Source organism: Hyperoodon ampullatus (assembly GCF_949752795.1).
Source record: "Hyperoodon ampullatus genome assembly, chromosome: X".
Classification (NCBI taxonomy): domain Eukaryota; kingdom Metazoa; phylum Chordata; class Mammalia; order Artiodactyla; family Ziphiidae; genus Hyperoodon; species Hyperoodon ampullatus.
In genome coordinates this window covers 16,836,951-17,092,345 of record NC_136913.1, presented here as the reverse complement: position 1 = coordinate 17,092,345, position 255,395 = coordinate 16,836,951, and the positions used below count along the sequence as shown (strand labels likewise).

Here is a 255,395-nt window from a genome sequence, read left to right as displayed (position 1 = left end):
AGTGGACATAAGAACATCATCTTGAACGGGAAGACTTCTTAGCAGTATATTCTTTTTTCTTTTCACCTCAGTCTCTAGGTACAGCATCAAAAAGTTGGGGTGGGGCTTCCCTGGTGGCAGAGTGGTTGAGAGTCCGCCTGTCGATGCAGGGGACACGGGTTCGTGCCCTGGTCCGGGAAGATCCCACATTCCGCGGAGCAGCTGGGCCCGTGAGCCATGGCCGCTGAGCCTGCGCGTCCGGAGCCTGTGCTCCGCACCGGGAGAGGCCACAACAGTGAGAGGCCCGCGTACTGCAAAAAAAAAAAAAAAGTTGGGGTGGACAAAAATTGAACACATTCTTCCAGAATGTGTTCTTTTAAATATATTTATAGGACTTCCCTGGTGGCACAGTGGTTGAGAATCCGCCTGCCAATGCAGGGGACACGGGTTCGAGCCCTGGTCCGGGAAGATCCCACATGCTGTGGAGCAACTAAGCCCGTGCACCACGACTACCGAGCCTACGCTCCAGAGCCCGCGAGCCACAACTGCTGAAGCCCAAGCGCCTAGAGCCCGTGCTCTGCAACAAGACAAGCCACCACAATGAGAAGCCCACGCACCGCAATGAAGAGTAGCCCTCGCTTACCACAGCTAGAGAAAGCCTGAGTGTGGCGACGAAGACCCAATGCAGTCCAAAGTAAATAAATAAATTAAAATAAAATAAAATATTTATAGATATATACCTCTCTGTGAAGAAATCTTATGCTCCCTGGTGTTTCTCTCTTTACATCTCAAACTAGCTGCAGGAAGCTGGAGCAGAGATACATTCAGCATTTTTTTAAATATTGTGATAAAAAACAAAATGATCTCCAGTCAACTAAAATTAAATTGTCATAGAAATAGTTTGGCAAATTGGCTATTTTCAGCAAATTAATTCAGAATGGACCCTCTCTTCTGTGTCAAAGATGGAGTGCTTTTCTTTAGAGTCAAAGACCTGAACCGTCCAAGAGAAACATTTGTTGGTTTCCACCTTGGATGCTGACATGTGGCTCCCTGGGAACTTCCTTGGCAGAAGCCCTCCATGGCAGGACAAGGGGCAGACCCTCTGGTTGGGGTACATGGTGCTACCTCAGGGTCTAGTTTCAGGCTTTCATCTTTATAAAGATCATGAATCAGCTTCAGAAACAACAGCATACCCCATCACATTCCATATCTGATTCTTCGCCCCCGCCCCCGCCCCCGCCCCCGGTACGCGGGCCTCTCACTGTTGTGGCCTCTCCCGTTGCGGAGCACAGGCTCCGGATGCGCAGGCTCAGCAGCCATGGCTCACAGGCCCAGCCACTCCGCGGCACGTGGGATCTTCCTGGACCGGGGCACGAACCCGTGTCCACTGCATCGGCAGGCAGACTCTCAACCACTGCGCCACCAGGGAAGCCCCCATATCTGATTCTTAACAAACATTTGAGAAATGACTCGGAGATGGGTTTCTGTTGGGACACAACCAGAGAACGGCTTCATGGATATAGGGACCAAGATACGGAGGTTTTATATCTCAGGGACATAGAAATCTAAGATATGAGTCTGATTTTTATATAGTAGAGCTTGTAGTCCAAAAAGAATCACTGAAATTTGCTTGGAGATTTAAAAGCTAAAAAGTAATAGCCTTCCTTCTTTTTGGTTTTATCCCTGAATTTCAAGCTTATTGAAAAATACAGCTTATATGATAATATACATTAAAGCATAGACCAAAGCCTAAGAATGTAGGCTGGCTATACACCAAAAGAGGTATATGTGTGGAGCAGAATTTACAAAGAATGAGATCAAGAGACTGAAAATGTTTCTATCCTGGATGGAAATGTCAGCTAATATGTAAAGGTCATCGGTTATTTTCCCCCGTGGCTACAAAATGGACTCTTGAAGAAGAACTCACTGTGAACAAAGGCAGTAATGAAAGGAAGCAATAATCCCAGCTTTTAGATACAGTATATGTGAGACTTCTGTAAGAGTACATATTCACATTCCAAGAGATTTAATGGTGATAATGTCTAGTTTTATTTACCCCTAGACCATAGCAAATTTTGCATGGAGGCACATCACGTGGATTGCTGCATTATTTAAGAACCAGTAGTAAGAAAACAAAAAGTAAGTGAGATAATGGGTTTGGTGCTTTAGTCGAGTGACACAGGTTTATGTTATGGAATTTTGAAAATGAACTTGGTTAAGGATGATACATAGGGGACCCAGCTGAACATGACTTATTTTCTTTCATTCATTCAGTACCAATTGAGCTACAACTACATGCTCAACACTGTATCAGGCACGGTAGGAGATACCAAAACTGTTTCAATGAGTAACTTACAATCCAGTTAGAAAAACATGCCTCACATGAAAACAATATGAGCAGTACATTGTTGTCAAATGATGATGGAACCAGCTATGATTTATGAAGTACTTTTCTATGAGCCAAGCATGGTGCTGAGTGCTTTATATTCACCCTCTTGTTCAAAGCCACCCTAGGAGGTAGGTGCTATTATTATCCCCATTTTACAGATGAGAACATTGAATATCAAACAGCTAAAACATCCCAAAGCTCGCACCACTTGTAAATGGCAGAACTGGAATTTGAACTCAATTTGAACTGACTCCAAGACCTAAGTTCTTACTAAAGAAATTGTTATGGGAATTCAGAGAATGGGGAGGGCTAATAGAGAAGAGCCGAGCAGGACCTTAAAGCAAAGACAGGCTTCAGATAGGCAAGGAGGAGGAGGAGGCCTACTGGGTCAAGCATACAGTAAATGCATGGAGACTAGCAAAGGGCTTGAGTTAAGGATATTAGCTGAGCTGTCCTCTGGAATTAACATGGGACCAGATTTCGGTGGAAAATGAATAGTGGGCAGAAGATTGTAAACACTGTGGGTAATGATCGGCCACGAGAAACTGTAATGTCGAGTTTCAAGTTGCAGGTCTGGAGAAGGACTGCAGGCCAGGCCCGGTGAGCTTCTCCCAGGTAACTAGTGGCGAGGCCGCAGGCGCGGGGGGGCAGCTGGGGGACCCTGCTCTGCCCCAGTCGCCCCCTCTCCTCTTCCCCCCTGGGCCCCACTAGTTCCGCTCGTGGGCGCAGACGCGCCAGGGGCAGAGCTGCTATTATGGCCCGCGGAGGGACGCCCAGGCAGCCGCAGTGGGCGGACCTATTTCTCCATCCCCCGCCCGGAGTCAGTCCTTTATCTCCGCAACTCCGAGCCTTCTGCTCCGCGGCGTCGGATCTAGGGGCGGTGTTAGAGGGCGGGGCCAGGGATGGGGTTGTAAAGCCATCTCAGGGCTGGGCGGGGCCGCCAGCGACAGAGCGTGTTAGGGGTGTTCTGGGCCTCAGGCCCGCCTCCGCGGATTCGGCTCCGCGCCGGGGGCGGGTCCGGGGGCGGGTCTGGGGCGTGCAGATGCCCGCGACGGAAGGACCTGTTTCAACAGCCCCCGCTGAGGTCGGCGGCCGGCGGGGAGGTAAGGGGCTCAGAGAGGCAAACGTTCTCGCCCGGAGCCAAGTTCCCCGCTGCTCTCGCGGGCCACCTCGTTTTCCTTCCCCCACTGGCCGCGACTCGGAGGGTTCCGTTCCGCGGCGGGAGCGCGGCCGGGGACTGGGCTGCGAGTGGGCTGCGGCAGGCGGGTCGGATAGAGTTCGCGGCCGGCCCCGAGGCCGCCTCACGACAGCCCGAAGACAAAAAAGACTCGACGGGGCATCGTCGCCCCACGCCCGGAACCCAGTTCCCCACTTCTCCCGCGGGGCCGCGGGAGACCCGCGAGCGTCGGGAGCGCTACGGGCCTGGTCAAGGCGGGGCAGCCATAGCGCCAGCCCCTATCTCCGCCTTCGCGCCTTTCAGCAGTAAGAAACTCTAGTTGGCTTGCTTTCCAATCATAGTTTGGTTCTGTTATTTTAAAAAGTCCCTACCTCGTAACGCCGGGCTCCATCTCGAGAACTGACCGAGGCTGTGAGTGCTTGGGAACCGAGCCCGCTCGGCGGCCGCAGCCCGGGCGTCCCACCTCCTTGCAGCAGGTCGGACGCCGAGGCCCCGGAGCAACGCGGAGATGAGGAGCAGGAGCAATTCCGGGGTCCGCTTAGACGGATACGCGCGGCTGGTGCAGCAAACAATCCTGTGTTACCAGGTAAGGAGGGACCACCCCGAACTGCCATCTCGAGGCACTTATTCTCCTACCCAGCCCCCTCTCGTGTCCTGAGACTTTGCAGTTAAGAGGTTTCCTCTTTAAATCCAGCACTTGCTGGCTGATGGTTACTCCCCACCCCCATTCCCACCCCGTCCACTTTACGAGCCAGGGGACCTAAGGGCTGTGCGGCTACACTTCACAGGATTCTTTGACCACTGTTTGGGATCGAAGATAGAAGGAGCCCCCTGGGTGCCCTGGGTACAAAATGCGTCTTTCTGCATTGACTCTGCTTCTTTTGGATGGAAGGAGGTGTGTGTAGGTTGGACAGAGCACACTGAATGAGGATGGTGAGCTCTGGACTGGGAGGACAGTAGACAGGAGTGAAGAAACTCCTGAGGTGTGCATCCCACGCCGGGGTGTGTGGCGACTGCTGCTATTCTGCCCTTGAATTATCTTGTTAGAGACCCACCTGCGAGGGTCTTAGGGCTCACTCTGGTTGCTATTTTACAGATGAGAAAACTGCAGGCCAGAAAGGTTACTGCAGGTAGCAGGGTTAGACCCAAATGCAGGTCTTCTCCCAAGTTGGAGGGCATCTTCGAAGCTGCCCACGTGGTCTGAGGTATGGAGTGTCTCCTGTTTTGTATTACCCGGCTAAAGTTATATCTGGGCCCATCATGTAAGACCACTGGACTATTTTTATTCCTAGTGAAGGCAACAGCTATGTTGCTTGCCCTCAATCAACAGCAATTATTTATAGGAGCTCCATGTCAGAGAAGGAAGTGACCTTCCAGGGTAGAGGCCTGGCCTTCAAGTTGGGAGCCATGGTCACTCCCAAGCCACTGACCCTTTTCCCTATAGCCAATTTCACAGCCTTGTTTCTTCATTCAGGAAATATTTATTGTGTACCTATTATGTGCAAGGCACTCTGTCAGGTGCTGGGCCTACAAAGAAGAATAAATACTTGTAGTGCAGTGAGATGTATGCGTAGGGAATAGGTCCAGAGTCCCTTGTCTGAAACTCCTGGGGTCAGATGTGGTTTGCAAGTCAGCAGTGTTTGGATTTTAGGAAGGTAATATACATATATATTCTCTAGTAACTGCAGTGAAGTCTAGGCAGCACCCTTAATCAAACACATTATTATTTTCCACATTGGAATATGAAGATTCACACTGAGTAGGAAAAGTAAAGACTGAAAGTAGTTTCACATCAGTTCAGGTCACCTTTTGCCACCAAACGAGCTTGCTGCAAAATTATACAAACACTTTAAATTTTCAGAGCATATTGGCTTCTGAAATTGCACATGAAGGACTGTGGTTCTTATTTTGGGAGCTTAGCCCGGTTTGGGGAGCAGGGAGGAGTCCTGGAAGAGACGATGTTCAAGCTAAGAACTGAAGAAGAAGTAGGCAGGCAAATGGGGGTGTTTTTTTTTTCTTTTTTTGCTCTCCTCTTTGGAATATATTATAATTACTTCTACAAAGTGTTTTAAAAATCCAAGTTGAAAATCCTTGCCCTTCATTACTGTGATGGAAGGGGCTTTAAGGAGAACTGATCGAGCTTGGTTCTTGTGTTACACCTGGGTTTGAATCTCTAGCTCGTCCTTCAACTACAGGTGTAACCGTTTCCCAGCCTCTCTGAGACTATGCCCCTATCTGTAAAGTGAGGATATAAACACCTGTGATTACTGCCCAGTATGTTGCCTGCCCACCCCACCCCCCAGTAGGCAGTTAGCAAATAGTGAGTGCTGTTGGTGGTGTTACGGTTGTGATATAGGCCACACATATCCAGGCCACAAGTCCTCGCCTCACCACCCTGGCCCAGGATGCTCTTTTTCCTGAAGGCCTTGATGCAGCTACTAATTGCTTTCTGGTCTTTGAACATAATTATGTCTCCTCATGGATTCTGCGAGATCCTTAAGCACGAGACCTCATCAGTTTCATTCCTTTTGCATCAAGCAGTGCTCCAGGCACATGAAAAGTACCCTTAAGTCCTTGTTGATAAAATATGTTCTGCAGGCTCTGAGCCATCCTAATGACCCAGCTATTGATCCAAGCTTACCTTCCCTCAGGAGCAAAAGAACTGTCTTCCCATTAAAGCAAATCTGCAGCATTGGACTTTCCTCTCCAACATTTTAATGATTAAAAAAAAGTTGTCTGAGCCTTTAGTTGTATTTATTTTGGGGGTAGTTCGTGAGAAGTCCTCACGTTTGCCCTGTTTTTCCCTTCCTGACTGCATAGTCAAGCTTTTCTGGTTAACCAGAACACTCCAAGTACGGTTCTGTTGGAAAATCCCATGAGCCTGCACATGCAGAATCACTCCTTCCCACTTTCCCCCACCTCGCGCCCATCCCGTCCCAACAGCTAGTTTTCACAGTTGTAGAGGCCTAACCCATTTAGGGCCTGGTCATCTTTTCCGAGTGATCTTAGGCAGGTCCACTGTGTAAGAATGAATGAGCAATTTTATGTTATGCGTATTTTACCACAATAAAAAATGAATGAGCTGGACTCTGAATGAGTGGTTTCTAAAGTTTATACTATATTTCCCATCTGTAGATGGGTGCAGATGTTTATGAGGAAGTTTTCATTGTCAGCTGGTAAAAGGCTGACCTCTTTCTGATTTGTTGGGTTTTTTTTTTTAAGTATAGTTGATTTACCATATTAGTTTCAGGTATATAACTTGGTGATTCAATAGTTTTATAGATTATATTCCATTGAAAGTTATTATAAAATAAGGGCTATATTTCCCCATGCTGTACAATATATCCTTGTAGCTTCTTGATTTTATACATAGTAGTTTGTACCTCTTAGCCCCCTACCCCTATCTTGTCCCTCCCCCTTGCCTCTTCCCACTGTTAATCACTAATTTGTTCTCCATATCTGTGAGTCTGTTTCTGTTTTGTTATATTTGTTTGTTTGCTTTATTTTTTAGATTCCACATATAAGTGATAAAACACAGTATTTGTCTTTCTCTGTCTGACTTATTTCACTAAGCCTAATACCCTCTGGGTCCATCCATGATGTGGCAAATGGCAGAATTTCATTCTTTTTTATGGTTGAGTAGTATTCCATTGTATATATACACCACATCTTCTTCATCCATTCATCTGTTGATGGACATTTAGGTTGCTTCCATATCTTGGCTATTGTAAGTAATGCTGCTATGAACATTGGGGTGCATGTATCTTTTCAAATTAGTGTTTTTGTTTTCTTTGGATATGTACCCAGGAGTGGAATTGCTGGATCATATGGTAGTTCTGGTTTTAGTTTTTTGAGGTCCATACTCTTCTGTGGTGGCCGCACCAATTTACATTCCAACCAACAGTGTGCTAGGGTTACCTTTTCTCCACATCCTCACCAACATGTTATTTGTGTTCTTTTTGGTAGCCATTGTGACAGGTGTGAGCTGGTATCTCATTGTGGTTTTGATTTGCATTTCTCTAATAATTAGTGGTGTTGAGCTTTTTAAGTTGAGATCAACTTACATTGATTTCACTTGTTAGAAATCGTTCAGTGTTAAATATATCAAACTCATAATTATTCTTTTGTTAGAGGCAATACTTTGCTCAGATCAGCTAGCATATCAACTAATTCCTTTTCCTGTGTCTGTGAAAGAGAATTTTTTCCATTAGTCATTTGCCAAATGTACTTACTGCTAAATAATAAAGATTGACAAAACCAAAAGCCAGTTTTTTAAAAAGACTAATAAAAAGGCAATCACAATAGATGTAAAATTTTAAATTAACCAGATAATGGAAATTAATTTTTAAAAAATTTTAAAGATATATGTGATTTATAAGAGACAAACCTAAAACTGGATACTGAAAGGTTGAAAGTAATTAGTGAGACAAGATATACCAGGCAAATGCTAACCAAAAATAAGTTGGTGTAATTATATTGATACTAACATCAGGCAGATAAGCTTTTGAAATTTAAAAGAATTCTATTAGGGATTAAGAAATGTTATTACTAGATGATGAAAGGATAATTCACCAAAAAAAATAGAGCAGTTTTAAACCCACAGAATACTAACAACATAGCTTCAAAATGTATAAAGCAAAACTTGACTTAATTGTTACCAAATCCATAACCATAATGGGAGTTTTTAAATACCCTTCTCTCAGATACTAATAAAGCAGAGAAATAATTAGGACATAGAAAATTTGAACACTTCCATAAGAAACAAACTTGATCAAGTATACATATGTAGAATTCTGTGCCCAACCAGTAGAAAATACTTATTTGTTTCAACCTTGCAAAGTATATTTTTCAAAAATTGATGACAAATTAGGGTATAAAGGAAACCTCAAAAAATACTGAAGAATCAACTTGATGCATACCACACTTTTTGACCAAAATGCAAGAAAATTAGAGAGCAATAAACAATGACTGCTAAAGCGCCCCCCCCAAATATGTTTGGACTCCTACTAAGCCCACTTCTAAATATATTTAAACAGATCATGGATATGTATGTCATGAATATATATACATATATATATGTACACACATGATGTCATGGATCTAAGCAGAAATTATAATGGAAATTATGAAATATTTAGAACTGAATAAAAACAAAGGCATTCCAAATACCAATTTATGGAATATAGCTAAAGTGGGATGTGAAGAGACGTTTATATCCTGAAATGTATATATTAGAAAAGAAGAAAGATTTACAAATTAGTGAACTCAAGTTGAGAAAAGGACAACAGAGTATACCGAAGGAAATAATAAAGACAAGACCAACAATTAATGTAATATAAAACAAATAATAAAGATTGACAAAATCAGAAGCTAGTTTTTTAAAAAGACTAATAAAAAGGCAAACTTCTGTCAGGGTTGATGGGGGGGATGGGAAAAGGGACAAATAAACAATATTAGGAGAAAATAGAAAAATACTGTGAACAATTTTGGGCAGTAAATTTGAAAACGTAAATGACCGTTTTCTAGATAAATGTTACCAGTGTTTAAGCAAGAAAAAATTATATCCTAATTAGACTATAACCATTAAAGAAAATTGAATGAGTGAAAAAAATCCTAGTCCAAGATGAGTTTATAGACTAGGACCAAGGAACATTTAGAGGTTTATTTATTCATTCATCTTTGAAGGCTAAGGCATTTGGCTTTTATTCTGAGTGGGAAGGGAAGCCATGAGAGGGCTTTGAGCAGATGAGTGGCATCATCTGAATGATGTTTGAAAAGAATCACTCCACCGGCTGCATGGAATATAAGGTGTCAAGATGCAAAACAGGGTGACCAGTTAGGAAGCTTCTGCAATTGGAGCATGATGGCTCAGACAAGGGTGGTTGTAGTGGAGACAGATAGGAATGGTTGAGTTTGGGGAAAATTTCACAGATAGAGACAAGTTTTACTGGTGGACTGAGTGTACGATGTATGGAAAAAAGAAAAGTCAAGAATGACTCCAAGATTTTTGGCTTGAGTGACTGGTAGGATGGAATTGCCTTTTACTGAGATGGGGAAGATTGTGGAGGAGCACGTTTCTGGGGGAAGATAAGGAGTTTTATTAATTTCGAGGTGCCCATTAGACATCCAAGTGGAAATGGTAAATAGGCAGTTGAATATATGAGTCTAGAAGTCAGGGGAGAGGTTAGGGCTGGAGATGAAAATCTTGGAGCTGTTGGTACACATATATGTAATGAAAGATAATGAGAGTGGATGAGATCACAGGAGTGAGTTAAACAGAGAAGAGATGACATTTAAAGAGGAGCTTTCCAAAAATGGAGAGCTCCAGAAGATGAGGAGGGACCACCAAGGGAGACTGAGAAGCAGCAGATGAGGAAGTAGGAAAACCAGCCAAGGGTGGTTGTCATCCTAGAAGCCAAGTGAGGAAAGTGATTCAAGGAGGAGTATCAGATGGGGGAAAGACTAATAATGGGTCAAAGACAAGTAGCAGCAAGACTGAGAAGTGACCATCAGATTTAGCGGTGTGGAAGTGGTTGGTGATCTTGTCGTGCAGTTTATGTGAGTATTAGAGGCAGAAATTGGTTGAGGCGAGCTCAAGAGAGAAGGGAAGAACAAGAGCTAAAGATTGCGTTGAAACGATTCTTTTGAAGAGTCTGCGGTAAAGGAGAGCAGTGGTTGGGTGGAGATGTGAGCTTGAGAGGGGTTTATTTGAGAAATTATATATCTGGTAGAAATGATCCAGTAGATAGGGAAAAACTGATAATGCAAGAGTGAGAGTGGGAATTACTGGAGCAGAGATAGTTTATCCATCAAAACAAGAGGGAAGGCAGGGTACGCGGGCTCAGTGTTCTCTTTTGATTGTTTCTACTTTCTCAGTGAAACACAAGGCACCGTCTTGAGGAGAGGGGAGAAGGTTTGAAATTGTCCTTTAGGAGAAGAAGGGAATGGATGGTCCAGCGATTTCTAGTATGATTGTTGGACAGCATTAAGGGTCATTAATTTCAAGCAAGTTCAACCAGTATGGCTGTGTGTTTTTTTCCAGCTGCGCAGGTGCACCCCCAGCGGCAGGCAAAGAGTCAGATTTAACCAGAGCTCGGGTTTTTGCATGGCGACTACAATGGAGTGAGAGAGGGGCAAGAGATTAACAGATCACCCCTCTCTTAAATAAACCGTTTCAGATAAAAGATAAAGAGGGATAGCTACCAACTCCTTTTATGTGGCCAATATCCCAAGATACCGTAGTCAAACAAGACATAATGAGAAATATTATTTATGGAGGAAATTCGCTTGTGAATATTGATGCAAAAATATAAAGTAAATTATTAATAAAATGAAGCCAGCAATGTATTAAAAATACAGCATAATCAAGTGAAGTTTATCTCAGTAACACAAGGAAATTTTCTTTAAGAAAATCTATTAATATAACTTACCATATTAATAAAGGAAAAAAAGCCTTCAACTTTATCTGTAACATTTTATTTCTTTTTTTAAAAAGGAAGGAATTTGTACCGTTCCTTCATGGTGGAATGCTTTCATTTGTTGGAGCTGAGCGATGGGTATTGGTTACATTGTTCTCTCTGCTTTCCTATATGTTTGAGATTTTATTAAGTTGTAAAAATTAAGGCCATATTAACAAACATAGTCTAGGAGTAACCCAGGAGTCAGCTTGGATTTCTTCTTTGCCCTCATGCCCCACCAAAAAGTGAGAGAATGTCCTAATAAATTGGATCACCCAAATCTCTCTGCACGCCACCCTCTCTATCCCTGTCCTCTGCCCCCACCCGAGTCCAGGCCACCATCATCTCATGCCTGGACTGCCCCTCTAGCCTCCTGACTAGTTCCTTGCTTCCACTCTTGACCCCTCCTCCCCAGCAGTAAGCAACCTTACATCAGGCACCAGACTACACTGCTCTCGTGCCTACAAATTGCCATGGCTTTTGTCACTCCTAGAATAAAATGCAGAGTTCTATCAAACTTTGCAGTCCAGCTGCAGCCTAGCTCACCAGCTTCTCACTCACCGTCAGTGGTGTGCTGGTAAATGCTTAACAGCTGGCTCAGCTGACTTGAAAACGTGGCTTCTTTGTCAAGAGCCATACCAGGAGGGAGAAAATGAGAGAAAACCACCCCCAATTTCTCATGCCCAACAGCAAACTCTTGATCTTTCCCAACAAATCTGGGTACCACCACCCATTTGGAGCCCCGAGTCAGCAACCCAGGAGTCTTTTTGGCCCCTTCTTTCTTCCTTTCCCACCTGTATTCCATCACCAAGCTCTGCTGATTCTATCTCCTGAACGTCTCTTGAATCCATCTGCTGCTTCTGCTCCTCTCTACCGTCACCGCCCTCCTTGTCTAAGCTGCCAGCCTTGCCAGTCTCTACCCCGGTGCTAGCTTCCCAGCCTGTTTTCTCTCTGCAGCCACTCTCAGTCCCCTCCCGGTATTTCTCCTGACTGCAGCCGAAGTGGTCTTCTCCAAAGCGGGTATGCCCTCCTGCCGCACCCTCACTCTGGGTAACATCTTAACCTCCCTTCCACCCGGGCTCCACCGGGGAAGCCCTCGCTCCCCTCCCTCCTTTATGCCCTCACAGAATGACACACATCCCCTTTGCTGCACTTAACCGAGTTGGAATTTTACATCTATTTGTGTGATTTAAAATGAATGAATTCCCACTAGGCTATAAAGTCCGCTGCACAGGACCAAGGATTTCTTTTTAATTACCATTTTGTCCTTAGCACTTAGTGTCTGGCAGTTGTAGAGATTTTAAAAACAGCTGTTGATTGAATGAATAAATGAATGAAATAAAATGCTTAAACCACGTAGTCTATGTGCTGTAGTATGAGCAGTTAATAAATGACCACTGCTCTTGTTATTATTATTCATCAGACCTCTACCATACAACCATCATTTGGGGGTTCTTAGAACCTCATTGTATTTCCATAAAAAGAGGCTGGGCCAGAGTTGCTGCAACCTATCTGTCCGTTGTCCTTAGTTCAGTTTAATCTAGCAGGAATTTATTTAATAGTCAAGGTGGGAATGAGAACAGTTGTGGGCCAGGGCATGCACAAGCATTCCAGGCAGCACTGAGTCCAGAAAGGGCAGAAATGACATTTTTCGTCCATAGTCAGACAGGGACTATCTGACAGATGGTTGTCTGATCCGTGTGTCGAAGATTCGAGAAAGAGAGCACTTGATAGATAACCTAGTATCAACCCCAGCCCTGCCTTCTGCCATCTCCCACTTCAGTTCTTTTTTTTTTTCTTTTTTTACATCTTTATTGCAGTATAATTGCTTTACAATGGTGTGTTAGTTACTGCTTTATAACAAAGTGAATCAGTTATACATATACATATGTTCCCATATCTCTTCCCTCTTGCGTCTCCCTCCCACCCTCCCTATCCCACCCCTCCAGGTGGTCACAAAGCACCGAGCTGATCTCCCTGTGCTATGCGGCTGCTTCCCACTAGCTGTCTATTTTACGTTTGGTAGTGTATATATGTCCATGCCACTCTCTCGCTTTGTCACAGCTTACCCTTCCCCATCCCCATATCCTCAAGTCCATTCTCTAGTAGGTCTGTGTCTTTATTCCTGTTGTGCCCCTAGGCTCTTCATGACATTTTTTTGTTTTTCTTAGATTCCATATATATGTGTTAGCATACGGTATTTGTCTTTCTCTTTCTGACTTACGTCACTCTGTATGACAGACCCTAGGTCCATCCACCTCATTACAAATAGCTCAGTTTCGTTTCTTTTTATGGCTGAGTAATATTCCATTGTATATACGTGCCACGTCTTCTTTTTCCATTCATCCGATGATGGACACTTAGGTTGTTTCCATCTCCTGGCTATTGTAAATACAGCTGCAATGAACATTTTGGTACATGACTCTTTTTTTTTTTTTAATTAATTAATTAATTAATTTTTTTATTAGTTTCTGCTTTATAACAAAGTGAATCAGTCATACATATACATCTGTTCCCACATCCCTTCCCTCATGCATCTCCCTCCCTCCCACCCTCCCCATCCCACCCCTCCAGGCGGCCACAAAGCACCGAGCTGATCTCCCTGTGCTCTGCGGCTGCTTCCCACTATCTATCTACCTTACGTTTGGTAGTGTATATATGTCCATGCCTCTCTTTCCCTTTGTCACAGCTTACCCTTCCCCCTCCCCATATCCTCAAGTCCATTCTCAAGTAGGTCTGTGTCTTTATTCCCATTTTACCCCTAGGTTCTTCATGACATTTTTTTTTTTAAATTCCATATATATGTGTTAGCATACGGGATTTGTCTTTCTCTTTCTGACTTACTTCACTCTGTATGACAGACTCTAGGTCTATCCACCTCATTACAAATAGCTCAGTTTCGTTTCTTTTTATGGCTGAGTAATATTCCATTGTATATATGTGCCACATCTTCTTTATCCATTCATCCGATGATGGACACTTAGGTTGTTTCCAGCTCCGGGCTATTGTGAATAGAGCTGCAGTGAACATTTTGGTACATGTCTCTTTTTGAATTATGGTTTTCTCAGGGTATATGCCCAGTAGTGGGATTGCTGGGTCATATGGTAGTTCTATTTTTAGTTTTTTAAGGAACCTCCTTACTGTTCTCCATAGTGGCTGTACCAATTCATTCCCACCAGCAGTGCAAGAGTGTTCCCTTTTCTCCACACCCTCTCCAGCATTTATTGTTTCTAGATTTTTTGATGATGGCCATTCTGACTGGTGTGAGATGATATCTCATTGTAGTTTTGATTTGCATTTCTCTAATGATTAATGATGTTGAGCATTCTTTCATGTGTTTGTTGGCAGTCTGTATATCTTCTTTGGAGAAATGTCTATTTAGGTCTTCTGCCCATTTTTGGATTGGGTTGTTTGTTTTTTTGTTATTGAGCTGCATGAGCTGCTTGTAAATTTTGGAGATTAATCCTTTGTCTGTTGCTTCATTTGCAAATATTTTCTCCCATTCTGAGGGTTGTCTTTTGGTCTTGTTTATGGTTTCCTTTGCTGTGCAAAAGCTTTTAAGTTTCATTAGGTCCCATGTGTTTATTTTTGTTTTTATTTCCATTTCTCTAGGAGGTGGGTCCAAAATGATCTTGCTGTGATGTATGTCATAGAGTGTTCTGCCTATGTTTTCCTCTAAGAGTTTGAGAGTTTCTGGCCTTACATTTAGGTCTTTAATCCATTTTGAGTTTATTATTGTGTATGGTGTTAGGGAGTGTTCTAATTTCATTCTTTTACATGTACCTGTCCAGTTTTCCTAGCACCACTTATTGAAGAGGCTGTCCTTTCTCCACTGTACATTCCTGCCTCCTTTATCAAAGATAAGGTGACCATATGTGCGTGGGTTTATCTCTGGGCTTTCTATCCTGTTCCATTGATCTATCTTTCTGTTTTTGTGCCAGTACCATACTGTCTTGATTACTGTAGCTTTGTAGTATAGTCTGAAGTCAGGGAGCCTGATTCCTCCAGCTCCATTTTTCGTTCTCAAGATTGCTTTGGCTATTTGGGGTCTTTTGTGTTTCCATACAAATTGTGAAATTTTTTGTTCTAGTTCTGTGGAAAATGTTATTGGTAGTTTGATAGGGATTGCATTGAATCTGTAGATTGCTTTGGGTAGTATAGTCATTTTCACAATGTTGATTCTTCCAATCCAAGAACATGGTATATCTCTCTATCTATTTGTATCATCTTTAATTTCTTTCATCAGTGTCTTATAATTTTCTGCATACAGGTCTTTTGTCTCCTTAGGTAGGTTTATTCCTAGATATTTTATTCTTTTTGTTGCAATGGTAAATGGGAGTGTTTTCTTGATTTCACTTTCAGATTTTTCATCATTAGTGTATAGGAATGCCAGAGATTTCTGTGCATTAATTTTGTATCCTGCTACTTTACCAAATTCATTGATTAGCTCTAGTAGTTTTCTGGTAGCATCTTTAGGATTCTCTATGTATAGTATCATGTCATCTGCAAACAGTGACAGCTTTACTTCTCCTTTTCTGATTTGGATTCCTTTTATTTCCTTTTCTTCTCTGATTGCTGTGGCTAAAACTTCCAAAACTATGTTGAATAAGAGTGGTGAGAGTGGGCAACCTTGTCTTGTTCCTGATCTTAGTGGAAATGCTTTCAGTTTTTCACCATTGAGGACGATGTTGGCTGTGCGTTTGTCATATATGGCCTTTATTATGTTGAGGAAAGTTCCCTCTATGCCTAGTTTCTGCAGGGTTTTTATCATAAATGGGTGTTGAATTTTGTCGAAAGCTTTCTCTGCATCTATTGAGATGATCATATGGTTTTTCTCCTTCAATTTGTTAATATGGTGTATCACGTTGATTGATTTGCGTATATTGAAGAATCCTTGCATTCCTGGAATAAACCCCACTTGATCATGGTGTATGATCCTTTTAATGTGCTGTTGGATTCTGTTTGCTAGTATTTTGTTGAGGATTTTTGCATCTATGTTCATCAGTGATATTGGCCTGTAGTTTTCTTTCTTTGTGACATCCTTGTCTGGTTTTGGTATCAGGGTGATGGTGGCCTCATAGAATGAGTTTGGGAGTGTTCCTCCCTCTGCTATATTTTGGAAGAGTTTGAGAAGGATAGGTGTTAGCTCTTCTCTAAATGTTTGATAGAATTCGCCTGTGAAGCCATCTGGTCCTGGGCTTTTGTTTTTTGGAAGATTTTTAATCACAGTTTCAATTTCAGTGCTTGTGATTGGTCTGTTCATATTTTCTATTTCTTCCTGATTCAGTCTTGGCAGGTTGTGCATTTCTAAGAATTTGTCCATTTCTTCCAGATTGTCCATTTTATTGGCATAGAGTTGCTTGTAATAATCTCTCATGATCCTTTGCATTTCTGCAGTGTCAGCTGTTACTTCTCCTTTTTCATTTCTAATTCTATTGATTTGAGTCTTCTCCCTTTTTTTCTTGATGAGTCTGGCTAGTGGTTTATCAATTTAGTTTATCTTCTCAAAGAACCAGCTTTTAGTTTTATTGATCTTTGCTATTGTTTCCTTCATTTCTTTTTCATTTATTTCTGATCTGATCTTTATGATTTCTTTCCTTCTGCTAACTTTGGGGTTTTTTTGTTCTTCTTTCTCCAATTGCTTTAGGTGCAAGATTAGGTTGTTTATTCGAGATGTTTCCTGTTTCTTAAGGTAGGATTGTATTGCTCTAAACTTCCCTCTTAGAACTGCTTTTGCTGCATCCCATAGGTTTTGGGTCGTCGTTTCTCCATTGTCATTTGTTTCTAGGTATTTTTTTATTTCCTCTTTGATTTCTTCAGTGATCACTTCGTTATTAAGTAGTGTATTGTTTAGCCTCCATGTGTTTGTATTTTTTACAGATCTTTTCCTGTAATTGGTATCTAGTCTCATAGCATTGTGGTCGGAAAAGATACTTGATACAATTTCAATTTTCTTAAATTTACCAAGGCTTGATTTGTGACCCAAGATATGATCTATCCTGGAGAATGTTCCATGAGCACTTGAGAAAAATGTGTATTCTGCTATTTTTGCATGGAATGTCCTATAAATATCAATTAAGTCCATCTTGTTTAATGTATCATTTAAAGCTTGTGTTTCCTTATTTATTTTCATTTTGGATGATCTGTCCATTGGTGAAAGTGGGGTGTTAAAGTCCCCTACTATGAATGTGTTACTGTCGATTTCCCCTTTTATGGCTGTTAGTGTTTGCCTTATGTATTGAGGCGCTCCTGTGTTGGGTGCATAAATATTTACAATTGTTATATCTTCTTCTTGGATCGATCCCTTGATCATTATGTAGTGTCCTTCTAATAGTCTTTATTTTACAGTCTATTTTGTCTGATATGAGCATTGCTACTCCAGCTTTCTTTTGGTTTCCATTTGCATGGAATATCTTTTTCCATCCCCTTACTTTCAGTCTGTATGTGTCTCTAGGTCTGAAGTGAGTCTCTTGTAGACCGCATATATATGGGTCTTGTTTTTGTATCCATTCAGCCAGTCTGTGTCTTTTGGTGGGAGCATTTAATCCATTTACGTTTAAGGTAATTATCGATATGTATGTTCCTATTCCCATTTTCTTAATTGTTTTGGGTTTGTTATTGTAGGTCTTTTCCTTCTCTTGTGTTTCTTGCCTAGAGAAGTTCCTTTAGCATTTGTTGTAAAGCTGGTTTGGTGGTGCTGAACTCTCAGCTTTTGCTTGTCTGTAAAGGTTTTAATTTCTCCATCAAATCTGAATGAGATCCTTGCTGGGTAGAGTAATCTTGGTTGTAGGTTTTTCTCCTTCATCACTTTAAATATGTCCTGCCCGTCCCTTCTGGCTTGCAGAGTTTCTGCTGAAAGATCAGCTGTTAACCTTATGGGGATTTCCTTGTGTGTTATTTGTTGTTTTTCCCTTGCTGCTTTTAATATGTTTTCTTTGTATTTAATTTTTGACAGTTTGATTAATATGTGTCTTGGCGTGTTTCTCCTTGGATTTATCCTGTATGGGACTCTCTGTGCTTCCTGGACTTGATTAACTATTTCCTTTCCCATATTAGGGAAGTTTTCAACTATAATCTCTTCAAATATTTTCTCAGTTCCTTTCTTTTTCTCTTCTTCTTCTGGAACCCCTATAATTCAAATGTTGGTGCGTTTAATGTTGTCCCAGAGGTCTCTGAGACTGTCCTCAGTTCTTTTCATTCTTTTTTCTTTATTCTGCTCTGCAGTAGTTATATCCACTATTTTATCTTCCAGGTCACTTATCTGTTCTTCTGCGTCAGTTATTCTGCTATTGATCCCATCTAGAGCATTTTTAATTTCATTTATTGTGTTGTTCATCGTTGCCTGTTTCATCCTTACTTCTTCTAGGTCCTTGTTAAATGTTTCTTGCATTTTGTCTATTCTGTTTCCAAGATTTTGGATCATCTTTACTATCAGTATTCTGAATTGTTTTTCAGGTAGACTGCCTATTTCCTCTTCATTTGTTAGGTCTGGTGGGTTTTTATCTTGCTCCTTCACCTGCTGTGTGTTTTTCTGTCTTCTCGTTTTGCTTATCTTACTGTGTTTGGGGTCTCCTTTTTTCAGGCTGCAGGTTCGTAGTTCCCGTTGTTTTTGGTGTCTGTCTCCAGTGGCTAAAGTTGGTTCAGTGGGTTGTGTAGGCTTCCTGGTGGAGGGGACTAGTGCCTGTGTTCTGGTGGATGAGGCTGGATCTTGTCTTTCTGGTGGGCAGGTCCACGTCTGGTGGTGTGTTTTGGGGTGTCTGTGGACTTATTATGATTTTAGGCAGCCTCTCTGCTAATGGGTGGGGTTGTGTTCCTCTCTTGCTAGTTGTTTGGCATAGGGTGTCCAGCACTGTAGCTCGCTGGTTGTTGAGTGAAGCTGGGTGCTGGTGTTGAGATGGAGATCTCTGGGAGATTTTTGCTGTTTGATATTTTGCGGAGCTGGGAGGTCTCTTGTGGACGAGTGTCCTGAACTTGACTCTCCCACCTCAGAGGCACAGCACTGACTCCTGGCTGCAGCACCAAGAGCTTTTCATCCACAGGGCTCAGAATAAAAGGGAGAGGAAAAGAAAGAAAGAGGGGGGGGGGGAGGGAGGGAGGGAGAGAGAGAGAGAGAGAGAAAGAATGAAAGAAAGAAAGAAAATAAAGTAAGATAAAAGAAAATAAAGTTATTAAAATAAAAAATAATTATTAAGAAAAAAAAATTTTTTAAGAAAAAAATGGACAGGCAGAACGCTAGGACAGTGGTAAAAGCAAAGCTCTACAGACAAAATCACACACAGAAGCATACACATACACACTCACAAAGAGAAAAAGGGGGGAAAAAAAATATATATATATATATATTGCTGCTCCCAAAGTCCACCTCCTCAATTTGGGATGATTCGTTGTCTATTCAGGTATTCCACAGATGCAGGGTGCATCAAGTTGATTGTGGAGATTTAATCTGCTGCTCCTGAGGCTGCTGGGAGAGATTTCCCTTTCTCTTCTTTGTTCTCACAGCTCCCGGGGTTCAGTTTTGGATTTGGCTCCGCCTCTGCGTGTAGGTCGCCGTAGGGCGTCTGTTCTTCGCTCAGACAGGACGGGGTTAAATGAGCAGCTGACTCTGGGGCTCTGGCTCACTCAGGCCGGGGGGAGGGAGGGGTGCGGATGCGGTGCGAGCCTGCAGCGGCAGAGGCCGGCGTGATGTTGCACCAGCCTGAAGCGCGCTGTGCGTTCTCCCGGAGAAGTTGTCCCTGGATCCCGGGACCCTGGCAGTGGCGGGCTGCACAGGCTCCCCGGAAGGGAGGTGTGGATAGTGACCTGTGCTCGCACACAGGCTTCTTGGTGGCAGCAGCAGCAGCAGCCTTAGCGTCTCATGCCCGTCTCTGGGGTCCACGCTGTTAGCCGCGGCTCGCGCCCGTCTCTGGAGCTCCTTTAAGCAGCAGCAGCGCTCTTAATCCCCTCTCCTCGGGCACCAGGAAACAAAGAGGGAAGAAAAAGTCTCTTGTCTCTTCGGCAGCTCCAGACTTTTCCCCGGACTCCCTCCCGGCCAGCCGTGGCGCACTAGCCCCTGCAGGCTGTGATCACGCAGCCAACCCCCGTCCTCTCCCTGCGCTCCGACCGAAGCCCGAGCCTCAGCTCCCAGCCCCGCCCGCCCCGGCGGGTGAGCAGACAAGCCTCTCGGGCTGGTGAGTGCCGGTCGGCACCGATCCTCTGTGCGGGAATCTCTCCGCTTTGCCCTCCGCCCCCCTGTTGCTGTGCTCTCTTCCGCGACTCGGAAGCTTTCCCCCTCTGCCACCCGCAGTCTCAGCCTGCGAAGGGGCTTCTAGTGTGTGGTAACCTTTCCTCCTTCATGGCTCCCTCCCACGGGTGCAGGTCCCGTCCCTATTCTTTTGCCTCTGTTTATTCTTTTTTCTTTTGCCCTACCCAGGTACGTGGGGAGTTTCTTGCCTTTTGGGAGGTCTGAGGTCTTCTGCCAGCGTTCAGTAGGTGTTCTGTAGGAGTTATTCCACGATTTCTGGTGTATCTGTGGGGAGGAAGGTGATCTCCGCGTCTTACTCTTCCGCCATCTTCCGGTACCTCTGTCCACTTCAGTTCTTTTTAGGTGCAGGCAGGAGGGGGGCTTTTGCTGTGCTCTTTTCAGCACAGCCTTTAAATATTTTAGTGCCAGTTAAAAACATTAGAGTAATTCAATGAAAAAACTCCTTGAATCTTCCATTTACAAATAAAGGACCATAATAGACCCGTACGGGGGAGAGATTTAGAATTGTTTCAAGTTTTGCAGGGATCCAAAATGTCATCTAGATCACCTAATCTCCTTTTACAGTTGAAGAATTCCAGCCAAGGGAGTTGAGGGGACCTTTTTCAATGTCATCGTTTTGGTGAGCTGACAGCCCCGTGATAAGTGTGCCGTCTTGTTGGAAACAGGCCAAAGAGTAGAGATAAATACTTTAGACATACCAGATTGCTGTGAAATAAAGTTACATTCACTAATAGAGTGAAGTAAATATCACATCTGCCTCATAATAGGTAGGGAGAACATAATATTCATAAAATACATTTAGAGACGTGTTCCTTAATCAAATGGGTTACAGACCCATTTGAGAATTTGATGATGGCTGAATATCTTATCTTCTCCTGGGAAAAATGCTCACATAAAAGTTCTAGGAGTCTAAAGACCTCCAGCTCCCTGCCCCCACAAAGCCCATCCATAGATGGGCTGGTCCGGGAGGATCCCACATGCTGCGGAGCAGCTAAGCCTGTGAGCCACAAATACTGAGCCTGCGCTCTAGAGCCCGCGAGCCACAACTACTGAAGCCTGTGTGCCTAGAGCCTGTGCTCTGCAACAAGAGAAGCCACCGCAATGAGAAGCCCGCGCACCTCAACAAAGAGTAGCCCCCGCTCACTGCAACTAGAGAAAGCCCGTGTGCAGCAATGAAGACCCAACGCAGCTAAAAATAAATAAATAAAAAAAATTTATTAAAAAGTAAATAATAAATAAGTGGAAAAAAGAAAAGTTACTCACACAACCAGTAGTCTCAATTACAGATGCAGTCATTTTAAAACCAATGCTACTGTAATTCCCACTTTAAAAAACCTCTCCCAAGTCCAAGGCATTGCCCTTCCCCATCTCCTTTAACATTTCAAACAGTAGTTGCTAGAACAAAATTCCCATACAACAAATGAGTTTAACCAGTTTTCAGAGTTTTTGTAATAGAAATTCTCACATTCTATTTTTGCTTTACCAGCACAGGGGTGGTAGGGAACAGGGGACTGGGGGAGTAATCATGTATTTTCAACATTTATCCTAGTTTCTTTTGGGCATTTCATTTGAATAATTGAACAGTATATTCCTCCCTTGGAACTGAGCAAGTTGGTGGGATGCACTTAGCGATTCTTAATCCAAAGGAAAGAGGACCAAGGGTAGGAGTTAGCCGGAGGCCTCTGACCTCTGTCTGTTGGAGCATAGGAAAGGGAGCTTCAGGAAGGCTTCATGGAGGAGGGAGCATGTGAAGGAGAGGCGTTTGCTGGAGAGCATTACAGGCGGGGAGAAGAGTGTGTGCACAGGCCCAGAAGTGTGAGAGCAGAGCATGTGCAGGAAATACTAATTCAGGTTTTCTGGGGAGCTAAGGAGGGAGCGACGGGTGACGAGGCGGGACGTGAGAGGAAGAGCCAGCACATGATGAGCCTTGTATGGCTACCCGAGGGACTTCGGTTCTATCTTGTAGGGTTGGAGAATTCTGAGCAGGGCAGTGAAGTCTTGAGAGTCTAGGTCTTTCGGTGACCTCCCTTTGTGGAGGATGGATTGGAAGGAGAGCAGTACTAGAGGCAGAGAGATCAGTAAGGAGCTCTTCCGATTTTCCTTTGGGACGGAGGGAGGGGGAGAAGGAATCTATCCTCTCTGGGCCGTTTTTGGTGGGTAGATGACAGCATTCATCTGTGTGCCCTCCAGCTAGAAATTGAACTGCAAAATGTTAAATTAAGTAATTTGGTGCTACCATCTAGCTTATGTATTTTGCCTTAATATTGCCTCAATCTTAGATTTCTTTAATAGCATCAAATGTTTTTACGGTATCTAGTTCACTGTGTCCAGTTAATAGGCATTTGTAGTTGTATCTGTCAGGATTCTTTCAGATGTAACTGACACAAACCCACCTCAAATGGCCTTTAAGCACAAAAGAGAATTTATTGCTCAAATAACTGAAAATCCCAAGGGATTGGGCTAGATTCAGGCATGGCTGGATTTAGGAGCTCAAATGATCAAGTATATCTCTTTGTATTACTTGGCCCTGTTTGACTCAGAGTGGGCTTTATTCTCTGGCAGGCTTATCTCAAGTGGTGGCAGATGTGGTCCCTTGGCAGCTCCAGGTTATAGTCTTTCAGATTGGTGCCCTCTGTAGAAAGAAAGCTTTTCCTATAGTGCCCCTAGAGAAAGTCCTGACTGTGAATGGCTCTCAGTTGGTCCAGCTTGGGTCGTGTGCACATCCTTGAACTGTGCCTAGATTGGCCAGGCTGGGTCACACGTCCTTCCCTGCAGCTGGGGCTGTGGCCAGGGGTCAGGCAGTGATGGGATCAACCCCGCCTCCCCTCCCCAGAACCACACTGAATCAGAGCAGGGGAAATTATAGGCCATTACCAGAAAAGGGGGGAACAGTTACTGGATAGGCAGAGGCAACAGTGGTTTCCATTAAAATGGGGATGAAGTAAAGGGCCCGAGGGGGCCCGACCCATGGTCTCCAGTCTGCTTCGAACCTTCCTTTTTATACAAAAGGAAACCAAGGGCCAGAGAAGTTAAGTAATTTGCCCAAGATCACATAGCTAATAAGTGGCGGAGCAGATTTGAGCCCAGGTGTATCTTACACAGTGTAGGGGCTGTGGCCTTAAACACTGCATTATATTCCATGCCTCTCTTGTGGAACGGCCTTCAGGGACCTTCTGCCCAAATAATACCAGAGACTGAGCTCACATTACCTACAACCCTGTCCATTCTATCTGGAAAATTCTAAATGTTAGGAGGCTCTTATGTTGAGTTGAAATCTGACTTGAGTTGAATAGCCAAAAAAATCGAATCCCTCTTTCAGAGGACAACCTTTCAGCAGTTTGAAGACGCTAACTTGCTCTCCCTTAAACCTTCTCTAAACACCCTATTCTCCCTTCATGAGCTGTGGCTCTCAGCCTCTTCATAGCCCTGATCAACCTCTGGGTATGTTCCAGGTAGGGAATATCCCTTTTCAAGCATGGTGTTTGTCAGTGACAGTATGCCAGGTGTGCTCTGCCACGCTGGCAGTTCAGTGAGACGCTCATTTCCCTTGTTCTGAAAACTCTACTTCCATTAACATAGCCTTGATTTTTTGGTATCCACTCACATGCTGTTCGTAGGTCGTTCGTTGTTAAAACTTGCAGGCAGTGTTGTATAGTTGAAATTTCTTGTACCTAAATACTGGGGCAAGATGTGGATGGGTCAAAGGGTAGCTGCTGGGATGGGGGAGTGGGGGGGTGATTTGGAAAAAAGAGAAGAGGTTCTGTTTAAAGAGTTGTTGGGGCCCTGGGAGTGGGAGTGTATGTGTAAAGGGAGCTGAGTCATCTCAAATGTGTGGGAGTGATTGCTACTAAAATCAGTTAAGCAGACATTTATCGAACACGTAAGCCCAATAAATAAATTCTTGTTGAATCCTATCTAGTTTTGTTTCAACCTGTTGTCTAAGCCCTTAAGTGTTCTGCTGTTCTGGGTCAGCGTCCACTTTGCAGCCCTTACCTGCCCCTCTCAGATGCACACGCCCTCTTAGGAGCAGTGGATGCCACCTTTTCAGCATCGCTGCTCTCTTCTCTTGTTAATCCTCCCCATCCCCTGATTGCTCTCAGTATCATCTTGGTATTGCCACCAACCAAGAAGATTGTATAAGTGTTGTTTCTTGAGCTTATATGACGAAGACTTGAGCTTTTATTATTTTTATTTTTCAGGTTGATAATTTTAACATTGAATATATGTTTTTAAACTACACACCCACCACCCTAGGGAGCCATGTACACTGTCTTTTTCGGTCATCTTGTACCACTGTACCGTTACCCTCACTGAAATTCACTAACTTCTGCCTCCTTAAACTTCACCTCTGTCCTTTGAGTTTACTATTCTCTGTTTCACCCATTCTCGTCTCTGAATCTAGGGATAAGCCATTTCCTGTGCTTGAAGCAGCTCCCCTGTTTTACCCACTTTTCTACTTATAAAGCAAAAATGAGGATTTACCACCTGTTTGAATCATTCCCAAGATTCATGCTTCTTCAGAGTTTCCTAAAGAAAGACTACAGTTCTATGAATTTTAAAACATGTATAGAGTCATGTAACCACCACCATGATCAAAATACAAAGCAGTTCCTTCAACTAAAAAATCTCCCTCCTGCTACCTCTTTATAGTCACACATACCACCCAACCCTAATCTCTAGAAACCGCTGATTTGTTCTCTGTCACTATAGTTTTGTCTTTTCAAGATTGTCATGTAAGTGGAATCATATGGTATGTAACCTTTGAGAGTGGCTTCTTTCACTTAGTATAATGCCCCCGAGATTCATCCAAGTCGTCGTGTGTATCAGTAGTTTGTTCTTTTTCATTGCCAAGTAGTATTCATTATATGGACATATCACAGTGTGTTTATCCATTCACCCGTTGAAGGAAATTTGAGTTATTTACAGTTTCTGGCAGTTATGGATCGAGCTGCTTTAAACATGCATGTTGAGGTTTGCATTTCTTTAGGGTACTTACCTAGGAGCAGGTTTGCTGGGTCATAGGGTAAGTGTCTGTTTAACTTCATTAGAAATTGCCAAACTCTTTTCTAGAATGGCAGCACTATTTTGCATTCCCACCAACAATGTATGAGGATTCAAGTGGCTCTATACCCCTGTTAACACTTAGTATTGGCATTAGTTTTTCTATACTTTAAATTTTTATTTACTTATTTATTTACTCATTTATTGAAGTATACTTGATTTACAATGTTGTGTTTCTGGTGTACAGCAAAGTGATTCAGTTATATATATACATAATCTTTTTCATATTCTTTTCCATTATGGTTTATTACAGGATATTGAATATAGTTCCCTGTGCTATACAATAGGACCTTGTTGTTTATCTATTATATATATAGTAGTTTGTATCTGCTAATTCCAAACTCCTAATTTATCCCTCCCCACCTCCTTTTCCCTCTGGTAACCATAAGTTTGTTTTCTATGTCTGTGAGTCTGTTTCTATTTTGTAAATAAGTTCATTTGTATCATATTTTAGATTCCACATGTAAGTGATATATGGTATTTGTCTTTCTCTTCTGACTTACTTCACTTAGTATGATAATCTCTAAGTCCATCCATGTTGCTGCAAGTGGCATTATTTCGTTCTTTTTTATGGGAGAGTAGTATTCCATTGTCTGTGTATACACACACACACACACACATATACACATATATCACCCATCTTCTTTATCCATTCATCTATTGATGGACATTTAGGTTGCTTCCATGTCTTGGCTATTGTAAGTAGTGCTGCTGTGAACATTGGGGTGCATGTATCTTTTCAAATTACAGTTTTCTCCAGATATATGCCCAGGAGTGGGATTGCTGGATCACATGGTAGCTCTTTTTCTAGTTTTTTAAGGAACCCCCATACTGTTTTCCATAGTGGCTGTACCAGTTTACATTCCCACCAGCAGTGTAGGATGATTCCCTTTTCTCCATACCCTCTCTGGCATTTGTTTTTTGTAGACTTTGATGATGGCCATTCTGACTGGTATGAGGTGATATGTCATTGTAGTTTTGATTTGTTTTTTTTTTAATTAATTTATTTTTGGCTGCGTTGGGTCTTCATTGCTGTGCTCAGGTGTTCTCTAGCAGCAGTGAGTAGGAGCTACTCTTCGTGGCAGTGTGTGAGCTTCTTGTTGCAGTGGGTTCTCCTGTTGCGAGCACGGGCTCTAGGCGCGCAGGCTTCAGTAGTTGTGGCACGCGGACTCTAGAGCGCAGGTTCAGTAGTTGTGGCACACGGGCTTAGTTTCTCTGCGGCATGTGGGATCTTCCCAGACCAGGGCTCAAACCTGTGTCCCCTGCATTGGCAGGCGGATTCTTAACCACTGTGCCACCAGGGAAGTCCCTAGTTTTGATTTTAATAATTAGCAATGTTGAGTATCTTTTTATGTGTCTATTGGCTATCTGTATGTCTTCTTTGGAGAAATGCCTCTTTAGGTCTTCTGCCCATTTTTTGATTGGGTTGTTTGTTTTTTTGTTATTGAGTTGTATGAGCTGTTTGTATATTTTAGAAATTAAGCCCTGTCAGTCGCATCATTTGCAAATATTTTCTCCTATTCCGTAGGTTGTCTTTTCATTTTGTTTATGGTTTCCTTTGCTGTGCAAAAGGTTGTAAGTTTGATTTGGTTCCATTTGTTATTTTTGCTTTTATTTCTATTGTCTTGGGAGACTGATCTAAGAAAACATTCTTACATTTATGTCAGAGAATGTTTTGCCTATGTTCTCTTCTAGGATTTTTATGGTGTCATGTTTTATATTTAAGTCTTTAAGCCATTTTGAGTTTATTTTTGTGAATGGTGTGAGGGAGTGTTCTAACTTCATTGATTTACATGTGGCTGTCCAGCTTTCCCAGCACCACTTGCTGACGAGATTGTCTTTTCTCCATTGTATATTCTTGCCTCCTTTGCCGAAGATTAATTGATCATAGGTGTGTGGATTTATTTCTGGGCTCTCTATTCTGTTTCATTGATCCATATGTCTGTTTTTGTGCCAGTACCATGCTGTTTTGATTACTGTAGCTTTGTAGTATAGTTTGAAATCAGGGAGGGTTATACCTCCAGCTTTGTTATTTATCCTCAGGCTTATTTTGGCAATTCTAGGCCTTTTATAGTTCCACATAAATTTTAGGATTATTTGTTCTAGTTCTGTGAAAAAGGTCATGGGTAATTTGATAGGGATCGCATTTAATCTGTAGATTGCTTTGGGTAGTATGGCCATTTTAACAATATTCTTCCAATCCAAGAGCATGGGATATCTTTCCATTTCTTTGAATCATCTGTAATTTCCTTTACCAATGTTTTATAGTTCTCAGCATATAAGTCTTTCACCTCCTTGGTCAGGTTTATTCCTAGATATTTTTTTATGTGATTTTAAAAGGGATTGTTTTTTACTTTCCCTTTCTGATGTTTCATTGTTTGTGTAAAGAAATGCAACAGATTTCTGTATGTTAATCTTGTATCCTGCTACCTTGCTGAATTCGTTTATTAGTTCTACTAGTTTTTGTGTGGAGTCTTAAGGTTTTTCTATATATAGTATCATGTTATCTGCATATAATGACAGTTTTACCTCTTCCCTTCCAATTTGGATACCTTGTATTTCTTTTTCTTGTCTGACTAATGTGGCTAGGACTTCCAATACTATGTTGAAGAGAAGTGAGAGTGGGCATCCTTTTCTTGTTCCAGATTTTAGTGGGAAGGCTTTCAGCTTTTCACCATTGAGTCTTATGTTGGCTGTGGGTTTGTCATAAATAGCTTTTATTATGTTGAGATATGTTCCCTCTATACCCACTTTGGTAAGAGTTTCTAACATGAATAGATGTTGAATTTTATCAAATGCTTTTTCTGCATCTGTTGAAATGATCATGTGGTTTGGCAGTATTTTTTTATTTTAGCCACTTCAATAGGTAGATAGTGCTATCTCACAGTGGTTTTAATTTGCATTTCCTTAATAGCTAATGATGTTGGCCTTTTTTTTTTTTAATTTACTTTATTTATCTATTTTTGGCTGCATTGGGTCTTCATTGCTGCACACGGGCTTTCTCTGGCTGTGGTGAGCGGGGGCTACTCTGTTGCAGTGTGCGTGCTTCTCATTGCAGTGGCTTCTCTTGTTGTGGAGCATGGGCTCTAGGCATGCGGGCTTCAGTAGTTGTGGCTCACAGGCCCTAGAGTGCAGGCTCAGTAGTTGTGGTGCACTGGCTTAGTTGCTCCATGGCATGTGGGATCTTCCTGGACCAGGGCTCGAACCCATGTCCCCTGCATTGGCAGGCGGATTCTTAACCACTGTGCCAACAGGGAAGCCCTTTTCAAGTTTTTTTTCAACCAATTTTTAAATAAGTTGCTTTCTTACTGTTGAGTTTTGAGAGTTCTTTCCATATGCTGGATACAATTCCCTTGTTGAACATGTGACTTGCAAATAGTTTCTCCCAGTCTATAGCTTGTCTTTTTATCTCTTAAGTGTCTTTCACAGAGAAAACGTTTTTAACTTTGATAAAGTCCAGTTTATCGATTTTTCTTCTATGGATGGTGCTTTTGGTGTCATGGCTAATTTTGCCTAATTTTAAGTCATGAAGATTTTTCTTCTGTGTTTTCTTTCTTTTTTAAATTATTTTATTTATCTATTTTTGGCTGCCTTGGGTGTTCGTTGCTGTGCACGGGCTTTCTCTAGTTGTGGCGAGCAGGGGCTGCTCATTGTTGTGATGTGTGGGCTTCTCATTGCGGTGGCTTCTCTTTGTTGCAGAGCACAGGCTCTAGGCATGTGGCCTGCAGTAGTTGTGGCATGCAGGCTCAGTAGTTGTGGCTCGCTTGCCCTAGAGCACAGGCTCAGTGGTTGTGGTGCATGGGCTTAGTTGCTCTGTGGCATATGGGATCTTCCCGGACCAGGGCTCAAACCCACGTCCCCTGCATTGGCAGGCGGATTCTTAACAACTGTGTCACCAGGGAAGTCCCATCTTCTATGTTTTCTTACAGAAGTTTTATAGGTTTACATTTTACATTTAGATCTGTGATCCATTTTGAGTTAACTTTGTGTAAGGTGTGGGATTTAGATTCATATTCATTTTCTTGCATATGGATGTTTATTTGTTCCAATACCATTTATTAAAAAGGCTGTTCTTTCTCCCTTTGTGTTTAGACCTTTGTCAAAGGTCAATTTGTCATACATGTGTGGATCAACTTCTGGTCTCTATTCTGTTCTAGGCCCTATGTCTGTATCCCTTTTCCTCTTGTTAGGTGCACACACATTTAGGATTATTATATCTTTATAGTGAACTGACCCTTTCATTATTATCTAACATCTCTCTGTATCCCTGGTCATTTTCTTTGCTGTGAAGTCTACTTTGTCTGATGTTAATATCTCAATTCTTTTCCCCTCTTCTCCCTACCCTAAAGAGTAGGATTTCAGTTTATTACTTTAACAATTTTTTTTATAAGCCCAAAAGCAAAAGACAAGTAATTCATCACCATTTTAATCTCTGTGCACTTTAGATTCAGTAATGAGTGAGCTGTGGAGGCGGCAGGTGGGGGTGTTTCCCAGGCCATCACAGCTAGCAGGTGACACCACCATGACAGCATACTTGTTCAAAATTATTCGTATAATAATTGTTCACATAGAGGGCAGACAGCAGAAGCAAGAAGAACTACAATTCTGCAGCCTGTAGAAGGAAAAGCACATTCTAGGCAGTGTTGTGGGCATAAGGCTGTCCCAGTAGCCTGGTTCCTAGATGGAAGGTAACACAGAGCAGAACCACAGCTGAACAGGGATGGACACAAGACATGGGCAAGAAATATAAGCCACCAAGATTTTAGTGTTGTTACCACAGTATAGGGGCCAAGCCCTAGGCCCAGTCCATTCTAAGCCTTAGGGTCCTACCCTTTTTTCCCATAAACAGGAGCCAGGAAAGGCACTTCCCCTAAATTAGAAATGAACAAATGTTGGAGAGGGGCCGACAAATGACTGGAGTTAAAAGAGAAACTGCCCAGCTGTTGTTCCCTTGCCCTTGATGAAGCACAGTTTATGTTAGGCTCATCTGTCTTGGACCTCTTCTTCTACAGTTTAAGGATGTCATTGTCAGTTCCCCTACAGCAGGAGTGCTGAGTCCCAGTGCAGGTCTGTGCTACCTCCTCTAATACTGCATTGGGACACTACCGTTGACTCTTTGTAGCTCTCCTCATAGCTGCCCCCTCCTCCTCCTATAAGGGCGTTAATCCCATTCATGAGAGCTCTGCCCACATGACCTAATTATCTCCCAAAGGCCCCACTTCCAAATACTGTCATATTGGGAATTAGATTTCAATGTATGTATTTTGGGGAGACACAGGCTTTCAGTTCATAATAGTAAGTATTCCTTTTGCTGAGTGCAGCAGCACTCTAATTTAACATGGCTTGTGTATGCAGTTTTGAATATGGGGATCCCCTGAAACACCCAGACTGCTTCTCTGTAGTGGAATGAGGCTGAGACAGTTTAGCTCTGGGTGGGGATGAACTAATCCACTTAAAGTTAAACCCAAACTAAAGAACCAAAGAGGTGACTTTCAGTTAACAGAACAGTGACATTTCATAATCCAAACCACACTTGGCGCTGTGTGTAAGTGGTCACTGCTGTGTCATTGGAAGGCTCTTTGTCTTAGTGGACTCACGGTTGATGGGTACGCCAGGAAGGGGCTGAGTTCTTTCTGTGCACCTCCTGATGATTTCCTGCCCTGAGTTTATCCAACAGGATCCAGAACAGATAAAGATGCTTATGCTATACCTTGTTGGTGCATAGTGATTTTTTAAAAAAGAACTCCAGTAGTCCACTATTGGAATGACTCATACCTTCCCTCAGCCATTCCTAGACTTCACTTCTGGTTGACTTTAATATCATTGATCTGTAGTTGTTGGCTGTAGAACAGTGTCAATACACTGAATGCTGCTGCCCCTGAAGGCATATCAGTTGCGTTTTAGATGTTTTTGAAGAGGGCATAGATTAGTTAAAGGAGGAAGTCAAATATTTAATTCCTTAGGTGGGATCATCTGAAACTATGCCAGTATTTTTTTTACCCAGTAACCTTGGCAGTATCACTTTGAAAGTACCCGGCAGCATTTTTTAATGAGCCCTCTTGTAAATAATTTGGTACCCTTTTGAATAATAATTTAAGCTGGCAAGGTTCTGATTGCTATGATGTATTTTATTAGATACATATTTCTTCATATAATTTCAGGAAAAGTCAACAGAGGCTTTATCTTTATGTGACTCTTTTCCTATCTTATCCATTTTACTTCTAGGCACAGAGTTTATTAAGACTAGATTCTTAAAAAAGTAATAGCTTTATTGAGATATAATTTACTTACCATACAATTCATCTAGCATGTACAATTTAATGGTTTTTAGCATATTCACAGAGTTGTACATCATAACCACAGTCAAGTTTAGAACATTTTCATCACCCCCAGAAAGGAAAAAACTTGTTAGCAGTCACTCACTCACTCACTCCCCATTTCCTCCCATCCCACTCCTACCCACAGCCCTAGACAACTACTAATCTACTTTCTATCTCTATAGATTTCCTATTCTGGACATTCTGTACAATTGGAATCATACAGTATGTAGACTTTTGTGACTGGCTTCTTTTACTTAGTGTAATGTTTTCAAGGTTCATCCATGCTGTAGCATGTATTAGTACTTCATTCCTTTTTATTGCTGAATAATATTTCATTGTTCGTATGGATCACATTTTGTTTATCCATTTATCAGTTGATGGACACTTGGGTTGTTTCCTCTTTGGGGCTACTATGAATAATGCTGTGATGAACATTTGTGTACACTTTTTTGTGAAGGTCTGGCTTTTTAGTGACTCAGCTGCCCTTTTAAATACTGGTGATACCATAGCTACATAGGAACCCCGATGGCACCCCCTTTTTTAAAAAAATTAATTTATTTTTGGCTGCATTGGGTCTTGTTGCTTTGCTCGGGATTTTCTCTAGTTGCGGCGAGCAGGGGCTACTCTTCGTCGCGGTGCGCAGGCTTCTCATTGCGGTGGCTTCTCTTGTTGTGGAGCACGGGCTCTAGGCGCGTGGGCTCAGTAGTTGTGGCTTGCGGGCTCTAGAGTGCAGGCTCAGTAGCTGTGGTGCACGGGCTTAGTTGCTCCGCAGCATGTGGGATCCTCCCGGACCAGGGATCGAACCCATGTCCCCTGCACTGGCAGGCGGATTCCCAACCACTGTGCCACCAGGGAAGCCCCTGATGGCCCCTTGCTCGGCACCTCCTTTTTAAGGTAGGCGGCTTCCCTGGTCACACAGAGCTAGAGTGGTAGAGTGGGGCCTCTTGCTCCCATGTTCAATGCTTTACCAAATGGTGTGGAAACACAAAGGGAGAGGAAGATCTAATTCTGTAATGCACAGATTTGTAAAAGCCTTGAAGGCTTTTTCTATTTGCTGTTTCTTCTCTTCGTTACTTACAACAGTATGGTCTGGTCTGAAAGCAAAAGAACAAGTACTCACAAGTTAGAAGATCCCTCAGAGATTTTTTTAGTCTAATATCCTCATTATACAGATGAGAAAACCAAAGCCTAGAAAAAGTGATGTCACTTCTCACCCAAGATCACACTGTTGGTGGCAGGGCAAGGACTGGAACGCTGGTCTCTTCACTTCTCGTCCCAGCCCTCGTGCCCCGATTAGGGTGAGCATTCATTGCCCAGGAGCTAGGTGAAGGGCGGTGCTGAATCGTTTTGTCTCTTCTCTGATAGAATCCCGTCACGGGGCTGCTGTCAGCCAGTCATGAGCAGAAGGATGCCTGGGTGCGGGATAACATCTACAGCATCCTGGCCGTGTGGGGCCTGGGCATGGCCTACCGCAAGAATGCTGACCGCGATGAGGACAAGGCCAAGGCCTACGAGTTGGAGCAGGTAAGGCTGACTGGCAGCCGTGGCTTGACTGCTCAGCACCTTTTCCTTGAATTGAAAAGCCTACAAGGAGGTAGCTGTGTGTGCAGAACAGTCTGGTAGAGGCTTCTCCTCCATTTCTGCTGCAGTATATTTTGGGGAGGCACTTTGGTGGTCTCAACCTCTCATGTGTCTCTCCTTTTGAGATTTTTCCCTCCATAAAAAAACAACAAAAATCACACTGAATAGACATCCAAATTTCTAACTAGCTATATTTCTTTCACACATGCTCTGTCAATTTTATACATACTTATATAAAGATGTCATTATAAACTAATATGATAGTTTTTAAAGAGTCAGCACACCAGAACTACACATTCCAAAGTGTATACTCTTTGGAGTAATCATGTTGAAAGGATATTTATCCAAACATTATTGCCACTGCTTAAAACATGTTTGGAATTTCCTTTAAAAATGCCTTTCAGTTTGAGTCATTCCAAAACAATCTTTTAAATTTATAGTCACCCTTAATTTTGAACCACATTGGTGTTGTCCAATTTTTGTGCCAGTGTTACCATACAGCACAATGAAGACCTTTTATTGTTTTCCAAAATCAGAAACCAACATACCCACCAAAGCGAAGACTTGCCATCACTAAGTATGTAAGAAAATAATCTGCCCCTGAGCACAGGAAGTATTTTCAGAGTGTTTTGAGTAATAGCATTGAAGTAAGGAGCATTGATGTATAAAAGTATAGATCTCTTGGCATGAGAGCCTTTGGGATTTGTCTTTGATTCATCATTTCTCATTGGCTGGCACAGCCAGTGGATTGTTAGGTCCAGGGAGAGTTCTTACGGCCCAATTGGTGATTGTTTATAGCAAGCAAAGTGGGCATGAGTGGCGGGCAGCCTTGACAGCAGTAGGGAAGCTAAGAGAGGAAGCCTGTCTGTGCGAGCAAGGAAAGGACAGTTTGGATTTGACTAGACATGCTGAGTATGAGGTAACGAAATCACCCAGTCTTGGAGGTAAGGCAAGAATGGGTAGTATTTAAAATGCATATAGGGACTTCCCTGGTGGCGCAGTGGTTAGGAATCCTCCTGCCAATGCAGAGGACACGGATTTGAGCCCTAGTCTGGGAAGAACCCACATGCCGCAGAGCAACTAAGCCCGTGCGTCACAACTACTGAGCCTGTGCTCTAGGGCCTGTGAGCCACAACTACTGAGCCCGTGTGCCACAACTACTGTAGCCCACATGCCTAGAGCCTGTGCTCCGCAACGAGAAGCCACTGCAGTGAGAAGCCCGCACATCACGACAATGAGTAGCCCCCGCTTGCCACAACTAGAGAAAGCCCACGCACAGCCACGAAGACCCAAATGCAGCCAATAAATAAATAAATAAATAAATTAATTAATTAATTAATTTAAAAAAAGAAAATAAAATGCATACAGCGAAGACGCGGAGATCACCTTCCTCCCCATGGATACACCAGAAATAGAGCTACACGTGGAACAACTCCTACAGAACACATACTGAACGCTGGCAGAAGACCCCAGACCTCCCAAAAGGCAAGAAACTCCCCACATACCTGGGTAGGGCAAAGCGGAGAGATTCCCGCACAGAGGAGCGGTGCCGAGCGGCACTCACCAGCCCGAGAGGCTTGTCTGCTCGCCCGCCGGGGCGGGCGGCGCTGGAAGCTGAGGCTCGGGCTTCGGTCAGAGCGCAGGGAGAGGACTGGGGCTGGTGGCGAGAACTCAGCCTGAAGGGGGCTAATGCGCCACAGCTAGCTGGGAGGGAGTCCGGGAAAACCCTGGAGCTGCCGAAGAGGCAAGAGACTTTTTCTCCCCTCTTGGTTTCCTGGTGCGCGAGGAGAGGGGATTAAGAGCGCTGCTTAAAGGGGCTCCACAGACGGGCGCGAGTCGCGGCTGAAAGCGCGGAGCCCAGAGACGGGCGTGGGACGCTGGGGCTGCTGCTGCCGCCGCCAAGAAGCCTGTGTGCGAGCGCAAGTCGCTGTCCACACCGCCCTTCCGGGAGCCTGTTCAGCCCGCCACTGCCGGGGTCCCGGGATCCAGGGGCGGCTTCCCTGGGAGAACGCACGGCGCACCTCGGGCTAGTGCAACGTCACGCCGACATCTGCCACTGCAGGCTCGCCCCACACTCCGTGCCCCTCCCTCCCGCCCGGCCTGAGTGAGCCAGAGTCCCCGAAGAGGCTGCTCCTTTAACCCTGTCCTGTCTGAGCGAAGAACAGACGCCCTCCGGCGACCTACACGCAGAGGCGGGGCCAAATCCAAAGCTGAGACCCAGGAGCTGTGAGAACAAAGAAGAGAAAGGGAAACCTCTCCCAGCAGCCTCAGAAGCAGCGGATTAAAGCTCCACAATCAACTTGATGTACTCTGCATCTGTGGAATACATGAATAGACAACAAATCATCCCAAATTGAGGAGCCAGGAGTCAGTGCTGTGCCTCTGAGGTGGGAGAGCCAACTTCAGGACACTGGTCCACAAGAGACCTCCCAGCTCCACATAATATCAAACGGCGAAAATCTTCCAGAGATCTCCATCTCAACACCAGCACCCAGCTTCACTCAACGACCAGCAAGCTACAGTGCTGGACGCCCTATGCCAAACAACTAGCAAGACAGGAACACAACGCCACCCATTAGCAGAAAGGTGGCCTAAAATCATAAAAAGTCCGCAGACACCCCAAAACACACCACCAGACGTGGACCTGCCCACCAGAAAGACAAGATCCAGCCTCATCCACCAGAACACAGGCACTAGTCCCCTCCACCAGGAAGCCTACACAACCCACTAAACCAACCTTAGCCACTGGGGACAGACACCAAAAACAACGGGAACTACGAACCTGCAGGCTGCAAAAAGGAGACCCCAAACACAGTAACATAAGCAAAATGAGAAGACAGAAAAACACACAGCAGGAGAAGGAGCAAGATAAAAACCCACCAGACCTAACAAATGAAGAGGTAATAGGCAGTCTACCTGAAAAAGAATTCAGAATAATGATGGTAAAGATGATGCAAGATTCTATTTCCCAGATCCAAAATCTTGGAAATAGAATAGACAAAATGCAAGAAACAGTTAACAAGGACCTAGAAGAACTAAAGATGAATCAAGCATCGATTAAAAACACAATAAATGAAATAAAAAATACTCTAGATGGGATTAATAGCAGAATAACTGAGGCAGAAGAACGGATAAGTGAGGTGGAAGATAAAATAGTGGAAATAACTAATGCAGAGCAAAATAAAGAAAAAAGAATGAAAAGAATTGAGGACAGTCTCAGAGACCTCTGGGACAACATTAAATGCACCAACATTCGAATCATAGGGGTTCCAGAAGAAGAAGAGAAAAAGAAAGGGACTGAGAAAATATTTGAAGAGATTATAGTTGAAAACTTCCCTAATATGGGAAAGGAAATAGTTAATCAAGTCCAGGAGGCACAGAGAGTCCCATACAGAATAAATCCAAGGAGAAATACGCCAAGACACATATTAATCAAACTGTCAAAAATTAAACACAAAGAAATCATATTAAAAGCAGCAAGGCAAAAACAACAAATAACACACAAGGGAATCCCCATCAGGATAACAGCTGATCTCTCAGCAGAAACTCTACAAGCCAGAAGGGAGTGGCAGGACATAATTAAAATGATGAAGGAGAAAAACCTGCAACCAAGATTACTCTACCCAGCAAGGATCTCATTCAGATTTGATGGAGAAATTAAAACGTTTACAGACAAGCAAAAGCTGAGAGAGTTCAGCACCACCAAACCAGCTTTACAACAAATGCTAAAGGAACTTCTCTAGGCAAGAAACACAAGAGAAGGAAAAGACCTACAATAACAAACCCAAAACAATTGAGAAAATGGGAATAGGAACATACATATCAATAATTACCTTAAATGTAAATGGACTAAATGCTCCCACCAAAAGACACAGATTGGCTGAATGGATACAAAAACAAGACCCATATATATGCTGTCTACAAGAGACCCACTTCAGACCTAGAGACACATACAGACTGAAAGTAAGGGGATGGAAAAAGATATTCCATGCAAATGGAAACCAAAAGAAAGCTGGAGTAGCAATTCTCATATCAGACAAAATAGACTTTAAAATAAAGACTACTAGAAGAGACAAAGAAGGACACTACATAATGATCAAGGGATCGATCCAAGAAGAAGATATAACAATTGTAAATATTTATGCACCAAACGTAGGAGCACCTCAATACATAAGGCAAATACTAACAGCCATAAAAGGAGAAATCGACAGTAACACAATCATAGTAGGGGACTTTAACACCCCACTTTCACCAATGGACAGATCATCCAAAATGAAAATAAATAAGGAAACACAAGCTTTAAATGATACATTAAACAAGATGGACTTAATTGATATTTATAGGACATTCCATCCAAAAACAACAGAATACACATTTTTCTCAAGTGCTCATGGAACATTCTCCAGCACAGGTCATATCTTGGGTCACAAATCAAGCCTTGGTAAATTTAAGAAAATTGAAATTGTATCAAGTATCTTTTCTGACCACAATGCTATGAGACTAGATATCAATTACAGGAAAAGAGCTGTAAAAAATACAAACACATGGAGGCTAACCAATACACTACTTAAAAACGAAGTGATCACTGAAGAAATCAAAGAGGAAATTAAAAAATACCTAGAAACAAATGACAATGGAGACACGACGACCCAAAACCTATGGGATGCAGCAAAAGCAGTTCTAAGAGGGAAGTTTATAGCAATACAATCCCACCTTAAGAAACAGGAAACATCTCGAATAAACAACCTAACCTTGCACCTAAAGCAATTAGAGAAAGAAGAACAAAAACATCCCAAAGTTAGCAGAAGGAAAGAAATCATAAAAATCAGATCAGAAATAAATGAAAAAGAAATGAAGGAAACGATAGCAAAGATCCATAAAACTAAAAGCTGGTTCTTTGAGAAGATAAACAAAATTGATAAACCATTAGCCAGACTCATCAAGAAAAAAAGGGAGAAGACTCAAATCAATAGAATTAGAAATGAAAAAGGAGAAGTAACAACTGACACTGCAGAAATACAAAAGATCACGAGAGATTATTACAAGCAACTCTATGCCAATAAAATGGACAATCTGGAAGAAATGGACAAATTCTTAGAAATGCACAACCTGCCAAGACTGAATCAGGAAGAAATAGAAAATATGAACAGACCAATCACAAGCACTGAAATTGAAACTGTGATAAAAAATCTTCCAACAGGGCTTGCCTGGTGGCGCAGTGGTTGGGAGTCCGCCTGCCGATGCGGGGGACACGGGTTCGTGCCCCGGTCCGGGAGGGTCCCACGTGCCGCGGAGCGGCTGGGCCTGTGAGCCATGGCCGCTGAGCCTGTGCGTCTGGAGCCTGTGCTCTGCAACGGGAGAGGCCACGGTAGTGAGAGGCCCACGTACCGCAAAAAAAAAAAAAAAAAAAAAAAAAAAAAAAGAAAAATCTTCCAACAAACAAAAGCCCAGGACCAGATGGCTTCACAGGCGAATTCTATCAAGCATTTAGAGAAGAGCTAACACCTATCCTTCTCAAACTCTTCCAAAATATAGCAGAGGGAGGAACACTCCCAAACTCATTCTACGAGGCCACCATCACCCTGATACCAAAACCAGACAAGGATGTCACAAAGAAAGAAAACTACAGGCCAATATCACTGATGAACATAGATGCAAAAATCCTCACCAAAATACTAGCAAACAGAATCCAACAGCACATTAAAAGGATCATACACCATGATCAAGTGGGGTTTATTCCAGGAATGCAGGGATTCTTCAATATACGCAAATCAATCAACGTGATACACCATATTAACAAACTGAAGGAGAAAAACCATATGATCATCTCAATAGATGCAGAGAAAGCTTTCGACAAAATTCAACACCCATTTATGATAAAAACCCTGCAGAAAGTAGGCATAGAGGGAACTTTCCTCAACATAATAAAGGCCATATATGACAAACCCACAGCCAGCATCGTGCTCAATGGTGAAAAACTGAAACCATTTCCACTGAGATCAGGAACAAGACAAGGTTGCCCACTCTCACCACTCTTATTCAACATAGTTTTGGAAGTTTTAGCCACAGCAATCAGAGAAGAAAAGGAAATAAAAGGAATCCAAATCGGAAAAGAAGAAGTAAAGCTGTCACTGTTTGCAGATGACATGATACTATACATAGAGAATCCTAAAGATGCTACCAGAAAACTACTAGAGCTAATCAATGAATTTGGTAAAGTGGCAGGATACAAAATTAATGCACAGAAATCTCTGGCATTCCTATATACTAATGATGAAAAATCTGAAAGTGAAATCAAGGAAACACTCCCATTTACCATTGCAACAAAAAGAATAAAATATCTAGGAATAAACCTACCTAAGGAGACAAAAGACCTGTATGCAGAAAATTATAAGACACTGATGAAAGAAATTAAAGATGATACAAATAGATGGAGAGATGTACCATGTTCTTGGATTGGAAGAATCAACATTGTGAAAATGACTCTACTACCCAAAGCAATCTACAGATTCAATGCAATCCCTATCAAACTACCACTGGCATTTTTCACAGAACTAGAACAAAAAATTTCACAATTTGTATGGAAACACAAAAGACCCCGAATAGCCAAAGCAATCTTGAGAACGAAAAATGGAGCTGGAGGAATCAGGCTGCCTGACTTCAGACTATACTACAAAGCTACAGTAATCAAGACAGTATGGTACTGGCACAAAAACAGAAAGATAGATCAATGGAACAGGATAGAAAGCCCAGAGATAAACCCACGGACATATGGTCACCTTATCTTTGATAAAGGAGGCAGGAATGTACAGTGGAGAAAGGACAGTCTCTTCAATAAGTGGTGCTGGGAAAACTGGATAGGGACATGTAAAAGTATGAGATTAGATCACTCCCTAACACCATACACAAAAATAAGCTCAAAATGGATTAAAGACCTAAATGTAAGGCCAGACACTATCAAACTCTTAGAGGAAAACATAGGCAGAACACTCTATGACATAAATCACAGCAAGATCCTTTTTGACCCACCTCCTAGAGAAATGGAAATAAAGACAAAAATAAACACATGGGACCTAATGAAACTTAAAAGCTTTTGCACAGCAAAGGAAACCATAAACAAGACCAAAAGACAACCCTCAGAATGGGAGAAAATATTTGCAAATGGAGCAACTGACAAAGGATTAATCTCCAAAATTTATAAGCAGCTCATGCAGCTCAATAACAAAAAAACAAACAACCCAATCCAAAAATGGGCAGAAGACCTAAATAGACATTTCTCCACAGAAGATATACAGACTGCCAACAAACACATGAAAGGATGCTCAACATCTTTACTCATTAGAGAAATGCAAATCAAAACTACAATGAGATATCATCTTACACCAGTCAGAATGGCCATCATCAAAAAATCTAGAAACAATAAATGCTGGAGAGGGTGTGGAAAAAAGGGAACCCTCTTGCACTGCTGGTGGGAATGTGAATTGGTACAGCCACTATGGAGAACGGTATGGAGGTTCCTTAAAAAACTACAAATAGAACTACCATATGACCCAGCAATCCCACTACTGGGCATATACCCTGAGAAAACCATAATTCAAAAAGAGACATGTACCAAAATGTTCATAGCAGCCCTATTTACAATAGCCCGGAGATGGAAACAACCTAAGTGTCCATCATCGGATGAATGGGTAAAGAAGATGTGGCACATATATACAATGGAATATTACTCAGCCATAAAAAGAAATGAAATTGAGCTATTTGTAATGAGGTGGATGGACCTAGAGTCTGTCATACAGAGTGAAGTAAGTCAGAAAGAGAAAGACAAATACTGTATGCTGACACATATATATGGAATTTAAGAAAAAAAAATGTCATGAAGAACATAGGGGTAAGACAGAAATAAAGACACAGACCTACTTGAGAATGGACTTGAGGATATGGGGAGGGGGAAGGGTAAGCTGTGACAAAGCGAAAGAGAGGCATGGACATATATACACTACCAAACGTAAGGTAGATAGATAGTGGGAAGCAGCCACAGAGCACAGGGAGATCAGCTGGGTGCTTTTTGACTGCCTGGAGGGGTGGGATGGGGAGGGTGGGAGGGAGGGAGATGCATGAGGGAAGGGATGTGGGAACAGATGTATATGTATGACTGATTCACTTTGTTATAAAGCAGAAACTAATTAAAAAAAAATACAAAAAAAAAATGCATACAGCAAGCACTGAATGCTTCTCTAAGAACTTGGCTATTACATAAGTGAATCATTCATTTAACAGTATAATAATTTGATATTCATTAGGCAGTACAGTTGTTATTGTGTGAGACTGTCCCATGAGTTGCAGGACATGTAGTGTCCTAAGTCCTTACTCACTAAATGGCTGTAGCTCCCACCCCCATCATGGTGACAATAAAAATGCCTCCACCCCACATTTCCAGATGCTCCCCCACCCCCAGGGATGGTAATATCACCACCAGTTGGGAACCACTGTGCTTCTTCACAATGGAAAATAACTTTCCTTTATTTGAGGGGAAGTCGATTGGCAAATGTTTATGCTGCACACCATAGGAAATGTTAATTATAACAGTGCTAATTATACCTTTTAATTATGAGGTAATATTTTCTGCATCAAAAGAGTTTATGACATAAAGTGAGATTAGACTCCTAGGATTTTAGAGATGGAAGAATCTGAAGGGTGATCCATTTCAGACTTTGGCACTTAACTTTCGTGGCCCTTCACTATGTCTTCCCCTGCAAACCATGTGCATTCTGTAAGAGAGGAGACGCTGATGGCCCTGGGTGGGAACTTCTTTCAGCCAGGCTACTTTGACCTAAAAATATCCCATTCTCCAGCCACTTGTGAAGTAGTTATATAGAGTATTTAATAGGACATATTAAGACCAGTCTTTCAGTGGGCCTGAATTGTGGAGGAAGTGGGAGGCAACACAGTGTATTGACTAGGAGCTCAAACTCTGGAGTCGGAGGGCCTGGGCTCTGTCCTTGCTCCCACTCCTGCCAGCTGAGAGACTTGAGCAATGTTGCTTCATCAGCCTCAGGTTCCTCATCTATAAAGTGGGGAAATAATAACACCCACCTCATAAGGGTGTTGCAAGAATTAGTGGGAATCCAGGTAAAGTGTTTTGTACAATACCAGGACAGAACGTCTGATTATCATAGTGATATTGATATTATTTATAATAATAATACATATTATTAAGAAACGTCGGCAGCTACTTGCATTTTGTAAGAACTTTACTCAGTAGTCCAGTAATGGTGTCACAAATGGCTGTTTTGGCAAAGCATCATTATTTTGGCGCAGGCATGGTGGTGGACTTAATTCATCCTTAGTATAACAAAAATAAATTACTAAAAATTGTGATATAAAGCTCCAGGGTACTAGGCTTATAAAAATTGTCTTGCTAAAAGCAGGAGTCACTGGATTTCAGTGCCAGAAGGTGCCATCTGGTCCAGTTCCTTTATTTGAGATAAGTCACTTTGTCAAGAATTTCTTTGTGATGGAGTGGAGAGGTAGAAATAACCTAAACAATCAGAATGCATGTATATGCCTTCTCAGGGAAGGCTCCAGGAAGCACTGGCTTACCAGCCATGTGGTGAGGAGGTTGTTTTCATGGAGCAGGGAAGCTGGCCTTATTACTAATTCCATTTTATGTCCGTAGAACGTGGTGAAACTGATGCGGGGTCTTCTCCAGTGCATGATGAGACAGGTAGGCGGAAAACGACAGATGTATTTTTGGGTCATCTGAGTGGGCACTTCATATTCATGGTGACAACTAACACTCTTAAAGTGTTTTGAACTTTTCTTCTCAAGATGAAGAGAAATTGAAAATATTTTGCTTACTTTCTCCTTTTAACATTATCTTCAATAATTTTATTATGCTATAGAACCAGAGTCAAAGAATACTTTCTCAGAATCTCTTTTCAAGAGTTAACTTGTGTAAAAGGAGAACGTGCCCTTTTTTTTTTTAAACAGGGAAGAAAACGTTGTTTTTAAAAGCCACTCCTAGAAAGCCATGTACTATTGTTTATTCTGTTGAGTTTATAAGAGGGTTTCTTTTGAGTTGAAATGCTTGAATTTTTAAAACTTGACATTAATATTATTGATATTTTCAGTGAGGGGTAAATAAAACAATTTGTTGAGCATGTACTGTATACAGAACATCATACTAGGATCTACACAGATCCCAAGATAAATATGATACAGTCCCGACCCTTAATCGGCACGTGCCTCATTAGTCTTCAAAGACGACATTGCTCTTTCCCTTTCAACATTAAGGAAACAAGATTGGAAATTTAAAGAGGAAGAGGAGGTTCCTCTCCCTCCCCTTCTCCCTCCCTCTCATTGAGTTCCTACTGTGTGTCACAGCTCACGCTGGAGATATCAGACAAGGAAACCCTGCGGCTTGACCCCTCAGCCCTGCAGAACTTGTTAAAATGGCGCTGGGCTCAGACATTTCTGGTGATGGGCAGGAAGAGTCCCCTGCACAGCCTCTCTGTGTGGTGCTCACTAGTGAACATCCATCCCCTGCCTTCCATCCCACTGGTTCCCAGAGGTAACATATAAAAGGTCTAGATCCAAGAGATTGACCTTGCCAGCCATGAACCCCTTAGTTGTGAGCAGCCGACTTGCTTTCTCAGGTGGATAAAGTGGAGAGGTTCAAGCACACTCAGAGTACCAAGGACAGCCTGCATGCCAAGTACGACACCGCCACCTGCAGCACCGTCGTGGGCGACGACCAGTGGGGCCACCTCCAGGTGGATGCCACCTCCCTCTTCCTCCTGTTTCTGGCCCAGATGACTGCCTCCGGTGAGCCAGGGCTGATTGACCTCATTGTACTGGGAGTGACAATCCAGAAGGGGGCGGGGAGGGGCGGGCATTGATCAGTATTCAAAATAAGCTATTTCTGTAAAGAAAAAGCATGCTTCTTTTTGCGTTGCATTATGTGTGCTACTCTGTGGCTCTGTTGACAGTCAGCCTCCTGAACCCTTGCAGCACGAGGGCTGTTGCGCCAGCTCTGTCCGCATCTCACTGGTTGATCCCAAAGCTTCCTTGCTGTCTCTGTCGCCTAATTATTGGACCAACCTAGATCAGATCTACATTCAAGTTCAAATATCTGCAGATGGTGTCATGCTCCATTTTAGAGTTCTCTTCTCCAGGAGTAGCAGGCACTTCAGCTCTTCCTCTCACTACCCTGTCACCCTCTTTAGACACACCCTCATTTATCCAAATTATAAACAAACAACATAATTTCTAGAAGTCAGTAGTGTGCCCAGAGTTGTCTTTCAGTACATAGCGCCCATGCTGTGAGTGGGCCAAAAACTCCTGGGTGGTGAGCATTGTTCTCATTGAAGCCCAAGCTGTTGGCTTTCATGGAGGCCTGGACACCAGGCCTCCCGAGCTCCAAGCTGCTGCCCCACTCTGTGCACCAAATAGCCTCAAGTTAGGTCACTTAGCTGCTGTGTCTCAGAGTTCTTACCTCCAGTCCCCTAAATTCACGCTCCTGAGTTAGAGGCTTCCCATTTATTTCAGGCTGCAAATGTGAAACTCTAAAAATAGGAGAAGTCAGTAAATAATACTGTTATGGCTTCGTGAATAAACCAGGCACTTTAAAAAATATGTTTTGGTTATGAAAGTTAATATGAGCTCACTGTAGATATTTTGCAAAATATAATGAAATACATAGAAAAAATATCTCACTGCCAATTTTCATTCGAATGTGTCTCCTCCAAGTTTTTTTTTCTATGCATTTAAAAAACATTTAAGGTCATACTGTATGCATAAATATAGTCTTTTTATTACATAGCATTATAACTTAACCATTTCCCCCTTGATATTACAAGCTGTTTATAAACATAATTTTAATGACTTTATCAGTGGATATTCAATAATTAGTTTAACTATTCCTTTATTCTTTTTTTTTTTTGCTATTATAACTATGTCGCAATACCAACTTTGACCCCCATCCCTGTTTGCTTCCTTCCCTTAGTTAGATATCATTCAAAGCCTACTCATACTTATTGCTAAATTGTTTTCAGAGCAGTTTACTAGTTAAACTTCCCCCAGTGATGTTAAGGGTGCATATCTTAGCATACCCATACCAGCTTCAAGAATTCATACTTTAAAAATACACGTTGGGGGCTTCCCTGGTGGTGCAGTGGTTAAGGGTCCGCCTGCCAATGCAGGGGACATGGGTTCGAGCCCTGGTCCGGGAAGATCCCACATGCTGCGGAGCAACTAAGCCCGTGTGCCACAACTACTGAGCCTGCTCTCTAGAGCCCGCGAGCCACAGCAGCTGTGCCCATGCACCTAGAGCCCATGCTCCACAGCAAGAGAAGCCACCGCAATGAGAAGCCCATGCACCGCAACAAAGGGTAGCCCCCGCTCACTGCAACTAGAGAAAGCCCGCATGCAGCAACAAAGATCCAGCTCAGCTAAAAATAAAGAAAGAAAGAAAGAAAGGAAAGAAAGAAAGACAGACAGACAGGTAGACAGACAGACATGTTGGAACTCTGCTCAATATTCTGTAATAACCTAAATGGGAAAAGAATTTGAAAAAGAATAGATAGGTGTATATGTATAACTGAATCACTTTGCTGTACACCTGAAACTAACACAATATTGTTAATCAACTATACTCCAATATAAAATAAAAATTTCAAAAATCCAACAGGAGAACCAAAAAAACAAAACAAAACATGTGTTTGTTATAACCAGTTATACATTCAAGGACCCAAGCGAAAAACCAGCTCTCCTGGTCACTGCGTTGATGTAGCCGCCTGGGCAGATCCTGGGAGCTGGCCTTTCCATGACGTGAAAAGCCATCTCCTGTAGTTGAGGGCTCTACTTTCCCCATCTGCCATTGGGGAAAAGTACCCGCCCTTTGGCTCACTCAAAGATAAGACAGTGGTTGCTCTGGGCTAAAATGCTTGCTTTGTGGAATTTTCTCTGCACAAATCCAACACATACCCGAAAGCCCCACATCTTCTCTTTCGATCCTTTCTACTCCTAGGCACACACGCAAAAGTGGAGCCATTCTTGCCTTCCTCCCTTCCCTCCCCCCATCCTTCCTTCCTTCCTTCTGAGATTAGACATTAACTGTTACAGTTTACTTCATACTTAATTTTTGATGCCCGAAAATGAGGGTAAAAGGATTTATTTCCTAGTGTAATATTTGTAATTTGTAATTGGCAGCTCTCTCTTCACAACATAATTCCGTAACTCCATTGTTTGTTTTTCTTTACTAGGCTTACATATTATTTTCACTCTTGACGAGGTGGCCTTCATACAGAATCTTGTTTTTTACATAGAAGCTGCATATAAAGTCGCTGTAAGTGTCAAACCCAGTGTTGTTTTTTTTTTCAGGTGTCCCAGTGTCAAAAAGAATAAAAATCATACAGCTCTTTGAGGGCCAGGCTGTTTGGGGCTGACCAGAAGTTAGCAAGATTAGAGCTATAAGATTACATCACCTCTGCACACAAAGTGCACATTTCTGTCCAGGAGCTCAGTTGGGGAGCTTTTGTTTTTGGAATGTGCCACATGTTCTGGTTGAATCCATCACGCTTATTTTAAATAAGACTCTAAAATGTCCTGTGGCACGTCCACAGGCCAGCCTGAATCAGGACGAAGGGCAACACCATCAGCACATCGGCAGGAGCTGCGGTGCCGTGGGGATCACCCCAGGCAGCCCATAGGCAGAGAGGCTGGAGCCAGATGTGTACCCTGGGCCAGGTGTGTGCGGGTGTAAACATGTAGAAACTCAGTTCCTCCAGGCTTTTGTCTGCTACAGAGAGTGGAGCCTGACACACTTCTAGAGAACAGCTAAACTGCAAAGCTGACCATAAGAGCAGTAAGGAAAGGGTAGAGTTTATTTTTTTGTTTTAAAAAGCCATTAAAGCAAGGATCAGCAAACTTTTTCTGTAAAGGGCCAGAGAGTAAATGTTTTCAGCTCTGCAGTCTCTGTTGCTGCTACTCAACTCTGCCATTGTACCACAAAAGCAGCCATAGGCAACTCGTGAACTCGTGAACGTGGCTGTGTCCCAAATAGACTTTATTTACAAAAAACAGGTGGCAAACTGTTTTGGTCCCCGGGCCGTAGTTTGCTGACCCCAGGTCTAAGCGGCGATTCTCAGCCAGGGGCAGTCTTCCCCTCCCAGGGGACATTTGGCAATGTCTGGAGACGTTTTTGGCTGTCACTCTGGGGAGAGTGCTACTGGCATCCAGTGGGTAGAGGCCAGCGATTCTGCTGAACATACTACAGTGCACAGGACAGCTCCACACGACAGAGGATGATCAAGCTCCAAATGTCAGTGGTGCCGAGGTTGACCACCCCTGGTCTAAAGAAACTTGGGAAGTCTTTGTGGAAAGGGCGGGACTTTAGTTGGACCTTGGTGGATGAGTAGGGTTTAGATTGGCAGAAGGGAGGGAGAAGGGTGTGGGAGTAGCAGGAGCAATAACAGAGGCAGGAACAGGCTGTGAGCATGGGAACAGCTTGGGGAAAGGGGGTGCAGAGTGAAGGAGTATTCTTAGGGTGAAAGCTGAGTACTTAAGAATAGTAGAAAGTAAAGTCAGCTTGTGGACGTGCAGGAGGTGGGGCTGGATAATAGAGGTATGGCCATACAGAGAGAGAGATTTGAACGTGATCCACTAGGGAATAAACAGGTCGTCAGTTTAGACTCTTATGCTGGAGAGTGAGCTGATCAAAGCAGTTTTTAAGGATAAGTCAGTCACTTGGCTCCAAGGTTGGAGTGAGGATGGGTTGGAGCGGAAAGGCCCAGCTGTGAGGAGTACTGAAGGAAGGGGTCCTGGGGCTCCGCGACAAGGCCTGCTTGGCAGGGAAGAGTCTGAAGTCACTCTCGTGTGTCTAAGTCTAAAATTTCTCATTTTGAAAATGTTCATCTTTCTCTATAATAATAAATGCCCAAATTTTGGCATTCGTCCTGTTCTTCTTGGGTTGCAGTCTTTCAGTAGTGCATATAGCATTATTTCAAAACGGTATCCAGTGCTTGGGTTTCTTCAGTGAAAATATAAACTATAAAAGTTAGGTATGCATGTATCAAGTCCTCTGTGTGGATGGGCTGTTCTAAGCCAGTTCCTATTAATTTGTTTCAAAATACCAGGAAAGTTCAGTATCCTGAGCCTTAGTTTTGACTTTGGCTCCTGTTAGTTGCTGAGCATTTTTTTCCCAAGAGGTAATGTTAAAAATAGGTATTAAATTATTTTAAATGGTTTGGTTGGCTTCCCCTAGTTATAACCCATTTGTTAAAGTTTCTTTATTCCATCTTACAATTTAATACAAGTTCAAGCGTATTAGATAAGTAAAGGGCAGCCTTCTATTTTAAGATAAAATGTTCTGGTCTCTACAAATCAAGTTTCTTACAAATTACTAACTTTAGAAATAAGAAAATTGAGAGTGTCTTTGTATGCATTTTTGTTCCACTTGAGTATTTACTTCCAGAAGTCTACCCAGAGGTCAAATGAACTGAAATCGAGAAAGAACACAGCTCGAATATGTAAAGCCATGAATTTAGTAGCCTTCGAGAAGAGATATTCATGTTTCTTTATGCCTGCAGTGACATGAACGAATCATTTTTCCATAGCATTTTTCATATACCTCTTTTTCCCTTTTTCTCCTGCAGGATTATGGAATGTGGGAACGTGGAGATAAGACCAATCAGGGCATTCCAGAACTGAATGCGAGCTCTGTAGGAATGGCCAAGGTGACAGTCTCCTCCTGTTTGTTCTTCCTTCTGTGTGTCTTTAACTGCTTTGGTTTGGTTCTCGTCGTTAGGGGTTTGGATTTGATCTGATTAGCATATTTTTCAAAAGTCAGCAGCAAGTATGGAATTCAAGTGGCACGTGTACCCCAGCCAACTGAAATTATAGGTAAAAAAATGTAGGTTTCTTACACCGAAATCTGCATGCACCTGAAGATAAGTGCATTCCCTCCTTACTATCCATTGTTATCACCCACACATCTAAGCTCTTGCTGTTGTCGAAGAAGCTGGATGTATGATGTCCAGTCTTCTTTTCTGGGTCATAAAGGGGGCTGAAGAATATGACCACTTTGTAAGACAGGGCCCACAAGTTTAAAAGTCTACAGGGTCAGGTCAGGCGAGTGATATAAACAAGTGAAGCCGGCCAGATAGAAAAATATCAGGGGGTATTGAGGGTGCTGCAAACTTTCTCTATAGGTATTCTAATTCAAAATCATTTTAAAAACCTCCTCAGGCCGAACAAAACATGCGTGTACGGGCTTCCCTGGTGGCGCAGTGGTTGAGAGTCCACCTGCCGATGCAGGGGACGCGGGTTCGTGCCCCGGTCCGGGAAGATCCCACATGCCATGGAGCAGCTGGGCCCGTGAGCCATGGCCGCTGAGCCTGCGCGTCCGGAGCCTGTGCTCCGCAACGGGAGAGGCCACAACAGTGAGAGGCCCGCGTACGGCAAAACAAAACAAAACAAAACGTGTGTAGGGCAGATTCAGCCTGCTGGCCACCAGTTGACATGTCTTGCCCTAGACATTTAGCACGCCTCCTCCCTCCCCTCTTCCTCAAGACTGAAGCATAATTTTAGACAGAGTAAAGACTCCAGAACTAGAATTTTTAAAGCAACAATAAATTGGCTCTTTTAAGGTCAACTGACAGAAAACATACTTAATACTAAAAAAAGTTAACATTCTTAAGTGCCAAATATGCTAATGTTAGAAGTCAACCACTAAAATAGGTGAAAGAAAAGCCGCCCGTAAATTTAGCCCTCCACCCCTTACACACACAAAGCTGTGTTGTTAATGTTTCATTTTTGGGTAGAATAGTAATTTCATTTTGGGAAATGGTTTTCTATTTTCTCTTATTCCTGCAGTGAGCAGCAAAACACAGGAAAGCTCTTATCCACTGAAAATAAGGATAGTACACGAGTATAAGACACTTTAGTGGATTTTAAAGATTTGTTTTATCACGTTTGGGAAAACATATATGCTAGATTGCTTAATGAAAAAGGGGTGCCAGATATGGGAGTGTATGTGTACTAGCAAGAAAAAGTAATTCATACCTGTGCTTGTAGGCAGCCCTAGAGGCAATTGACGAACTGGACCTTTTTGGAGCCCATGGAGGTCGCAAGTCCGTGATCCACGTTCTGCCCGATGAGGTCGAACACTGCCAGGTAATGGCTCAAGGCTCTCACGTTCCAGAGAGTAGGGAAGGAGACTCATGAAGTGGAAGTCTTGGGCTCCAGTTTAGATCCTCACCTTCCTAGCTTGATGGTACTTGGCTTCTTTGAGTTTCAGTTCCCTCATCCATAAAATGGGCACACTGGGACCTTCTCCTCCTGCTGCACAAGGTGGTCATAAGGATCAGAGTAAATCAACTTAGTTTGTCAGAGTACTTTGTAAACCAGAAAGTACTATGCAAACATAAGACACAGTGATGATGTTGTATATGGAGTCAGTAATCCAGGCAACCTTGTTTCGTTGGAGGCAAAATCGGTTTTATGTTTTTTGAGCATGTAGGTGGTTTTCTCAGGTTTATTTCATGAGGTTCCCAAATTGGATGACTAGCAGGCAGTAGTTCACTTGGGGAGGGAGTGGAAATGGGCAGAATGGATGGTGGAGGAGAGATGATACGGGAGAAATGGCAAATTAGTAAAATCTCCCTGAAATACCGGTCAGAGGAAGGTGTGATTTGATGCAGATTAGGGGACTCCATGTAGCAGACAGTAGGTCACCAGTTGCTGACACATCAGCAAACTCTTATTTAGTGAGGGCTTACTGCATGCCAGGTACCGTGCTAGGGCTGTGGGAGTGAGAGACGTAAAACCCTGTAAGCACTTCCAGTGGGAGTGTGTGTTTCAGGCAGAGAGCCGAGGGGGAGTGACTAGTTGAAGAACTGGGCTTGGGGGTCAGTTGGCTATAGAAAATGAAGCTTTGTTCTGAAGCTGAAGGGCTCCCCCCATATTTAACTCCTTCTAGCTCTTTCCATTTCCCTCCATTATATAGTCCTTAATGGGGAGTCTGCTATTTCTTTGGGTGTGGTTTAATAAAGTCAAGCTGGTATGCATCTTAATAGATGTGTAGTCCCTAGTGGAGATTGCATGAGCTCTGTAGCCAGCTGGACCTGGGTTAGAATCCTAGCTCTGTCGCAGACTGGCTGCATGCCCTTAGGCATGAGTCTCTGTGTCTCAGAGTCCTCACGTGTGAATTGGACATAGTTCTCGAATTCCTTCTTCATATAGAAGATTTAATAAGCTTACGTTTGCAGGGGTCTAGTCCCATGTCTGTACATGTTAGATCTCAGTGTTAGCTCTCTTCCCTTCCCAAACTTGTCTTTATATTTTCACCTTCCTTTAGTTTACAGTACCTAATCCAACCACCTTATAATTGAGGCCATGTTATAGTGCCACTAAGTAACCCATTCTTTCTAGGACTAAACTAATTCTGTTTTGACTAAACCATTTTGCCTGTTCGTGTGGTCTTCTGAATTTGACTCCTTTAAGTAGTTTCTGGGTCACCCAGTCCAACTGGTCACATTCCACAGAAGCCAGACATTTCTCCGGCCTGGTCCCATATGTGTGTTCTTCTCTGTCTCTTATCTTCACAGCCAGGACATGCTAGCCTACTGACAAGGTAGTCCTTAGTCCCTTCCCTGCATGTCCTAAAGGCCCAGCGAAGTCAACAGAAGGCACGAAAGGAAGGGAGACAAACAGTTCTCAGCACGGGCTTCAGGCATACTACTGCTCTCCCCAGCCGCCTTTTCTCCTACAAGGAGCAGGAAGCATTGGCTGGGTAGGCGAGGTTGCCCAGCAGGGGCCATGTTGGTAGGAAAAAGCTCTACTCAAAATTGGCAAACTCATTCAAACGTTCCCTTGGGGTAAAGTCGTCGTTTCTAGATACTGTATGTAACTATTAGTGCTTCTGAGGTTAAAGCCACCTGTTTGTTTTTCGTTCAGTCTATTCTGTTCTCCATGCTGCCAAGAGCATCGACATCTAAAGAGATTGATGCTGGGCTTCTTTCCATTATTTCTTTCCCGGCCTTTGCAGTGGAAGATGTGAACCTTGTGAATGTGACCAAAAATGAAATTATTTCCAAGCTCCAGGTAAGCATTGGTCACACTGGTGCCCTTCTGCCCTGTGTTAAGTGCCCCTTTCAGACAGTGACGTGGAGCAGCTCACCCAGGCCTTTGTTCTCCACGAGGTCAATCGCTCAGTATCTAAGTCGACTCACGATTGAGGTTTCCAAAGCTGAGTCTGGATAAGTCTTGGAGTGATCAATGCCTTGGTTCTCTTTCTAAGTAGCAGAGCTTCAGTTCAAGCTGGCACCTTTAAACCCCAATTCGTATCACTCCCGTACTTCTAAGGCAGAGCTTCTTAACCCTTTAGAGATCCTAGAGAGACTCTTTTAAGAATCTCTTGAAAGGTAAAGTCCCCGCCAGAAAAAAATGTACATGTCCCAATATCCTGAAACTTTACACACAATTCCTGGGGACTTGGAGATCCCAAAGTTAAATTGAGGTTAAAAAAAATCCCCGCTCCGAGGTGAAATGCAGCAACTATGACACATTACACCAAACTGAGAAGGTTATTCAGTACTCCAGCCAACTGAAGTTATCGGTAAAATGATTGAAGAATGTAAGTTTCCTAAACTGAAACCTGCATGTTGATGATCCTACTTAGATTCGGTGAAAAATGCTTTTAGCCTTTGGAAACAAAGGGGTAAAGGGTCTCCAACCATATCCCCAAAAGAAGGCACTGTCTCAGTTAGGGGCCAGTGGAGAAAACAGAACCTCTTTAGTTTGTGGGAGTAGGCAGGGAATTAATGTAGGGAATGAAGTGTTTCAAGGGGAGCAGTTCAAGACCGGGCCTCCCAGGATGCCCCGAACACTACAGGGCTGGCCACTAGGAGCGTGCCTGCCTCCATGGCCAGTGCTAGAGCAGCCCCACGTACCTAAGAAATTGGGCAATGGACACCCCAAACTGCGATCCAGGGATTAGGGAGGCAGATTCAGAGAGCACTGCCACTGTCCTTCTTTCCTGACCCCCAAGAAGCTGGAGAGGAACACTGGAGCCTGCAGCAGGAAAACCAGCAGCGATGGCCCTAAGCCACAGGAAGCCCCTCCACCTCCCTCACCTACTTCTCGCCAGGTGCAGGCTTCTTTGCATCCAGAGCCTAACTGCGAGGAGTCTGGAATGTCCTGTGGCTTTCCAGTCTTTCAAGTAGAAGCAGTCCAATCAATCCACGTATCTGCCTTGGTGGCTTCTCCAAGCAGTAAGGGCCCCTTTGCATCTTTGCACAGTACAGCAAATCAGAATGAAAGAATAGTCATTCAGTGAACTATCGGTAATTAATCTCTCAGCCCTGACTGCCACTCTAATGGAAGGTTTTGGCATTCCCTTCCAAGCACTGATCAAACCTGAATTTACTTTGCTTATTACTTAAAAATAAGTTTTTGTACTGATAGCAAAGAGCATTTGGTACCCATTTTGTTACTAAAAGATTCATGGGAAAGGGGGTGAAGGGCTGACTTGAATCAAAGAGGCAAAGAAATTCTTCTGTTTCATCAAATGCATCTTTTTTCTTTATCTTCTTAGGGACGTTATGGATGCTGTCGCTTCCTTCGAGATGGTTATAAAACCCCAAGAGAGGTTGCATTTAAAGATTGTTTCTTCTGATTCCTTAACTGCTTCATATCTAAGTTGCCACTGTGGTGTTCTCCCTCTGTTGATTATAAAACTTACATGTTGGAATATACAACTTACATGTTGGAATATCGGAGGGAAGTCTTAATTTTGGAGTCAGCAAGCTGGAGTTAGGCAATAGAATAGTAAGATCATCTGGAGGACAGCAAGCTGGTGGTTTAAAACCTGCTTTTAGACAAGGACAAATAGTTCTGTGGCTCACACGTTTTTTTAAAAGGCTACCTGTGGCCTCCTTGGGTTCCTTTGCCATAGTGACTGATATAATTATATCAATAAAACAGATAGTCTGCCCAGCACTGTGAGAGGCAAACTGCTATTTATTTGTTATAGAGATATAGTAAGCTTAAAATAATAAACTACCCAGGACTATTGTGTACATTTGATTTACTTTTCTGAAATTTTACCATGGAAAACTGCCAAAAATAGCATCTCCCCATTATAGCGGAGTCCTAATCATGCCAGCGTCAAAGCTGTATTGAATCAGAAAGCAAGGGACACCCAGTGAGGTACAATGGTATTATGTATGTAATCTGACATTACCTTTTAGAGGGTTTACCTGTTTGGTTCCAGGACCCCAACCGATTGCATTATGACCCTGCTGAACTCAAGCTCTTTGAAAACATTGAATGTGAATGGCCTGTGTTCTGGACTTATTTCATAATAGATGGGGTCTTCAACGGTGATGCTGTTCAGGTGAGAAAATGCTGGGTGTTGTGTTGGTAATCAGCATTTTCATTCCACTGGTGTGCTGATTATTATTAGAACATAGGGTTATGCAGGAATTCAGGGTACTGTGGCAGTTATCTGTCACTGCTTAACAAACTTTCCTAAAACTTAGTGAATTAAAACAACAACTATTTTGTTTGCTTATTATTCTGCAATTTGGGCAAGGCTCAGCACGGACAGGTTTTCTCTGCTTCACCTAGTGTCACCTGGGATGGTTCAGGGGCGCTGGAGGATCTACATCCGAGATGGCCTCCCTCACATGGTTGGCAGCTTGTTGGCCCAGACCTTAGTTCTCCACGTAGCTAGCTTGAGCTTCTTACAGTATTGCAGTCTCTGGACAGTTAAGCTTTTTACATGGTGGTCATCTTCTCCCAGAATGTGAAAGCAGAAGCTGCCAAGCTTTCTTAAGGTTTAGGCCTGAAACTGGCAAAGTGTCTCACGTCTGTTGCATTCTGTTACTTAAGGGCTATTGTTGCCAAACCAGGTTTGTTTTGCCAGAGTGCAACAAGCAAGCCAAAACGCTGAGATGCCGAGGTTTGCAGCAAAAAGAGGGTTTATTCGCAAGGCAGCCATGCAAGGAGAAAGTCTCAGGTCTACCTGAGCGAAGGCAAGGGGCTCGGGGTATTTATGGGATAAAGAATAAAGCAGCAGGGCGGTCTGAGGCTGGGGAAAGGTGATTGGAAAAAGGTGCAGTAATTGTCATTCTGCCCAAGTGTAACTAGGCTACAGGGCTCTGCATGTTCCAAAATGGAGGTGCTTAGCATGCTCTGAGGGTGGAGTTTTCAGCCCTCTGATGCCATAAGGTCAGCGGACACTTGGGCATGCCCAATTGGAGGGTCAGTGGTCCTAACCAGTCTTAACCAGCTCAGTTGGAACCAGACACAGCTGACTCCAAGTTCCTAGACAACAACTCAGGCAAACATCTTATTATTGAGGCTAAGTGCTGCTTGGAGGACTTGCAAGTCTTAAAAGGACTTTGATTAGTGAAGGCAGGTTACAGGTAAAATGGATTTGACTAATGATTACCCTTGGTTTCAGTCCCCCCTATCTTTTGATCATTCCTCCATCTTAAGGGAAGAAGGGCGATTACCACTCTGGATACTTCCTGCCCATAAGGGGCATAGACCCAACTAGGGCTTGTGGAATGGAACTGTTCAGCACTCATTTGAAAATATTCGCTTGTTCCCAGTTTCAAGTTAACATTTTGATCCCAATAAGCAAATACCACCTATGTGCCAGCTGTCAAGGCATTCATAGGCCCAAGATTGGTAAACCATAGACAAAGATGTAGCCTGAGGGGGCACATAGAATGCCAGACATTGGTCTTACCTTTTTCCATATTGGAGTGTCTTGATCATTATCAGTTTGGCTGAAACAATTAGATATTAAATATGGAAGGGACACAGGCTGGGAAAAGTAAGTATGGTTTCTATAATATCCTGGCCATGTAGAACCTTGACAAGGGTAGATGCCAGGGTCATTTTTTTTTTTTTAAAACTGAGGACACAAGGAGAGGACCAAATTTCGGCTTAGGATAAAACAGGTGACAGGAAATTCTCTGTTGATTAGCCTAACCCAATGTTACATCTGAGGGCCTTTTATCGTAAGTCATCCAAGGGGAGGGCACTACATAAAGGCTGGAGGACTAGGAGGCGGGGTTCGTCGGGGGCCACCAAACAGTCTTCCACAGACAGGTTTTGTTGTTGCTGCTGTTCTTTTCAGACCAGCCGTGGTTTTGCCGTCTTTAAGGGTACTCTTAGCTAATGTCTTAATTAATGTATCAGCCTCCTAACTGGTCTCCCAGCCTCGCTTCCTGCTGTTTCTCCACACCATCGCCAGAGTGGTCTTATTAAGAAAGAGATTATGCTACTGCTTTGCTTAAAAGCTCTGAATGGCTTCCTGACTGCTTTTGGGATGAGGTACAAGCTCTTCACACGTTTTGTAGGATCCTGTAAGATCAGACCCTCGTTTTCACCAGTGTACCCCCAATTTCTTGTTACTTATTTCCTTTCTTGAGTTCTGTAATCCAAGCACATGGAAACTTTTTCAGTCCTTTGAGCGGGCCATGCTGTCTCTCCCCTTCTCTCCCAGGATATGCTTTCAACCCCCAACTTCCCCTCCCTCCTTCACGTGATTCGTTTTAAGTGTCTCTTCTTTCAGAAAGCCTAAAAGCTGGGTCAGGTGCCCCTTTTATATGCCCCACGGTTCTTATAACAGCTTGGCACCTGTAACTGTATTTCGCACTTAGTTGTCAAAGGACCTTGGTAGAGGTGGTCTCTATCCAGTTCACTGGTGTATGCCCCATGCCTAGTACGTAGTAAGTACTCAGTGAATATTTGTTAATGCAGCATTCATTTGTTCGAGACAGATTTCTTTAGCATTTGCTGCCGTGCATACTTTGGTGAGCAGAACAGACCTGTCCTCATGAAGTTTACAGGGCTGACAAACTCAAACACTTTGCTGTTTTTTTAATCTGTTCAGATCACATGTTCTGGGGTAGGATATGCAATCTAAGATTCGTTTTAGTTTTTGAAAGCTGCCTCTATTGAGGAATGCAGAGGTGTTTCAGAAGCGGCAGTAAACTTCAAATATTAATGTTCCCTCTTTGTTGATTCTCTTATGCTTTAGTGATTTATCTCGGTTCTTAACGTTTTCTGTCTTTTTATCCCAAGACTGAAAGACCTCAAAAAGATTGAGTTGGAATTTCAATTATGAACAAGCTTGACAATTATCAGAAACAACAACAACAAAAAAGCTAAGGAGACAGAAAAGCCTGTTTAGTACCTTATTTTGTAGGTCTCACAGAATTCACTTCTCTTAGCCCCCTGTGCCGTCTCTTCCGCTTGCCGCCCAGTCACATTTAAAAGTGATGCACCCTGTCGTGCTTTGCTGTCCATAAATTTCAACCGAAAAGAAAATGAGATCTGGAAGGCATTTGACTGGGCTCTCCAAAGATGAAATGTGTCAAATAGCTGGGTGGCTGTTAAGGGCTTTTGTCTCTCCATTTCCCTTTTAATGTATAGGGTTTTATCGCTGCCTTTTTAATTTAATAGAAATGTTTGCATCAACAGCTTTTACTGAGTAGCACATCCTAAAAATTGGGGTGCATGGATCATAGTACCTACACTTCCTTTTCTTCACATCTTATTCGTTCAGCAAATATTTCGTGAGCAATAAATGTTTGAACCAGGGCTTCTTCAGTGGAAAACTACCAACAGGTGGAAATGGATGCACTGCTTAAGATCTGGCCTCCGCTCCATAAAGCTTATAGTCTAGCTGGTGAGACAAAATTTAAATATGTGAGAAGTTAAGAGTGAAGTATTTAAATCACGAATTAAAGACAGTCGCATTTAGCTCCTCCTAACATTTGCTGTCAGCAAGAGTCCAGGTTCCTCCTGCAGTCCTTGAGCTGAAGGTATTTGTGCATTTTTTAGCCTTGTGTCCTACTTCTGATCTGTTTGTTGCCAAGAGAGCTGTTTTTCTGTGTTGCACTGCTGTTTCCTACCGTGGAGGATGGGGCTGTTTTCCAGGTCCAAGAATACCGAGAGGCCCTGGAGGGAATCTTAATCAGAGGCAAGAACGGGATCCACCTGGTGCCTGAACTCTATGCCGTCCCACCTAACAAGGTAACCAGGTGCTGCTTATCTAATACAAAGTGAGATGGTGCTTGGCCTTTGGTATTTTTCATTCCCCCTTCAGACCTAACACTTTTTCTCCAGGAGAAGTGGTTTCTAAAGCCTTCAGTGGTGTTCCTGTTTATCACAGGAGTTACGGCTTTGGAACCATGCTTGACCTGGCTGGTGCCCAAGGGAGGCGTTAGTTGAGGACCTTCAGAGGATTCCTGTCTTTCTCCGAGCCCAAGGCCACACAGGCCCTAAAAAGCACAAAACACTGTTAGGCGCCATGTTCTCACACATTTCCACGGAAGAAGAAACCAGACAGAATCTCCCTGGGAGGGGGGGAGAGATGTATAGGCATACCTCGCTTTACTGCAACTTCGCAGATAACTGCGTTTTTTTTTTAAACAAATTTTAGTTTGTGGCAACCCTTAATTGAGTTCTTCCAATAGCATTTGCTCACTTCGTGTCTCTGTCACGTTTTCGTAATTCTTACAACGTTTCAAACTTTTTCATTATTACTATATTTGTTATGGTGACGTGTGATCAGTAACCTGTAATGTTACTACTGAACTTGAAGGTTCAGATGATGGTTAGTATTTTTTAGCAATAAAATATGTTTAAATTAAGATATGTACATTTCTTTTAGACACAAGGCTATTTCACACTTATTAGATTACAGTATAGTGTGAACATAACTTTTATATGCAATGGGAAACCAAAAAATTTGTGTGACTCCCTTTATATTCATTTTATTGCAGTGGTCTGGAACCGAGGTCTGCCTGTATAGGGTAGCTGAGAATCTCTTCCTTTGAGTCAAGCATTTCCTGAGCTACAGCTTGAGTAATCACTTAGAAGCCATTCTATATCATGAAAAGGGAAACTGGCCAGTTCCAAGAAGATGCCCAAAGATAGTTTTGTTCTATCCACTTTCCTAGCTTGGGTCATGATGGACCTATATATCTTAATGGGAAGATTTCCCCATACATATCTCATGTTTAGCAGAAAAGAATTCTCAATTCAAGGCTATTTCTCTTTTGAATGTTCCTGTTGCTTCAAAGCTTCATTATTGCATTTTCGGGAGGAAGAGATTTCAGAGAGCAGTGTCCTTCCCCTGGTTGACAGGGCCTGCACTAGAGCGTAACGCTGCTGTCACACAGCAGCTTGGGTCTACGAGTTTGTGGTTGAATCAGGCCTACAAGCACATGGTCAGGGGACTGGCAAAGGCCTTTGAAATTGTCTGCCTCAGCTCAAAGGGGCAGAGCTCAGACAGCACTGGGCTCTGCCTGGAACCAGACCCCAGGTTCAGGGCCTCCTCACAACCCCACGCTGCCTCCTAATGGGTGGTGCATTTACAGGGGATGGAGAGTCCCTCACCGTACAGATCACGCCATGGAGCCTGCAGGGGCTGTTTTCTTTCTGTTAGAAACCTAGGTTTCCTGCAAACGTATTCATTTTACCATGTGTGATGTGTATGTGTTGGTGGGGGGGGCCTGACAGTGGGGGCTGGGTAGTTACTTCCTAGCAACTGCGTGTTCAGGTTGCCCCTTTTCCAGTATTGAGGCACTTGACAAAACAAAGTTAGTAATGGGATGTAATTTGGAACCTGGAAGCATAGCAAGGGAAAATAAATAGCTTCAGGGGTATTTTACCTATTTTATGATAGAGAATAACCATCTATCCATGTTCTACTAAAAGGCACATTTCCTGATTGTAGTAACTGCTAGGTGTTATAAGCTCTCCTTTTCTTTCTGGTGAACAGTTCTGGCTACATGTTGTAAAGGGTTACTCTGCAACTTTTCTGATCTCTACACTGACCTTTGGGCTTGTACTTGTCATTTCAGTATCCTCCTTTATCCAGTGTGTTTATACATCAGCTAGGCACCAATTTTGAACGTTCTTTTATTTTGAGCACAGTTTGTATCTGTGCTGGTTCCGGATGACAGCTGGGAAGGTTCACCCATCACATCAGTAACATGTAGAGACCACCACAGACAGGGCTACCCCGACCCATATGACACTTTTGTGCAAATTAGAAAAAGAGCCTCACCCTTGGAGTGGCCACAGCCTTGGGCCAAGGCGCCATCCAGCCTGACTTTCAGCGTCACTCACTTCCTCAGCTGGACAGGCTTTTGCGAGGCGCCACCACCCACGGGGCCTCCATCGGACAGCTCGAGACTAACACAAGCGTACCCAGCAGAGTTGCTTGGAGCAGCTGCTCCGGGCTGGGCAGCAGGCTAGGTACTGCGGCACAGAGGGGTCACGACGCCGGCTCTGCCTCTGCAAACTTGCAGGCTAGGGGCGTCGGAGGAGCGAATCCATGGGATGGAGGGCAGACAGAGGACTGCCGGCAGCAAAGGCTTGGTACGTTAGAGGACCTGCAAGCAGATTGGAAGGACTGAGGTGGAGGGGGGAGACACATACCTCCACGGGGAGGCAGGAGCCAGCAGTGGGTGGGAGGAGGGCAGATACCTTGTCTACCTTCTGTTCTCTGCATCGACTATTTCCCATTCCAGATCTGTGTAATCTTTCTTAACAGTACTTACATTTCAAAAAGTTTTCATGTACAACCTGACTGTAAAAGTAATTCTGCATACTGCAAAACATACAAGATTCTATAGAAAGAAAATATTTCTCCCGAATCTTACTTCCCAAATAGAACCACAATGATGTTTTGGAGAATCTCCCTCCACGTATTATCCTGTTTGATTATTTGATTACTGGTAACATTTAATTCTGTTTCGTTTATGAGCTTAAGTTTTTCTTAGTTTACTAACAGAAAAATTTTTTAAATTTACTGCATATATTAGCAACATCACTGATTAATTCACAAGCAGAGAATGACTCACCTCATGATGCGATTTTCCCCTTTGGAGAAAGATGTGTTTCCTATTTCCTTCAATTGGCTTATGTTTTCTGGAGAAGGAAGTGGTCACTAACATTACCCCCAACCAACGAACGTTGTAATGACCCCAAACCCAAAGGTCAGCATGGAGTTTACAACAGAGAAAATTGCAAACTAACTTTTACAACACGTAGCCAGCACTGTCCATCAGAAAGAGAACTGTAGCTTATTTTGATGAGTCAAAAGCCCCCAATGGATTCAGCTTTTTGAGTCCGTGATGGAAAATTAGTGATCTAATAGTACAATTGTTTTTCCTCAGTAAATAGCGCCACCTTCTGGTAATTTTCTTGCATCTGCACACTGAGTTTATGAACCCCTGAGGAGAGCAAGATAGAAACCTGACTCAGCGTCAAGAACTACACTGCTATTGGCTGATGTTTTAGATCATTGTACCCATAATGCAGCCAAGTATAAGTATGAGTCGTGACATTTCTTGTTGCCCAGAGCTGTGCTCAAAGACAGCAGGCCCAGCTTCCAGTGCCTATCTCTCTGCCTTTTGCCATCAGTGTGCTTGCGGGAAGGGCACTGGCTGGAACCAGGCCTGGGTTTGAGTTCCACCTCTGCTGCTTTTAGCCACGTGGCCCCCCACGCAAGGGCCTCAACCTCCATGGCCTCCTTATCCCAGCTCTCGCATAGAATTGGTTTGGAGGATCAAAAGAGTGGCATTTTGTAAATCCTCCGTGCGCTCCCCATGTAGTGACGCTGGCCATTTTCTCCTCTGACATTCTCACTCTGGGTTTTCCTCTCTTTGCCAGGTAGATGACGAGTATAAGAATCCTCACACGGTGGACAGAGTTCCTCTGGGGAAGGTGCCCCATCTGTGGGGTCAGTCCTTGTACATCCTCAGCTCCCTGTTGGCAGAGGTAAGCGACTTGGGGGCTTCACAGACTGGAAACCATCTGATTGGAAGTACAGGGGACCCTGGAAGAACACAGGGGCTCTCTGCTCAGTGTGGCTATGAATATCTTTGGCATCTTTTTTTTTTTAAGATTGCATTCTTTTAAAATTTTTTTTTAAGATTTTTTTTTTTGATGTGGACCATTTTTAAAGTCTTTATTGAATTTGTTACAATATTGCTTCTGTTTTTTTGGGGGTTTTTTTATGTTTTGGTTTTTTGGCTGCAAGGCATGTGGGATCTTAGCTCCCCGACCAGGGATGGAACCCACACCCCCTGCACTGGAAGGTGAAGTCCCAACCACTGGACCGCCAGGGAAGTCACCCGTCTTTAGCATCTTCATGGCTTTCAAGTCAACTGATTGGGGTTGACTCTGAGGCTTGAGACCTAGGCTTGTGTCTGTATTTATAGTAAACCGTTTTGGGCTTAGCTGCAAGCCGAGCACTCTCTGTCCCTCCCCCAGCGCCCCTTCCCACCAGCATTCCTGGTCTGTGGCTAGAACCTGGTTGAGTTGATGGTCGGTAGGAGGGCCGGAAGCTTCTCAGCCAGGATCAGCACATGTATGAAAGATGCAGGGTTTGGGGAACTACTACACACGGTCTTAGGTGCAGGAAGCAGGAGGACTCTGACGCTCCAGTGCTCTCTGCAGGAAAAGGCAGCAGGCTGGTTCTTCTGTAGTGGATTTTGTGTCGGCTGCTCCCTCAGCCAGTAACACCGCCACACAGAAGGTCTGCTGCCTCTGACTCATTCCTTCTTGTTAAGCATTTTCTTGCCCCCAGGTTTAAGTTTTTAAAATACAAATGCTTTTGTGCCAGCTAAAAATGAATGCCTCCCCAGTCCTAAGTGTGAGTGATTTTTATCAGATGGCTCATCTTTCCTGGGAGGATCCTGCCCAGCTGAGTGCTTTGGACCCCTGGGGAGGGGTGTGGGGGTGTGGGGGGCGGGGGAGCCAGGGGAGCAATGGGTTGGATGTCACTGGAGTTCCTGGTGGGTGAAAGAAGACCCAAGTGAAGCTATCACAGTGCAAGTGGCCCTTAGGTGCTGAGATGGAGTAGTTGCTTCATGGATATGATCATCTCTGCAGTTTCATGGACATGTTCTTGGGGGTGGAGACTGTGTCTTATACTTTTATCTTTATGAGTAGGGAAGCACATATATCTCCTTTGGAAAACCAACCCTGCCTCTGACTAGCTCTTTAACCTCGGGCAGGTCTCTTAATCTCCCTGGGCCTCGGTTTCCTCATCTTTATTATTATTTTTTTTTAATGTTGTACAGCTTTATTTAAATATAGATTTTTTTTTCACATTTCCTCATCTTTAAAGTAAAGAGGTTGGGCTTTATCATCTCTGCAATATGGTGCAGCTCTGATTTCTGTATCAGTGACATGGGAAACAAACTTGCTTCTGTTTCCTCCTCTCAATGTAAAGGCCCTCATCTAGGCCCAGCATTAGGTCCAACTTCTCCTCAGAACTCCCAGAACACCTTGATCCCTTCTCTTAAGGTTCCCATCATTTATAGAAAATATGAGGAGATCCACATTCAAAGAGCACTCTGCCAGCAGGGAGGGGGGAGTTTTATGTTTCAGGACAGTCAGCTCTGGGCCAAGGGACATTGCCTCGGTTTCCCCACCTGTAAGACATGCGAATGGTAGTGCCTTCCTGTTAGGAGGCCTGTGTGACAGTGCATGAACAGGGCTCAGCACAGTACCTGGCGCGGGGTAAGGGCTCAGGAAGCGTGAGTTACCCTTGTTCTTTTCACTCACACAAGTTTGGTGTCTCTGACTGGCCCTGGAGAGCTGGGTGCCAAAAACGCAGTACATTTATCAGTGCCATCTAAATGGTATACTGTAGTTCAGAGAAAATAAGCAATTGCCTTGAAAAATTATAAAGGAATAAAACACTGAAGATTTTGAGCCCCCAAATATTTTATTTTCAAACTTAGGTTTAAGGTGAAATTTCAGTTAATCAGTATTTCATAGTGTTAATGCTCCTCTTTTCCTAGGGATTCCTTGCCACTGGTGAAATTGATCCCTTAAATAGAAGATTTTCCACTTCCGTCAAACCTGATGTCGTAGTACAAGGTTTGTGAGCATATTTACTATTCATATTTAACTTTGTAAAACCACTGTTATTTTTAAAGCGAAGTGTTCCTGTGTAATTGTTTTAAATCTGCACATGTATATACTTTAGCATATATCAGTTCTGTGAAATATGTTCTGTAAGTCAGCTGCTCCCGGTCACAAAGTTACTTTCTAAAAAGCAATTGTTTCTTGAATCTAAACCTTGATTTCAACTGGGGCACAAGTGATTGATTGAGCATCATTTTTCATAACTGCTATTCTTTAAAAAGTAGAACATGGCCTTGTTGAAAACTCAAAACCCAAATGAGGGTTCACTCGTTCCTCCCTTGGAGGTCTAACTTCTTTCCAGAGCTGCAGGCCCATGTTTTCACCTCCCTCCACCCATCTCCCCTCCTCTCCAGCCGGCACCTCTTCCGCAGAAGTGCAAGGCCAGCCTGGGCTACTGCTGCGGCACTGCCTCTGACTAGCCATGTGACTTCACCTCTGGGCTCTCATGATCGGTGCTCTCTCACAGGGTGGTCTTGAGAGGAATTGAGATCCACAGGGAAAGCCCTCAGTGCAGGGCCAGGCCTAGAATGCTCCCTGCTGGCCGATTCCTCTCCCTACTTCCCCTCCTAGGAAGGACTCCCCAGGAGCTCACAAACCTCATAGAGTGACTTATATACCAGCTAGTATCATAGCGTGTCGTGACTACGCCTTGTGTCCTCTAGAGGACACTGTACATTTCTTAAGGACAAGGGCCTTATCGTTTTTGTAGCTTCTATGTTGATTGATACACATGCACTCAATACATTAAAAACAATTATTGAGCAAATGAAGGGCAACCCTCTCTGTGGCCACGGACGCATTTGGCTGCGGCTGTCCATGATACAGCAGAGGTCGTGCAGGTCATCACCCCGTCGATACTGTGCCCCAGGCCCACCGAGAGACGCACCCAACCATCACAACATTCCGATCAGGTAGAAAGTGTGACGATCATGATTATCATCCCCCTCTTACACATGAGGCTGAGGGGTTAACTTACTCAGGGACCCACGGCTGACAGCTGGAGGTGCAAACCCAGCTCTGACATCCAGGTGGCGTGATCCAGCCTGACCCCACAGTCTCTGCCCGTCACCAGAGCACATGCTGCTACGTGATCCCTTAAGTCCACAAGGCCGCTCTTCCCATTGCAGGCTGGGGTGCATTGATGGATCCTGAGCACCATTTTTTTTTTTTAATGAAATAGAAGAAAACAGAGTAGAAAATATCAGAGGCTGTGGTCTGGAGGAAGGAGAAGTACACTTTCAGAAACTTCTCTGCGTGCAGCTCTCTCAGATCACCAGGCTCACAGGTCTTGGTCAAGCCACTCCTCTGAAAGAGTCACTTCTACAGAGTGACTGCCTTGTGGCTCTGATACGTGGAGATCTCTGCACGGTGTTGTAAGCTTCCAAAGAGACAGATGTTAAGGGAAGCTGTTCGCCCAGTCCTGCATGGCTGATGTTCCCATGCTCGGGCCTGGGGGGTTAGCTTCCAGTCCCTGCTCAGCTACAGCTGGCCAGTCGAGCAGCAAGGCTTCCCCTCAGGGCCTTGCTGTGAAGCTCAGATGAGATAATGAATATTATAATACTTTGAAAAAGCATCATGTGCTATGTAAATATAAGGAGGTGACATTCAGGTCTCAGTGGCATTTATATGTATCATACGTTCAGGTGCCACCAGCCTGAGGGTACAGTGGTTGGGCTCAGAGAGCTACCTTAACAGTAACCAAGTCTCTCCTCTGGCCTGAGCACCGCCCCGAGCCCCTCCAGTTCCTGGCAGGCTCAGCTGCAGGTGGACATAGCACCGGCCACTCTCTCTGTGGCCAGAACTCCCTTTCTCCAGTTCCCTCCCCAGGAGTCCTTCCTTTTCCCAAAGCACTGTCCCTTCTCTTAAAAGCCAGCAGTACTGGTACAGCAGGTATGGGGGGGTCTGAGCCCGCTTCTGGCCCCCACGTCCCAGGCATCCCAGAGCCCTGCCTGCTAGAGAGCCAGATGCCCAGCCTCACTGGAGATGGGGCCCAGGCCGGCCCACTGGGTGCGTGGCCCAGCTCTGGGGTGGCTCTTCTCAACTAGCGGGGGGCCCTGTGCTGTGCTTCCCAGTGGGCCAGGCTGCCCCACTACCACCAGCCCACTGGTAGGCCCACTTTTCCTTCTCTCCAGAGCATAAAACCTCCTCCCCTCTCCCCCTCCCTCCCCCTCGGTCAGAGCATCCCCTGCTGCGCACACCACTATATTGCTCTTCTGTCTTTGAGAGCAGAGGCACAGACTTCTTCTGGTATCCCCTTTGCAAAGCTGTTTCCACTCCTGACCCCATGTGAAAAGAACATAAGACAGGTTTCGAATAAATGCAGACCCACAGGGAGGCAAGACGTCATTTGAGATGGGTAATTCAGCTTGTGACCTGTTGAAGACCATTTCTAGAAGTCCCAGACTGTCTTGCACACTGAGGGCACTTGATAAATATGCACTGTCGATGTTGAGGGGAGGCAAGGCCAGAGAGAACCAGGAAGAGTGACAGGACAAGCGCTCTCCCTTTCAAAACCACCCAGCGCATGGAGAGCATGCTGTCACAGGCCGGAGAGGAGAGGAGACAGCAGCACACATCCGTGTGAGGGGACGAGGGCCACCGTCTAATGCAGGTGCTACGTTCTTGTTCACAGTGACTGTTCTGGCGGAAAACAGCCACATTAAGGAGTTGCTGCGGAGACATGGGGTGAATGTCCAGAGTATTGCTGACATTCACCCAGTCCGAGTCCAGCCAGGCCGGATTCTTAGTCACATATATGCCAAGCTTGGTAGGTTTGGGGAAATAGCAGGGCATTTTTGGCGAGGAGGCATCTCGGTTCTGGGTTTTGGGTCTGGGGGAGACTGTGATATGTGTAACTTCAAAGGAATTGGGCAAAGCACTAAAGTAGGTGGTTTGACAGCTTCCACGTGAAGAGGAATGGCCACCAAGCACATTCCTCTCATGCCTGTTCAGGAGATGTCACCACAGGTGGCAGTGTGATTCATCAGATCTGTTGTAAAATAAGGAGCCACCTTTGAAAATTCACAATTGCAACAGTCATTTGTGTCTTGGTAATGTTTCTAAATTTTATCTGTGGTTAAGAAAATGCTCATTTACCCATTAAAATGGGAGATGGGCTCTCTTTACTTTTTCTAAAATCTGACTTTGTTTAGGATCATGGTTCAGTACTAAATAAATAAAAAGTGAACATTAATAAAGTCCTTTTAATAATTTTATTCCATAGAGATGTTGCACCAGGTGCTGTTCTTCTATATGCATGAAAAGAAGGGGGTGGGATTTGTTTTTAATTCATCCTTGTCCCAAAGAAGGATAACAGTATTAGAAAAACCAAACCCCAAAGTGAGTTGTTTAACATATAAATAAGCCCAGTCTTAGCCAGAATCACTTGGATTAGATGTCACTGTATTTGCTCTAGCTCGAATTTCTCTTTTATTTTCTAAATAGGACGGAATAAGAATATGAAATTGAGTGGGCGACCATATCGGCACATTGGTGTCCTTGGAACATCTAAACTATATGTGATTAGGAACCAAATCTTTACTTTCACACCCCAGGTGAGAAGAGCAGGCCAGTAACAAACCAACAAGCATCTGTTTATTAAGCGTCTTTTCTGTCTGGGGAGGTACTTTGAATGTGGCAGAATGTGCATGCATGTGTTCAAACAGAGACATAAGATGACACCCAGTACCTAATACAATTCTTTACTCGTGGTAGGTGCTCAATAAATGCGGCTTGACTCGAATCGAGCATGCCATCACTTCCAGTATGAAATTCATACCACTTTACAAATTCGCTAGTGACATGCCACTTGACTCGCAGCCCTTGTCCCCTAATTGCAATAGTCCTTAACCCTTGCTTAGGCTGTTAGCAGGTCCTCTGTCAACAGAATCCCACATTGGAAGCCTGATTTTTCAGGTCCCAACCCCCTTGACAGAATCCTGAATATACTGATTATGCAACTTTTCTTCAGAGTTTTTGTTTCCAAAGGAAACTAGTCCTGTGGAATGCAAACGAAGCGTTTTTCATCCATTTGAGCAGCTAGAAAGGCCAACTGAGGGATCACTTTGTCAACATGGGGCATAGCCCCCCAACTACCTGGGGACATAGTTAGGCTGTAGGGTCATGGGTCAGTAGCCTCAAGTTGCTCTTTTTCACCCAGCCCGTGCTGCTTGCTTAAATCTTGTGAGTTATTTCCCTTCGTAACAAATTTTAGACCAGAACTGAGTGTGCACTGGTCCAGAGGCCAGGACAACAATGATTTTCATCAACATCAGGCAACAGTGCCTTTAGTTCACATTAACCAGGCCATGAATCAGGTAAACACAGTCTCCACGTCTCACCTGCTCTCAGTGACCCCACTAGGAAAACATCACTGAGCCCAGCAGCCCTGGACGGTGTAGGAATTAAGGAGTTATTGATTTACTTTCAGGGACAGCGGTATTGGGGCAGTTCCTTAAATCCCCATCCAAGGAGCTGTAAATAGATCTAGTTGTGCAACTTTCCCTTCTGCGCTAGCACTAACGTAGCCCTGGTTCCTGGGCAGGCGACAGATGGATTGGTCTGATCGCGAGGAGAGCCCCATTATGGGGGCGGATTACGGCCAGGGTTGAGCCTCTTCTCTGGAAACAAAATGCAAGGATTAGTGCTGCCGTGAATGACAGCTGGAGTTTTGTCGAGGGAAATGAAGGACAGCCTTGAACCTGGCCTGTTCTGACTTGCAGTTCACTGACCAGCATCACTTCTACCTGGCCCTGGACAACGAGATGATCGTGGAGATGCTGAGGATCGAGCTAGCCTACCTGTGCACCTGCTGGCGGATGACGGGCAGACCCACGCTCACCTTCCCCATCACCCATACCATGCTCAGTAACTCCATGAACTTGATCTGCTTGACTCATGTCCCACTGGTGGTTTGGACCCTTTTCAAAATGTTTAAAATGAGTCCCATGGACAGAGCTAAGTACTGAAGGGGGTTCTTAGCAGTTAGGTTTCTTAGGTCGGGAATCTTCTGTGCCATACATATTTTAATTAGATTTTGTTGATGAAAACATTTCAGTGCGTAACCAAACAAAGTATTCCCAGATTAAGTAAATTAATTGATCTTTTTTTTTTTTTTTTAAAGCAAACGATGGCTCAGATATTCATTCTGCTGTTCTTTCTACAATTCGAAAACTAGAGGATGGATATTTTGGAGGAGCCAGGTAATTTGTGATTTTTTAAAAAGCAAAAGTAACATTGACCTTTCTTAACGTCTTCCGCTGCCCCGCTCCCGTTTTTTGTGTCACTCGCCGAACATAGAAGCGTGGAGCTTTAGAGTAAAAAGGGAGTTAAAACATCTAATCCAGTCACCCATGTGAAACTGGAATCCTCTCTAAGCATCAGTTGGTGGGTGTTTGTGAAGCTTTTATGGGCGCCAGGAGGCCTGGGGCATAGAGAGGTGAACATATCAAGTCTCTCCGAAGTGGCACTCTCGGAATGCATGTGTGGAATGCTGTGTCTGTTTCTACTAAAAGGCGTGCTAGAAAACACCCAGTGCCTAGGATCTGGCAGGTGCTCAATAATCAAATCACTCCTTGAATTGACTTGGGTGTGCTAACACCTTAAGGATAATTCACAGAACTTTACAAATTCCTTCGTGGCCCTCAGAACAGAGCACCTGAATGGGCCTCCCTAGACCACTGTCCCCTCATCCTCCGTGGAACGCCGCCCATTCCAGTTTGCAGGCCCACAGTCCAACCGGTGCTGCCAGCTCTTACAGTGAAGCACCTTGAGGGATAGGGGACTCACCTCCCATGGAAACCCCTTTTGTTTTTGTACCCCATGACTGTCACAAGGCAGAGGATTTCTCAGTAGCATCTATGCCCTGATCTCTGTGAATCTCCTGGAATATGCCAGAAGGGCCCCAGGATAACCTCACCCTGCAGCTGGCCCGAGTAATGTGTGGCCTTTCCCGAGCTTGGGGAGGCTGCCGTTTGGGTCCTGATGGAGTACCACCTGCTAAAAGTGTTTGGGAGTTGAAGTCAGCCCTTCTTCTCACATCCTCCCACACCAGGGACCCTGCCGCCACAGTAACTTTTTACAATTATAAAATACACATAAAAATTGCCATCTTAACCATTTTAAAGTGTACAGTTCGGTTGCGTTAGGTATATTCACATAGTTTGCAACCAATCTCTAGAACTCTTTTCATCTTGTAAAACTGAAACTCCCCCCACCCCTGCCCCTGGCAACTACAGTCTACTTTCTATCTCTAGGTGTCTCATCTAAGTGGACTTATCCAGTATTTGTTTTTTTTTTGTGACTGGCTTATTTCACTTAGGCTGATGGCCTCAGGGTTGAGTCACTGGATTTCTAAGCACTGGGTTTGGCACCTCTGCTCACCAAGCTCGCTGCGGGGGTTTTGCTGTAGACTCGAAGTGGCCCTCGCTCCAAGCTTCTCCTGGCCTCTCTCATGAGTGTCAGCGAGGCCATCCCCAGCATTCTGCTATCTAGCTCCCAGGGCTGGCGCCATAACTGCAGTTGGCATCTGCTTTCGTACATTTCATATCCAGCTTGGATAAATTACCACCTGGCATATGGCGTCATAACCGAGAGACAATACCATACGCCCATAATTAACTGTTTTCCAAAATGAATTCTTTAACTGAAATCTAATCATTGTCAAAAGGATACCGTGTGCAGTTACTTGAGCACTTGCAGTGTGTTCTTTGTGGCTTTGCACCTGTTGTCTCATCTTGTCTTCACTTTGTCGTGCAGGCTGTATTCCTATTTTATGGGCAAGGATCTGTAGGCTCAGAGAGCCAGGGGCACAAGATGAGTAGGTGCAGGAGCTCTGTGTGAATCCACAAACGGGGCTCTAACCACCATACCGAGCTGGATGGGGGCTTACGGGAATCAGGAGGGCCTCCTGGTTACAGAGTATGGCAAACAGTTCAGAGAACCATGGAAAGAAACAGGAATGCCTAGGCTCCATCAGCTACCTTTCCTGCTTAGTTCTTCATAATTAAAGTTGAATGTCATTTTGTCTCTTTTTTAGGTCTGAGGGTATTTAAAAAACTAAACTCGCTCTACATGCCAGACTCTACCCTCTGGACCCACCTGGGGTCGCTTGCTATCAGAGGGTTTAAAATTACTGCCTTTCTGCCTTTGACCTGATTCCTTTCAACTTCATCAGAGGAAGGGGTCCCTTGGCTCCACCTCATCTCCTACTGTTTCCAACCGCAGGGCAAAACAATCCTTAGAACTGACCCCAGGGCTCTAGGGGGAAAAAGTTCTTACTTGATTAAGGGAAGGCTTTTCTTTCCCTCAGGCAGTGTTTCTTGACATAGTGTACTTGCCCGAGGAAGCTCACGCACATGTGAATTCATCTGAGCTGCATGCTTCTGTTTACTCTCCTCGAACTAAGCCATTTAAACAAGTCATAATCTGATGCTGGTAGCTCTGAGGCATCCTACACTTTTCTGCCTCCAGATCTAACACTTTAAGAAGCACATAGTGCCGGCTTTCTTTCTGTACAGTGGACATCCCACTTGCCCCCCGAACCTGGGGGTGAATCAGGTTCAGGGAGCAAGAACTCAGAGGCTGCTGCCTTTGTAGCAGAACCCCATACTGCCAAACCCAGCTCCCAGTTTTCGGTGGAACTTCTCCCAGCCTGATAATAGGGCCACTCTGGGCCACTGTCTCTATCCAGGGATGGCCCGGCCATCACGTTCTTTCTAGAGAGAACTTTGGCTCTGAGACGTGCCTCTCCCAACATTTCCCCCCACCCTCCCCCGGGCCTTGTGTGGCTGAGTGATAGGGACTCATAAAAGGTAGCACGAGGGCACCCAAAGAATCGTTGCTTGTGGTTTTGTCCTGGTCCAGTTGTTTTAGGGCAAAAAATACCCAAGGGTTGGTTCTGGTTAAAAGTGGTTCGCTCAATATGTTTTGTAAAACTTTGGTTGGTTCAATAAAATAGATTTCTATTTGTGTTGCGTTCGGGAATAAGAAATCAGCATGATGCATTTTGGCTTTTAATATGCTGTGTGCTTCCACTTCATACTTGCTATTGAATTTTCATTTTAATTTCTTGGCTGACTACTTGTATGGGGCAATCTGCAGAGTGACGTGTTTACTGATTCTGGCAGAAGTGCCACCTGGTTATTGAAAAGTCTCTCGATGATTCATAGTGGAAGTTTGTCCACATCCACCTATATCTCTAACATAGTGTTTCCTTGGCAGAGTAAAATTAGGGAGTCTTTCGGAATTTCTCACCACCTCTTTCTACACATATCTGACCTTCCTGGATCCAGACTGTGATGAGAAGTTGTTTGACGATACCAGTGAAGGGAGCTTCAGTCCTGATAGTGATTCAGATTTGGGAGGATATTTGGAAGACACCTATAATCAAGGTACGGCTTGGAATGCCTTTGCAGGTGGTCCCTGAATTTATTTAAACCTTGGCATTGTGATAAAATTGCCCTAAAACTCAAGCACAGAAAATGATTTGTAATTAACATGACAAAAAAGAGTCTTTGGAAACTTTCACGTATTAAAATGAATAAAATGCCACTTTAATAAACCTAAACTGTAAAGGTGGGGCTTTTTTAAACCTAGAGGGACAAAGTTACAGGAATGCGGACTTTCCACAAAATATAAAGAAAGAAACACACTGCTTGAATTTTCAAAGAAATGGTAGAATGATCTTGGTTCGACTGGATATAAGTGATGAAATCCTTCGTATATAACATTTCTCAAACTGAGGAAGGTTTGGGGTTGAAGTGACCTGTTTTTCACTTTTAGATAGTACTTGGGATTGCGGCTGGGGATTCCATAATGCTTAGCTCACTCAGGACAAATTAAAACCAAAAGATCAGATGTTGGCTGCTGGCCCTCTCATTGTCTACATATTCAGCTCATCTTGGGATGAGGTGATGTAAACACTATTTGGACCTGTATTTTCTTTTTCTAGGATGAAGTTTTTCCAAACAATAACTTTATGAATACATGCATTATCTATGTAAATCTCTTTACTTTCCAGGGGTAGAGTGGAGGTCAAATTATCTATATCAAAATATTGACTTTCACTAAATCTACTCAGCACTTCATGCTACACGTAATCACTATTATGCATTTAGGTTATTTCTGCAACTTGTTTTCATTGGCTCTTTTTCTTACCTGTGTAATTATAGAAAGCCAGGATGAACTTGACCAGTATATCAACCACCTCCAGCAAAGCACATCCTCGAAGTGCTATCTGCCACCTCTTTGTAAGAAGACAGAGGACAGCCATGTTTTCAGTGCCATCTACTCCACTCGGGATATACTTTCCGTGATGGCAAAAGCAAAGGGTTTGGAAATTCCATGTACATTATTAACTCTTTTCTGCCTGTTAAAATAACTTATTTTATCAAAGTAATGCATGAGCATAATGTAGAAGTCAAAGAATCCTGAACGACGACAAAATGCAGCTGTTTCCTGCCTCACCTCTCCCCTCCTCACTGCCCCCAGTCCTTCTACTTAGAGGCAACCACTTTCAACTCTTCGTTGTTTCTTCTGGTATTTACATATTTCTAAATAATGTGTCTGTAGTGCTGTCTTTGATGCATCGATGTCATTCAGTATCTGTTGACTTTTTTTGTGCAGGTGAGGAATTCAGCTGTGTTAAATCACCACTCCTGCTTCACTTCCCCTAACCTATCCATGCAGTTGTATTAAGGTTTAGTTAAATCAGTATTCACTATTTCTATCATTGTATGTATGCAAATATTATTCCCAACTCAGTATAATAATATACTACATTATCATTTTTCCTTTTCGTTTTTTCTGAAGTTAACAGTTGCCCTATCTTTTAGTTTGCTTCGCTTCCTTTCTACACCTTCCAATGGCCTCGCAATACAAATTTCCACAAGGTGAATCATATGTATGAATCTCACGGTTCCACTGCTTTTCTTAAGAGTCCAAAAGTTTCCTCCAATCTGGCTGATTGCACACTCTAAGCCTCTTGCATACCTGGCATCCTGGGTCTTTTCTTTACTATAATCCTTGGGATCTCCTTTGCTTGTCTCTTCAGTTGGGTTCCCTGTTTCTTGATTCTGGCATGTTCCCCTTTCTCAATTTATTCCTTTGGTGGAATACATTCTAGAACAGTTTCAATAGGTTTTAAAAAATGGTGCAATGGAAGAGGGCACAGTAATGACAGCCCTTAACTTGCTTGTTTCTGGAGTTCACTGCCCCTTTTGGCCTGGTCACCCTCCACGTCCAGGATGTAGATTTTGTCCTGGGATCTTCCTTCATCATCATCTGGGAGACTTCCTTGTCTCCTTTGTTAGCTCTCCTGTTTTCTGTATCTCAAGTTTTCCTCTTTCTTAGCTTACTATCTTATTTTGGTGGAGGACATCCAGTAGTTTCCTAGGAAACAGTTCATGGTGGGTAAAATTGTTGAGACCTTTCAAGTTTGAAAATATCTATAAATTATCCATTTGAGAGTTAGGCTGGGTATAGCATTCTAGATTGAAAATAAATTTTCCTTAAGAATTTTGAAAGCATCTTTTCATTGTCTTCTAGTTATCAGTGTTGCTACTAAGAAATCTGAACCCATTTTGATTTTTTTTTTTTTTTTTTTTGCGGTACGCGGGCCTCTCACTGCTGTGGCCCCTCCCCCTGCAGAGCACAGGCTCCGGACGCGCAGGCTCAGCGGCCATGGCTCACGGGCCCAGCCGCTCCGCAGCACGTGGGATCCTCCCAGACCGGGGCACGAACCCGTGTCCCCTGCATCGGCAGGCGGACTCTAAACCACTGCGCCACCAGGGAAGCCCCCCATTTTGATTTTTGATCCTTGAAATATAAACTGTTAATCTCTTTCCAAGTTTTTAGGATTTTCTCTACTCTCAGGTTCTGAAATTTCAATTATGTGCTTTGTTCTGGGTGTATTTTCGTCCACTGCGTTGGGTACTCAGTGGGCCTTCTCTATCTGGAAATTTATGTTTTTCAGTCCTGTAAAGTTTTTCTGAAAAATTCCTTGACTCATTTCCTTCCCTACGTTTTCTCTGTCCTCTCTGGTACTTTATAATTCCAATATTGACCTCCTGAAGAAGTCTTTATCGTTTCTCTCCCGTCTTCCATTTCTCTGTCTTTTGATCTGTTCTGAGGGCAATTGCTTCAACTTTTTGTTCCACCTGCTCAGTTGAGTTTTTCCACTTTTGCTGTCATGTTTTAAATCTTTGTTCTCTGAATTGTATCTGTTCTTGTTTCATGAATGCAATATAATTCTTATTACTCTAAGAATTAATGGCAGAGCTTTTTGTTTTTACATTTTCTTCTCCCTAAATGGTTTCCATTTCCCCCAAGTCAATTTTTCCTGTTTGTATTGGTTTCTGTCTTCCAGAGTAGAGTCTTTCCTCCAGTGCTGGGTGTTCTTGGTTATCTGCTCATGCATATAAGAATCTCCAAGCCTATACCTGTAAATGGGGCCTGTTGGGTTTATGGGTGAAGGCGGGGCAGATTTCCCAGAGACGTTCTGCAATCTCCTTTGCAATCTCCTTTGTAACCTGTAAGGGTCTGATTGCCTCAAGCTATACAGTCATTTATTCCCCCAAGGAATGTACCCATACCTTCAGACATGTGGGTCAGCATCCCCTCCAGAGACACACATACCACCCCTTTTTTACTCTCTGCAGAGAGACTTTCTAGTCTTCTGTCAGGGTGAGCAAGGCAGTTGCCAAGCTGTGTGGAGTTGCTGAAGGCATCTAGGGAGCTCACTGCCTCTCACACACCTTATTCTCCGTCTTTCTTCTTATGGTTACTCTCTCTGGACCCCCAAGTTCTAGAGGTCCATGGTGCAGCAAGCTCCTTAGACTTCTGAGGATTCTCTGTTATAAATCTGACTGGTTCTTGGTTTTCCCCACTGCAGTCTTGGGTTTGGTTGCCTTGTGTCTACTAAATGTTTTCATCCATCAGCTTTCCCACTTCCAAAATGTTACTATTGTCTTCTCTCCTGCTTCCCTATTCTTTAGGATGTGCCTTTTTTAAAATTATTTTTTGTAGGGTTAGTGGGGGGTTAAGAGGAAGTAAAATTAAAACTTATGTTTAATCCACTAGTGTTACCTGAAGGTCTATAAATGCCTTTTATTTATTTATTTTAAAATTTATTTATTTTTTATTTTTGGCCGCATTGGGTCTTTGTTGCTGCGTACGTGCTTTCTCTAGTTGTGGCAAGCAGGGGCTACTCTTCATTGTGGTGCGTGGGCTTCTCATTGTGGTGGCTTCTCTTGTTGCAGAGCACGGGCTCTAGGCACGTGGGCTTCAGTAGTTGCAGCACGCAGGCTCAGTAGTTGTGGCTCGTGAGCTCTAGAGCGCAGGCTCAGTAGTTGTGGCGCACGGGCTCAGCTGCTCTGCGGCATGTGGGATCTTCCTGGACCAGGGCTTGAACCCATGTCCCCTGCATTGGCAGGTGGATTCTTGACCACTGCACCACCAGGGAAGCCCTATAAATGCCTTTTAAATGTACCTCTTCTTTACCTTGAAAGCTTCCTATTTTCCCAAGGTGATATGACATACCCTGGCAGACAGAGATGGCTTAATGAATAAATACTGATAGCATCTAAAGGTGGTTAAAAGGGGGAATTCCCTGATGGTCCAGTGGTTAGGACTCGGTGCCTTCACTGCTGGGGCCCAGGTTCAATCCCTGGTCAGGGAACTAATAAGATCCTGCAAGCTGCACAGCGCAGCCCCCAAAATTAATTAATTAATTAATTAGGTGGTTAAAAAGAAGCACTAACACCCAGCAGTGGCAAAGTGGAACACACAGTGGACAGGAAGCTGGTACACCTCGATTATGAGAAGGCCGGTGACCTTGGACAAATGACAAGGTCATTGGACAAACCTTGGACAAACCCTCTCTGGTTCTCAGTTTCCACATCTGAAAGAAAAAGAAGTTGGACTCAATCATTTCTAAGGCTCCTTCCAGTCCTAGATGCTATGTAGTTTGCCCTGAATTCTAAGAGAGAAAAGTGGAATTCAGCTCCTTACAGCAAGATCTGTGTCCTGCTCATTTCTTATTTCCAGAGTTAGCACATGATGTGGCCACATGAAAAATTCTTTTTGAAATCAATGAAACTAAGTAAGTAATCATTTCTTATTTGGTTTGTACTGAATAGGGAGTAGCCACCGTACCTCTTAAAAGAAGTATTTTATCCTTCCTCCTGCTCAGAAGAGCTTTCTCTTTATTCTTTTGTTTTCTAGTTGTTCCCATGGCTTTGCCAACTAAAGTTCTAAGTGCCCACCGTAAATCGCTGAATCTTGTTGATTCTCCTCAGCCACTCCTAAAAAAGGTAAAGTATTTAGAATCACTTTTTCAAAAAGTGTAATGTTCTTTGGTGCTGGTGTAGCCCCAAGAACTCTTTTAAATGGTTGAACTCAAAAGAGCACATTTCTTGGTATCCAGAACTTTCAGGATGAGAAGCTCTGGGTTTTGATGTGCACCCACTCATTTAGTTGTCTGGCTTCTGGTTTGTGTCAGTATGCACACTGAATTTGATGCAAACCTTTATATTTTGCGTGTAGGAGATGGCTACTGACATTCTGCCTACTCATCAGAATCTGTGTCACATTAGAGGAAATGAGCTAGCTCACTACCAGCCCTGTCCTATCTGTGCCAGCCAGCCAGCCAGCGCCAGGCTACTTGTGGAGCAGGGCCCAAAACCAGAAAAAGATTCCTCTGGAGAATAAAATCCCAGGGTGTTCCCCACTAGTTCCCATAATTTGTTATTTTATCCAAAGTTCCCTTTGATTTTATCAGAAAGATTCAGTGTCTGTTGGAGACTATTTTAACCTAACCACAATTTTAGGTTGTTTAAAACTCACACATTTTGTGTGTATTTTGCCTTCAAAAAACATTTTATTGAAGTTTAACATATACAGAGAAAAGTATATAAAATATAAGTATAGAGCTCAATGAATTATCACTGAGCCAATAGACACGTGTGCGTAACAAGGGCCCTTCGCGTCCCTCCCGGTCGCTTCCTCCCCCTCCACTCGGAAGGTAACTGCTAGCATGAATTCTAACACCAGGGGTTGGTTTTGCCTGTTTTTGACCTTTACATAAATAAAATTTACACATATTTTAACCTGTCCAGTTCAGTGTCCTGCAAACATCCACTAACACAATGATTCACCGATCAGAAATATAAACAAAAAGCCCCAAAAGATACAATGAAAACCTGAAGCATAGCACAGCAGCAGAGTTCCAAGACCAGGTTGGTGTGTCACTTCCTGATCTTCTGGAAGTTTGCATGCTCAGCCCCCCTCCCCTGCTTTTTGGCTTTTGTATGGACAGGCCCCCGAAGATGACTTCCAGTTTCCCAGAGATGACCACGGCAACGTAGACTGTGAGAAGCTGGCTGAGCAGCTAAAAGATTGTTCGAACCTACAGGACCAAGCGGACATTCTGTACATTCTGTATGTAATAAAGTAAGTGGGTGGTCTTCACTAGTTTGAGCTTTCTCTATTCTCCTTGCTCTTTGTCCTAGGCTTCTTGGCCTTCCAGCAAGCCACATCATGGTCATAGTCACCCAAGCTACCCAGACTCACCGTGAACAGACTCCCATCCCCTTCTCTACCTACTAGTGTTGCCCTCCCAAGATGAGAAGGCTGGGTGAGGCCAGGATCTCACCATTTCCTGATGTTAGGCTTCTGTTTCAAATAGAAGACGACGCAGCCCTCTCAGTGAGACTCAAAGGCACTGTGCAGCCCCCAAGCACTTGGCAGAATGCGTGGGGATTCATTCCCCTCCCTGCCAAGTGAGCTCTATTGCAAGAGAATCTGGCCTTGAAACGTTCTGGGCCATACTTCTGGGGTTTTCCATTTCTTGACAGGGGTCCCCGCTGGGACACAAATCTCTCTGGACAGCACGGGGTCACTGTTCACAACCTCCTCAGCGAGCTCTATGGAAAAGCCGGCTTGAACCAGGAGTGGGGTCTGATCCGCTACATCTCTGGCCTACTCAAGAAGAAAGTGGAAGTCCTGGCTGAGGTCAGAACAACCATGCACGTGAAGGGTGTCTGTTTGTCCTTTCTAGCCCGGTGCCCTCTTGCTATTACGAAAGCTGGAGGCAAGCACCTCCATTTGTAAAGGAAATGCGTTGTTTAATATACAGACGGAGCGGGTCCTTCTGTCCTGACCTCCCACTGCTCTTGGAAGACAGGCAGAGGAAATGAAATTCGAGTTGATTAGTTTTGTTACTTCTTAGCTGCAGAAAAGGGTTTACCAAGACATGAAATGAAAATGCTCTGTGGCCCGGCACCCTCTTAAACAGAGCTCTCTTATTTCTGCACATCTGCAATACAATCATCATCAGTATTTTAACCCCAAGGCCCTGCAAAATCCAGAACTGCTTTCTATGACATTCAAGTTCTTTTTTTTCCACTCATTCATTCATTCATTCATTTATTTATTTTATGGCTGCATTGGGTCTTCGTTGCTGCACATGGGCTCTCTCCAGTTGCGGCGAGCGGGGCTACTCTTCATTGTGGTGCGTGGGCTTCTCATTGTGGTGGCTTCTCTTGTTGCAGAGCATGGGCTCTAGGCACGCAGGCTTCAGTAGCTGCGGCGCGTGGGCTCAGTAGTTGTGGCTCACGAGCTCTAGAGCGCAGGCTCAGTAGTTGTGGCGCATGGGCTCAGTTGCTCCGCGGCATGTGGGATCTTCCCGGCCCAGGGCTCGAACCCGTGTCCCCTGCATGGGCAGGCGGACTCTCAACCACTGCGCCACCAGGGAAGTCCCCAAGTTCACTGTTTTAGTAAGGTGATGGTATTTATTATATGTGAATAATGGGGAAACTGGCAATTTAGGACTATAATATGGTCATTAACTCTTAACATCAGTATTTTAGCACTCACAGCAACTCATCCTCCTTATGGAATATCAGGGAATCCAGTGTGTTTGCTACAGGGGTTGAGCATAAAATACCCACGAATAGGCCCTGCAGAGCCAGGCCTGGGGCCACATTTTGGGGACACAAAGATCACGGGGACCCAACTCTGGCTGGGTTGCTCAGTCTGGGGTCTGTGTACGAATTTTCAAATAAATAGCAGCATGGGTCATAAAGTTTGTAAAGGTAAATTTACGATCTTCTTGGCAGTGATCCTTCCCCACCGGCTTTGCTAATCTTTCTTCCTCTCACCCTCTTCCTAAATGTGTAGGCCTGCACGGACCTGCTGTCGCACCAGAAGCAGCTCACGGTGGGCCTGCCGCCAGAACCCCGGGAGAAGACCATCTCTGCGTAAGTCTTCAACCTGGGGGCCTCAGGTTTGGGGGCGGTACCTGGGGGGAAAACATCAGTGCTGTCCACCATTCAGGAAGAGAGTCTTTTTATAGACACTGTCACTCGAGCGCTTCCAGCAGGAAAATGAGGATATTCCATAGAGGACTAGGAGGCATCTTTCATGGTGTTTGTGTCCTGATGCTCCTTCCTAGGCCTCTTCCCCCCGAGGAGCTCACAGAACTTATCTACGAAGCCAGCGGGCAGGACATCAGCATTGCCGTCCTCACACAGGTCAGCTGGCCACGGAGGGGCAGGGCTATCTCTGGGCAGCAGGGGCTTCTCCGCCACCAGCCAGTCTCTGAAGCCCTGTCTCCACGTATGTCTGTGTCAGGAGATTGTGGTTTACCTGGCAATGTATGTCAGGGCACAGCCCAGCCTCTTCGTGGAGATGCTCAGACTCCGGATTGGACTCATCATTCAGGTGATGGCCACGGAGCTGGCGCGGAGCCTGAACTGTTCAGGTGCGATTCTCACGTGCGGCTCCCACAGCTCCTGCACCCACCCGCCCCTGGGGAGCCCTGCCCAAGTATTCTGGAACCAGGGCTTCTGAGCCTTTGGGTGGGCTCATGGCTTCACCAGATTCTCTCGTTTAGATGTAACTTCCGCCAAACCATCCAGCACAGGGTGTTGAATTTCATAGGTTAGGGAAAATGAGGCACTAGAATCTTCTCTGCTCCTGACATCTGAGTTCCTTACTGTTCCTCCTTGTGGTAAGATGTCACCCCCCATTTCATAAAACCGCTGCTGGGAGAAATCCTACCAATTTAAATATGTAAATCAACTGCAAGATGCATTCCAACATTGGGGGGTTATTACAGTGTGAAAAATTTTGCGTCTGAGTTAAGAAAATATACAACTTAAATAGCAGCATTTAGAATCACCAAGGATCAGTACCTTTCAGTCCTGAAGCAGTAGAGAGGTAATCCTGAGCAGGGAGACCTCCCACAGTACCCTTTGTCTCCACCACCACCCCACGCCCACGCGACTCTACATTCTCCTGCCACCAGTCCTGTGTCGGGACACTTACACGATGTTTGTTTTTAGGAGAAGAAGCTTCTGAAAGTTTGATGAACCTCAGCCCTTTCGATATGAAAAATCTCCTACACCATATTTTAAGTGGAAAAGAGTTTGGTGTTGAAAGAAGCGGTAAGTAAATGCCCGTCTTACTGAGGGGAGGGGGTCAGAGAGGGCTTGACTGACACGTCCAGCGTGGCCTGGAACTGCTTCATTTCTATGCAGATCAACATCAGTAATCGCGATTCGGGACATAATGTTTGGGTATAAGGTTCCTACTTCACTGAGATGGACAGAGTTCTAGGTTTAAGGTTGTGACTTGTAGGGCCTTTGTGACCCCTCGTGGGCTGGCTGGGAGAGCTGCAGTCCCATGTGGCGTGGGGCACACCCTGGCCTGCGGCCTCCCTCCTTTGCAGTTGGTCCAGGCACCGTCACTTGTGCACAGGGGTAGGAGCAGGTGAGGCGACCAAGGTGTCAGCGTGCAAGGGCTGCCTCTTCTAGCACCTGAGGGCCCCACCTTTAGTGTGGGTCGGTTTTCGATTAGAACCTCCTCACCCTTCGTGGGCCCAGGGAAACGCCGTCGGCAGCCTTGCAGCACTTCTTGCTGAGTGAGTTTGCCCCGTCCCCTTCTTGCGGTCCCTCACGTTTTATCTGTACCGGAACCCTGTTTGCAGTGCTAGGAAATATAATCGCTCAAGTCCTGGTGGAATTCTGTTCTCAAATGCTCCCTAATTATAATTGAAGCAATTATCATTTACTCTCCTCATAATAGGGTGAAATGATTTGCAGACACATCTGTGAATTTATTTCATCAAGCCAAAGAAATGCAGTGTGGGCTGTCATTCTTTTTATTTAATAAGGACATTGGGTACTTCGGATCTTTTCTTTAGAGCGGGCACCAGCAGGCAAACAAAACCGGCATCGTGCGGTCAGATGTGTTTTGGTGGATTTTCTCCTTTGCTGAGGAATGCTCAAGATCCTTTTCCAAAAGTAATTTTCAGTTCTTTCAAATGCACAATCCTTGAAATGTAAATATATAAGATTAATATTTAATGTGTTCTCATCAAAATAATATGTGGTTTGACAGTAATTACTAAAAATTGTTATTAGATACAAAGTTATAGAAGCTTATGAAACTAGGAACAGAGTAAGGTCACTTGAAACCAAAAATATGTCTAATTGCAAGCAAGGCCAGAAGAGGTCCTGTCTTTTTGCGTATAGCATCATTTGTTAATTGTCCTTTGTAATTGTTCGATTTTTATAAATCAAGAAACTCAAATAGTCTTAGAATTTTTATTACATTCTGAGATGTCTAAGATGAGTATTTTCAGCTAATGCCCACCCTATACAGGCCCCACTGTAGCTTCCCAGACCCCTTTGGGTTCTGTTCTCCACTCTCCCGGTGTCCCTCCTCCCTCTCTGGCTAATGGTCGCGTCTCCTTTGTGGGTCCTCCCCCCGTGCTGTCCTTTGGCTCCTTATTTGTCTTTACTCCTCTGCGCAGTGCCCTACCCCCATGGCTTCGGGGGTGGGTTGGGTGGGAAGGCAGGGCACGCAGAGGATGCTGCCCGAGGAAATGATCTTAGAGTCAGGCCTGCAGAAGGAGAGGACGCACCTGGCAGACGGGAGCAGGCAGGCCAGGAGGGAGCCGCCTGTGCAATGCCCAGTGCCGAGTGGCTGGCCTGGAGGGGACGGCTAAGAGGGGCGGGTGGGCTCAAGTCGGTAGGGCTTTGTGTGCCCCTGTGAGGCTTTAACCTGAAGACAGGGCTTTTAACCTGAAGAAGGATTCCAAGTGGACAGTGACATGGTCACACGTGCCTTTAAGAATGATCGTTGTGAGCACACCGCGGAGAACCGGTTAGTGGGGGCAGGGCGGGCAGCAGAGTGGAGCCAGGTGACGTGTCTTCGCCACCTCCAGCCTTTGGTTGGCTTGTTCTCCCAGGATTTCTCTCTCCGGGCCCAAGGCTGGACCTTAATTAGTTGGTCTCAGTTTTCTGCAAGGAAGGGGGTGCATTTGGAGAAGTAAAAAATTATTTTAAAAAACATATCCAAATCATTGAAGGGTTTTCTGGCCACTCAGTGTTTTCTGCATGCTGCTTAAGTGATGTTCACTCTGTCACCCATTCACTCGAACACATATTGAGCCTGTGCTGTGTAGCAGGCGCTGCCCCAGGTGCTGGAAAGAGTGCCGGCCAGGGCAGACACGGCCGCCTCTCACAGAGTGCGTGGTCGAGTGGGAGAGAGAGACGTGGATAAAAGTAAGCACATGCGGGCTTCCCTGGTGGTGCAGTGGTTAAGAATCTGCCTGCCAATGCAGGGGACACGGGTTCAATCCCCTGTCCATGAAGATCGCACATGCCGCAGAGCAACTAAGCCCGTGTGCCACAACTACTGAGCCTGCGCTCTAGAGCCCGTGAGCCACAACTTCTGAAGCTCGCGCGCCTAGAGCCCGTGCTCTGCAACAAGAGAAGCCACCGCAATGAGAAGCCTGCGCACCGCAACGAAGAGTAGAGTAGCCCACGCGCAGCAACGAACACCCAACGCAGCCAAAAATAAAATAATTAATTAATTTTAAAAATAAGCACATGCATGTATTCCTCTCAGGGTGGACAAAAATCGTTTCTAAGAACGATGTGTGTGTTTCCCCTCCAGTGCGGCCTATCCATTCCTCCACATCCAGCCCTGCCATCTCCATCCATGAGGTGGGACATACTGGAGTCACCAAAACCGAGAGGAGTGGCATCAGCAGGCTGAGGAGTGAGATGAAACAGGTAAGAAGAGCTCTCGGCTCCAGGAAAGAAGTGGTCTTCCTGTCTGGGCTCAACTCAGAAAGTGATAGAGACCCAAGGCATGCAGGGTACAGCCTGCTTTGTAAAGGATGTGCCATCCCTTCTGTCCTGGAATCTGAACACACCCTGTACCCAGACATCCCAGAGCCACTCACATGCACGCACACATGCTCATCCTTAACGTTAAGGTGTTATGCGAGCATTCTGGAAAATACCCTTCCCCGTGGTTGCCTGTTGCCGAGAACTGGTCATTCAGATGGATCACAGCCATTTAAAAAGTAGAGTCGCGCAAAAGGTAACTGAATCATCTCTGCATCAAATGTGTCCTTCAAGTGAAACAGAGAGAGGAGTCTAGAAATGGAATGGAATGGAATGCTCGTGATACCTTTATTTTCCACCATCCACAGGTGTCTCTTTTGTGCTCACCTTTATTTAATTCACAGTAAATTCCTTCTCAACTGATCCCACAGGAGTGCAAGTCAACAGCCTTTCAGTCCTAATGTGCCGGTTACTGTGGTAGGACTTGACAGTGATCTACAGTAGGAAATAGAGTTTCCTTCTGACCATGACCTGCAGTGAGAGATGCACTCGGATTTTCTTCTCCATTTCAAATGATGACTCAATCTACTGAGTCTGTGAGGCACTGAGGGTCACACCCTGCAGCTGGAGCAACACCTCCTAGTATAATCTAGAGGGTGATAGAAGTAGTAAGGCATCCTTGATTTGAAACTGGTTTTTGTTTATTTTCTGATGTATTTTTACTTTCAGATGACTAGGCGATTTAGTGCTGATGAACAGGTGAAACATCTTTGTCTTGTTTCCTCCTTTACTGTGCTTCATGTTCTTTCTGGCTTGAATGGGGAAAGCAAGGCTGTGAGTACAGAGAGTCTGAGTGCGTGGAGAACGGCTCTGCCCATCCAACATGCTTGGGTGGAGGGGACTCCGCAGGCTGTGGGAGGCAGCCCTGGGGACAGGCAGAGCGCTGGACTTGCCCTGCGCCTTTAAACAAATCCATGTCTCAAGCGCTTGGAGTTTACAGGAGGCTATGTGAAAGAGATGGGCCCAGGTTCTGCCTCGGCAGGAGTTTCTGTTCAAAAAAAGGGAAGAAATAGGGACAAGTAGATTGTGGTCATTGGTTACAGCAGGAGAAAGAATACTGCCACTTCCTGTGTGCCTAGATTGCCTGGGGGAATTTAACCCTGGAAGGAAAAAAAATGTAAGGATACTGTTCTTTTATGTCACCCTTGTGACATACTTCCTTCGCCTCCTCCATCCAGAAGCTCAGAGTCCCTTTCCTAATGATTTAATGTCTCTGTGAGAGAGCTCAGAGGAGTCACATACTGACGTGCGGATTCTCTGTGTTGTCCCAGGGAAAAACGTCCGTGCTGTCTCATTCGAATTTATGCTCTTTCCAACTAAGGAACAGATTTTCCAAACATCTTCCTTTGCCCACCACTCGGTGGCACTGTCCCTCTTGTTACCTACATCCCGATGGCAGCTCACTGGGGCTGAATATGGGTGGTTCCTTCCGTCTGCGTTTAGTGCCGTCCTTGCATATTATGGGGACAAAACGATCACCTTTTTTCTTTGATGGGTTTAGATTCAGTTAGCCAGTACAAGTTTTGTATTTGGCCACTTACATCAAAGAAATACATTATTCTCTTTCCAAAATTAACATAAAAGATTAGCATTTCACGGCTGGGAGTTTGGAAAATAAGTCGTGTGCTAACTTGATGAGGCACCCTCCACATCTGACTAGATATGGGAACACTTCACACTCAGAGAAAGCATTTCCCGGGCCCTCTATTGGCGAGCCCAGAGCTCTGCCCGCTGCGCCGCAGCCCATCGGCCTGGGGGGAGGGTGAGTGAGAACTTCTGGCCCTCCCGCATCCTCCGCCTCTTCCTTCCTTGGCTGTTTCTCAGGCTGTTCTATGTTCCTTCTCTCTGCGTGCGTCCTTTGGTGTCATTGCACATGACTGAGTGGATGCTCTCTGTTTTGTAGCTCTTTTCTGTGAGCCAGGCCCCGTCCAGCAGCGCTCACTCCTCCAAGTCTGTGGTAAACAGTGTGTCCCAGCCATTGTCCTCTTCGCCACCTCCTTCTCGTTTATGGTGTCTCAATCCTCTCGTTGCCCTTCTCGTGCTCCCACCACCTCCCTAACTCCCGAAGATGTGAACAGGTTTAAGTGTTTCCACTTGACTATGATTATGAGTAGAGGCTAGAAAGCAAGCCGAGAACTTGTGGAACTGAGCTCTGTGTTTCCATCTTGAGCTCTCTGCTTATGCTCCTCGGTGGGGTGTGACTGAGGAGCACTTTTCTCACCAATTCCCAGGAGCTTCTGGAACTTTCGAGGCAGTGGTTATGTGCCTCTCTGTTGAGTCACGGGGGTGAACCGCTGCCTGCACGTGCTGATTGGCACTTTGTATGCGGAATGCCCCCCGCTTGGCTTGAGGCCGCAGACGAGATGGAGCACTAGGAAGTGTTCTCATTGCAGAGGCGAGTCTCAGTCTTCCTCCCAAAACTGGAAGCAGAAAACCAGCTGAGTCATTGATGAGTGTGGCTGGAATTACTTTTATTTGTATCTAATTGTTGCCGTATTTAAATGGCAGTAATGAGCCCGATGGAATAACCCAGCCTAACAGCCTTTTCAAAATAAGATCTGATGAAGTTACAATGCACGCTCCAAGAAGACTCCTGCCCTGCTAGCCTGCTTAACATTGGGATTTCATTTGTAAACCTTTAAATTTGATGTTGCACACTGAGAAATGAAAGTGCCAGATAGTCCAGAACAAAGATAATGTGTAAGGATGAAGGTTATCCCCTCCCCGACCCAGAGGCCAAGGGGTGAGAATCCATCCACGGGAAGAAAGCAGGTGTGAGCTTTGCCGCAGGGAGGTCGACGCTGAGGGAACAGGCCTGGTCTCAGGCCCCACCGGGAGCCTCTCAGAGCTGCCTCCGCAGTCGTGGGCGGGCCTGCGGCTCCCGAGGCAGAAGCAAAACTGTTGGCCCTGCCCCAGCGCTTCCCTCGCGGAGGCCAGAATAAATCCAGCCTCGGGGAGGAGGTGGGAAGGAGGTGATACCCCTCCTGCTTCAGCAAAGGCTCCCGGCTCGGAGGTGGTCATCGCCCCAAATTAGGATAAAGCGCCGTGCTGAGAACAGGCAAAGTAGAAAGCGATTGAAAAGGAAGGTGGTAATACCATAGCCTCTGAGGCCCCGCCACAAACATGGGTTCCAGCCTTCCCCTCTTCCAGGGCTCCAGAGCCTTGCCCTGCGCTGTGTTGTGTTCTCGTGGCAGCTGCACTGCAGGGGAGTGACCACCACCCTCCGCGGCACCGCAGGAGGAAAGCGGTCACTGTGGCGTTGGTCTCCGTGGGCTGCGGCGCCCGAGGAGTCACCTCCTCCAGGTCCGAGGCCTCCCCAAGCCCTCCAGCAGCAGTGCCTGCTGACCCCACGGCCGGGCGTGCTCCCAGGATTTCCCGCATCTGCACTCGGGGTGCGCACCTGTGCCCCGCTGCTCAGATGAGGCTGAGCGCGCTCGTGGCAAGTTAGAGACTGGAGCAGCCGGTGTGGAGTCGGGATTCGCAGACCCCCCAGAGCCCGCCCCCTGACCTGCTCGGCCTCTCCGTTGGGTCAGGGGCCTCTGATGCTGTACCACCTCTTGGGGGCTGGGAAGAGTGCACAGAAGGAGCTTAGTAAACGAACCGGGGCAGGAAGGAGTGAATCCAGCTGGTGGTGGTGACTAGTTTACGGAGCTGCCCTCTCGGTGACCAGCACTGCCGTGGGGTGCCGGCTGCGAGGCTTCTGAAGGCCGCGCCTTTTCTGTCTTGCAGAGGTCCAGCACCCCATCCTCACCCACGGGCACGTCATCGTCAGACTCAGGTGGGCATCACATCGGCTGGGGCGAGCGGCAGGGCCAGTGGCTGCGCAGGAGAAGGCTGGACGGGGCCATCAACAGGGTCCCCGTGGGATTTTACCAGAAGGTGTGGAATATCCTTCAGAAGGTGAGCTTGGCCACTGTGCTGCATTCCATAGGCACTGGTGCTGAGGCGTGCTGGCACCTACAGGTAGCAGGCGGCTGCAGAACAGGCGCATAACCCCCAACCTTAGGTAGCTCACGGCCTAGAGCAGGGTTTCTCCCCCCTCGGCACCACTGACATTTGGGGCTGGGTAATTCTCACTTCCGGGGCTGCGCTGTGCATTGTGGGATGTTAAGCGACATCCCTGGTCTCCACCCGCTAGATGCTGGTAGCACCCCCTCCCCCAGTGTGACAACCAAAATGTCCCCAGACGTTGCTGAGTGTCCCCTGGGTGGCAAATTGCCACTGGTTGAGAAACGCTGGCTGGAAACCCAACAAGGTAGATAAGGTGGCAGCCCAGGTTTGGGGGGGCCACCTTTGACGTATTTTAGGAACGCAGAAAAGTCAGAAGGTAGGCAAGAACCAGAGAAGGCAAGGAAAGCTCTGGATGAAACGCTGTAACCCGGCTGACCCAGAACAGCCTCAGGAGCCACGCCCCTTGGTCCCTGCACCCACTTCCTGTCTCACTCCCACATCAGCCTCAGAGCGTCCCGGTGTCTCCCTGGGCCCCACCAGAGGGACTGTCTGCCTCCATTAGAAGCTTCTGTACAAACCAAGAACCACAGGCAGGACCGAGTTTTTCCCTAAACTATTTTTGTTAGCTCATTTCACAGTAGAAGAGGCAAGGCGAGAAGAGGCGTCCCTAAGACCCCGTACCGCAGCCCCTTCCCAAAGCCACAGCCCCCTTCGGCTGCGTTATGTCCCCTGTGAGGTCTTCCTTATGGACCTGGGCATGGAGAGGTCAGAGGGGTCCCTGTCCTCACAGATGAACTCCGGTCCCCACGTGGGGGCAGGGCCCGAAGAGGCCTCTTGTCAGGAGGAAGGAGCGTTTGCTGCCGCTGCATCCTCAGCCCACCGGGGACGGAGGCGGCGCAGCTGCTGTCTCCAGGGCACAGGGAGTCAGGAGGTAGCCCGTGAGCCCAGAACTGTTCCTGGGGCAGGGCTTCCACCGGCTTCATACCAAGACGCTTTTATTATGAAAAAGCAGCATTTTGTATTGAGCCAGCGCTGGTTATTTATATACACGGGTGTGCATGTGCGTGCATGTGCTCTAGTCTTTTGTGATTGGTGCTTATTATAGAAATCTCAAAAATAGATGCCTGCAAAGGCATAGAAGCATCACTTCGCCAGCAGGAAACATGCACATCTCCCTTTATCTGGCACCAAAGGGGGCCTCTCAGCCGCCAGGGCCGGGTTGCCGAGTGAAACTCGGAGCTCCCACAGAGGAGGACCCGGCAGCTCCCTAGGGCGTTGTTCGGGTGAGATCTGAACGATGCCTGCTGGTTCCCTAGAATTGTTCCATCGAAAAACACAGCCTGTGGGCAGTGAGAACAAGCCCTCTAAAAATAACTCCGACAGTCTGGCGTGTTCCAGTCCTCGTGCTGGCTTCCAGGGCAGAACGACTTGAGTGTGTGTGCGCCGTTTTTAATCACGTTCTGGAATCTGACTGAAATGTGAAATGCGTGTTCTGCCTCCAGTGCCACGGTCTGTCCATCGACGGTTATGTGCTCCCATCCTCGACGACGCGAGAGGTAGGATGGGAAAAACCCGAACGCCGTGAGTTTTCACCAAGTGCTTTATTTCTTGGACTCTGACCACTCACCCTTCTTTCAAGCTTGTTACATACAGACAGGGCAGTTGTAGATCCGATCTTTCTAGACACTTAACCCTCAAGTTTTGCGAAGTTTTTTTTCCCCACATTTGTTGCATCATCTTTTCTCTTTCCCCTCAGAAACAGCATGTCTGGACTATCGATATCTTTAGGTTTGTTTCCGAAAACTCTCTTAAGAGCAAAGTTGCTCACCATGCTCATTGGACCCACGGCAGAGAACAGTCATCTTCCCTGGTTTCTTTCCCCCGTTCATTCTTTTAAAAAATTGATCCTTTAGTTTTTACACCACCCAAGCCACCATGCTGTGCGCCACAAGGAATAATGAAGAAAGAGAAATAAGAGATGGCCCTGCCCCTGGAAGTCGCAGTCCAGCAGGATAGGTGACTAATGCTAGGACAAGGCTGACTGACGCTCAGGGCAGAGCTTTCCGCTTCCTGCTCCAGAGGATTCCTGGGGGCAGAATTAGCAAAGTGGCCAGAAAGGAGGCAGCGTTTATGCTGAGCCACTGGGTGCTGTGGGCAGCGTGGGTGACAGGACTGTGTCTGTGCTCGGTTCACTCGTGACCCCCTGCTGGTCCCTTTGGCAGATGACCCCACAGGAGATCAAGTTTGCTGTCCACGTTGAGTCGGTGCTGAACCGAGTGCCGCAGCCTGAGTACCGGCAGCTGCTGGTGGAGGCCATCATGGTGCTGACGCTGCTCTCGGACACGGAGATGAACAGCATTGGGGGCATCATCCATGTGGACCAGATCGTGCACGTGGCCAACGAGCTGTTCCTGCAGGACCAGGTGGGTGTGCCCAGAGCCAAGGTGGGGACAGAGGCAGTGCAGCCAGGTTGGCTGGCATTTATCTCTGTCGAGGCTGGAGATCCTGTGACCAATAGGAAAGAATATTCTCGAACAAAGATAATGTCATCAGATGGTGGGAAAATGTCAACCATTTGGTTTGAAAATGGCACAGTGGCCACTGGGAGGTCTAAAGACCTTTGGAGATGGACAGGCCTGTTTCAGCATAGGTTCTAGTGCCAGCACCAGCCTCACGACATGTCTGGCCCCAAGTAAACCAACCACTTAGCCTGCACCAAAGTCGAGCTAGAAGAAGCCGTCCTCTCCTCCTAGAATCAGTGATGTGCTGCCAACTCGGGCGGCTGGGGACACGGTGCCCAGAGCAGAGGCCATCTGTCCCCGGTTAGGCCGGGAGCGCCAGCTCTGCTCACGTGTTGCCTCTGCCCTTTCCTGCTGCAGATGTCGATCGGTGCCACGGACACACTGGAGAAGGACCAAGCCACGGGCATTTGCCACTTCTTTTACGACAGTGCTCCCAGCGGGGCTTATGGGACAATGACCTACCTAACGAAGGCGGTGGCTTCTCATTTGCAGGAATTGCTGCCCAATTCAGGCTGCCAGATGCAATAGGGCCTCGGCGCTCTGAGTCTGTCACTTTCTCATGGGAACTTTCTTGTGTTCCCCAAGATCCCCTGTGCTGTCACAAAAGCATTTCCCATCAGAAGCACTGGCAGGGAGGAGGTGGCAGTGACACACCTGAAAGCAGTATACATCCAAGCCGTAGAATCCTGTGCCCGCCCCGAGGAGCGCCCTGGGATCATCGTCTTACATTCATTTTGCTGGAAAGTTTGTCACAGCATCTGCTCTCCTGGAGTCTGAGGAGGTATCGGAAATGGGTCTACTTTGAGTGCAGAGTGAAGTGAGAAGGCAGCTTAAATTGGCTTTCACAGAGTTACCAAACAGGTTCAATGAGCTAGTGACACATCTTCAAGATGGAAAGATCCTTCGAGCAGCTGCGGACCTTGACAAGGGGCACATCTTAACAGGGTACAGTCTGTCTGTGGGTCAAAATGTTTGTTTAGCAAATAGAACAACTCCTTCTGCAGAGGTTTGGTTGTCTTGTGCCTTGCTTTCCTTCTTGGCCTGTTGCTGTCTTATTGGCATAGCTACCTTTGTGTGAGACTTCTCTTTCACCAAGATTTAGAAAATTGCTCCCACTTAACTTTTTGGCTCATGGTCTTCAAGGAGTTTATCTTGGCCCCCCATGAGGTAGGGATTTCTCCTGCCTTATGAAAAAATCCCACATCATCTTCCAGAATCTAACCAAAAAAAGAAAAGAAAAAAGGCAGAGGAGAAGCCAACTCTTCTTATAGCTGGGCCAACTGTTGTTTTGGGGCTGGCATAGGCAGGGAGTCCCTCTGGAAGGCCTGTACCCCCGCCCCCCTCATGGGGTGACGGCCGGCAGGGAGCAGCACGTCCGCCGTGTTCTGGGGGAGCCACGTGATGAGTCTGCAGCACCAGATGCCACAGAAGTGCATGCTGTGCTCAGAAACAATGCTTCCCTCTGCGGCAGAGCCGGGCTGGGGCCTCAAGCCCTTCTCACAACAGCACTTTTGCCTTAAGGCTCTCAGGTGGGGTGTGGCTGGAGGCCTTGACTGCAGAGGAGTGAGGACGAATCCTGACGGGGCAGGGCCTCCCAGTCTTTCTTTGCCAAGGTCCTGATGGGTGGAGTCTCTCTCCAGGGGTCTTACGGGGATGGGGGGTGGGCATGACACACAACAGGGAAAACTGTTTCTGTGAATAATGGACTCTGAAGGACAGTCACCTGGTGGCCTCATGGTGCGCTCTGGCTGGTTGAGGGTGACAGCTTAGATTGGTGATGACTCTGCCTCTGAAATGGAAACTTGGCCATTGGATCTTTGCGTGGAAGTTTGCGTGAAGGTGGAGAAAGCCGATGCTCAGGCTGCTTTGAGAGGACAGCAAGGTGCCCAGTGCCCCTCAGAGTCGAGATGCAGCACTGACCAGTATTCTTGAAGCAGAGGAAAGGCAGGGAGGGTTCCTGCTAAAGGGCCTCGCTTCAGTCCAAGCCAAACACTTTGTAGTTGCCCCCGGAGGAGACAGTCTGGAACACGCGTCTTGGCTCACTTACCCGCTCGGTGGTGCACAGGCACTGTTTACACGGACATCAATGCCTTGGCTTCATATTTGTTTGAAACCATATTTTCCTTGCTGAGGTACAGAGTAGTTACATAAAGAAAAGTGCCCAAAATCTCTCTCAATTTCTGCTCCAGTGGACTCCCGCATGCCCCCCCCACGTCCTATTACTGTCAGTATGTGAAACCTTTCTCCTCAGATTACTAGATGGTTCCTTCTGTCATTCATCGGCAGTGTGAGATGCTCTGTCTGTGACTCGGTGCTCAAGGCCCTCGGCCTGCGCAGGAAAGCCAATGTGAACAGATGACCAGGCTTTAGCGTGGTGTGGGGGGGCGTGACGGAGCTGGACGAGGGCCGGGCTGGGAAGGTAGGGACGGCCCAGAGCCCTGCCATCAGCATGGCAGATCCCAGAGACGGTGTCGTGCCCCCTGAGCCCCCCGCAGTGCCCGGAGCCTTCCTGTTTGTGCCCCGTCTTCCCTTGGAAGCCTGTTTGCTCTCATTTGCCTCGGCGGGTCCAGGGCTGGGGGGGGAGGTCACAGCCACCCACGTTTCATAGTCGCATTTTCATGACCTTTATTTCTGGTGTCTTTAAGACATGCTTGACATAAACAAGACTCATGTCATTCACCAGATAGATTGCCTGGTGGATCATTTCAAACACAGATAATGTAAGAAAGGTACAAGCCACTAAAGGCCCGGTTGCTTCTCGGGCAAAGGCTCGAGAAGAGTTACAGCCCTCCAGAATGAGCCGGGTGCTAATTTAGAACGATCACCTGCCTGTGGATGACGCGCAAAGCCGCAGATGCTGTGTTTGGGCTCACCAACCGAGACGCAGGCAGCCAGGAGGAGAGCCATAATAAGCAATTCAACTGAGCCTTCGATTCACTCTTTTGAAACCTCTTTCAAATGAAATCCTGAAATAGTACCACATTTCCACAGGCATCAAGCTGTCAGCTTCAAAGAAGAACAGGCTTCTGAGGCTTGATCCCTTTCACGAGCAGCTGAGGCCCACACCACCAAGAAGAGGAACAGATGTTCGAGGGGGATGGGAGAGACCCATCCTGCCACCATCCTGGCCTCTGCGGATGGGCCCAGGTTTCCATACCAGGAGCCCCTGGCACCTTGGGGCTGGGCAGCAATGAAGACCCAACAGAGCCAAAAATAAATTAATAAATAAACAAATACATAAATTTTATAGGAAAAAAGAAGAACATGAACGTCATAGAAAGCAGTTCTGGATTTTGCAGGGCCTTGGGGTTAAAACACTGATGATGATTGTATTGCAGATGGGCAGAAATAAGAGAACTCTGTTTAAGAGGGTGCTGGGCCACAGCATTTTCATTTCATGTCTTGGTAAAACCTTTTCTGCAGCTAAGAAGTAACAAAACTAATCAACTTGAATTCCAGTCACAGGAAGCCAGATATGCCCAGTAGCAACCCAGTCTGGGCTGGGGGAGCCGGGAGGCCGTCTGGTCAAGCCAGCACCTCCCTAGTGGACATCAGTCCGGAGGTCAGAGCGTCTGCAACTCTCCTGAGGTGCGGCGAATAAAAGGAGAGATCGTTACGCAATAGCTGCCTGGATAGAGAAGATATAAATGCTCCTTATGTAAAAAAAGAAAGAAAAAAGACCAGAAGATCAGGAGGCAAGAGAAACAAGTTTGTCAGTTGATGGATGCCATTTATTTCTGGACAAGAAGACAGGTGGCTCGGCCTCCCTTGATGTAAATTACAGCAGAGCATCTCTCAGTTCTGTTGACTTGCGCGGGAGTCTGGCAAATCGCTTTTGTCTTCCCTGCTTCCTTATTGTCCAAAGGTACAAAAGCCTCCCACCCCCTCCCTTGGCGCCATCATCTTTCAAGGTGACTCTTATGCTTTTGAAGTCCCTGCCATCTGTTCTGTACAGCTCTGCACTTTGCATGTTCCCAGAATGCCTTCTGTTCTCCCAGACTTGGCCACTGATAACTCTGCTCGTGAGGGGAAGGTAAAGCCACACTGCCACCTTCTTAGAGCCCAGTGTCCCCTTGTTCCCTCAAAGGCATTTAGGAGAAGCTGTATCCTTAAGTTACCAAGAGAATTCTCTGAGGAACAAGACCACCTGAAACCGCAAGAGAGACTATTCTCAAACCTAATGCACACAGTGTTTGACAGTCTGGGAGAGAGGAAAATTCCATCAGAAAACAACTGTGTATGTTTTTAAGGAACATCTGTGCAATTTTGGCAAAAACGCCTTCTTAGAAGGACTGGAATCATCGGAACCATTGAACTCTGAAGTCACATGATTCCTCCGTCTTGTTGCAGTATGTCAGCTATTCTGAAAAATGAATTGCTCAAGAAGGCACTTACTGGGGGCCTATTACAGTATTACCCAGGCGTCACTCGGCCCACAGAACACGGACCAGCGTGGCGGGATGAAGAAATGCCTGTCTCGTTTGAGAAGACCTCTAAGGAGGCACGTTGTCCAGCGTCCCATGGAAGCATTCCTAGCACCGCTCCACCAGGACAGCCATGCGTCGGCCCTCAATCCTGAGCGTCTTTGACCTGTCTCAGCGGGGTGGCCGCCAGACGCCTCCAGCTGGTGGGCTAAGGGTGTGGCCCCGAGCTACTTCTGAAATGGGCACGGGGCAATGGTTACACCTTCCAGTTTTCCTTTCTGAAAGACCTTTCCAGATACAAGCCCAGGTTAGACTTGCCAAGGAGAATTCATAGTCACTGGCTGTATTCTCTCATGGCCTCTGTGTCACCTTTCACCACTGTGTCAGAATTTTTAGTTGCAAATTACAGGCAGCAACTCTAGCTGGGTAGGAAACACGTTTCTTAAAGGATATTGGATAAGTCACATGATCACCAGACTTGGCGACTCCCCAGCCAAGAACAAGGCCCCAGGTCACCGGGCTCACACCCTGGAGCTTACACCACAGATGCCCCCAACGCTCACCAATGTCACTAGGACCACCGCCTCCTCTCTTTCAGAAACTTTTAAACGTAGAGGCTGCCACCTGTCAACAAAGTAGGTTTCATACAGTCGCTAGCTGTCAAGTCAGACTCTGGCAGGTGTGTTCCATCAGCTGGGGCGGGGTTGTCAGCTGAGAGGGAGGTTGGAAAAGCCAGTATCTGAGACTTCCTCCTCCTCAAGTGGAGGTGGGGCTGGCTTCATAACATGGGGGACCACCCCCCCAGACCCAGGAAGCACGTTCCGATGCTGAGCATCTAAAACTAAGCGTCCACTACAGCCAGGACCCTTGGCTTGTATTCCTCTGTCCAGAGAAGCAGGACATGTGCTCTCCCGGGGTCTGCCCTTTGGCGAGGCTTGGTCAGCGGGAGTGAAGAGAGTGTGCACAGCAGGTGGCCAGTGCCCCCTCTGGGCTCAAGCTGGACCAATCACGGCTTCTCTCTGCCTGTAGAAATGTTTCTAAGTCATGGGGGCTGGGTCGCTGCTGTTACCCGGCCTGCACAGCAGACCACCTCCTGCCACTCAGCTTCCAAGGAGCTGTTGCAAAGCTCCCAGCATACCAGCCCAGCCCTGGTAGCCTTTTCCTGGACCCTCTGAGTGACAGCCCATCTGGGACAAGACACAAATGATTGTCTCATCTTTCCTTCTAAGTCTTTAGCCAGCTGGGGGATTTAAAAATAAAGAGTTGGAACTGATTCGAAGTGTAAGCCTGTGTCCTGACAGTGTGAATAAATTCCCCCAGCTGTCACCGAGGTTCCATCCCTGAATTCTCGCAAGCGTCTGAGCCACTGTCTCCTGAGCTCCAGAGAGCCCAGCCGCGGAGGCGAGTCGGCCTCTGGCGCTCCCCTCCCGCCCGCCCGCCCGCCCTCCCTCCGTGGCAGCTCCCCCGAAGTGCTCTCCCCCTCATTAACCACAGAGCTCCATCTGGAGTGAAAAACGGCCCAGCAGGCGCCGAGGCGGTCTCTGTGCTGGAGATGAAGCCTGGCTTGGCGGCCCCGGCGGTGCAGAGCCCTGGAGCCTGAGCTGACCTTGCAGCCCGAGTCTCCAGAAAGGTCTCGGGGCTTTTCATCCCCTAAAGCAGTGAGCTGACGTGTGCTATGGTGATCACACACACACACACACGTTTCTGTCCCCAGGTCCCCTGAGACCAGAGATGGCTTTTCTGCCGTCAGCCCACATTTATGCGGCTGGCGCTGTGCTCAGCAGGCTGGGACACAGCAGCGCACGCCTAGTAAAGGCAAGAGACAAAATAAGCAGGTCAGTGGGGAGGGGGGTCAAATCAAGAGCCCAGAGCACAGGGTTCCCTCTGAGCACGGGGCCAGTGGAGAACCTGCAGAGTAAACTCACCAGCCCTGCACCAGGACCACCCTGTTTTCTCAACGATGACACAGGAAGAAGAGAGGGCAGCCCCAAACCCTCCCCTGGGTGCGATGGGCCTCCCTCCCCGAGCAGGTCAAGGATGAGTAAGATACCCACCTGCAAAACGTTCTGGGTGACGGGGCAGGAGCTCCTCAAGAATGTACTGGACCTCGGCCTATAGCTGTCCGAACCCAGCGTGGGGGAGGGGGGTGGGGGGTGGGGTGCAGGGGCGGGCACGGGGCCAAGCCCATCTCCCTGTCTCCAGGTAAGTCGGCCAAGGGGGCTGAGAAGCCAACCCCCAAGTCCTCCTTCCTCTCCTGGCCCAGATGATAAACGAATGAGCAATTAGGTGCATAATGTGTTGGGATGACAAGAGGCTGGACAAGATTAAAGCAGACAAAGAGGGCAGGGAGGCCTGGGGGCAGCAGGGACTGTCATATGGGATGAGTAGACAAGACCCCTGATAAGGCAGGATTTGATCAGAGACCTGGAGGAAGTGAGGGCCTGAACTTAGGGGAAACTAAGGGGAAAAATGTGTCAGATCGAGGGAACAACCAGTGCAAAGGCCCCGAGGCAGGAATGCACCTAACATGTCCTTGGAACAGGAAGGAGGCCAGGGGGAGCAGACTGGTGCCATCAAGGGGAGGAGTGTAGACCTTGGCTTTTGCCCCAAATCACTGGGGGGTTTGGGACAGAGGAATGCCAACCCTTCCAGAGATTTGCTCCACAGGGAAGCAGGGGCAGAGGAGAGAAATGTTCATTTCGCAGCAGGTTTGGAGAGACTGTGTCTCTGGGAGGGTGAGACGAAAAGGGCAAGTGCCCAAGGTGATTTAACTTCCACCCCGCTTGAGAAGCAGACAAGCTCCTCCTGGAGGTGGAAAATGGAGGTGATCGAATGACTGAATAACAGAGGAAAACTGTTCCTGTTCCCTTCCTCAACCCTCCTCTCCCTCTCACGCCTAAAACCCAGTGTGGTCCTTAGATCATTTTCAAGCTAACATACACAGGCGTGCACCCAGCCATCGGCCAGCCACCGCCTGCCACACTTCCTGTGCCGCGGCTGCAAGTCCTGTGCAGAGCGAGGGGCCGCAAAGGGAACAGTGGCTGCACGTGGTCCCCAGGGCTCCACCCAGGCTTGCAGTCTCCTGCTTTCCCCGCCCCTGCAGAAGTTTCTCCCTGTCCCCAACCCAGGGGACATCAGACCTCTTCTCTGACATCCACAAGTGCCCAGCTGCCTTTCAAGTCGGGCCTCAGAAAGCACGAGGAAGAATGGGGTGGCTGAGGCCTTCTAGGCTCTAAAGGCTTCACATTCTGCAAGACATTCAAAGGCTGCTTCCTCTGCACTTTAAATAGCTGCGCTGTGCTGAGTTTTAAATTTGACACATTTCTTTTTCTGAAGCTAAAAAAGGCACAATGGAGAAAGCAAGCAAGCAAGAAATGTGGTGAGTCATCGGGAGGAAGAGAGCTGCTCCCGCTCGGAGGCCGTGGTCAGGGGAATGGTGGTGGGAATAGGTGAGGCCAACAGGATTGGCTCTGAGTCCTCTCGGGAATAGGCGAGACTCTGGCGGGTCTTAACAGCTGGTAAGCCCCAGGTATGTTGGAAAGATAGAGGAAGGCGGCAGACATTTAAACTGAACATCTGGTCGAGTAGCACATCCCTCAGACATTGGAAAAGAACACACTTTCACCCCTGTACATTTGCTTAGTTAGATGACCATTCTTAGCACCAGGATTTTACAGATGGGGAAACGGAGGCTCAAGAGGCTTGTGAATTTCATAAATTCTCCTGCGTTAGATCAGGACTAAAGCCTGTGTTTCAAGACTCCATGTTTACCTAGATCTGGGCAAAGAATACTGCATTTCATTTACAAATTTACCTCAGAAGACAGCCTCTCATTTTCTTGGATTACACAAGACTTGGACGGCAGAGATGGAGACAACTATTGCAGGGGATGCATTCCAGCCTACTTAAGAACCAGACGCGCCGTACAGGCAGGCGCCAGACCTCGGGTGGGCACAGAGCTCGGGGCTAGACTAAGAGTGCTCCGAGTGTGGCCCTCAGCCGGCCCCTAGGTGGCCCTTAGCTCCCCAGCTAAACCGGGAGGCCATGTCCTGTTCCACTTTCTCTAAGGGTCCATTTCAATTTAGAAGAAATGTGGTTAGTGCTTTGGAAACTGCAAAGCTTTTAACCAGAACATCTGTTTTAATGTGGACCCTGCCACCCTAGAGACCTTGACCAGATGGTGAGCCTCTGACAAAATTGGAAGCAAGGCAGAGGCAGCGGTTGCCTTAAGGCATCGAACCTGGCTTTGACTGCTTCCTGGGCCCCCAGCCCTTTCTCCCCCAGACACTCTGGGATCAGCCGGGCAAGCAGTCAGATCCCCACACTGCTGCTGGGAGCTGGGCACCCTTGGATTTTACATAATCTCTTGGTGCCTCACTTTTCTCCTCTGTGAGATGGGATGGGAATTATATAAATCGTCCTCACTGGAGGTTCCAGAGATTAACAGGATAATGTGTGTAATAATAATCATAATAATGTACATATACTAATGTCATGATAATGCGTATAAGCCACTGGCACGTGGCAAAGGCTAAGTAGACAGTGGCTGTAGTCACCTTCCCCCACGGTGCCTCCCACCTAGGTCTGCAGACTCCAATCCCCATGGGAGGCAGCCCAGGTGCTTTTGAATGTGGGCTGTGGATCCAGACAGGCTGCTTTTTAGCTGCAAACCCATGGACAGCAAGTCCTTCCTCTGAGCCACGTTTCCTCGTTTGTCAAGATGGGATACTTAGAACTCTCCATTTAAGGATTTGGAGGACGATTAAAAATTAGATAATGGGAGTAAAAAATTGTTTAAAAGAAGATCCATCAGGACTGCGACCTGGCAAAGCTTTGGTTAAGCCCAATTCAGGTGTTACACTCTAGAGAGGCCAAGGTCACTGCCCTCTTCTCTGCCCTGAGCAGGGCTCTCTGCTGTGGACCAAGGACAAAGCAGGGCAGACAGAGGCAGGGGATGGCGCTTTGGGGAGAAGGAGCAAAGAGTTTCAAAGCCCTATCTACATCTTCAACCTCTGAATTCCTCCTTCCTCTTGGAACTTGTCACCAAGGGCCTGGTGTGACAAGAGAGGGCTGGAGCCTCCTCCCTTCCTTGGGAGTAGTATTGCTGCTCTCAGAGAAGAGAGCATCTGGGATGGGCGCAGGCCAGGCGGCAGCTGAGGGGCAGGGCCAGGGAGCCAGCAGGACATGGCGTTGCTTTGCTGAGACCACAAGGGCTGCCTTGCTTGGGAATGGTTCGGAGTACCGCCCTGAGCTGGCGCCTGCCTGCCTGGGGTCCAACTCTGCTGTGAAGTGGGGCCTGTGACAGCACCTCCATCTCATATGATTGTTACAAGGATTAAATGTATTAATTCTTAAAGTGCTTGGATATCACTTGGTACCATAGTAAGTGCTAAGTAAACATTTGTTTGAATTTTTTTGAAAATGTTAGATAGAATAAAACTCCTGGAACCTAGCAAACATTCAATGAATTCCTGTTTAAAAACAGCCCCCAAATGCCTTCTCTCCCCGACTGTCCTCACTCCAGCCAGTCTTCTGTTTCCTCTGAGAGACTCATGTTGCTGAAGTATTAGAGGAAAGAAACCTTGATGGTCATTGGCCATTCCCAGCCTTTTCAGGGGTGTTTGCCTTTCATAAGTCATGTTTTAGCCTCAGTGAAAGCAATAACTTGTGGAATCTCAGCCTCTGAGCTAGACAGTGTGATGGGGAGCTAAAGGGGAAGGAGACAGGAGAGTAAAAGGCCCTCAACTCCCTCCCGTCATGTTTTTTGCTTACGTATGGGCTGGCACTGCCCGGGGCCATGGCGGGGGGGGGGCACACGTGCTCTGAAGACCTGTCTCTTCCCAGAACTCTAAAAGGCAGGGTGATACTAGTGGATAGATTCTTAAGTAATCTCTCAGGATACTTTCAGCTGTACATCATAGGCTACCCAGCTATCAGTGGCTTAAACAATAAAGATAATCATCGTCTCATTTAACAAGGAGCCTGGAGCCAGGAGGTTGCAGGGTTGGTTCAGTGGCTCAGTAATGTCATGAATGACCCACGCCCGTCCCATCTTCCTTCTCTATCATCCTCAGAATGTGTTGTTTCCTTCTCTCATGGTTGCATTCAGCTGCCACAGCACCAAGCATCACACACTTAAAAGACAACCAGAAAGGGAGGGGCGGGGCTTTCTTCTTGAGTCTCTCTCTCTCGCTCTTTCTCTCTCCCTCAACCCATTCCAGGCAGGGAAATCTTTCCCAGAAACCCTCTAATAGACTTTCCCATAATTCTGATTGGCCAGAACTGAGTCACATGCCTGTTTTAGACTAATCACTGGCAAAGACAATAAGGATTAACAGGAGAGCTTTAGAGCTACCATAGTTTTGAATATACAACTATTTGTGGCCCTGGGGGAAGGAGCCACCTTCTGAGACATCAACTGTCAAATACCTGACACAAAGTTAGGGTCCTGTTAACAAGGCAGGGGAGGGATGGTTGCTGGATGGGCAACCTGGAGCTTGTCCTGAACACTTAACCCCCTGGGTCATTGTCTTGGCCTCTTTCATGTTTCTTGAAATTTCCTGTGCCTTGTCCAGGGCCCTTTGCAGCTGTAGGAAAGGTGTTGCTCACTAAATACTTAGGGCGCTTCTACTTGTTGCCATAACTGTAACCACCTCCCCCTCCCTTCCGACCTCCCTACATGGTGGATTAAAGCAGAGAAACATAGACAGGATAAGACAAGCCACAATATAGGTGAAGGTGTTAGAAAAAAGCTACAAGAGAATCATGATTAAATGTTCCAGACTCACCAGTTAAAAGACAAATGTCAACAAATTAGGTTAATATGGAGAGATAGGTACTGTTTATAAGCATACAGACATGAAAGGTTGAAAGGAAAAGGATGAAAGAGGACATGTCAAGCAAATGTTAACCAAAAGAGAGCTGGTATCACTGTGCTCATGTCAGGTAAAATAGACTTCAGGACAAAAAGCAGTACTAAAGATGAAAAAGGTGACTATGTGATGATAAAAAAGCAAATTCACCAAGAGGAGATTTCCATTTTAAACATGTACGTACCCAACAAGATAACTCCAAAATATATGAAGGAACCATTGACAGAACTACAAGAAGAAACCAATGAATCCATCTTCCTAGTGAGAGATTTCAACATATATCTTGACTACTAACAAGTTAGGCAGAACAAAATATCATCAAGGCCATAGAAGACCTGAATGACACAATTAACCTTGATTGAATGGACAGAGAAACAAGTCAACGCAACATTTTGAGAATACACTCTGGGTTCTCCATGCACACGTGGAACAGTAAAAATTTGCTTATATACTAAGCCATAAAGAAAAAAATTTTTTTAAAAAGAGCAAAGCTGGAGGAATCACACTCCCTGACTTAAGACTATACTCAAAACTACAGTCATCAAAACAGTATGATACTGGCACAAAAACAGACACATAGGTCAATGGAACAGAATAGAAAGCCCAGAAATAAACCTACACACCTATGGTCAATTAATCTAGGACAAAGGAGGCAAGAATATACATGGCAGAAAAGACAGTCTCTTCAAAAAGTGGTGTTGGGAAAACTGGACAGCATCATGTAAAAAAATGAAATTAGAACATTTTCTCACACCATGTACAAAAATGCACTCAAAGTGTATTAAAGACCTAAATGTAAGACCAGAAACCATAAAACTCCTAGAAGAAAACATAGAACACTCTGACATAAATTGTTTCAGTATCTTTTTGGATCTGTCTTCTAAGGTAAAAGAAACAAAAGCAAAAACAAATAAATGGGACCTAATTAAACTTAAAAGCTTTTGCACAGCAAGTGAAACCATCAACAAAATAAGACAACCTACTGAATGAGAGAAAACATTTGTAAATGATATGACCAGTAAGAGGTTAATATCCAAAATATATAAACAGCTCATACAACTGAATATCAGAAAAACAACCCAATCAAAAAATGGGCAGAAGGTCTGAATAGACATTTTTCCAAGGAAGACATACAGATGGCCAAAAGGCACATGAAAAGATGCTCAGCATCACTAATCATCATAGAAATAGAAATCAAAACCACAATGAGATATCACTTCACACCTGTGAGAATGGCCATCATCAAAAAGAACACAAATACAGGGAACTCTACTCAATACTCTGTAATAACCTATACGGGAAAAGAATCTGAAAAAGAATAGATATATGTATATGTATAACTGAATCACTTTGCCGTATATCTGAAACTAACACAACATTGTAAATCAACTATACTCCAATATAAAATTTAAAATTTAAAAAAACACACACAAATAACAAATGTTGGCGAGGATATGGAGAAAAGGGACCCCTGGTACACTGTTGATGGGCATGTTAAGTTGCTGCAGCCACTGTGGAAAACAGTATGGATGTTCCTCAAAAAAACTAAAAATAGAACCACCCTATGATCCTGGTCATGTGGTCCCCACCCCATCCCATGCCCCATCCCACTCCTGGGTATATATCCAAAGAAAACGAAACATTAATTCAAAAAGATACATGTACCCCAATGTTCATAGAAGCATTATTTACAATTGCCAAGATATGGAAGCAACCTAAGTGTCCGTCAACAGATGAATGGATAAGAAGGTGTGGTATATATATACACAATGGAATACTTCTCAGCCATAAAAAGAATGAAATTCTGCCATTTGCAACAACATGGATGGACCTAGAGAGCATTATGCTTAGTGAAATAAGTCAGACAGAGACAAATACTCTCTTATCACTTATATATGGAATCTAAAAAATAAATGTATATTTAAAAAAAACAAACAGACTCACAACTATAGAGAAGAAATTAGTGGTTACTAGTGGGGAGAGGGAAGGGGGAGGGACAGATGGGGTAAGGAATTAAGAGGCACCAACTACTACATATAAAAATAAATAAGCTACAGGGATATATTGTACAGCACAGGAAATATAGCCAATATTTGGACTATATTCTATAAAAATATTGAATCACTATGTTGCACACCTGAAATTAATATAATATTGTAAATCAAGTATACTTCAGTAAAGAAAGAAATATACAGACCACAATCCTTGACCTTTAAAAATGTAAATAACCCCGAGACGTTTACAAATGTTTTAAAAATTGCTAAGTAACTCACAGGCTAAAGAGGAATTCATATGAAACTTTTAAAAATCTCCAGAGGTGAATGAAAATGAAACTGGTGCATATCAAATCTTGTGAGATACAGAAAAAACAATGCTTTGAGCGAAATTTATAACCTTAAATACTTGTATTAGAAAAGTTGAGAACCTCAAGATTGATGAGCTAGGTTTCCATTTTAAGAACTTAGAGAAAGAACAACAAAGATAATATAAAATAAGCACAGATTATTGAAATAGAAAACAAAGATACAAAAGAGATCAACAAAGTCTAAGGTGACCTTTTTAGGAAAAGTAACAAAATAGGTAAACCTTCATCAAGTTTGCTCAAGAAAACAGAAGAGACAAAAAGTATTATGAATGAAAAGGGGGACATGACTACAGAAGAACTAGATGTTAATAAAAAGATAATAAAAGAATACTAGCAAATTCAACAATATGGCAGCAATTTTTAAAGTAAGACAAGAAGTGTCGGTGATGCTTGTGGCACACTATTCATGACAGCAAATGCCTGCAAGGGCTTCACCTGTCTGCGGGTGGGAATATCTTCACCTGGCCAGATTTTCTGAGGGATTCAGAAAGAATGAAGCACTGTGAGATGCAACGACATGGATAAATCTTAGCAATATAGCAGGATGATCAAAAAGATTACAAACAGCATGACACCCTTCTTATAAAATTAAACACACACACACATTTTAGGAACATATACAGATGCATATGAAACCATAGAAAAGCAAGGAAGAGAAGAACAAAGCACACAGCCTTCTTTAACAAGATTCTGTTGGCTGGGGAGACAGGCATGAGATGGGGTAAGGACCATGTGACCAGGTTGAAGTTAGTGTCAGGGTCCTGACTTTTGTTTGGGGTAGTGGGTTTGCATGTGCTTATTGTTAAAAGTAGCAAGCTAGGGACTTCCCTGGTGGCGCAGTGGTTAAGAATGCACCTACCAATGCAGGGGACACGGGTTCGAGCCCTCGTCCGGGAAGATCCCACATGCCACGGAGCACTAAGCCCATGCACCACAACTACTGAATCCCACGCGCCTAGAGCCCGTGCTCCGCAACAAGAGAAGCCACCGCAATGAGAGGCCCGCACACCGCAATGAAGAGTAGCCCCCGCTCGGCGCAACTAGAGAAAGCCCGTGCACAGCAACGAAGACCCAAGGCAGCCAAAAATAAAAATAAATTTATTAAAAATATTTAAAAAATTAAAATAGCGAGCTAAATAACTAAATAAATAGGAGCAGGTCATGCTGGACCAGTGATGAAGAGTAGGTTGAGTGGAGAAAAGAAAGAGGCAGAAAAGGTGTTCAGTTGGCAATCATCATCATTATTGTTCCCCACGATCTAGGGGACAGACAGAGCTAACACAGCTGAGCGGGGGTCTTCGCCTGGGCCACTGCTGTGGGTCTGCTTCTTAGCTTCCCCCAGCTCAGCCCCGGCAGCTGACACCTCTCGTGCCATATGGAGGAGACAGGGAGACAGGGAAAGTGAGCTGCTGTAGGGTGGAACTTAGAGCAGCTGAGGTCAGCTCTTCATTCTGACAGGAACCAGCAACCGTTGAGGATTATGTCTTGACCCTCCCCGATACAAAACTAACCAAAGAGGAGAGGATTGCTGAGATGGCACAGTTAGCCTGAAGGCAAAAGGACCAGGTGACAGGCCACAGAGACCTTGGAAACATCATTCAGGTGTCTCTCAAAGTCTAGGGCCACTGGCTGCTGCAGGTGCCTGAGGGTGACGGGTTATGACCTCCTAGACAGGGGCTCCATCAACCTAGGGCAATTCAGGGGAAAGTAGTGCAGCTGTGAGTACTTAGTGACGGAGCGGGGGAGGGCTGCACCGCTGACCAGGATGTGGGCGGCCACTGCAGCTTGCCTCTGCCTCGTGTGCCAGGCGCTCGGCTGCATTCTCTTTCACCTGTGCCATCGTGGCCGCGCTTACTCTCATTCTTCAGGAGAAACAGAAGCTCCAAATACTCAAGTCATTTTTTCCCCCAGCGTTTCAGAGCCCCTTCTGCTCCTGGCAGAAGGACAGAGGGGCAGAAGTTGTGTGACTTCAAAGGCCGGGGTGGGGGGGTTGCTAACGTTAGCAAATAAAAGCACAGAACGGCCAGTTAAATTTGAACTCCAGGTAAACAGAGTCAATTTTTAGTACACACATGTCCCGGCTAATATCCAGGACATGCTTCTGCTAAAAGATTGTTTGTTATCTGGAATTCAAATTTAACTGGGTGCCCTGTATTTTGTCTGACAATCTTGAAGCCCGCGGTATCAGGCCGCCCTCTGCCACCACTGGTGACTCAAGAAACAGAGGCCAGGTAGTGTGCATTACGCAGAATGCCACGCAGTGGAGGCAAATGCACCATGTGCAGTTGAAATGCACACTAATGCTTTCCCGCTTTGCAGGGGAGGGGAGCTACTGGTTTTGTCTGCGATCAAGGATGTAACTGTGGGCTCATCCCCACATGTGTGAAGCGATCCCCTTCCAACGCAGAAGCTCCGGCGCCCGCACGAGCCAGCTGGGAGGCAGCCTCGGTTTCCCTCCACCTCGGCGCGAGGGAGCCCTGACTAAATCCTGTTTCTCCCCCTCCATCCATCACTCCAGACACTCCCACTCCGACGCTCGTGCATCTCAACTCCAGCCTCTGCACAAAGGGGAAGCCCGAGACGCAGACACCGCACAAAGCTTTGCAGGTTTGGTGGAGGAGGCGCCCTCCTTGCCCACGTCCCCTAGAGAGCCGCCCGCCACGCCTGATGTAACCGATAGCACCCGCGGCAAACCTTTTCCAGTGCCCTCTGCCACTCCTCCCCAGAGGCATTTCAGCTTGTGGAGCACCACGGTAGGGAGGGATGGGGTGTGCTCCGGAGGCTCACCGCGGCAGCTGTGAAGCGAGGCTAAAATTAAATCAGACTGAACATATTGTTCGCGGAAACCTTAGCAGAGCATGAGTCATGGTGGTGAAGTGCATCACACAGCCTCAGAATTCCCATTTATATTAGGTTTATTTGGGGTCTTTATACTTTGGCTCAGGATCCCTTGCTCCTCTCCCCTCCCCCGCCCCGCACTGATTCTCCCTCTTTGGGGGAAAGCCTCAAGCCTATGGTGGCTATTAAGGGTCCAGCTGGGCAGCCAGGAAACAGAGCAGGGTGGGCGCCTAGCGGGTACCAAGGGAATCAGCTCACCAGCGCCAGAGGTGGATGCCCCGGGGCCACCAGGAAAGAAAAGGTGGGGAAATCTGGCCATTTTGACGAATGCTAGCATCTCAATTTTTTTTTTTAAGTGAAATTCGATGAGAGGCAAGAGGTTGCAACTCCAGGTTAAAATGAACTTGCCAGGTTCTTGTGCAGTTTTTGGTTAGCTCAGCCTCCAGACAGCACAGCCCAGTGAGCACACACACGCTCACTGCCTCACAGCCGTCTCCACAGACCACTTACCAGCTGCATGACCCGGGGTAACTGGCTTCATCTCTCTGGGTCCATGAAATAGGAGTGATGATAATAATATTTACCTCTAGGGTGGCTGCAAAGATTACTGAGTTAATATGCGTGAAGTACTTAGCACTTGGCTCAGAGGAAATGCTAACGTGTGAGCTTTCATCACCATCACCGCCACCACGCCCCCCAGCAGCGGACCCTCGGTGGCACTGCCAGGCGTGCTTTACAGACAGCCACAGGCCAGAGACCTGGCAGAGAGAGGATTCACAGGCTGTGGGAGCCACGGGGCCTTCCCCTGCAATCCGTCTGGTCAAGTTGGTTGCGGGTGAGGAAATGCATCTCACGCACATTTAGCAACCCAGTGCAGCAGAGCCATCTTCTGACCCCCCATCCAGTGCTCTTCCATGTGCTCCCTGAGGGGCCCTGCTGCACTGACACTGCTGGAGAGGGAAGCAGGTTTCACACCTTGGGAGACTTGCAGTGCAGGCAGGTCAAGAGGGACCACCTGCCACTTTGAGCCACACGCTGTGTAGGCAGAGTCCCCACAACCACGAGGCAACCACCCTCATCGCTCGGCACACGTTCAGGCTACAGCAAGTTCCCACACTGTCACCTCATTCGGATCCTCGCACCAAACGCAGGGTGCTAGTGGCGGGGAGAGCAGGTGCCCCCCTCTGACTGTGGATTCCCTGGGAGCTTTTGAATGAAGAGCTATTTCATCTACTCAGACCCAACATGTAAGTGGCCTCAGGGATCCCCAACTTTTCCAATGGGGGTCTTTTTACTATCACCCCATGTTCCCTATGCTTTGAAAGATTTTATCTACCATGCTGCAAGTAATAAGTTAATTTTTTCTTCTGTAATTTATTAATTGGACACCGACATAATGGCCAAATGAAGTTTCTGTGCAAGGGATAAATGCTGTTCCCAAGATGAGGAGCTGGGATTCCTGCCAAAAGCAAAGAAATGTGACATTTTTATTGGCCCAAGATGACTTATCAGAGCTCCATGAACAGTCTCTGGAAGGCTTTATAAAACGACAACATCTCATGGACTCCTGTTAAGATGACTGCCCTCCCAAGAGGCCCAGAGACCCCGGGAGGAGAGCCATGTGTTCTGATCCCAGCATGGCAGTCTAAGCCTCCCAGGATAACGGCTGGGCAAGGACCCAAGGAGGCAGCAGTGTGGAAGAGGAAGGGACCTAACTGCTGATACTGGGAACAGGACCTCAAGCCTATGCCCAAGGCAGAGACTGCCCACTCTGATAACTTGGGGCCCTCTTCCCTTGGTGACAGCCTCAAAAGCCTTAGGGGCCCCCAGAATGGCACCTTTCTAGACCTCTAGACACAGAGCCCAAATCTCTGCCCCTGTCCTAAGATGCTCAGAGTCTAAGGAAGTGCCTCTCTAGTGGTAAAGACTCATTCTAGAAGGGCAGGAAATCCAGGGCCTTCCTAAGGGTCCTCCTGGAGTACACAGCCAACAGGCCTGCAGTTCCAGCCATACCAAGCCTGTGGAGCCACCCTTCCCACCTGAGATGCTCAGTTCTTGCTCATTAGACATGCACATACCTCACGGATGTACCCCAAGAGAGAGGGACAGAGACTGACCCTAAGCTGACTTGAGCATGAGCCATGTTTATTCAGTTACAAATTCTTGGCTTTGTTCTAAATCTCTGGTATTGTGGAAAGACCACTTGAATTAGAGTCAAAGGGACATCATTTTGAGTTTCAATTCCATGAATTTATCTCTGCTACTTTGTCACTTCAAACTCTGTGAAAGGCTTAAAAATAAAACAAAACCTATACAACTTTAGACTCCATTAGAAGTCGATTTATTCATAGTAGGTATTAATAAGGGGGAAAATGTAATGAATGGCAACTTAAACTAGAAAAAATGAATAAAACGACAATTTAATAAATAAACGCAGTAAGATGAGTAAAGTAAAATTGAGTCTATCGGTCAATTCACCAAAGTTGATTAAACTGAATTCACCCAATAAAATACAAAGACTGTCAAAGTTAAAAATAAAAATCCAGGTGTATGCTGCTTAGAGGAAAAACATAAGCTGACAAAGATCGAAAATAACATGCCAAAAAGATATCAGAAAAAATGCCAACAAGAAGAAAGCAGGCCTTCCACCTTCCTTTTACCGCCCTGTTCCCCAGCCCCATGCACTTAAAAAGGTCATTGGAGCTAACAGTGGAAAAGTGCCTATCTACAACCCAAGGACCCAAGGCTGCGCTGTGCACTTGAGAGATCTCAGTTCCCCGACCAAGGACTCAATCTGGGTCACAGGAGTGAAAGCCCGGAATCCTAACCACTAGGCCACCAGGGAACTCCCACTTAATTTCTTGCCTTGAAAGCTCTTAAATTTTAGTAACAATTTCCATGAGTAAGAGAGTAATAAATCAGGAGATTGGTTCAAGATGGCAGAGTAGATGGACGTGCTCTCACTCCCTCTTGCAAGAACACCAGAATCACAACTAGTTGCTGGACAACCATCGACAAGAAGACACTGGAACTCACAAAAAAGATACCCCACATCCAAAGACAAAGGAGAAGCCACAATGAGATGGTAGGAGGGGCGCAATCACAATAACATCAAATCCCATAACTGCTGGGTGGGTGATTCACAAACTGGAGAACATTTATACCACAGAAGTCCACCCACTGGAGTGAAGGTTCTGAGCCCCACGTCAGGCTTCCCAATCAGGGGGTCTGACAACGGGAGGAGGAATTCCTAGAGAACCAGACTTTGAAGGCAAGTGGGATTTGATTGCAGGACTTCGACAGGACTGGGGAAAACAGAGACCCCATTCTTGGAGGGCACACACAAAGTAGTGTGTGCATCGGGACCCAAGGGAAGGAGCAGTGGCCTGTGAGCCATGGCCGCTGAGCCTGCGTGTCTGGAGCCTGTGCTCCGCAACGGGAGAGGCCACAACAGTGAGAGGCCCACGTACTGTAAAAAAAAAAAAAAAAAAAAAAAAAAGGGAGAAGATGCAAATCAAGAGAATTAGAAATGAAAAAGGACAATAACAACTTACACTGCAGAAATACAAAGGACCATGAGAGATTACTACAAGCAACTATATGCCAATAAAATGGACAACCTGGAAGAAATGGACAAATTCTTAGAAAAGCACAACCTTCCCAGTCTGAACCAGGAAGAAACAGAAAATATAAATACACCAATCACAAGCACTGAAGTTAAAACTGTGATTAAAAACCTTCCAACAAACAAAAGCCCAGGATCAGATGGCTTCACAGAAGAATTCTATCAAACATTTAGAGAAGAGCTAACACCTATCCTTCTCAAGCTCCTCCAAAATATAGCAGAGGGAGGAACACTCCCAAACTCATTCTACGAGGCCACCATCACCCTGATAACAAAACCAGACAAAGGTGTCACAAAGAAAGAAAACTACAGGCCAATATCACTGATGAACATAGATGCAAAAATCCTCAACAAAACACTAGCAAACAGAATCCAACAGCACATTAAAAGGATCATACACCATGATCAAGTGGGGTTTATCCCTGGAAAGCAAGGATTCTTCAATATACGCAAATCAATCTACGTGATACATCAGATTAACAAATTGAAGAATAAAATCCATATGATCATCTCAATAGATGCAGAAAAAGCTTTCGACAAAATTCAACTCCCGTTTATGATAAAAACCCTCCAGAAAGTAGGCATAGAGGGAACTTACCTCAACATAATAAAGGCCATATGTGACAAACCCACAGCCAACATCATCCTCAATGGTGAAAAACTGAAAACATTTCCACTAAGATCAGGAACAAGACAAGGTTGCCCACTCTCACCACTATTATTCAACATTGTTTTGGGAGTTTTAGCCACAGCAATCAGAGAAAAAAAATAAATAAAAGGAAATCAAATTGGAAAAGAAGTAAAGCTGTCACTGTTTGCAGATGACATGATACTATACATAGAGAATCCTAAAGATGCCACCAGAAAACTACTAGAGCTAATCAATGAATTTGGTAAGTAGCAGGATACAAAATTAAGGCACAGAAATCTAAGGCACAGAATTCCTATACACTAATGATGGAAAATCTGAAGGTGAGATTAAGGAAACACTCCCATTTACCACTGCAACAAAAAGAATAAAATACCGAGGAATAAACCTACCTAAGGAGACAAAAGACCTGTATGCAGAAAACTATAAGACACTTATGAAAGAAATTAAAGATGATACAAACAGATGGAGAGATATACCATGTTCTTGGACTGGAAGAATCAACATTGTGAAAATGACTCTACTACCCAAAGCTATCTACAGGTTCAATGCAATCCCTATCAAACTACCAATGGCATTTTTCACAGAACTAGAACAAAAAAATTTCATAATTTGTACAGAAACACAAAAGACCCCGAATAGCCAAAGCAATCTTGAGAAAGAAAAACGGAGCTGGAGGAATCAGACTCCCTGACTTCAGACTATACTACAAAGCTAGAGTAATCAAGACAGGATGGTACTGGCACAAAAACAGAAATATAGATCAATGGAACAGGACAGAAAGCCCAGAGATAAACCCACGCACATATGGTCACCTTATTTTTGATAAAGGAGGTAAGAATATACAGTGGAGAAAAGACAGCCTCTTCAATAAGTGGTGCTGGGAAAACTGGACAGCTTCATGTAAAAGAATGAAATTAGAACACTCCCTAACACCATACACAATAATAAACTCAAAATGGATTAAGGACCTAAATGTAAGGCCAGACACTATCAAACTCTTAGAGGAAAACATAGGCAGAACACTCTATGACATACATCACAGCAAGATCCTTTTTGACCCACCTCCTAGAGTAATGGAAATAAAAACAAAAATAAGCAAATGGGACCTAATGAAACTTCAAAACTTTTGCACAGCAAAGGAAACCATAAACAAGACGAAAAGACAACCCTCAGAATGGGAGAATATATTTGCAAATGAAGCAACTGACAAAGGATTAATCTCCAAAATTTACAAGCAGCTCATGAAGCTCAACATCAAAAAAACAAACAACCCAATCCAAAAATGGGCAGAAGACCTAAATAGACATGTCTCTAAAGAAGATACACAGATTACAAACACGTGAAAGAATGCTCAACATCATTAATCATTAGAGAAATGCAAATCAAAACTACAATGAGGTAACACCTCACACCAGTCAGAATGGCCATCATCAAAAAATCTAGAAACAATAAATGCTGGAGAGGACGTGGAGAAAAGGGAACCCTCTTGCACTGTTGGTGGGAATGTAAATTAATACAGCCACTATGGAGAACAGTATGGAACTTCCTTAGAAAACTAAAAATAGAACTACCATACGACCCAGCTATCCCACTACTGGGCATATACCCTGAGAAAACCATAATTCAAAAAGAGTCATGTACCACAATGTTCATTGCAGCTCTATTTACAATAGCCAGGACATGGAAGCAACCTAAGTTTCCATCGACAGATGAATGGATAAAGAAGATGTGGCACATATATACAATGGAAAATTACTCAGCCAAAAAAGAAATGAAATTGAGTTATTTGTAGTGAGGTGGATGGACCTAGAGTCTGTCATACAGAGTGGAGTTAAGTCAGAAAGAGAAAAACAAATACCGTATGCTATCACATATATATGGAATCTTAAAAAAAAAAAAAAAACGTCATGAAGAACCTAGGGGCAGGTCAGGAATAAAGACACAGACCTACTAGAGACTGGACTTGAGGACACGGGGAGGAGGAAGGGTAAATTGGGACAAAGTGAGAGAGTTGCACGGACATATATACACTACCAAATGTACAATAGATAGCTAGTGGGAAGCAGCCGCATAGCACAGGGAGATCAGCTCAGTGCTTTTTGACCACCTAGAGGGGTGGGATAAGGAGGGTGGGAGGGAGGGAGATGCAAGAGGGAAGAGATATGGGGATATATGTATAGGTATAGCTGATTCACTTTGTTATAAAGCAGAAACTAACAACAACAACAACAACAAGATGGCCAGCCATGGAACACAAGTGTCTAGGGGTCCAGACTTCAGAATATGAAAAACCATGCTATGTCTTGCCCATAGCATATTATAACAAAATGGGACCTAGTGGTTTTTTAACTTATCAGCTTCTTTATTTATAAACTGGGGATGATAAAAACGCCCATGTTATGACATTAGAAATCTTATGAGTCATTGACATAAAAAATACGGTAAGGCATAAAAAAAAAAACAACAGCAACAAGTAAATGTGAACAATATACAGGAAATGGATGATTTCTTCACAAAACTGAAGTCACTAAAACAGACCAACCTATCAAGATCATTTACCATGGACGAGATTGAAAAGGAGAGTAGCTGTCTACCATGAAAAAGGCACCAAGACCACCTAAGCCCACAGCTGAATTTTATCTAACCTTTTGTGGACAAATGAGTCTGACGCTCTTTGCACCTGCTTCTCTCAAACTGAATGTGTACACAAGTGATGTGGGGCTCTTGTCAAAATGCCGATTTGGATCCATCAGGTCTGAGATGGGCCCAAGACTCTGCATTTCTAACCAGTTCCCAGGGGAGGCGGATGCTGTTGGCTCATGGACCCCACTTTGAGTAGCAAGGATTTAACTATTTCAGGCAGTAGGAAGAAAGATATAAGGTTCTCCAGTTCCCCACAAGGCCAGCATAACTTATATACCAAAACCAGACAAAGCTAATTTCAACAATAACAAATTCTCAACCTCAATTTCATTTATAAATATAGATGCAAATTCTAAAAACATAGTAGCAAATAGACTCAGATATGAAGTTAAAAAATTAGAAAGTACTTCACTATGAAGAAACCTAGCAATATGAGTCTTCTTTTTTTAATTTAAAAAAAGTTTTATTTATTTATTTTTGGCTGCATTGGGTCTTTGTTGCTGCACACGGACTTTCTCTAGTTGCGGCGAGTGGGAGCTACTCTTTGTCGCGGTGCCCAGGCTTCTCTTGTTGTGGAGCACAGGCTTTAGGAGCACGGGCTTCAGTAGTTATGGCTTGCGGGCTCTAGAGCGCAGGCTCAGTAGCTGTGGCGCACGGGCTTAGTTGCTCTGCGGCATGTGGGATCTTCCCGGACCAGGGTTTGAACCCGTGTCCCCTGCATTGGCAGGCAGATTCTTAACCACTGCACCACCAGGGAAGCCCACAATATGAGTCTTTATATCAAAAAACTAAGAGAACATATAAGCATATTAACAGATGCTAAAAGCAGCCATTCCTAATTAAAACTTTCAGGAAATAGGAATAGATGGAAACTAAGGATATTCACCAAAAACCAACAAAAATTATTTTAAATGTCAAAACACTAAAAATATTTAATTAAAATCAAGGAGGAGACAGGGATGCACACTAACACCATTATTATTTAACATTGCTTTAAGGCCGTAGTAGTTCTCAACCCCGGATGCCCATAAGAATCATCTGGAAAGCTTTCCAAAATATATACCAATTCAATCTCTGACCATAGGGGCCTGGCACTAGAATTTTTTTAAAAAGCTTTCTGGCTGATGTTAATGCAACCTGGGGTAAGAACCACTGTCTTAGAGCTAAAGAAAATAAGACAGGTATAATCTTTGGGAAAGAAGTGTAGGGTTGCCAGACAAAATACGGAACACCCAGTTAAATTTGAATTTCAAATGAACAATGAATACATTTTTAGGATAAGTATGTCCCATGCAATATATATTTCCAGACACTCTTATTCTAAAAATTTATTGTTTATCTGAAATTCATATTTAACTGGGTATTCTGTATTTTTGTTTCCTATCTCTGGTAGCCTTGAAAGAAGATATATAAATTAGATCTGTTTGCTGATACTATAACTGCCTACACTGAAAACCCAAGAAACACTATTAAAAAACTTTTTAAATTAATAACAATATTTGGTAAGAAGGCTGGATATCAGATATATTACAATAAAACATAGAATTTTTTACTCTAACAATAACTACCTAGAAATGCAAATGGGGATAAGTTTTTCACTTATAATAGTGGCCAAAAATGATAAAATATTTAGGAATAAATTTAATATGAGAAACATAGACCCATAAAAGGAAACTTAAAATATTCTATTAAAAGACAGAAAACAGGGACTTCCCCGGTGGTCCACTGGTTAAGACTCTGCCTTCCACTGCAGGGGGCACGGGTTCAATCCCTGGTCAGGGATGCCTCATGGTGTGGCCAGGGAAAAAAAATTGTATTAAAAAAAAAAAAAGCAGGATGGCTGAATAAAGGGTGATCCTTCATAGCACTGAATTATAATAGCCATTAAAAAGAGTAAATTAATGGACGAAAACATTCATGGCAGCACTGTCCATAATAACCCCAAAGCCTATCAGTAGAATGGATAAATTCTGGTATATTCACACAATAGGATATTATACAGTAACCAGAATGAACAAACTATAACTACATACATTACGAATGTCATAAATATATCATTAAGAAGGAGTATGGGGCTTCCCTGGTGGTGCAGTGGTTGAGTCTGCCTGCCGATGCAGGGGACATTCCCCCTAAATCAATCAAACCCTAAAAGGGAATGAAAGTAAGCATAACTACCCTACATAAAAACGTTAGGTCAAGGTGTAACCTATGGGATGGGAAGAAATGGGCTACATTTTCTATGTCAAGAATACCCTTATATTCACACGAAAGTTTTTATGAAACCTAAAAACTAAAGGAGGATTTAGCAGTAAATTAAGAGCAGAGTGCTTAATTGAATAAGGCCATGAAGCACGCGCACACCGCCCGTCACCCTCCTCAAGTACTACAGTAAAGCCCCAGCTTACTAACACATGCTAAGCAACCATACGAGAGGAGACAAGTCGTAACAAGTTAAGCATACTGGAAAGTGTGCTTGGATAAAACAAGATGTAGCTTAAACAAAGCATCTAGTTTGCACCTAGAAGATTCCACAACCCGTGTACATCTTGAACTAAATCTAGCCCAAACCTCCCCCCCCCACCACTACTACCATAAATCAATCAAATAAAACATTCATTATACATTTAAAGTATAGGAGATAGAAATTTAATCCACTAATGGCACTATAGAGAAAGTACCGTAAAGGAAAGATGAAAGAAATATTAAAAGTAAAAAAAAGCAAAGTTTACCCCTTGTACCTTTTGCATAATGACTTAACTAGTAATAACTTAGCAAAGAGACCTTAAGCTAAGCTACCCGAAGCCAGACGAGCTACTTATGAGCAGTAAATAGAACGAACTCATCTATGTGGCAAAATAGTGAGAAGACTTATAAGTAGAGGTGAAAAGCCTAACGAGCCTGGTGATAGCTGGTTGTCCAAGAAAAGAATTTCAGTTCAACATTAAATAATACTAATAAACACATCAAGTCTCAACGTATATTTAATCGTTAGTCTAAAAAGGTACAGCTTTTTAGAAATGGATACAACCTTGACTAGAGAGTAAAATAAACATAAACCATAGTTGGCCTAAAAGCAGCCACCAATTAAGAAAGCGTTCAAGCTCAACAATAAAACAGTGTTTTAATTCCAACAATAAGTAAATCAACTCCTAGCCTGACTATTGGACTAATCTATATAGCTATAGAAGCAATACTGTTAACATGAGTAACAAGAAATTTTTCTCCTCGCACAAGCTTACATCAGTGACTGATAGTATACTGATAATTAACAGCTAATAAATATAACCCAACACTAAATTATTTATTAAAAATACTGTTAAATTAACACAGGCGTGCATTAAGGAAAGATTAAAAAAAGTAAAAGGAACTCGGCAAACTCAAACCCCGCCTGTTTACCAAAAACATCACCTCTAGCATAACCAGTATTAGAGGCACTGCCTGCCCAGTGACAGTCGTTAAACGGCCGCGGTATCCTGACCGTGCAAAGGTAGCATAATCACTTGTTCTCTAAATAAGGACTTGTATGAATGGCCACACGAGGGTTCTACTGTCTCTTACTTTCAATCAGTGAAATTGACCTCCCCGTGAAGAAGCGGGGATAACAAAATAAGACGAGAAGACCCTATGGAGCTTCAATTAATCAACCCAAAAATCACAAACCCAAACCACCAAGGGATAACAAAGTTTTATATGGGCTGATAATTTCGGTTGGGGTGACCTCGGAGTACAAAAAGCCCTCCGAGTGATTAAAACCTAGGCCTACTAGCCAAAGTGTAATATCACTTATTGATCCAAAGTTTTGATCAACGGAACAAGTTACCCTAGGGATAACAGCGCAATCCTATTCTAGAGTCCATATCGACAATAGGGTTTACGACCTCGGTGTTGGGTCAGGACATCCTAATGGTGCAGCCGCTATTAAGGGTTCATTTGTTCAACGATTAAAGTCCTATGTGATCTGAGTTCAGACCAGAGTAATCCAGGTCGGTTTCTATCTATTACGCATTTCTCCCAGTACGAAAGGACAAGAGAAATAAGGCCAACTTCAAACAAGCGCCTTCAAACAATTAATGATCTAATCTTAACTTAATAAACAAGTGCAAATTATATCTGCCCGACACCAGGGCTTTGTTGAGGTGGCAGAGTCCGGCAATTGCATAAAACTTAAACTTTTACACCCAGAGGTTCAAATCCTCTCCCCAACAAAATGTTTATAATTAACATCCTAATACTCGTCCTCCCTATCCTCCTAGCCGTAGCATTCCTAACATCAGTAGAACGCAAAGTCCTAGGCTATATACAACTCTGGAAAGGACCATACATCGTAGGCCCACATGGCCTACTCCAACCCTTTGCTGATGCAATCAAACTATTTACTAAAGAACCCCTACGACCAGCTACATCCTCCACTACCATATTTATCATTGCACCGATCCTTGCCCCAACCCTAGCCCTCACAATATGATGCCCCCTACCTATACCATATCCCCTCATCAACATAAATCTAGGAGTATTATTCATGCTAGCAATGTCCAGCCTAGCCGTCTACTCTATCCTATGATCCGGCTGAGCTTCTAACTCAAAATATGCACTAATCAGGGCCCTCCGAGCAGTAGCACAAACAATCTCATATGAAGTAACACTGGCCATTATCCTCCTATCAGTACTCCTAATAAACAGCTCCTTTACTCTATCCACACTAACTACAACACAGAAACAACTATGACTGCTCTTTCCTTCCTGGCCATTAGCCATAATATGATTCATCTCCACCCTAGCAGAAACCAACCAAGCCCCCTTCGATTTAACAGAAGGAGAATCAGAGCTCGTATCCGGCTTCAATGCAGAATATGCAGCAGGACCTTTCACCCTATTTTTTCTAGCAGAATATGCCAACATCATTATAATAAATATATTCACAACTATTCTATTCCTAAGAGCATTCCATGACCCCTACACACCAGACCTATACACAACAAACCTCATTGTCAAGACACTACTACTTACAATATCTTTCCTATGGATCCAAGCATCCTATCCACGATTCCGATATGATCAACTAATACATCTGCTCTGAAAAAATTTCCTTCCCCTAACACTAGCTCTCTGTATATGACACGTCTCACTACCCATTATAACAGCAGGCATTCCCCCCCAAACATAAAATACAAGAAATATGTCTGACAAAAGAGTTACTTTGATAGAGTAAATAATAGAGGTTTAAACCCTCTTATTTGTAGAATAATAGGAATCGAACCTACCCTTAAGAATTCAAAGTTCTCCGTGCTACCACATTACACTATAATCTACAGTAAGGTCAGCTAAATAAGCTATCAGGCCCATACCCCGAAAATGTTGGTTTATAACCTTCCCATACTAATAAATCCACCCATCCTTATTATTATCTTAATAACCCTCATCCTAGGCACAGTAGTCGTAACCACCAGCTCTCACTGACTATTCGCCTGAATTGGATTTGAAATAAACATAATAGCCATTATCCCCATCGTAATAAAAAATTCTAATCTCTGAGCCACAGAAGCCTCCACTAAATATTTCCTAACACAAGCTACCGCATCTACACTACTCATAATAGCAGTTATTATTAATTCAATACATTCCGGCCAATGAACCATTACAAAACTATTCAACCCAACAGCATCCATGATAATAACAATAGCCCTAGCTATCAAACTAGGACTATCCCCCTTCCACTTTTGAGTACCCGAAGTAACACAAGGCATCCCTCTAGCTACAGGCCTAATCCTACTCACATGACAAAAACTTGCACCACTATCAATCCTCTATCAAATCTCACCATCAATTAATCTAAACCTAATATTAACTATATTGTTACTTTCCATCCTAGTTGGAGGCTGAGGTGGACTAAATCAAACACAACTCTGAAAAATCATAGCCTACTCATCAATCGCCCACATAGGATGAATAACAACCATCCTACTGTATAATCCAACCCTCACCTTACTAAATTTATTAATCTACATCACAATAACTTTTACAATGTTCATATTATTTATTCAAAACTCAACTACCACTACATTATCACTATCTCAAACATGAAATAAAATACCTGTCACCACAACCCTTACCATACTCACCCTACTCTCCATAGGAGGACTCCCTCCACTTTCAGGGTTTATACCCAAATGAATAATTATTCAAGAACTAACAAAAAACGATATCCTTATCATACCAACATTCATAGCCATTACAGCACCATTAACCCTATATCCCTCTATAAACAACATAAAAATAAAATGACAATTCCACTCCACCAAGCGAATAACCCTCCTACCAACAGCAATCGTAATATCCACAATACTCCTACCTCTCACACCAATACTCTCCATCTTACTATAGGAGTTTAGGTTAAATCAGACCAAGGGCCTTCAAAGCTCTAAGCAAGTATAATTTACTTAACCCCTGCCCAATAAGGATTGCAAGACTGTATCTTACATCAATTGAATGCAAGTCAAACACTTTAATTAAGCTAAATCCTCACTAGATTGGAAGGATACATCTCCCCCGAACTTTTAGTTAACAGCTAAATACCCTAGTCAACTGGCTTCAATCTACTTCTCCCGCCGCGAGAAAAAAAAGGCAGGAGAAGTCCCGGCAGGATTGAAGCTGCTTCCTTGAATTTGCAATTCAAAATGATTATTCACTACAGGACTTGGCAAAAAGAGGACTCTACCTCTGTCTTTAGATTTACAGTCTAATGCCTACTCGGCCATTTTACCTATGTTCATAAACAGCTGACTATTCTCAACCAACCACAAAGACATTGGCACCTTATACCTGTTATTTGGCGCCTGAGCAGGAATAGTAGGCACTGGCCTAAGCTTATTAATTCGTGCTGAACTAGGTCAACCTGGTACACTAATCAGAGATGACCAAGTTTATAACGTACCAGTGACAGCCCATGCCTTCGTGATAATTTTTTTCATAGTCATACCCATCATAATTGGTGGGTTTGGAAACTGATTAGTTCCTTTAATAATTGGAGCACTTGACATAGCCTTTCCCCGTATAAACAACATAAGCTTCTGACTACTTCCTCCTTCCTTCTTATTACTAATAGCATCCTCAATAATTGAAGCTGGTGCAGGCACAGGCTGAACTGTATACTCCCCTTTAGCAGGAAACCTAGCAAATGCAGGAGCCTCAGTCGACCTTACCATTTTCTCCCTACATCTAGCTGGCGTATCCTCAATTCTCGGAGCTATTAATTTTATCACAACTATTATTAACATAAAACCACCTGCTATAACCCAATACCAAACACCTCTCTTCGTATGATCAGTCCTAGTCACAGCAGTATTACTATTATCACTACCCATCTTAGCAGCTGGAATTACCATACTATTAACTGACCGAAACCTAAACACAACCTTCTTCGAACCTGCAGGAGGGGGAGACCCAATCCTGTATCAGCACTTATTTTGATTCTTTGGCCACCCCGAAGTATATATTCTAATCCTACCCGGCTTCAGAATAATTTCACATATTGTAACTTACTACTCAGGAAAAAAAAGAACCTTTCGGGTATATGGGAATAGTCTGAGCCATAGTTTCTATCGGGTTCTTAGGCTTTATCGTATGGGCTCATCATATATTCACAGTCGGTAGAGACGTTGACACATGGGCATATTTTACATCAGCTACTATAATCATTGCTATCCCTACAGGAGTAAAAGTCTTTAGTTGATTAGCAACACTTCACGGAGGGAATATTAAATGATCTCCCGCTCTAATATGAGCCTTAGGCTTTATTTTTCTCTTCACAGTAGGCGGTCTAACTGGTATCGTCCTAGGTAATTCATCATTAGACATTGTACTTCATGACACCTACTACGTAGTCACCCACTTTCACTACGTACTTTCAATAGGAGCTGTTTTTGCTATTATAGGAGGTTTGTCCACTGATTCCCACTATACTCAGGATATACACTTAACTCAACATGAGCAAAAAGCCACTTTATAATAATATTCGTAGGTGTAAACCTAACATTCTTCCCACAACACTTCTTAGGCCTATCCGGCATAACTCAACGATATTCAGACTACCCAGATGCCTACACAACATGAAACACTGTCTCATCAATAGGCTCTTTCATCTCACTAACAGCAGTTATACTAATAATTTTCACTATCTGAGAAGCATTTACATCCAAACGAGAAGTACTAACAGTAGACCTCACCTCCACAAACCTTGAATGACTACATGGATGTCCTCCACCATACCACACATTTGAAGAACCAGCATACGTCAACCCAAAATGATCAAGAAAGGAAGGAATCGAACCCTCTCTAATCGGTTTCAAGCCAACACCATAACAACTATGTCTTTCTTTATAAACGAGGTATTAGTAAAGTCTTACATAACTTTGTCAAAGTTAAGTCACAAGTGAAAATCCTGTATATCTCCACGGCATATCCCTTTCAACTAGGTTTCCAAAATGCAACGTCACCCATTATAGAAGAACTCCTACATTTCCATGACCATACGTTAATAATTGTTTTCCTAATTAGCTCCCTAGTCGTATATATCATTACCTTAATACTTACAACCAAACTGACACATACCAGCACAATAGACGCCCAAGAAGTAGAGACTATTTGAACTATTCTCCCAGCCATCATTTTAATCCTAATTGCCCTACCCTCCCTATGAATTCTTTACATAATAGACGAAATTAATAACCCCTCTCTCACTGTAAAAACAATAGGCCATCAATGATACTGAAGCTACGAATACACCGATTATGAAGATCTAAATTTCGACTCTTACATAATCCCAATGTCAGACCTAAAACCAGGGGAATTACGACTACTAGAAGTGGACAATCGAATAGTCTTACCCATAGAAATAACAATCCAAATGCTAGTCTCTTCCGAAGACGTACTACACTCATGAGCTGTACCCTCCCTAGACCTAAAAACAGATGCAATCCCTGGACGCCTAAACCAAACAACCCTAATATCAACACGACCAGGCTTATTCTACGGGCAATGTTCAGAAATTTGTGGCTCAAATCATAGTTTCATACCAATTGTTCTCGAACTAGTACCCCTAGAGAACTTTGAAAAATGATCTGCATCCATACTATAATTTCATTGAGAAGCTAAACCAGCATTAACCTTTTAAGTTAAAGATTGAGAGCTAAAGCTCCCCTTAATGACATGCCACAACTAGATACATGAACATGATTCCTTATTATCCTATCAATATTCCTAACCCTCTTCACACTACTACAACTAAAAATCTCAAAACATCTCTACTCCCCCAACCCTAAATCAAGTTACCAAAATACAAAAACAAAAAACCCCTTGAAATACTACATGAACGAAAATCTATTTGCCCCTTTCACAGTCCCAATAATACTAGGTATCCCTGTCACCACTCTAATTATTATATTCCCTACTATCTTATTCCCAACACCAAATTGACTAATTAACAATCGCACAATTTCCATCCAACAATGACTAACCAAGCTTACATCAAAACAACTAATGAATACACACAACCTTAAAGGCCAAACCTGGTTTCTAATACTTATTTCGCTTCTCCTATTTATTGCCTCTACAAACCTTCTTGGAATACCCCCACTCATTTACACCTACCACACAACTCTCAATAAACATCGGAATGGCTATTCCTCTATGAGTTGGTACTGTTATTACAGGCTTCCACAATAAAGCAAAAGCATCCTTAGCCCACCTTCTACCACAAGGCACACCTACTTTTCTTATTCCCATGTTAGTAATCATCGAAACTATTAGCTTATTCATTCAACCAGTAGCACTAGTCGTACGACTAACCGCCAGCATTACAGCAGGCCACTTATTAATGCACCTAATTGGAAAAACAACCCTTGTACTAATAAGCATCAACCTGTCTGCAGCTTTCATCACAGTCACTATTCTTATCCTACTAACCATCCTCGAATTTGCTGTCGCCTTAATTCAAGCCTATGTATTCACTCTCCTAGTAAGCTTATACCTGCATGACAATACATAATGACCCACCAAACCCACTCATACCACATAGCAAACCCTAGTCCTAGGCCCCTTACAGGAGCTCTCTCAGCACTTCTTATAACATCAGGCCTAATCATATGATTCCACTTCAATTCAATAATTCTACTGGTCTTGGGATTGCTAACAAACATCCTAACAATGTGCCAATGGTGATGAGACATTATCTGAGAAAGCACCTTTCAAGGTCATCACACACCAACCGTCCAAAAACGGCTTCGATACGGAATGATCTTTTTTTTTTTTTTATGGCTGTGTTGGGTCTTCGTTTCTGTGCGAGGGCTTTCTCTAGTTGTGGCAAGCGGGGGCCACTCCTCATCGCGGTGCGCGGGCCTCTCACTATCGCAGCCTCTCTTGTTGCAGAGCACAGGCTCCAGACGCGCAGGCTCAGTAATTGTGGCTCACGGGGCTAGTTGCTCCGTGGCATGTGGGATCCTCCCAGACCAGGGCTCGAACTCGTGTCCCCTGCATTGGCAGGCAGATTCTCAACCACTGCACCACCAGGGAAGCCCCGGAATGATCTTATTTATCTTATCAGAAGTCCTATTTTTCACAGGCTTCTTCTGAGCCTTTTACCACTCAAGCCTTGCCCCTACTCCCGAACTAGGCGGATGTTGACCACCAACAGGCATCCACCCCTTAAACCCCCTAGAAGTCCCACTCCTTAACACCTCCGTACTACTGGCCTCTGGCGTATCCATCACTTGAGCCCATCACAGTCACATAGAATAGAAGGAAGCCACAAACATATACTTCAAGCCCTCTTCATCACAATCATACTCGACCTTTATTTCACTCTGCTACAAGCATCAGAATACTACGAAGCCCCATTCACAATCTCAGATGGAATCTATGGATCTACATTTTTTGTAGCCACAGGCTTCCACAGACTACACGTCATCATCGGATCCACCTTCCTCATCGTCTGTTTCCTACGTCAAATAAAATTCCACTTCACATCACATCAAACCACCACTTCAGTTTTGAAGCCGCTGCTGGATACTGACATTTCGTAGATGTCGTATGACTATTTCTCTACGTATCTATCTATTGATGAGGTTCATAGTCCTTTTAGTATTAATGAGTACAACTGACTTCCAATCAGTTAGTTTCGGTGCACTCTGAAAAAGAACAATAAATCTCCTATTAACACTACTAACAGATACAACACTGGCCCTACTACTTGTGCTTATCGCCTTCTGACTCCCTCAACTAAATACATATGCAGGAAAACAAGCCCCTATGAATGTGGATTTGACCCTATAGGGTCTGCCCGCCTACCCTTCTCCATAGAATTCTTCCTAGTAGCAATCACCTTTCTCCTCTTAGACCTAGAAATCGCCCTCCTACTCCCCCTCCCCTGAGCAACCCAAACAAATAACCTAAACACAATACTTACCATAGCCCTATTCCTAATCTCCTTACTAGCAGCCAGCTTAGCCTACGAATGGACTCAAAAAGGCTTAGAATGAGCCGAGTATGGTACTTAGTTTAAAATAAAACAAGTGATTTCGACCCACTACATTGTGATTCAAACTCACAATTACCAAGTGTCCCTAATCCATCTAAACATAATAGCCTTCACCCTATCTCTTGTAGGCCTGTTAATATACCGATCCCACCTGATATCCGCACTACTCTGCCTAGAAGCTATAATATTATCACTATTCATCCTAGCAGCCCTCACAATCCTAAACTCACACTTCACCTTAGCCAGCATGATACCAATTATGCTCCTAGTATTCGCAGCCTGTGAAGCAGCCATTGCACTAGCCCTACTAGTCATAATCTCCAACACATATGGCACTGACTATGTACAAAGGCTCAATCTCCTCCAATGCTAAAATTCATCATTCCGACTGTCATATTAATACCCCTGAGCTGACTATCAAAAAGCAACTTTATCTGAATTAACTCCACAACTCACAGCTTACTAATCAGCTTTACAAGCCTCCTCCTCCTTAACCAACTCAACGACAACAGCCTTAATTACTCCCTAACATTCTTCTCAACCCCCTCTCCACACCACTCCTAATCCTAACAATATGACTCCTCCCCTTAATATTAACAGCAATCCCACCTTCTCAAAGAACCACTCATCCGAAAAAAACTTTATATCACAATACTAATTATATTACAGGCACTCTTAATTATAACATTTACCGCTACAGAACTAATCTTGTTCTACATCGTATTTGAAGCCACATTAGTCCCCACCCTCATTATTATTACCCGCTGAGGTAACCAAACAGAATGACTTAATGCAGGGCTCTACTTCCTATTCTATACGCTAATCGGACCCCTCCCTCTATTAGTAGCATTAACATACCTGCAAAATACAATAGGAACTCTAAATTTCCTTTTACTACAACACTGAACCCAACCACTATCCACATCCTGATCCAACACCCTCATATGACTAGCCTGCATAATAGCTTTCCTAGTAAAAATACCTCTCTACCGACTACACCTCTGACTACCCAAAGCACACGTAGAAGCCCCTATCGCAGGCTCAATAGTCCTTGCAGCCGTATTACTAAAACTTGGAGGCTACGGCATGCTACGAATTACACCAGTGCTCAATCCTCTGACAGAACACATAGCCTACCCCTTCCTCATGCTTTCCTTGTGAGGAATAATCATAACTAGCTCTATCTGTTTACGCCAAACAGACCTAAAATCAGTCATCGCATATTCCTCAGTTAGCCATATAGCACTCGTTATCGCGGCTATCCTTATCCAAACCCCCTGAAGTTACATAGGAGCCACCGCTCTAATAATCGCCCACGGCCTCACATCCTCTATACTATTCTGCCTAGCAAACTCAAACTATGAACAAATCCATAGCCGAACCGTAATCTTAGCACGAGGCCTACAAATCTTTCTCCCACTAATAGCCACCAGATGACTACTAGCAAGCTTAACAAACCTCGCTCTACCTCCCACTATGAACCTAATCGGAGAACTGCTCGTGGTCATATCAGCCTTCTCATGATCAAACCTCACTATTATCCTAATAGGAACAAACATTGTAATTACCGCCTTATACTCCCTATACATGCTAATCACAACACAACGCAGCAAACACACACACCATATCAACCACCTCACCCCTTCCTTCACGCAAGAACACGCTCTAACAGCCCTACACATCATCCCCCTACCACTCCTATCACTAAACCCCAAAATCATCTTAGGTCCCCTTTATTGTAAATATAGTTTAAGAAAAACACTAGTTTGTGAAACTCGTGACAGAAGACCAAAACTTCTTATTTACCAAAAATGTAGTGCAAGAACTGCTAACTCATGACCCCGCACTTAACAATGTGGCTTTTTCAAGTTTTTAAAGGACAGCAGTTATCCATTGGTCTTAGGAACCAAAAATTTGGTGCAACTGCAAATAAAAGTAATAAACCTATTCACCTCCTCTGCCTTACTCACATTACTAATCTTAATCGCTCCAATCATAGTATCCAACACAAACCTCTACAAAAGCAACAAGTATCAACACTATGTAAAAAAGGTCGTCCCCTGTGCCTTTATTACTAGCCTAATCCCAGCAATAATATACCTCCACACAAACCAAGAAGCACTTATTTCAAATTGACACTGAATCACCATCCAGACTCTCAAAATAACACTTAGCTTCAAAACAGACTACTTCTCACTCATATTCATGCCCGTAGCGCTATTTATCACATGATCTATCATAGAATTCTCAATATGATACATGCACTCCGACCCCTATATTAACCAGTTCTTCAAATACCTCCTCCTCTTCCTTATCACTATACTTATCCTCGTCACAGCTAATAATCTCTTTCAGTTTTTCACTGGATGAGAAGGAGTAGGCATCATATCCTTCTTACTCATCGGCTGATGATTCGGACGGACAGACGCAAACACAGCCGCCCTCCAAGCAATCTTATACAATCGCATTGGAGACATCGGTTTCCTCCTATCAATGGCATGATTCCTATCCAACATAAACACATGGGACCTACAACAAATCTTCATACTCAACCAAGACCCCTTAAATCTCCCCCTCATAGGACTTGTACTAGCTGCAGCTGGAAAATCAGCCCAATTCGGCCTCCACCCCTGACTCCCTTCAGCAACAGAAGGCCCTACCACAGTTTCAGCCCTACTCCACTCAAGCACAATAGTTGTAGCAGGAATTTTTCTACTTATCCGTTTCTACCCTTTAATAGAAAACAACAAACTCATTCAAACAATAACTCTTTCTCTAGGCGCCCTCACCACCTTATTCACAGCTATTTGTGCTCTCACCCAAAATGATATCAAAAAAATCATTGCCTTTTCCACCTCCAGCCAACTAGGCTTAATGATAGTAACAATTGGCCCCAACCAACCTTACTTAGCATTCTTACATATCTGTACACACGCCTTCTTCAAAGCTATACTATTCTTATGCTCCGGCTCCGTCATCCATAACCTAAATAACGAACAAGACATTCGAAAGATAGGAGGACTATATAAGGCCCTTCCCTTCACCACAACTGCTCTTATCATTGGCTGCCTCGCACTAACAGGAATACCGTTCCTCACTGGATTCTACTCTAAAGACCCCATCATTGAAGCCGCCACGTCGTCTTATACCAACACCTGAGCCCTATTATTAACTCGAACCACCACCTCCCTCACAGCTATCTATAGCACTCGCATCATTTTTTCACACTATTAGGACAACCTCGCTTCCCTCCCTCCATCAATATTAATGAAAACAATCCCCTATTAATTAACCCTATCAAACGCCTATTAATTGGAAGTGTCTTCGCTGGCTTCATCCTATCCAACAATATTCCTCCAATAACCACTCCCCTAATAACCATACCCCATACCTAAAACTAACCGCCCTCATAATAACTTTAGGCTTTATCCTCACATTCGAAATCAACCTCAATACACAAAACTTAAAACATACTCACTCCTTAAACTCTACTAAATTCTCCACTCTATTAGGATATTTCCCTACAATCATACATCGCCTACCCCCTCACCTAAACCTATCAATAAGCCAAAAACTATCAACCTCCCTACTAGACCTAACCTGACTAGAAATTATCCTACCAAAACCCACAGCCTTTATTCAACTGAAAGCTTCCATATTAACCTCAAACCAACAAGGTCTTATTAAACTCTACTTCTTATCCTTCCTTATCACTATTACCCTTGGTATACTCTTATTTAATTACCCCGAGTAATCTCCATAATAACTACAACACCAATAAATAATGACCAACCTGTCACAATCACCAATCAAGTACCATAACTGTATAAAGCAACAATCCCCATAGCTTCCTCACTAAAAAACCCAGAATCCCCTGTATCATAAATAACCCAATCCCCTAATCCATTAAACTCAAATACAATCTCTACTCTCTCACTCTCTAAGACATACAATACTACCAAAAACTCTATACCACTAATCCTAAAAGAAATGACCCTAACACAAGTTTGTTAGAAACTCAAACCTCAGGATACTGCTCAGTAGCCACACCTGTCGCGTAACCTAACACAACCAACATTCCCCCAAATAAAATCAAATAAACAAATCCCCCTAATCAAATCAAATTCACTCATGATTTGTACATTAAAAAAAAGAATTACAGTTTACAGAGATCTCAACTAGGTATTGTTGGTTGAGAAAAGCAGAATGCAGAAAATTATGTATACTAAAATAACATTTTTATAGAGCATATAACAATAAACCACCAGGATTATGTACTACTGTATATGTAAATATATGCATATATGAGGACATATTTAGCTCTATATAGGTCTATATGGGACAGATAAAAATATGGAAGGCCATATAGGAAGTTAACATGACTTCCCGAGGTGAGGGCCATGCTTATGTTGGGGGAGGAAAGGTAGAAGGAAAATAAACTGTGCCCCTGGTTTTTAAATATTGTATAATATGATCCCGTTTATGTTAAAAAAAAACAGTAAAGAAGAAAATTATTTAGACATAAGTTCTAACAAAGTTTAAAAATTGAGACCCAGTAAATGACACATGTTGCATAATTCAAGCCCCATGGCATATTATGAACACTGTCCAGGTAAAAATATGAAGTCTCAAGATTATTAACAAATAGCAGTGGATACAAAATGTCTATTTCTCAGCTTTTAGCAATATGGTGGACTCAGACAACCTGAACATTCTTTTACTCTAATCACCTAGAGGTACTGAGTAAAATGTAACATAATTACATTTAAATGTACAGCTAAGGTCACAAAAAATAAAAGCAAATCCCCAGGTGCCAAAAACAAAGAGGGAAGTGAAAAAGCACAGGGGTAAGTGCTTGAGCTACTAGTGGGTATTTGTCTCTAGAATCTAGGGTTTTGGTGTTAATTCCCACACAGGGGTAGCAAATTAAGCTTTGGGAGGTAGGGAATTGGAACTGAGAACTTTATATAAAGCCAAGACCCTCAAAAGGCTATTCTGTTTATGAAAGGATTTAAAAACAACAGAGACCACAGGACACAGGGCTTTGGGTGGGAGAAAAAAAAGAAAAGCTCTCCGAGAATTCAAAACCACAGGACCTCAATTCACATCACTTTTACTCTACCCACATAGTGCAGAAACTGCAGACGAAAAAGTAATGGAAGATTTATTCCTCAAGCAGTGATACTCCTGACACACAAAGCAGAAGCAAACAAAAAACTTCTCTGAAGAGATGCTCCCACAACCCAAATACCACGGGATTTTCACAGAAAAAAATATAAGCCCTGCTAATAATGAGTTCACAATAAAAAATGTCAAAGCCCCTGAGTGAACAATCCAACCTGTTCAAGTCTGAACATACAAGAAACATCCATTTCTACCCCCATGAGCTCCAAATACAGAGAGAGAAACAGAAAGAGATTATAAAAGAAATATACATAAAACGACTGAAGACTAGAAAGGAAGCAATCAGATCTTAAGAATAGAACTAAACCCTATGAAATTATGAACTTTTAGGGAATATATGGAACTTTTAGAGAATATAATTGATTCTCATTATTTGCAGTAGTTATGTTCTATATAATCACTATATTATGAATTAGTGAATACTGAAGCATCGCTCCTTTGAAAAATACAGGGTTTGGTCCTTGCAAGCCTATGTTCACAACATTTCAGTTGGCTGATGAGTAACATAACCTTGTTTTATGTGTGCTTCTGTTTAAAGACAACTCATTTAATATATATTGTTGATTCATTAACACTGAACTCACAGCAGCACTGTAACTCAGGCCTGAGTGAACCTTACCTAATACACGTATTTTCTTCTTAAGGCACCTCACAGCCTTCTTGCATTTAGGAACACCAGATAGTACTTTAGCACTACATATGGGGCTATTTTAAACACCGAGATTGCCAACAAAAAGCATAAAAATGCAAAAAACAAGGCACTAAATACACTTCAAAAAGGTCACTTGTTTACAGTATGAGAGCAGACACAAGAAGGCAGAACGTCACCTTGTCCCACCACAGCTGGGAATCTGTACGACTCAAAATCAACTCACTCCTTTGCACATGACCACCGTAAATATTCATTTTGGGTTACACACAAATATTAGAGAGTAGGTGAATTTGCAAATACAAAATCCGCAAATAAGGATACACTGTATCTTTATGGTATTTCCAGAGTTGGAAAGGATATTTTGGTTTTAGACAAGATGCAAATAAGCACGAATTATAAAGGAAAAGACTGATAAATTGAAATAAAATAAATTGAAATTTAAAACTTAGTTGAAAACATATGTCAGAAAGGAAGTGAAAAATCAAGTCACAGACTGGGATAAGATATCTGCTTCCCAAATCAAGAACAGAGAATTCGTACCAAGAAGGGTTTTAAAGTTCCCAGACATCAGTAAGAAAAAGACAAATAGCTATTAGAAAAATGAGCAAAGGATAAGAATAAGCATTTTCTTAGAAAACAGACTGACCAACAAACAAATGAAAAGATGCCCAATCTCATTTGCAATTAAGAAATATAAATTAAAAATGATATTTCACAGCTCTATACATATAAATTTTTTAAATATATACATATATATACATACTTTGTAAAACTGAAGTGTGGTTAAGCAAAACTCGTGTCAGGCATAATTTTACAACATTAAATGATAAGCTTTAGTAAAATCAAAGGACGTTTTTAGGTAACATTTCCAACAAAGGCATATAATTAATTCCAGGGATTAGAAACTCAAGGGAGAAAATGAGAGTTGCAGGAGGAAGCCCAAAAATAAATAACCAAATGACATTCAGGAAGCAACAAAAAAAGACTCATCTGGTTCTGCCAGAGATTGGACGTTTCTTAAAACAACTATTCCGGGATGAGCAGTGGATTTTCACGTGAGATAATGCAGCAGAAGCTCTGCACACGTCAGCTTATACACATTCAGAGCACACTTTTTTTAAGATTCTGTTTTTCCAGAACCACTCTCAGTACCAAATTCTGTATCAATCGGGGTTCAACCAGAGGCCAAACCAGTAGGAGATATATATACGTGTGCGTGTGTGTGTGTGTATAAACAGTTGAAGTGGCTTGTGCAAATGTGGGAGTGGCTAAGCAGACTCTGTAAGGCTGTCGACACCATACCTGATTCCGGAGCTCGAAGTCCACAGGGCAGGCAGTCAGGGAAGATCCGGAGCAGGCACAAACCCACAGGCACAAGCTGACATCCCACAAGAACAGACTAAAGTCTGAGACCTTGGCGACCTGAAAAAGCCAGCGTCCTTCATCATGGCGCTGAACACGCCCACTGAGCCCGAGGAACCTCCTTATGGAGCTAAACACACACACCTGGCCCGAGAATCGCATCATGGCGCTAAACACACACACCTGGCCCGAGAATCGCATCATGGGGCTAAACACACACACCTGGCCCGGGCAGCCATCACGGAGCTAAACACACACAGTGGTCCCGGGAATCAGAGCAGCTAACAGGGGAGCCAGGGGAATGTAGAGCAATTGCAGGCCTAGCTGCTGCTTCACACCCTCAAGGTGAATCGGCAGCTCAGCAAGAGCGTGTGGGAGCTACACAATGGTTGCCGCTTCTCTTTGCCTTCCAACTCTCTCAGGAATCTCCACTGTGGCCCACCTTAGCCAGAAACATACAAGAAGGGGAATTCGGAGAAATGTAGTTCAGCCTAGCCAAACCGACACATTCTTCAATGGTTATGTGTCTCTTTAAACCCTCCTACTGTTCTTTTTTTTTTTTTTTTTTTTTTTTGCGGTATGCAGGCCTCTCACTGTTGTGGCCTCTCCCGTTGCGGAGCACAGGCTCCGGACGCGCAGGCTCAGCAGCCATGGCTCACCGGCCCAACCGCTCCACGGCATGTGGGATCCTCCCGGACCGGGGCACGAACCCGTGCCCCCTGCATCGGCAGGCAGACTCCCAACCACTGCGCCACCAGGGAAGCCCCCCTCCTACTGTTCTTGAGTTAGCATTAGTAAATTATATTTTTCCCCAGGAAAATTATGCACAATGACCAGAAAATGTATATCTTTGTTAAATGATTGCTTAGTATTTGAGATATGTTTTGTGGTCTAATACATGATCAGTTTTTATAAATGTTCCATAAGTGCTTGGAAATAATGTGTATTCTCTAAAACTGATTGCAGAGTATACATATACATACATGATCAGGTGGATTAACTGGGTTGTCCAACTTTCTATACACAAGTTTTTTATTTACGTGCTCAATTACTGACAGAGGTATATTAAAAATCTCCCTCTATTAATTTCTCCTACTAGTTATGTCAATTTTTGCATTATCAATTTTAAAGCTCTAAGTTTTTAGATGCATATCAGTTTATAAACTATTATATCTTCCTGGTGAATCATTCCTTTTAGCATTCAGTAATGACCTTTTTATACCAAATGATATTATTCTTTGCCTTAAAGTCTATCCTGTCCAAAGTTAATATTGCTATGATTTTAATTATGCTTTTTTTTTCCTAACCTTGGGGTTTCTTTTTAAATTTTATTTATTTTTGGCCGTGTTGGGTCTTCATTGCTGCAGACAGGCTTTCTCTAGTTGTGGCGAGCAGGGGCTACTCTCTGTTGCAGTGCACAGGCTTCTCATTGTCGTGGCTTCTCTTGTTGCAGAGCATGGGCTCTAGGCGCACAGGCTTCAGTAGTTGAAGCACACAGGCTCAGTAGTTGTGGCTAGCGGGCTCTAGAGCACAGGCTCAGTAGTTGTGGCGCACGGGCTTATGCACTCCGTGGCACGTGGGATCTTCTTGGACCAGGGATCGAACCTGTGTCCCCTGCAGTGGCAGGTGGATTCTTATCCACTGTGCCACCACGGAAGTCCCCCCTGCCCCTGGGGTTTCTTTTACTTACTTGCCAGCTCAGCTATGCATTTTTAAAAGATATTTGTTATACGTGATCCATTATTTCTGGTGTGTGTAGCAGGATATCTAACCTGGCATATTCATAGACCTTGAAGTTCTCAAACTTCAAGAAAAAAATGAAACATATACTCACCTTCAAACAGAAATCTCTTATTATGTTTGATAGGCAATCAGAATGGCAGAATAAATTGCACAATGTATGCATCACCAAGGCCCCATCTTACCAGTGAAGGTGTCAAACCATATTAATTATAGGGCTCAATCTGAATGTACTCACTTTCTATCTCCAACAGACAAGAAAAAAAATACGCTTTTTCAAACAATACACTCCCACAGCTTCCCCCGAGATTCTGATATGGCCCCCATCCCAGAAGGTGGTTCCCCCACAGCTGAAAATCACTGGTTTATGATATCTCCAAAGAAGATTACAGTTTAAAGATGGAAATATGTTTAATAGTTTGGTATTCCTCCTCCCATCCCTCAACCACTCACAGATGTTGTACTTTCCTCTGGTATTCTGTGGGTTCTTTTCAATATGTTTACAAACTGCTCAGGTCTCCTGCTTAGGTGGCATCCAAGAGACCAACACTAGGCTCAAATCCAGTTTCTACCTGGCAGTGTGTGAGTCCCGCCACTGGAGCCAAATCCTATCAGCTCACATTTAACCTAGTCTTACCAATAGCAGTTTACTAGGGACTTCCAATACCCACATTAGACATCTGGCTCGTGGTGTGAACTGGGGTCTACTTTTCTCTACTACTGATTATGAATTTCAAGGGTCGTGGCAAAGATTGTGTCAGTGATTTGGGCCAACTGTTTACAAGGAGGGAAAGCCCCAATTCTTGTTAAACAACCTTGGTGTCTGATTTACTCAACTTGTCAAATTTATGCACTACATAGAAAGCCTTTAAAAACTCATTAAAGTCAATGCTTCCATCTTTGTTTAAGTCCATCCTTTCGGCGAGCTCATCTAACTGGGAATCATCAATACAGACACTGTAGTGACTTTTGAAAAGTTTCCATATGCTACGAAATTCTTCCATGGAGATCAGGCCTAAAAGAATATAGGAGAAGGCCATGAGTGTTCATTTTAAGACCCACCTTAGAGAGGGGTGGGGAAAGCCATACTGACTGAATAGTCCCAATTAGCAGCTCACTAACATGCCTGACCATCGAGACACTGAAGGAAATGGAAAAGTAAGATTGTAAATATAAGAAACAATAAGTCACTTTCCACTACCAAGTGATCCTGAGATTATTCTAAAGCTGGAATGAGTGAACAGTGAAGGAATGGGGAGGGGGAGATTGTAGATGTGGTACTGTATGTAGTATAGAAATTATAAGATCTAAAAGCTAAGGGAGAGGGACACGGAAGGAGGGCAGAGAGGAGAGCTACATCAAAGCAGAGGGAGAATTAACCCTGGGACTCAAAAAGAGGATTGCAAACAGTGGCTCTGCCATTTTCTATAGGCAGTAATTTACTTTTGTGTTTTGATTATTGATTTTTTGGTATTCAGTGGTCTCTGCAGTTGGGGATTATCTGATGATTTTTTTAAAGTTTGAAAATAAATAATTGTGCATCAAAGCTAAGCAGAAAATGAGTTCTTAGTCCCCAAAACAGAATCAGAACTCTAGGGATGATTTTTATTGCCAGGAATAAGTACAATTTTTAAATGGACAGTGAATTATCTTTTCATCTGTGCTGGTGATTTATAAAAGGAGCTATTCTTGTCTGACTAATGGATATATAAGCCTATACCATATGGACTCAAATAGAGAGTCTGTGGCCAAACTAAAAAAAACAATAATATTAAACATGAATTTATCCCTACCCCCCACCCCTGAGTTAAATCAAGTTTGGATGAAGAATGCAATAGATGAAAACAGAATTCTGGTTTAAAAGAAACAGACTAGCCTTTGCTTTCTATTGCTACTGAACCAATCAAAGTGAACCTACCTGAGTGATCAGAGTCAATGACATTAAAGATGATTTGCAGGTCAGATAGGTATCTGTACACTGTTTCAATCAGAGTAGACTGAACCTAAAATAAAGACTGTCTAAGTGTTAAGACATACAGAATTTATAACAGATCAATTTTAGTAAAAGTAACAAACACACAACATGGTCACCAATTCGAAGTATGTGATTTAGATAGAAATTTGAGAAGGCAGGCCTTCCTTGGAGGCCCAACCCTCTTGAATCAGATAAAAGACCATGCTCTTGTGTTCTGTAGCGCCTGCAGTCTCTGTTGCTTAGGGGATGGGCCAAAGCGAATCTGTGTGCCAGGCTCTGCACTGTCAGCTCCTATGGATTATTTCATTCAGTCCTCAACAATAGCCCTAAGGAACAGAACTATTATTATGCCCATTTTACAGACTGGAAGACAGAGAGGTAAAGTAAGTTTCCCAAGGTTCACATAGCTGGTAAGTGGGATTTGAATCTTGGCCTGAAGCCAAGGCCTGGGAGCTTAGCCACCATGGTAAACTGTTCTCAAGTAAAGCCAAAAGCCTCCTTTCTGTGGATATTTTAGTTTCCCACGTGCAGTTTTACTTCCCGTTTCCTGCTCAGCTTCTCAACTCTCCTGCAAACAATCCCCCCAGTCCTAGTTCCCATCTGCTCACTTTCAGCCCAATATTATAACTAATTGCTGATGAGTTGTTAACTAGTAAGTACTGGGGGGTCTGATAACTCTCCCTGGGGTATTCCCATTTTAATAAGAAATTCTAAATTTTAAAATTCTTTAAGGTATAAGATGTCATATCAGTAAGTCTATAATTACTGACAGTTAATGGGAGTATGTTGAGTATTTTAAAGAGTATTATATGAAAGAATAGATGTCATATATGCCCTTCTGCTGGACAGCACTTAAGAGAAGAATCACATATTTGACACAGATTAGCTTGCAGAAGGCTTTTCTTCTTTTTTCTTTTTGCCTATCCTTAGAACGCACAAACTTCTTGAACAGATCACAGTGTATCTGGAAGATCCCACTTAGGTCTTTCCTAAGAGTGCCATGCCCACCCATTAGACGATTGCACTCCCAACTTTTCAAAGAACTAAGGAACTCTTATAAGTCGTCCAAAGGCTGTTTGACGCCAGCCAGGTTTTAGCCGGGGGCTGTGTTTCACTTACCTCTTGCACAGGTTTCTTAATGTGGATATCCTGGAAGCTGGACATGTAGTCAATATTTCTATCTTTGTCTGTGGTTACCAGATGTGAACTCAGGGATCTCCATGGCAAGTTCAGCCCCAAAACGTTCTCCATGGAAAAAGCCCACTGGCCCACAGAAAGTTTTCCTAACAACAACAGCAACAAAGCCCATATAATTGGTTGATAATTTGATTAAAAATGCAACCTCATCAATGGAGCAAGCAGACAGCCTTGGTTTTGAGGCCTGGGTGCCTCTGCTCCCCTTCATGATCTGTCCTACCACGCCCCCCGACCCTGAGGGAGGAATAACCTTTGGGGTTCCGCAGATCTTTCCTTTACTGTTATGGGTAAACAATCAGAATTTGGGTATACTAGATTTTTTTCCCTTTTCTTATTAACAAAGTAAGGTATGTTTGTAATAGAAGATTTGAAAACACAAAAGGATAAAAGATTACTTTTTTTTTTTTTTTTTTTTTTGCGGTACGCGGGCCTCTCACTGCTGTGGCCTCTCCCGTTGCGGAGCACAGGCTCCAGTCGCGCAGGCTCAGCGGCCATGGCTCACGGGCCCAGCCTCTCCGCAGCATGTGGGATCTTCCCGGACCGCGGCACGAACCCGCATCCCCTGCATCGGCAGGCGGACTCTCAACCACTGCGCCACCAGGGAAGCCCAAAAAGATTACTTTTATTTTTAACATGTGGGCATATTGTTCATGTCTCATTTTCCCAGGTAATATCCTTTCATCCCCTAAAATTATATGTAGTTTTTTGAAATATAAATACCTTTATTTTTTCTGATTATTAAAGATATGTTCTTCCATGTATATAAACATGTATATATAAATGTATACATATTTTATCTTTCTTAAAGCCAAATATACTTATACCATATGTTTTACATATGTGTATTACATATAGCAACACACACACATAACAAACATATATATTCTAACCTGATTTTTTACTTACAGTAAATCATGGACATGCATCTACGTTAATAAACATAGATCTACATCATTCTTTTTTTTTTTTTTTTTTTTTTTTTTTGCGGTACAACGGGCTTCTCACTGTTGTGGCCTCTCCCGTTGCGGAGCACAGGCTCCGGACGCGCAGGCTCCGGACGCGCAGGCTCCGTGGCCATGGCTCACGGGCCCAGCCGCTCCGCGGCACGTGGGATCCTCCCGGACCGGGGCACGAACCCGCGTCCCCTGCATCGGCAGGCGGACTCCCAACCACTGCGCCACCAGGGAAGCCCCTACATCATTCTTTTAACGGCTGCGAAACTATTCCATTATTTTCTTAGGATCATTCCTAGAAGTGGAATTGCTGGATCAAAGGGTATGTACATTTTTAAGGCTTTTGATATATATTGCCAAACTGCTTTCAAGAAAGAGTAGCCAGGGGGCTTCCCTTGTGGTGCAGTGGTTAAGAATCCGCCTGCCAATGCAGGGGACACGGGTTCGAGCCCTGGTCCGGGAAGATCCCACATGCCGCGGAGCAACTAAGCCCATGCGCCACAACTACTGAGCCTGCACTCTGGAGTCCGCGTGCCACAACTACTGAGCCTGCGTGCCACAACTACTGAAGTCCGCACACCTAGACCCCGTGCTCCGCAACAAGAGAAGCCACCACAATGAGAAGCCCGCGCACCACAACGAAGAGTAGCCCCCGCTCAACACAACTAAAGAAAGCCCGCGTGCAGCAACGAAGACCTAATGCAGCCATAAATAAACAAACAAACAAACAAATAAATAAATTTATTAAAAAGCAAAAAAGAGAAAGAAAGAGTAGCCAGGGACTTCCCTGGTGGTGCAGTGATTAAGAATCCGCCTGCCAATGCAGGGGACATGGGTTCAATCCCTAGTCCAGGAGGATCCCACATGCCGCGGAGCAACTAAGCCCGTGCGCCACAACTACTGAGCCTGCGCTCCAGAGCCCACGAGCCACAACTACTGAGGCCCACGCACCTAGTCCCCATGCTCCGCAACAAGAGAAGCCACCAGAGTGGGAAGCCCACGCACTGCAAGGAAGAGTAGCCCCTGCTTGCCACAACTAGAGAAAGCCCCGTGTGCAGCAACGAAGACCCAACACAGCCAAAAATAAATTAATTTAAAAAAAAAAGAGTAGGCATTTTACACTCCCACCAAGATGATTCCCCACACACTTACCTGCTAAGGACATAATTCTTTTTTTTTTTAATTGAAGTTTAACGCATACAGAAAAGTTCACAAAACAAATACAGAACTCAGTGAATTATCACAAAGGAGTTTCTTATGCAACCACCACCAAGGACAAGAAATAGAACATTGCCAATATCCAAAAGCCCCCTCTGTGGCCCCTCATAATTACTATCACCTCCCACTTTCCCAAGGAGAGTCACTATATTGATTTCTAACACTATAGTTTACTTTTTGCCTTTTTTGATCTATATATAAACAGAATCATAAAGTAAAATATTTTGGGAGGAATCTTACTTCCTTTGCTCAACACTAAGTTCATGAGATTCAGCCATGTTCCATTTAGTTGTAGTGTCTTCATTTTCATTGATGTATAGTATTCCACATATTCGAATTTTATATACCCATTCTATTGTTGGTGGACATTGGATTATCTACAGTTTGGTGCTATTACAAACAGTACTGCTAAGAACATTCTGTACATGCCCCTTTGGTGCATTAAACCTATAGCTCTATTTGGGGAGAATTTATGTATTGACAACTTTGGCCCTTGAACATAGTAATACCCACCCATGTATTTCAGTTCTTTTTTATTTCTTTTAATAATATTTTAGAAATCTCACACATCAATCATTTGGTTTCCTTCTTAGTACTTGATTATCTATTGTGAATGGTATCTTTTAAGATTTTCATTATCTAAAAGTTAATGGCTGCCTATACCAGTTATCAATTTACTTCCACCCACTTAAAAATCTACCTTTCTTTGCCCTGTTTTGTGATATTGGAGCTGAACTCTGTAAATATTTCTCCTTTGGCAGCTGGCATAATGTTAGGCTTTGTCAGCAGAGGGTGCAGGAAGAATGCTCTAAGACATAGCAGAAGAAACGGTTCTGGTGTACTTTGCTTCTTGCTTCTACAGCATAGCATGTCTGCTAGAGGTGTGTGGGAAATGCAGTGGCACCCAGTCTCTAGTGAATTTCATGGACACCACAGTGGGTGGTTCCCTTGCCAGCAGTGTGTGGGAGACACAGTGGTGCATAGCCCAAAGAGAGTTTTGATGGCACCACAGTGGGTGGCTCCATTCTCTTCCTAGCCCACTAGCTACAGACCAACTCTGACCTGAGACACCTCAGTGAACTTTCACCCCATCCAGCGGGCCAAAGTGACACCCTCTCCAATGAGGTCTGAATCTTAGCCTTGGTTGGAAGTAGGGGACTCTTCCAAGTTTGTTCCTTCCTTGGATACTCTCTCTCAGCCTTAGAGACAGTAGTTGTTCCCTACACTTTCTGTTCTTGTATTCTTTAGAGTTTTCTTTTATTCCTATTAGTAATTAATCACCTTTTACTAGTTTATAATTCTTCATATTGTTTCCTTGTTCAAATTACTGATGTGGTTTCTGTCTCCTGAATAGATTCTGACTGATACACTAGTATATGGAAGTGCAATCAATTTCTGTTTATTGACCTTGAGGTTCTACAACTTGCTAAATTCACTTATTAATTCTAACAGTTTTTCTGTGGATTTATTTGGCATGTTGTCTATGCATAGTGACATTTTATTTCTTCTTTCTAAGCCTTATCATTTTATTTAACTTGCCTTATTGTACTGGTTAGCATCCCTAGTACAAAGTTGAACAGAGTCTTGAGAGGGGGCCTCTGTATTAGTTTCCTATTGCTGCTCTAACAAATTACCATAGAGTTAGTGGCTTAAAATAACACATATTTATTCTCTTACAATTCTGGAGGTTAGAAGTACAAAATCAGTTTCACTGGGCCAAAGTCAAGTGTCAGCAGGGCTGGTTCCTTCTGGAGGCTCTGAAGGGAGAATCTCCTTCCTTGCCTTTTTCAGCTTCTAATGGTTGCCTATATTCCTTGGCTTGGGGAACCTTCCTCCATTTTCAAAGTGCATTATTTCAATATCTGCTTCCATCATCACATCACATTCTCCTCTGATTCTGACTCTTCCTATGTCCCTCTTAAAAAGACCATTGTGATTACACCAGACCCACCTAGATAATGCAGAATAATCTCCTCAAGTCAAGATCTTTAACTTAATCACATCTGCAAAGTCCCTTCTGCCAAATAAGGTAACAGTCACAGATTCTGGGGATTAGAATGTGGATATATTATGGGAAGGGGCATTATTCAGCCTGCTACAGCATCCTTCCCTCATTCCCAAACTTCCAAGGAAAGGTTTCAACATGTCTCCATTAAGTATGCTATTTTCTATAGGCTTTGGTAGATATCCTTGATGAGATTAAGGAAGTTTACTTCCATTTTTAGTTTTCTAAATGTTTTTTAAACCCATGAAACCAGGGCGAAATACATGAAACAATTTTTTTCTTGAGAGAATTATATTACTTTAAGTTTTGTTAACTGGTGAATTACACTAATTGATTTTCAAATGCTAAAACAACCTAGAATTCCTAGTGTTCCTAGAATAAACTAAACTCTGTTGTGATACACTAACCTTTTGCTATTATTTCATCCAGGAATTTTTTCATCTAAATGTATGAGTGGTATTAGTTTTTAATTTTCCTTTTCCATAATGTTCTTGTTAGGTTTTGGTATCAAGGTTATGCTGACCTCCTAAAATCATTTTGAAAGTGTTCCCTTGAGAATTCCCTGGTGGTCCAGTGGTTAGGACTCTGTGCTTTCACTGCCAAGGGCATGGGTTCGATCCCTGGTCTGGGAACCCTCAAGCCATGTGGCACAGCCAAAAAAAAAAAAAAAGAAAGTGTTCCCTCTATTTCTATTCTCTGGAAGAGTTTCTGTAACACTGGTTTCATTTCTTTCTTTCTTTCTTTTTTTTTTTTTTGGGGGGGGGGTTCGTGGGCCTCTCACTGCTGTGGCTTCTCCTGTTGCGGAGCACAGGCTCCGGACGCGCAGGCTCAGCAGCCATGGCTCACGAGACCAGCCGCTCCGCGGCATGTGGGATCTTCCCAGACCGGGGCACGAACCCGTGTCCCCTGCATCGGCAGGCAGACTCTCAACCACTGCACCACCAGGGAAGCCCTTCATTTCTTTCTTAAAATATTAAATATGCATACTGTAATGGCTAATGAAGCTATATGAGCTCAGAGCTTTCTATGTGGAAAGTTTCAAAATTTCAGATCCAATTTCTTTAATAGTTACAGGATTGTTCAGATTTTCTATTTCTTTTTGTGTCAGTTTTTATAAGTATGTGTGTACATATATATTTTAAGAATGTGTCCATTTAATCTAAAATTTCCATTTATTAGCATAAGAATTTCCATAATATATCTTATGATCTTTTTAATATCTGTAAAGTCTGTAGTAATGTCCCCCCTTTCAATTCTGGCATCAGTTATTTGGTCTCTCTTTCTCTCCTTATGAGGGTTATATCAACATTTTCTTCAAAGAACCACTTTTTGTTACTTTGTTGATCACAGTTTCATCTTTTAAAGTATATACATTGAAGGATATCAATGCCTCTCTTATTTGCATCCCATAAGTTCTGATATGTTGTATTTTCATTACTCAATTTCAGCATTCTAATTTCCACTGTGATTTCTTCTTTGATCCAAGGGTTATTTAGCAGTGTATTTCTCATTTCCAAGCCCAAGGGGGTTTTCTAGCTACCTTATGTAATTGAGTTGTAGCTCAATTCACTATGTCAGAGAATTTATTCTATATGTTTCCAATACAAAATTTATTGAGATTTACTTTATGTTCCATTTAATGGTCAATTTTTGTAAATGTTCCATTTGTGCTTGACAGCAATGTATATTCTGCAATGTTGGATGCAGAGTTCTAGATATTCAATATGTCTTTTAGGGAAAGTTAGCTAATCTTTTTGTCTATACTTTCAGTTCCTGTGAGAGAGGAGTGTTAAAATCTCCCACTATGATGGTAGGTTTTTCTACTTCTACTTGTTCAGTGCATTTTTCTTTTACATATTTTTGAAGGAGGCTGTATTAATAGGTGCATACACATTTAGAATGGATTTAGTTGGAAAACTGAATATTTTATCATAAAGTGTCCCTTTATTTTTCTAGTAATGTATATCTCCTTGAAGTCCACTTTGTCTGATATTAATACAGCTGTTCCCACTTTGTTTTTGTTAGTGTTTTCATGTTGTATCTTTTCGTAAATTTTATTTTCAATGTTTTGTACAAATTTTCCCTGACTTAAAATGCAGTACATCCCAATAAACCTATCATAAGTTTAAGATATTGTGAGTAAAAAATGCATTTAATATTTACATCTAACCTACTGAACAGCATAGCTTAGCCTAGCCTACCTTAAACGTGCTCAGAACACTTACATTAGCCTATAGTTGGGCAAAATCATCTAACACAAAACCTATTTTATAGTAAAGTGTTGAATATCTCATGTAATTTATTGAATACTGTACTGAAAGTGAAAAAAAGAATGGCTGTATGGGTATGGAATGGTTGTAAGTGTATTGGTTGTTTACCCTTGTGATCTTGTGGCTGACTGGGAGCTGTGGCTCAATGCTACTACCCAGCATCATGAGAAAGCATTGTACCACATATTGCTAGCCTGGGAAAAGATCAAAATTCAAAATTCGAAGTACGGTTTCTACTCAATGCATATGGCTTTCACACCATTTTGAGGTTGAAAAATTGTAAGTCAAATCATCATAAATTGGGGACCACCTGTATATATGACTCTACTGTCTACTGGCTTCTGTTGCAACTGTTGAGAAGTCTGACGTCACTCTAATTGTTGTCTCTGTAGCACTGTGTGTTTCCTCTGCTTGCTTTTAAGATTTTCTCTTCGCTGTTGGTGCTCTGCAGTTTCACCACAAATGTGTGTAGGTGTGAATTTAATTTTATTTACCCTATTGGAGAATCACTGTTCCTCTTTACCTGTGAATTTGAGTCTTTCAACAGTTCTGGAAAGGTCTCAGCCATTATCATGTCAAATATATTCTCTCTTACATTCTCCCCTCCTGGGACCCTGATTAGATGTATGTTACACATTTCATTCTTAATCTTTCTAATTCTTTTTTAAGCAATATCTAATCTTCTGTTTAACCCACTCACCATGTTTTCTTAATGAGTTTTTATATCTATATAAAATAAAAATGGTTCTTCTTTAAATCATTTTCAAATGCATATTTGTGATTCCATCTTTCATTTCTTTAAACATTTTCTTTCTCAGTAATTTTTTATTTTGTATTTGATAATTCCAATATATGATGTCCTTGGGAAACTAATCTGTTGCTTATTGTTTCTGCTGACTCTCCCTCATGGTAGCTTGTCCCCTTGTTTGTTTGGTGATCTTCGGTTGTGACCTCATATTAGTTGATCTTAATCTCTGGATGTACTAGTGGCCCAAATTAGGGACGCTTCCCATGAAGATGGATTTGCATTTGCTTGCCAGGAGTTGAGGGCACTACAGACCTAGGACTACTTTAGTCACTTTGAGGATCTAGGCTTAATGTTGTAAGTCTCAAATTCAGCTTGTCCATCTTTCTACTATCCTATGGTTTAGTCTCAGGATTGACTGCTACACTAGTATTAGTATTTGCCCCCAGGACAATCTAGCCTTTTGTGCTTGCTTGCTGCTCCATGTTCCAACATGTGGTTTTAAAAATCCTCTAATGGGGAGAGGAAATGCAGCCTAGAGATTTACCTTAATTACTGTGAGGCTGGTAAATGCATTAAACTAATGTATCCTCTAGAATCTAGCTGTTTCTAAACAGGAGGACCTTCCAGAGTGTCTAGTCAAACATACTAACAGAAGAGAAGTCTAATTCTGGTTGTTGTTGCTTTTTTAAGTTGAAAGAAGCTTACTGAAAAGGAGGAATATGCTTTTGTTCAAGCATAAAATGGATTATATTTCATTTTTATCTCTATCATTCCTTGCTGGTAAAAGTAGAAAACTGAAATCTTAAGGAAACAAAGAAAATGAAAACTAATTTGTATGTAACCTGGTATGTTAAGCAATGGTAAGCATTACATAATATTTTTTACCTGATTTACTGCTGTCTTGAAGTTGGAAAACACGAATGAGGTTAGTTTTTTGTGAAATCATTCTCTCTTTTAACATCCTGATGGCTCTACTTTCAACAGCATTCATCCTATGTTAAGAAAATAATTATTAGGTGAAAGTTACATAAGTCATCCTGTTCTGTTTCATTTTAATATGATTTGTTGCCACTCACCAGTTTCTACATTAAATGAACTGTCTAACTTAACAAATATCATATTACTAGGTGGTGAATGTGTTTATATGTGTGTGTGTGTGTGAAATTTTAAAAGGATTATCACCAGTATTTTCTTTTTGATTTCAAAGATTCACATGAACAATTAGTGTACGAGAATATCCAAGACAAGAAGGAAAACAAAGAGGGACTTGCTATAGCAGATGTTGAAATTTACCTTAAAGTTACTTAAACAAAACAGCAGGTATTGACACAAGAGAAGACAGATACATACAAGAATAGAATAGAATTTTCATAAATATAGTGAACTATAATATATATGGGCGGGGCTTCCCAGGTGGCGCAGTGGTTGAGAGTCCGCCTGCTGATGCAGGGGACACGGGTTCGTGCCCCGGTCCGGGAAGATCCCACATGCTGCGGAGCAGCTGGGCCCGTGAGCCATGGCCGCTGAGCCTGCGCGTCCGGAGCCTGTGCTCCGCAACGGGAGAGGCCACAACAGTGAGAGGCCCGTGTACCGCAAAAAAAAAAAAAAAAAAAAAAAAAAATATATATATATATATATATATATATGGGAACAATATATATGACAAAGGAGGTATTAAAATTCAGTAGAAAAGGACGATTTTTAAAAATAGTGCTAGCACAATTAATGTCTGGATGTTAAACTTCCACCTCAGACCATATACAAAAATAAATTCAAAATAAAGGAGGAACAGAGGAACAAAGTAGTCATGAGTCACCCCAAAAAAGCAAAATGGCAGATGTAAATCCAACCACATCAATAATAACATCATATTTGAATGGATTAAATAAATAAAAAAGCAGAGATTGTGAGACTAAATTAAAAAAATAAGATCCAACTATATGTTGTCTACAGGAGACACACTTTAGTTTCAAAGATACATAGAGTTTGAAAGGAAAAAGTATACCATGCAAACAGCAACCAGAAGAGAGTTAGAGTGGCCATACTAATAGTAGACAAAATAGACTAAGACAAAAGCTATTACTAGAGAAAAAGAGGGATACTTTATAATGATAAAAGAACCAATCAGTCAAGAAGATGAAATAATTATAAAACATATATGAAACTAACAACAGAGCCCAAAGCTACATGAAACAAAAACTGACAGAACTGAGGGGGCAAACAGACAATTCAACAATAATAGTTGAGGACTTCAGTACTCTACTTTCAATAATAGATAGAACAACTGGGCAGAAAATCAAAAAGGATATAAAAGACTTGAACAGCACTATAAACCAACTGGATCTAACAGATTTGTATAAAACACTCCACCCAACATCAGCAGAATATATATTCTTCTAAAGCGTACATGGAATATTCTCCACAATAAGACCCCATGTTAGGCCATACCGTAAGTCTCAATAGATATAAAATGATTAAAACCATACAAAGTATCTTTCCTGACTACAAATAAATAAATAAATTAGAGATTAATAACAAAGAAATTGGGAAAATCACCATGTAAGGAAATTAAGCAATACAATCCTAAATAACCAATGGGTCAAAGAAGAAATCACAACAGAAATAGAAAATACTTTAAAGATGAATGAAACTGTAAATACAACATGCCAAAACATATGAGATAAAATTAAAGCACTGCTTAGAGGAAAATATATATCCATAAATACCTATATTAAAAAAGAAAGATGTCTGGGCTTCCCTGGTGGCTCAGTGGTTGAGAGTCTGCCTGCCGATGCAGGGGACACGGGTTCGTGCCCTGGTCTGGGAAGATCCCACATGCCGCGGAGCGGCTAGGCCCATGAGCCATGGCTGCTAAGCCTGCATGTCTGGAGCCTGTGCTGTGCAACGGGAGAGGCCATGACAGTGAGAGGCCTGCGTACCGGAAAAAAAAAAAAAAGAAATATATCAAATAAATAGCATAATGTCTATCTTCAAAAGCTAGAAAAAAAACATTAAACTAAAATCCAAAGCAAATACATGGATGGAAATAATAAAGAACAGAGGAGAAATGCATGAAATAGAGAAATAAAAAAACAATAGAGAAAATCAACAAAACCAAAAATTGGTTCTTTGAAAAGATCAATAAAATTGACAAACTTTTATCTAGACTGGCTAAGGAAAAATAAAAAGACCCAAATTTCTAAAATCAAATGATTTTAGAGAGAGGGGTCATCACATCTGACCTTATAGAAATAAAAAGTATAAGGGAATACTATGAACAATTGTACACCAACAAATTAGATAACAGACAAATTCCTATAAAGACACAAATTACCAAAATTGGCTAGGAAGAAATAGAAAACTGAACATACCTGGAACAAGGAACAAGATTGAATAAATAATCAAACAACTTCTCACAAAAAAAAGCTCAGGGCCAGATGGCTTCACTGGTGAATTCTACCAAACATTTAAAGAAGAATTAATACCAATCATTCACAAACTCTTCCAAAAAATAGAAAAGGTGGGAATACTACCCATCTTATTATATAAAGTCAGTATTACCATGATACTAAAACCAAAGATCACAAGAAAACTATAGACCAATAACTCTTATGAATATAGATGGAAAATCCTCAACATAATACTCGCAAACTGCATCCAGCAATATATAAAAAGGATCATATACCATTAACAAGTGGGATGTATCCTAAGAATGCAAGGTTTGTTTAACATCTGAAATGAATCAATGTAACACATGATATTAATAGAATAAAAGACAAAATCCACACGATCATCTCAATACATTCAGAAAAAGCATTTGACAAAATCCAACACTCTTCATGATAAAAACAGTCAACAAACTAGGCATGGAAGGAAACATCCTCAACCTGATAAGGGGCATCTACAAAAAACACATAGCTAATATACTTAATGCTGAAAGAGTGAATATGTCCCTCTTAAGATCAGGAAGAAGACAAGGGTATCTGCTCTCACCACTTCTATTCAATATTGGTTCAGAGGTTCTAGCCAGGCAGTTAAGCAAGAAAAGGAAGTAAAAGGCATCCAGATTGGAAAGGAAGAAGTAAAACTATCCGCATTCACAGATAATATGATCTTGTATATAGAAAATCCCATAGATTCCACTAAAAACTATTAGAACTTTGTACAGCAACTATACTTCAATTAAAAAGATAGATTAAAAAAGCTATTAGAACTAATAAAGAAGTTCATTAAGATTGCACAACATACAAAAATCAACTGTATTTCTATACACTATAAATGAATAATCCAAAAATGTAATTAAGAAAACAATCCCAGCTCTCACTCTCTCTTGTGAGAACACCAGAATCACAACTAGCTGCTGGACAATCATCAACAGGAAGACATTGGAACTCACCAAAAAAGATACCCCACATCCAAAGACAAAGGAGAAGCCACAATGAGATGGTAGGAGGGGTGCAATCACAATAAAATCAAATCCCATAACTGCTGGGTGGGTGATTCACAGACTGGAGAACACTTATACCACAAAAGTCCACCCACTGGAGTGAAGGTTCTGAGCCCCACGTAGGGTTCCCAATCAGGGGGTCCAGCAACGGGAGGAGGAATTCCTAGAGAACCAGACTTTGAGGCCTAGTGGGATGTGATTGCAGGACTTTGACAGGACTGTGGGAAACAGAGACCCCATTCTTGGAGGGCACATACAAAGTAGTGTGTGTGTCGGGACACAGGGGAAGGAGCAGTGACCCCAGGAGAGACTGAACCAGACCTACCTGCTAGTGTTGGAGGCTCTCCTGCAGAGGCGGGGGGTGGCTGTGTCTCACTGTGGGGACAAGGACACTGGCAGCAGAAGTTCTGGGAAGTACTCCTTGGCACGAGCCCTCCCAGAGTCTGTCATTAGCCCCACCAAAGAGCCCAGGTAGGCTCCAGTGTTGGGCCACCTCAGGCCAAACAACTAACAGGGAGGGAACCCAGCCCCACCCATCAGCAGTCAACCGGATTAAAGTTTTACTGAGCTCTGCCCACCAGAGCAAACAGGCAGCTCTACCCACCACCAGTCCCTCCCATCAGGAAACTTACACAAGCCTCTTAGATAGCCTCATCTACCAGAGGGCAGACAGCAGAAGCAAGAACTACAATCCCTAGCCTGTGGAACAAAAACCACATCCACAGAAAGATAGACAAGATGAAAAGGCAGAGGGCTATGTACCAGATGAAGGAACAAGATAAAACCCCAGAAAAACAACTAAATGAAGTGGAGATAGGCAACCTTCCAGAAAAAGAATTCAGAATAATGATAGTGAAGATGATCCAGGACCTCGGAAAAAGAATGGAGGCAAAGATCGAGAAGAGGCAAGAAATGTTTAACAAAGACCTAGAAGAATTAAAGAACAAACAAACAGAGATGAACAATATAATAACTGAAATGAAAACTACACTAGAAGGAATCAATACCAGAATAACTGAGGCAGAAGAACGAATAAGTGACCTGGAAGACAGAATGGTGGAATTCACTGCTGCGGAACAGAATAAAGAAAAAAGAACGAAAAGAAATGAAGACAGCCTAAGAGAACTCTGGGACAACATTAAACGCAACAACATTCACATTATAGGGGTCCCAGAAGGAGAAGAGAGAGAGAAAGGACCAGAGAAGATATTTGAAGAGATTATAGTCGAAAACTTCCCTAACATGGGAAAGGAAATAGCCCCCCAAGTCCAGGAAGCACAGCGAGTCCCATACAGGATAAACCCAAGGAGAAACACGCCGAGACACATAGTAATCAAATTGGCAAAAATGAAAGAGAAAGAAAAATGATTGAAACCAGAAAGGGAAAAACGACAAATAACATACAAGGGAAGTCGCATAAGGTTAACAGCTGATCTCTCAGCAGAAACTCTACAAGCCAGAAGGGAGTGGCATGATATACTTAAAAGTGATGAAAGGGAAGAACCTACAACCAAGATTACTCTAGGGCAAGGATCTCATTCAGATTCGATGGAGAAATCAAAAGCTTTACAGACAAACAAAAGCAAAGAGAATTCAGCACCACCAAACCAGCTCTACAAGAAATGCTAAAGGAACTTCTCTAAGTGGGAAACACAAGAGAAGAAAAGGACCTACAAAAACAAACCTAAGGGCTTCCCTGGTGGCACAGTGGTTGAGATTCCGCCTGCCGATGCAGGGGACATGGGCTCGTGCCCCAGTCAGGGAGGATCCCACATGCAGCGGCTGGGCCCGTGAGCCATGGCCGCTGAGCCTGCACGTCCAGAGCCTGTGCTCCGCAATGGGAGAGGCTACAGCAGTGAGAGGTCCACATACTGCAAAAAAACAAAACAAAACAAAACACAACAAACCTAAAACAATTAAGAAAATGGTCACAGGAACATACATATCGATAATTACCTTAAACGTGAATGGATTAAATGCTCCAACCAAAAGACACAGGCTTGCTGAATGGACACAAAAACAAGACCCATATATATGCTGTCCACAAAAGACCCACTTCAGACCTAGGGACACATACAGACTGAAAGTGAGGGGATGGAAAAGATATTCCATGCAAATGGAAATAAAAAGAAAGCTGGAGTAGCAATACTCATATCAGATAAAATAGACCTTAAAATAAAGAATGTTACAAGAGACAAGGAAGGACACTACATCATGATAAAGGGATCAATCCAAGAAGAAGATATAACAATTATAAATATATATGCACCCAACATAGGAGCACCTGAATACATAAGGCAACTGCTAACAGCTCTAAAAGAGGAAATTGACATTAACACAATAATAGTGGAGGACTTTAACACCTCACTTACACCAGTGGACAGACCATCCAAACAGAAAATAAATAAGGAAACACAAGCTTTAAATGACACTGTAGACCAGATAAATTTAACTGATATTTATAGGACATTCCATCCAAAAACAGCAGATAACACTTTCTTCTCAAGTGCGCACGGAACATTCTCCAGGATAGATCACACCTCGGGTCACAAATCAAGCCTCAGTAAATTTAAGAAAATTGAAATCATATCAAGCATCTTTTCTGACCACAACGCTATGAGATTAGAAATCAATTACAGGGAAAAAAACGTAAAAAACACAAACACATGGAGGCTAAACAATACGTTACTAAATAACCAAGAGATCACTGAAGAAATCAAAGAGGAAATCAAAAAAGACCTAGAGACAAATGACAATGAAAACAGGACAATCCAAAACCTATGGGATGCAGCAAAAGCAGTGCTAAGATGGAATTTTATAGATATACAAGCCTACCTCAAGAAACAAGAAAAATCTCAAATAAACAATCTAACGTTACACCTAAAGGAACTAGAGAAAGAAGAACAAACAAAACACAAAGTTAGCAGAAGGAAAGAAATCATAAAGATCAGAGCAGAAATAAATTAAATAGAAACAAAGAAAACAATAGCAAAGATCAATAAAACTAAAAGCTGGTTCTTTGAGAAGATAAACAAAATTGATAAACCATTAGCCAGACTCATCAAGAAAAACAGGGAGGGACTTCCCTGGTGGCGCAGTGGTTGACAGTCCACCTGCCGATGCAGGGGACGTGGGTTCGTGGCCCAGTCTGGGAAGATCCCACATGCCGCAGAGCAGCTGGGCCCGTGAGCCATGGCCGCTGGGCCTGTGCGTCCGGAGCCTGTGCTCCGCAATGGGAGAGGCTAGAACAATGAGAGGCCCGCGTACTGCAAAAAAAAAAAAAAAAAAAAGAAAAGAAAAAGAGGGAGAAGACTCAAATCAATAAAATTACAAATGAAAAAGGAGAAGTTACAACAGACACCACAGAAATACAAAGCATCCTAAGAGACTACCACGAGCAACGCTATGCCAAAAAAATGGACAACCTGGAAGAAATGGACAAATTCTTAGAAAGGTATAACCTTCCAAGACTGAACCAGGAAGAAATAGAAAATATGAACAGACCAATCACAAGTAATGAAATTGAAACTATGATTAAAAATCTTCCAACAAACAGAAGTCCACAACCAAATGGCTTCACAGGTGAATCCTATCAAACATTTAGAGAGGAGCTAACACCCATCCTTCTCAAACTCTTCCAAAAAATTGCGGAGGAAGGAACACTCCCAAACTCATTCTATGAGGCCACCATCACCCTGATACCAAAACCAGACAAAGATACTACAAAAAAAGAAAATTACAGACCAATATCACTGATGAATATAGATTCAATAATCCTCAACAAAATACTAGCAAACAGAATCCAACAACACATTAAAAGGATCATACACCATGATCAAGTGGGATTTATCCCAGGGATGCAAGGATTCTTCAATATACACAAATCAATCAATGTGATGCACCATATTAACAAATTGAAGAAGAAAAACCGTATGATCATCTCAATAGATGCAGAAAAGGCTTCTGACAAAATTCAACACCCATTTATGATAAAAACTCTCCAGAAAGTGGGCATAGAGGGAAGCTGCCTCAACATAATAAAGGCCATATATGACAAACCCACAGCAAACATCATTCTCAATGGTGAAAAACTGAAAGCATTTCCTCTAAGATCAGGAACAAGACAAGGATGTCCACTCTCAGCGCTATTATTCAACGTAGTTTTGGAAGTCCTAGCCACGGCAATCAGAGAAGAAAAAGAAATAAAAGGAATACAAATTGGAAAAGAAGAAGTAAAACTGTCACTGTCTGCAGATGACATGATACTATACATAGAGAATCCTAAAGATGCCACCAGAAAACTACTAGAGCTAATCAATGGATTTGGTAAAGTTGCAGGATACAAAATTAATGCACAGAAATCTCTTGCATTCCTATACACTAATGATGAAAAATCTGAAAGGGAAATTCAGGAAACACTCTCATTTACCATTGCAAGAAAAAGAATAAAATACTGAGGAATATACCTACCTAGGGAGACAAAAGACTTATATGCAGAAAACTATAAGACACTGATGAAAGAAATTAAAGATGATACCAACAGATGGAGAGATATACCATGTTCTTGGATTGGAAGAATCAATATTGTGAAAATGACTATACTACCCAAAGCAATCTACAGATTCAATGCAATCCCTATCAAATTACCAGTGGCATTTTTTACAGAACTAGAACAAAAAATCTTAAAATTTGTACAGAGACACAAAAGACCCCGAATAGCCAAAGCAGTCTTGAGGGAGAAAAACGGAGCTGGAGGAATCAGACTCCCTGACTTCAGACTATACTACAAAGCTACAGTAATCAAGACAGTATGGTACTGGCACAAAAACAGAAACATAGGTCAATGGAACAAGACAGAAAGCCCGGAGATAAACCCACGCACCTATGGTCAACTAATCTATGACAAAGGAGGCAACGATATATAATGGAGAAAAGACAGTCTCTTCAATAAGTGGTGCTGGGAAAACTGGACAGCTACATGTAAAAGAATGAAATTAGAACACTTGCTAACACCATACACAAAACTAAACTCAAAATGGATTTGAGACCTAAGTGTAAGACCGGACGCTATAAAACTCTTAGAGGAAAACATAGGAAGAGCACCCTTTGACATAAATCACAGCAAGATCTTTTTTGATCCACCTGCTACAGTAATGGAAATAAAAACAAAAATAAACAAATGGGACCTAATGAAACTTCAAAGCTTTTGCACAGCAAAGGAAACCATAAACAAGACGAAAAGACAACCCTCAGAATGGGAGAAAATATTTGCTAACAAATGAATGGACAAAGGATTAATCTCCAAAATATATTAACAGCTCATGCAGCTCAAAATTAAAGGATCAAACAACCCAATCCAAAAATGGGCAGAAGACCTAAATAGACATTTCTCCAAAGAAGACATACAGATGGCCAAGAAACACATGAAAAGCTGCTCAACATCACTAATTATTAGAGAAATGCAAATCAAAACTACAATGAGGTATCACCTCACACCAGTTAGAATGGGCAGCATCAGAAAATCTACAAACAAATGCTGGAGAGGGTGTGGAGAAAAGGGAACCCTTTTGCACTGTTCGTGGGAATGTAAACTGATACAGCCACTATGGAGAACAGTATGGAGGTTCCTTAAAAAACTAAAAATAGAATTACCATATGACCCAGCAATCCCACTACTGGGCATATACCCAGAGAAAACCATAATTCAAAAAGACACATGCACCCCAGTGTCTACTGCAGCACTATTTACAATAGCCAGGTCATGGAAGCAACCTAAATGCCCATCGACAGACAAATGGATAAAGAAGGTGTGGTACATATATACAATGGAATATTAGTCAGCCATAAAAAGGAACGAAATTGAGTCATTTGTTGAGACGTGGATGGATGTAGAGACTGTCATACAGAGTGAAGTAAGTCAGAAAGAGAAAAACGAATATTGTATATTAACGCATGTATGTGGAACCTAGAAAAATGGTACAGATGAACTGGTTTGAAGGGCAGACGTTGAGACACAGATGTAGAGAACAAATGTATGGACACCAAGGGCAGAAAGCCGCTGGGGGATGGGGATGGTGGTATGATGAATTGGGCGATTGGGATTGACATGTATACACTGATGTGTATAAAACTGATGACTAATAAGAACCTGCTGTATAAAAAAAATTAAATTAAAAAATAAAAAAAAGACAACAATCCCACTTACTACAGCACCAAAAAGAATAAAACACTTAGAAATAAATTTAACAAAAGAAGTCCAAGACTTGCACACTGAAAAGCACAAAATATTTTTCAAGGAAATTAAAGAAGATCAAAATAAATAGAACAATATGGACTGGAATATTTAATATTGTTAAAATGGAAATAGCCCCAAATTGATATTACAGATTCAAAATAACCCCTATGAAAATCCAAGTGGGCATTTTTGCAGAAGTTGACAAGCTGATTCTAAAATTCACATGGAAAACAATCTTAAAAAAGAAGACTCAAATTCAACTCACCTTTCCCAATTTCAAAGTTACCAAATAGCTATAGTAATCAAGACAGGGTGTTACTGACATTAGGATAGTCATATAGGTCAATGGAGTACAACTTAAAGTTCAGAAATAAACCCATACCTTTATGGTCAATTGATTTTTGACAAGTGTGCCAAGACAGTCAAATAGGGGAAGGATAGTCTTTCCCACTGATGTTGCTGGGACAATTGAATATCCACATTTTAAAGAATAAGGTTGGACCCTTACCTCACACTATACACAAAAATTAACGCAAAATGGATCAGATATCCAAATATAAGAACTTAATCTATAAAAATAATGTATAAAATTCTCGGAAGAAAACATAGGAATAAAGCCTCATGACTTTGACTTAGGCAGTTAGTTCTTAGATACCCTATCACAAGCAGAAAAGGGAAAACAGATATATTGGATTTCATCAAAATTGAAAACTTTTGTGCTGCAAATAATAACATCAGGAAAGTGAAAAGACATCCCATAGAATGGAAGAGACTATCTGCAAATCATATATCTAATAAGTGACATGAATATAGGATATATGAATAACTCTTACAGTGCAATAATAAAAAGAGTAGTAACTCAATTAAAAATGGAAAAAGGATCTGAAAGAGACATTTCACTGAAGAAGATATACAAATGCCCAATAAGAACATGAAAAGATCCTCAAAGTCATTGGTCATGAGGGAAATGTAAATCAAAACCAAGAGTTCCTACCTCACATCCACTAAGATGGCTATAATCAAAAAGACAGATCATAACAAGGGTTGTCAAGGATGTGGAGAAATTGGAATCTTCATACATTGCTGGTGAGAATGTAAAATTGTGCATCCCCTTGGGAAAAAAGCTTGCAAGTTCCTCAAAATGTTAAACATAAGCGTTACTATATAATCCAGCAATTCCACTTTCAGGTATATACCCAAGAGAAATGAAAACAAATGTATACACAAAACCCTGTCCACCAACGTTCAAAACAACATTATTCATAGCAGCCAAAAAGTCGAAACAACCCACATTTCTATTAGCTGATAAATGGACAAGGAAAATGAGGTCTATTGATACAATGGAATGTTATTCAGCCATTAAAAGGACTGAAGTACTGATATATGTTACAACATGAATGAACCTCAAAAGCACTGTGCTAAGAAAAAGAAGCTAGTCACAAAAGACCACATATTGTGTAATCCTATTTACATGTCATGTACAGAATAGGCAAACCTATAGGGACAGAAAGTAGATTAGTGGTTAACTAGAGTTGTGATGGGTGGGGGAGGGTTGGCCAGGGATGGGGAGGTGATAATGATGAGTGACTACTAATGGATACAAGTTTTCTTTTTAGGATGGAACAAATGTTCAAAAATTAGTTTATGGTGATGTTACACAACTCTGTAAATATACCAAATACCATTGAATTGTATACTTTAACTTGGTAAACTTTCAACAAAGCTGTTAAAATAAATTACAAATATATATGTAATATATATATGTAATATATATATGTGTGTGTGTGTGTGTGCATAAAATTTATGTGGAGACATTTTTCTACCGAAGGGGAAAATCCAGAAGTTATAATGAAATTATAAAATGTGATTTCATAGAATAAAGCAAAATCAAGACACCAACAAAATATATGCATCATGCCCATAAAAATCCTCTATCCCTCCTATGCAAAGAATTCCTAAAAATTTATCAGAAAATGACAAACAGCCCAATATAAAATAGGGGAATATTATAAACAGGAAATTCAAAGAAAAGAAAATGCAATGTTCAAAAATATAAGATGGGTAAACTCAGCTGTCTAAAAAATGCTAATTAAAACAATGAGATTTATCATTTTTATCCATCAGCTTGGCAAAAATTAAGAAGAGTAATAACTTATGAGACTAATGAGGATGTGGAGAAATTAATATGTTGTTTTCCAGATTGTTAATTGTTACAACTCTTTTGGAGTATCTAGCAAAATTTTAAACATTATAAATCGTATATTTTGAAATCTTATGTAAAAAAAAAAAAGCACTAAAAACTTATGGATATGTGTATATATATATGTACAGACAGACAGACAGACACACACACACACACACACACACAGAGGAATGTTTGTTATAGTATTGCTTTTAAGTACAAAACCCTAGAACCAATCTGGATGGCCATCAGTTGAATACGATTTAGCTATCCATAACTGTTATGGTATACATATACTACAGAATATTATGCATCTACCAAAAAGAATGAGTTAGGTCTATATGTATAAACTTGGAGTAATGTTCACGATATAATCTTTAGGGAAAGAGTCAGTTGCAGAATAGACCGTGCAGTGTGATTCTATCTTTGTTTTAAAAAAAAATGTATGTATGTTGTTTACTGCCTTTCTCCTCCCACAGGGATATGCTTTGATGAGGGAAAAGACTTTTGCCTATTTTGTTTATTTCAATATCATCTGTGCCTAGAACAGTGTCTGACACATAGTAGGTGCTCAACATTTTTTTAATTCAATGAATGAGTGATTGCTTGTCTATTTTTGTAGGAGCAAGGAGAAGAGGGTGGAAGGATCCTCTCTAGGCTATTAATTTCAGTTGCCTCTGGGGAAAAGAATTACTGAGAAGTACTGGGAGGGAAGATCATTAACATTTTCTTTATACGTCTTTGTTTTGTCTCACTTGTTAACAATAAACATATTCATTCTATAAAATAAAAAATATTAAAAAGATAATGTCAAAGGGAGGAAAGGGAGATAAGCTATGAATGCCATCACACAGAGACACATACTCAACTCAGTCATATACACTTCTGGGTAGAGAAGAGACAAAGAGGCAAGAGCAGACTGGGCCGTCTGGGGGCAGAGAAGGCTGGAGGTTACAGGAGTGGGTGGGCGCAGAGGCTTTCTTTTCCTTATATTCAATTAGGGACTGTTTGTGGATGCTGATTGCTTTATCCATCTAAAGAGATGCATACATTGAAAATTGCTGCTCCTGGTTTCAAATACGAGCGCATTCACCACTTGGCTTCTGGAATTACTTCTATTTTGTTTATACCAATGAGTAACGAGTAAGTCATTTTCTTCACTCCCATGGCTGCTCTTAAGTCACTCTGGACTGGTTCTACTTGGTCACTAGTACCAGAGCTCAAAAATCTCCTTAGAGTATACACACCTTTGGTAAAGAGGCCTCAAGCACGTTGCGCTAGTTACTTGGTACTGGAAAAATCGGGGGGGCATACCAGAACTCACTCTGATGTAAGCTCCTCGATTGCTACCTTCTTCATAATAATTAGATGCAGAAAATACAGTAATAACCTGGTTAAAGAGAAAGAGTGTCAGGTTCACATAGAGTTAGTTCTCAAAAGGTCCTTCAATAAAGTCAGAAACAGCTCAATTCTTTTTTTTTTTTTTTTTTTACTGTATGCGGGCCTCTCACTGTTGTGGCCTCTCCCGTTGCGGAGCACAGGCTCCAGACGCGCAGGCTCAGCGGCCATGGCTCACGGGCCCAGCCACTCTGCGGCATATGGGATCTTCCCGGACCGGGGCACGAACCCGTGTCCCCTGCATCGGCAGGCGGACTCTCAACCACTGTGCCACCAGGGAAGCCCAGAAACAGCTCAATTCTTAAAAAGCAAAAATCAAAGTTCAAAATCCATACAAATCATCCAAGTCTGATGGGATTTCCTGTGATTCCCTTGAAGAGAAACAAGGCTTTTAAATCATTGTCTCCAGGAGTACTAACTTCTAGCCACTCATCCCCACAGTGCATGGCCTTGCAATCTTGTGTACAATTTCAGTTCCGTATCTTACAATCCTCCTTAATGCTCAGTTTTGTAAATTCTAATTTTCCAAGGGGGTAAAGCCTTTATTTTCTTTCCTTGTGATATTTCAGCATTCAAAATAAAACTTGTCTAGTATCACAGTCCTTTTCTTTTGTCTGTACTGACTGATTTAGAGGATTCAGGGCCCCCCACAAAACCAGTGCTTTAAGGTCAGAGAAATAGTGGCTAGATAAGGGACCATGACCACTCCGCTGGGAAGGAACCAACCTTGGGGGTGTGGTGGAGGATGGGGAGCCTTGGGAGGGTAATACTTGTCAGTGACAGGAAAGCTGGTTTCGGCCCAGTCCTGCCCTAATGAGCAGGTCACTTCAGACAAACCACTGCTATTTTCTCCCCGTTTTCTTATTACAAATAAACCCTAAATAATACTTGCCTTACCATCTCGCAATGTCAGTATGAGCCTCCAATGAACTAAACGAGTTAGGAAAAGTGAAAGTGTTGAAATAGAAGGAAAGGCCATGCAATTTGGTATTCCTTTTTAATTATTGCTGTTCACTATGAGAAAAGGGGGCATCCCAGGACAACCTGGGACCAGAAACCAGCTCCTCAGGCCTCACCTCTCTAGCCTATCAGACACCACTGAAGAAGCACAACGCATTCCATTTTAGTGGCTGCAGCGAAACTGCCCACAGCGAGGGACTTGCTAGAGCTCACCTACTCAGTGAATAGAAGTATGTTTTGTGGTTCTGCTCTGCACAGGGAAAGTGCAAAAGGTGAAAGAGAGCAAACTGGATTCACTGCTGCCTTTCTGTGCTCAGTGAGGATAAGTACATTCTTAACCCCACTACTGGAGATTTGCCTTGCGATTAGCACAGAACAAAGCCTTTCTGTGTGTGTACTTAGTGCCATGTGTCAGAGTTTCTATCTCTGGGATTAGGGAAGATCGGAGAAATAAACCAAATATCTCTTAGGGTGAGGGACAGTGAGGCCCCTTGAAGCAACCTCTGTGAACCCGACAGTCTCCTGTTTCAGTCTACCAAAGCATGGAGTTCTGTTTTGGGCCTAGGGAAGATGTTTTCCCATGGGCTTCGAGGTCAGACACATCCTGTGAAGAAAGACTAGGCTTGGGGGAAGGATGTCTGTGATGATGTCACCAACACTGTTAGCTTACCTTCCCATCATGGCAAACTTCATACCCTTCGGGCTTACATTCATGAGACCTAATGAGCATCTTCAACTGGTATTTATTAAGAATCTTGGAGGTAATGTCTGGTCCAAAATAGCAGCCCCCTCCTCGACTTGTATTTGGGTAACAGCCTCTTTTGTCTATCGGATCACTCCACAGAATGTCGATTAGGCTGCCACTTACAAGTGAGAGTTTATCTTTCTAGATTCCAACTTCTTTTCCAGAAATATTATCCCAAGTTATCCCAAAATCTCACTATTTCTCATTCCTCCTTCAAAACTGTTTCACACTCATCTCCTCCATGAATCTTTTCCAGAATAATCTGAATGCCCATAGCCACCACAATCCCTTTCTACCCATCCCCAATAACCAATGTAGCAATACTTAGTAACCATGAAGGATCAGCCCTTGGGCTTTTTCTTTTTTTCTTTTTTTAAAATTCCATCGCAATTGCTTAACCTACAGGGTCTTTTCTCTTAAAAAGAATTTCACTGCCATGTTCAAAGGAGAAGGTAGCTCCCCACAGTGAACATACAGGCACTTGGTGTTTTTAATATGTTCTAAGAGATAAGGTAAGTCTCCCAGTTATGGTTTTGGCCCTGGTTTTTGTCCTGTGGACTACATAGCATGATAAAGCCTTTTCCCCATCACAAATATAGGCAACTGTTCATCCAAGAATATCTTGTAAAGCATCTCCTTCACTTTTTGCCCCCCTTGATAAGCACATTCTCAGCTTCAGCAGTACATTTAGCCATTGACTGGTTTTCCACAAGTATGTTATTAGCATAACATTTCCTTGTGGGGATGAAAGAGGCAAGTGCAGGCTGCATGATGCTCACAACTGAAGACCCAAGTTTCTAAGAATTTTTTCATAAAAAACTGGGGGCTCCCTGTTTGTAGCTCTGATCTACATATAATGTTTCTTTATTCAAACATCTATGAGAGCTTCAGCAGTAGTGTGAAAAACTAGCTTTGTAGCTAAAGCTATGCAACCTTGAGAAAAGTCTTTGGGTCTTACTTTCTTTAAAATCAGAGGTTGGGGCCAGATGAGTTGTGAAGTATCTCAAAGTTCTAACAGACTTTATTTTCTAATTTTTCAATGTCTAATAGACTGTATTTTCCACATGTTTCTTTGAAGGGCATGAAGAAGCATGTATTTTAAGTTGTGCAGTTATTCTAGTGGGTCCAAATCAGATCTTAAAAAGACCAGAAATGGTCGTCCCACTAAACCCGACTGTACGCCCATTTATAGGTTTGGTATTGAAGGGGAGCTAGAAATAAGTGAGGGGAAAGACAGTGAGGTGGAGAGAACAGAACTGGTAGGAGAACTTCTCTGGAATGCTAAGCACCTCATCAGAACTGGAGAAACTGTGCACCAGGCACATTCCGGACACTTGCAGATGATTGATTTTTTGATGATTGACTGAAGTGAGAATTAAAACCACCTAAGAAGGTTCAGTTCAGGATTCTCCTTTCTCCCCCACTGGATTCCAACACTGGCACAACCCTACCCTACAAATAAATATAATGGAACCCATTTACTTTGCTGGTGATTATGATGAAAATAACACTTGCATTTGAAACTGAGCCATATCTGAATCTTACACCATGAATTCATGTCTGGGAGACATGATCTGACTTTCAGTATAATGAAGGAGAAAACACGGAACACAAGGAGGTGTGTTTTATAAGGAGGGGATTAACTTTTAAATTCCTACATGAGATGCAAGTCATTTACAACCAAAATTACCCCAGGAAAACCTTCTAAATTACTCTTAAAGCACAGTATACATGATTTTGTATATAAAATCCTATACAGACATATGGATGTGTGAATATTTTATGTATGTGATAATGTAGAACATATGATAAATTATATGAAACTAAAATTTTATACTTTTTTCTCCTTTTTGCCATATGTATATACTTGAAATTTACATAAATTAAATGTACATATGATGGGACTCTGTTAAACTAGAATAAGCACTGGCCATGGAGTTAGCTCTTCAAGTGTCACCTATGTCACCATGGAACCTATTCGGGCCTTAGCTGACTCCTCAATGAAATGAGGAAGATATAGCTAACATTCATTTTTCTTTGGTTCAAGGTCATAAGGGGTCATAAGGGGTATCAATTTTATAGAAGTGAGCTTCTTCAGAACCATCCATTCAATGAGTTCTGCATTTCTTTTCTCTGTCCAGAATTCATTCATTCATAAACTTTACAGAGACTGTGACCACAATGTAGATTTAATTCTGAGGCTCACAAACAAAAAATGCTATAAAAGTCACTTTGTTGGTGAAACAAATTCCTCAGCAGAGACAATCTCTTTCCTCTCAACAACATCCTCTCCACTGAAATGCAAGGGCCTTTGGGAGTGCATGAAAGAATAAGTATTTACAACATTCCTTCCTGAAAATTTTCAAACCAAAGATTGGAAAGGTTTTTATTGAATGCCAACTTTTGTATGACATGGTCAACAAAAATCTATTTGTGTCTCAGCCTTTACACCTCCTAAATCCAAAATAAATCCTGCAAGTGTCCCATGCTTGCCTACAGTTTTAAGTGATCCAGTTTTCAAAAGTATGCTTTTGGGGAGAGATAATAGCTCTGAAAGATGTATCTAAACGCTTCTCTTCTAAGACACTAACACTGTAGATTCACTTTTGTATTTTCCCTTAGTTATGTGTCCTCCTTCCAGCTTTTGAATATGTCATCTTAAAAGCTGTGCTCAGTCCAAACCTTCCAGCCAGGTACCTAGATGGCTTTAGATACCTACTCCTTGCCTACCCATCGCCTCACTGGATGAGGGGAGACTAGAGTAGTTCATTACTTTCTTGAGATCTCCTATCACTCTTTTTGTGGCACGCGGGCCTCTCACTGTCATGGCCTCTCCCGTTGCGGAGCACAGGCTCCGGACGCGCAGGCTCAGCGGCCATGGCTCACGGGCCCAGCTGCTCCGTGGCATGTGGGATCTTCCCGGACTGGGGCATGAACCCGTGTCCCCTGCATCGGCAGGCGGACTCTCAACCACTGCGCCACCAGGGAAGCCCTCTCCTATCACTCTTAAATCATCTTTCCCTTCAGAAAAAGAGCATGGGCATTAAAGTCAGACCTGGGATCAAATCCTGCTCTATCATTCAGTGACTAGCCAAGTGACTACAAAAAAAGCCATTTCACTCTTGGGAGCCTTCTCAATGAAGCTGACTACACTATTTAAAATTGCAACTCTGTCCCCTACCTCCAGTTCTCTGTTTCCCCTAACCTTGTTCTAGTTTTAATTTTTTCCATAGAACTTCTCACTTAACATAGTTACTTGTTATTGTTATATAATTATATATGTAATATTATATAAATAACTTCATATATACATATTATTTAGCTCCTCCCCCTAAAACATAAACTCCATGAGGGGATAGATCTTAGGTCACTTACTTTCTCAAAAGCTTAGAACAGTGCCTGACACATAGTAGGTACTCAATAAATTTTACTTGTTAAGTAGATTAAGAGAAGGGAGTCACTCAGGACATAAATAATTAAAATTATTTTTTAAACTTTTCTGGCCTCTTTGTTGTTTCAAGTCTGTCCTGAAGGAAGAGGTCACGCTTGTCTCTATACGATGACTCAGCTATGAATACATACATCCCCCACATCTCAGGGAATATAAGATAAAATTTAAATTACAGCACTCTGCCAAGAATCATGCACTTCCATGAGTATGGAACAAGTAGCCTATGATCTTTACTGCAACACAGCTCACAGATATTAAGAAATAAAGTAATTGTGAAATCTGTTTTTATCTGGAAATTTCAACTCTAGCTGACTAAAGTGTGCATGTCCATGACGTACCAGGAAATGAGGAAAGAAAATTAAAGGTACAACTGAAATTATTAAAATATTGGGAATGAGATTCTGGTCAATTTTACCCTGTGTCAGCTCCAGTCATGTACACTGAGTCTGTAAGATGCCTCATCTACATTGCTGGGGTGAGGGGAGGCTCTATTACAGAATAATGACCACCGGTTTCCTCCCTCCCACTTCTTAAGGCTACATCTCTCTACAATTCTAACTCATCCAAGCTTCCAGACTCCCTGATTTTCTTCTTGTGCAGCTCCAATCTTTTTGGCATCATCCTTTTTATTCACTATAACCTCTGGTCTTTGGAATTTGGATATCAAAATTTAAGGAGGCATCTTTTCCTACTTGCTATAGGATGCCTCTTATACTTCTTTGATTTCTAAATACTTTGAATTCACAAGCCAGTGATGAATTCTATTTCTCTCTTTTACCTCTTCCTCTCCCTCTCTATCCTCCCGCCTGTCTTTCTCCTCATTGATTAGAGATTATTTTATATCAGAAATCACATTTTAGGGACTTCCCTGGCAGTCCAGTGGTTAAGACTCCACGCTCAGGGTGTAGCTCAGGGTGTAGACTTAACCAAACTAGTCCAGAGAAGCCACTAAACAAATAAATGAGCATGAAAGCAAATAATAACAAGCCCCAGAGAAGCATGGAAATAATTAGAGTTACTATATTACCTAAAATATCCAGTTTTCAACAAAAAATTATAAGACATGCAAAAAAAAAAACCACACACACACACATACAGGGGAAAATAAGCAGACAATTGAAATTGCCTTTGAGGGGATTAGAAGCTGACTTAGCAGACAAGGATTTCAAACCAATTATTATAAATATTATATTAAAACACAGCTATATATATATAACACTTCACTGAATAAGAACAGAACGCATTTTTTTCTCAAGAGCACATGGAGCATTTTCCAAGATAGACCATATGTTAGAGCATTAAAAAAAAAAGGCTCAATAAGTTTTAAAAGGATTTAAATCATGCTAAGTATGGTCTGCAACCACAACTGAATTCAAGCAGAAATAATTAAGAGAAGGAAATATGGGAAATGCACAAATATACAGAAATTAAACAACATATTCCTAAAAAACATATAGGTTAAAGAAGAAATCACCAGAGAAATTAGAAAATACTTTGAGATGATTGAAAACTAAAGCACAACACAGCAAAACTTACAAGATAGAGCTAAAGCAGTACTTAAGGGAAATTTACAGCTTCATTAGCAAAGGAAAAAGAGTTCAAATCAATGACACTACCTCTCACCTTAGGAAACTAGAAAAAGAAGAGCAAAATAAATCTAAATCAGAAGGAAGGAAATAATAAAGATTAGAGCAGAAATAAGTGAAGGAGAGAATAAAAAACAATAGAGAAAAGTCAATAAAACGAAAAGTTGATTCTTTGAAAAGACCAATAAAGTTGACAAACCTTAGCGAGACTGACCAAGAAAAAAAGAGACTCAAATTACTAAAATCAGAAATGAAAGAGGAGACCATTACTACCAACCTTGCAGATATTAAAAAAATTTTTTTAATATATATATATTTCACATATATGTATATATTACAAACAACTTTAGGCCAACAAATTAGATAAATTAGATGAAATGGACAAATTTCAAGGACGATACAAGCTATCAATGATACCAAGAAACAAACTACTCAAGAAGAAATAGAAAATCTGAATAGAACTATAGCAAGAAAGACGACTGAAACAGTAATTTTTAAACTGCCTACAAAGAAAAAAGCCTCGAAAAGTATCAAAATGAAGCCAGCAACATACAAAATGGATTATACACCATGACCAAGTGGGATTTATCCCAGAAATGTAAGGTTGGTTTAACACCTGAAATCAACCAATGTAATACACCACATTAGTAGAATAAAGGACAAACAATACATGATCATCCTAATAGATACTGAAAAGCACTGACGAAGTCCAACACTCTTTCATGGTAAAAACACTCAAGAAAGTAGGCACAGAAGAGAAATTCCTCAATCTGATGAAGGGTAGGTAATATACAAACAAACAGCTAATATACTTAATGGGAAAGACTGAATGCTTCCCCCCAATATTAGGAATTAGACAATGATGTCTACTCTCACCACTTCTATTTTTCAACACTGTACTAGAGGTTCTAGATAGGGCAATGAAGCAAGAAAAAGAAATAAAAGGGGCTTCCCTGGTGGTGCAGTGGTTGAGAGTCCACCTGCCAATGCAGGGGACACAGGTTTGTGCCCCGGTCTGGGAAGATCCCACATGCTGTGGAGCAGCTGGGCCCGTGAGCCATGGCCGCTGAGCCTGCACATCTGGAGCCTGTGCTCCATAACGGGAGAGGCCACAACAGTGAGAGGCCCGCGTACTGCAAAAAAAAAAAAAAAAAAAAAAAAAGAAAGAAAAGGCTGCTTGATTGGAAAGGAAGAAGCAAAACTATCTTTATTCACAGATAACATGCTCTTGTTTATACAAAGTCCTAAGGAATCCACTAAAAACCATTAGAATGAACAAACAAGTTTATCAAGGTTCACAACATGAGATCAGTATACAAAAGTCAATATATACCAGAAATGAACAATCCAAAATGCAATTAAGAAAACAATTCTATTTACAATAGCATCAAAAATATTTGGGAATAAACTAGGAATAACTTTAACAAGTGCCTCACTGTACGTGATTACAAAACACTGCTGAAATTAAAGATCTAAACAAATGGAAAGACATCCCACCTTCATGAAATTAAAGATATAATATTGTTAAGATTGCAATAGTAACTAAATTGATCCACGGATTCAAGGCAATCCCTACCAAAATCCCAGCTCTTTTTTGGTAGAAATTGGCAAGCTGATTCTAAAGTTCATATGGAAATTCAAGAGACCCAGAATAATCAAAATAATCTTGAAAAAGAAGAATAAAGGTGGAGAACTCACACTTCCCAGTTTCAAAACTTTCTACAAAGCTATAGTAATCAAAACTGTGTAGTAATGATAAAAGGACAGACATATAGATCATGGAATAGACTTAAGAGTCTAGAAATAAACCTTCATATTTACAGTCAATTGATTTTTCGTAAGGGTGTCAAGAAAATTCAAGGAGAGGAAGTCTTTTTAACAAATGGTGCTGCGATAATTGGATATCCACATGCAATAAAATCAATTTGGACACCTACCTCACACCATACACAAAAATTAACTCAAAATGGATCAGACACCTAGACATAAGAACTAAAACTATAAAACTCTCAGAGGAAAACATAGAAATAAATCTTTATGATTTGGGGTTAGGCGATGGCTTCTTAGATACCACACCAAAAGCACAAAGCAAAAGCACTTCTTTTACTGTGACTGAGTAAAAGGAGCCAGAGACAAAAGATCACATACTGTATGAGTCCATTTCTATAATATGTCCAGAATAGAGAAATCTATTAAGATCAAAAGGAGATTAGCGGTGGGACTTCCCTGGTGGCACAGTGGATAGGACTCCGCGCTCCCAGTGCAGGGGGCCCGGGTTTGGTCCCTGGTCAGGGGACTAGATCCCACATGCATGTCGCAACTAAGAGTCTGCATGCCACAACTAAGAAGACTGCCAGCTGCAACTAAGGGGCCCACGTGCCACAACTAAGGAGCCCACCTGACACAACTAAGACCCGGCACAACTAAATAAATAAATAAATTTTTTTTTAAAAAAAGGAGATTACGCCTGCCGATGCAGGGGATACGGGTTCGTGCCCCGGTCCGGGAAGATCCCACATGCCGTGGAGGGGCTGGGCCCGTGAGCCATGGCCGCTGAGTCTGCGCGTCCGAAGCCTGTGCTCCGCAATGGGAGAGGCCGCAACAGTGGGAGGCCCGTGTATGGCAAAAAAAAAAAAAAAGGAGATTAGTGGTGGTCTAAGTGTGCAGGGATGGTGGTCAGGGGTGGGGAGAGAATGGGAAGTGACTGGTAATAGGTATGTGAAGTACCTTTTTCAGGTATGAAAATGTTCTAAAATTAGATTGTGGGGATAGTTGTACAACATCGTGAATATACCAAACCCACGGAATTATATACTTTAAATACCATTTAAATATGGTATTTGAATGATACGTCAATTAAGTTATTAAAAATATAGTAATGAATTTAGAGAGAAGGATATGATCTGCTTAGAAAGGTAAGTCACTTTTTACATATTATTAGAACAACATCATCTATGCTGCATCTTCACTGCCACTTTAGTGAACAGTTTGATTACTTACCTGTTCCCATTCATGCTTTGTTAATTGTTCAGAAAGGGATCCATTTGTTCTGATTCCCCGAGCTGTAATGGTTGTACCTACTTTATTTCCCTTCTCAGTAGCACGCTCTCCATCTATTGGACTTGGTGGCATCAGCACAGATTTCAACTACAAAACAAATTTATGCTTTAGCCAAACCCTATGCTCAGGGTGCTGCATGTAGAAACTTCAGCACTAGTTGCTATTCTGTTTATATTGTTGTGCCTCGACCCAATGGAAAACACATGGTCCCCTTTTCCATCTCACCTACCTCCTTCATCTTATTGATCCACTGATCTCTAAAAGTGGGGCTGTTAAGTTCTGTTTGTACATTTTTCAAAAAGAGATACTGTCCTAAGGGAAAGTTTCCCATTAGAGTTTCTAAAAGACCCCAGAAGCACAGATGTCAGTAGAGGTATGTTCTGTGGCATCCTGACAGGAAAAAGAAGATGCTAAGGGAAAACTAGTCTCCCTCTGAGCCTTTATCTATACATGGGGCTAAGAGAGAGAACTAACAGGCCTAGAGTTCAGAAACACCTCAAGAGGATGGTTGCTTTTCCTTTTGTTGTGTTTTCCAGGAGAACTGAGAGAAAGTACATCTGTGCCCAGGAAAGTACACAAAGGGGACATAAGTTGAAAACTTTGGAAGCCCTTCGACTTAAATGCACTGGGTTCTCAGTCTGACCTGCCAGCAATTGATTACATTCTCTAATTCTACTAACAAAGGCGATGTATTTCTTTGGAAATAAAATATCTCTCTGATAGTATATCAATTACTATAATCCCTTCTACATTCCCTTACATAACTTGAGACTGTAATTTTATACTTGTTTCTTTGTAGTATCATACCTTTATACAAAACAATTTGAAACACTTCTATTACATTGGTGACCTTAGTTCAGTAATGGACAATTCTCTGTGGTAGGCACTTAAGTTTCTTCTATAAACTAGGGTGTATATAAAATCTTACCTTTGTTTTTCAAAAATAAAATTGCACCTTGGGCTTCCCTGGTGGCGCAGTGGTTGGGGTCTGCCTGCCAATGCAGGGGACGTGGGTTCGTGCCCCGGTCCAGGAGGATCCCACATGCCGTGGAGCGGCTGGGCCTGTGGGCCATGGCCGCTGGGGCTGTGCATCTGGAGCCTGTGCTCCGCAACGGGAGAGACCACGGAAGCGAGAGGCCCGCGTACCGCAAAAAAAAAAAAAAAAAAATTGAACCTTATTGAAAAAATTGAACCATTTCATTGAGATGGTTGGAGTTCAATTTCAGCTATTATTAGTGAGTTCACAGCCTACCCTCCCTGTCTCCCCACCAGCAAATGTTGCCAGGTCTTAGGCAGAGCAGAATATTCTGGGAGGACACTCTGGACGTGGCTCCACACAACTCACTTCTGATAAGTTCATCAGGCAGGGCAAAACCACATGGTCTCTTAAGTACATGTGGCTCTACCGTTTTCATGGCCACTTGGGATCAGGATACTTTGTCCAGCCCCTGCTAAGGTACCACATCATCATTTTCTCCTGGGGGTCCTACTAGCCATCCCTTCCCACAACCCCTGCCAGGGAGTTTAAAAAATACTAAACCAGAGTCTTAGTGTTATAGAGTCTTCCTTCTCTGTCCCTCTGCATTCACCCTCCTCCCCAACCTGCCTACCTTACAAAATACCTTTAATGAACCTAGAATGGAGGTTGTCATCAGGTTCCCGCAACCCTACCCCTCTCCTATTAACAATTATACCACAACAGCAGGTATCAACCAGGAAGCATGGTCACCCCTACACTTGGAGAGTCCTAACAGATGGGCAAGTGGGGGTTATAAAACTGAACTTGAAAACCTGTTTTTGTATCTCATCTGGCAGAGTTCCAAAGGCTTGAACCTACTACTTTCATTACAGTTCAATTACATTTCACACAACAAGCACGTGCTACCAGTTCAACTTCACTCTAGGCAGGGTAGACAAAAAATACACAAGTCAAATTTCTACCTTAAAGCCAGACTTTTCAGTAGGTGGAACAATGATCCCCAAAGGGGGTGAAATTTGAGGTATCCTGGTAAAATTCCTGGCCCCCAAATTTCTCCCCAGGGTCTGTCTTGGTGACTGAAATTCAAACCTTAGTTTTAAGTATCAGGAAAAAGAGGAGAGAGTTGCAGAAGAGAGTTATGTTCAAAGCTTACTCTATGCCATTTTCTTCATCTAGGTAATTATATTTAATCCTCCTAACAATTCAGTACAGTAGGTATTTTTAGCTTCAGTGTATACATGTGGAAACTGAGGCTTAGAAATCATTGGCAGCTTGCCCAGTCACCCAGCCAGAAGCAGGATGTAATGCTAGCTACATCTGTCTGATATCAGAGCTCCATGGTGTTTGCTACGTTAAGGTGGCTCTCAATTTAGGGTCTCCACAGAGACAGTAATGGGCATTCCAGACACATGCTCTTAATATCTCAAATAGCCCTAGAGAGGCCAGGCTTCTCAGGCTAACCTCAGGAAAGGAAAAGTTTTCAATCTGATCAATTGGTACTGGCTGCCATGGCTGATCAGCACTGTTGTCATAGGGCAAGTGGTGGTGGAGTGTTGCATTCCTGCCATGTGCTTGCCAAAATTTGACTGACAAAAACATCATGCTCCCTTGCTCCTGGCTAGAATCATATCCACTCATTATGTCAACAGTGACTACCCCATGTTGATTGAAACGTCTTATTGGCTTGACTATTTGCTGATATTATAAGAAAGGTGCCTTAAACTAGGAACCTTAAAATTTACTGCAACTGGGATACTTTTGAGAGTAAAGGGATGTGCTATTAATAACTACAACAAGACAACAGGTGTAAACCAGGAAGTATGGTCATCACTGGGTGGGGCTGGGGACTGGGGTATGCAAAATCACCACAGAATCAGGAAAGGGGTTGTAAAAAGATTTTTTTCCAGTTTTATCTTACACTTGCCCTATTTGGTCTTAAATCTCTTAGGAGATATTCAACAAACATTAATTAATACTTAACTACATCTTGGTGCTGGGGTTGTATCAGTGAACTAGAGAAGCAGGGGAGGATGGTAAACAAACAGTACTACAACTGCTTATTTAATTTTGGTAACTGTTATGAAGGATATGTACAAGGGGCTTGAAAGCACACAGAAGGGGACCTGATCTAGTGTGGAGGTCATGGATGGCTTTCCAGAGGAGGGGTGTATATTTAAGCTGAAATTAAAAGGATGAGAAGGAGTTAGCAACAATATTATCATTCATATGTGTATAAAGGCATAAGGGCTCTAAAAACTCAAGGTGGGACTTCCCTGGTGGTCCAGTGGCTAAGAATCCATTTTGCAATGCAGGCGACACAGGTTCGATCCCTGGTCGGGGAACTAAGATCTCACGTGCCGCGGGGCAACTAAGCTCGCGCGCCACAACTACAGAGCCCACGCACTCCGGAGCCCGCGTGCCACAACTAAGACCCGACGTGGCCAAAAATAAATAAATAAATATTTTTTTAAAAACCCAAAACTCAAGGTGAACAGGAATCACATTTCTGTCCATATCAAATTAAATTCTGGCTCTAGATCCCACTTGCTTCGATTGGTTGGAAGTCGATTATCAGTCCTGAGGAGTAAGGGTTTAGGTTTCTCACTAGGACCGTACAAGATCACCTGGCTCCAGAGCTGCCACTAGTCCTCATGCCCACCTGGCACCCCATCTACTCCCTACTCTGGGAGTGTTGGCTGGGCTCTGGTACAGGTGGAAGACGACTGCAGTCACTCTGCAAGGCCCAGCCAAAGACGCTGCTCACTACGGCTGGGAGCTTCACAGGCCCCCCACACCCGCTACTCTCAGAGGGTCAATACATATGCCTGCTCTGCTTCTTCTGTATTGAATATGATTGCTTAAGTTGAAATATTAAAATATTCCCCCCCAGATTACCCTGAGCCATTTGGAATATATAAGGGAAATCACACCAATTCAGAAATAAATTGCTGTATGATTCCATTTCTATGAGGCACCTAGAGCAGTCAAATTCATAGAGACAGAATGTAGAATGGTGGTTGCCAAGGGCTGGGGAAGGTGGAATGGGGAGTCAGTGTTTAATGGGTAGAGCTTCAGTCTGGGAAGATGAAAAGTTTTAGAAACGGATGGTGGTGTCAGTAGTGATGGTTGCAGAACAATGTGAAAGTACTTAATGTCACTGAACTATACGCTTAAAAATGGTTAAAGTGGTAAATTTTATGTTGTGTATATTTTACCACAACTTTAATTAATTAAGTAGAAATTTTAACTTTTCAAAAATCAGGATTTTTCACTTTTAGAAACTATACGAAGTGCCGATATTTCCTCATTTTTCCACTTTCACCAGGAATTTTTTTTTTTTTTTTTGCGGTACGCAGGCCTCTCACTGTTGTGGCCTCTCCCGTTGCGGAGCACAGGCTCCGGACGCGCAGGCCCAGCGGCCATGGCTCACGGGCCTAGCCGCTCCACGGCATGTGGGATCTTCCCGGACCGGGGCACGAACCCGTGTCCCCTGCATCGGCAGGCGGGCTCTCAACCACTGCACCACCAGGGAAGCCCTCACCATGAATTTTTAACAATGCATTTTCCATATATAGAAGTTATCCATTTAGTTCCTTATCATGCAATCATAGATTTTCTTAAAATTTGTACTAATCTTTTCAGAGTTACAGCAACCACTAAAACACGAATCAATACAAAATAATAAATGAAGGGAGGTATGTATCCCTTTATAAATCTCTGAGACAACATTCATGTAAACACTGCTTCTTACTTTGTTTCTTTCTATACGGTGGAGTAAATTCAAGTCTGTGGACTCTGATATCCCTCCGTGTATGACCAGGATTTCATTGTCAATGATTGTACCAATTGGGAGCCAGGTATAGATGTCTTCCAAGATTTGTAAAATTTTTTTCCCATGTAGCTGTAAGTAAGAGCTTGAGTAAGTTTGTTTTTCTGATAGTTCAAGTTGATTGAATAGTCCCAACATATGGACAAAAACCCCACAGTTTTCAGGCCACCCAAAGAAGATCAGGATGGAGTCACTAACCAACAAGCATGCATTAATCATGTCTTTTTAGTCTGTATTTTTGATACTTTGACATTTTGGTGCCTTGCTGACCCTTGAGAAGAGACTGCCCCTCCCAGGGCCAGTTAATTCCTAGAGATAGTAAAGGACTTGCCTTTTGTATGTAAATGAGGCTACCTTTCATATGCAAACCAACCTATCCAGAGCCTGTCCTCCCAACTAGTCCTTTATGGAATTCTCACACCCAGGGTCACTATTCTCAGCTCCAGTCACCCCAGGGCCAGATACCAGACAACCTTGGACAAGCCCTAAGCCCCAGAGCCTGCTAAAACTATTCAAACTAGCCAATCCTAAACCTGTTTACAATGCATCACCCACTTCTTCCCAAGGAAACCACAATAAAGGCTGTTGTCCATGTCAAGGAAACCACAATAAAGGCTCTTGTCCATGTTTGCCTGCATTCCCTCTGCCTCTGACTGACCCCCGGAGTGCTTCCCCATGTGGCCGCCCAGTGTGGTGCGCTATGCCTCCAGTTTCTAAGGAACTGTGAGTAAAAACCTTTTCCTTCATGACAGTCATTTCCATGTCTGCATGTTTTACCATACCTGAGTAAAACAAATCCCAGGTACCTTTAAAACAATGGAATATGTCTGTATCTATGCTAAAACTTACACAGAAGTCACAATGAAAAAGCTTGTGTCTAGAAAGAAAAACAGGTCTTCACTATGGCCAGGGCTTCCTTTTGTGCTTTTATTTTATTGGCATGAATTCTGACTAGTTCTCCCCTCACCCTTCTTGAAGCTTTTTTTTTTTTTTAACTTCTATGTACAAACAGCAAAGAAAATGCAAAAAAAAAGAGCCTTACCTTATATTTATGCAAAACTTCTTTTGTGAAGCCATACCTGAAAAAGAAACAATGGGATTTCAACTCTTTCATTGAATGTTGAGAACTCCTACTTACATGAGTCAAGTCATGCAAAAAGGGAGCCCTTGATATCTCGCTACCACAAGTATCAAGAACTCAAGAAACTAGACTTTATTTGGAACGATTACTTATCCAAGACTTTGCTAGGCACGATGGGAAAGAACAAAAGCAGCCGATGACATTGTCCCTATCCTCAAGGCGCTTAAGAGTATAGTTGGGAAAAGAAGATAAATTTTCATGAAACAATTACAAGACAACTTAAGAAGTACATGGTCTGCCCAGGTGTGTAAGTACTGTAAGTATTCAGAGACGTGTGCTGTGGCCACTGGGGGACAGTGTGTGGGAGAATGCTTTTCATTTAGATAGAATTTCTCAGACATCCTATATCTTATAGTAAATGAATGATCAGGGGGCAAAAAGACTGAATAAAGACAAAGAAAAGCCTAGAAGATAACAAGTTGGCTCTTTATAGTCTCTGATATAGTTCATGTAATGGTACTGAGGGTTTGAATAGAAAGTGTCAGGAATTTTAATGCCTGAATAGCAGTCACTAAGGGAGAATTAATGATGAAAAAGTTTTTTCAATTACTTTCCTTGCCTTAGGATAATAATATATACCTTTAACACAGTGAAGTCAGAACACAGCATACTCACTCCAGGTTTCCATGCAGATCATGTCATGTGAAGCTTCTAGAGGGTGATGTTATGTTTTCCGAGATGAACTCAGCCCTGCCTACTCAACAGCACCTTGAATCAGCTTACCCCAAACTGAACTCATCCTTCTCCCTCACCCCAACTTTCTCCACTTATCATGTTCCTAATAACAGTGATCTTGCAAATTCAAGCTAGGAACCTGGAGGTCATCCCTGATTCTCTCTCCTTTCAAGTCCCCCATATCACGTTACCAAGCCTTAAATCATTGCCTAAACTTCCTCCTGAATATATCTACTGCTTTGCATCTCCATCTTTACCACCCAAGTCTAAGTGAGACTCCATCATCTCTCTCTTCAACTACTTCCTAATTGGCATTCCCATATCAATTCTTGTCCCTCTCCAAACTAATCTTCCTGCTGCATTTTAAAACACAAACTGCATAATACTCTTCAATGATTTTCTCTTGTCCTCAGGAGAGAGCCCAAATTTCTTTGCAATCATTTCTTACGTCTCCAGCCCTATCAGGTACCATCCTGTCCTTCAGTCTATGTTCCTCCCATCCTGAACTTCTTTCAAGTCTAAAAAGTCCTTTCTCAAGTTCTGCATAAGTTGTCTCCTCACTCTGGAACAGTTTCTCATCCCCCCTGCCATGGTCCTCTCTTGATCGCCTAATTCATCCTCCAGGTCTCAGGCTAATGCCATACTTCTATGGGAGAACCTTCCAATCACCCCTCAGACAGATTGGATCCCCCACTTTACAAACTCATCACACTTGAAAAAGCTGCTCAACTCATGTCTTCCCTGCTAGATGTAAACTCCAGTAGGGCAGGGGCCATGTCTCTTTCACTAACCATTGTAGGCACTAGATAAATACAACTGACTAGCTAAATAAAGGGAAGGATAAATGGCATGCCCAAATAAACAGATTGAGCTATATTATATATAATGGGTCTCTGAAAGTAGCCTTGAGATTTTGGGATTTTTTTTTCTTCATAATCTTATCATTTGCTTCCATACTTGAGGATTAGAATTGAAACTGTATTCAGGCCAAGTGCCAAAACTGCCCCAAAGACAAAACTAATCAGCTGCTGAGCTTTGATCTAGGCACCCAAAAGCCCAGGACCAAAGCATGAAACATGCCATGCCTTCTACTTCCCTAGAGCAAACTGGATTCTGTTTTTCATAAAACAAGAAACAAGAAAAACAAAAGGAGAAGCAGAGGAAGAAAAAGAGGAAGGGAAAGGGGAAGGGGAAGAGGAGGAGGATGAGGAAAGAAGAGAAAGGAGAACATTTGTCACTTACTGTGCCTTTCAGCAAAAATTGGTAAACCATTTAACCAATCTTTTTTCCCCAAAACTCCAGTGAATCAGATAGTTGAAATGCTATGTTACAGCTGTTCTCAAGTATGTTTATGAACAACTATGCCAAAAGCAATCACCGTGTCATAAAAAATATACACATCAGTGAAAAACACAGTACTAGTTTCTGAGACAACATGTGATGCAAGCCGAAAGAGTAGCAAGAGAATGAGTCCATCTAAACCTGCTCATAGAACCTACCACACCTCCAGACCTGGCCTAACACGTCTACTCAGCACACAATTTGGCTTGTGAAGGCTGGGCACGAGAAGAAGAACATAACAGAAGGGCGAAGGAAGAACGGGAAGAAAAGATAGGAAGGGAACTTTAGAGCAATTTATACTCACTCACACAGCAGAAGACTGGGGGAGGTAATCGCTGTAAGAATTGAGCTCTTCCTTGAGATTCTCCTCATCCCTGCTTCTCTACACTCACCTCTAACTCTCTGCTAGGAGCTAAACATGGCAGCATTTTCCAGAACAGGAAACAAAAGAGGAAATCCACAGGCCTAGGTTACCTCATATTCATCATAAAATCTTCATGGTTGCCTCTGTTCAGGTGCAGGTCATTGGGGTAGACCAGAAAACTCACAAACAGGATCATTAGGATCTCCATGGAATTTTTTCCTCGATCCACAAAATCACCATTAAAAACATATGGGTTGCTCACTGAGGGGAGACCATTCTTTGGAAGTAAGAAGGAGAAAAACAAGCAGTTAAAAGAATGTACTTTTAAAAGTAACACTTTGTACTTAATGTCCATGTGGATATGGAGAAAAGAGGCTGAGTCAGTTCTTCCACTGGGAAAAATGTGCTCACTCACTCAAGCCAGTTTCACTTTCCAGGGCAGGCATCTCCTGCAAGGGACCTTGGAAGTGAAGGATTAGCTTGGGACAGGAAGACTCCAGGGGGATGGGGATTGCTCACTCTACTCACCACCACCTACTATGAGTTTTCTCTGAAAGAACCTGATATTTGTCCTGTTAAAAATGGTTATTCTTGGGCTTCCCTGGTGGTGCAGTGGTTAAGAATCCGCCTGCCAATGCAGGGGACACGGGTTCGATCACTGGTCCGGGAAGATCTCACATGCCACAGAGCAACTAAGCCCGTGTGCCACAACTACTGAGCCTGGGTTCTACGGCCCGTGAGCCACAACTACTGAGTCTGCGTGCCACAACTACTGAAACCCACACACATAGAGCCTGTGCTCTGCAGCAAGAGAAGCCACGGCAATGAGAAGCCCGCGCACCACAACAAAGAGTAGCCCCCGCTCACCGCAACTAGAGAAAGCCCGTGTGCAGTGAAAAAAGACCCAACACAGCCAAAAATAAATAAATAAAATAAAATAATTTTTAAAAACAAACAAACAAAAATTAAATAAAATAAAAATGGTTACTCTCATCTCTTCCTTAGGTAGAAGAGGGAAACTTCTACCCAAGGAAGAACACTAAACTAAAAGCCAAATGTCGTTCATTCTTAGGGAACCTTATTTAACTTCTCTGGGCTGTGGTTCTCTCAATTTGAAAAAAGGGAATGACACTATATTCTCCACACACACCCCCATCCCAGATCAAATGAGAGAACGGGTATGAAAGCACTCAGGAAAGTGTAAGGTAATGCCCAACTGTGAGCAGGGCTAACACACCATCAGTACACTCTGATACGATCACACCAGGTGTTGCAGGCATGTGTTTTGACTTCTCACTGACCAGGGCCATATTTGTTGTTAAATATTTTGATCACCACTCCTGAGTATGAGATAACACTTTAAAATACAGTCTTAGCACAAAAAAGGACTGGCATCAGGACAAAGGTCTGGTCTTTATAGCAGCTATTCAGTCGTTTACTTCTGTAATACTAAACTCTAAGATAAAACTCGTCATGCCTGGTAGGGAAATGGTTGAGTGCATTCCTATTGCATAGTAAGATAAATTCAAATGTTTAAAAAATACATTACAAAGAGAAAATTTTAAGTACTCATACATTCTAATATATGTCCTCCTTCAAAAAAGTTACCTTCAAGAAATAATGTACGTATTCTAGTTATATTAATCTTCCTCAAATGATTTTCAAATTCCTTTTTTGTTAGATTTCAAATTACATAAGAAAATCTTATTACTTTATACTCATCACCTAGTATTTATATACATTTAAAAATTTTCATATCAGTATGATAGAAGTAGTTGAAAAAATATAATACAAGTTGTAGCAAATAACTTAGGGATTCCAGAAATCATTATGCAATGAAACATGTCCTGAAGGCAACTGGAAACAAACAAGCAAGCAGTGGTGTAGTGTTCTGGGCCAGAAGACTTATTCTCTAATTCAGTTCCACTTTTACTCATGTGTCTATCCTTGGGCAAGTTATTTGATCTTTATGAACTCTAGTTTCCTCAACTGTTAAATGAGAATGATAACTTCCATACCTATCACACAGGGCTACTTTGGAACTCAAATGAGACTGTGTATAAAATTTCACGAAAACCATAAAGCACCATACAAATTAAGAGATTCGTTTTATTATGGCCTCCAAGTTATTTCTATTTTTAAGATCCCATTATTTTATACTTTCTTATACATTAACTCGCATAACCTTATTCACACTGGGCTTAGATAGTGTGAGCCAGTTATAAAAATACAGGCTATTGGTCATCAAAACTTAAAGAAAAGGGGAATGATTCTGCATCTCTGATACACTTCCTTCCCTCAGCCTTCAGCTGGCTGGGATGAGTAAGCTGGAGAAGTCTGAGAGGTGCTGAAGGCTATAGGTTCTATTGGGATATCCAAGACTGAAAGGGGCTCAAGGAGCAGCAGCAGAGAGCCATGAAGAACTAGGTCTGAGAGGACATGGGGACTCCTTGATCAAGGGGAGACCCTGCCTCAGAGCATGTGTGTGGTCTTGCTTGGGAGAGAGGGATCTGTGGATCTTACCAGAAAAAGTATAGGAGAACTTCTTTTACATCTCTGAAGCTAAAAGAATACTAATACTTGTATTTAGAGACACCTAGGAACATAGAGACTTCCTCTCACAGTCTTGATGCAAGAGTAGAAAGTGTTGTGCCTCCAACTATGGAGAGGCTTAACCTAGCTTAAGCAGAAAATTAAAAATGGAAATAACCTAGTACTTAAGGGGATCCAGTAACCAGAGAGAGGCAGACCAATCAGATCTGCCAAAGTGCGATCCCCTAATGAGACAAGACCGCTGGAGGAGACAGAGGACACTTTTTTTTTTAAAGAGTACCATGAAATAAAGAACAAAAAGTTAATAATTCTTGGCATGAAAAATATGCTATTCAAATTTAAAATAGCAATAGATTGGCACTAACTACAAAGAAAGAATGGTTGAAAAATACATTACTGACCTGAAAGAGCAAGCAGATAAAAAATCTCTCACACAGAGCAAAACGCAAAATGATGGAAATCATGAGGAATGAGTAAGAGATTAGAGTTCAGAGCCAAGAGAACTAATGTGCCAATAATAAGCATTCCAGAATCAGGAAAAAGGAACAGATGGAGAAGAGGCAATAATTACATAAATAAGAGAGGGAATTTTCTATGGTTAAAAAGAGACTTCAGCCTGAAGTTTGAAAGAGCTCATGACTCCTATGCTCAATGAACATGTACTGATTGCTTGTTATATACTAGATACAGTTTTAGGGGTGTTAGAAACACAGAAGTAAACAATACAAAGTCCCTGCATTCAAGCAGCTTGCATTTAGAGAATCTAACACCCACATGCCCCATAGAGGAAAATACTCAAGACAATATTCTAACCAAATAACAGCAGTAACAATAAAAAGTCCTTAAGCCAGGGAAAGACTAAGAGGAAAGAATACAGATGTGAACAATGAACCTTTAAATATATAATTAAATATAAATCAATAGCAATAATATGGAAATTGTGTTTAAGTACAAAGGAAGGATTCAAGAAATAGAAGAGACATACTATGAAGGAAATCTAATAATGGTCAAGAACTAAAAATATGGCATGAACAATAGCTAAGGATTTGCAGGAGAGGTGAAGGGAGAAAAGTAGAATTCTCTACAACACTCTGAACGGGGGATGTACATGGAAAATGTGAAAACAAATACATTTGTCTTACTGGAGGAGAGAGAGGCTAATGGTGGAGGAATAAAGTTATAGCTATTTGAGAAGTATACATACATACATCATTTATTAGAAATGTCAAGAATGGGAAGACAATGACTAATGAATGGAAAAGCACAGTAAAAATGCCAAAGAAAACAATAATTTAAAAAACTTCACCAAAACAGCAAAAAGAAAGGAAAAAAGGATGAAACAAAGAGAAATAAATAGTAGACAAAGTAGAATAGAAGGACATTTTTCAAAAATATGTGTTGTTATACTAAATGTGAGTGGGTTAAATTCTACCATTAAAATACCAAGACTACCAGGCTACATTAAAACACAAAACTCAGGTATGTATAGTTTGTGAGAAATACACATGAAAAAAATAAAGGGAGATTGAAAACAAGGTAAATACAACAAAGAAAAAGCAAAAATGCAAATATTAATATTAGAGTGGAATTTTTAATATTAAAAGTGCTAAACATGATGACAAAGCAACATTATATCACAATAACAGGCACTTTATAAAGAAGATACAATTCATAAACTTGTATTCAATAAACAAAAGAACAAGTTTTTGCTTTGTATATTTAGCTACTATAAATGCAAGAAGATTTTTTTAAAAATACAAACATAGTAAATCATTCACATCAAATTATTGGTTTAAAATAATGTCCACAAATTATTTGACACTCCCTTTAAAAGGTGAAGCCTAATTTACCATTCCTTGAATGTGGGCTGGACTTAGTGATTTGCTTTTAAGAAAGGAATAAGAAAAAGCAGAAGTGATGGTGTGCAACTTTGGAGACTAAGTCATAAAAGATACTGCAGCCTCCTATCTGATCTCTCTCTTGGATCACTCACTCTGGGGAAAGCTAGCTGCTATGTCATGAGAACACTCAGGTACCCTGTGGAGAGGTCCATGTGGCTGTTTTGTCAACAGCCAGCAAGGAACTGAAATGCTGTGCCATGTGAGTCAGCAATCTTGGAAATGGGTCTGCCAACCCCAGTCAACCTTACAAATGACTGCAGCCCTGGCCAATAGCTTGATTCCTAGCTCATGAGAGACCTTAAGTCAGAACCACCCAGCTAAACTGCACTCAAATTTCTGAACCATAGAAACTGTGAGATACTAAATGTTTGCAGTTTTAAGCCACTAAGTACTGGGGTAATTTATTACACAGAAATATACAATATACATATTTAGAAAGATATAGATGGAAAAAACTGAATATACAGTTTACCCTTGAACTGCAAGGGTCCACTTATACACAGATATTTTTCAATAGTAAATACTGCAGTACTTGAGAACCTGCTGTATAGCACAGGGAACGCCACTTCGCTGTACAGTAGAAACTAACACAACACTGTAAAACAACTATACCCCAATAAAAAATAAATTTCATTATATAATAGGTAAAAAAAAAAACACTACAGTACTACGTGGTCCATGGTTGGTTGAATCTGTGGACACAGAGGAACTGCGAATGAAGAGGGCCGACAATAAGTTATTCGTGGATTAACTCTTGCATTGTTCAAGGGTCAACTGTATAACTAATGAACTTAATAGATAGATATATGAAGAACTTTGCACCCTATGAATAGAGAATACAATTAATTTTTCATTTGTCCACAGAGGCTTCATGAGAATCAATCATATACTTGATTTCAAAGAAATCCTTAACAAATTCAAAATAAGAAACATTTCATAGAACACATTCTCGTATCATAATCCAATAAAATCTGAAGTAAATAAAAATATGATTCAAAAAATTCCAGCTTCTTGAATTAAGATCCTTGGAAATTAAAAATTGTAGTCTTAATAACCATTGGATCAAAGAGGAAATTAATAGCAATATACAAGTTCAACAGAAGGCTCAGTTAAAACTAAAATTAGAAAAGATGCATTGCCTTAAATGCCTTCATTATTAAAGAAGATGCACATGAAAGACTATTCATCTTAAGACATTAGAAAAATAAAAATAAAACCAATCAAATAAAGCTAAAAGCTGAAATTAATGAAATGGAAAACAAAAAAATGAAAGCTATATAATCCAAAGGGTGATTCTTTGAAAGAACAAATTGATAAAATTGATGATAAAACTCATCATGAGCCTGATTGAGGATAAGTGAAAAAAGAGAATAAATTTAAGATTAAAGATTGGAAACAAGACAAAGATATACAGAAGTAAATTTTAAAACTATATATATATATATATATATATATAGAGAGAGAGAGAGAGAGAGAGAGAGAGAGAGAATATAATATTGGCATCTGTGGCAATGTACTTTGACAATCTAGAGAAATGGAGGATTTTCTTGAAAATTAGAAGCTACCAAAACTGATTCAAAAGAAGTAGAAAACTTCAAAAGTGCATTGGTTGCATGTTGCTTTATAGCAGAGCTCTATCTCAATTTTCAAGAGCAAATGGTTTTAATGTTACTTAAACCAGTGATTCCCATCTTTGGCTGCACATTAGAATCACATGGAGACTCCTAGGTGTCCATCAGAATCTCTGGGAGTGGGACTCAGGTATCAGTAGTTTTTTTCCCCATTTCCTTGGGTGATTATAATGTATAGCCAAGTTTGAGAACAAGGGATTTAAATTCCAAACCATAGAAAATGATGTAAATCTCTCCAATTTATTTCATAAGATCAATAAAACCTTAATATCAAAATTTGAGAAAAGCAACAGTCAAAATTTGAGAAAATATGTAAACATATTTTCCACTGGGATGACCAATTTTCTGGTAGTAGAACTCATCTCCAGTTAAACCAAACTTTATAGGTATTTCACCTCTACTATGAGCAATGAATACTGAATTTCTTTAGTCAAACCTAATTTTAAGCCCCTAATAGTAAGGGTCAGCTAAGCCATCCACCTTACATGGCACGCTTGACACCCAATAAGTTTTAACCTTTTCAAAAAATCACACATCTTCAAAAGATTGATTTGTGATAATGAAGCTCGTTCAATAGAAAATGTCACTGTCTCTGAAAGTGATTCTAAAAGGAGTCCTAAATATATACTGAACTTCTGTAAGTGTTGAGCCTCTGAAGGCAAAGGCAAGACTTGTTTGGATGTATAAGAACTGCATTGTTGATCCAGGACTAGTTGTATTACTCTATAGTCTGAGTTCAAATACGTTTTAGTCTTAGAATAATAAGAGAATTGGAAAACAGATAAAAAATATAGCTAAGTCTCCTGGGACATGGGTCTCTAGGATATTTAGGCTTCTAGCTACGCTACTGAGAATTCTTTGGATTTTCTTCAAAGAAGGAAACACTGCTGCTGAGGGAACCCATCCTTCACTCAGTTCCAGTAAACCAAACTCTCTGGCTTATTCTGCAGCTGATATACAACAAACCATCTATGACATGGTGATCAAGTTGACAGATATAGGAAACCTGGGGTAACTACAACTCTGAACAGCATTAGATGACCTTCAGGGGGAAAAAAACAGCAGATCACAATTAATTAACTTGAGTAGAGATAAGGAGACCTATTTCCCACTGAAGTATTTTACATAAGACATCTAGAAGTTATCACAATTATTTTTGGACATTTTCCCGAGGCACATCAAACAATAACCTCTGGACCTCAACTCCACATTATTTTAATTTTTATTTCTTTTGCAAACTCTATTTTAGAGATCTGTTCTGATTATAACACACTGCCTTAATCTCAAAAGGTAAAGAATTGACTACTGTGGCAGTGGGAAGCATATCAGCAATAGAGAAAAAAGAAAATATTTAATGACCTTCACAGCCGGAAAATTTGGGGCATAGGGGGTGGGGTGGAGGATGGTGGAGAAGAGAGAAAGAAAAGGAAAAGATGGCTGCATGGCTTCCATGGACAGCATCAGTATGACACCCACAGGGTTGAGAGGTAATTAGCTTCTCTCTGTCCATGTGCAGCTCTTTTTCAACTGTAGGAGGTTTCCACACGCAGCATCAATTTAACAAACTAACTTGGTCTAAAATTTCAAGCTTTCTAGTCAATGAGGAAAAGGCCCTGAACGAAGTATTCCAAATTGGTCACTCTAATTAAGCAAGAGTGGCTGATTAAAATTAACTGTTTCAGAAAATAAAGTCTAAAAATATGACCTAACTAATGCCATGTAAATTGCTTCACTTGATGATATTTGAAGCCATATAAAGTTGGGATGCCCTTTTAGGAAAGGTGTGCCATGGTTAACCGTGTGGCACCCAGAGGAAAGAATTCCCTTCAAATCCAGATAGGATTGTGAGCTGAAACTATCTAGCTTAGTCTTAAGGTGCTAAATGATAGAATTTGTAAGGACAACCAAATATTAAAGAAACCAAAAATGTCAAAACAATCAAAAACGATCACTGGTACGGATTCCATCATTTATTGCAGCACACCACAAAAAGGGTGTGGGAATAAAATCTTTTCTGATCCTTCAAAACTTTCCTTCATGATTTAGGCACTTACTAAATTACTAAAACTCTTTGAAGGGATTGTCTTAAATGTCACCTCCTCCAGGAAGTCTCCCACGACTTAGATGCCCCTCCAATGTGCTCCCTTGGAAACTTGCTTACCCCAGTTATAACATGTCTCACCCTGAACTGTCTTGTCTTTTCATTAGTTGACCTACCCCCCTAAACTGTGATATCTTTGGGGCCAAAAACAGTTCCATACTCTTTCATCACTGGGCTCTCAATCTCTACTTCCTGAACACCGTCATTGGTTAACACTCAAAATATTTCTTGCTTTCATGTGAATGCTATAATTTCACCTTTAGTCCTTTTTATAGTACTTCTTACCACCCACCTCCTCCTGTTCAATCTTTACATTAGCACCTTCCAGTTTTATATATTCCATTTAGTTTTGCCAATGGAATTAAAGAAACATTCTCTTTTTGCATCTATCTACTCCAGAGTCCTTTCCCTGATCGCACCTTAATATCTTCAACTACCTCTTGAGAAATTTTCTAATTGCCTAGGAAGTCACTTTTCCCATTTAATTTACTCAACTATTTTCCCTTTTTTGTATTTTCCAAGACCTCTAGAAAAATAATTACCAGATTTTCTGTTGTGGCTATTTATTCCCCACATACCTCCACCCCCTCCTCCTTCCTCAGACTGTAATTGTCAAAAATAGTAGGACTGTACTTCTGAACATTTATATGGTGCTATGTAGACTTAAACAAATCTCATTCCTCAAACTGCATAAATAAACTCCCTTTTGCCTTCAACTCATTCAGAAAGACTTCCCTCTGGAAATCTGGGCCTCCCTTTGGGATGGTGCTAGACTCCTGACTCCTGCAGCCCTCTGGAAGGAAAGGACCCACTCTTCCACAGGATGGAGACCTCAGGGTCAGGAGTTGGGGCGGGTCCACTTGCTCTTTAGAGCCACCAACAGACTAACACTTTGCCAGCCTCTCCACCTTGCAGGCCCATGAGCTCTGACTAAACTTCCTTCCTCTGCATCTCATCTCTCAGTCCTGTGGCCACCCCACTTAACACACCTGCTTTCCACTTGCTTGACCTCCTCATCCCTAATATTCTCTTTCACTCACTTCAGCCACCCACATTCTGGATACCACCTCGGACCCACTCATACCCTAGGACTACTCCCCTTGCAACTTCCCACCCATCCTGCTTCCTGGGCCTCCTGCCCTGACCTCAGAGAGCATGGCAATCCTTCATTCCACCCATTTCTCCCAGTTGGTTGCCATCCTGGCCTCTCTTCCTTCCCTGCCCAGACTGGATTCCGTAGCTGATCTCCAGAATTGCCCTATTTACCAGAACCCTCAGTTCCCTGCCGGCAAACCTTTGGCTGGACTTCCTGACACCAACTCACTACCTGGATGGCCTCCTATTTCTCCTGACCCCACTCTCTGGCTACCAGGCCCTAGACCTTTGCTTAGGCCTCCTGCAGTCTCAACCGAATCTCTTCCTAAGTGCTAGCTCCATTCATCCACTCCTGGTTTGGCTTCCTCCATTCCCTTCCAAGCTCCCATTCTGAATGAATGAAATGAAAACCTTGTATTTCTATTATAATTTAGTACTTTAAAAATTGCTTTTGGATATTTATGTTATTTTATTCACAAAACAACCTCTTATGGGGTGGAAGCTCAAGAATACTGCAGCCAAAGAAGAACTAAATAGACATTTATCCAAAAGACATACAGATGGCCAACAGGCACAAGAAAAGATGCTCAACATCGCTAATTATTAGAGAAGTGCAAGTCAAAACTACAATGAGGTATCACCTCACACCAGTCAGAATGGCCATCATAAAAAAGCCTACAAATAATAAATGCTGGAGAGGGTGTGGAGAAAAGGGAACCCTCCTACACTGTTGGTGGGAATGTAAATTAGTGCAGCCACTATGGAGAACAGTATGGAGGTTCCTTAAAAAGTTAAAGATAGGGACTTCCCAGGTGGCACAGTGGTTTAGAATCTGCCTGCCAATGCAGGGGACATGGGTTCGAGCCCTGGTCTGGGAAGATCCCACATGCCGCAGAGCAACGAAGCCCATGCACCACAAGTACTGAAGTCCGTGTGCCTAGAGCCCGTGCTCCGTAACAAGAGAAGCCACCGCAATGAGAAGTCCGCACACTGCAATGAAGAGTAGCCCCCACTCGCCACAACTAGAGAAAGCCTGCACACAGCAACGGAGACCCAACACAGCCAAAAAAAAAAAAAAGGTTAAAAATATAGTAACCATATGATCCAGCAATCCCACTCCTGGGCATATATCTGAAAAAGGCAAAAACTCTAATGTGAAAAGATATGTGCACCCCAATGTTCATAGCATCACTATTCACAATAGCCAAGACATGGAAGTAACCTAAGTGTCCGTTGACAGATGAATGGATAAATAAGATGTGGTATATATATATATATACACAATGGAATATTACTCAGCCATAAAAAAAGAAATAATGCCATTTGAAGCAATATGGATGGACCTAGAGATTATCATACTAAGTGAAGTAAGTCAGAAAGAGAAAGACAAATACCATATGATATCACTTATATGTGGAATCTAAAAAATAATACCAATGAACTTATTTACAAACCAGAGCCAGGCTCACAGACATAGAAAACAAAATTATGGTTACCAAAGGGGAAAGTGGGGGGAGAGATAAGTTAGGAGTATGGGATCAACAGATATACACTACTATATATAAAATAGGTAAATAAAAAGGATTTACTGTATAGCATAGTTTCAGGTGTACAGGAAAGTGATTCGGATATCCGAATCACTTTCCTGTACACCTGAAACTAACACAATATTGTAAATCAACTATATGTCAATAGTATTTAAAAAAAGAAAAAAGAATATTGCAGCCAAAAAAGAAATTAAGGGTCATGGAGGTTGTTATGTGGCTTACTCAAGCTCTCACAGTCCCCAAAGAGTAAAATTGATTTCCCATCATAATAATCAGAATATATTTTCTTTCAGGCCATCTGAGACACCTATGCTGTGCCCAATTATTCAACATGCTAGTTGTGGGGATGATGTATTAATCAAAAAGAGAGACAAAGGGGTACCACTGCGAAGGCAGAGGTCACCTCAGGATCAATTTTCTATATGCAATCATCCCAGAAGCAAACATTTAGGTTGCAACTGCTGGCTCAGAGAAAGAAATGAATCCAATCAAAGAGATGCAGAGAAACTCTACGCTGGCCAAGCTGCTTTGTGCCCTCTGTGTGGGTTCCCGCAAACAAAACCCAAGCAACGAAGAGGAGTCATAGCACTGGAAGAGCAGCTGAGCCTGGCAATGATGAATCAGGGTGGAGAAGAGAAGAGCAGTTTGGAGCTTGCTATGGGGGACTCCCTTCATGCATCATTAGTGCACAATGGAGGAGAAGACTGCTGTGGCATGCTCACTTCTGAACCAAATAACAATAAAATAAAACAGACTGTTTCCCTCCCCTTCCTCTGCCATCTAGACATGTGCCATGTAATAAAGAACATAAATACAATCAGGTACAAATCCTAATGGATCTACAGATAACAACAATATTAAACAAAGACCCAAATGAAATCTTTAAAATTTTTTTGTGAAACGTGTGAAAAAACCCAAATCTTTCCACTTCTTGGATAAAAACTGTCCTATTATATCTGTATTTGTACCTATCCCTAATAAAATTAATATTGTTATTTGTCCTAGGACTGCCTTCCCCCAACAAAAATATAAATATTTAGCAAAATAATCATTTACCTTATAGTAGATCATAAAAAGATCATCCAGTTTCCCATGCAAATCACCTGGGAATGAAATGAAAAATCGCTATTCAGTAGGAAACAAGAATTTAAAAACTGAAAAGACAAAAACTCTAATTTGAAAAGATACGTAACAGAATTTAAAAACTGAAATACTACTGATATACTCCAAGCATTTTCAGGACATCAGGTTTTTACCCTATGATGATATTAATTCAACAGACAATTTGTTTCCATAGCACTCTATGGAAACTTTGTCCCCTTTCCTATAGGGGACAGCATCCAATGTTGCAATTACCTATTCACTCCAGCCATTTATGCTGTTCTTAGCTCACTCTGTGCCAAGTGCTAGACTAAGGGTTTACGTGAATTATCTTGTTCAATCCTTACAACCACTCTATGAGATGGGTATTGTTTTCATCATACTCATTTTACAAATGAGGCTCAGAGTAGTTAAGTAACTTATGCAAAGTTGCCCAGCTACCAAGTAGCAGAGCTGGAATTCAAACTCAACTTTATTTCTCTTCAAAACTGAAGCTCTGGGCTTCCCTGGTGGCGCAGTGGTTGAGAGTCCGCCTGCCGATGCAGGGGACGCGGGTTCGTGCCCCGGTCTGGGAGGATCCCACGTGCCGCGGAGTGGCTGGGCCCATGAGCCGTGGCCGCTGTGCCTGCGCATCCGGAGCCTGTGCTCCGCAACGGAAGAGGCCACAACAGTGAGAGGCCCGCGTACCGCAAAAACAACAACAACAACAAAAAAATGAAGCTCTTAGTGATTGTTCTGTACTACCTACACTGTAATCTCTAGGAGAACAGCAGTATCATCTGTCTTCGCATTAAACCCCAAATGCCTCCCACAGTACCTGCTGCATAGTAGGCACTCAATAATTAAGTTTAATTGCTAAATGCAAAGCTTTTTAAAGCCACATTTTCAAGAATATGCTCCAGCAGTAGCATCTGAAACTTAAAAATTTTGAGTAGACAGTTGACATTCTCTTGATGAGACTATTAGAGAAAATAGAAAGCAGGGCTTTATAAAACTCAGCCAACTAAGGGAAACCATATAAATAGATGAAGCCATTAATTTAAAAACAAGAGTAAATATGTGAATATTCAAAAGCCCTATTTGGATAACTATTTCTAGGTAAATATTTGACTTTCATAGCCTCTGATCATAAATTTTTATTCCTTGTATCCAACTTAATTACCAAATATAATTTAATTTAGGAATACTTTTCCTCAGTTTGCTTAAAATGCTACAACCAAAATTAACCAAATATATACAAGAGATGACTCCAATTATAATGGGAATGATAAAATTAAAATCCTACATCACCAGCACTTATTTATAAAATGACTACAATATTAAGAGCATATTAATACTACCGTACACTTAAATCTCATTGCTCTCACTCCAAATCTAAGGAAATAAAAATGGAAGGACTTTACTTATCAGTTAAATATATATTTTTAATTATTTTGTTTTCCTAATTTTCTTCAGGATACTCCAATAAAGATGGTAAAAAAAAAAAATTTAGCTAAGAAAATATGAGCTCATTCACTCAGCAGCTACATTATGCTGCCTTAAAGGAGAGGCACCAATGTACACCATTGAGAATAAAGGTGCCTTTCTGGCTGACAGAGCAGAGGCATGTATATGTTTGCCAAATCTGTGTGTGGTTAGTGCTTCTGAGGCCACAGCAGAAAAATATGAATTCTGATGGCAGGGAGGAATTTCTGAGAGGGAGACAAGTATAATAATAAAAATGCTGTGAGTCAGGTATTCTGTAGAATTTGGTTAATTGGGAGCTTTAGAATATCTGCAATGCCTTAATGGACAAAGTATTTCACTTCATATCAATAAAACAAGCTACTATTAGCAGCTTTGGTTCCAGTTAAAAAAAAAAAAAAAAAAAAAGCCCAAAGATTTGGGTAGTCAGAACTGTTGCAGCTGGTATGCTAATAAATGAATTGGTTTCAGCATATTAAGAGTTGAGGCTATACAAATATTTTTATTTTCATTTTTTTCATAAGCTGCTTTATTATTTTAAAATTAATTAGTTAATTAGGCTGCTCCACGTCTTAGTTGCGGCACGTGGGATCTTCGTTGCCGCATGTGGGATCTTCCTTGCAGCATGCAGGGGTCTCTAGTTGCTGCAGACGAACTCTTAGTTGAGGCATGTGGGACTTAGTTCCCTGACCAGGGATCAAACCTGGGCCCCCTACATTGGGAGAACGGAGTCTTACCCACTGGACTACCAGGGAAGTCCCTAAAAATATTTTTAACTTCTAGTTGGACAGCAAGAGATAAAACTCAATGTATCATGGAAAGACAGCCACAGAAAGGTATTTCCACAGCATACAAAAATATAACTGCATAACTGGTTATCATTTATAACATAAACTAAAACACCTACTATATTTCATGCACGTTGAGAACTATGTAGCATGTTTCGATGTGCAGGTAAAAAAATGCATCTGGAAATTAAAATAATGGTAAAGGTTCATCATAATTTCTCCCCCTTTCCTAATACTGTCTTAAACAGAGGATGTTTATGAAAATATGGCCCTGATTTTAAATTTTATTTTAAATGATGACCAAATTTTTCTAAGTTCAATGGGGCTATTAAAGACAGAAAATAATAATTCCTATGCTATGGGAACCTATGGGCCTTGGTTTTTCCTTCTATCAATGGTGCTACATGGAAGAAGTCTGGAAATAAATGCCCAAGATGTGGGTATCTTTAAAATAATGGAACTGTCCAATCAATCCATTCCCTAGTCCTTGTCTCATGATGGAAAATGAAACATCAGTCAGAGCAGTGCATGATGGGAGTTGGGATAGCAGATATGGAGTTGGCTCTAACCTGGGATGCAGAGGATCTGATTTTTAATTCTGACTCTGCCACTAACCAGCTGAGTAAGCTGAGGCGGAGCGAGGGGGACAAGTTACTACATAGAAATGCATGGAAGGCAATACACTTTTCTCTCTGGGCCTCAATTTCATCTGTAAGCGCAAGGGATAGACTAGATGGTCTCTGTAAGAACCATTCAGTTCTTACACTGCATGATTCCAGGACTTACATGCCCTCTAATTAATTCATGCCTCCTTCCAGATCCTTTTATGCAAAGATAAGTCTCCAATGGCAACTAGAGGTATACTGGAAACATATGGGAGAAGATCACACTCTCTGTTTGGCCTATTATATACACTCTGAGAGCAAACCTCGCCTTGGCTCCAGAGGCTTCATGGGTTGGCATGGCTTCCTGAGCCTCATGACCCAAAATTCTTTATCTCCATGAAAAGTAAGAGCTGATGATGCCTTTAATAAAAGGTCCCCACTGCTGAGATGCATCATCTGGAAGGCAGAGATGTGGTGGCCTGATTAGGTTGGAATTGAACCATTAAGGACTCTTCAAAAGCCTGAGTCAGGACATGTCATGGAGTATGTACTGCTACATGAAGTCCCTGTCACCACTATCAGATGCTAGAATGGAAATAGTTTAATTAGATTGTCAAATCCATTCTACCTGCCAGAGTAAAAGAAACATGAGCTAAAAACTGATTTGGAAAATAACAATCACTGTTTTGTAACCTAAAGGCTTAATGAGAAGTTAAGGGAATTGCTGCTCCTTCCACGCACTCCATTCTGACAGTTGCAAGCATGCTGAGCACCAACTGTGTTGAATTTCAATGTGTACTGCTTCTTGAAGCAATATCCTGTCAGACTGGCCTATATGATAACAAAATCTCAGCTCTTGTTATTTGGAAGAACAAGGAACAGATTTCTGGGACATTCCCGCTCTTCTAAAAGCTGCAGAGACCAGTTGGAAAAATCTAAAACAGCAGCCGAGGGCAGAGAAGAATTTAGTCTCCACCCTGCCTTGGGCTTTTCTCTTCCCAGCATAAGTGGCATGCAGAGGCCCACCTAGAAAAAGCTACATTGAACCAAGATAATGAGAGCCAGAGGGAGGGCAAAGAACACTTATTCCACCCATGGGTGGTTTTCTGTATTAAAATGCTGCCTGCCTTTATAAAAAGCTATGAGTTCTTTAATTTCTCACATAATTAATTCCTGCCAGCTGGTATGCAAAACAAAGACAAGATAGGAAACAGTACTATCATGATAGAAAACTCTATATTAACACTTTTCCCTTAACACAGTCCAATTTACACAGTTTTCAAGTTAGGCCAATGATGTAGAACCAAGAGGCTCCTAAATATTAATTTGGCAACACTGCTCTGAAACTTACCACAGATTGTTATCTCTTTGGAGGGAGAAGTTTTTACGTGAGTGAAATTCGGCATTTGCTGCAGGAGCTTCTTGGTTTCAAATAGCACCTCTAAGACATAATAAGCATGAAGTATCTGTGAGGGCGAAGGAGAGGAAATAGATATAATGAACTAGGAGAAAAGGCATGAGTGCGTAGAAAGCAATAATAGGTGGAACATATGAGCACGTTTCAGGTAGCTGTAGTTCATGACAATCTCTGAATGACTTTTAAATAGATAATCCTAGCACAGTATCTGGCACATAATAAGCCCTCACTAGAGATGTGTAAGTTGAATGAATGAATGGTTCCTAGGACGTCTATATTCTCATGTTCTTAATTGACATCACCCATTCACAGAACATTTCTTGTTATTCTTGGTCCTTAGAGCTCAAGAGAGGTGACAAGAAAAAAAGGAGACTCCCTTGCCCTAAGGAAATGTGCAGGCAAAAAAGTAAAGAAAAGAGAAGGAGGGAAAAGAGAGAGAAGTAGAAAGGAAGAGAGAAGCAAGAGAGAGATTGTTCAAGAGGAACTGCTTTGCATTTGCTTGCGACCTCCTGCCCCGGGGCTGGGAATTAGATGGGGGTGCTGGGTTAGGAGGTCTCACAAGGCAGCTAGACAGGCCCCAAGGGACTCCTGAGCCAGGTGTCCTAGGTGTGGCTCAATACTTGGTGCACAGACATGAGTTTACAGGACAGCAAGCACACTTATATACAAGTGTAAGTATAGAACATATTGCCAACTCAAATAAACCATTCGGATCAGCTCCTATTATGACTATTCATCCCTTGATCTCCTCCAGTTACAGTGTTGATGACAGCATTGTTTTAGACAGATTTACTGGGTTTTCTCTTCCAGGCTTTTCTGTTTGTTTGTTTTTAAATACAGTTGTTGTTTGTAAATACTTTTAAAAACAAGTATTTTTTAAATAAGTATTTTTTAAATACTTGTTGTTTTTAAATACTTTTAAAAACAAGTATTTTTAAAACTTTTAAAAAAATGTTTTAAATACTGTTGTTCTCTCTTTTTTTAAATTATGAACTATTCCAAATACATAATTCAAAAAGTGATGTAGCTGATATAAATTTAACAGATGCTAACACCACTTTCTAGTCAGGAGTGTTTGCACCTGTACTGTCCAATGCAGTAGACACTGGTCACATGGGGCTATTGACCACTTGAAATGGGGTCAGTCAAAATTGAGATGTAATGTAAGCACAAAATATGCACTGGATTTTAAAGACAGTATGAAAAAAAAAAGGTAAAACGTCTCATTAAAAACTTTTAATATGATTACATATTAAAATGATAATTTTATATGTTGGAGTAAATAAAACACATTATTAAAATTAATTTCACTTGTTTCTTTTTGCCTTTATAATGTTGGCTACTAGAAGATTTTAAATTATGTATGTGGATCACATTATGTTCCTATTGGACAGCACTGGTTTAGATTATTGGAGGCTGAGAGAGAGGTCATATCTACATATTGTTCAGATAACGCTTTGGGCATGGGATTCAGGACAGATGGAACCCTTTGGAACAATCCTATCTCATGGTGTCCTGAAATTTCCATTTCCACTTCCTACTAAAATAATGAAATTATTTTCCATTTCCACTTCCTATTAAAATTATTTAATCATGAAATTCTCCAAACTTATTTTTTTTAAAAAAAAACAGGGGGCTTCCCTGGTGGCGCAGTGGTTGAGAGTCCGCCTGCCGATGCAAGGGACACGGTTCGTGACCCGGTCCGGGAAGATCCCACGTGCCGCGGAGCGGCTGGGCCCGAGAGCCGTGGCCGCTGGGCCTGTGCGTCCAGAGACTGTGCTCCGCAGCGAGAGAGGCCACAGCGGTGAGGGGCCCACGTACCGCAAAAAAACAAAAAAAAAAACAACAAAAAACAGGAAGCAGGATTGGAAGCAATGTGAGAATTAGGAGGAAAGAGAAGGTTCCCTGGATGTTAATACGTGGGGAGCAACCCACATTTCCTGTCTCTGCAAACCTAATGGATTGCTACAGATTTTCCCCACAAAAGCATTCTAAATCCGTGAGTCAAATCTTGAACCTTCCTTTAGCCAGATTTTAAAGGAACAGGCAAAACACTTTGATAGAATGACTTATTTTAATTTCCATATTTAATTTATTGATTCCCAAAACTGGCTTCAGTGTTACCTGAAGTTGCCACTGTAGACTTTCTGGACCATTTGTAGTGCTAATCAGAGTAATTACTGTCTGAAAAGGCAGTTGTTTTGTTAAGTTAAATTAACAAATAATCATTGAGGATATATAGCAACAACAGAAAATTCCTATCATGAAAATGTTTTTTCTGGGTCCTTTTTCAATTGGTTAAAATCACTTTGGTATTATTAGTCCCTACAAAGCCAGTCTACTTCTCTTTCAGTAGCATTATAATCGTGTTTACAGCAATATTAAATACTCAAAAGAGTTAACTCAGAAGTTGATTTCTATGTTTACAAATATATTCAGATTAAATGGCAACTTGAATAAAATACTCACATTCTTTTAAAGGCATTGAGGGAGGAAAATATTACTTTTAAATGATTTTCTTTTTAAAAAAGTAACTAGTTTTTAAATGAACCCCCCCCCACATTTCTAAAGTTGAAATAAAAATTTAAACAGCAAAAAGGAGTATAATAATGAAAAGCAATTTTCCTTCTTCCCCAGACTTCAGTCTCCTTTCCCTATTCCCCAAAACAGCCACTGTTAAGAGTGTCTTGAGAGTATCTTTCCAAAAAATATTCTATGCACTTGCAAGCATATAAAAATCAATATAACCAGGCTTCCCTGGTGGCGCAGTGGTTAGGAATCCGCCTGCCAATGCAGGGGACACGGGTTCAAGCCCTGGTCCGGGAAGATCCCACATGCCGCGGAGCAACTAAGCCCGTGTGCCACAACTACTGAGTCTGTGCTCTAGAGTCCGCGAGCCACAACTACTGAAGCCCTCGCTCCCAGAGCCCGTGCTCTGCAACAAGAGAAGCCACTGCAATGAGAAGCCCGCGCACTGCAACAAACAGTAGCCCCCACTAGCCGCAACTAGAGAAAGCCCGCACGCAGCAATGAAGACCCAACGCAGCCAAAAATAATAAATAAATAAAATTTAAAAAAATCAATATAACCACGTATGAATATGCAAACACATGTATAAGTACATAATCCCTTAAATAAAATGTGGTATATTCACACAAAGGAATATTATTCGACCAAAAATAGGAATGAGGTACTGACTGATACATGCTACAACATGAATGAACCTTGAAAACATTATACGAAGCAGAAGCCACCAGACACAAAAGGCACATATTATATGATTCCATTTATATAAAATGCACAGACTGGCAAATGTGTAGAGACAGAAAGTAAACTAGTGGTTGCCAGGGGCTAGGGAGAAGAGGGAATGAGGTACAGGGTTTTGTTTTGAGGATGATAAAAATGTTCTGGAATTAGATAGTGGTGATGGTTGCACCACATTGTGAATATACTAAAAACCAATGAATCACATACTTTATTTAAAATGGTTAAAACAATCAATTTTATGTGATGTGAATTTTATCTCAATTTTTAAAAATCAAAATATATAATGCTTATTAATTTTGTTAACAAATGGGAGCACACTGTACACTATGTTGAACCTTTTATTCTTCCCTTAGCATCATATTTTTTTCATTTTTATAAAATCAAAATTGTCTATCTTTTCTATTATAGCTCGTTGAATTTTTGTCATAGCTTTTATGTCCTTGAGCATATTAAGCATATTTATTTTCAACTCTGAGTCTGATAATGCCATTATCTAAAAACTCTATAGGTTTGTTTCCATTGTTTGCTGTTTGCCTCAGTTTTCTTTTGTGAATTTTGCATCCTCCTGTGCCCGGTTAACATTTGTGTTAAGTTCTGGATCCTGTATATGAAAACTTGAAGAAATAATTTAAGGCCCTATTTTCTTACAGAGAGGGTTTAAATTTTCTCTTGGCAGATGGCTAGGAGCACTAGCTGTCTAGGATGATATCAATTCAATTTTAGGAATTAGATGATTCAAAATTTTGCTTCAGTCCCTACAGAGCCAGTACTTCTCATTCACTCTTACTCCGAGGGTACACCCTTAAGGTCCTAACCTGACAATGAGGGTTCTGGGGTGATGTCAGAAAATAATGAACTAGGTAGTTCCAAGATCCCATCCCTCTGCAGAAACACTGAAAAATCAAGCCAAAAAACCAGATCAAACAAACAAAAAAACCTGTCAGACCCAGCTTTGTCAGAACTTTGGAAAATAGTCAAAGCTCACAGCAACCAATGCTGAATTAAGAAAGAGGCAACTTAAAAATGGCACAGTGCAAGCAGAAAGTAAAGGCTAAGATGGATTTGTAAACAGCCAGGCTAAGCAGTAAAGGAGTGTACCAACACAGAGCCAATCTGCAAAGACTAGATTTTCCTTTCTTCCCTTCTGTTCCCTTCCTTCTTTCTCTCTCCCTCTTTCTTCCCCCTCCCTCTTTCTTTCCCTCTTTCCTCCTTTCTCTCTTCCTCCCTCCCTCCCCCTCCCTTCCCCCTCACTCCTCCCTCCCTTCCTCTCTCTCTCTTTCCTTCTTTCTTTCTTTTTTTCTTCCTTAATGGCTCTTGGTGTTCAAGGAAATCTCTGTCAAAACACTAGGTGAACACAGCCTAAAAGAAAAGAAACTTCGGAGACCTCACACCCAACTAGACCTAAGAGACATCTATAGACTACTCCACCCCAAAGAGCAGACTACACATTTTTTTACGAGTGCACATGGAACATTCTCTAGGATAGACCAGATGTTAGGCTACAAAACAAGCCTCAGTACATTCTAAAAGACTGGAATCATACAAAGTATCTTCTCTGACCACAATGGAATGAAACTAGAAATCAATAACAGAAGGAAAACTGGAAAGTTCACAAATATGTGGAAATTAAACAACATACTCTTGAATATGTTGAAGAAATCACGAGGGAAATTAGAAAATACTTTGAGATGAACAAAAATTAAAACACAACATACCAAAACTTATGGGATACAGTAAAAGCAATGCCCAGTGAGAAATATATGGCTGTAAATGCCTACATTAAGAAAGAAGAAAGATCTCGAATGAAAAGCCTGACTTAATGCTTAACACATTATTGACCAGAGACACATTAATACGTCTTTTGTTACCTGAACGTTATTGACCAGAGACATATCAATACGTTTTTAGAGAGTGATACAATTAACATCACCATGCAAAGTTGTTAGAGCTTAAAATTGATCAAGGGTTCATTATATAACTTATGATTGTCATTATTATTCACATTTTGCTCCATTAGGTTTTTGCTCCAACCTTGTGTATATTATAAACGTAAAATTTTCAAAAATGACAAATTGTGAAATTTTGAGTGAAGAAGAACTGTTTGGTGAACTTTATGCAGAAACTTTCTCTGACTGTCTGAGCAACATATATACTAGTGTCCAGAAGATGACAGTTCTTCAGAATATAGTTCTGATTCAGACGATGTGAATATAAGACCAACAAAAAGACAAAAAACCTTAGTGATTGATTCTGATACGGAAAGTGAAAATGAAACTCGTGGTGCTGGAGAATGCTCCTTTGCTTCTACAGAAGAGTGGATAGAAGACAATATTTCACAAAAATTAGAAGACTTTACAGGTGTGTCAGATATAACTACTGAATGTAATAACCTGCAAAGTGTTAATGAAATAACAGAATTGACTTTTTGGCCAGCCAAAATAAAAATCGCCAGCCACAGGCATTAGTTTCTACAAAAATCCCCCCATCAGTGATGAGTTAAGGAGCTAGAAAAAGAAGAGCAAATTAAACAGAAAGCCAGCAGAAGGAAGAAGACAGGGATTAGAGTGCAGATAAATGAAATAGAGAACAGGAAACCAATAGAATCAACAAAACCAAAAGTTGGTTCTTTGAAAAGAGCTACAAAATTGACAAAATTTTACCTAGATTGGCCAAGAAAAAAAAGAGAGAAAATGCAAATACTATAATCAGAAATGAAAATGGGGACATTACCACTGACCTCAAAGAAATAAAAAGAATTATAAGAGATTATGAACAATTGTATACTAACAAATTAGATAATTTAGATGAAATGGACAAATTCCTGGAAACACACAAATTATCAAAACACTCAAGAAGAAATAGAAAATCTGAACAGATCTAGAACAAGTAGAGATTGAATCAGTAATCATAAACTTCCTAACAAAGAAAAGTGCAAGACCAGACAGCTTCACTGGTGAACTCTATGAAACGTTTAAAGAAGTAACACCAATCCTTCTCAAACTCTTCTAAAAAATAGAAGAGGGCTTCCCTGGTGGCGCAGTGGTTGAGAGTCCGCCTGCCGATGCAGGGGAAACGGGTTCGTGCCCCGGTCTGGGAAGATCCCACATGCCGCGGAGCGGCTGGGCCCGTGAGCCATGGCCGCTGGGCCTGTGCGTCCGGAGCCTGTGCTCCGCAACGGGAGAGGCCACAACAGTGAGAGGCCCACATACCACAAAAAAATAAAAAATAAAAAAAAAAAATAGAAGAGAAGGAAGCAATTCCTAACTCATTTCATGAGGACAGTATTACCTTGATATCAAAGCCAGATAAAGACACCACACAAAAAGAAAATACAGACCAATATCCCTTACGAATAAAATGCAAAAATCCTTGACAAGATACCAGCAAACCAAATCCAACAGAATTTCTAAATAATTATATACCATAACCAAGTGGGATTTATTCCAGGAATATAAGAGTGGTTCAACATAAGAAAACTAATCAATGTAATACACAACATTACTATAATGAAGGGAAAAAACACACAATCATCTCAACTAATGCAGAAAAAGTATTTGACAAATTCCAACACCTTTTCATGATAAAGCCACACAGAAAACTAGGAATAGATGGACACTTCCTCAACTTGATAAACAGCATTTATTAAAAACAAAACAGGGGCTTCCCTGGTGGCGCAGTGGTTGAGAGTCCGCCTGCTGATGCAGGGGACACGGTTTCCTGCCCCGGTCCGGGAAGATCCCACATGCCACGGAGCGGCTAGGCCCGTGAGCCATGGCCGCTGAGCCTGCGCATCCAGAGCCTGTGCTCCACAACGGGAGAGGCCACAGCAGTGAGAGGCCCGTGTACCGCAAAAAAAAAAAAAAAAAAACCATAACTAACATCAAACTCAATGGTGAAAAGATTAAAAGCTTTCTCCCTAAGATCAGGAACAAGAAAAGTATGTCCGCTCTCACCACTGCTATTCAACATTATACTGGAAATCCTAGCCAGAGCAATTAGGCAAGAAAAAGAAATAAAAGGCATCTAAACCAGAAACGAAGAAGTAAAACTCTATTCACAGATGATGTGATCCTGTATATAGAATATCCAAAAGAATACACACACACACACACACCTATTAGAGCTAATAAATGAATTCAGCAAAGTTGCAGCGTAAAAGATCAACCCACAAAAATCAGTTGTGTTTCTATACGCCAGCAATGAACCGTTCAAAAGGGAATTAAGAAAGCAATTTGTTTTATAATAGCAACCAAAAGAATAAAATACCTAGGAATAAATTTAAGGTAGTGAAAGACTTGTACACTGAAAAATATAAAATTATAAAGCATAGCTGAAGGAAGTTAAAGAAGACCCAAATAAATGGAAAAACATCCCATGTTCATGGATTAGAAGACTTAATATTGTCAAGAAGACAATACTACCCAAAGCAATCTACAGATTCAGTGCAACCCCTACCAAAATCTCAGTGGGCTTTTTTGCATAAATGGAAAAGTCAATCTTCAAATTCACTGCAAGGGACCCTAAATGTCAAAACAGTATTGAAAAAGAATAACAAAGTCAAAGGATTGACACTTCCTGATTTCAAAACTTACCACAAGGGCTTCCCTGGTGGCACAGTGGTTGAGAGTCCCCCTGCCGATGCAGGGGACACGAGTTCGTGCCCCTGTCTGGGAAGATCCCACATGCCATGGGAGCAGCTGGGCCCGTGAGCCATGGCTGCTGAGCCTGCGCGTCCGGAGCCTGTGCTCCGCAATGGGAGAGGCCACAACAGTGAGAGGCCCACGTATCGCAGGAAAAAAAAAAAAAAAACAACTTACCACAAACCTACGGTAATCAAGACAGTGTGGTACTGGCATAAGGATAGACACACACACCAATGGAAAAGAATTAGGAGTCCAGAAATAAATCCAGACAGCTATGGCCTATTAATTTTTTACAAAGGAACCAAAACCATTCAATGGGGAAAGAACAGATTCTTCAACAAAAGGTATAGGGACAACTGCATATCCACATGCAAAGAACGAAGTTGGACCCATACCTCATACCATATAGAGATGTTAACTGAAAATGGCTCATAGAGCTAAATGTCAGAGCTAAAACTATAAAATTCTCAAAAGAAAACATAGGGGTAAATCTTCATGACCTTGGATTTAGCAATGGATTCTTAGGTATGATGCCAAAACACAAGCAACGAAAGAAAAAAGGAGATAAATTGGACATAATCAAAATTAGAAACTTTTGTGACTCAAAAGACATTATTAAGAAAGTGACAGGGCCTCCCTGGTGGCGCAGTGGTTGAGAGTCCGCCTGCCGATGCAGGGGATACGGGTTCGTGCCCCGGTCTGGGAGGATCCCATATGCCGTGGAGCGGCTGGGCCCGTGAGCCATGGCCGCTGAGCCTGCGCATCCGGAGCCTGTGCTCCGCAACGGGAGAGGCCACAACAGTGAGAGGCCCGCGTACCGCAAAAAAAAAAAAAAAAAAAAAAGAAAGTGACAAGACAACCTACAGAATGGGAGAAAATATTTGCAAATTGTATATCTGATAAGGGACTTGTATCCAGAATATATAAAGAACCCTTATAACTCAATAGTAAAAAGACAACCTGATTTTAAAATGGGCAAAGGATCTGAATAGACATTTTTCTGAAGAATGTGTACAAATGGCCAGTAAGCATGAAAAGATACTCAACATCTTAGCCATTAGGGAAATGCATATGAGAACCACAATTAGATACCACTTTATACACAACTAGGATAGCTATAATAAACATAAAATTAAAATTTTTTTAAAAACATAAAATAACAAGTGTTGGCAAAAAATGTGGAGAAACTGGAACCCTCACGTATTACTAGTGGTAATGTAAATTGGTGTAGCCACTGTGGAAAACAATTTAGCAGTTCCTCAAAACGTTAAACATTGAGTCACCATATGACTCAGCAATTCCACTCCTAGGTATAGAAACAATAGAATTGAAAACATATGTTCATATAAAAACTTACACATAAATGTTCATGGCAGCATTGCTCATAATAGCCAAAAGGTAGAAAAAATCCAAATGTTCATCCACTGATGAATGGATAAACAAAATGTGGTATACTCATATAATAGAATTAGTCAGCCATAAAAATAAAGGAGTGATGAAACATACTATGGCATGAATGAACCTTAAAAACATTATGCTAGGAGAAATAAGCCACATACAAAAGGAAACATATTACATGATTCTGTTTGTACAAAATATCCAGAAGAGACAAATCCACAGAGACAGAAAGTAGAACAGTGGTTGCCAGGAGTGGGGGAGGAGGGAATGGTAATGGGTGCGGCACTTCTTTTGGGGGTAAAGAAAATGCTCTGGAATTAGATATTAGTGATTGTTGCACAATCTTGTGAATGTACTAAAAAGCACTGAATCAACTGTACACTTTAAAATGGTGAATTTTATAGTATGTGAATTAAACCTCAGAAAAAGAACAAGGAAATACTGTAAGCCTATAGATAGAGATGAGGTTTCTGTGCACCTGAGGAGATTTGTATTTAATGGGTTAAGCAAAACAGAGGGTAGCTCTCACTTAATGTGAAGTTTTTTCCCAAGGGAATGCATTTCTGCTGTAGTATTTTCATCTATTCATTCAACAGATAGTCAGTGAGCACATGTTATGTACAAGAATCAGGACAGTATCTGCTTCTACTTGCCTGTTGTTGCTTGAAGGCCTCAATAAGTAAATCAATATCAGAAAAAGTGAGAGGAAATTGCAGCCGAGGACCACAGTAGGAGTCTGGGATGTCTATCAACCCCAAATAGTCCTGTCTATCCTTGTCCTGGATGTTGCTGCCAAAAAGGTGAGTTACTAATTCTGGAAATAGAAAGACAGAAAAGGGGGGAAAAAATCTACATTCCCATACTTAAAATGCAATAAATAACTTCTTGAATACCTAGCCCATGTAAGGCACTGTGCTAAATGTTATGAATACCAAGATAACCCACACATAACCATGAGGAATGATTTGTTCTGAGATCAGTAGGTACATTCACATGAATCATCATTATCCCTTCCCAGGTGGACATTTTACCAAAGCAGTGAGTTCATCAGCGGGGAGGAGAGGGAGGAGCACAGGGAAAACTGGTCAATCAAGGTATTTTGACGCTCTGAAGCTCTAACTCTACATTTTTTTTTGCCCACTCTAATATCTCAGATTTTTACAAATAGGGCTGGAAACATAAGAATGCATTGTATTTGGTTCAAACATCTGTGGCTATTCAGGATCTACAGAAAATTAAATGGCAACATTCAATTTTTCCGTTAAACACTTCAAATTTTACTTAACTGTAATTGATTTGTTTCTCTCGTCACATAAAACCCAATTTTCTGACATGATTTTTTTTCTTCTTGGTAACAAACCATAGGCAGAAATTCCCAAAGGACCTCTCTCTCTCGAAGAGATATTTCTGTGTAACGGATTACCTGCACGGCCCATTTCAGTAGGTGCTGAGACCCAGGATCTCTTTCTTGCTAGACTGCCTATGAAACAGTCAGCCCAAGAAAAGAAATCTGGCCAATTCAGGTGGAGAAAGATGAAAAGTGATATGGTAGATTGATTGCAAAAGTATCCCCAATTCTCTACTCCAACCTCTAGTCATGCTCTTTTTAATGTGATTTTGCAGCCACTCTCATCAAGAGTCTCCTTCCCCAGCCCTTGAAGCTGGGTTGGGTTTGTGACTTGAGTTGGACTAAAGAATATGGTGGAAGTGTTATGTACCAGTTCCAAGCTGGCCTCAGAAGGCCTTGTATGCTTCCATGCTCTCTCTTTTGAAACTGTGCCACTACCACAAATCCCAGGCTAGTCTACTGGAAGCTCCAAGACCATGTGGAGCACAGCTGAGTCACCCAAGCCACGGCCATCCTACATCAGCCACCTGCCAGCAGACCTGTAAACACATGAGTGAACTCCAACCAAGACCCAAAAAACTGCCAAATCAAGCCTGCCAAGATCAGCAGAAGTGCTCAGCTGATCTGTACACTTGTGAGCAAAAAGAAATGTTTATTACATGTTACTGAGCTATTATAGTTGTTTAATACACAGTATTATTGCAGTAACAGATAACTGATAGAGAGGACAATGACATACTCTTCAGCTCATTAATACTGAATTGCTACTAAGCTCATTAATTAGAAGTTCTCTAGGGCTTCCCTGGTGGTGCAGTGGTTGAGAATCCGCCTGCCGATGCAGGGGACACGGGTTGAAGCCCTGCCTGGTCTGGGAAGATCCCACATGCCACGGAGCAACTAAGACTGTGAGCCACAACTACTGAGCCCATGTGCCACAACTACCGAAACCCGCACCGCCTAGAGCCCGTGCTCCGCAACGAGAAAACACTGCAATGAGAAGACTGCACCCCACAACGAAGAGTAGCCCCTGCTCACCGCAAGTAGAGAAAGCCCACATGCAGCAACTAAGACCCAATGCAGCCAAAAATAAATAAATAAATGAATAAGAAGTTCTCTATAGGTTTGGAAGGTATGATGCTAGCAGATGTAGATAGAATACATTGTGTCTCATTATTCAGTTATGCTGAGATTACAATTAAAAATTAAACTTGAAATTTTTTTCTAAAGTCATAATATTTGGTAATTTAAAAATGTTTTCTAAATTACTGTGTACTCCAATATTTCTTGGTGTTAATTGATGATGTTTTATAAGAAGTTAAATTTAGGAGTAATAATGTCTGTCTTCAATGTGGTCCAGCAGTGCTTATTTTTCTCATTTGGATTTGGCTTGTGATTTGAGAAAACTTAATTATTTCATTTTATGTTTGAAAACTAGAAATGCAGAGCATCTTGGTAAATTTTATCTCAGGTTCATTTTGTAGGCAGAAAAGCCAAAATATTCTACTTGACTATCTTAATGATCATTTCTACTTGGTAGTCTTTCTTAGAATAGCATCTTACTCCAAAAAAAAAACCTTTCTTCTTCCCAGCTTTACTTACTGAAAAATCAGGCTCCTCTTGGGAAAACAACAACAACAACCAACCAAACAAAACCAAAAACAACCTCAGCAGTTTCACTATATCATCTTTTTTTTGGTTAACATCTTTACTGGAGTATAATTGCTTTACAATGGTGTGTTAGTTTCTGCTTTATAACAAAGTGAATCAGCTATACATATACATATGTCCCCACATCCCCTCCCTCTTGCATCTCCTTCCCACCCTCCCTATGCCACCCCTCTAGGTGGTCACAAAGCACCGAGCTGATCTCCCTGTGCTATGCGGCTGCTTCCCACTAGCTATCTATTTTACGTTTGGTAGTGTATATATGTCCATGCCACTCTCTCGCTTTGTCACAGCTTACCCTTCCCCCTCCCCATATCCTCAAGTCCATTCTCTAGTAGGTCTGCATCTTTATTCCCGCACTATATCATCTTATAACTACCTTACTGAGAAATCCCAACTGGTGAGGTATAAACAAGAACTGATTTTCTTTTCCCGATCATTGCCTTCACCAATGTTCTGTCAACTTTCCCTTTCTCAACAGCTAACTGACACATCAAGTCAATTCCACCAGTTCTGGTTATTAAAACTCAATCTTGTTATTTAAGACCATAATAAAAATATTGCTTTTCTTCTTAAAAAAAAAAAAAGTTCAGTCTGGCCCTTCCTCTCATACATTTGATGGCCCTCATTTCTTATAAGTTCAGTGATAAATATTTATTTTTTTTAACATTTTTTTTAATTAGTTTCTGCTTTATAACAAAGTGAATCAGTCATACATATACATCTGTTCCCACATCCCTTCCCTCATGCATCTCCCTCCCTCCCACCCTCCCCATCCCACCCCTCCAGGCGGTCACAAAGCACCGAGCTGATCTCTCTGTGCTCTGCGGCTGCTTCCCACTATCTATCTACCTTATGTTTGGTAGTGTATATATGTCCATGCCTCTCTTTCGCTTTGTCACAGCTTACCCTTCCCCCTCCCCATATCCTCAAGTCCATTCTCAAGTAGGTCTGTGTCTTTATTCCCGTTTTACCCCTAGGTTCTTCATGACATTTTTTTTTAATTCCATATATATGTGTTAGCATACGGTATTTGTTTTTCTCTTTCTGACTTACTTCACTCTGTATGACAGACTCTAGGTCTATCCACCTCATTACAAATAGCTCAGTTTCGTTTCTTTTTATGGCTGAGTAATATTCCATTGTATATATGTGCCACATCTTCTTTATCCATTCATCCGATGATGGACACTTAGGTTGTTTCCAGCTCCGGGCTATTGTGAATAGAGCTGCAATGAACATTTTGGTACATGTCTCTTTTTGAATTATGGTTTTCTCAGGGTATATGCCTAGTAGTGGGATTGCTGGATCATATGGTAGTTCTATTTTTAGTTTTTTAAGGAACCTCCATACTGTTCTCCATAGTGGCTGTACCAATTCACATTCCCACCAGCAGTGCAAGAGTGTTCCCTTTTCTCCACACCCTCTCCAGCATTTATTGTTTCTAGATTTCTTGATGATGGCCATTCTGACTGGTGTGAGATGATATCTCATTGTAGTTTTGATTTGCATTTCTCTAATGATTAATGATGTTGAGCATTCTTTCATGTGTTTGTTGGCAGTCTGTATATCTTCTTTGGAGAAATGCCTATTTAAGTCTTCTGCCCATTTTTGGATTGGGTTGTTTGTTTTTTTGCTATTGAGCTGCATGAGCTGTTTATAAATTTTGGAGATTAATCCTTTGTCAGTTGCTTCATTTGCAAATATTTTCTCCCATTCTGAGGGTTGTCTTTTGGTCTTGTTTATGGTTTCCTTTGCTGTGCAAAAGCTTTGAAGTTTCATTAGGTCCCATTTGTTTATCTTTGTTTTTGTTTCCATTTCTCTAGGAGGTGGGTCCAAAAGGATCTTGCTGTGATTTATGTCATAGAGTGTTCTGCCTATGTTTTCCTCTAAGAGTTTGATAGTTTCTGGCCTTACATTAAGTTCAGTGATAAATATATGAAAAAGCACCATTTCCCTAAACCAATTTTTTTTTCTTTTTTTCTTTTTTTTTTGGCCTTGCCGTGCAGCTTGCAGGATCTTGATTCCCCAACCAGGGATTGAACCTGGGCCCCCTGCAGTGGAAGCACGGAGTATTAACCACTGGGCCACCAGGGAATTCCCTAAACCAATTCTTTTTTTTTTTTTTAATTTAGTTTTGCCTGCATTGGGTCTTCGGTGCTGTGCGCAGGCTTTCTCTAGTTGCGGCAAGCAGGGACTACTCTTTGTTGCGGTGCGCCGGCTTCTCATTGCTGCGGAGCATGGGCTCTAGGCGCCTGGGCTTCAGCAGTTGTGGCACGTGGGCTCAGTAGTTGTGGCTCGTGGGCTCTAGAGCGCAGGCTCAGTCGTTGTGGTGCACGGGCTTAGATGCTCCGCGGCATGTGGGATCTTCCCGGACCAGGACTCAAACCTGTGTCCCCTGCATTGACAGGCGGATTCTTAACCACTGCGCCACCAGGGAAGTCCCCTAAACCATTCTTAATCAAAACTACTCAATATGAAATATCAATAAACATCAAATCATAATCCTTCTGCTGGTTTTTATCCACATAAAAAAAGAATAACAGATTTTCTTCCTAACGTGGGTAGCTAACGTGCATCTTATGTGAAAACAATCAAAAGCGTTAACATTTCAAACGCAAGTACTGTCCTTGTGGGCTGTAACTATTATAACTAATAATAATAATTTAATGAATGCCAGCTATAAGAATATTTGTGCAACATGTGATTAGAATTAATCCATACCTATTTGGTTTACAATTCTGTCAACATGAATCTATAGTAATTAAATATAATAAAATCTTGACTTATAACTGAATAATGCCTTAACAAGTTGTTCTAAAGAAAATACTTCAAAAATACCCCCTACACACAATCTTTTCTTTTGCCCAGTACAGACTCAAAACCTGGACTAGGAAAAATCTAAAGCCCATAATTAAAAAAAAAAAAAAAAATTCTGCCTCTACCACCTGCATGTCACTTTGAATACAAGCTCCAGACGTTGCTGGAAAAAGAAAAGCACAAATTGAACTATGTTTATAGTTATTTCATTTCTCAATTATGAATCTGGATTAAAATCATGAGTGTCCATACAATAAGTTCAATAGATGCCAAAATGACATTTTGTAAAATTCAACACCTGTTCTTGATTTTTTTAAAAACTTAGAAAACTAGGAATGGAAGGATACCTCCTTAACGTATTTTTAAAAATTTAAATCAATGGTAATGGTTTTTCCATTAAATCATTAACAAAACGAGGATGCCCACTTTCACTGTTTCATTTTAACACATTTCTGCTATCTCCAGCAAATATAATAAAACATGAAGCCAAAATAAGAGCAGTGACTCTTGGATAGAAAGATATAAAAATAAAGTTACTTGTGACCAGTGTGATTAAATATCTACACTCAAGGAAATCAACTGAAAAACTCCCAGAATTAATAAGAGATTTAAAATAATACAGTGGTTAATCTCACTGGTTTGAATCACAGCTTCACCACTGATAAGATGAATAACCTTGGGAGGTTATCTTATAAGCCTCAGTATTCTCATCCACAGAAGGGGGATGAGAATACTAATTCCACTGGTTTGTCATGAAAACTAAATGAAATGATATACTTAAAGCACTTAAAAGACATGGTACATGGCATTTAATAAATATGAGTAGTAATAATAACTATTATTATTATTTAATGTTACTGTTCAGTAGTATCACAATACAAAATAAACAGACATAAACCGAACGCTTTACTAAATACTACCAATAATCATTAGGGAGATATAGTGGGGGAAATATCTTATTCACCATAGCAACAAAAAATATAAAATACCTGGCTTGATAGGACATTTTGAGTGATCTGGGAAGCAGAAAGAAAAGTCAAAACAACACTTCCACTCACTCCATCCCACTCCCCACTTCCACCAGACTCTGTTTAAACCTGTTGCTATGTATATAGCAGCTTTGGCTTTCTACCTGTGGGAGGAGGCTGATGTGAAAAATCAGACTGGGGAATGGATGTGCAGTGTCTCCCCATCAAGTCCTATGAATTGGCTTTGAGCAAGCAGTAGGACATGTAGGTCACCTCTAACCTTTGGAACACCCAGAATGTCTCAGCATACTCTGTGCCTCAGAGTTAAAACCATTAAACTGGCCCTGGTATCTGGAAATGTTAAGTGACCTTCCGGTCCCTAAATATACCCTGCTTAGGGATCATAGCACTTCTGCCAAACAGGCCTAGGTGGAGGTTGTCTTGAACTTTCCCACCAAAAAGGGTCATCAGAAAGCAATCTACAGTAATGTACAGTATGGTGACTCTAGTCAATAATACTCTATTGTATATTGAAAGATGCTAAGAGAGTACATTTTAAAAGCTCTCACCACACACACACAAAATCGTAACTATGTGAATTGATGCATGTGTTAACTAACATTGTGGTAATCATTTTGCAATATATGCATATAAGAAATCATACTGTACACCTTAAACTTATATAATGTTATATGTTAATTATATTTTAATAAAGCTGGAAAAAATTTTGAAAGTGAAATCAACATACAGCAATAATCTGTAAATCTCTTTTTCTGATACATATAATAACTAAATCAGTATGATTCTAGGACTCTATAATAGACAGATGTATAAGATAACAGACAGCCCGGAAATATGCCCTATTACACACTTTTAAATGAATATATTATGAAGGAGGCACTACAAAACATGGTGAAAAGATACATTATGAAATAAATGTCGTGGGGAAAATTTGGTTAACTACTTGGACATTTTCTTCGTAGGTGTGTTTTTTAATTATTCTCAACCACTAGGCATCAAAATTTCCTTTTTTAGTTTAATATCAAAAATTCAAAATTTATGAAATGTTAAAACTTTAAAAAGTCAAATCATAAAAAATCTAGAAAAACAGCCATAGTAATCCACATTTTAAATATTTCAGGGCCTTCTAAGTTTAAAAGCCAAGGATTCACAAAGAAAAAGATATTTAGACTTGAAAAGAAAGATATTTTAAATAATTAATGGATGAAAATTTCCTAAACCTGACAAAAATATCAACTTAGATATAACAGAAGCTCAGCAAACCCCACACAAGATAAATAAAAATGAAACCTCATCAAGGCATATTATGATTAAATGCTATTTTCCAATGTCACTTAGGTTATTTTGTTTTTTCCCCACCTCCTTTGTGTGATGGTTATTCATTTGTAATACAATTAAGTTCATTTGTCACAGTGTATATTCTACTTGGGAATCACATTCTCTCTCTCTTCCTGTTTTTAATTAATTTTTTTTTTTTTTTAGGGATGTGAAACATTATCATGGTTCTAAGAGTCAGAACTACAAAAAGTTATTCTCAGAGATGTGTCACTTTCCCCTCATCCCTCCTACCCAAACCTCATTCTCCCCATTCTTTCTGCCCTGCTCCCACCCATCCCTCCATTTCCTGTAGGTAAATAATGCCATTAGTTTCTGATTTACCCTGTAGGTTTCTCCTGTATTTATTTTTGCACAAATGAGCACACATAGACACACACACATGTGCACACACTCATATCAGGCAAGGGTTTCTTAAGCAGGATACAGAAAGCACTAACCATAAAAGAAAAAAATTGTACTACATTAAAATCAAGAATGTCTGCTCATCAAAAGACATCATTTAAAGATTAAAGGCTAGGGGGATGGATAAAAGCCAAAGACTAGGAACAGATATTTGCAATAAAGTTATCTAACAAAGATTCACATTCTCATATTTAGAATACCTACAGAACTCTTACAAATTGGTAAGAAAAAGGCAGATACCCAATAGAAAAATGGGCAAAAGACCTGAATAGGCACTTTGCCATATGGGATGTCCACGTGACTGCTAAACATTCAAACAGGTGAGCAACTTCTCTGCTCACCAGGGGAATGCAAATTAAAGCAGAAATGTGATACTACTACATACCCACCAGAATGGCTAAAATGAAAAGGACTGATAATTTCAAGTGTTGACAAAGATACTGAACAACTGGAACTCTCATACACTGTTGGCAGTATAACTTGGTACAACAATTTTGTAAAACTGTTTATCAGTACCTAATAAAGCTGACCATATGCATGCCCTATAACTCCAAACTTCCTTTCCTGGCTTGTGGTACATCTTTATAATAATGGTCCCCAACGAATCACGTCTCCTTGTATTCATATCCCTTTACAAGATAATGCTGCTGCTACTGCTCCCTGCAAGAGATGGATCTTTGCTAACCCCTCTGAATCTGCACCTAGCCTTGTGACTTGCTTTGACCAGTAGGATATGGCAGAACTGATTTTGTGTGAGTTCCAGAGCAGAGGCCTAAAGAGGCCTTGTGGCTTCTGCCTTTGCCCTCTTGGGATCTAGCTGCCATGTAAAGAAGTCCAAGATATCCTGTTGGACAGAGAGGCTGCATGAGGAGAACTGAGGTATCCAAGCTCATAGCCCACACCAAAGTTGCAAACATGTGAGAAAACCATTTGGACCTCCCTCTCCAGCCCAGCTAAGTTGAGTGAGCCCAACTGACAGCACGTGCAACAAAGACAAGCCAGCCCCACTGAGCCCTTCAAATGCCTGACCCACAGAATCACAAGCAATAAAATGGTTGTTGTTTTAAAGCACTAAATTTTGGGGTGGTTTATTATACAGCAATAGATAACTGAAAATGAGTATATAGCAAAAGAAAAGAATACATATGTTCACTAAAAAGGACAAGTACAAGAATGTGCATAGTAGAACCATTTAAATTACCAAAACTGAAAACAACTCAAATATCCATAAACAATAGAATGGATAAATTTTGGTATATTCATAAAATTAAATATTATTCAGCAATAAGAATGACCAAATGGATGACTCACAAATATAAAGCTGAGTAAAAGAAGCAAAACTGTATGCTTTCACTTATACAGAGAAGTTCAAAAACAAGCAAAACTAATCTAGGAGGTAGAAGGCAGGAAAGTAGTGACGAGGGTGCAGGGATTGGGTAGTGAGTGGCGGAGAACAGGAGGGGGCTTCTGTGGCTATGATAATGTTTTATTTCTTGTTCTGGGTGCATGTTACAAGGCTGAGTTTACTCTGAGAAAATTTATTAAGTCATATACTTATCATTTGTGTACTTTCCTGTAATTTGTATACTTTTGTTCCAGAAAAGTTTACATAAGAAGGTTAAACCACTGTCCCCTTCTCTGATAAAATTTTTAAAATATTTTTAAATCACTTGCATAATTTTTTAAGCAGATTTTTAAAAATATAGAGCCTGAGTAAATATCTTTGGGCTGGAACCCAGCCATCTGTGGCTATGAAAATCCATAAGTGATTCTGATGCATAGCTCAGATTAAAATATTAGGTCATTAGCAGAAAGAGGGTTGTTTCATTTCATTATTATTATATTTCCTCTCAGAAATATTTTTGCCAAAGAACATGAAGCACAAACAACTGTCTTCAAATTGTAATTAGCTAAAAGAAAAAAAATGGCAAAATACCTACTTCCCACCCACTTTTTACTCGATGACCCAAAAATTCCACTCCTAGGTATATACCCAAGAGAACTGAACAAATATGTTCACAGAAAAACTTGCACACAAATATTCATAGTAGCATTATTCATAACAGCCAAAAAAGTGGAAGCAACCCAAATGAGTTATCCACTGAGGAAAGGATAAACAAAATGTGCTATATCTATACAACAGAATAATATTCAGCAATAAAGAGGAATGAACTATTGATACATGCTACAACATGGACGAACCTTGAAGACATTATGCTAAATGAAAGAAGCCAGTCACAAAGGATCGCATATTGTATGATTCCATTTATTTGAAATGGCCTGAAGAGCCAAATCCATAAAGACAAAAACAGATTAGTAGTTGCCAGGGGCTGGGAAGAGGGCGGGAATGGGGAGTGAGTGCTAATCAGTATAGAGGTGCTTTTTTTTTTTCCCTTTGGTTGGGGGGGTGATGAAAATGTTCTAAAATATATTGTGGTGATGATTGCACAACAATTTTGTGAATAAACTAAAGACCATTGAATTTTCTACTTTATTATTATTTTTTTAATTTTTTAATTTTATTTTTTTTTATACAGCAGGTTCTTATTAGTCATCAATTTTATTCACATCAGTGTATACACGTCAATCCCAATCGCCCAATTCATCCCACCACCACCTCCACCCCACCGCGGCCTTCCCCACTTGGTGTCCATACGTTTGTTCTCTACATCTGTGTCTCAATTTCTTCCCTGCAAAATGGTTCATCTGTACATTCTTCTAGGTTCCACATATATACATCAATATACGATATTTGTTTTTCTCTTTCTCACTTACTTTACTCTGTATGACAGTCTCTAGATCCATCCACGTCTCTACAAATGACCCAATTTCGTTCCTTTTTATGGCTGAGTAATATTCCATTGTATATATGTACCACACCTTCTTTATCCATTTGTCTGTCGATGGGCATTTAGGTTGCTTCCATGACCTGGCTGTTGTAAATAGTGCTGCAATGAACATTGGGGTGCATGTGTCTTTTTGAATTGTGGTTTTCTCTGGGTATATGCCCAGTAGTGGGATTGCTGGATCGTATGGTAATTCTATTTTTACTTTTTTAAGGAACCTCCATAATGTTCCCCATAGTGGCTACATAGGTTGACAATGCCACCAACAGCGCAAGAAGGTTCCCTTTTCTCCACACCCTCTCCAGCATTTGTAGTTTGTAGATTTTCTGATGATGCCCATTCTAACTGGTGTGAGGTGATACCTCATTGTAGTTTTGATTTGCATTTCTCTAATAATTAGTGATGTTGAGCAGCTTTTCATGTGCTTCTTGGCCATCTGTATATCTTCTTTAGAGAAATGTCTATTTAGGTCTTCTGCCCATTTTTGGATTGGATTGTTTCTTTTTTTAATATTGAGCTGCATGAGCTGTTTATATATTTTGGAGATTAATCCTTTGTCCGTTGATTCATTTGCAAATATTTTCTCCCATTCTGAGGGTTGTCTTTTCGTCTTGTTTATGGTTTCCTTTGCTGTGCAAAAGCTTTGAAGTTTCATTAGGTCCCATTTGTTTATTTTTGTTTTTATTTCCATTACTGTAGCAGGTGGATCAAAAAAGATCTTGCTGTGATTTATGTCAAAGGGTGCTCTTCCTATGTTTTCCTCTAAGAGTTTTATAGCGTCCGGTCTTACACTTAGGTCTCAAATCCATTTTGAGTTTAGTTTTGTGTATGGTGTTAGCAAGTGTTCTAATTTCATTCTTTTACATGTAGCTGTCCAGTTTTCCCAGCACCACTTATTGAAGAGACTTTCTTTTCTCCATTGTATATCCTTGCCTCCTTTGTCATAGATTAGTTGACCATAGGGGCGTGGGTTTACCTCTGGGCTTTCTATCTTGTTCCACTGATCTATGTTTCTGTTTTTGTGCCAGTACCATATTGTCTTCATTACTGTAGCTTTGTAGTACAGTCTGAAGTCAGGGAGTCTGATTCCTCCAGCTCCGTTTTTCTCCCTCAAGACTGCTTTGGCTCTTCGGGGTCTTTTGTGACTCCATACAAATTTTAAGATTTTTTGTTCTAGTTCCATAAAAAATGCCATTGGTAATTTGATAGGGATTGCATTGAATCTATAGGTTGCTTTGGGTAGTATAGTCATTTTCACAATATTGATTCTTCCAATCCAAGAACATGGTATATCTCTCCATCTGTTGGTATCATCTTTAATTTCTTTCATTAGTGTCTTATAGTTTTCTGCATACAGGTCTTTTGTCTCCCTAGGAAAGTTTATTCCTAGGTATTTTATTCTTTTTGTTGCAATGGTAAATGGGAGTGTTTCCTTAATTTCCCTTTCAGATTTTTCATCATTAGTGTATAGGAATGCAAGAGATTTCTGTGCATTAATTTTGTATCCTGCAACTTTACCAAATCCATTGATTAGCTCTAGTAGTTTTCTGGTGGCATCTTTAGGATTCTCTATGTATAGTATCATGTCATCTGCAGTGACAGTTTTACTTCTTCTTTTCCAATTTGGATTCCTTTTATTTCTTTTTCTTCTCTGATTGCTGTGTCTAGGACTTCCAAAACTATGTTGAATAATAGCGGTGAGAGTGGACATCCTTGTCTTGTTCCTGATCTTAGAGGAAATGCTTTCAGTCTTTAACCAGTGAGAATGATGTTTGCTGCAGGCTTGTCATATATGGCCTTTATTATGTTGAGGTAAGTTCCCTCTATGCCCACTTTCTGGAGAGTTTTTTATCATAAATGGGTGTTGAATTTTGTCAAAAGCTTTTTCTGCATTTATTGAGATGGTCATATGGTTTTTAATCTTCAGCTTGTTAATATGGTGTATCACATTGATTGATTTGCGTATATTGAAGAATCCTTGCATCCCTGGGATAAATCCCACTTGATCATGGTGTATGATCCTTTTAATGTGTTGTTGGATTCTGTTTGTTAGTATTTTGTTGAGGATTTTTGCATCTATATTCATCAGTGATATTGGTCTGTAATTTTCTTTTTTTGTAGTATCTTTGTCTGGTTTTGGTATCAGGGTGATGGTGGCCTCATAGAATGAGTTTGGGAGTGTTCCTTCCTCTGCAATTTTTTGGAAGAGTTTGAGAAGGATGGTGTTAGCTCTTCTCTAAATGTTTGATAGCATTCACCTGTGAAGCCATCTGGTCCTGGACTTTTGTTTGTTGGAAGATTTTTAATCACAGTTTCAATTTCATTACTTGTGATTGGTCTGTTCCTATTTTCTGTTTCTTCCTGGTTCAGTCTTGGAAGGTTATACCTTTCTAAGAATTTGTCCATTTCTTCCAGGTTGTCCATTTTATTGGCGTAGAGTTGCTTGTAGTAGTCTCTTAGGATGCTTTGTATTTCTGTGGTGTCTGTTGTAACTTCTCCTTTTTCATTTCTAATTTTATTGATTTGAGTCCTCTCCCTCTTTTTCTTGATGAGCCTTGCTAATAGTTTATCAATTTTGTTTATCTTCTCAAAGAACCAGTTTTAGTTTTATTGATCTTTGCTATTGTTTTCTTTGTTTCTATTTCATTTATTTCTGCTCTGATCTTTATGATTTCTTTCCTTCTGCTAACTTTGATTTTGTTTGTTCTTCTTTCTCTACTTCCTTTAGGTGTAAGGTTAGATTGTTTATTTGAGATTTTTCTTGTTTCTTGAGGTAGGCTTGTATAGCTATAAACTTCCCTCTTAGAACTGCTTTTGCTGCATCCCATAGGTTTTGGATTGTCCTGTTTTCATTGTCATTTGTCTCTAGGTCTTTTTTGATTTCCTCTTTTATTTCTTCAGTGATCTCTTGGTTATTTAGTAATGTAGTGTTTAGTCTCCATGTGTTTGTGTTTTTTACGTTTTTCCCCTGTAATTCATTTCTAATGTCATAGTGTTGTGGTCAGAAAAGATGCTTGATATGATTTCAGTTTTCTTAAATTTTCTGAGGCTTGATTTGTGACCCAAGATGTGATCTATCCTGGAGAATGTTCCGTGCGCACTTGAGAAGAACATGTAATCTGCTGTTTTTGGATGGAATGTCCTATAAATACCAATTAATCTATCTGGTCTATTGTTTCATTTAAAGCTTCTGTTTTCTTATTTATTTCCATTTTGGTCCATTGGTGTAAGTGAGGTGTTAAAGTCCCCCACTATTATTGTGTTACTGTCGATTTCCTCTTTTACAGCTGTTAGCAGTTACCTTATGTATTGAGGTGCTCCTATGTTGGGCACATATATATTTATAATTGTTATATCTTCTTCTTGGATTGATCCCTTTGATCACTATGTAGTGTCCTTCCTTGTCTCTTGCAACATTCTTTATTTTAAAGTCTATTTTATCTGATATGAGTATTGCTACGCCAGCTTTCTTTTGATTTCCATTTGCATGGAATATCTTTTTCCATCCCCTCACTTTCAGTCTGTATGTGTCCCTAGGTCTGAAGTGGGTCTCTTGTAGACAGCATATATATGGATCTTGTTTTTGTATCCATTCAGCAAGCCTGTGTCTTTTGGTTGGAGCGTTTAATCCACTCACGTTTAAGGTAATTATGGATAGGTATGTTCCTATACCATTGTCTTAATTGTTTTGGGTTTGTTTTTGTAGGTCCTTTTCTTCTCTTGTGTTTTCCACTTAGAGAAGTTCCTTTAGCATTTGTTGTAGAGCTGGTTTGGTGGTGCTGAATTCTCTTAGCTTTTGCTTGTCTGTAAAGCTTTTGATTTCTCCATCAAATCTGAATGAGATCCTTACCCGGTAGAGTAATCTTGGTTGTAGGTTCTTCCTTTTCATCACGTTAAGTATATCATGCCACTCCCTTCTGGCTTGTAGAGTTTCTGCTGAGAGATCAGCTGTTAACCTTATGGGAGTTCCCTTTTATGTTATTTGTTGTTTTTCCCTTGTTGCTTTCAGTAATTTTTCTTTGTCTTTAATTTTTGCCAGTTTGATTACTATGTGTCTTGGCGTGTTTCTCCTTGGGTTTATCCTGTATGGGTCTCTCTGCACTTACTGGACTTGGGTAGCTATTTCCTTTCCCATGTTAGGGAAGTTTTCCCCTATAATCTCTTCAAATATCTTCTCTGGTCCTTTCTCTCTCTCTTCTCCTTCTGGGACCCCTATAATGCGAATGTTGTTGCCTTTTATGCTGTCCCAGGGGTCTCTTAGGCAGTCTCCATTTCTTTTCATTCTTTTTTCTTTAGTCTGTTCCGCAGCAGTGAATTCCACCATTCTGTCTTCTAGGTCACTTATCCGTTCTTCTGCTTCAGTTATTCTGGTATTGATTCCTTCTAGTGTAGTTTTCATTTCAGTTATTGTATTGTTCATCTCTGTTTGTTTGTTCTTTAATTCTTCTAGATGTTTGTTAAACATTTCTTGCCTCTTCTCGATCTTTGCCTCCATTCTTTTTCCGAGGTCCTGGATCATCTTCACTATCATTATTCTGAATTCTTTGTCTGGAAGGTTGCCTATCTCCACCTCATTTAGTTGTTTTTCTGGGGTTTTACCTTGTTCCTTCATCTGGTACATAGCCCTCTGCCTTTTCATCTTGTCTATCTTTCTGTGAATGTGGTTTTTGTTTCACAGGCTGCAGGATTGTAGTTCTTCTTGCTTCTGCTGTCTGCCCTCTGGTGGATGAGGCTATCTAAGAGGCTTGTGCAGGTTTCCTGATGGGAGGGACTGGTGGTGGGTAGAGCTGCCTGTTTGCTCTGGTGGGCAGAGCACAGTAAAACTTTAATCTGCTTGACTGCTGATGGGTGGGGCTGGGTTCCCTCCCTGTTGATTGTTTGGCCTGAGGCAACCCAACACTGGAGCCTACCTGGGCTCTTTGGTGGGGCTAATGGCGGACTCTGGGAGGGCTCATGCCAAGGAGTACTTCCCAGAACTTCTGCTGCCAGTCTCCTTGTCCCCACAGTGAGCCACAGCCACCCCCCGCCTCTGCAGGAGGCCCTCCAACACTAGCAGGTATGTCTGGTTCAGTCTCCCCTGGGGTCACTGCTCCTTCCCCTGGGTCCCACTGCACACACTACTTTGTATGTGCCCTCCAAGAGTGGAGTCTCTGTTTCCCCCAGTCCTGTCAAAGTCCTGCAATCAAATCCCACTAGGCTTCAAAGTCTGATTCTCTAGGAATTCCTCCTCCCGTTGCCGGAATCCCAGGTTGGGAAGCCTGACGTGCAGCTCAGAACCTTCACTCGAGTGGGTGGACTTCTGTGGTATAAGTGTTCTCCAGTCTGTGAGTCACCCACCCAGAAGTTATGGGATTAGATTTTGCTGTGATCGCGCCCCTCCTACCATCTCATTGTGGCTTCTCCTTTGTCTTTGGATGTGGGGCATCTTTTTTGGTGAGTTCCAGTGTCTTCCTGTCAATGACTGTCCAGCAGCTACTTCTGATTCTGGTGTTCTCACAAGAGGGAGTGAGAGCATGTCCTTCTACTCCACCATCTTGGTTCAGGCTCGAATTTTCTACTTTAAATGGGTGAATTGTATCCCAATAAATTTGTTATTAAAGAAGACTCAATATTTAAAGAATGTACTAATACTGGAATGTCTGTGTACAAAGCGTATCAATTTGAGAGCTCACCCTCCCTTTGTCTCCATCACTATATTCTACAGTACTTAAAAGGACAGTCAATGCTGTGAACTTCTAAAGGAATACCTGACTGAATCATAGTATATAATTTTTATAGCTACCAAGAATAAATTCAGCAATTTCTTTCTTTTTGAAATTTTAATTATTTTAAATATTTATTATTTTTATTTATTATTTTTATTTTAATTATGTTTATTATGTGCTAAATTTATAAATATATGATTGTTGAAAACTACAAATGATACAGAATGAAAATGAGAAGTCCCCTTCTACCCACTTCCACCCACCAACCATGCTTCTCCCCAGAAATAACCACAGTAAATACTTTCTGTATATCTTTTTCCAGACTTTTACAGTATGTTTCATTATCTTTCACATATACGGGATAAAACTCTTCATATTTTTCCACAAGTTGATTTTTTCATTAACAAATATGTTATACTAGATCTTTCCAAGATCTTTTTATTGGTAAAAGTACTTTTTTTCTATTAAAAAGCATTAAAGCTGGATTTACATACCGCTTTTGCAAGCTCGACAAAGTCCTTCCTCACCCATTTATATTTTCTTCTAGAATTTTCATATGTGTGCTCCCTGCTCCCAGGAGATTCTTCCATTTATTTAACTCCTTAAAGTAATTTTTTTACTTCATAAAGTAACAACTTTACTATTAGGGCACATACCAAAAAAACAGAATAAGACCATTTTTTACTAGGTAACTAGACATCTGGTAGCCCTCTTAAAAATATGAACTTCAAACCTGAAAAACACCATCCTCTTCCCAAATCATACTCTCTCAGTAGCTAGTTCCAAAACAATGTCACTATATCTTCTATAAAAGTCTTTCACCAAGGTTCCTCAGCTTAAAATGCACTCAAACTTTCATTCTTTCAATAAAAGGGGTAAAGGGAAGCATTTTACCAAAATAAGAGACAAGCTTGCAAAACAGACCTCCAATTGGCCTTGTTCATCAGCGTATTCGATGGACTGGAAGATGGTGAGGGCATGGCATTGTCTGGTCTTCAACTGAGCCCTATGACCTCGGTACCAGTTCTGGATGACCAATGCGGCTTTTAGCACTGCAGACCCACAGGATACGAAAGGGAAAGAAAAACAGTTACTCTGGAGCTATGGGGGGAAGGTAAGTGCTTCAGAAAAAATCAGTCCACGTGGATTCCTAGGTTCTAAGAACATAAAAACTACAGACAACAAGATGTTCCTTTATGTTTTTGTACAATGTCCTCAAGTCTCAAATACTCAGGAATAATGATGACCCAGTCATCAAGAGTGGCATTTTTGGAGCCTGAATTTGAATCCCAACTCTGCTGACTACTGTCTATGTGATTTTGGGAAAGTTATTAGAACTCTCAAAGCTTCAGTTTCCTCGTCTGGCACTATTTGAAGTCAATGTACGCCCTATGAAGTAGCAATTCCATTCTTCATTATATATCCCGAAGCAATTCTCACACAGTCCATAAAGGAGACATACGGGGATACAATGCTTCTTTGTTGGCGGCCGTAGGGAGTTTGACACCAATGCAACCTGGCTGTCCACTGCTAGGAAGGAGAAGATGTGACTGTGGTGGGTGTACACCATGGAATATTATGCCACAACTGGAAGCGATATATAGCAACATGGATGGGTCTTCAAAATATAGTGCTTCGGGCCTCCCTGGTGGCGCAGTGGTTGAGAGTCCGCCTGCCGATGCAGGGGATACGGGTTCGTGCCCCGGTCTGGGAGGATCCCATATGCCGCGGAGCGGCTGGGCCCGTGAGCCATGGCCGCTGAGCCTGCGCATCCGGAGCCTGTGCTCCGCAACGGGAGAGGCCACAACAGTGAGAGGCCCGCGTACCGCAAAAAAAAAAAAAAAAAAAAAAAAAAAAAAATATAGTGCTTCAGTTAGAACAGTTATCAAAAAGTTAGAGACAGAATGGAATATAACATGATGCCATTTTATATAAATTTAAAATACACGCACACGAAACCACAATATACGTTTCGTAAGAATATACAGAAAGGAAAAGATACTAAAAATAAGAGATTGGTTATTTGTGGGGGGTGGGTGAATGAATGAGCATAGAGTATATGGTTAAAAGGGAGTAAACTAATGAACTAACTACCATAAGAAAGGGCCTTGCACAGACCAATGATGACAATGTACAACATACTGAGAAGTATGATTCACTCCACCTTCTCCACCTGTGATTCAACTGAAAAAAGACAGATGGATAAATGAACACACCTCCCTCCTTCACAGAGTTACTATGAGGATGAAATGAGATACTACAGGTGAAGAGTTTAGTCCAGTGCCCAGTGTAAAGCATTTACTAAATAAATGGCAACTATAGTGACAAGTATTGTGTTGTTTGTGGATTATTCAGGCACACTGACTCTCTTCTGGGGCTGGGAGCCTTTGAACCATCCTGTAGCTTCATAGTTTTGAAGAAAGAAATCAGGTGAGAGAGAATGAGATTTAAAATATAGTCTCTTATGCCTTTCTCAACTTTTAGAGTGACGAGTAATCAACACCAGCTGGCTCCTTTTATTCATGCTATAATTTTTCCCAGTTAGCACATAAGAATTAAGAGTTAACTCTAGGGCTTCCCTGGTGGCGCAGTAGTTGAGAGTCCGCCTTCCAATGCAGGGGACGTGGGTTCGTGCCCCTGTCCAGGAAGATCCCACATGCCGCATGAGCGGCTGGGCCCGTGAGCCATGGCCGCTGAGCCTGCGCGTCCGGAGCCTGTGCTCCGCAACGGGAGAGGCCACAACAGTGAGAGGCCCGCATACCACAAAAAAAAAAAAAAAAAAAAAAGAGTTAACTCTAACAAGAACAATTTGAGTTCTGAAGCAACAATCCAGCCTCTCGGCTTAGTACTGCTGTGGTATAACAAATATACACTATTCATCTGAGGGTGTGTGTTTATGAGCTTCTCCAAGGCTGTTGGGTTCCAGAGACTCTTGTTTCATTATTCAGCTCTCAGAAAACCCCAGGAAATAGGCGTAAGGTCAAGTACCATTATCTTTATAGGGAAAAACCACAGGGAGAAGAAAACAAGTGACGTTCAATATCACAAAGTGAATAACTGGTAGTACCATGTCTGAAATCTCAAGTGTTTGCACCATATCATCATGCAGAACCCAGGTTCACCTGAAAGGTCTGTTCTGTGGGACAGTCACTGTCATGACCAACCAAGCCTCAGCTCAGGGGCTCTGTTCACCAAGCACAACGGAACTGTTCCAGGGCTATTTACTGAACACTTACTGAGGGCCAGGCAATGGACTCATCTCTGCAGTCAGTCCTCGCCATACTGTGAAGCCGGGAGAGACTAACTTATTTAAGGGCACTTAGCCAGTAAGTTGAAATGGACAGCAAGGAATTGCACCCACCTCTCAAGCTCCTAACCTCCATAGAGCTATTGATCTTTTTCTGTGCCTCACTTTCTTCGTCCGCACAATGATGTAGTGGAATAAATGATCACTAAAGTCTCTTCTATTTAGTATTAGCAACACCAAAAAAAAAAAAAATCAAGTTTAGTGTTATTTCTATAATTAACAGTAGAACAAAGTAGCTACCATACGTTAATGGTCTACTACAAGACATTTAGTCCCCACAAGTATTATCATCTCCATGTTACACATAAGGAAACTTCAGGTTCAGAGAGACTAGCAACTTCTAGTACCCTCAAAGACTTCCTAATTATATATAATATTTCATTAAAAAATTCACAGACTAGTCTGAACAAACAGGTTACCACCTCAGAACCCAAGAGCCAGGAGCAGAAGAGCCATGCCAACCAGGACGGACAGGGCTCACTTCCTTAGAGTCCACAGTCTTGGCTCAAACGTTGCCTTCTCCATGAGGCCTTTCCTGAACACCCCTTGTAAAATGGCACCCATTCCCCATTGCCTATCTCCTTCTTTCCCTCCACAGCACTTATCACCATCTGATATAGCATATATTTTACTCATTTGTTACTGTCTGTCTCCTTTCACTAGAATGTAATCTCCATAAAGGCTGGGATTTTGGTCCATTGGGTTAGCTGCTGTGTACCCTGAGTCTGGAACAGTCCCTGGAACATAGTAGATGCTTGATAAACATTTGTTGAATGAATGAATGAGTGAAATTACTGTTTAGTTAAAACTTCCTGTCTTGCGCTTCTCTTCATGCTAATTGGTGAATCTTATGTTTGGTTTTGTTTTATTTTTTAAATAGGAGTTTATTTGACAGTCCTTTAAATAAGAAGTTTTATATTCAGAACAGTAAGGCATTTAAAGACTCTGCTTTTGAAATTCTGCTATCAGAGGCCTCCTGAGGAGGCAACAGGATGAGTGAATATTTAATGTAACTTTAAGGGGCCTGATATCCAAGCAGGAAGAGAGACACAAGTGTGATAGAACTGATTAAAATGAATTTAAATGAACTGGAAAGAGAATGAACCATCTAGTGGCAAAAGGCTTTAAACAAGGAGGAAAAGCATCTATTACCTCAGCTGTTCAAAGCACGATGAGAATAGGGTATGCCTCAACTCTGGGACCATAGTTTTCACTGTTACTTTTGTTTACAGATATCTGCCATCTGCTAGAGTATGTGTCTGTCCCAGCGAGACTTTCAACTTCACTGGAAAAACAGCTCAAAGCACATGCCCAGCAGACATGAGATGGTCACAAAGCCTGCTTCTTGAGCAGCAAGGCAGGGACCCTATGAGGCTCTCTCCTCCAGAAACTCTGACATCCCTGCAGAGCAAGGGCACAACATAGGATCCTTGTCCCTGGAAAGTATTTTTCTTAAACAAGAGGGAAACGAGAGGAAAGCATGAGGTCCAGCCTCCAAAACAATGACAGATATTTTAAACAAAACTATCACTTTCCCAAATGACAAGAGATCATAGTTTTATCATTCTTAGAAACATATAGCCTTCCAGTCAGAGAAGGGCAAGAAATAGAGGTCATTACTTTGACTTTTTATTTACCCACATACTCGCCCACTCACCAACCCATCCACATGGGATAATAAAAATAAGTTCTGAATTTGTAATCTGGAGATTTCCATTTTGGTCCTAACTCAACCAGGTGCCAACTGTGTAACCTCAGGCAAATCGCTTAACTTCTCTGGTCCTCGGTTTCTCATGTGAACAATGATAACTTGGGATTATGTGACCTCTAAGATTCTTTTCAATTATAAAATACTCTAATTCATCCCTCTATTTTTTTAATGCCCCAGCTGCAGCCTACCTAGCCTATAGCAAAGCTGAAAATAACCATTAAAGGACAAAATAGGATGTGTAAATATGAACACTCAAATCAGAAGCTTCTGGATACAAAAGACAAATTCTAAAGGCTACTCAAAAAAAAAAAAATCTGAATTATCCTTGTAGAAAAAATCCAAGTCAATTCACTAATATCCTTGGCTTTCCCATCAAGGAACCGTAGCCAAAGTTTGCTAGCAATTGGTCTAGGAACAAACATTTCACCTATTACTTCTCCTTTAAATGGCCTAAAACATGATTACTGTGTATATTCTGTTAACTGGTACAAGTGATAGCCAGTAGAAGATGGGGAGAAACGGATGGGGAAGGAAGTGAAGACAAGAGGGGGTGGGGATACAGAGACACATGGGAAGGGTCTAGAGTCCAGAGGTTTCAATGAAAATTGAGAGATCAGAGAATGGGACAATGATCATAAAGATCGCAGAGGTGGAGCTGATCCAGGTGGCCACAGGGGCCAGGAAATGGGAATAAGCAGCTGAAGTGGAGCAGGTGAATGATTGTTCTAAAACAATCATTATCGTGAAAATACAAATTTTTAAAAATTATTATTGTATAAGAAATTAAGCTATGTAAAAGATTTATTATCATTTTAAACCATTAAAATATTTTCTTGTAGGAAGTATGCTCTATTCAACCATTCAATAATGACCTTTAATCCTCACTCAGAAAAAAAAATTAAATATCTTAACTACAATTCTGTTTTATGTCTCCCTTGTTATTAATTACTAATCTGAGTTATACTGCCACATTCATTCACCCAAGATCAAATATAATGAGCATTAAATTTTTGTCCTTTGCAGCTGCTAAAAAGATAATGCAGTATAAAGCCATAATCATATAGAAAAGTGTTCTGATTACGGGAAATACAGGCATACCTTAGAGATATTTCAGGTTAGGTTTCAGACCACCACAACAAAATGAATAATGCAATAAAGAGTCACATGAATTTTTTTGTTTCCCAGTGCATATAAAAGCTATGTTTATACTATATTGTAGCCTACTAAGTATGCAATAGCATTATGTCTAAAAAAATGTACACACGTTAATTAAAAAATACTTCATTGCTAAAAAAAATGTCAAAACAATTACAATAGTAACATCAAGGATCGCTGATCACAGATCATCATAAGAAATATAATAAAATGAAAAAGTTGAAAATACTGTCAGAATTACCAAAATGTGACACAGAGATACAAAGTGAGCAAATGCTGTTGGAAAAACGGTGCGAACAGGGTTGCCACAAACCTTCAATTTGTAAAAAATACAATATCTGTGAAGCACAAGAAAGCAAAGTGCAATAAAACAAGGCATACCTAAAACTGGCAATTGGGGCTGAGGTACTGCTCTTTCTTACACTGAATCGATATGTGTCTGTCTGTAACAGGATTTTCTAATAATTAACAGGATCCAACTATAAGGCTGGCTTCTTTGTGAATTATCTAGTCAAGGCTGGAATCTGGTAAAAAAATAAAGAGGTGGGACTTCATATATTTTCAGCAGTACTTTCTACCTTCTAAAGGCTCATGATTCTAGAGTGGATATCTAAATAGTCCATGTCAGAGTCTAATAATACTTGACGTTTCTAAAACAGAGGTGGATTAATCACAAAGCAAACAGAGAAAAAGATGAAGATGAATTTAGTTGGTATAAAGAACAAAAAGGATGTTTGGCTTTTTGTTTGCCTGTTTCATGTAGGCAATAAATGTGTCTGTAGTATCAATCCTATATAAACCTCAAGGCCAACACATTATCATATTAAAAAGTGAGTAATTAACTAAAAATTGCTGAGAGGGATCATAATTTCAGATGAAGAAAGCAGTCTCCTTTTACAAAGAAAAGTACTTGTTTAAAATGATTCCCAATTGATGCCAACAAACTAGGGATTATAGTATATGATGTGGGCTGAGAAAAAAGATATGGCAGTTTTGGCATACTGATGATAATTAAAGCCATGGGAGTAAAGTCACCCAAGGAGAGCATTAGAGTGACAAAATAAGAGGGCCAAGAGGAACCCAGAGGAATCCCAATATTTAAAAGTTGGGAGAAAATAGAGCCCTCATAAACAGTTAAAACAGAGACATAAAAGGAAACCAGGAGAAGATGCTGTCACTGAAGCTAAGGGCCATGAGTATTTTAAGACGGGAATGTACAGGAGTGCCAGGTGCTGCCAGGAAGTCAAGCAAAGTAAGTACTGAAAATGCTCCATGGGATTTCAAGGTCATTCAAGAACCTGTCTAAATCCATATTCCACAGGATGGGATAAATGAGAAGGTAGGAGACAGCAGTGTGAACACACGCTTCAGGAGCAAGCTCTCTGAAAGGGAGGAGAAAGAGCAGAGTGACTGGAGGGGACCAGAGGGCTAGGGAAAGCTCTTTTTCCAAAGGGAAGGAAAACACAGTTACAAAGGGCAATTCTGCACAACTGGGAAATTCTGAATATGAACTATATGTTAGAGAACATTACTCTATTAATTTGAATTTTTTCAGTGTAATATAGTATTGTAGTTATGGAAGAGAATATCCCTCTTTTTAGGACATTAATGCTAAAGTATACAGAGGTTAATATCTAATGTCTGCAACTTTCAAATAGAGAGGGAAATGGAGCTGGAGAGAAAGAAGGAAGAGAGAGCGAGAGAGAGGGAGAGAGAGAATGGTAAAGTTAACAACGTGAATCTAGGTAAAGTGCATGGGGTATTCATTGTATTATTCTTTCATCTTCTCTGAAGGTTTGCAATTTTTAAAAATAAGATGTTGGGGGAAAAACAAAGCAGAATGGTCAAACCCCCTACTCAAAAAAAAAAAAAAAGGAAAAAAGAGGAAAGGCACTAGAACCTGTTAAAATGTTAATGAAGTATCAGCTCAGGGAGGTGGGAGGCAGAAGGGAGACAGCAATGCCCCTCACTCCTACACATGCACCTGCAGCTACAGAGTACACTCATAGTCCTCTGAGCGACAAGAACTTTAAAGAACATCTTATCTGATGTCCCATTTCACTGAAGGGGAAAATGAAGGAGGTCCCAGCTCACAGGGATCTCTGCTAGACTACACAGTGCCAGGAAAGACTGTTTGATGGCAATTATAACCAAGAATCCTCCAACACAATAACAAGAAGGATGGCAAGGGCTCCTCTAAATTTTCTTTCAGAAAATTCTTTAGAGAACAACAAAGATGAAGGAAACGGTGGTGTTCATAGTTTTTCCATGGAAGTCCCAAATTTAAATATGCAGCATTGGGCTTCCCTGGTGGCGCAGTGGTTGAGAGTCCGCCTGCCGATGCAGGGGACACGGGTTCGCGTCCCGGTCCGGGAGGATCCCGCATGCCGCGGAGCGGCTGGGCTCGTGAGCCATGGCTGCTGGGCCTGCGCGTCCGGAGCCTGTGCTCCGCAGCGGGAGAGGCCACAACAGCGAGAGGCCCACATACTGCAAAAATAAATTTAAAAAAATAAATAAATTTAAAAAATAAATAAATAAATAAATAAATATGCAGCATTGTAAAGGAGTTACACTAGGAAAGAGGAAGCTGGGGGAACACAGGGCTGGGGGTGAAGGGAGGGGATCCCTCGGGCAGTTATGAATGGTTTGATTATTAGATTTTTTAAACAGCTACGTTAACTAGATGTTATTCCAAGAATTAAAGAAATATTTTGTTTTGTTAAAAAAGAGACAACAGGCCCAAAATGGAGTCACTTGTGCTAAGCTCCATGTCAGTGGAGCTTAATACGTAACCTAATTGTATTTTCCAGCCTCTCCTAGGAGTGTAATCTTAACCAGTCTAGAATTTCCTGGCCAGCACTAGTGAGGTAATCAACCTGACAGACCCTTGTCTTCCCGCAAAGGAAGGTGACGTTGCCTGAAATATTCCTTTCTTTCCGTTTATGACTTCCCTATCTTACCCCTTTCTGCCTTTAAAAACCTCTCCTTTTCTGCAGCTTTTTGAAGCTCCTTTCTGTTTTCTGGATGGGATGCTGCCCCATTCATGAATCACTGAATAAAGCCAATTAGATCTTCAAATTTACACCGTTGAATTTTGTTTCTTTAACAGATTTGGTGGCAGCACCGGCAGGACTGAAGGAGACTTCTGATGTCTTCAGCTACAATGAGAAACAAAGGTGTGGTACCCGTGAACACTTCTGATTTCTCTTTCTCACCATTTCTGAGGGCTGTGGGTAATTTCCTCTCAATTCTGAGTTCTGCTCTCTTTGCAGGAAGCTCCTGGTCTAACTGGCTTTCCAGTACATATTACCCCTTTTTGGAAACCCAGTGCAGTCCACAGTCTTCATTTTGGGGGTCTGCTGGTTCACTGCTTTCCCCAGTTCCAATTTGGGAATTGCTGGTGGTGCACACAGCGCTTTCTCCTGGCCAGTCCACAGTAACATCTCTTGGTTACCGCTGGTGTGCTGAAGTACATGTTTGTCTTGTTTTGTGTAGACAAAGGCTACTGCTAATGGGAATCTTAGAAGCCAAAAAAAGCTGCAAAAATTGATGGACACGAGTCTAGCACTTTGAAAGCTGTTAGAGCGCTTGCCACCTAACTCTAAAAGACTCCTGTGTTAGGATAAGGTGGCCACTGAATGGGCCAGATTGACACGAGGTTGCCCACCAACCTCAAGAAAATTTCTGTGCAACAAGGTACACTGTAAAACACCACACAATCTGCAACCCAGCAGCATATCCGTCTTAACTATTAGTTTGGCTCTGAGAGACCCAAAGGTTTAGCTAAAAATAAATTAATAATAATAACCGGGATCCTTAAGTTCTAAGGAGTTAAGTGTGCCACATTCTGACACATATGCTTATTTTATGTCTAAAAACTGTGATCCAGGGCTTCCCTGGTGGCGCAGTGGTTAAGAATCCACCTGCCAATGCAGGGGACATGGGTTCAAGCCCTGGTCCAGGAAGATCCCACATGCCTCGGAGCAACTAAGCCCATGCGCCACAGCTACTGAGCCTGCACTCTAGAGCCCGTGAGGCACAACTACTGAGCCCACGTGCCACAACTGCTGAAGCCCACGCACCTAGAGCCTGTGCTCCACAACAAGGGAAGCCACCGCAATGAGAAGCCCACGCACCGCAACAAAGGGTAGCCCCCACACGCCACAACTAGAGAAACCCCGTGCGCAGCAACAAAGACCCAACACAGCCAAAAATAAATTAATTAATTAAAAAAATTTTTTTAATTAAAAAAAAGAAACTGTGATCCAGGAAGTTATAAATATCTACAAAAATGACAAAATCTTACTAAAAACAGTCTAGAATTAGACAAGATCATTGCTTTGCATCCTGGGAACTTAGCTTGATAACCATCAGGTTAGGGGCCCCAAAATACGGCCAACAGAAAAGTGGGTTGTACTCCATTTGCAGCTAAATATGGCTGGACAAAAATGTGGATTGAACTTCATTTGCAGCTAAGGATCTTACCAAACTGCTACTGGCCCTCAGGGAAATTACAATGGCCATTAAGAGGAACATTACAATTAGAAAAGATCATTTAAGAACTGCAGTTGAGAGCTCTACCCACCACCAGTCCCTCTCATCAGGAAACTTCCACAAGCCTCTTAGATAGCCTCATCCACCAGAGGGCAGACAGCAGAAGCAAGAAGAACTACAATCCTGCAGCCTGTGAAACAAAAACCACATTCACAGAAAGATAGACAAGATGAAAAGGCAGAGGGCTATGTACCAGATGAAGGAACAAGATAAAACCCCAGAAAAACAACTAAATGAGGTGGAGATAGGCAACCTTCCAGACAAAGAATTCAGAATAATGATAGTGAAGATGATCCAGGACCTCGGAAAAAGAATGGAGGCAAAGATCGAGAAGAGGCAAGAAATGTTTAACAAACATCTAGAAGAATTAAAGAACAAACAAACAGAGATGAACAATATAATAACTGAAATGAAAACTACACTAGAAGGAATCAATAGCAGAATAACTGAGGCAGAAGAACGAATAAGTGACCTGGAAGACAGAATGGTGGAATTCACTGCTGCGGAACAGACTAAAGAAAAAAGAATGAAAAGAAATGAAGACAGCCTAAGAGAACTCTGGGACAACATTAAAGGCAACAACATTCACATTATAGGGGTCCCAGAAGGACAAGAGAGAGAGAAAGGACCAGAGAAGATATTTGAAGAGATTATAGTCGAAAACTTCCCTAACATGGGAAAGGAAATAGCCACCCAAGTCCAGGAAGTGCAGAGAGTCCCATACAGGATAAACCCAAGGAGAAACACGCCAAGACACATAGTAATCAAACTGGCAAAAATTAAAGACAAAGAAAAATTACTGAAAGCAGCAAGGGAAAAACGACAAATAACATACAAGGGAACTCCCATAAGGTTAACAGCTGACCTCTCAGCAGAAACTCTACAAGCCAGAAGGGAGTGGCATGATATACTTAACGTGATGAAAAGGAAGAACCTACAACCAAGATTACTCTACCGGGTAAGGATCTCATTCAGATTTGATGGAGAAATCAAAAGCTTTACAGACAAGCAAAAGCTAAGAGAATTCAACACCACCAAACAAGCTCTACAACAAATGCTAAAGGAACTTCTCTAAGTGGAAAACACAAGAGGAGAAAAGGACCTACAAAAACAAACCCAAAACAATTAAGAAAATGGTCATAGGAACATACATATCGATAATTACCTTAAACGTGAGTGGATTAAATGCTCCAACCAAAGGACACAGGCTTGCTGAATGGATACAAAAACAAGACCCATATATATGCTGTCTACAGGAGACTCACTTCACACCTAGGGACACATACAGACTGAAAGCGAGGGGATGGAAAAAGATATTCCATGCAAATGGAAATCGAAAGCAAGCTGGAGTAGCAATACTCACATCAGATAAAACAGACTTTAAAATAAAGAATGTTACAAGAGACAAGGAAGGACACTACATGATGATCAAAGGGATCAATCCAAGAAGAAGATATAACAATTATAAATATATATGCACCTAACACAGGAGCACCTCAATACATAAGGCAACTGCTAACAGCTCTAAAAGAGGAAATCGACAGTAACACAATAATAGTGGGGGACTTTAACACCTCACTTACACCAATGGACAGATCATCCAAAGAGAAAATTAATAAGGAAACACAAGCTTTAAATGACACAATGGACCAGATAGATTTAATTGATATTTATAGGACATTCCATCCAAAAACAGCAGATTACACGTTCTTCTCAAGTGCGCACAGAACATTCTCCAGGATAGATCACATCTTGGGTCACAAATCAAGCCTCAGTAAATTTAAGAAAATTGAAATCATATCAAGCATCTTTTCTGACCACAACGCTATGAGATTAGAAATCAATTACAGAGAAAACAACGTAAAAAACACAAACACATCGAGGCTAAACAATATGTTACTAAATAACCAAGAGATCACTGAAGAAATCAAAGAGGAAATCAAAAACTACCTAGAGACAAATGACAATGAAAACACGACAATCCAAAACCTATGGGATGCAGGAAAAGCAGGGTTTTTTTTTTTGTTTTCTTTCCTTTTTTTTTTTTTTTTTTTTTTGCAGTACACGGACTGTGCCACCAGGGAAGCCCCAGGAAAAGCAGTTCTATGAGGGAAGTTTATAGTTATACAAGCCTACCTCAAGAAACAAGAAAAATCTCAAATAAACAATCTAACCTTACACCTAAAGGAAGTAGAGAAGGAAGAACAAACAAAACCCGAAGTTAACAGAAGGAAAGAAATCATAAAGATCGGAGCAGAAATAAATGAAATAGAAACAAAGAAAACAATAGCAAAGATCAATAAAACTAAAAGCTGGTTCTTTGAGAAGATGAAATTGATAAACCATTAGCCAGACTCATCAAGAAAAAGAGGGAGGGCTTCCCTGGTGGCGCAGTGGTTGAGAGTCCGCCTGCCGATGCAGGGGACACGGGTTCGTGCCCCGGTCTGGGAAGATCCCATATGACGCGGAGAGGCTGGGCCCGTGAGCCATGGCCGCTGAGCCTGCGCATCCGGAGCCTGTGCTCCGCAACGGGAGAGGCCACAACAGTGAGAGGCCCGTGTACCGCAAAAAAAAAAAAAAAAAAGAAAAAGAGGGAGAGGGCTCAAATCAATAAAATTAGAAATGAAAGAGGAGAAGTTACAACAGACACTGCAGAAATACAAAGCATCCTAAGAGACTACTACAAGCAACTCTATGCCAATAAAATGGACAACCTGGAAGAAATGGACAAATTCTTAGAAAGATATAACCTTCCAAGACTGAACCAGGAAGAAATAGAAAATATGAACAGACCAATCACAAGTAATGAAATTGAAACTGTGATTAAAAATCTTCCAACATGGGCTTCCCTGGTGGCGTAGTGGTTGAGAGTCAGCCTGCTGATGCAGGGGACACGGGTTTGTGCCCTGGTCCAGGAAGATCCCACGTGCCGCGGAGCGGCTGGGCCCGTGAGCCATGGCCGCTGAGCCCGCGCGTCCGGAGCCTGTGCTCCGCAACAGGAGAGGCCACGACAATGAGAGGCCCGCGTACCGCCAAAAAAAAAAAACAAAAAAAGATGTGGTACATATATACGATGGACTATTACTCAGCCATAAAAAGGAATGAATTTGGGTCATTTGTAGAGACGTGGATGCATCTAGAGACTGTCATACAGAGTGAAGTAAATCAGAAAGCGAAAAACAAATATGGTATATTAACGCATATATGTGGAACCTAGAAAATGGTACAGATGAACTGGTTTGCAGAGCAGAAATTGAGATACAGAAGTAGAGGAAAAACGTATGGACACCAAGGGGGGAAAGCGGTGGGGGGTGGGGGGGTAGGATGAATTGGGAGATTGGGATTGACATGGATACACTGGTGTGTATAAAATGGATGACTAATAAGGAAAAAAAAAATGAAGTGCAGTTGAAAGTAGGGTTCCCAAATTAAACAAACTGAATGGGACATCTATTTTAATTGGTACGTAGAACCTTCCAAAAGGCTTCAGGACCCCTGAATAGCTTCATTGAAAAATTCATTGAAAAAGTCTAATGAAAAATTAAAGACACAAGAGGTACCTAAAACAAAAGACTGCAAGACAGACGCAACTTTTACTACTCGCCTCTATTGTCCTTTATTTGAGTACTCATTCTAGTAATCCTCAGTCTAAATTGTCTTTCCTAAAGAGACTACAAGACCATAAATGAAAGTCTGCCAAGTTATAGGCCTTACATATACCCCCATATCTACCCTTGAAGGAGGGCCCCCATATGGACCCCCTCTCAGAGATGATGAGACTCTGAGGGACTTTATGGTAAACTGCTATGTTATTCCCTTAAGCAGCTAAGGGAAACTAAAATTAAATTAATGAAAAACCTTGACATCTGGTAGATACTGGAGCTACACCCTCTACTTTAAACCCCCCTTGGAGCCTGCAAATGGGATCCTGGGAAAACTGGCAGAAGCCAGCTAAGGGTGAGAATTCTTACCAGAGTCAGCTCTCCCAGATCTCTGTCTGTAGTACCCAAAAAGAGAAGAAAATAAAATAGTTTTTGCACCTTCTTTGGGGATGCCTCTTAAGTGCAAGGGGTTGTTCAATACTACCAGAAATATTTACCGCTTGTCCCAACTGAAAACTGACAAGATATTTAAAAGGATTTTTTTTTAAAGTAGCTCTGTGGTCAAAAGTTGGTCAGAAACTGGAAGCTGATATTCAGAGTCTGATAGGAATATTTTTTTTAGGTGTCCTCCACTAAACCAAAATGAAACTATGCACCCAGAAGGAAAGAAAAATCTTCTAAAACCTTTGTGAAAGGGTTTACCAAAATCTTCCAAAGGAAAGCAGCTCTAAGTCCAGAACATAGAAATCTTTTAATTTCCATCTTGGTTAGAAATCTTGTCCCTGATATATATATATATATGAAAAAGCAAATTAAGAATAATGTAGGAGCTTCCCCGGTGGCGCAGTGGTTGACAGTCCGCCTGCCGATGCAGGGGACACGGATTCGTGCCCCGGTCCGGGAAGATCCCATATACCGCGGAGCGGCTGGGCGTGTGAGCCATGGCCGCTGAGCAGGCCATGAGGCCATGCGTGACCGGAGCCTGTGCTCCGCAACGGGAGAGGCCACAGCAGTGAGAGACCCACGTACCACAAAAAAAAAAAGAAGTCAGACACGAAAGACTCCATATTGTCTGATTACATTTATATGAAATGTCCAGAACAGCTCAAATATATAGAGACAGAAAGTAGATTTGTGATTACCTAGGGCTGGGGAGGTATAGGGTAGGAGAGTAACTGCTAATGGTTTTGGGGGCGGGGGATGAAAATGTTCTAAAACTGACTGTGGTGATGGTTGTACGGCTCTATGAATATACCAAAAATTCACTGAAGTTTACACTTTAAACTGGTGAATTGTGTAGTATGTGAATAATAAAGCTGCTATTATTAAAAAGTAATCCAGGAAAACAGTTTGGCATTTCCTCAAAAAGTTAACCACAAAATTACCATATGACCCTGTAATTCCTACTACTAGGTATATACCCAAAAGAATTGAAAACAGGGACTCAAATAAGTACATGTACACTCATGTGCATAGCAACACTATTCATAGTAGCCAAAAAGGTGGAAAAAACCCAGATGTCCATCAAATGAATGAACTAAAAAATGAGATATATTCATACGGTGAAATATTATCCAGCCTTAAAAATGAATGAAGTACTGATACATGCTACAACACGGATGAACCTCAAAAACATTATGCTAAGTAAAAGAAGCCAGACAAAAGGGTCACATTGAGTATGATTCTATTTACATGACATGTCCAGAACAGGTAAATTCATAGAAAAAGAATACAGATGGGTGGTTGCCAGGTGCTGGGGGAAGAGGAAACAGGGAGAAACTGCTTAATAAATAAGGGATTTTACTTTGAAGTGATGGAAGTGTTCAAGAACTAGATAGAAGTGGTGGTTACACAACTTTGTGTAAATGGCACTGAACTGTTCCTTTTAAGATGGTTAATTTTGGGCCTCCCTGGTGGCGCAGTGGTTAAGAACCCATTTGCCAATGCAGGACACAAGGGTTCAAGCCCTGGTCCAGGAAGATCCCACATGCCTTGGAGCAACTAAGCCCATGCACCACAACTACTGAGCCTGTGCTCTAGAGCCCATGAGCCACAACTACTGAGCCCACGTGCCACAACTACTGAAGCTCGTGTGCCTAGAGCACATGCTCTGCAACAAGAGAAGCCACTGCAATAAGAAGACCGTGCACCGCAACGAAGAGTAGCCCCTGCACGCCTCAACTAAAGAAAGACCGTGTAGCTACGAAGACCCAGCACAGCCAAAAATAAATAAATAAAATAAATAAATTTATTTTTAAAAAGATGGTTAATTTTGTGTTACATGAATTTCACCTCAATAAATTATTTAAAAGAAACAGCAATCCAAAAATTGAAGTTAATGTTCCCACTTACATGCAACATTTTAAAAGCTGAAAAGTATTTCAAAAAGAGAGAATTTACGTTTACGTTTTTACTTTTTTTTTTTTTTTTGCGGTATGTGGGCCTCTCACTGTTGTGGCCTCTCCTGTTGCGGAGCACAGGCTCCGGACGCGCAGGCTCAACAGCCATAGCTCACGGGCCCAGCCGCTCTGCGGCATGTGGGATCCTCACGGACCGGGGCATGAACCCGTGTCCCCTGCATCGGCAGGCGGACTCTCAACCACTGCGCCACCAGGGAAGCCCTACGTTTTTTTTTACCTAAGAAATTTGGCTAAATTTTTAAAACTCTGGGTAATCTTAGATATAAAAAGAGAATTACTCTCATAATAAATTACTACCATGGAATTAGTTCAGTTGGAGCTTTTGAAAGATTTATTTCATGACATGCTTACAGGTCTGAAAGTGTTAGTGCATCTCCTGTTGCCCCACTGTCAGAGATTAACTTGCTAACTCACTGACACAAGTCAGCTGGGAGTGAGACCAACATTTGATTACCAAAGGAAAATATTCCACACTAATTAGAATAGAATACTCTGTATCCTAAACTCTGCATCTTAAGCCTGAGTAAACTGCTAAAACCAAGATGTGGAACAAAAATTGGAAAAGTTATCTATAACCTAGATAACAAAGGAATGGAGTTTAAAAGCAAGTTATTCACACAAGCACCCCCGCTTGTTTGTTTCTGGTTTAATTTGCATGTGTAGACTATGTCCCTTAAACACTCAAGTGAGTTTCAACTAGCTTCTAGTATCTATGAGAAAGAACGGCAGTACAAAATAAACAAAGGAAATACTGAAGCCTCTATAATTACATGGGGGTAGTGGGGGGCACATCATCTATTTAGAAACAACACACTTTTCAGGAAGCAGATAATCTAGCATTTCTCAAATTCCACGTAGAATATTCTAAAAACATGAAGCAAATCTCATGAAGTTCTGTACTGAATAGCTATAAAAAATCTGATCGAGTTATAAAATCTAATAAAAATTCAATGATGCTACCAAATGTCACATAGGTATGGATAGAGCTATTCATAAACGTACTGAATAAACATATAAATTTACAGAGAGGCTTTCTTGTTCACTGCCACTGAGTTTTAAATTGAGATTTTATATTGGTACCTTTTCAACTGAAATCAAATCAAACATAAAATATCTCTCAGATAATACTTTATGGCACATCATAAATTCAAAGCTACATCTTCCTAAAGGTAGTTTCCAATGTTATCCCAATATTTAACCTTCAGTTCAAGTGATGATGCCTCGTGCAAAATCACTCTGGGCAGCTTGAGAACTGTGTGTGTAAATGAGAAAGGGGTGGAGGGTGAATCCAGCTCACTCTCCCCTTTTCGTCCAGGAAGACAGGCACACTCCTAGCACTCACCTTTCTCAGATTCCTTGTCTTTCACTGAAGATGAAGTGCCACAGCCCATGTCTTGTAAATCATGAATCAACTTCTCACTCTAAAACAGGGTGAAAAGTGCTTCCCTTTACTCTGCGAGGAGCCCCTCCTGACTGATCCACTTCGGTCACAGATCCTGATGAGGAGGACACACGAGGGAGGGAGGAAAGCGGCCGTTAACAAGGTATCTAAGGGCTGCTCAGCAGGATTCATTTTACGCTTCTTCTCAACTGCTGTTCATCATATGATATGGAAAGTGATCAGACATAGTCTAATCCTGGTTTATTTTCCAAAACACAGAAGCAGCAACAGAGCAGCTATAGATTGCTTTTCTGCAACACATAAATTACATGTTCCCCGTGTCTAGGTCAGATCAATACTCTATAAAATAAAGCATTAAAATGAAAAGAAAAATGGAAATGTAAGATCATACAATTTTCTAATTGAAATATAGGGAATGGGATATGAAGGATCTGACATAATTTAACTGTTTTGCTTTTAAGCTCAAAATAGTTAAATCTATCTGGGCTTTTAAAAACACAAATTGGAGAATGGCTATGAGACGACAACAACATATTTATACAACTATGCCAAAATTCAAATCAAAATGAGTTCTTTGACACTATTTCTCAGAATCAGTCAGGGCACTTATTTAAAGAAAAAAAAAAAAAAAAAAAGGAGGCTTCAAGGCCTCCCCAGAAACTAAAGCATCAGAATCCAGGAAGTTCCCTTTTCAAACAAGCTCTCCAGGCATTTCTGAGGCCCCTCCAAAGTCTGCCCTCGCACTCACCAGGCCTCCCGATGGCTCAGCTGAGACTGTTACATTGGATCTTCCACAATCACCCCATGGGAGTTTTCAACAAAATTCCTTTCTGTAGTAATCCCACCTCATGCCTTTTTAGGGTGATGTTTCCTTTATTTCGTGATGCTCCAAACCAGCCTGTGCTAATCTATTCGCATTTCGTGACAGTAACAAAGTCAAAGAACTGACTTGGGACTCTGCCAGGCATGCCTATTTTTCCGTTAGTACTACACTAAACGCTGCAAGATTGCGACTCAATGAAAGGAAGGGGCAAAACAAAATGAGCAAAATATCTGAATTATGGAAATATTTTTAAAACAACAATAACCTTAATAAACAGATTTTCTGATCAGAGCTAGGCTTGATTCTATTATGTATTGAATTAATTAACCCTCCTAAACTTTGGGTGATTTCCAAATTTGATAGGCATTTCTTACATATCTCTCCTATCTACATCAGGGGTAAAAAATGTTAACAGGGTCAGCTCCAAGGGCAGAAAACCCTTGCGGCATTCCGCTCCAGACCAGTCTCTAGGGTTACTACAGACCCATTACACTCACAGTCTCCTACTCCTTCAGTTAGGTGGTAAGTTTACCCATCGTAAGCATCCACTTACTTATCTATGAGGCGTCCTAGTCAATTTCGCTATTTTAATGAAATTAAGATATATAATTTGACACCTTGACATTCCAGGCTAGCCAGCAGCAGCAGAAGAAAAAGAGGAGGAGGAGGAAGAGAAGAAAGAAGGAAGGAGGAAGAAAGGAAGGAAGGAAGGAAATCAGTTTGCCATTACTTTTAATAACAGAATTATAGACGTTTAAAGGTGGTAGACTGGGGCCTCCCTGGTGGCGCAGTGGTTGAGAGTCCGCCTGCCGATGCAGGGGATACGGGTTCGTGCCCCGGTCTGGGAGGATCCCATATACCGCGGAGCGGCTGGGCCCGTGAGCCATGGCTGCTGAGCCTGTGCATCCGGAGCCTGTGCTCCGCAACGGGAGAGGCCACAACAGTGAGAGGCCCGCGTACCACAAAAAAAAAAAAAAAAAAAAAAAAAAAAAAAAAAAAAAAAAAGGTGGTAGACTTTTAAAATTACCCAGAATTTACACAAAGTGCAAGAAAACCAAGCCCCTTGTCTAAAGTCATAGAGACAAACTGGCTGTCAAACTCTGTTGCATATTAGCATCACCTGGGGAGCTTTTAAAACTCCCAATGCTTGGATGGCACCTCACCAAATTAGTCCCTGTGGATTTAAAACATAGTGATGCCTGGGTCCCGTCCCCAGAGATTCTGATGTAATTGGTATTGAGTGGGGTTTGGGCATGGTGGGGGGGGCGGTGTTAAAAGCTCCCCAGGTGATTCTAATGTGCAGCAAAGTTTGACATTCTCTACTGGAGACAATGTTCTAGGGAACCCATGGTGATGCCTGGTGATCATCACATTTTCCTCTAAATGCTTTGATTCCATCTGTTTGGAAAAGAATTTTTCCAGAGGTCATGTCAGGCTTATAAGGCAGTGGCTTCTGGCAACTACTCTTTGCTTGTTTTTGAAATTGGGGCACTATTTACCCATCACCTCTGTTCTCTCCATTCTCAGACATTTCTCAAAGGTTATCTGCAGTGCCTATGAGAACACGTCTGCTGGGTTCTTCCTCACCCTTTGAAGTAGTTCATTTGGTCCTGGTGAGTTTCTCCAAGTGCCTAGATGCATGCTCTCCTATATGAGTATCACAAAACTTACCAGGGGAGATTATTTTAAAATGCAGACTCCCAGGCTTTACTGCCAACACTTGGATTCAAGCAGTCCAAGGGGGCCTGGGAATGTGCAATTAAAAGTGCACCCTTGGGCTTCCCTGGTGGCGCAGTGGTTGAGAGTCCACCTGCCGATGCAGGGGACACGGGTTCGTGCCCCGGTTTGGGAAGATCCCACATGCCGCGGAGCAGCTGGGCCCATGAGCCATGGCCGCTGAGCCTGTGCGTCCGGAGCCTGTGCTCCGCAACGGGAGAGGCCACAACAGTGAGAGGCCTGTGTACTGCAAAAAAAAAAAAAAAAAAAAGTGCACCCTTCATGGGACTTTGACACAAGCACTCCCCATATCTCAGTTTGAGAAAAACTGCTCTCCATATCTCCCTTGGGCTTTGCTTCCATCTTTATGCTATTTTTTTCTACCCCTTTTTATGAATACGTAAGAGTTAGGCACTGAGTAGGCAACACTGATGCTACGATAGGAAGTGATATATTTCAAACTCAATTTTTTTTTCCCAGAAAAAAAAAGCAATCTCTCTCCAAAGGCATTTGGTTCTCAGCCACTCCTCAGTCAATTCATTACACAACAAACAAAAGTCCATATAAAAGATTCACTAGGAACTAAAAAGCATCAAACTTGAATATATTTCTGCTAGACTGTAAACTCCATGGGTACCTTTGTTTCTAAATACTCTTTGAATCTCTGGCACCTACACAGTGCATTTCACATAGCAGGTGCTTGATAAATGCCAAATGAATGAATGAATGAATGAATGAATAAGGGAATGCATATTTCTAAGCCAGGGTCCTTTAAAAAATTAATGCTAAAAGTAATTATTAGTCCATCATTTCGTGCACAGATACATGCTATTTGATTATACAAAAGCCTTTTATTAAACCAGAAAATGGGTAGTACTTATATATTCATTTTTAAAGAAAAACTTTAAATCATGATAGAAAGAAATGAGCATTGTTCTAGAATTCTTAGATTATTAGAAAAAAATAATTTGCTATTAGAATTTTTACATTATTAAATAATAATAACTTAATTTCCTTAGGTAACAGGTAAAACAAAACAGAAGAGTCAGCTCATTTTTCTTTTTTTAATTTTTTTTTTATTAGTTTCTGCTTTATAACAAAGTGAATCAGTCATACATATACATCTGTTCCCACATCCCTTCCCTCATGCATCTCCCTCCCTCCCTCCCTCCCTCCCTCCCTCCCTCCCACCCACCCACCCTCCCTCCCTCCCTCCCACCCACCCACCCTCCCTCCCTCCCTCCCTCCCTCCCTCCCACCCACCCTCCCTCCCTCCCACCCCCCCACCCACCCCCCCTCCCACCCCCCCTCCCACCCCCCCACCCTCCCTCCCTCCCTCCCTCCCTCCCTCCCACCCACCCTCCCTCCCTCCCTCCCACCCTCCCTCCCTCCCTCCCACCCACCCTCCCTCCCTCCCACCCCCCCACCCACCCTCCCTCCCTCCCACCCCCCCTCCCACCCCCCCACCCTCCCTCCCTCCCTCCCTCCCTCCCACCCACCCTCCCTCCCTCCCACCCCCCCACCCACCCTCCCTCCCTCCCACCCCCCCACCCACCCCCCCACCCACCCTCCCTCCCTCCCACCCCCCCTCCCACCCCCCCACCCTCCCTCCCTCCCTCCCTCCCCCCCACCCTCCCTCCCTCCCCCCCACCCTCCCTCCCTCCCCCCCACCCTCCCTCCCTCCCACCCCCCCACCCACCCTCCCTCCCTCCCACCCCCCCACCCACCCTCCCTCCCTCCCACCCCCCCTCCCACCCCCCCACCCCCCCACCCTCCCTCCATCCCACCCCTCCAGGCAAATAGTTTTTTTTTTTTTTTTTTGCGGTACTCGAGCCTCTCACTGTTGTGGCCTCTCCCATTGTGGAGCACAGGCTCCGGACACGCAGGCTCAGCGGCCATGGCTCACAGGCCTAGCTCCTCCACGGCATGTGGGATCTTCCCGGACCGGGGCACGAACCCGTGTTCCTTGCATTGGCAGGCAGACTCCCAACCACTGCGCCACGAGGGAAGCCCGTCAGCTCATTTTAATTCTCACCAAAACAAGAGCTGGTTAAGGCCAGGTGCCACTTACTGCTCCCATACACTACCCAGCCTAGACTGCAATCACCCACTTAAAGGCTGAGAGGGACGCACGTTTGTAAGCAGTATATGTCCCTTTGAGGACAACCCTGGGTGGTGCAAAGCTGATAAAAATGATTTGGGAATTTTCCATTATTTGGGACAATCTAAGCTTCTTCCACTCCCTGCCTTCCACTCCCTGCCCTCTGTCAGCATCAGATAAACAGTGTGCTAAAGAGGTCTCTGAAGAAATGATTTCCCTAGGGCCGGAAAGAAGTTCTCCAGCTCAAGAGGTGGGTAGTCTCTGCAGCATTCACAAAGACCCAAGGATACCGTAGTCAGTGACATAAACCACTTAAAAGGTGGATGTTGGCAAAAAACAGCTTGAAACTTGCTCAGTGCTGCTGCCCCTACCAATATATACCAAGGGTGGTTTTAAAGCATAAACGTAAAATAGTGACTCATCACTGGCACACTTACAATCTGCAGAAGGAAAGTCTTCCAAGGCTTCTGCTAAAAGGTTTTCACTGTGCGTGGCGGCGGGGTGGGGGGAGGGTAGAGTGGGGGAGAACTGTTTGACGTTGTTCAGTTCTTTTCATCTTAACCACTATTCATTTCCCAAGGTGAAAATACAAGGAAAGAACAAAAGATGGCCCTTGGAGCCAACCCAACCTTGGTCTCCAAGCACCCTCCAAGTGCTAGCCCAGCCTCCCCAAGTTGTGCTTATTCATTCTTGATTTTCTTTCAAAGTGCATCTCTATTGAACGTCCACACCTTGGCTCAGCCACCTTGACCTTGATTCTGCTCCGCCTCTGGCATTCTAGATGTGACTTGCGTGGTTTCCCATGCTAGAAGCTCAGCTTTTCCTACAGATGCTGACTTTTGTGAGAAATTTGTACTCCAGCCTGGCCCCAAGAAACCCAAATCCAGAACCCAGAGTCATTCAACTGGCACCATACCCCAGACCCCAGAGTGGGAGGTGAGTAGGTCTAATTCTTCCCCCTTGGACTGTGAGACACAAGCATGGAGGACAGATGCGTCTTCAGGCTTACCCTGCTGCATTCTCTTTGGCATTCATTGAAACAGAGGTTCTACAGCCTGATGTCTGTAGACTAAAGATAACGAAGGGGCACAGAGGCGGGTAGAGAAGTCCCTGGCAGACCGCTCTAGAGAGGCCCCTTCCACCACTACTCTTCCAGTAGAACACTGTAGCATTTGCTCCTGTGTGGGGTCTTAAATGAATAAAGGGAGTTCTGTAAGATGGAGCTGGTGATTATTCCTTGGTCCATGAAAGGGTAAGAAAAAGGAGGAAACGATACTGACCACCAGAATGTATCTGAGGGTGTGTGTTGTTCTATCAGACAGGATCGTAATCAGGAGGCAGCTAGGCCTAGTGCCAGGTTTTCCAAAGTGTGTTTGTGGAAGAGGAGTTCTATGTGGTTTATGATTCTAGAAATAAGACCCCCCCCCAAAAAAAGTCCCACCATCAAATAAGTTCAGGAGAAGTAGGATTAAACAGGTTCCTTTACTGCAGAACTCCTCAGAGCTTTCTGGATGTTAATATGCATCTCTAATATGAATCTAACTGCCTAATGCTGGCCCAATGGAGACTGGGGTTTAGAAGTCAGACGAACCAGAGTTTAAATTCTTCTCAGCTAGTCATAAATTCCTCTGCACCTCAGTTTTCTCATAAGAAAATAGGGATAATAACACCTACCTTACAGACTTGTATTAAAGGCTAATGAGAAGATCATTGGTGGAAAAAACCGACTGGAACAAAGAGCAATTCTTCTTAGCTGATGAGTTAGGAGGAGCCATGCACGGGTGGTACCCACTGCGGTTGACCTGTTGAAACAAAACGTGTTTGCTCACATCTCTTCCTTCAGAATGCACTGTCCGGGACCTCCCAGAGGTTAAACCCCACAGGTGTCTGTCTATTGGTTCTGGGATAATTATAGACTCACAAAGAAAAGGACTCTTTTCCCCTGAGACCACTAAGATCTGAGAAAATGCTTTACCAGTAATAATAATAACAGCTAAAATCACTACTATTTATTAAGGCACTATTTACCCAGCACAGTGGGTACTTTATATTTCTATTATTCCAGTTAATCTTCACAGCAACTTCCAAGGGGATATCATCACTCCCGTATTAGAGATGCAGAAACTAAGACTAAGAAATTAAATATTGGGCTTCCCTGGTGGCGCAGTGGTTGCGAGTCTGCCTGCCAATGCAGGGGACGTGGGTTCGTGCCCCGGTCTGGGAAGATCCCACATGCCGCGGAGCAGCTGGGCCCATGAGTCATGGCCGCTGAGCCTGCGCGTCCGGAGCCTGTGCTCCGCAACGGGAGAGTCCACAGCAGTGAGAGGCCCACATACCGCAAAAAAAAAAAAAAAAAGAAAGAAATTAAATATCAGACTCCATGGCACAGCCGAACAGTGGCAGGACATTCTGTTTCATGCTTAAAGAACAAAAATGTCTGTCCACCAAAAAGTTAGCTGTGCCTTGGTTTCAGGATCCAATTTGATCAATCTACAGAAACACTAAATCCCTAAAGAGAATTCTTGAACATTGCGAGGAATTCTGTTTCCATTTCTTACAGATGGATGGAAATCCTGTGGTCCTCTGCGTCAACAAGAGGGCAAGGGAGCTAAAGGAAGATTTCTGAACATGAAGTTGTATAGTGGGCAATGACCCATGAAGGGCCTGGAAGAGTTTCTCAAAGTATCCCCTCCCTCATTTTCTAGCTCTCACCCAAGTGACCACAGAGTTTTCCCAAGTATAGACTTCATCTGAAATAGGCTACAACCCTTCAGAATGCAAAGTCACCTGTATACCTTTTTAAGCTGATGACAACTGATTTGTAATCAGCATATTTGAGAAAAATCATTCTGAGAAATTGCAAAGCAATAAAATAAACTTCAAGTAGTACACATTTCCTGTTCCATTGCTACACAATGTATGTTTATAATGTAGACTTCTGCTTGCCCAAAATACCTAAGAACAAACAAACATATTACCTGTTTCTTCTGCGTGGCCGATGCAGAGGTTTATCCTCACCCCAAGTGTTTCAAGAGAAACAAAATCAGAAAAAAACTTCTCTGTGAGGGATGCAGAGATCTGAAAGAAAAGAGGTACAATTCCAGCTCTCTCTGGAGCATCCCCCTACACATACTTACACACACACACACACACACACACACATGCTCCATACATCTCACATTTCTGCAGCTCTCTGCAGGGAGAGCTCTTCTTTAAACAAATCAAAAAAACAAATACAGGGACTTCCCTGGTGGTGCAGTGGTTCAGAGTCTGCCTGCCAATGCAGGGGACACGGGTTCGAGCCCTGGTCCCGGAAGATCCCACATGCCGCGGAGCAACTAAGCCCATGTGCCACAACTACTGAGCCTGCACTCTAGAGCCTGCAAGCCACAACTACTGAGCCCATGTGCCACAACTACTGAAGCCCGCCTGCCACAACTACTGAAGCCTGTGCGCCTAGAGCCCGTGCTCTGCAATAAGAGAAGCCACCGCAATGAGAAGCCCGCAGACTGCAACAAAGAGTAGTCCCTGCTCGCCACAACTAGAGAAAGCCCACGGGCAGCAACGAAGACCCAATGCAGCCAAAAATAAACAAATTAATTAATTAATTAAAAAAAAACAAAAAACAAATACACATGCATACACACAAGAAATAACTCGAACAGACTTTGCCTTTCAGCCTGGAAGGTGAGCCCAGAGCCGCAGATCTAGGAGAGGCTGGGCTGGCCCGTGAGCTGCAGCTGTCTGCCCCAACCCTGCCCTGTTCCCAGTGAAGAGATAAAGGGCTGCACTCAAGTAATGCGCTGTGGTCACATGACTGCTTCCAAGGGGACCAGGCCACTGTTTGCATAAACAATCTGATCAGTACAAAATACAAAATAAATTTTGGTAAATAAGGGTAGAAAAGCACTTAGTAGCTGACTCTTTAGGTCAACTGAGGATAATTTTTAGGAAACATTATAGTAACCTGGGCACGATTAAGAAGAGGAAGTGGGAACACTAAACGTTACTCCTTAGGATTTGAAAAGGCATGGGTTTAAGACAGTAGCCTTTGGGTGCCATACTGCAAATTCATTTCTATGACATTTTTATTCTTCCAGTTATTCAATTAGCTGCTTGTTGAAGAACGTGAAATGGAGTCCCCCTAACACTGAGCTCCTCTGTGGAGTTTATGATTAAACTCTCTATCCCAAACTTTATTCCCTTTCTTGCCCCACACCTGTTCCTCTCAAGTTGAGGAGTACCAAAGAAAAGGGAGGATTGAAACTGAGCAGGACCCTGCAGGGGCCCTCCCAGGTACAAAAGCCCCTCCATGTCCCCTGTTTCTTGTTTGTAGAGAAAGGCTTTAGTCTTCTAGGCTTCTCTGAGTTCCAAAGAGCAGACCGCAAGCAGTTAATGATGAGGACAACAGTCACAGGACTCCTAGCTCCTCCTGAAGGGATACAGATCATCTGATGCATATCTCTGAGTTGTTCTGCAGAAACTAAGACCCCTCACCCAGTGGAGGATGGTGACTCCATGCTGACCACAAGTATGTAGACCCCACACTGGTTGGAATCAGAAGGTTGAGATTCCCGAAACACCACCCTGCTACCTCACCACCGACCAATCAGAGGAAGCTCCACAAGCTGATCATGCATCCTATGACCCTCTCCCCTAACACTGTCTTTAAAAACCCTTGCCTGAAAGCCATCAGGGAGTCCGGGTCTTTTGAGCATAAGCTGCCCGTTCTCCTTGCGTGACGCCCTGCAATAAACCCTTACTTTGCTACAAACACCCGCTGTCAGAGTTTGGCTTTCTGCGCCACAGGCACACGAGCCCTTGCTCGGTAAAAAAATATATCTCTGAGAGGGAGATTCACCTCCCATCATCAGCAAAACGGAAAAGGAAAGTTGACCTGTGATTTTGCTGAGTTTGAGAAGGAAGACGAGGAAGACACGACTGAAAAACTGAAGTGCCAGTGTCAGTACTGGATGTCACCAGCCTCAGTTCTGCTGTCCTTTGAGGCAATCCAGAGGTGAGTGATCTTGTTCCTAGAGTCTCATGCTGACTGCAGCTGCACCAACAGCAATATTCCTCCCAAACTCTTCCTAACTGGTTACACAGCATATGTATTTTTGAGCTTACTGGCCTTAGGCATCGTGAGCTAGGATTTAAAGGTCTCCAGCCATAATCATTTCAAAACCCCACCCAAGCTGGTCTTTAGTCAATTCCTTTCTGCAATTGAGAACCACAGGAGATCCAGTAAAGTGGTTACCTAGCTTACTATTTAATCTAATGGAGTCACTTTAAAAATAACTGGAAAGGCAGTTCTGGGCTTCTGTACTCCTATTAGTATATTAAATATTATCAGAGGGCCTCATTATGAGGTAATACAAACGTACAGGTTTCCATGGCAGGGACTCCAAGACTAGAACCTGATGTGAGGCTGCCATACACACTGTAAATGAGAATATAATTACCCAGGCTCCCCCAAAATAGTGGACAATGTCACTATATGGCTGGGTTTCCAGCCAAATGCCTATTCAATCCACGTGATTAAATGATGGCTATGTCTAGATACAGTTGTTCAAATGTCACCTCCTCTGCGTGAAGCCTTTCCTGAATCGCCAAAGGGGACTTAGTCATTCTGTCTTCTGGCTCTCAAAGCCACGTGTGTGTCCAATTATAGAACTTTCCAAAGCGTGCTGTAATTTGTCCTTTTACATGTGAAATCCTGAAGGAAAAGGATCCATTTCATTCCTCTTGGCATCTCCAGCTCCAAATGCATAAGAGGTACTGAAGGGGAGCAGGTTTTGCCACCCAAAATATGCCACTTTGGCATGAGAATTATTTTGAGCTAAAGGCAATCAAAAACCCAACAGATTCAGGAAAAGTTCTTTACCTCCCCCTCAACTGCCTAAATTTACATTGGAAAGGGGCCCTGTACCAGGAAGAGAACTATTACCAGAGACACCTTTTTACCTAACAAACTTATCTGCATTACAGGGCAACCTCTGTTTTCCAAAGCTCTCCTCTGCCTTCCTGCGAATGGCTTTCCTTTTCTTTGTATCCCCAGACCCCCACCCTTTTCCTTAGCTCAGGACGTTATATAAGCTCCAATTATCTGGCTACCTTTTGAGTCTTCATATCTTTATGGGATCCCCGTATGTACATAATTAATTTGTTTTTCTCCTGTTAATCTGTCTTATATCAATTTAACTATTAGACGAGCCAAAGAACCTAGAAGGGAAGAAGGGAAAATTTTTCTGCCCCTACAGTACTCACTAAATATTTGTTTAATCACGGAAAGAACTCATGATTTAAGTGGTTATTTTAACAGCCAGTCTCTGGACCATGAATTGCATTGGCTGTGACCTTTATGTGATTTGGCTAAAATTTAGAATTTGCTTAAAATGAAGAACTTCATCATACTTTTCCACTGTATGAAGAACACTAAAATGTTACTTTGAGCACCACAAAGAGTCCTATAGCCAGCTTCCAATTGTTAAATGAACCAGCAATGTTGTATGGGAACAAATCACAATAATGATAATAACATTTATTGAGCACTTACCATGTTCTAGTCACTTGTTAATTTTAAAGGTGTTAATCTTATTTAATTCACACACCATCCTATGAGGTATATATATATACCATTATTATCCCTAATTACGCATTAGGAACTATAGCCCAAAGTCAAACAGCAAGCAAGGCAGAGTTGGGATTTGAACTCGGGCACTTTGACTCTAGAACCTCTACTTATGATCGTTACACTATACTGCTTCAGTCAGCACCTTGTGTGTCTGCAAAATGAAGCTTCCAGCCTCTTTGCAGATGCTCTCTGACTTTCCTCCAGCTAGGCAGGGCTATGTTCTCCCAGCCTGAAAAAAGAAAAAATGATGGGCAAAATACCATTAACTCACTCAGTAACAGATTTATACCCCCAACAGGCAAGTTGGGTCAATTTATCTGTCAATGGGCACATCATCGTATGAAAACAGCCAATAGGAAAGGTGAGAGTTCAATTTCCCCCTTGGAAAAGGCCATAGAAATATCAAATCATCCTGAACTAAGATGCACTGGGTCCTTCTACTCAATTCAACACATTTTTATTGAGCTCCCTCTATGTGGCAGGCACTGTGCTGAGAAGCAAGGACATAAATGGTGAACAAAATGGATATGATTAGGTGAGGTAAACACATATGTAAATAAGAAATCAAAATAAAATTACAAATAAAAAGTAACTCCCCTACTGGAATATAAGCTCCAGGAATCTAAAACAGTGCCAGGCGCATAATTGATATTTATTACATGAATAAATGAAAGCAATACAGTATGACAAAGTCTCCAATAGGACAGGTATGAGGCACAGAGAAAGAGCCCTACCCCAGAAAGGGCGATGAAGCAAGGCTTTCTAGAAGAAGTGATGCCCTGAGACCTGATGATTTCACAGCCAGAAGTTAGGAGTTAACCAGAAGAAAAGTGGTGAGGGAGAAAAGAGAGTGTTCTGGTACATACGTACTTAACAAGGATGTGAAATGGGAGAGGTGAAACAAAAATCAGAATGAAGTGAGTCCCTAATTATAATGCTGCAATTAGACTTATAAGCAGATAGAGAAAACTGTCCAACTGCTGTGATTGAAAAATGGTGGCCTCTCCACCTCTGCAGGCTGGACTTACTCTTTCTTGGCTGTCTTGGTGGTCTCTCCTTCCTTTCTCACTTCCCCACTCCCCTACTGGGTTTGCCTTCACCTTCCAAATAAACCTGGTCTCAAATGCTTGTCTCAGGGTCAGCTTCTGAGGGAACCCAAACCAGGATGCTCAGTTAGTCTATGGTAGTAGCAAGCTATAGAAAGAGAGGAACAGAGAAGACTGGTTTCCTCACGAGGAAGAAACTGGGCACTGCAGGCAAACCTCTACTATTTCACAAGCTTCCCGAAGCTGGCCAAAGTTCCAATTTCTACCAAGGAAAAGCCATTCTAATGGGCAGCTCCTATAATTGGTCATGACACACCCCCGGGAATATGCTAGAATCTAGGCAAAGCAGCTGGACTTGGGAATAGACTGAGAAAAGAAATGATGTGTGCAGATCAATTTGGTGCTGAGTACTTAAGGTGTCTACCCACTCATGGCCCCTGATACCTTAATACCTGAGAGCACCAAAGTGGGGAGCTCAGATGGGGCTGGCCTCCCAGCTCTGACAACTCTCAGCTAGCCCTCTGGTGCTGGGGCTGTTAACAAACTCAGGTTCAGCTGCCTGCTTGAAAGCCAATACTCGAGAGACGAGTGTTGGTTGGAAAGGAAAGGCTGCTTTATTCAGGAGGCCGGCAACCTGGGGAGAAGGTGGACTAGTGTCCAAAAACCAACTCTGAAGATTCTGTTCAACCATGAAAGTTTTTAAAGGGAGAATCATTTGGGGAGGGTGGTCAGAGTCTTCCTTATCTTCCAATGTGTTCAGATTTTATTCTGATTGGTTGGTGGTAAGGTAACAGGGCAGAGTTCCTGGGAGCTTTTGCTCAGCCTGAAGTTACCATCCTCCACCTGGGTGGGGGCCTTAGTTCCCTGCAGAAGAACTCAAAGGTATTATTAGTGTACTACTTGAGGAGGAACCACGACCCTGCTGCACTGTTGTTTCTTGACTGCTCCTTCCCTGTTTCTGCATTCCCTCCCTTCCCTGATTAGCAACTGTTTGAATCTGCCCTTTGGAACTCCAGGAAGGTCAAAGAGGCTGAATGAAGCCTATTTCGTACAAACAAGAAACAGGGGACCCAGCTTTCTAGCACCTAGCAGTCTCCAAACTGAGGTACCTGCCCCACAGAAAATACACAGGTATGTTGGACAACAGAAAGCAAAATATTAGAACTCATATTTTCTTATTCTTTCTGAATTTTCTATTTTCATTTATGTTTGGTAATGTAAACAAAATATGAGTTCAATAGTATTAGTTGTAAATAAATAAATGTAACTGTATCAGAGGTCCATTCTGAAAAAGCTTTCACTGCGACAAGTTCATGATCAAAAACATTTGAAGAATCTTATTTAAAGAGCCTGCTTCCTTTTGAAGAGAGGGAAGGAATACTAATACATTTTCATAAAGAGAAAGGATCAATATCCATATCCATATATCAATATCCAAATATCCATATTTCCAGGGATGAGTTCTGGGTACTGAAAAACCACATTAAGTAGGAGAAAAGAGAGGCCATGTTTGGCAAGTCATTAGAAAGTTATTAAAATAAATCAAAGGTGGGTTATAAGTCACTATCAGGTGAAAGAAATTCATAAAGGCCAGGGCTGGGCAGATCTGTCTATTGGGGTCACCTGGTCAGCAGCCACAATGACAGGCTGAAATAGCTGTCCTGTGTTGAAGCTTATGAATTCATCATTGAAAGGCTCCATCTTGGGTACAAAAGTTGAGCTTTCCATGGTTGTGACTTAATAAATACCAGATTAGTAGATCCCAGAATTTAAATTTTGACCACTGATAATCTAACCCTAGCTATGTCCTAGATGGCTTGAGTTTAAAACAAAGCAAAACAAAACAAACAAAAAAACTCCTTATATTAACCTTGAATGTTCATAAATCAAATGAAAAAGCTTCAGAGAGAGTAAGAGGGAATAAGGACACTCTACCCACTCTACCCTGTCTCTCCCATGGAATGAAGCTATAAAACCTGGACAGAGGGCTTCCCTGGTGGCGCAGTGGTTAAGAATCCGCCTGCCAATGCAGGGAACAAGGGTTCGAACCCTAGTCCGGGAATATCCCACATGCCACGGAGCAACTAAGCCGGTGCACCACAACTACTGAGCCTGCGTTCTAGAGCCCTCAAGCCGCAACTACTGAAGCCCGTGTGCCTGCAACAAGAGAAGCCACAGCAATGAGAAGCCCGCACACCGCAACGAAGAGTAGCCCCCGCTCACCGCAACTAGAGAAAGCCCGCGCACAGCAATGAAAACCCAACACAGCCAAAAATAAATAAATTTATTTTTTTAAAAAAACCAAAATCTGGACAGAATCCATGGACCAGCTATTTGAAGACTGGCAAATTCCAAGATGGCTCCTAATGATCCCTGCCTCCTGGTGTTCATGCCTTTGTGTAATCTCCTCCCTTTCAGTATAAGGCTTGACCTAGTGACTGCCTTCTAATCAACAGAATATGGCAAATGTGTTGGCCTGTCACTTCCGTGACTAAGTTATGAAAGACTGTGACTTTCTGTCTTGCTAGCAGACTCTCTCTATTGCCTTCACAACTCGTGTGCTTCTGATGAAGTAAGCTGCCGTGCTGGAGAGGCCCACATGACACAGGACTGAGGGAAGTCTCTGGCCAAAAGCCAGCAAGGAACTGAGGCCCTCAGACAGACCTCAAGGAACTGAATCTTGCCAACAACCACGTGAGCTTGGAAGCAGATCCTTCCCCAATTAAGCCTTAAGATGAGTGCAGCCCAGCCAACACCTTGATTGCAGCAGCTTGTGAGAGATCCTGAAGTAGAGGGCCCATGTAAGCTTTGTCCAGATTCATGACCCACAGAAGCTGTGAGATCACAAATGAGTGTTTTAAGCCTCTAAGTTTTTTGTAATTTGTTATACAGCAATAAATAAGTAACACAAGGACTCTAGAAAGTAAATAGCAGAAGGCATACTGAGGAAGATCACAGTTTGAAGTACCACTACGCTGGCAGTAAGTTGACCATTTTTTCCCCTCCAATTCCCCCAGACTGGATTCAAGGAAGCAGAAATTAAAATCAAAAGCACAGTGAGAGTGCTTACTTCAGCAGCACATATACTAATATTGGGACGATACAGAGAAGATTAGCATGGCCCCTGCGCAAGGATGACACGCAAATTCGTGAAGCGTTCCATATTTTTCAATGTTCATTGCAGCTCTATTTACAATAGCCAGGACATGGAAGCAACCTAAGTGTCCATCAACAGATGAATGGATAAAGAAGATGTGGCACATATATACAATGGAATATTACTCAGCCATAAAAAGAAACGAAAGTGAGTTATTTGTAGTGAGGTGGATGGACCTAGAGTCTGTCATACAGAGTGAAGTATGTCAGAAAGAGAAAAACAAATACTGTATGCTAACACATATATATGGAATCTAGAAGGGAAAAAAAGTGGTTCTGAAGAACCTAGGGGCAGGACAGGAATAAAGATGTAGATGTAGAGAATGGACTTGAGGACACAGGGAGGGGGAAGGGTAAGCTGGGACGAAGTGAGAGAGTGGCATGGACATATATACACTACCAAATGTAGAATAGATAGCTAGTGGGAAGCAGCTGCATAGCACAGGGAGATGAGCTCGGTGCTTGGTGACCACCTAGAGGGGTGGGATAGGGAGGGTGGGAGGGAGACGCAAGAGGGAGGAGATATGGGGATATATGTATATGTATAGCTGATTCACTTTGTTATAAAGCAGAAACTAACACACCATTGTAAAGCAATTATACTCCAAAAAAGATGTTAAAAAAAAAAAAGCACAGTGAGCTAACACTGCACACCTATTAGATTTTTAAAAAATTCTAATAATATCCAGTGCTGGCTAGGATATGGAGCAACTAGAACTCTTATACTTTGCTGGTGGGAATGCAAAATGGTGCAGCCACTCTGAAAAAATAGTTTGGTAGTTTTTCATACAGTTGAACATGCATATGGCACTTGCCATACGACATAGCAATCCTACCCATCCGTGGATATTGACTCCAAAGGAATGAAAGCTTATATTCATACAAAAACCTGTACACAGGTTCATATGGTCAAATACTGAAAACAGCCCAAATGTCCTTCAATGGGTGAATGGATACACAAACTGTGGGACATCCATACAGTGGAATGTTATTTACCAATAAAAAGGAACAAACTACTGATACACACAAGCTGGATGAATCTCAAAGGCATTATGCTGAAAGAAGCCAGGCTTAAAACGTTGAGTACACTTATATGACATTCTCAAAAAGACAAAACTGTAGTAATGGAGAACTGATTAATGGTTGCCAAGGTTTATGGGGTGGGGGCGGATATGACTACAAAGGAATAGCAAGAGGGAGTTTTGGAGGCGATGTTCTGTATCCTGACTGTGGTGGTGGTAACACTAATCTACCCATGTGTTAAAATTCACAGAACTGTACAACAAGTCGGTTTTACTGTACACTTATTTAAAAATACATTTTTTAAAAAACTTCAGAGCTGGCTCTGGCTTAGCACCTTTGGGTCTGTAGATATTAAAGTCCCCACGGGCTGACTCTGACTGCCGAGGGCCTTCTTAAAGCACAGCCAGAAGCAGTGTCTGCTGCTGTAAACTACGAGCACTAAGGAAAACACTTGCCTTTCCCTCTGACCTCACTTTTAGCTCTCTATACATGGGCAAAACTCAAAAAGCAGAGATCCCAGTGAGAAAACACATCCCATCCATCCTTTACTTAGCAGATACTTACTGAGCAAGTTCTAGCTACGAGGCAGGGATACAACAATGAATACATTCTGATTCATTTCCCTAC

The 255,395-nt window shown here is 42.2% G+C and overlaps 2 protein-coding genes across 4 annotated transcripts; one reads left to right on the top strand and one right to left on the bottom strand.

Annotated features, from left to right (window-relative positions):
* Positions 1–4,053: 4,053 nt before the first annotated feature.
* PHKA2 (phosphorylase kinase regulatory subunit alpha 2) lies at positions 4,054–91,854 on the top strand (the record flags this gene model as incomplete). 3 transcript variants are annotated; one of them, XM_079726918.1, is made up of 33 exons in its annotated part: positions 4,054–4,131; positions 32,990–33,148; positions 42,882–42,929; positions 43,861–44,029; positions 46,468–46,550; positions 48,859–48,939; positions 50,279–50,377; positions 52,160–52,306; positions 53,799–53,852; positions 54,477–54,599; positions 58,163–58,258; positions 61,910–62,017; positions 64,051–64,129; positions 66,810–66,944; positions 67,622–67,731; positions 68,899–69,043; positions 69,300–69,378; positions 72,398–72,567; positions 73,348–73,521; positions 77,399–77,487; positions 78,492–78,625; positions 79,030–79,186; positions 80,354–80,433; positions 80,628–80,706; positions 80,807–80,936; positions 81,520–81,621; positions 84,140–84,258; positions 85,045–85,074; positions 86,279–86,332; positions 88,105–88,275; positions 89,829–89,882; positions 90,549–90,749; positions 91,206–91,854. In XM_079726918.1, the coding sequence occupies 33 exons, from the start codon at positions 4,054–4,056 to the stop codon at positions 91,374–91,376; spliced, it is 3,708 nt and encodes a 1,235-aa protein (XP_079583044.1). In that variant the 3' UTR covers positions 91,377–91,854. The 3 variants fall into 3 exon arrangements, with proteins under 3 accessions (XP_079583044.1, XP_079583043.1, XP_079583045.1); XM_079726917.1 differs by having other exon boundaries at positions 72,398–72,591; XM_079726919.1 differs by lacking the exon at positions 86,279–86,332.
* A 43,687-nt stretch (positions 91,855–135,541) lies between these two features.
* Positions 135,542–238,267, bottom strand: PPEF1 (protein phosphatase with EF-hand domain 1; the record flags this gene model as incomplete). Its single annotated transcript, XM_079727965.1, has 15 exons — positions 238,210–238,267; positions 221,026–221,170; positions 203,659–203,854; positions 193,632–193,746; positions 189,379–189,425; positions 177,605–177,771; positions 175,016–175,052; positions 173,896–174,045; positions 169,106–169,252; positions 160,994–161,179; positions 159,213–159,355; positions 145,987–146,093; positions 137,830–137,993; positions 136,654–136,738; positions 135,542–135,750 (listed from the first exon to the last, which is right to left on the bottom strand). The coding sequence occupies exons 1-15, from the start codon at positions 238,256–238,258 to the stop codon at positions 135,542–135,544; spliced, it is 1,947 nt and encodes a 648-aa protein (XP_079584091.1). The 5' UTR covers positions 238,259–238,267.
* Positions 238,268–255,395: the final 17,128 nt, after the last annotated feature.